We start from the raw sequence: 277,046 nt of genomic DNA, 5'->3' as shown, positions 1-277,046 counted from the left end.
AGAAGAGAAGAGAAGAGAAGAGAAGAGAAGAGAAGAGAAGAGAAGAGAAGAGAAGAGAAGAGAAGAGAAGAGAAGAGGAAAGGGAAAGAAAAAAGAAAAAAGAAAAAAGAAAAAAGAAAAAAGAAAAAAGAAAAAAGAAAAAAGAAAGGAGAGGGAAAGAAAAAAGAAAGGAGAGGAGAGGAGAGGAGAGGAGAGGAGAGGAGAGGAGAGGAGAGGAGAGGAGAGGAGAGGAGAGGAGAGGAGAGGAGAGGAGAGGAGAGGAGAGGAGAGGAGAGGAGAGGAGAGGAGAGGAGAGGAGAGGAGAGGAGAGGAGAGGAGAGGAGAGGAGAGGAGAGGAGAGGAGAGGAGAGGAGAGGAGAGGAGAGGAGAGGAGAGGAGAGGAGAGGAGAGGAGAGGAGAGGAGAGGAGAGGAGAGGAGAGGAGAGGAGAGGAGAGGAGAGGAGAGGAGAGGAGAAGGGGATGTTTATTATGGCGATCCTGCTTTTCACTGCCTGCCTACCCTGCCATGGCCCAAGTGTGTTCAAAAGAGACTTTTCACATCTCCTTTTGTGCACACACAGAGAGAGAGAGAGACCCAGGCTGGAAAATCTCAACCCAGAAAAGGGGGAAAACTGAAGCAAGCTGTGGGCAACTTGAGCAGAGAGCTGTAGCTGGTAACACTCAGCCAGAACATGAACTTTAGACACTGCCTGCGCTCCAGTTTGTGTCTGTAGCACAGAGGGGCCCTGAGGAAAAGGCGGTGGAGCTCTATTATCTCGCAGCCAGATCCTTGTGGTGTTGAGGGGAAACATATAGCAGGCAGGGCTGGGTTGTCTCCATCCCCTCCCCTCCCCAGGCACCCTGCAAATGCCAGTCGATGGCTCCCAGAGCTCTGATAATCCCCGGCATGAGTCAGAGCCCAAAAATCAAGAGCAGAGCTTCAGATTGAGAATTATTACCCAGGAAAAAAAAAAAAAAAAGAGGGAAAATAAAAAAAAAGGGGGGGGGGGGGGGGGGGGGAAGGCACACACTGGGTATGGTTTCTTGTGTGCTGCTCTTTAAGCCATAAGGGTCATGCCTTCAGCTTTTCCATGCATCCAGAACAGCTTAGCATTTTCCTTTCGGAGAAGTGAAATCTGAGTCTCCCCCCAGGCACATGACTGCAGGAGATGGGAGATTAAAAGACCTGCGAGGAGAGTGATGCATTCGCTGGCGGTGACAAGGCTGTGGCTCCACAGAGACAGCGTCCTGGGGATGGTCTTTCCCAGCAAGTCCCCTTGCAGAGAGCTGTAACTGCACACACAGGTTGGAGGACTCCAGTTTGTCCTGCTTTTGGGGTGACCTGGAGGCTGGGAGGGACCAGCTCAGCCACCTCGAGAGAAGTTCCTGGTGTCAAAACTCTTGTCAAGGATGGGGGTTTGGTTCAGCAGTAATCTGCAGCCTTCTTGTCTGACCACCCCCCCAAGGAGGCACCACCTGGGCAATTAAAAGCCCCACAATCCTGAGAGCTGGAATTTCATGATCTCCTTGCTGGGAAATGACAGAAATGCCCCCTCCCCCCAAAAAAAGCTACAAGTGTGCTTTCCAGCAGGGCTGCAGCTGGCCACATACATGCATGTTCTTGGCAGAGAGAGTGATTGGCATTGGAATGGGCTGCCCAGGGAGGTGGTGGAGTTGCCATCCCTGGAGGTGTTGAAGCCAAGCCTGGCTGGGGCACTTAGTGCCATGGTCTGGTTGGTTGGCCAGGGCTGGGTGCTAGGTTGGAGTGGATGAGCTTGGAGCTCTCTTCCAACCTGCTTGATTCTGTGGTTCTATGATTGGCCAGGGCTGGGTGCTAGGTTGGACTGGAGGAGCTTGGAGGTCTCTTTCAACCTGGCTGATTCTATGATCCTATGCAGCCTGGTGGCTCAGTCCCTCTGCCACTCTCCCTGGGCTCTCCATGGACCCATGGATCCTCCACAGAGGCTTTCCTTGTTCTTGTTCTCCTTGAGGAAGCATCAGCTGCTCTGCAGGGTGGTCACTCATGGCTGGGCTGGCTCTGCCCAGGCAACTGGAAATGTGACTGGTGGGTTCAATGGTTCTGACTGATGGTGAGGGACATGGAGAAGTGATGGAGGAGGTCACAGGACAGCTGTGTTGGAGCATTTCCTCAGCCATGCAGGTGTGGGGACAGGAGGAGAGGGCAGAGGGACCAAGGGTTGGTCTGAAAAGGTGGCTGGACCAAGGCAAGGAGAGCTGGAAGAGCTTGCAGCCAGCAGGCAGCTGGCATGAGCTGCAGCTAGGAGAGCCCAGCTGACACTGCTGATTGGAGTGTCTGCAGCAGCAAGAGTCATTGATGCAGGAGACATTGAGAGGGTCAGGGAGGGTGGGGGGACCAGGCACCAAAATCAGGGGAAAGATGGAAAAGGAGAGCACCACAGAGGGACAATGAGAGGGATGGATGAAAAGCAGGGACCAAGGAGGAGATTTCAGTCTGGTCCAAGATGGGAGAGTGAAGACGAGAGATGAAAGGGTCCAGCTCTCAGAGCTGAGGACTGAGGGAGTGAGAAGGGCTAAGATCTTGAGAGAGGGACAGCAGAGGGGTCAGTGTCTGAATGAGGGTTGGTGACACCAAGGCAGAGATGCTGGTGGGAAGGGGACTCAGAGGTTCCTCTGCAAGGTGAACCAGGGTCAGAGTCACCAGGGATGGCAGCAGTACAAGAGCAGAGGAAGCACAGAGGTTCATGGTGGGATCAGGGACATGTTTCACCCCAGCACCAGCCAGGGCCTTCTCACACCTCCTGAGGCTCCTCCAGAGCTACATCCTTGCAAGACCCTTTCAGTGAGTTCCTGGTCATCTCCATCCTGTTATTCTGGAGTCAGTGCTGTTCTTCAGCCCTCAGCAGCAGCAGCAACCAGGTCCTCCTGCAGGTGGGCTCTACACAGCCCTGCCTGGCTGCCTTTCCCCATTACTGTGGGGCCCTTGGCCAGCAAGGTCCTGCTCTTCTCCAGCTAGCAACCACGCTGGAAACATCCCTCCCAGCACATCCCCAAGCCATGATTCCCTCTGAGTGTCTGCTCTACAGGACAGGAAGGGAGAGTGGGACCCAAGCAGTTTGCCTGCAGATCCCCAGGTCTCTCGTCCACCACCAGGTTACTTGTCCACCACCAGGTCTCTTGTCCACCACCAGGTCTCTTGTCCACCACCAGGTCTCTTGTCCACCACCAGTGCCTCCCATGGTCCGAAGGGATGATGCTGAGGAGCTACCCCTCTATGTCTCCAGGGATGTGTGAGGGCTAATCCAGAACTGCTTCTTGCTCTGTCCTCCTGGAGATGAAGGCAAGAAACACTGGCAGACCTCTGGGATGATGGGCAGGCTGGAAAGAGCCCTGGGCAGCACATAGTGCATTCTGGGGGCTGCAGGACCGAACTGCTCCTCTCTTCCCACCGAGCCCCACCACAGACCTCAGCTTCCCAGGGAAAGGCATAACTTTGTCCATCTGTCGGAATTTGGCTCCCCTCCCAAAGAACCCTGCGAGCTGCTGCCCAGACCTGGCAGGTCTCAACATCCTTCGGTTCCCATCGGCCTGTCTGGTCTGAGGAGTGAGCCCCAAAAGGCAGCCCCCCGGGGGGGCTCAGCCGCGCAGTCTGGCAGCGAGCTCCAGCACAAGCCAAGCCCTGGCCCCGCACCAGCGCACGCTGCTTCCTCCCAGCAGGCTGGCCAGGAGGAGTCAGATGAGGACAGGAGAGGAGCCGGGAGTGCAGGCAGGCACAGGGAAGATAGGGATAACAGAGGGCACCAGGCTGGGCTGGGTGGCTGGGCAGGGGTGCGGAGCAGCCTCACTGTGCGGGAGTGGGAGCTGCTGCTGGGGAGCCCTGCTGCTGGGGAGCCCTGCTGCTGGGGAGCCCTGCTGCTGGGGAGCACTGCTGCTGGGGAGCCCTGCTGCTGCTGGGGAACCCTGCTGCTTCAGAGCCCTGCTGCTGGGGAGCCCTGCTGCTAGGGAGCCCTGCTGCTGGGGAGCCCTGCTGCTGGGGAGCCCTGCTGCTGCTGGGGAGCCCTGCTGCTGCTGGGGAGCCCTGCTGCTAGGGAGCCCTGCTGCTGGGGAGTCCTGCTGCTGGGGAATCCTGCTGCTTCAGAGCCTTGCTGCTGGGGAGTCCTGCTGCTGCAGAGCCCTGCTGCTGGGGAGCCCTGCTGCTGCTGGGGAGCCCTGCTCCTACAGAGCCCTGCTGCTGGCCGAGTGGCTCATCTCCTCCTCCAGATTTTGGGCTGTCTCTGGCTTTGTTCTTCATCAGGGTCCGTAAGCAGCCCCTGGTGTCTGGGACATTTCTCTAGGGCCAGAACTTCTTCTCTTACAGACACAAACAAGGTCTTATGCTCAGAGGGCTGCAGCAGCTCTGCTGTGGGGACAGACTGAAAGAGTTGGGGCTGTGCAGGCTGGAGCAGAGGAGGCTCCCAGGGGACCTTCTTGTGGCCTGCCAGCATCTGAAGGGAGCCTCCAAAAAAAAGCTGGGGAGGGACTTTTGAGGCTGTCAGGGAGTGGCAGGAGTGGGGAGAATGGAGCAAAGCTGGAGGTGGGGAGAGTGAGGCTGGAGGTGAGGAGGAAGTTGTTGGTGATGAGAGTGGTGAGAGGCTGGAATGGGCTGCCCAGGGAGGTGGTTGAGGCCCCATGGCTGGAGGTGTTTGAGGCCAGGCTGGCTGAGGCTGTGTGCAGCCTGCTCTAGGGTAGGGTGTCCCTGGGCATGGCAGGGGGCTTGGAACTGGCTGCTCCTTGTGCTCCCTTCCAACCCTGCCTGATTCTAGGATTCTATGATTCTTATCTTCACCCTTTCCCCCTGCTCAAGGTCACAGCCAGCACTACACTTTCCTCCCAGTCTCAAAGTTCCACCTGCCACTTCGAGCAAGCTCAGTGTGGTGGGGGTTGGACAGGACCTTCCTGTTAGAGTAAATCACTTAGGAAAATGTCCAGGTGGGATTTGAGTGCCTCCAGAGATGGAGACTCCACAACCCTTCTGGGCAGCCTGCTCCAGGGCTCAAAGGGAATAATCTTTCCCTTATGTTCATGTGGAACCTCCTGGGTTCCAGTTTGTGTCCCTTGTCCTGTCACTGGACAACACTGGGAAGAGTCTGCATCCCTCAAGTCCCTTATTGCTGCTGAGATAACAGAGGTTTCATTGTCCTCCTCTCTTCTATTTCCAGAAGCAAGGTCTGGCCAGATACAATCCTTCCTGCCAGTGTTCCTGCAGTGTGCCTGCTCCCCGTGGTGCTCAGTGATAGGGCAAAAGGCAACAAGGGGCACAAACTGGAAGCCAGGAGCTTCAACTTGAGCTTAAGGAGAAAATTCTTTGCTGTGAAGGTTCTGGAGCCCTGAAGCAGGTTCCCCAGAGAGTGGAGTCCCCTTCTGTGGTCTGTGGAGCCCAGAGAAGAGAAGACTGAGTGAGGATCTGATCAGTACTCTGCTAGAGCAGAAGAGTGGAGGTCATGAGGATGGGGTTGGGCTCTTCTTAGTGGTAGCCAGTGGCAGCATAAGGGGTAATGGGTCCAAACTAGAATACAGGAGGCTACACATCAACTCAAGGAGAAACTTCTTTGGTGTGAGGCTGCTGGAGCCCTGGAGCAGGCTGCCCAGAGAGGCTGTGGAGTCTCCTTTTCTGGAGATCTTCCAAACCCACCTGGCCAATGTCATCCTGGGCAAGCTGCTATGGGTGACCTTGCTTTTGCAGGACTGGATGGTCTCCAAAGGTCCCTTCCAACCCCCACCATCCTGTGATGCTATGGTGTGAGTGCCCTGGCATCAGCTCCGTGCCCAAACCAGGAGCCCTGTGCCTTGAGCACATGCAGAGCTGAAGCTCTTGGACAGAGTTCAAGTTCTCTTCTCCTTTGCCACCAAGCTCCCATTGCCCACAGCAATGCTTTGCCTTAACTCAGCCATTCCAGGTGTCATTTGTAAGTAGCACAGGGCTAACATTTCAACCTGGTGAAGGTTTCTTTTACCTCAGATTGTTGCTCACTGAGCTGCTCGCTGAAGAGGCTTCAGAACAAAAGAGTATTGATTGTTTAGCCTGGAGAAGAGGAGGCTCAGGGGAGACCTTATTGCTGTCTACAGCTACCTGAGGGGTGGTTGTGGCCAGGAGGAGGTTGCTCTCTTCTCTCAGGTAGCCAGCACCAGAACGAGAGGACACAGCCTCAGGCTGTGCCAGGGGAGATTTAGGCTGGAGGTGAGGAGAAAGTTCTTCCCTGAGAGAGTCATTGGACACTGGAATGGGCTGCCCGGGGAGGTGGTGGAGTCGCCGTCCCTGGAGCTGTTCAAGGCAGGACTGGACGTGGCACTTGGTGCCATGGTCTGGCCTTGAGCTGTGTGGTAAAGGGTTGGACTTGATGATCTGTGAGGTCTCTTCCAACCTTGGTGATACTGGGATACTGTGATGCTGAAATGCTTCAGCACCTGCAAAGCAAGCCTGAGAGGATTTTTCACCCCGGCACAAAACTGAGTCCTGTTTCCTGGCTGAACACAGAGCCACAGAACTGGTGAGGTTGGAAGAGGCCTCTGAGATCATCAGGTCAGCACCAATGCTCACCTAGAGCTTACACCACTGCTGCTAAGCCACTGCCACTGAAGCGTGTCACTCAGCACCACATTCGTGTGGCTTTGGAGTGCCTGCAGGGATGAGGACTCCAACACCTCCCTGTGTAGCCTGTTCCAGTGCCTGAGAACCCTTCCTATGAAGACATTTTCCCTAGCACCCAACCTGAACCCTTGCTGGTACAGCCTGAGGGCATTTCCTCTTGCCCTGTCACTTGTTATGTGTGGGATGAGACCAACCCCAGCCTCACTCCAACCTCCTTTGAGGCAGTTGTAGAGGACAATGAGGTCCCCACCTCAGCCTCCTCTTCTGAAGACTAAAGAGCCTCAGCCTCCTCAGGACTTCCTCATAAGGCTTGTGTTCAAGTCAGCAAATGAAGCAAACCCAGGCACCATGTTTCAGACTCAACCAGGAGGCATTTCAGACTCAACCAAGAGTCACTTCAGACTCAACCAAGAGGCATTTCAGACTCAACCAGGAGGCACTTCAGACTCAACCAAGAGGCACTTCAGACTCAACCAAGAGGCACTTCAGACTCAACCAAGAGTCACTTCAGACTCAACCAGGAGGCACTTCAGACTCAACCAAGAGTCACTTCAGACTCAACCAGGAGGCACTTCAGACTCAACCAGAAGGCATTTCCCTTTCCAACCACATGATTAGGGATTTAGTTTAGATTTCAGGGACAGAAATCACAGAAGTACTGGGTTAAGGTAAAGCAGACCTCAGGCTTTTAGGTCCATTGGGAATGCTGAAGGTGTTTCCAGTCCCAGAGATGCCCTGGTGTTGGGTATAGGTAGGTGAAAGGATGGTGAGTTCTGTGGTGGGTTCAAGAAGGTCCCCACCAGCCCCATGCATGCCAATGCGATGGGTGAGAGGTCACCACAGCAGGCTTCAAAGTCTGGTCCAAGGTCTCTCTGCTGCTGTTGTGTGTTAATCCAGCTGGATGAAAAGAGCATTCAAACATGAAAGCAAGGAATAGTTTTCCAGCAACACTGGACTAAAACAGTCATAGAATCAGAATGGGTTGGGTGGGAAGGGACCTCTAAAGGTCATCCAGTCCAACACTGAGAAGAAACAGCAACCCTGTGAACCTCCACAAGGACTACTGTGTGAGAACATAGAATCTTAGAGCTGTTTGGCTTGGAAAAGCTCTTTAAGCTCATCCAGTCCAACCATTCTCTGACTCTACCAAGGCTGGTGTCCCTCAACACCATGTCCTTCAACACCATGTCCCTCAACACCACACCTCTGCCTCTTTTAAACACCTCCTGGGATGATGTCTCCACCACCTCCCTGGGCAGCCTGTTCCAGTCTTTGAGAACCCTTTCAGTGAAGAGGCTTCTCCTAACGTCCAACCTGAGCCTCTTCTGGTGCAACTTGAGGTCATTTGTTTCCTTTCACCCTATCACTTGTCACTAGGGAGAAGAGACCAACCCCCACCTGGCTCCAACCTCCTTTCAGGCTTGCTGCGAGCCAGAAGTTCTCCTCTCAGCCTCCTTTTCTCCAGGCTGAACAACTCCAGCTCCCTCAGCAGCTTGCTGAACATCTTCTGTCCTGTTTTTAACAGAGGGTTTCAGGTGGCAGTTTTGAGGGCAAACATTTTACCCAGGGCAGGGTTGGGGAGGGAGGGCATGTCTGGCCAAGCAGTAGCAGGCAGTGCCCATGGGTGAGGGCACAGAATCATAGAATCAGGCAGGGTTGGAAGGGAGCACAAGGAGCAGCCAGTTCCAACCCCCCTGCCATGCCCAGGGACACCCTACCCTAGAGCAGGCTGCTCACAGCCTCAGCCAGCCTGGCCTCAAACACCTCCAGCCATGGGGCCTCAACCACCTCCCTGGGCAACCCATTCCAGCCTCTCACCACTCTCATCATCAACAACTTCCTCCTCACCTCCAGCCTCACTCTCCCCACCTCCAGCTCTGCTCCATTTCCCCCAGGCCTGCCACTTCCTCACAGCCTAAAAAGTCCCTCCCCAACTTTTTGGAGGCTCCCTTCAGATGCTGGCAGGCCACAAGAAGGTCACCTGGGAGCCTCCTCTGCTCCAGCCTGCACAGCCCCAGCTCTTTCAGTCTGTGCTCACAGCAGAGCTGCTGCAGCCCTCTCAGCATCCTCCTGGCCCTGCTCTGGACACTCTCCAGCATCTCCACAGCCCTCTTGTCCCAGGGGCTCCAGAACTGGATGCAGGACTCCAGGTGGGGTCTCAGCAGAGCAGAGCAGAGCAGAGCAGAGGGGGAGAATCCCCTCCCTGGCCCTGCTGGCCACACTTCTGCTGCTGCAGCCCAGGCTCTGCTTGGCTTTCTGGGCTGCAAGTGCACACTGCTGGCTCCTGTTGAACTTCTGGTCCAGCAGCAGCCCCAAGTCCCTCTCCTCAGGGCTGCAATCTTGCCCTGGAGCTGGGCAGGGAAGGGTTTGGGCTTCTCTGCCATGCCTGCTGTAGCTGCTTGTCCTGGCAGCACTTCCCAGCTCAGCTCTTAAGCTCATTAGGGAGCCACATGCCCCTTTCTCGCACCTCGTAAAAGCGGCTGCTTAAAGCCGGGTGATAAAAGGCAGCATTAGCCTGGGTCACTGCGGGGCTTTGATCTCAGCTCCACAAGCTGCCTCGCTCTTCTGGGTGGCTCTCAGACCAGGTGGAGACGATGTTTGAGCCCATTTGAACTTGCTTTCTTGCCAGTTTGCTTGCTTGAGAGACTACCACGGGTTTTCCAGCTCTCTCCCAGGCGTGGGTTGTTCCCCGGCAGCTTCCCCTGTCCCTACTGAACTCTCCTGGTTCCCTCTCACTCCAAGGGCTGAGTTTCCGAGTCCCAGAGGAAGCTTTGGACCTTCCTGATGGCAGCTCACGGCAGCCTTTAGAAGGTCTCAGCCTGGTTTTGCATTTCCAGGTGGTGGTGAACCCTGTAGCCTGCTCTTTCCCAGGGCACATTAACCTGGCTTTGAGCTGGAGTGGATCTGCTTGGAGAAGAAAAGGCTTCAGGGAGACCTTGTGGTGGCCTTTCAGTACCTGAAGGGGAATTACAGGAGAGCTGGAGAGGGACTGTTTGTAAGGACTTGTAGTGACAGGACAAGGGGCAAGGATTTGAAACTAGATCAGGGCAAACTTAGCTTGGGCATCAGCAAGAAATTCTTTACTTCAAGAGCGGTGAGACACTGGGGCCAGGTTGCCCAGAGAAGCTGTGGACACCTCATCCCTGGAAGTGTTTAAGACCAGGCTGGATGAGGCTTGGATCAACCTGATCCAGTGGGAGGTGTCCCTGCCCACGGCAGGGGAAGTTGGAACTGGATGATTCTTAAGATCACTTCCAACCCAAACCATTCTGCGACGCTTCATATCCTGGAGGGACAGGGGAGCGTGGGGCAGTGAGCACATGGAGAAGGCTGCTCTGGCTGGCCTGGCTGCTCTTGCACTGGTCACTGCAGACATCCAGAGACCTCCTCTTTCTTTCCCTCTGCCTGGAGGACACATTGCTCTGCTATCCTAGTGTGCAAGGCAGAGCAACAGATGGTTTCTGTTAAACTCTCCCTTCTTTCCCTTTCCGCTTTCTTTAAAGAGACTCAGACAGGGAGGTGAGGACCCTGTCTGCTCTGCTGAGGACCACCTAATCTGATCAGGTCCCTTTTGGCACGAGGACTGCCTTTAACACAAAACTGGAACATGAGATTGAGTATAGCCCCTGGCAAGGAACTGTGGGGGCTGTGCAAGCCTGAGGAGCAGGAGAGCTATGGAGCTGCAGACAGAGCCTGCAGCAGCCAGTGGTGAGACGCTGCAACAGCTTGCCCAGGGGGTTGTGGATGCCCCCTTCCTGGAGCTGTTCAGGACCAGCCTGGATGGGGCCTTCAGCAGCTTGATGCAGTGGAAGGTGTCCCTGCCCATGGCAGGGGGGGGTTGGAATTAGATGGTCTTTAAGGCCCCTTCCAACCCAACCCAAGGCACTGTGGCTCCCAAGAAGCCCACGTGGAGGCTCACTGGCGGTGTGAGACTGTGTGCTCCAAGGAGACCACCAGGAAGGGGGCCCTGGCAGTCACCTGCCCAGGGATCTGAACTGGTAAAAACCCTTCCTGTGGTACCTTTGCTGCTCCCCAAGCAAAAGTGTGTGCCAGCCTGAATGGCAAAGCCACCTCAGCCAGGGGCCACACAGGCCACATAGCCCTTGTGTCCTCGGGCTAAGGATGGGGAGATAGGAATCGTTTGCTGGTCCATGCCCCAGCAACTGGGGCTTGGAGGGTGGAGATAGTGCTGAGAAGGGAATGTTCAGCAGCTCTCAAGAGAGGGACTGGTTGAGGTTGGCAGGGACCTTTCTAGGTCATCTTGTGCAAACTTCTGCTCAAGTAGGGTCAACTAGAGCAAGCTGCACATGGACCATGTCAGTTGGACTTTGTCCATGCCTTGAAACATGTCCAAGTCCCATTGCTAAGATGGATAGGAGAGAGGAGCTGTAGCCTGGGACACTTCCAAACAGCCAGGACAACATCCTCTGGTGGAGCTAACCCTCCTGGGCCTCCTGTAGGGCTTCCAGCAGCTTTCTTGCCTGCAAGCCTGTGGCACCCTTCACTGCCACACCAGGACCACCATCGGTGCCTGGAAGAGCATCCCCAGCACTGGTCTGCTGGGGAGGACTCTGGACTTGGGGGACCTCAAGCCCTGCCCTCCTCAAGGGTTGGTGACAGGACCAGTCCTTCTATGAGGATGTGCAGAGCCCCAAGGAACCAAGCAGAGCCTCAAGGAGCCAAGCAGAGCCCCAGCACTCTCCTAGGGCCATTGCATCCCTCTGTGAGGTGGATTTCTGAGTCCCCAGGGCCCATGGTGCCCTCAGCCCCAGCAGAGGAGGCCTGGGGAGAGCTGTACATTACGTCCCTGCCCAGTCAGGCACCCGGCAGGCTCCTTGGCTCCAGGACAGCCCTGGCTTGTTCTGCCTGCCCAGCATCCCTGGGACCTGGCTGTGGAGCAAGCAAGGAGGCTGAGCTCCGAGCAGAGAGCCCTGTGTTATTTTTGCTGTGCTCAGAGCCTCGCGTTCCTGTTTCCTTGTGCTATGTTTAGACAGCTTTGCAGGACACACTTGCTCCAGCTCCAAAAACATCTTTTTTTCCTGCATGACTTTGAAGCCTGACAAGAGAAGGGCAGGAGAAAGCCAAGGCAAGGTCCCAAAGTCTGTGTGCCTGGGCCAGGCAGACGGCACGAGCAGTGCTGGCGTTGGGCTTCCCTGGGCTTAGCAGCGTCGGCTTGAGCCTCTCTTGGTGAGCACTGGAGTAGGCAGCCCAGACAGGCTGTGGAGTCTCCTTCTCTGGACCCAGAGGCTTCTCTGAGACCCATCCAGCTGCATTCCTGTGTGACTTGCCCTAGGTGATCCTGGACTCAGTCTCCAGAGGTCCCTTCCAGCCCCTGACATTCTATGTTTCTATCATAATCTTCATCTCACACATGGCATTTCCATGGCTCCTAGCATGATCTGCTGGATGGAGCTCTGCAGGACAGGGAGACTGAGGCTACCTCACATCTCTTGCTCTTGAAGCACCCTTGGAAGAGCGAGGTGGAGAGCTGAGGAGCACATCTCTGCCAAGCCCTTGCATGAGGAGTCTGCCAAGCTCACACCAGCCCCTTGAACATCATTATGGCTTCAGAGCTGGGTGTCCAGCTCTCCTTGTTTGCTGAGGCCTGGCAAAGTGGGGTCAGCCTTCAGGGAGACAAGTGTTAAATGTTCCCCTTCCTTCTCCAGCTCTGGCAGCTGAGCACTCAACTCTGCAGTGCCTAAGTGGGGAGATTATTAAGTGAACATGAACATCCTTGAGTCTAATCCACACGCAAATGCAAAGTTAAATTGAAACCAGAAGATGGCTTTTAGCAGCATAGTTTAAAGCCATTAACCCTTGGGTGACACAGGCTGGCCTCCCCCTGCAGTGCCAGCAGAAGGTGGCCCACCAGAAACTCAGGAGAAGGAAGCCCAGAGGACAGCTGTGGCCACAGCTGACATCTGTGCTGCAGCTCTGCTCCCCATGCTCAAACCCAGGTTTTGCACCAGGACAACAAGAGGACACAGCCTCAAGTTGTGCCAGGGCAGGTTTAGGCTGGGTGTTGGCAAGAAGCTCTTCCCAGCAAGAGTGATTGGCATTGGAATGGGCTGCTCAGGGAGGTGGTGGAGTCACCATCCCTGGAAGTGTCTCAAAGGAGGCTGGCTGAGGCACTTAGTGCCAGGGTTTAGTTAACTAGAAGGTGTTAGGTGATAGGTTGGGCTCAGTGATCTCAGAGTTCTTTCCCAACCTGGTTAATGCTGTGATTCTGTGCAAGTTAGGTCACTGGTGTGCACAGCTTGGGGGTCAGCAGCACCCCAAAGGCGAGGTGAAGGAGGGCTCCCAGCCCTGTGGATGCCCTGGCATGGTCTGCTTGTGCACCCAAAGAGGCTCTCTGCTGCCATGCACCCACTGGATCCTCTTGGAGACCTGTGGATCTCTGTGGGAGGAAAACACATGCCCCATGTGAAAGCCCTGGCACACCTCACTATAAATACTTGTGGGGCTATAAATCCTCTGGGGATGTCCAGAGATCCTGCTCCTCTCTCCAACCTGCCTGTGTCAAGTGCTGGATCCCAGAGCAGGTATACTGTAGTGGTACCAGCTTTGACCCCTGGGATGTAAAGCCTCAGAGGGAGTGGCACAAGGATAGCCAAAATTCATACTGGCCCATGGGCAAGGGGAGAGGATGAGGGTGAGGATGGGAGCTGGAGACACAGGGCAGCTGGGCCATGGTGAGCATGGGCAGAGGGGTTGGCTGTGCCCAGGCAGGGAGCCATGGAACAGCTTCTTTACTGTAAGTGTCCCAGAGCCCTGGCACAGGCTGCCCAGAGAGGTTGTGGAGTCTCCTTCTCTGGAGCCTTTCAAAGCCTGTCTGGATGTGTTCCTCTGTGATCTGTGTTAGACAGGGTTGTCCTGCTCTGGCAGGGGGCTTGGACTTGATGAGCAATTTGGGTCCCTTCCAACTCCTGGCATCCTCTGAGCCTGTGAACCACATCTCCTGTGTGAAGGCAGAGCCACATCACCTTCTGCTCATCTGCCTGCCTTAACCCTCCCTTCCCTCACTTCATCCTCCCCTACGACTCCCTGCCCTCTTCTCTTGCACCCCTCCAGCACTTCCCCAGCCACCACCTGCCATCGCCCCAGCGCCAAGCTAGGACCGCGCCGTGAGGCTCCTCCTCTCCCGTACGCCCTCAAGGTCTACTCAGCTCCCTTTTGGACTCCCCAGACAACCTTCCCGGGGCTGGGCTTGCTCCCAGCTGCCCATGCTTTCCCCAGCACACCGATGCCAGCAGCTTGGCAGAGGGGAAGGGTGACCTCAGAGCCCATCCGGGCGCGCAGAGGTCCCGGGGGCAGCGCGTTCCAGGCAGCGCAGGCAGCTGCCAGCGGCAGCCAAGGTGCACAAGGAGAAGGCTTAGGACATGGTTGGCAGGGCCACTGCAGCCCTTGCTCCAACAACCACAGAAATATGTAAATGAGGAGCTCAGGCTCTTGTTTCTGAGGCTCCAGGATTCATTTTTCACTCGGGGAATGCGAACGGCCCAAGCTATGAAATAGTTCTCCGATGACAGAGTTTCCACCCCAAAAGCACATTCCTTGGAGGCGATGTGCATGTGCACGGGGGGGGCCACAAGGGACCCAGCCTGGACCCTGCTGTGAGCATTGCTTGACGACAGGGTGGAGGCTGCAGGGTCGAGTCCCGCGGCAGAGCTGCGGTGGGAGAACAGGGAGGGTCTTGCCAAAGCGAAAAGCCCGGCAGGGATGCTGGATGGGATGGAGCTGGAAGCAGGGGATAGAGCTAAGTTCTGTCCTGGTGTCCCCCTGTGCCTGGTGCAGATTGCACCTCCTGGTGCTCCTTCTTCATGAGCAGAGCAAGGGTTCAGCCTCCTGCTGCACACTCAAAAGAGATTTCCTCTTCCCAGCACCTACAAAAGGCTCGGTGGGGGCAGCACCTGAATTTCCCAAGGAGCCCAACTACCCCTGCTGATCACCTGTGTGGTCACAATTAGTTACACAGGATAGTGCAATGGAGGTTAGCCAGCTCAACACACCTGCTAAAGCAGAGTGCCCCACAGCAGCTTGCCCAGGATCATAATGCCCAGGTGGCTTTGGAAGCTCTCCACACAAGGACACTCCACAATCTCTCTGGACAGTCTGCTTCAGGGCTCCAGCACCCTCACAGCAAAGAAGTTTCTCCTTAAATTCAAGTGGAACCTCCTGGGTTCCAGTTTGTGCCCCTTATTGCCCCTTGTCCTGTCCCTGGGGCCACTGACAAGAGTCTGGCCCCGGCCTCTTGCCCTCCACAGCTCCTTTGGCTCTTTCTGAGCCTCACTCAGATCCCCTCTGGGGCTGCTCTTCTCCAGGCTCAACAGCCTCAGAGCCTTTCCTCCTCACAGAGATATTCCAAGCCCCTCAACAGCTTCATAGCCTCCACTGGACTCTCTCCAGTGGTTCCCTGTCTCTCTGGAACTGGGGAGCCCAGAACTGGAGCAAAGCTCCAGCTGTGGCCTCATTAGGGCAGAGCAGAGTTGGGGGAAAAACCTCTCTCAACCTGCTGGCCACACTCCTCTGAATGCATCCCAGGATCAGCACTGGCTCCTTCAGGACAGTGTTTCCATGCCCTCCGTGTGCCCCAGGGGGAGAGTTGAGACTGCTGGACCCTGTGCAGTCTGTAGATTTAGGATCCAGACTATAAGGACCACATCTCAGGGGCCAGACCTTGCTGCCTTCCAGCACCATCAGTATCTCATGAACTCTGCCTTATGGTTCTCCCTATTCCCACTGCTCTCCTGGGAGTCTATTCCAGCCCTTACCCTTCAGGGCCAAGCATGAGCGATGAGCCCCTTGCCCTTGTTGGCCCTGACCAGCCCTCACTGACCTATTCCCATGGGAGCTGTGTTGAGGGGAAGCCAAATCCTCTTCTAGTACTGGGGTAGAAGGGTTCTCCTGGACTGAGGCCACCACTGGGCTTGGTTTCCTGGGGACATCACCATGAACTCATTCACCCTGTGGTGGGTGCACCACTGACCTCACCCCATTTGGGATGGGGTCAGCCCAAGAGGAACCTCCACTCTTCTCCCCACGTACCAGTCCCTTCTCTTCACTGACTATCCCTACAGAGTCTTTTGCTCTTTGAACTGTGACAAGACCCAGCTCAGCTTGGCTTCTGGCAGTACTCCTTTATGCTGGGACACTTCCAGGTCCTCAGACCCACTTTTCCCTGAAGATCTGCCTGGTCTCTTTCAGCTGAGCTCATTCTCCCTGTGATTCTTGGGGAGCAAGCCACTATTGCAGGGGATACCAACCAGTTAGGTAACTTTGCTCTGAAAACTTTGTTGTCCTCTGGCACCTTCAGCCTCTGAGCTCTTCACTTGTCTTAGAATCACAGAATGGTTTGGGTTGGAAGGGAAACTGATCTAGTTTCAACCCCTCTGCCATAGGCAGGGGCACCTTCCACTAGATCAGGTTGCTCAAAGCTTCATCCAAGCTGGCTTTGAACACTTCCAGGGAGGTTGTGGGGCACAGAAGCACCCAATGTGATCTTTGATCACATTGGGTGCTTCTGTGCCCCACAACCTCCCTGGGCAACCTGTGCCAGAGTCTCACCATCCTCAACCTGTGCCAGTGTCTCACCACCCTCAATCTGTGCCAGTGTCTCACCACCCTCAACCTGTGCCAGTGTCTCACCACCCTCACTGGAAAGAATTTCTTCCTCATCTCCACTCTGAATGTGCCCTCCTCAAGCTTCAATCCATTCCCTCTCATCACTACAAGGCCTTGTAAAAAGTCCCTCCCCAGCTCCACTGCAGCCCTCTTCAGGTACTAGAAGACTACTTTAAGGTCCCCCTCACTGTAAAGAATGTCTTCCTCATCTCCAATCTCAACTTTCCCTCTTCCAGCTCAAAGCCATTGCCCCTCATCCTGCCACTACAATCCCTTGTAGCCAGTCCCTCCCCAGCTCTCCTGTAGCCACCTTCACTTGAAGCCACAAGAAGACCTCCCCAGAGCCTTCTCTTCTCCAGGCTGAACAATCCCAACTGTCTCAGCCTGTCCCTAAACTTGACACCCAAACCACTCATCTGGCAGAGGTGGTTCTTCAGTTTGCTTCAGGTGAAACCATGCATGCTCTGCACTCAGCTTCTCTGTGGTGTGTCCCACACCAGCAAAGCCCAAGTCTAAAGTAGTAAATTCTGGAGCCACATACCAGAATAGTCAGTAGCATTTGCTCTCCAATCTATATCTGGAAGTGAAAGGCTCCCTGTGTGACAGCAAGATTTATGAGCAGTCATGATTAAGGGGCATACCCAGACTGCTTGCTCCTGTGCCTAAAAAGGACTTGAACCCAACCAGCATGAACATTCCCCCCCACCCCCTCCACCAAGGCCATACTGCTCCATGGGTTCATGTTAGAAACAGAGCTCAGCCAAAACATCCTTCCACAGGGCCCCTCTGCCTCAGCTCCCCAGGGGATGGCCACAAGGACCCCCTCCCACCCACCAAGCTTCCTCACAGTGGCTGCAGTAACTCCAGCCTCTGAGCTGACCCAGGAATTCTTGAGCATCACCACGATCATGCAACACTTCAGCTCACAATCTCCCTTTTACGAGCTGCAGATCCCAGCCTGGGGGCAGCTGCAGTGCTCTGGAGGCTCCTGTTCCTCAACAGAGCCGTGGAGACATTTTTCCTCCTCCCAGAGCACAACCTGCAGCCAAAGTCAGTCAAGCCTCAAGCACATCAGCTCCCAAAGCAGGCTTCTGGCACGTACACACCCACTGTGTTTCTGCATCACTGAGGTCACCTCATGCCCCTCACCCATTCCCTATGTCCCTTCCTTACAGATTCCTTCCCCACAGCCACATCCCACACCAAATGTCCTGTGATGAGCTGCCTCACACACACCTCTCCAACACCTTGGCCTCAGCCAAGCCAGCAAGGCCAGCATTGTCCTCCCTTTGACTTGTTTGGCCATGCTTGCTGTGAGCAGCAGCCTGTGGGCATCAGGTGGTGACTTCAGCAGGGCAGAGACACAGACATTTGGACCTTCTCTAGTCTGTCCCATGCCCAGATCTGCTGTTGGTGAGCCCTGATGTTGGGACTGGGTTGGGATAGCCATAAAAATGTGACACACCAAGATCATTAAGAGGCTGGAGCAGAAAGTGCTCATTAGGAGGGTTAGGGTTTCTTCAGCTAAGGCTCATTAAGAGACTGAAGGAAGTGTGTTTCTTTAGCTGAGGGACTATCCAATTGCTGCCTCCAGCTGCCTAATGAGTTCTGAAGATGAAGCTAGACTCTTCTCAGAGGTGTGCAGTGAAGGACCCAGGGGCCACCAGCACAACTTACAGGAAGAAAAAAAAACCAGTGTGATGTGAAGAAAAAGATTTTCACAGCAAGGGTGGGAATCCTCCCTGGAGATGCTCACAGGTAGCCTGGTGTAAAGGGTTAATCCTTCTTGGAGTGATTTGAACCTGAGCTCAGGTCCTCCTGCCTCCTCCCTGAGTGTAAAGGGTTAACCCTCCTGGGGGTGGCCTGAACCTGAGCCCAGGTCCTCCTGCCTCCTCCCTGGGTGTAAAGGGTTAACCCTCCTGGGGGTGGCCTGAACCTGAGCCCAGGTCCTCCTGCCTCCTCCCTGGGTGTAAAGGGTTAACCCTCCTGGGGGTGGTCTGAACCTGAGCCCAGGTCCTCCTGCCTCCTCCCTGGGTGTAAAGGGTTAACCCTCCTGGGGGTGGTCTGAACCTGAGCCCAGGTCCTCCTGCCTCCTCCCTGGGTGTAAAGGGTTAACCCTCCTGGGGGTGGTCTGAACCTGAGCCCAGGTCCTCCTGCCTCCTCCCTGGGTGTAAAGGGCTAACCCTCCTGGGGGTGGTCTGAACCTGAGCCCAAGTCCTCCTGACTCCTCCCTGGGTGTAAAGGGTTAACCCTCCTGGGGGTGGTCTGAACCTGAGCCCAGGTGTAGTGGTTAGCCCAGTCCCACTTCCTATCTAGCCCCCCTATAAAACCAGAGGAACCTCCTGCTTATCTTTCTCTTTGACCTGCCTGCCTGCCAGCAGCATCCTTGTTCCTGCTGCTCCTCTTTTTGCCACGTGGCCACCCTACCACACGGTAGGACAACCACCTCCTGAATCTATCTCCATCCATTGCCATCCATCTGGTTATATAGATATTGCATCTTGTTTCCCTTCCCTATACCTTTCTGTAACTCCCCTGCCTTAAATACCTTTTATTTCTTGTTAAAGTATTTTTCTTCTTACTTCCAAATCGAAGCAAGGCTCTTCTTTGGGTGTTTTACCCCTTTGTCCTCTCTGCATCTAATTCCTTTCTCTCCAAAAGGGGGAGAGGGGAAAGCATCCTATTATTCATAGAATCAACCATAGAATCAGCCAGGTTGGAAGAGAGCTCCAAGCTCAGCCAGCCCAACCTAGCACCCAGCCCTGGCCAACCAACCAGACAATGGCACTAAGTGCCCCAGCCAGGCTTGGCTTCAACACCTCCAGCCACAGCAACTCCACCACCTCCCTGGGCAGCCCATTCCAATGCCAATCACTCTCTCTGTCAGGAACTTCCTAACAACATCCAGCCTAGACCTGCCCTGCCACAGCTCCAGGCTGTGTCCCCTTTTTCTGGTGCTGCTTGCCTGGCAGCAGAGCCCAACCCCACCTGGCTACAGCCTCCCTGCAGGCAGCTGCAGACAGCAATGAGCTTTGCCCTGAGCCTCCTCTGCTGCAGGCTGCACCCCCCCAGCTCCCTCAGCCTCTCCTCACAGGGCTGTGCTCCAGGCCCCTCCCCAGCCTTGCTGCCCTTCTCCAAACACCTTCCAGCACCTCAGCATCTCTCTTGAACTGAGCAGCCCAGAACTGGACACAGCACTCAAGCTGTGGCCTGACCACTGTTGAGTTCTGTTAGGTATTTTGGGCTCTGGGAAGCTAAATCAGACCAATACACCTGGAAAAAGCCCAAGGCCACTTGGTGAGGAGAAAGTTCTTCCCTGAGAGAGTCATTGGACACTGGAATGGGCTGCCCAGGGAGGTGGTGGAGTCGCCGTCCCTGGAGCTGTTCAAGGCAGGACTGGACGTGGCACTTGGTGCCATGGTCTGGCCTTGAGCTCTGTGCTAAAGGGTTGGACTTGATGATCTGTGAGGTCTCTTCCAACCCTGATGATACTGGGATACTGTGATACTGTGTGATACTGTCTCTCCTTCGGGCTGGAAATCCACCTTGGAGATCTTCAGAAGTGGACATAGCCCAGAGCCACCTGATCTCTCCTTGAGGCTCCGAGGAGGCAGCTGAATCATAGAATCAGTCAGGGTTGGAAGGGACCACAAGGATCATCTAGTTCCAACCCCTGGGCAGGGACACCCTACCCTAGAGCAGTCTGGATGGAAGACACCAGAGATCCCTCCCCGCCTGAAGCTCTGTGCCATACTACGGTGTCCCGAGGGCTTTGGTGAGCAGCACATGGGCTGGGCTTTCACTCCAGCTCATGGAGCTCTCTTCCCCAAACATAAACACTGCTCTTTTCAGGAAAATCTGTCGGCCTCCCTCCAGAGCCAGGGAGCCACAGCACCAGTCATAGCCCGGCCATTGATTTACTGGTGTGACTAGGGCCAAGTTGGACAGCAGCTCCACGTCGAGATCCAGCATCCTTGAAACGCAGGAGAAACCCAGGCAATCAGCTGGGCCATCTCATCCTAATCTAGCTCAGGGCCTTCACAGTGATGGGTGTAAAGGGCTCGCAGATGAAAGCCACTGGGGGAGGGCATCCATCACTGCTGGCCCGCTGAGGAGCGCGGCAGCCCTCGGGAGGTTGCGTCTCCTTCTCCGCCTCGCTTCCTGTTTGCGAAGCCCGTGGCAGCAGCCCCTAATTAATTGTGGCTTGAAATTATTCAGGCTCTTCTCAGGGAATAAATCATTTTCCCTGGCTCAGCAGGGCGGATCACAGCAAAGGCACAACCCAGAAGGGGAGAGGGGAAAGGAAAGAATAAAGCCTGGGCGAGCAGGGCTGCGTCTGTCCGAACGCTCTTGCCCTGCTCTGCGGCGGTGCCAAGCCCCAGGGCTGACCTCCATCCTCTGCACGTTTTGGAGCTGAGCTCTCCTGTTCCTTCACCGTTCCAAGGCCTGAGCTCCCTCCGTCTGCAGCCACATCCCAATCCTCCTACCCGATCCAGCTGAAGCTTCCTCGGGAATTACTTTCGCTGCCGCTGTCAGAGCGCCACGAGCAGCGGTTGCCATGATGATGGTTGAAATCCACTCTCTCTTCTAAGCCTGGGGTTTTTTTCTTCCTCCCCCCAGTCTTATGGAGAGCTCAGATCAGCTCACTTTTGGTTGAAAGTTTCCACTCTTTGGGCTGGAGCCAAAAGTGGCTCTTTCCTCTTTCCTTTTTTTTTCCTCCAGGCAATTGGAACCGACTGGGTTCAGTCATTTCTGAGTCACACAGATGGAAAAATCCACATCTCACAGCCCCCCCTCCCCTCTCCTTGTGCTCCACAGAGACACTCTGGACATGAACGACTCAAAACCAGCTGGAGCAAGAGACCTCAGACTTGGCTTGTTCCAGAGTCCACACTGAGGTGTAAAACAAAACACCCAAGCCAGGTTTGGAGAAGCTCAGGTTGGCATTTTCACACTTCATTGCCAGGTTTGGAGAAGCTCAGGTTGGCATTTTCACACCTGCCTGCCAGGTTTGGAGAAGCTCAGGTTGGCATTTTCACACCTCCCTGCCAGGTTTGGAGAAGCTCAGGTTGGCATTTTCACACCTGCCTGCCAGGTTTGGAGAAGCTCAGGTTGGCATTTTCACACCTGCCTGCCAGGTTTGGAGAAGCTCAGGTTGGCATTTTCACACCTCCCTGCCAGGTTTGGAGAAGCTCAGGTTGGCATTTTCACACCTGCCTGCCAGGTTTGGAGAAGCTCAGGTTGGCATTTTCACACTTCATTGCCAGGTTTGGAGAAGCTCAGGTTGGCATTTTCACACTCCCCTGTTGGGTTTGGAGAAGCTCAGGTTGGCATTTTCACACTTGCCTGTTGGGTTTGGAGAAGCTCAGGTTGGCATTTTCACACTTCATTGCCAGGTTTGGAGAAGCTCAGGTTGGCATTTTCACACCTCCCTGCCAGGTTTGGAGAAGCTCAGGTTGGCATTTTCACACCTGCCTGCCAGGTTTGGAGAAGCTCAGGTTGGCATTTTCACATTTCATTGCCAGGTTTGGAGAAGCTCAGGTTGGCATTTTCACACTCCCCTGTTGGGTTTGGAGAAGCTCAGGTTGGCATTTTCACACTTCATTGCCAGGTTTGGAGAAGCTCAGGTTGGCATTTTCACACTTGCCTGTTGGGTTTGGAGAAGCTCAGGTTGGCATTTTCACACTTGCCTGCCAGGGTTGGAGAAGCTCAGGTTGGCATTTTCACACTTGCCTGCCAGGTTTGGAGAAGCTCAGGTTGGCATTTTCACACTCCCCTCTTGGGTTTGGGGAAGCTCAGGTTGGCATTTTCACACTCCCCTGTTGGGTTTGGAGAAGCTCAGGTTGGCATTTTCACACCTGCCTGCCAGGTTTGGAGAAGCTCAGGTTGGCATTTTCACACTTGCCTGCCAGGTTTGGAGAAGCTCAGGTTGGCATTTTCACACTCCCCTGTTGGGTTTGGAGAAGCTCAGGTTGGCATTTTCACACTTGCCTGTTGGGTTTGGAGAAGCTCAGGTTGGCATTTTCACACTCCCCTGTTGAGTTTGGAGAAGCTCAGGTTGGCATTTTCACACTTCATTGCCAGGTTTGGAGAAGCTCAGGTTGGCATTTCACACTTCACAGTATCACAGTATCACCAAGGTTGGAAGAGACCTCATAGATCATCAAGCCCAACCCTTTACCACAGAGCTCAAGGCCAGACCATGGCACCAAGTGCCACATCCAGTCCTGCCTTGAACAGCTCCAGGGACGGCGACTCCACCACCTCCCTGGGCAGCCCATTTCTGCCAGGTTTGGAGAAGCTCAGGTTGGCATTTTCACACCTCCCTGCCAGGTTTGGAGAAGCTCAGGTTGGCATTTTCACACCTCCCTGCCAGGTTTAGAAGCTCAGGTTGGCATTTGCACACTCCCCTCCCCCCAGAGGAGCGCCGTCGAGCGGTGTGTGCGGCGGCTGAGAAGACACGCTGTTCTCTCCCCCGTTGCTTTACATTGCCTTTCTCCAATGGGATAATCCCAAGGGATTAGCATTTAAAGTAATGAATGTTTAAAGTTAGCAAGAGAAGAATTCCAGCAATGTTCAATTCTTCCTAAGCCCCTTAAATGGAGCCGAGCTGAGGGGGCCTCGAAGAGGGAGACGTCAGTCAGCTTCACAAGTCGAGCGGAGCAAGCAGAGCCAATCGGCCTAGACCAAGGAGGAGAAGAGTTGCTGCCACCCCAAATGGCCAAGCAGCTTGGGCAGTGTTGGTCTAACCAGCCCCCAGAGGCAGTGGGGAGCAGATTGCTCCGTGACATTTGCTCCCAGGCTCTTGTGGGAGTTGCCTGGGACTGAAGCGTGGCAGAGGCAGGAGCAGGAGCCAAGGTCTTAGACACCAAAGGTTCAACCACAAAGCCCTTCTCTCTTCCCTTAATGAGCTGGGATGAGACCACATGAATCCTGCTGCTGGAAAGTTTTGCCTTCCCCTCCTCAGTCCTCCAAGGCAGTTGTCAGGCATGGTATGAGAAGCCACCAGACATCGAAAGTAGCTCCTGGGACAATCACAGTATCCCAGTATCATCAGGGTTGGAAGAGACCTCACAGATCATCAAGTCCAACCCTTTACCACAGAGCTCAAGGCCAGACCATGGCACCAAGTGCCACGTCCAGTCCTGCCTTGAACAGCTCCAGGGACGGCGACTCCACCACCTCCCCGGGCAGCCCATTCCAGTGTCCAATGACTCTCTCAGGGAAGAACTTTCTCCTCACCTCCAGCCTAAATCTCCCCTGGCACAGCCTGAGGCTGTGTCCTCTTGTTCTGGTGCTGGCCACCTGAGAGAAGAGAGCAACCTCCTCCTGGCCACAACCACCCCTCAGGTAGTTGTAGACAGCAATAAGGTCACCCCTGAGCAACCATGCTTGTCCAGCTGGGTGGTGTATGGTTGCCACCAGGTCTGTCCTTCCACTGCCAAGCTGCCAGCTGAAGGATGGTGGGTTGGGGGGTGTGTGTGGGGGGGTGTGAGTCTCTATCCCCACTCCACAGCCATGGGACACCTGCAGGTGTGGGGCTGTGCCAAGGCATTTCCTAAGGAGCTGGCCAAAGGAGCCTCTAGGTTCAAGGACTTTCCAAGAGGCCAGAGGGTGCTGCCCAGGGAGCAGCAGGCAGGCTGTGGACAGGCTGCAGACTCGTTGCCTTCCCCAGTCCCCACAGCTCTGTGTTCTGGACGGTGTGGAGCAGGGAGGTGCCTGCAGAGGAGAAGCAGAGCAATGGCTGTGATAAGTTGGGTATTTCACACCCTTCCCTGCCAAGGAAGGGTGGAAGTGGGAGGGAGAGGCCAGGAGGTGCAAGGCGCTGGGAGAGGAAACCAGCTGCATGAGTCACCAGAGCAGCCAGCAACTGATGGGCAGGACACCCACAGGAAACACCATTTCCCCTGGATAAGGTGCAGAGGAGAAGCTGGCACCAGCCCACGGGCACAGGTTGTCCCGGGCAGTGCTGGGTGTAGGGGACAAGCACAAGCAGCAGAGATGAATGCAGAACGTGGCAGAGCTCTCCTGTACCATCGGTCCTGATGTGCTGCCTCCCCTGTGGGACCCCTCTCACAGCAGAGGTCTAGCCCTGGGCTGGGTTTGGTGCCCAGGCTGGTCAGCTTTCTGCTAGGGCCTTTAAGCAGCCCAGACAAGATGAGCATCTGTTCCTCCTCCATCCTGCAGCACTCACACAGGTGGTCAGTACCTGGAACCAGCACTTTGAGCACTGCTTCAGGCCACAGCTTTGCTCACCTCAGAATCAGAGAATTGTTCTGGTTGGAAAGGACCTCTAAGTTCATCAACTCCAAACATCCACCTAACACCACCATGGTGGCCATCAAACCATGTCCCCAGATGCCATGTTCACACTGTCACATTGCAGAATCATAGACAGGGTTGGAAGGGACCACAAGGAGCAGCCAGTGCCAAGCCCCCTGCCATGCCCAGGGACACCCTACCCTAGAGCAGGCTGCACACAGCCTCAGCCAGCCTGGCCTCAAACACCTCCAACCATGGGGCCTCAACCCCCTCCCTGGGCAACCCATTCCAGCCTCTCACCACTCTCCTGCTCAACAACTTCCTCCTCACCTCCAGCCTCACTCTCCCCACCTCCACCTTTGCTCCATCCCTCCTAGTCCTAATCAGCTGCTGGAACTTCATCTGCTAAGGTGTGCACAACCCTGAGCCCCCCCAGCAGACTCACAGCCAGAGGACACTTCCAGCCCTGTTTAATGGCCTGGTGACCTTGCACACTAAAAGTCTCAGCAGCTTGAGGCTTTGCCCACATATGCCCCAGGGTCTGCATACACCCCATAGAATCAGAGGGTTGTTTCAGCTGGAAGAGACCTCTAAGTCTCTTAGACTGCACCTCCTGCTGACCCCTTCCCAGCAGAGTAGGGGGTGCAGGGAAAGGGGAAGAGAAATGAAAATGGATCTAATGAACCACAGAACTGTCAGGGTTGGAAGGGATCCCAAGGATCATCCAGTTCCAAACCCCCAGCCACGGGCAGGGACACCTCACACTAGATCAGGTTGCTCAGAGCCACCTCCATCCTGGCCTTAAAAACTTCCAGAGCTGAGGCTTCCACCACCTCCCTGGGCAACCTGTGCCAGGGTCTCACCACCCTCATGGTGAAGAAGGTCCTCTTAACATCCAGTCTGAATCTACCCAAACTAACACCACCAGCAGTGTAAAGTGGTACTCAGCCCAGTGAGTGCACATTAAGGAAGTCCTCAGGAGGAGGAAGAGGAGCAGCAGACTCGGGAGAAGCCCAAGCAAAAAGACCCTGCCCAGCAAATTTCCCCCTTTATATTGAGTGTGACAGCTATGGTGTGGGACATGCTGTAGCCACCTCAGGTCAGCTGCCCTGCCTGACTGCACACTGCTAATGGTCTGCAGCCCACAGCTGGCCTGGGGTTTGACCCAGTGAAGCCAGGACACCTAGTCTGGGCAGACAGAAGGGCTGTGGTGTTGGCCCAGCAGAGCCAGAGAAAGGACAGCACCTTCTGACTTCCAGCAAACGTCTGTGAGATGATGGAGCTGGTGTCTCAGAGCAGGCTGTGGAAGTCCTGCCATATGGGTCACTGCAGGCTTGTCCCCAGGAAAGCCCTGGAGCACTTCTGGTGTGGAGGGAGAGCAGGACATACTGCCCATCAGGGCTCTTCAGCCCCTCTGTCCTGGACTGCCATCTCCTCCGAGAGCTGGGGGCACATGGGGGGCCAGCAAGCTGTGGGCATCGCCACCCACCCTGGACGGGGCTGGGTGCTAGGTTGGACTGGATGAGCTTGGAAGTCTCTTCCAACCTGGTTGATTCTATGATTCTATGACTGAGTCCTTCCTGGTAGTGACACCTGAGTGAGCAGATGTGGGAGGCACAGGAATGTTCCCAGGCACCACAGCACATGGGGCTGGCCCTGCCATCTTCCCAACAAGCTCCCACAAGCTGGAGAGTGACCGCAGGCCACTGCATAGGTCATGTCTAGGGCCAGGATAGAACTCCAGGTGCTGACATCAGGCGAGAGTCAAAGGCAGGCAGAGGACCAGGGAGCAGTGTGTGATGCCACCACAGTGATCCTTGCCACATGGGCTCACAGAACCACAGAACACATTGGGTTAGAAAGCAACCCTCAGAGGTCACCTTGTCCATTCCCCCTGCAGTCAGCAGAGATCAGCCACCTCTTTTCTGGCTGTTGATCCTCTCTGTCCTCCCAGCCCACCTCATCCCACACCACATCACCTCCCATGGGCAATGGCATCTGCAGCAGCTCCCTGATGGGGACATGAGCCCCATCCCAGCTCCTGGGGTGAAGGGAAGGGGCAACAGAAGGAAAATGTGGGCAGAGGAGATGGAGGAGGAAAAGGCAGCCTGACCCAGGCTGGGAATGGGCCAGAGCCAATGCCCACGCTGATGCCCAGAGATGCTGCTGGTATCTGAGGGGGATGGCATGGAGTCTAAGTCTGCTCTGCCATCCTGCTGTGCCCCACGGCCGCGTGCTTCCACACTGCCATGGCTGCAGAGGCCATGCTGCTCTGATAGCTTTTCCCAGCCTTTAACCTGACGTTCCCCTGCCAGGACTTCAGCTCAGCCGCCGTCTGCCACGAGCAGGGGGAACAGCCTGTTCCCTTCCCCTCCGCTGCCGCTGCTCCGTGTCCCTGCGAGCACCACCACGCCTGCCCCGGCCAAGGCTCTGCAAGCCCCATCCCAACCCCCAGACTGGCCCCCCGGAGCCGTGCTCTCTGCCCTTGCTTTCTCACCACAGCGCGGGCAGTGCCCTGGCATCCACCCCGCCGTGAGCCCAGCTCCATGTGGCACTGCCTGGCATGGATGTACACACGCACTCCAGGAAGGGCATGTGCTGGAGGACACCCCAGAACACGTCATCCTCTGAAATGGGCTGAATTCCCCGGGGCTGCCAAGGTTGATTTGGGAGCTCGTGTGCCACCAGAAGCTGAAATCTCTGGTCCCTGTGCACACAGAAGGGCTCAGAGCAGTATCCAGCAGTGCCAGGCTGATGCACCATAGAAGGGGACCCTCAGAGGTCACCTTGTCCATCCCCCGTGCAGTCAGCAGAGATCAGCCACCTCTTTTCTGGCTGTTGACCCTCTCTGTCCTCCCAGCCCACCTCATCTCACAACACATCACCTCCCACAGGCAATGGCATTTGCAGTGGCTCCCTGATGGGGACATGAGCCCCATCCCAGCTCCTGGGGTGAGGGGAAGGGGCAACAGAAGGAAAATATGGGCAGACAGAGGAGATGGAGGAGGAAAAGGCAGCCTGACCCAGGTTGGGAATGGGCCAGAGCCAGTGGCAGATGCAGGGAAGGATACTGAGAGTGATGCTGAGCCCAGGATGCAGGGAAGGATACTGAGAGCGATGCTGAGCCCAGGATGCAGGGAAGGATACTGAGAGCGATGCTGAGCCCAGGATGCAGGGAAGGATACTGAGAGCGATGCTGAGCCCAGGATGCAGGGAAGGATACTGAGAGCGATGCTGAGCCCAGGATGCAGGGAAGGATACTGAGAGCGATGCTGAGCCCAGGATGCAGGGAAGGATACTGAGAGCGATGCTGAGCCAGGATGCAGGGAAGGATACTGAGAGCGATGCTGAGCCCAGGATGCAGGGAAGGATACTGAGAGCGATGCTGAGCCCAGGATGCAGGGAAGGATACTGAGAGCGATGCTGAGCCCAGTACCCACGCAGGACTGGCCCCTGGGTTTGAAAAGGCAGCCTGGGCACTGAGTGCCAAACGCTGGCCCTGCCCTCTGCCCTTCAGGTAAGCACAGTGGCAGGGATGTCCCAGCGCCACCGGCTGCATCCCCGTGCGCTGGCCTCCCTGCCACGGTGCCAGGGGCGAGGCTGGGGGTGGAGGAGAAGCGGGGGCCACGCTGGGGCCGGGCGGGGGGAGCTGCGCAGGCACCGTCCTCACGGCTTTTGGTCTGCTTCCACCAGAGGGGCTTGGGGTGGGGGGGGTGGGGGTGTTTTATATCTGGATTTCGTTGGCAGGGCTCTGGTTTGATTTCCTCCTCCGCCAAGCACTAAGCGATGGCTCTCTCCCTGCTTGGCAGCAGCCGCCTGTCTCGTGGTGTTGACCTTGGCAGGGCTCCCTGCGCGGCTGGAGCGGAGTCACACCATAAATTCCCTGTCTTCTAGGAATCCAGCATGGGAAAGCAGAGCAACACGAAAGAGAAACGTGGATTAAAATATTTGGCATCTCAGCACACCAGAAAGGAGGGCTGGGCACTGGAGCAGGCCGATGGCTTCCCCCCCCGGCGCGGAGCTGCTGCCAGCGCAGCCTGGGTACCGGCGGGTTTGGGTGCTGGGACAGCTGGCACCTCACGGCACCCATGCACACTGTAGGGAGCTGTTCTTATTGCCAAGGGAGAGCTATGGCATGGCATGGCACATCCTCACAGTTGGCACCTCATGGCACTCATGCACACTGTAGGGAGCTGTCCTTATTGCCAGGAGAGAGCCATGGCATGGCATGGCACATCTTCACAGCTGGCACCTCACGGCACTCATGCACACTGTAGGGAGCTGTTCTTATTGCCAAGGGAGAGCTATGGCATGGCATGGCACATCCTCACAGCTGGCACCTCACAGCACCTGTACACAACTGTTGGGAGCTGTTCTTATTGCCAAGGGAGAGCTATGGCATGGCATGGCACATCCTCACAGCTGGCACCTCACAGCACCTGTGCACAACTGTAGGGAGCTGTTTTTATTGCCAAGGGAGAACCGTGGCATGGCATGGCACATCCTCACAGCTGGCACCTCACGGCACTCAGGCACACTGTAGGGAGCTGTTCTTATTGCCAAGGGAGAGCTATGGCATGGCATGGCACATCCTCACAGCTGGCACCTCACGGCACCCATGCACAACTGTAGGGAGCTGTTCTTATTGCCAAGGGAGAGCTATGGCATGGCATGGCACATCCTCACAGCTGGCACCTCACGGCACCCATGCACAACTGTAGGGAGCTGTTCTTATTGCCAAGGGAGAGCTATGGCATGGCATGGCACATCCTCCCAGCTGGCACCTCACGGCACCCATGCACAACTGTAGGGAGCTGTTCTTATTGCCAAGGGAGAGCCATGGCATGGCATGGCATGGCATGGCATGGCACATCCTCCCAGCTGGCACCTCATGGCACCTGTGCCTAACCACAGGGAGCTGCCCTTGTGCTAAGGAAGAGCCATGGCATGGCATGGCATGGCATGGCATGGCGCTGCACCTCTCCAAACATGAAGCAGATAAGCCCAGGGCACTGCCCAGCAGCCTGTGGGGCAGCAGAACAGGTGCACAGGGTTGGGTGTTGACCCAGTAGCAAGGCTGAAGCTTGTGTGGGAGGCAGGGGTGCTGCTAGGGCAAGGGCTGTGCCTTCTCCCACACCCTGGGGTGGCCCATTGTGCCAACCACACCTGTGCCCAGCGCTGTGAGCTTCCCCTGGCAGAACCCTGGCTGGTGTTCACCACCACTCTGAGAGTAGCTGAAGCCTCCTTGCCCAGCCCTGGTGCAGAGAGCCTGGCAGTGAAGCTATGAGGACACCAAGCCCCAGCTGCTTCCCCAGCAGAGGAGATGCAGCACAGCCTCTAATTGAATCCAGCAGAGCTGCCTCACACAGACAAAACACAGCAGTGACTCAGAGCACTGAGCTGAGCAGACACAACCATCCCAGTGCCCAGGGAGGTGAGAGAACACCCCAGGGTGGGGGCATCACCCAGCCCGGTGTGGTGATACCACCCCGTGGAACCTCAGGAGGAGAGGTGGCTCCTGTGTGTGAGAAGTCATAGAATCATAGAACCAGGCAGGGTTGGAAGGGAGCACAAGGAGCAGCCAGCTCCAACCCCCCTGCCATGCCCAGGGACACCCTACCCTAGAGCAGGCTGCACACAGCCTCAGCCAGCCTGGCCTCAAACACCTCCAGCCATGGGGCCTCAACCACCTCCCTGGGCAACCCATTCCAGCCTCTCACCACTCTCCTGCTCAACAACTTCCTCCTCACCTCCAGCCTCACTCTCCCCACCTCCACCTTTGCTCCATTCCCCCCACTCCTGCCACTCCCTCACACCCTCAAAAGTCCCTCCCCAGCATTTTTGGAGCCCCCTTCAGATGCTGGAAGGCCACAAGAAGGTCACCTGGGAGCCTCCTCTGCTCCAGCCTGCACAGCCTCAACTCTTTCAGTCTGTGCTCACAGCAGAGCTGCTGCAGCCTCTGAGCATCCTCCTGGCCCTGCTCTGGACACTCTCCAGCATCTCCACAGCCCTCTTGTCCCAGGGGCTCCAGAACTGGATGCAGGACTCCAGGTGGGGTCTCAGCAGAGCAGAGCAGAGCAGAGGAGAGGAGAATCCCCTCCCTGGCCCTGCTGGCCACACTGCTGCTGCTGCAGCCCAGGCTCTGGCTGGCCTCCTGGCGAAGTGTCCTTGCCCGTGGCAGGGGGATTTGAACTGGGTGAGCTTTAAGGTTCCTTCCAACCCAATCCATCCTGTGGTTGCAAGCCCTGAGCCCAAGCTTCTTGTGGGTGATCAGGAGCCTGGAGGTGCTGGGGGTGCTGAGGACACTTGGGCAATGTTTGCTGTGGAGCAGGACACCCACCAGTGCTGTTGGTGCTGCCAAAGCCCCCTGGTGCACGGTGCTGCACAATGCCAGAGCAGGCTTTAAGCTGGACCGTGGAGCTGAAGATGCCTGAGCAGCGTGGGGCAGGGTGTCAGGGGGCTTGGGTGTCCCCCACGGGTGGCTGTGTACCCTCCTGCATGGAGGGTCAGGACTCCTGTGCTCTGGCAGAGCTCGTGGGGCTCACTGGCAGGTTGGTGCAAGGGGCAGTGACTCAAACGTGAGGCTACAACCCTTCCCCACCCTGCTGCCCTCCGCCTGGGCTGGCTGTTCGCTGAAGAACACCACACAGGCGTGGGGCAGGGGCGCCTGAAGGTGCCCCAGGGAAGGAAGGGCACAGTCAGACAGGGCTGGCAGCTGCAGCACCCGGCAGGAGATACAATCTTGCTTTGTTTCCACACAGGAAAGAAAACCTCCGTGTCTCTCCCTGGGAACCCTGCTAGGGGTGAAGCCAAGAGGGGTGCCTGGGGGGTGTCTGGAAGCGATGAGGCTATGGGCACAGGTGTGTGCCATGCTCAGGTGCTGTGCATGCTGGGGACACCAAAGCACCACGGATTTGACACTGCCCAAGGGCCTCATTTCCCAGAACTGGAACCTGCTGTAAGCTCAACCAGCTGGGAGGAGGCCCCCAGTCCCCCTGGCTGTCAGTGATGCTTCTCTTCTCTCCTAGAGCACATCCCTGCAGCCATCCCAACCCAGAACATCAGAGGAGCCTGCTCTTTGCTTCCCCTGAGCTTTGAGGGGTGGGGAAGAGGCGAGACATGAAAATAAAGCAGAGTGTCCAAACTGGCTGGGAGGAAAGAGGAGATACATGAGAAGTGGAGCTTCATGGAGTTCAACCAGGGCAAGTGCAGGGTCCTGCCCCTCGGCAAGAGCAACCTCCTGCAGCAGGAGAGGCGAGGGGGAGCCTGCTGGGAAGCAGCTCCAAGGAGAAGGACCTGGCAGTGCTGGTGGACAATGAGTTCACCAAGAGCCAGCAATCTGCCCTGGTGGTCATGAAGGCCAAAGGTGTCCCAAGGTGTGTGAAGAAGAGTGTGACCAGCAGGGTGAGGGGGGTTCCCTTCCCCCCTCTCCAACTCTATCTTGGTGAGGCCATAGCTGGAGTATTGGGCTCAGTTCTGGGCTCCCCAGTTCAAGAGAGACAGGGAACTACTGGAGAGAGTCCAACAGAGCCTGGAGCATCTCTGTGAGGAGCAAAGGCTGAGAGCTCCAGGGCTGTTGAGCCTGGAGAAGAGCAGCCCCTGAGGGGATCTATCTGAGCAATGCTCAGCAAGAGCTAAAGGAGCTATGGGAGTCAAGAAGATGAGGTCAGACACTTGCCAGTGATGCCCAGGGACAGAACAAGGGGCAACGAGGGGCACAAACTGGAACTCAGGAGGTTCCAACAGGAGGAGAAACTTCTTTGCTGTGAAGGTGCTGGAGCCCTGGACCAGGCTGCCCAGAGAGGTTGTGGATTCTCCTTCTCTGGAAAGATCCCAAACCTATGTGGGTGCCACCCTGGGCAAGCTGCTGTGGGTGAAAGCTGTTGGAGCAGAAATCCCTTCCAACCCCTCTCATTCTGTGCTTCTGTGTGTGCTCACCTCTGCAGGCAGCACGGCTGGGACTCACACTCCCATCCATCCTCTCCCTCTCTGCTTCTCACAGGATGGTTTTCTAAGGGTGTTCTCTCTCTGCAGCTGTGGAGCAGAGCTGCAGGGCTTAGGATGGAGCAGTGCTGCTAGGATGGTGACCAGGTCAGCACCCCCAGCTTGGCCGTGGCAGGGTGTCCACATCCTGCTCCAGGCTGCAGCCACGGGTCGAATGGCAACGAGGGAAGCACTCCTGAGGGAGCCATTCTCATCCTCTTGCTACCACAGGCAACTGCTTGGGTAATCCTCCTCATAAATTTCTCCAGCTCCATCTTGAACCCAGCCAGGCTGTTTGCAGTGCAGGCTGGGTGCCAGGGTTTCTAGTTCACCAGAAATGTTGTGTTTGTTTGGTTTGTTTCGTCTGGGCCAGAGCCAAACTGGATCTGCACCGGAGCTGGGGTGGGTGGTTTTGTTTTTGAAGTTCCTGGTGAACCACAAACCTCCCAGCCCCACCAGGGCTTGCTGGGTTGATGTTCCTGTCAGCTTCGCCCCTCACACCAGCGACAAGGTGGTGGCATCTCAGCTGTGGGATGGCATCTGAGGCTCTGAGGATGCTCCCTGGTGATCCCACCAGCTGCCCATCCAGGCTGGGCCCACCAAGAGGTTCCTCTTCCATCACTGCCCCAGTGGCATGGAGGTGTTTGAATTACAGAATCACAGCATCACAGAATGCCAGGGGCTGGAAGGGACCTTGAAAGCTCATCCAGTCCAACCCCTGTGCCAGAGCAGGATCACCTAGAGCAGATCACACAGGAAGTCAGGCAGGGTTTGAATCTCTTTGAGGCTGCAAAGATGATTTTGACAAGGCTCTGGAGCTACAGGGCTGTGCTGAGCTGCAGGTTTTGCCCCCACTTGACCCCAGAAGAGGTTGTTGGAGGGTTGTCTTTTGAAGGAGGTTGTTCCTCTTGCTTGCAGCCTAACCGTGTTCATGGCCAGCTGATAGCCATCTGCTTCTCTGCCAGCACTGTCCTCTAGCCTAAATAGCTCTGATCTCTCCTGCTGTTTACTCCCAGATGTATTTATAGACCAACTCTCTCCCAGCCTTCATTCTCCTAGACTAAACAAGCCAAGCTCTCTCAGCCTCTTCTCATAAAACCAGCTCTACTTCCACCTCTTCCAGTCCTGGACCCTTCATTGTGTCTGTAGATGAGCAGAGCCAGGACTGGGGCAGCTCTTGGCAGTGCCCACTCAATGGCATGGTACCAGGCAGTCATAAAACCACAGAGTCATTCAGGTTAGAAAAGACCTCTAAGATCATCAAGTCCTTCCTTCTACCCAACACCTCCATGACCATGTCCTTGAGTGTCACATCTACTTGATGAATAGAAGCAGTCCTTACTGCAAGCATCCTGCCAACTGGATTTGTCCTTTCCAGGGCCACACTGGTGGGTCTTGTGGTCCTAGACAGCTCTTCCTCTTCTGTTTGGCCTTTCATGGGCACCTTTGGGGGTGCTGTGCAGACACTTGACTGTGTCCTAACACTTCCCCCAGCCCAGCCTTCCCAGGAGGCTGGTTTAGTCCTTCTCTGTGTCCGTGATGTTCCCCCATGAGGCAGCCTAGCAACTTAGATCAGTGGGGCCATAGCATCAGGACCAGCTCCAGCATCTGCCTTCCAGCCATGGTTCATCTTTCAGCACATGCTCTTTCTGTCCTCCCTCGTTTGGTTCCTCCCCATCCAACAGCCCAACCTCTGTCCCCATTTCACCACCTTTCTGCTCTATTTCCATGCAGCTCTTTCCTATGCACTCTGCCAAATGAAGGGCAGATGGACAGATCCTGGCAGCAGCCCTAAGCGGATGCACCAAGCACATCACTGTGGTAGTTCAGGGTCCTGGATCAGGCTGTCCTGGAGGCTCAAAGGGGGAGTGGACATCTCTGTGTCTTGCCCTGGAGATGGACAGATGGATGAGATCTAGCTCCCAGTCACTAATGCAGGCACTGGACCTCCAACAGCAGAGGACTGATTCCCAGTATCCACTGGCAAGTGTCATCTGGAAGGAGATCGATGTCTGTGGTCCAGCTTCTCACAGTGATCTCTGTCCTAGAGCATGGGAGCCACCAAGGGAGGAGCAAGGACCTGGGGTGGTTTAGTGTGGTGAAGAGGAGGCAGTAAAAGACCTTGCAGGGCTTAGGCAGAGAATTTGTCAGCTGTTGGGGCCCAGATCCTCCAGCCAGATACCAGCAGGGTGCACTTGTGAAAGGAAAGATCCTCCTGACGCAGTCACAGAATCATGGAATGGTTTGGAGTGGAAGGGACCTTTAAAGGTCATCCAGTCCAACCCCTTGCACCAGCAGGACATCTCCAACTAGAGTAGATTGCTCACAGCCCCAAACAACCTGACCTGCAATGGTGCCAGCCATGGGGCAGCTCTCACCTCTCTGGGCAACCTGGGGCAGGCTCTCCCCACCCTCAGTATCAAACATTTCTCCTCTCTCTCCAGACTGAATCTCCTTTTTTCAGTTCAAACCCTTGTCCTGCCACAACAGGCCCTGCTCAAAACTCTGTCCCCAGCATCCTACAGGCCCCTTTAAGCACTGAAAGGCCACCAGAAGGTCTCCCTGGAGCCGTCTCTTCTCCAGGCTGAACAACCCCAACTGTCTCAGCTTGGCCTCTCAGTAGAGGTGCTCCAGCCTTCCCATCAGTCTTATGGCCCTACAGAGACTAGGAAGATCAGTTTTGGGCTGCCAAAGGCTCAGTATTGTGGGCAAAGCCACACAGCACAAACCTTTTTCTCCCTGGGGAAGGGCACAGACAGTCCCAAAGCACCCACAGGAGCAGCCTCATGCCACAGGCCCTCACAAGTGCACCAAAGACTCTCTCCACCATCTTAGAATCATAGAATCAACCAGGCTAGAAGAGAGCTCCAAGCTCATCCAGGCCAACCTAGACCCAGCCCCAACCAACCAACCAGACCATGGCACTAAGTGCCCCAGCCAGGCTTGGCTGCAACACCTCCAGCCACACAGACTCCACCACCTCCCTGGGCAGCCCATTCCAATGCCAATCACTCTCTCTGACAACAACTTCCTCACAACATCCAGCCTAGACCTGCCCTGCCTCAGCTCCAGCACCTCAACATCTCTCTTGAACTGAGGAGCTCAGAACTGGACACAGCACTCAAGGGGTGGCCTGAGTTCAGCAGTGCTGAGTACAGAGGCAGCAAAACCTCCCTTGTCCTGCTGCCCACACTGCTCCTGAGCCAGCCCAGGATGCCATTGGCTCTGCTGCCCACCTGGGCACTGCTGCCTCCTCTGCAGTTCCTCTCTGCCAGCACCCCCAGCTCCCTCTCTGCCTGGCTGCTCTCAGCCACTCTGGCCCCAGCCTGTAGTGCTGCTTGGGGTTGTTGTGGCCAAAGTGCAGAACCCTGCCCTTGGGCTTGTTCAGTCTTCTCCCCTTGGCCTCTGCCCACCCGTCCAGCCTGTGCAGGTCCCTCTGCAGGGCTCTCCTACCCTCCAACAGCTCCACAGCTGCTCCTAGCTTGGTGTCATCTGCATGCTGCTGATGGACTCTTGCAACACCTATGGCAGCACCCACGGCTCTCCAAAAGCCACTTGATTTTTTAGAGCAAAATGTGCCTGCCCAACACGGGGGGGTGGTGGCATGGACCTCACACTGCCAGCAAGCCCAGGGTCAGTCCCTGGCCTGAGACACTGCAGCAGCAGGAGGCACAGAGGGGGCTCAGAGGAGCTGGCAGCCAGCGAGGGGGCTCCTGTCCCCACAAGCAAGGCTGTTTTCTGGGCCTCGGGAGGAGCCAGTTTCCTAAATCTGAGAACAATTACAAGGAGGATTGTCTCGGAGGAAAAATGTAAGCAGAACAGAACGGGGAGAGTGGCTGGGAAGCGCTCAGAAATACTTTCCAGAGAGCCTGAGCATTGGCCGCGGGCAGCGGTGCGGAGCCGAAACCACTGCGGGACCCAGCAGACCTCCCCGGGCTGGCAGCGCATCCCTTGGCAGTGCCCGTCTGCATGGCTGCCAGCTGGCCAGCCGAAGCGGCTGGGAGGAGCTCACAACCAGCAGGTCTTTGCCCCGAAGGGCTGCCTGAGATTGCCCACCCGACCCCCTCGCTCCGAGGCTGCCCGCCCCGCAGGCAGCGCCGCAGCGCCGGGAGCGCTCCTCCAGCCGCCGTGACTCAGCCCCAGCCCTTCCTCCGTGCCCCGGGGCCGGGGCAAAGCCCTGCGCCTCCTTAGCAGAGGCAGCCGCAGCAGGGGATGTGTTTGCTCTTCTGCTTCGCCATCCCTTTGCTCAGCCCCCCCGGCTCGCTCTGTGCTCCTGTTTGCAGAGCCTCCACCTCCAGGGCAGCCCTGAGAAGTTGACTTGCATGCCCCACGGGCAGCTCTTGTCCCCCCTGGCTAAGTGGATCCTCACAGCAGCTCTTGTCCCCCCTGGCTAAGTGGATCCTCACAGCAGCTCTTGTCCCCCCTGGCTAAGTGGATCCTCACAGCAGCTCTTGTCCCCCCTTTGCAAGTGGATCCTCACAGCAGCTCTTGTTCCCCCTGGCTAAGTGGATCCTCACAGAAGCTCTTGTCCCCCCTGGCTAAGTGGATCCTCACAGCAGCTCTTGTTCCCCCTGGCTAAGTGGATCCTCACAGCAGCTCTTGTCCCCCTGGCCAAGTGGATCCTCACAGCAGCTCTTGTCCCTCCTGCCCAAGTGGATCCTCACAGCAGCTCTTGTCCCCCCTGCCCAAGTGGATCCTCACAGCAGCTCTTGTCCCCCCTGCCCAAGTTGATCCTCACAGCAGCTCTTGTCTCCCCTTGCCAAGTGGATCCTCACAGCAGCTCTTGTCCCCCCTGCCCAAGTGGATCCGCACAGCAGCTCTTGTCTCCCCTTGCCAAGTGGATCCTCACAGCAGCTCTTGTCTCCCCTTGCCAAGTGGATCCTCACAGCAGCTCTTGTCCCCCCTGGCTAAGTGGTTCCCCACAGGCAGCTCTTGTCCCCCCTGGCTAAGTGGTTCCCCACAGGCAGCTCTTGTCCCCCCTGGCTAAGTGGTTCCCCACAGGCAGCTCTTGTCCCCCCTGGCTAAGTGGTTCCCCACAGCAGCTCTTGTCCCCCCTGGCTAAGTGGTTCCCCACAGCAGCTCTTGTCCCCCCTGGCTAAGTGGTTCCCCACAGGCAGCTCTTGTCCCCCCTGCCCAAGTGGTTCCTCACAGCAGCTCTTGTCCCCCCTCCCCAAGTGGATCCTCACAGCAGCTCTTGTTCCCCCTGACCATTCAATTGCCAGCAGAGCTGACCTGTCCCCAGGGCCATTTGGCAGCCACTCAGTGTCACCTATGTTTGCAGACAAGCCAGCCATCCCACTGCAGCATGATCCTGGACACCCAGTGGGATGGGTGTGTAGGTTGGATCACTGAGTGCAAGCACCAATGCACCATGACCCGACAGGATCAGGCTAATCTGTGAGGGGAAGAAACACACAGAGCAAAGAGAGGTCCTCTGCTGGAAGGGCAAAGAGAAGTTTCTGGGTCTCAACATCATAGCCTGGAAAGAAACCAAGGCACCAGCCCTGAGAATGGTGGTGGGGAGGTGATTGGGCCCTGGGAGCAGCATCATCAGAGGCCATGGTGGGCACCAGAGAAGACAAAACCACTCTGCACTTGATTTCTGCCTCTGTGAGCTGCAGGAGACAGCAGGTTATCCAGAGGCAGCAGCAGCAGCAGGATGCTAAGGGGTGCAGAGCCTGTGCAAGCTGAGACAGAAAAACACTTCCTTTGCTTTGCCAACATTCTTTATTTGCTTAGCAAAGAGCCAGAATGTCCTCACTTTACCAAGGCAATATAAAGTCTTTGCTCATAAAACTGAATGACTTTCTATTAAAATATTAAAATGAAAGGAAGGAGCTGGGAGGAGCTCAGACCCCTACAGAGGTGCTCTCAGACTTTGAGTTCTCCAAAAGCAGAGTCTGTTTCTTTCAGACCAGGCTCACACAACACCTTGGAGGCCACCAGGCTGCTGGTGCATGAATAACCTGCCTTTGCTGGTCTCCATGCCAGTGGCCATGTCCTGTGTCCCACTCACTGCTGCTGCATGTGGGTGGATTTGGGTGCAGTCATTCTCCACACCAGTGGCCATGTCCTGTGTCCCACTCAGTGCTGCTGCATGTGGATGGATTTGGGTGCAGTCATTCTCCATGCCAGTGGCCATGTCCTGTGTCCCACTCACTGCTGCTGCATGTGGATGGATTTGGGTGCAGTCATTCTCCATGCCAGTGGCCATGTCCTGTGTCCCACTCAGTGCTGCTGCATGTGGATGGATTTGGGTGCAGTCATTCTCCATGCCAGTGGCCATGTCCTGTGTCCCACTCACTGCTGCTGCATGTGGATGGATTTGGGTGCAGTCATTCTCCATGCCAGTGGCCATGTCCTGTGTCCCACTCAGTGCTGCTGCATGTGGATGGATTTGGGTGCAGTCATTCTCCACGCCAGTGGCCACGTCCTGTGTCCCACTCACTGCTGCTGCATGTGGGTGGATTTGGGTGCAGTCATTCTCCATGCCAGTGGCCATGTCCTGTGTCCCACTCACTGCTGCTGCATGTGGATGGATTTGGGTGCAGTCATTCTCCATGCCAGTGGCCATGTCCTGTGTCCCACTCAGTGCTGCTGCATGTGGGTGGATTTGGGTGCAGTCATTCTCCATGCCAGTGGCCATGTCCTGTGTCCCACTCAGTGCTGCTGCATGAGGATGGATTTGGGTACAGCCAGGAGGAACCCAAGGTTCAGTGGTGATGGCCAAGCATGTGCTGCCGTGGCATGAGCATGGGTGGAGGGAGCTCTGGGTGCTACTCAGAGGCTCTCAGTTGTCCTTCAACCCTGGGGGTTCAGGAGCACCTGTGGGGTGTGGGGTGCTTCCTAGCCAACCATCAGCAATAGTCCCTTCCAAGTGCTGTCCCCAGGAGATCTCAAGAGAAGCCTCCCTTCCTGAGGGTGACAGGATTCAGGCAGGGGTGCTGAGGGTCCCAGCCCAGTTTTGGGAGCTCACAAGCTCCAAGTCACTCTCTTCTTGCCTTTCCACGGGGCCAGCAGAGCTGGCAGCTGCATCTGGAAAGCTCTTTGCCTCTTTGCACAGGAGCTTGCCCATGCGCGGCGCAGCTGCAGCATGTGCTGCCCATGTGTGCTCCTCTGAGGCTCATCCCCCTCTGCAAACGTGGGTCAGACACTGCCAGGGCAGAGGCTCCAGAGCAGCTGTAAACAGGAAGGGAAGCTGCAAAGCTCTTGTCTCTCACCCAGCTGCTCTGCAGGGCTCTGCTTTATCTCGAGTACCTAAATGCAGGTTGACATTCTGGTGGCAGGAGGTTAGTCCCAGCTGGAGGCTTGCTGCACTGGTGCCAAGCCTTGCTGGAGTCAGAGTCAACCAGGTTGGAAGAGACCTCTAAGCTCACCCAGCCCAACCTAGCACCCATTTCTGGCCAACCAAGCAGACCATGGCACTAAGTGCCCCAGCCAGGCTTGGCTTCAACACCTCCAGGTGTCCATCACCTCCCTGGGCAGCCCATTCCAATGCCAATCACTCTCTCTGACAGGAACTTCCTCCTAACATCCAGCCTAGACCTACCCTGGCACAGCTTGAGGCTGTGTACCCTTCTTCTGGTGCTGCTTGCCTGGCAGCAGAGCCCAACCCCACCTGGCTACAGCCTCCCTGCAGGCAGCTGCAGGCAGCAATGAGCTCTGCCCTGAGCCTCCTCTGCTGCAGGCTGCACCCCCCCAGCTCCCTCAGCCTCTCCTCACAGGGCTGTGCTCCAGGCCCCTCCCCAGCCTTGCTGCCCTTCTCCCAACACCTTCCAGCACCCCAACATCTCTCTTGAATTGCTCTGTGGGGGCATTGACCACGTTCCTGCAGCAAGCTAGCAGGTTTTCTGCAACAAGAAATTAGGTTATAGGCTGTGAAAAGAAACCAGAGGCCTGCTTCACTCATAGGCTTGCTGAGATGTCAAAAAGCAAGGACACAAACATAGACAAGACAGAGTGTCTCTGTTGGAGTCTGTGTTTCTCTCCCTGGGCTTCTTCTGTGTAACCCAACTAATCAGTTTGCTTTTATCCCCCCTGGCCAATCCTCCAAACTCAGCTTTGCATGTAAGGCAGACTCTGGGATAAGGTAGAGGGGTGGAAAGAAAGTGGGAGGGTGCTTGAGAGCCCCTCCTGGGGACTCTGGTTTCTGGCAGGGCTGCTGTGTTTCTGTAGCACCCTTAACTTCTGTATATAGCTGAAAATACTGTCACTATCTGCTTGTATATTGTGCTAAGCTGTGAATATAAAGCTTCATTCCTTAACTTCCTGCTCAGCTGAGTCTAGTCTGGGTGAATTCATAAGAGGGAGGGGAGAGGGGGAAGGTAACTCCCAAACCATCACATGAGGGTTGGAAGGGACCTCTGAAAATTGCTCAGTCCAATTGCCCTGCTAAAGTACCTACAGCAGCTTGTCCAGGATCAATGGCCAGGTGGGTTTGGAATGTCTCCAGAGAAGAGACTCCATAACCTCTCTGGGCAGCCTGCTCCAGGGCTCCAGCAGCCTCACACCAAAGAAGTTTCTCCTTGAGTTGAAGTGTAGCCTCCTGTATTCTAGTTTGGACCCATTACCCCTTATGCTGCCACTGGCCACCACTAAGAAGAGCCCAACCCCATCCTCATGACCTCCACTCTTTGGCTCTTGCAGAGCACTGGGCAGATGCCCACTCAGGCTGCTCTTCTCCAGGCTCCACAGCCCCAGGGCTCTCAGCCTTTCCTCTTCACAGAAATGCTGCAGACCCCTCAGCATTCTCATGGCCTCCATTGTACTCTCTCCAGTAGTTCCTTGTCTCTCTTCACCTGGGGAGTCTAGAATTGGACCCAAGATTCCAGATGGGCAGTGGCTGGCTGCAAATCTGCCCTGAGCAGAGGGACTTGGGGGTGCTGCTGGAGGAGAAGCTCAGCAGGAGCCAGCAGTGTGCACTTGCAGCCCAGAAAGCCAAGCAGAGCCTGGGCTGCAGCAGCAGCAGTGTGGCCAGCAGGGCCAGGGAGGGGATTCTCTCCCTCTGCTCTGCTCTGCTGAGACCCCACCTGGAGTCCTGCATCCAGTTCTGGAGCCCCTGGGACAAGTGAGCTGTGGAGATGCTGGAGAGTGTCCAGAGCAGGGCCAGGAGGATGCTCAGAGGCTGCAGCAGCTCTGCTGTGAGCACAGACTGAAAGAGTTGGGGCTGTGCAGGCTGGAGCAGAGGAGGCTCCCAGGTGACCTTCTTGTGGCCTTCCAGCATCTGAAGTGGGCTACAAAAAAGCTGGGGAGGGACTTTTGAGGGTGTGAGGGAGTGCCAGGAGTGAGGGGAATGGAGCAAAGGTGGAGGTGGGGAGAGTGAGGCTGGAGGTGAGGAGGAAGTTGTTGAGCAGGAGAGTGGTGAGAGGCTGGAATGGGTTGCCCAGGGAGGTGGTTGAGGCCCCATGGCTGGAGGTGTTTGAGGCCAGGCTGGCTGAGGCTGTGTGCAGCCTGCTTTAGGGTAGGGTGTCCCTGGGCATGGCAGGGGGCTTGGGGCTGGCTGCTCCTTGTGCTCCCTTCCAACCCTGCCTGACTCTCTGAGTCTATGTGGCCTGAGCAGGGCAGAGGAGCGAGAGATCAGTGGTATAGCTGATCCCCTCTGCTCTTGGCGAGACCCAGAGTCTGAGCTGTCTGAACTGCCAGGCTGTGCACTAAAGCAAGTCAGAAAACAGCTTTGCAAACCACGGTGGTGGTTTTCCTGATCTCCTCAAACACCTCCTTGCTACTCATAGCCTGGACCCTTCCAGCCAGCAGCCTACACCCATTTCTCTTTTCTTCCCCTCCGCTGCTCGCAGCCATAAACCCCAAGAGCGTCTCGGCTCTGCCTTCACTGCACTTTTCCATTTCCACCCGCAGCTTTTCCAAACCTCTTCACCTCTGGAAGAGCTACAGAAGCAGCAAAAGGAAAACTGAAACCCAGGAACGCACCGCGGCGCAGCTGTGCCAAGCGTGAGGGCTCTGCGAGTGCCGGCGGGACAGAGGAAAGAGCCTCTCTGGAGTTGTTTAGAGAGAAGCAGATCCTCTTCCCCATGAGAACCAGCTGTGGGACTCTGAGCCAGCCAGAGCCAGCCCCTGGCCCCACAGCTTGAGGATGCTGCCTCCCCGCCCTGCGCCTTGCCTCGGGCAGCAGGAGGCATGGCACCCCCCCGCAGCGCTGTCAGCCACTGGTTTGCAGAGGATGGAGGGGAGGCTGCTGACTCCGTGCCAGGGCAGAGAGTCCCAGCTGTGCCTCTGTCTCAACTGGTCTGGGCAGGAGCAGGGCTGCCTGCCGCAGAGGAGGTGCTTGGGGGTGGGTGAGATCCGACTCAGGCTGCTGCTGGGGTGCTGTGGGGATGAGGGTGGAGGCAGAGGCAGGGGGAGCCTCTGTGTGCCTGAAGGGGAGTGGAGGAGTTGAAGTGGGCAGAGAGCATTGCCCAGCTTCCCTGGGCTCTGAGCTGACACTGAGCAGAGGGTGGAAGAGTCTTAGAGTCATTTTGGTTGGAAGAGACCTCTCTGACCATCCAAGGCTAACCAGAGACCCAGCACTGCCAGGTCACCACTAAACCCTCAGCACCACATCTACACTGCTTTGAAAACCCTCCAGGGGTGGGGACTCCATCACTGCCCTGGCAGCCTGTTCCAGGGCTTGGGAACTCTTTTAGGGAAGAAATTGTTCCTTGTGTCCAACCTAGAGCTCCCCTGGTGCAAATTGAGGTCATTTCCTCTCACCCTAGACAAGATGTTGCTTGTTCCTTGGCAGAGGAGACCAACCCTCACCTGGCTCCAACCTGCTTTCGGGGAGTTGTAGTGCATGAGGAGGTCTCCCCTCAGCCTCCTTTTCTCCAGGCTGAACAACTCCACTCCCTCCACCATCTTTGCACCCCCTGAATCCACACTCTGCCACTCCTGAAGCCCAGGCACCACCAAGGGCATCCCTGGAAGATCCTACTCGCATGCTGGACCAGCAGCAGCCTACACCAAGGGTGCTCCTGCCCTCCTGGCCACACTGGTGCCATGCTCAAGGACAGAGCTCAGCTCAGTGCTGCACACATGGTTGGGTTCATTGCAAACAACATTGAGGAGAAGTCTCCAGAGAGGTTTCCTTCATGGAGACTTTCAAGCCCCTTCTGGATGCATTCCTGTGTGACCTACACTTGATTCCATGGCCCTGCTCTTGCAGAGGGTTGGTCTACAACTACCTGAAGGGAGGCTGTAGCCAGGTGGGGTTGGGCTCTGCTGCCAGGCAAGCAGCAACAGAAGAAGGGGACACAGCCTCAAGCTGTGCCAGGGCAGGTCTAGGCTGGATGTTAAGAGGAAATTGTTGTCAGAGAGAGTGATTGGCATTGGAATGGGCTGCCCAGGGAGGTGGTGGAGTCTGTGTGGCTGGAGGTGTTGAAGCCAAGCCTGGCTGGGGCACTTAGTGCCATGGTCTGGTTGGTTGGTTGGGGCTGGGTGGTAGGTTGGACTGGCTGAGCTTGGAGCTCTCTTCCAAGCTGGCTGATTCTATGACTCCACGATCTGCAGAGGTCCCTTCCAACCCCTAACATCCTGTGACCCTGAGACCCACCGAGGTGCAGGCTGCAGCTAGACACATCCGAAGACCTTTACAACACATCTGGCCACATCTGTGGGCAGGAGAAGTCCTGGGAGAGTCAAGAGAAGGCACAGCAGTCCTGTGCTGAGCTTAGAGGCTGAGTGTGGTCGAGCCAAGAGGCGAGAGGCAGAGGAACCTGATGGCATGTACTGGAGATGGCCCTGGCCCAGGTTAAACAGGCGCCATATGGGCTTGCATCAGCTTTTCAAAGCGCAGCCCGTCCGCAGCAACCAGCCTGCAGCCTGATGTTATCCAGATGATGCTGTTGTCTTTGGACAGGCTCCTAAACACTTGAAAAACACCTTCAGCCATCCCCTGACACGGCAGAGAGGGGGCTGAGATTAGAAATTGCACTTGACAGTGCTCAGTCTGTCCAGCGGGATTAAAACCAGATCCAGTTCCCCTCTCTGCAGCTCCACACCTCCCTTCCACCCCGGCAGAGCTTTCCCTTTCATCTCCCAGCACGGCCATGCACATTTGATTCCTACTTAAGCCTCAGCTGTAGGGCCCTCGAGAGCATTTCCAAGGCAATCCCAAATTATTCTGGACAGATGTTGCAGCAAACGAGTTTCAGAGCAGTGGTGGTCCCCCAGCCTGACTAGCCCAGAGCTTAACGCTGCTGGACTCTGGGGGTCCCACCGGGACAGCACACAGCTGTGTGCAAGGAGTTTGAGTTATGTTGCACCAAACCCATACAGGCAGTGCTGATAAGGCCATGCACTTGTGTGAGCAAAGCAGGAGGAAGCACTTCCCAGGGAAAACAGGAGCCCTGCCTTCCTCCTGCATGGCCAACCAACGGGTGGGGAGGTGGAGGGTGGCTCTGGGGTCACCCATCTCAGATGAGGACTTGAGACAAGCCTCTGAGGGCATCAGAAGCCACCAGAGACACAGGATAGACCTCTGAGGACATCAGTAGCCACCAAACACACAGGACAGCCCTCTGAGGACATCAGTAGCCACCAAAGGCATAAGAAAAGCCTCTGAGGGCATCAGTAGCCACCAAAGACACAGGATAGACCTCTGAGGGCATCAGTAGCCACCAAAGACATAAGAAAAGCCCTCTGAGGACATCAGTAGCCACCAAAGACACAGGTCAACTCTCTGAGGACATCAGTAGCCACCAAAGACACAGGACAAGCCTCTGAGGGCATCAGTAGCCACCAAAGACATAAGAAAAGCCCTCTGAGGACATCAGTAGCCACCAAAGACACAGGTCAACTCTCTGAGGACATCAGTAGCCACCAAAGACACAGGACAAGCCTCTGAGGGCATCAGTAGCCACCAAAGACATAAGAAAAGCCCTCTGAGGACATCAGTACCCACCAAAGACACAGGACAAGCCTCTGAGGACATCAGTAGCCACCAAACACACAGGACAGCCCTCTGAGGACATCAGTAGCCACCAAACACACAGGGCAAGGCTATGAGGACATCACCAGCCACCGAAGACACAAGACAAGCCTCTGAGGGCATCAGTAGCCACCAAAGACACAGGACAGCCCTCTGAGGACATCAGTAGCCACCAAAGACACAGGACAAGCCTCTGAGGACATCAGTAGCCACCAAAGACACAAGACATGCCTCTGAGAGCATCACCAGCCACCAAAGACACAGGACAGCTCTCTGAGGACATCACCAGCCACCAAAGACACAGGACAGCTCTCTGAGGGCATCAGTAGCCACCAAAGACACAGGACATGCCTCTGAGAGCATCAGTAGCCACCAAAGACACAGGACAGCTCTCTGAGAGCATCAGTAGCCACCAAAGACACAGGACAGCTCTCTGAGGACTTCAGTAGCCACCAAAGACACAGGACAAGCCTCTGAGAGCATCACTACCCACCAAACCTGGCCCAGAGTACCACAGCTGGCTGAGGAGCAGCACAGTTGTGTCGAGTTCATAGTCCATACCCCAGGAAAATGCAGTGGGTACCACTGGTGTCTCCAAGCTTATTTTTAGCTGCAGGCCTGCAGAGCTGCCACCAAGTGTCATGGCACTTGGAGCTGGCTCCTGAGGGCTCTCTGTTCAGAATGGCATTGCCTGGAAGCAAGCATCCACCTGCAGGAGAGCCTAAGCTATCCTAGCATCTTGCTCAGCTCCATCACTGCCCTCTGCTCATGGCCTCAAAGCTTTTCAGCAAGACTGAGCTGGGTACAGTCTTTGGATTTTGATGGGCAGAAGCCTCAAGCATGGAGGGCAGGGGAATGGAAGGGGACAGGGAAGGGAAGGGGATGGAGAAGGAGAAAGGGAAGGGGAAGAGAAAGGGGAAAGGGGAAAGGGGAAAGGGGAAAGGGGAAAGGGGAGGGAAGGGAAGGGAAAGGGAGAGGGAAAGGGAAAGGGAAAGGGAAAGGGAAAGGGAAAGGGAAAGGGAAAGGGAAAGGGAAAGGGAAAGGGAAAGGGAAAGGGAAAGGGAAAGGGAAAGGGATGGAGAAGGAGAAAGGGAAGGGGAAGAGAAAGGGGAAAGGGGAAAGGGGAAAGGGGAAAGGGGAAAGGGGAAAGAGGAGGGAAGGGAAGGGAAGGGAAGGGAAGGGAAGGGAAGGGAAGGGAAGGGAAGGGAAGGGAAGGGAAGGGAAGGGAAGGGAAGGGAAGGGAAGGGAAGGGAAGGGAAGGGAAGGGAAGGGAAGGGAAGGGAAGGGAAGGGAAGGGAAGGGAAGGGAAGGGAAGGGAAGGGAAGGGAAGGGAAGGGAAGGGAAGGGAAGGGAAGGGAAGGGAAGGGAAGGGAAGGGAAGGGAAGGGAAGGGAAGGGAAGGGGAAGGGGAAAGGAAAGCGAAGGGGATGGAGAAGGAGAAAGGGAAGGGGAAGAGAAAGGGGAAAGGGGAAAAGGGAAAAGGGAGGGGGAGAGGGGAGGGGAGGGGAGGGGAGGGGAGGGGAGGGGAGGGGAAGGGGAAGGGGAAGGGGAAGGGGAAGGGGAAGCGGAAGCGGAAGGGGAAGGGGAAGGGGAAGGGGAAGGGGAAGGGTGACAAGACCCCAACCAAGGAGAGAGCAAAACCTCTCAGGGAGGGAGCGATCAGAGAGAGCAGTGAGCGAGAGCGGTTCAGGGCCTGGAAAATCCCTGGGTCAGGGATGCGCTGCTGTCTGCAAGCCAGAGCCTGGCGTGCAGGTTCCGTGAAGCCACAGAGAGGAACTGGAAAAACCTCCTCATGTGGAGCAGAAGCACGTCAGAGCCGGCTGGGGGGGACCCTGCGGCTGCTGCATGGGAGACAGAGGCAGCACGGAAAAGATCACTCCGGAGGCTGCTTTGGGAAGCGTTCCGGGGAGGGAGGGAGAGGGAGGATGATGCCAGATGGCAGCGTGGGACCACGCTGACCTTCAGCTGGGTACAGCAAGGCTCCGCACATCTGCGCTGGGCACCCAGCCCCCCTGCTGGCCCTTGGGGAGAGAGAGAGGAGGGCTGGGGACGATGCCCAGACCTGTCTTCACTGTCCTCTTCGGGAGGGGAGGGACAGGGCTGGTGCAGCAGCTGAGGAAATGCTGGGTAATTATAGAACATAACGTTGTCCTTTCATAAGAGCAGCTAAAAATGTCCCTCTGGAATGCCGGCGGAGCTGACAGAGGAACCAGCTGGCAGGAGGGAGATGCTGGGGAGCAGAGCCCTGCAGAGCAGGTCTGTGCAACACAAGAGAAGAGGCTCTTCAGCCTGTGATTAGATTTGGTGTGCAAATGCCGTGCCCTGCCCTGCCCTGCCCTGCCCTGCCTGGCAGGGGAGATGGTCTGGAGCAAGTGGCAGGGGTCAGATGTTCTCATCTAGGATGTAGCGTTACAGGCTGGGGCCAGAGTGGCTGAGAGCAGCCAGGCAGAGAGGGAGCTGGGGGTGCTGGGAGAGAGGAGCTGCAGAGGAGGCAGCAGTGTGCCCAGGTGGGCAGCAGAGCCAATGGCATCCTGGGCTGGCTCAGGAGCAGTGTGGGCAGCAGGACAAGGGAGGTTCTTCTGCTCCTGTGCTCAGCACTGCTCAGGCCACCCCTTGAGTGCTGTGTCCAGTTCTGGGCTCCTCCTCAATTCAAGAGAGATGTTGAGGTGCTGGAAGGTGTTTGGAGAAGGGCAGCAAGGCTGGGGAGGGGCCTGGAGCACAGCCCTGTGAGGAGAGGCTGAGGGAGCTGGGAGTGTGCAGCCTGCAGCAGAGGAGGCTCAGGGCAGAGCTCATTGCTGTCTGCAGCTGCCTGCAGGGAGGCTGTAGCCAGGTGGGGTTGGGCTCTTGTACCAGACAACCAGCAGCAGAACAAGGGGACACAGCCTCAAGCTGTGCCAGGGCAGGTCTAGGCTGGATGTTAGGAGGAAGTTGTTGTCAGAGAGAGTGATTGGCATTGGAATGGGCTGCCCAGGGAGGTGGTGGAGTCTGTGTGGCTGGAGGTGTTGAAGCCAAGCCTGGCTGGGGCACTTAGTGCCATGGTCTGGTTGACTGGACAGGGCTGGGTGCTGGTTTGGACTGGCTGAGCTTGGAGCTCTCTTCCAACCTGCTTGGTTCTATGATCTGGATCCTCGCCAGTTCCCCTGGACAGAGCCCAAACCTTCCTGCAAGTGTGCTCTTAAGTGCCTTATCTGGGAGGTGCTTCCCAGGGCTCCCTGGGGGCTCTGCTGCACGTCCAAAATATTTCACACACACAAAAAAAGATACTGCAAATATTTGAGATGCTGAAGGCAGTGAAGTTCATAGGGATCCTGTTAGACTGCAAGGAGAAATGCCAGGAGAACAGAACCAGAGTCCTCAAAAGCTCTGGGGGGGACTTCCAAGAGGTAAAGGTCTCAGGTTCAAGACATTGTGTGTGAGATAAAGTGGATGAACAAAGGCTGAGCCTCAGTCACCCCAGGAGCTGCCTGCCTGAGCTGCCCACACAGCCCATGCCTGCTGCTTCAGCCTTCATGCCTATGGCATTGCTTGGTCTCCCACCCATGCACCAGTCCAAGCCAGCAGTGCTTTCTGACCCAGATGGCTAATCCCAGACCAAATTGGGCTCATTCCCACTGGGTAGTGAACCAAACCAGGCAATGTTCCTCACTGGGGACAGGCCTCCAGCGTGATTCTGGGGTGCACCTCTGCACACAGCAGGACACCCTCCCCACCTCCTCCACCTGGAGCCACACTGGGACCTTTGAGATTTGGCTACTTGAAGTAGCCAGAGGGCAAAGACTATCAGAGAATCAGAGCTGTTATGGTTGGAGAAGACCTCGAAGATCCTCAGCTCCAATCATTCTCTAACCCAACCCAAGGCTGGGGCTAAACCACATCCTTCAGCACCACATCCCCATGTCCATCCTCTCAAGCTAAGGCAGAAACCTGGGAAAGTCCTCCTGCTGGAGGACCCTCTCTTCATAGCTGCAAGGAGAAGGGAGCTGTGACCACGAGGAGGAGGAGGATGCATTCCCTGGCACGGGCAGAGATGTCCTCTTGCAGCAGAGACCACGCACGCGGTGGGATTCAAACCTGCCAACGCTGCGCGTCTTAGCAGCACGTGTATGGCAGCGTGGGAGGAGAGTGCTTCCAAGCAGGAATTCTTGCAGAGATCCCAAGCTGTCTCTGCTTGGAAGCAGAACGAGCCTCAAGAAGGACAAGCATGTCCAGGAACTCCTTGACCCGGCTGCAGGGTGGCTGTGGAAGAAACCATCAAACCGGCGCGAAGGCATCGAGCGCTAGGAGCTGTCAGACTAAACAGATGAGGACAGCAGTTCCAGAGGGGAGAGGCACGATCCAGTGCTGGCATCGAGTCCCTCGGATAATTAATGACACACAAGTTCTCAGCTCTCATCACTGCAGCCCAGAAATAGCCTCATTAGGGGCCGTGTAACGCCGTGGATCAAAGCCACGCTCGCCAGACAGGACACACCTACTGTGCTGGCCGCGAAGAACGAACCAGCAGTCCCTGGTAGGAGCTCGGGTTTCTGGAGAGACCAGGCTAATGATCCTCAGCTTCCTGAGGTCATGGAAAGCTGTCAAATGCTCGAGTGGAGGCCTGACATACCTTCAGATACCTGAGCCATCCCACCCGGAGTTGCTAAATTCCTGGAGCGCTGCCTCGAAGCTGCAGCTGTCACCTGCAGAGGCTGAGGAGCAGAGGATCTGCTTACAGAGCCAGCACAGCTGAAACCTGGGGAGCTTCACAGACCTCAGTGGGGAAAGCCAGGAGAGGGCAGGTGCTGGTGGGAGATGTCTCCCCCAGCACTGGATATGGGAGGCACCAACAGGACCACTGAAGAGGTCACAGTATCATTAAGGTAGGAAAAGACCTTTCAAATCAAGGCTAATCTCTCACCCCACACCTCCATGAGCATTAGACCATGTGCCAAAGTGCCACATCTACTCACTGCTTGAGCACCTCCAGGGATGGGGACTCCACCACCTCCCTGGGCAGCCTGTTCCAATGCCTGACCACTCTTGCAGCAAGAAATTCTTCCTAGCATCCAACCTAACCCTCCCCTGGCACAATTTCAGGCCATTTCCTCTTGTCCTGCCAGTAGTCACTTGGGAGAAGAGGCCTCACTCCAACCTCCTTGCAGAGAGAGCCAGAAGGTCTCCCCTCAGCCTCCTTCTCTCCAGACTAAACACCCCCAGCTCCCTCAGCTGCTCCTCACCAGCCCTGTTCTCCAGACCCTTCTCATTGCTCTTCTCTGGACCCACTCCAGCACTCCAGTGTCTTTCTTATACTGAGGTGGCCAAAACTGGTGACACCTGAGAGATGTGATCTGTGGTCCTCATGGATCAAGGTATTCCAGCACTTTCTGCTGCAGCCCTGGGAGAAGAACCACTGGGAGGATGGACCAAACATACACCAGCTCCTGCAGTGTCCTAGTTCAAGGGGTAGGAGTTCTTTGCTATGAGGGTGGTGGAACACTGGAACAGGTTGCCCTGAGAGGTGATGGAGGCCCAATCTTTGGAGAGACTCAAGGTCAGACTTGATGGGACCCTGAGCAACCTGATTTAGTTGGGGATGTCCCAGCTAACTGCAGGGGGACTGGACAAGAAGGGACTTTCCAGCTTGATGCATGCTGTGATCCTATGGCCCGTTGGAAGCTGTGCTGGTGGCATGGTGAGATCCATCCACCAGCTCCCAGGCTTTTCCTTCTAATGCTGCTGAGTTAAAGGCTGCTCTAAGGACCAGTGCTGGGCACCTGGTAAAGAAGGCACATCAGAGATCCCTGGGCAATATCCTGCCCTCCTTCCATGTCCTTCCATCTCCTAGGACAGCCTGGTCTCCAAACCAGGAAGAGAGCAACAAGTCCTCTCTGCCAAGGGAAACCTCCCTCGAGTACAGCATTCCAGAGCCAGGGCATGTTGTAAGAAAGCAAAGAGCAGCATAAGTTAGACCCTTAAAAAGGTGCTGTGGGGGACCTGGTGAGGACCTGCTGAGCAGCAGTGGTGTGCCCAGGCACTGTGCTGGCTCTGCTGGGAAGCCCAGCAGGAGTGGCCAGGCTCCAGCCACCCCTCTGGGCTGGAGGTGTGGTGAACTGGCAGGGTGTGGAGAGATGCTGGAGGCTGCAGCATCCTCCACCCATCAGCCAGAGGCATCTGGCCTTGTCAGGGGCGTGATGAGGAAGGGCTCTCATGAGCTGTGGTGGCAGCCTGGGGGGGATCCTGTATCTGAGAGCCTGCCTGGGAGAGCCACGGGCTGAGCAAGCAGAGCAGCTCCCAGGGTCAGCACAGGGATCATGGACCCCCTGCGTGCGCTAGCCCAGGGTGGGGCCAAGAGCAAGACCAGCGCCAGAGTGCTGGGGCAGTGGTGCCCTCCTGCTTCTCTGCAGAGAAGCGGTGCTGGAGAGGAGGAAGGATGGAGGCTGGGGCAGGAAAGCTCACCCAGAGTTGCCGTCGCACGATGCCAGGGCCCAGCGGGCACCCAGGCTGCATGGGGGCAGAGGTGCATGTCGTGGGGCTGGGCACCAGGGCGGGGGCTGGCTGCTTACCACCGCCCAGAGGTGCCAAGGCCCCGGGATGTGAAGGGGCTCTCGGTGCACAGCAGTGTCCTCGGGTGGCTGCAGCGGTGCCGGGCGGTGCCAGGCAGTGCCGGGCGGTGCTGGGCTGTGCCAGGCTGTCCCGGGCGGTGCCAGGCTGTGCCGAGCGGTGCCAGGCTGTCCCGGGCGGTGCCAGGCCGTGCCGGGCGGTGCCAGGCTGTGCTAGGCCGTGCCGGGCGGTGCCAGGCTGTGCTAGGCTGTGCCGGGCGGTGCCAGGCTGTGCCGGGCTGTGCCAGGCTGTGCCGGGTGGTGCCAGGCTGTGCCAGGCGGTGCCGGGCGGTGCCAGGCGGTGCCGGGCGGTGCCGGGCGGTGCCAGGCTGTGCCGAGCGGTGCCAGGCTGTCCCGAGCGGTGCCAGGCCGTGCCGGGCGGTGCCAGGCTGTGCTAGGCCGTGCTGGGCGGTGCCAGGCTGTGCTAGGCTGTGCCGGGCAGTGCCAGGCTGTGCCGGGCTGTGCCAGGCTGTGCCGGGTGGTGCCAGGCTGTGCCAGGCTGTGCCGGGCTGTGCCAGGCAGTGCTGGGCGATGCCGGGCGATGCCAGGCTGTGCCGGGCGGTGCCAGGCTGTGCCGGGCTGTGCCGGGCGGTGCCGGGCGGTGCCGGGCTGTGCCAGGCTGTGCCGGGCGGTGCCGGGCGTGCTGCCGAGCCAGCGGCGTTAAGGCCTCATTAAGCCTGTCTAAGTGTAATGGGTTGTGACGGAGCCCTTCGGAGATATCTAAATCATCTCTGCTAATGGATCCCATCTGTTCCTCCCCAAGCACCACAGCCAACGCCATCAAACCCAGGCCAGCTGCCTGGGCACCCACCCAGCGGGCACTGCGTACCCCTTATCAGGCTGGAGATCTGCCACGGGCCCCCTCTCCGTGCTTCCTCTTCCTCACAGCTGAGCCCAGACGGTGGCCACCAGCCCCAGGGCCGTGCTGGGAAGGGGGGAGGTGTGGGAGGAGAGCACTGAGGAGGGGGGAGCAGTGCTGCTGCGAGGGGCTGTGGAGAAGGCTGCAGATCTCTGCTGCTGTGGGACCTCCGTTCCCCTGCTTTGCTGGGGTTCAGCTGTGGTGGCATCACCCCAGGGCTCGTCATCATGAATGGGAACTTGGGTGAGGGTCCAGTGCTCATGTCAAGGCTGTGAACATCTGGATGGGTCTTGGCTGCTGCGAGGGGCTGTGGAGAAGGCTGCAGATCTCTCTGCTCCTGTGGGACCTCCATTCCCCTTCTTTGCTGTGGTTCAGCTGTGGTGGCATCTCCTCAGGGCTCATCATCATGAATGGGAACTTGGGTGAGGGTCCAGTGAACATCTGGATGGGTCTTGGCTAGGGTGTGAAAGGATGGGACCAGCATGCAGAGGTGGCTCAGCCATGAACGTGGAGGGGGTTGATGGAGTCAAAGAGACCTCCCAAGGCCCTGCAAAGGACTCAGCAACAGGAGAGAGCAGGAGGTGAGCTTTGGAGCAGAAAGCTGCCAAGAAGGACATGAAGGGGCAAACACAATGACTGGCTTTAGAGGCAAAGCCTCTCCAGTGAGCTTTGCTAACAGCTGCAGAACCTCCAGACAAAAACTGCTCTGCACCAAGGCTGCAAAATCCATGGGGGATACAAGAGAGGACTGGCCAAAGGGGGATGTGTGGCAACACATGAGCAAAGCAGCCTGAGAAATGCAACACAGCACAGAGTGACCACCAGAGATTGGTGTGGTGGGGCACAACCTCTGGCCCTCTGCTTGGCACAGCACTAACCTATGTGGCACAGCATACCTCTGACCTGGCACAGCAACGTCACCTCACCAGGGCACAGTGAACCGTGGCCTGCTTCCTGGCGTGGCACAGTGTTGTGCTCTCAAAGGGTGACCCACGGCTCCTTACCTGGCTTAGGGGGCCTCAAAGGACCTGACTGCCACAGGGAAGAGCTGGAGCAAGAGCAGTGTGCCCCTGCCATGGCAGGGTTAACCATCAGCTCCTGCACAGAGCTGTGGAGAGGGATGATCCCTCGGTTTTCCATTCTCCAGCAGGATCTCTGTCATGCTGGAGCTATTTATGAGGATCTTCCCAACCCAGCACTTGCGTGCTGCAGCCATAAATCACCAGGGATGATATCTGAGTATCATCACCATGCATGAGATTGCATCTCTGCCAAGTCCCAGCTGCAAGGAAGCCCTTCCCTCCCCACCGTACGCACAAGCGTCCCTTGGCTGGCTGAACGTCCTGGGAAGGGCTGGCCCAGAGCCCAACAAGGCACAAGTGGATGGGTCAGAGATGCTGTCAGGCTGCCCTTGGGCAACATCCTTCCTAAAGAGGTCTTAGGAGCTCAGGGACCTCTCATGGAGGAGCTCTCCATGGTCTCAGGCCCTCTCTGTTCTTCAGCAGGGACAACTCCATGTCCATTCCAGCACAGCACCAAGCACGGTGATGCTGTGGGCACAGCCCAACAAATGAGTGTGCTGCACACCCTGCCTCTTCCCAGCCTTGGCAGTGGCCTATATGAACAGAGATGTGGTTTAGGAGGAGCATTGCCTGGTACCATGCTCCCCAAGCCCCTGTGGATGCAGGGGGTGATGCAGGCACAGAGAGAAGCTACCCATGGCATCTCCTGTCTGGCATGGTGGGAGAAACAGATGGGGTTCAAGGTCTTGGGGCAGCTTATTGGATCTGAGTAGGGCAGGCAAGGAGCTGGGGCTATTGCCAGAACAGCAGAGGCTGTTCTGGTTCTCCTGTGGTTGTGGGAGAGATGTGAGACTCTTGCCCTAGATCTCGAACTGTAAGCAAGAGATCTTGCTCCAGATGCATCTCCTGAAGCTCCAAGAAGCACCCTGGGCATGTGTGACCTCCAAAGCACCTGAAGATGGCCTGACCTCACGTCACAGAACACCAGACCCCCTCACTTCACCCTCACCCCATCCACTTTGTCCCTTCCCTAGGCCAATGGGGGCTCCTGTGTTCCATTTGCTCAGCTCCCAAGGCCACCTCAAGACCTCACCCAGAGATGTCCACTGCTGGCCATGGGTCAGTGCCACAGCCAAAGGCACCCCCAGCTCCCCAGATGAGGCACTCACAGAGGTGGGGACCTAACCATGTTCCCCCATCAAGACCATCTGGCCAGCAGTCTTCTTGCTGGGGTCTTTCCCCCAGCCTCCTGGCTAGCTGTAGGTCTCCCAAATCATACTCTCTGATTCCATCTCTCCGTGCTGTCCTCAGCAGGGCTGCCCCTGCTCTCCTGCATCCCTCTGTCATCCTCAGCTAAGCCTTCTCAGAAAATCCCCCCCTGTCCAGCCTGTCCCACGGAGTTTTGCTGGAGCTCCTGGGAGCACAGGTTCCTCAGGGTAGAGAGAAGCCTGACCTGCCTGACCATATTTGTGCTTCCTGAAGAGACAGCACTCCCAGAGCTCCCCACCCCATCCCAGGCATGCTGATGAACCACCAGCTGGGCTGCTGGCTGCAGCCCCTGCCCTGCTTGGGGCTGTGAGGCAGGATTTCCACACTCTGCCTGCCTTGCTTGTCTGTCTGCAGGCTGGAAATCCCAAGCATCGCAGCACAGCGTGCGTAGGCTCTTTCCTGCCCAGCTCCACTTGGAGCTCAGCCCTCCCATCTCCTAGGCCTCCATCCAGCAAAGCACTTAAGTGCATGCTCCTCCCTGAGTGAAATCAATGGGACCACTCACAGGCTTCACGCCGAGGCAGGGATCACCAGCCCCACCAGCTGATGTGTTTCCATGCCAGACTCCAAGTCCTGCTCCTTGGCTGCACGAGCCTCAAGGTCTTCATTTTTTTTTTTTTGTTGTCCTTTTGCTCTTGCTTCAGCCAGACCCAGGGAAAGAGGGAAGGGGCAGGACCCAGCGATGGGGCTGAGCAGCTCACTGTGATTTCACAGAACCCTAGAACCACAGAATGGCTTGAGCTGAAAGGAACCTTAAAGATCATCCAGTTCCAACTCGCCCTGCCATGGGCAGGGACAACTCCTGCTAGATCAGGTTGCTCAAAACCTCATCCAGCCTGGTCTTGAACACTTCTAGGGATGAGGTCTTGAACACTTCTAGGGATGAGGCCTTGAACACTTCTAGGGATGAGGCATCCACAACTTCTCTGGGCAAACTGTTCCAGTGTCTCACCACCCTCATAGTAAAGCACTTCTTAATGTCCAGTCTAAATCCAGCCTGCTCTCATTTCATGCCATTGCTCCTTGTCCTCTCTCTACAAGCCCTCATAGAAGTATCCTTCCCCAGCTCTCCTATATCCTCCTTCAGGCACTGGAAGGCCACTCTAAGGTCTCCTTGGAGCCTTCTCTTCTCCAGGCTGAACAGCCCCAACTCTCTCAGCCTCTCCTCATAGCGGAGGTGCTCCTTACTTGCTGCTGGTCAAGCCCACACGCTACACACCCCCAGCAACATCTCCAGCTGAACAAGCCAGCTTGCTTGCAAAGCTGCTTTCTGCCTGCTTTCTATCTTCTCCAGGTGGCTGCAGCTCTCCAAGCCTCACAGCTTCTTCTTGTCTCCCACCACAGCACGCTCTGCCCGATCACGTTCGCCGCGAAGAGCTCAGCCTGTCCCCAGAGCTTCTCCCTCCCCGCCTCGGCTGCCATCTGGCCCCGGGCCGTGGTGCCCCAGCAGCATGTTTCTCACACGTGTGGCTCTTCCCCTCGAAGCCAGCGGAAGAGCAGTGCCAAGACGCTGGAGTCCCAGCAGAGCCGCAGCCCAGAAAGATCACGCTTGCCCCGCTCGCCAGGCGGAGGAGAGAGCAGCCGAGACTTGGTCCAGCCCCACTTTATCCTGCAGACACTCAGGCCATGGAACATGCTCCTACTTTCCACCAGATGTTCAGAGCTCTGCCTCACTGCTTGTTTATTTCTGGAGCCCAAGAGCCGACAAGTCTGCAGGCACCGGGCTCTGGCCGCCCGGCCTCACGCTCAGCGCAGCCGCGCTGGACCCTTCAGGCGATGCTTTTGGATGAGCTCCTTTGGGAAGTGTTAGGAGAGAAAGGGAAAGAATCCTGTCCTGGGGATCACATCCCTCGCCAGAAAGCTGGGGATGAGGTCAGCAGGCTCAGGGAGCGGGGTGGGTCCTGGTGCTTGCGCAACGCCTCGGCACCGGGTGGCCTGGTTCTGGTGCGGCGGTGCAGGAAGCGATGCTGCATCCGACGGGAATCATCCTCAGGCAGGGATCCTCTGCCCACCACTGAGGGCTGGGAGAGCATTTCCTGGAGTGAACGTGGGAAGCTCTTTGTTCTTGCAGATGCAAAGGGAGATGTTCTGAGTTAAAGGAGCTAGGGAGATGTTAGCCCCAAGCGGTGCAGCGTGCTGTTGAGGAGAGGAGCAGCAGCCCTTCTGATCAGGCTTCTTCCTCCTCTTCATCCAGAGATGGCCCTGGGGCTGGTCTGGTGCTCAGTCCATCCTGCTGCCTCCGTGTGCATGGTGAACAGCTGAGTTAGAGACATCTGTGCACCAGGGACCATGCCAAGGGACTTCTGGTTGCCAAGTCCAAGGCAGCCTCGTTCTTGCCTCCGGTCCCCTCCTAATGTTGCTCTGAGGGATCTGCAGGGTGAACCCAGGAGGCCACACAGAAATGGTAGGGGGTAGGGAGAAGGGGACATCACCTCTGGACTGGTGCCAGAGAGCTGATGTCATAGAATGGTTTAGGTTGGAAGGGATCTCAAAGTTCAGCCAGTTCCAACCCACTCACCATATGCAGGGACACTTCCCACTAGAACAGGTTGCTCAAAGCCTCACCCAACCTGGCCTTGAACACCTCCAGGGAGGTTGTGGAGCACAGAAGCACCCAGTGTGATCTTTGATCACGTTGGGTGCTTCTGTGCTCCACAACCTCCCTGGGCAACCTGTGCCAGTGTCTCACCACCCTCACTGCAAACAACTTCCTCCTAACATCCAGTTTCAATCGCCCCTCTGCAGTTCAAACCCATTCTTTCTCATCCTGTCATCACAAGACCTTGTCAATAGTCCCTCCCCAGCCTTCCTTTTGACCCCCTTCAGATCCTGGAAGGCCACTCCAAGGTCTCCTCAAAGCCTTCTCTTCTCCAGGCTGCAGAGTCCCCACTCTCATAACCTATCCTCATAGAAGAACTGCTCTGAGCATCAGCAGCATGAGACCCTGACCTGCCCAAGAGGAGAAGAGATTCCCTCTCCTTGTCCCAGGGAGCAAAACACATGAACCAGGGGCATGTGGGGCCAAGCACATCACACACAAACCACAAGTGTGACCTATCCCCACCCCCAAGGTCTCCACTTCCAAACCACAAGCAGCATGAATCATCCTGGCAGATTAATTCCCTGAAGGGCAACCAAGGGCAAAATGCTCATGGATGGAGTCCTGCCTCGGGCAGCAATCCCTTGTCCTGCCAAACCTCCTGCCATGTCCTGAAGGACACAGCAATCTGGCAGCACCTGGGCTAAGGATTGGATTTGATGATCTCCAAGGTCTTTTCCAACCAAATGATTCTCTGATTCCAACATCTCTGAGGCCTGTGGTGGGCCCAGCCACCCACCTTGCTGGGTAGCCAGCACAGGAGGCCAGCAGCACTGGGCAAGGACAGGAACACCCCAAGGTGAAAAGTGTTTTCCCAGGTTAGCAGAGGTAGAACAAACCCTCTGGGGAGGGCTCAGGCTGCAGCAGATCGAGCAGGTCCCTTTGGAACATTGCTTTTATTCTCTTCACCCAGCCTGAGTCCTCTGCTGCTCACAGAGGTGGCTGCAGCACCCTCACACACCCCTGAAACCCACTGCCTGCTTTTTCCAGCTCAACCAGCAAACAGAGCCACCATCATCCCTCTGTGCCCTTCCAGGCCTTTATGCCACCCAGAGCCTTGCAACAACACCAGCTGGAGCAGCAAACTGTCCCCCTTGCCTGTCACATGTGGGGAGCTTAGTGGCTCAGGGTCAGCCACTAAGTGAGACCTCTCCAAGGTCCACTCTCCTCCCCCAGAGCCATGCTGCTGACACACACAGCTGATGTGCAGCAGGCAGGGGCACTTCTCCAGATCCCTGGTGGTACTTGAACCTTGAGACAGAGATGATGGATGGAGCTTACGTGGCCTGGCTGAAGCCTGTGCCACCAGCTAGAGGCTGCAGCCAGCTGCTCCAGGACCAGCAGCTGCGTCCCTGCTGCAGACTTCTGCATGCTCCTCCTGCAGCTATTGCTGAAGGGAAGGGGACATGGGGAGGAGAAGCTCTGTTGGCAGCACTGGCTGCTGCTCAGGGTCCAGCACAGAGGCCATAGGAAGAGTTTGGCTCTTCCAGCACTGTCAGTTGGACTTCAGCAGATGTGAGACTTCTCAAAGCCACAGCACTGGTTTGGATGGGGGATGCATTAAGGTGTCCCCTTTGTCCAAAGGACAGTGAAGGAGCTGGAGAACAGGGCTGGTGAGGAGCTGCTGAGGGACCTGGGCTTGTTTAGCCTGGAAAAGAGGAGGCTGAGAGGAGGCTTTCTGCTCTCTACAACTCCCTTAAAAGAGGTTGGAGCCAGGTCAAGGTTGGTCTCTTCTCATAAGAATCAAGCAACAGGACAAGAGGAAATGGCCTCGAATTGCACCAGGGGAGGCTTAGGTTGGACATGAGGAACAATTTCTTCCCCAAAAAGGCTTCTCAAGCCCTGGAACAGGCTGTCTGGGGCAGTGGTGGAGTCTCCATCTCTGGAGGGGGTTCAAAGCTGTGTAGGTGTGGTGCTGAGGTCTGTGGTTCAGTGGTGGCCTGGCAGAGCTGAGCTAAGGGTTGGACTCAATGATCTCAAAGGTCTCTTCCAGCCAAACTGATTCTGTGATTCTAAGGGGTATCAGCATCTCTGAAGCCTGCAGAGGGATCAGCCACCCACCTTGCTGGGCAGCCAGCACAGGAGGTCAGCAGTGCTGGACTTGGACAGGAGCACCTCAGAGAGCCTGTTGTTTGTGGGAAGCCTGCAGGTGCCCATTTCCTGAGCTGCTGGGATAGCCTGGGGTCACAGCAGGGTTGGGCTGCTGATGGCCAGGGGCAAAGGGAGAACATCCCCCACGATGATGGGCCCTGGGGCTGGCAGTAAGAGAGCCATCACTGAGCTGAGCAGGGTGATGGCCCCGACCAGCAAGCACAAAAGATCTCCAGAGACTGATCTACAACTCCCAAAGGTGCAGGCACCACTCAAGTGCTGGAGACAAAGAGCTAAGGCAGCACAGCAGGAGTGTGTGCCATGGTTGCAGCCCACATCCCCACCCGGGCTTCCCCAGCTAGCAGTGACCAAATCAGAGAGGTGGGTTTGGGGTCCCAGATCTAGCTGGGACTCTCCAGGAGCCAGGCTGGAGCCACCTGAGTGGGTGATACTGATAGGACTGGAGGACCTCTCATCTGCCCAGGGTCCCCAGGCTAGCTGCAGGACCTGCCACAGCTCAGCACAGTGCAGAACCCTACCTGCACCCAGTGTCTGGCAGCAGCAGGGGCTGATTCATGTCCAGCCCTTCCCCAGCCTGCAAACGTTCTTGGCATGGAGTGGCTCCCAGCTGCCCCATTGCTTAACCCTGGCTTAGCCCAGCCTGCCAGGAGAGGGGACACACTCTTGTGCTCCAGCCTGGGCCCCACAGCCCTGCAGTGTCCCCTATAGCCTCTCAGCAGAGCCCCCCAGCTCCCACCTAGGCATGAGCAGGAGCAAAGCAGAGCTGGTAGAAGTGAAAACAACAAACAGGAGGAAGGAACTTTCCCACCTTTTGGACATCCTGGTGGGCTGCATGAGGAGATGGCCTGTCCCTGGGTGGGTTCAAGGCCAGGATGGACAGGCCTTAAGCAAACTGATCTGGTGAAAGCTGCCCCTGCCCATGGCAGGGAGTTGGAGCTACATCATCTTTAAGGTACTTCCAAGCCAAACTATTCTACTGTTCATAGAATCATAGAATCAGGCAGGTTGGAAGAGAGCTCCAAGCTCAGCCAGTCCAACCTACCACCCAGCCCCAACCAACCAACCAGACCATGGCACTAAGTGCCCCAGCCAGGCTTGGCTTCAACACCTCCAGCCACACAGACTCCACCACCTCCCTGGGCAGCCCATTCCAATGCCAATCACTCTCTCTGACAACAACTTCCTCCTAACATCCAGCCTAGACCTGCCCTGGCACAGCTTGAGACTGTGTCCCCTTCTTCTGCTGCTGGCTGCCTGGCAGCAGAGCCCAACCCCACCTGGCCACAGCCTCCCTTCAGGTAGTTGTAGACAGCAATGAGGTCACCCCTGGTTCTCATGAGGCTGTGCACAAAGTTGCTCTGAGGAGAGTTGCTCTCTCCTCCAGACAATGAGCAGAGCAGATCAGCACTCCCTGCTAGATGTTCTGTGGGTGCTGCCCACCCCAGAGAACCCACTGAGGCAAGCAGAGGTGCCTGGGGCACACAGACACCACGACAAGTGCAGGAAGGTGGAAGGCAGAAGAACATCACATCACAGGAGACAAATTCCATCCCCATCCTTGCTGCCATTTGTCCAACACCAGTACAACATTTGTTTCACTCCAGACTTCTGGAAAGCAGTAGCTTGAAAGTTAAATTGCCTTCTTCAGTTGAGGGAGCAGCTGCTACATTCCTGCTCTCCCTGAGCACTCAGCTCTACCATGTGGATCTGGTGTTTTAGGGCTTTAATGCATCGTTTGGTTCCAGCTCTTTTTCTTCTGCTAGCTGAGGACTAAGATATATGTCTGCTCTGCAGACATCTGGGATGGGTTAGGAACATCTTGCTCCCTGCTCGTGGGGGGGGTGATGGAAGCACTCTGCATCTGCTTCGGTGCTAACTCACCAAACACTGCTCAGATGAGCTGTCAAGAGGAAATGGTTGGCTATTCAGAGCCCTCGTCTGCCCTAAGGCAGATCTGGGGGTGTTCATTGCTCCCATTCTAACCCAGAAGCCATGGACAGGGTGGAAGAGAAGGAGACATAGGCAGCTTTCACTGGGCTCTGGTCAGGATTTCAGTTTAGACCTGGCTACTCGATGCACTGGGTTGGAAGGGACATTGAAAGGTCATCTTGTCCAAGCCCCCTGCTGTTAGCATCTCCAACTAGATCAGGCTGCTCAGGGGCCCATTGAGTCTGACCTGGAATATCTCTGGGAACAGGGCTTCCACCATCTCTCTGGACAGCCTGGTCTACTATTTCACCACCCACATTATGAAGAACTTCCTCCTGATGTCCAAGCTAAATCCACCCTACTCTAGTTTTAAACCATTGCCCCTCATCCTTCCACCCCAAGCCCTTGTCAAAAGTCCCTCCCCAGCTCTGCTGTAGCTCCCTCTAGGTACTGGAAGGCTTCTCTAAGTTCTCCACGGAGCCAGCTTCTCTCCAAGTTGAGACACTCCAACTCTGTCAGCCTGTCCCCTTAGGGCAGGAGCTCCAGCCCTCAGATCATCCTCATGGCCTCCTCTGGACCCACGTCAGTGTGAGGGGATGTGAGCATTCAGCACTCCCTCTTGACTTAAATCATTCCTCCTGTCCCAGGACCAGTCAGGTACTGGTTTCTCACCAGTGCAGCCAGCCCAGAATTGGATGGAAGTTTTCAGAGTGGCTTAGACCTTCTTGTGGGTCCAACTGATGTCAGAATCATAGAATAAATCAGGTTGGAAGAGAGCTCCAAGCTCAGCCACTCCAACCCAGCACCCAGCCCTGCCCAACCAACCAGACCATGGCACTAAGTGCCCCAGCCAGGCTTGGCTTCAACACCTCCAGACACAGACACTCCACCACCTCCCTGGGCAGCCCATTCCAATGCCAATCACTCTCTCTGCCAACAACTTCCTCCTAACATCCAGCCTAGACCTGCCCTGGCACAGCTTGAGGCTGTGTCCCCTTCTTCTGTTGCTGCTTGTCTCTGCTGCAAGGAGCCATCTCAGGCTCACCCTACTTCCAGGAGTCTTGTGGTCTCCCCTGAGGTCTCCCCCTGACTGCTGGTGCCTTTCCCTGCTCCTCCAGCCTCTGGCTCAGCACTTCAGCTGAAATCAAGATGTCTCTACATTTCCCCCAATCTCTTCCCCCCTCTGCCTGCTGATGGCTTCTCAGCCTTTTCCCCCTCCTGACAGACCTGAAAGCAATTCTTGTGCCTGCCTTCTTTCTACACTCAAACTCTGTGTGTCCCCCTCCCCACCTCAGTGCCTGGGTCAGAGTGCCCCTTCAGTGCAGGGCTTTGATTTAATTCCTGGTGTGTTTCAGGGCACTTTCAGCAGCTTCCTGGTTCCCTTGAACATTCCCCAGCTCCAGCTCGGAGCGATGCTGCTCATTTTTCCCATGCTTTCTCCACCAAACACTGACATGCTCTTGGAGTGGCTGCTGCTGGCAGCTCAGGGCTCGTTGCTATAGCACTTCTGTCTGTAGTTACTCGAATGTCATTCCTTGAACAAACGCCCTGGGGCTGAGAATCAGCCCTTGGACAGCCTGCCCTTGGATCGGGAATGACATCCTGGCCCCTGCCAGGCGTTCAGGTATTTAAGTCCTCCTCACTCCAGGACCTGCAAGTGTCCTGCAGACCCTCACTGCTGTGGAGCACCTCAGGAGGGTGGGAATGGCTTCTTCATCCCTTTATCTGTGAGGATGTCCTGTGAGTGTGGGGATCTGAGGCTTCAGTGTGGGCTTGGTGTGAACCCCCTAGAACTTGGACAATGTTCTCCAGCCTTGGAGCTGTGTTTTGAGGCTATTTCTGTGTTCACCTCCAACAGCTCTGCCCTGCTCCCAAGATTCTGGCACAAAGGCTTCCCAACAGCTACCTCATCCCCCTCACCAAGGACTGGGCGTCCTGCTGCGATGCCCATCACCACTCACCTCTCTGCACCTGGGCACGAGACTGGGGGGGAAAAGGCTTTCCAAGTGCATGAGCTCTTCTCCCTCACCTCTCCTGAGAACATAATCCACAGGTGAAGGAGCACAGGCGCAGCACAAGAGCAGAGAGTGGCTCCAGCACAGCCTGCAAGGTGTGAGATCTCGTGGAGCTGCCAGGTGGGCAGTGAGACTCGTGTCTGTCAGATCCCTGACTCACTGCCCTGCTAGACCTGGGGTCCAAGAGTCCTCCTCATGCTGCATGCTCTGTGCCACAACACAGTGCTCACCTCCTCTGTGCCTCCTTCCCTTGTCCTTGCCCAGCATCCATTTATCTAACCCCCAGCTAGCACCAACCAACCCCTTCTTGCCCAGCCCTCTCAGGAGGTGCCCAGCTGCAATCCAACACCCCCAGAGATCACCTTTAAGGCTATCAAACATCACACACAAGAGCTTTGTTGTCTCCATTTCCTTACTCCCTGAGGAGGTCTGATCCAACTGATGGAACAGGCTGGTCCCTCACTGAGAGCCAGGCATGGGCTAAGCAGAACACTTCCAAACAATCACTGAGCTGCCTTTGAGCTGCTCTGACAGCTTAGCAAGGAGGGGGGGGGAGGAGATAAAAATGCTGGAAGAGAGGAAAACATATTTATCCTGATGCTTACATAACATAGAAACAGCTGAACAGATTTCGTTCAAACCATCCCCAAATAGTTCTTGGGATGTTCTGGGATGAGATCAAGCAGCAACAAATTCAAAGCCAGAAGGAGCTTTTTTTTCCTCCCCCCTTCTTTCTTATTTTTGGTCATTGTTGGTTGGGTTTGGAGGGTTTCTTTGGTTGGGTTTGTGGGGTTGGTTTTGGTTGGGTTCTTTGGTTGGGTTTTTGGGTTGGGTTTCTGGGGGGCTGTGGGGGGTTTTGGTTGGGTTTGTGGTTTTTATTGGTTGGGTTTGTGGGGTTCTTTGGGTTTGTGGGGTTGGTTTGGGTTGGGTTTGTGGTTTTATTTGGTTGGGTTTTTTGGTTGGGTTGTTGGGGTTCTTTGGTTGGGTTTTTTGGTTGGGTTTGTGGGGGCTTTTTTGGTTGGGTTTATGGGGTTGGTTTTGGTTGGGTTTTTTGGTTGGGTTTTTGGGCTTCTTTGGTTGGGTTTTTTGGTTGGGTTTGTGGGGTTGGTTTTGGTTGGGTTTTTTGGTTGGGTTTGTGGGGTTGGTTTTTGTTGGGTTTGTGGGGTTGGTTTTGGTTGGGTTTGTGGTTTTTATTGGTTGGGTTTGTGGGGTTCTTTGGGTTTGTGGGGTTGGTTTTGGTTGGGTTTGTGATTTTATTTGGTTGGGGTTTTTGGTTGGGTTGTTGGGGTTCTTCGGTTGGGTTTTTTGGTTGGGTTTGTGGGGGCTTTTGTTGGTTGGTTTTATGGGGTTGGTTTTGGTTGGGTTTTTTGGTTGGGTTTGTGGGGTTGGTTTTGATTTGGTTTGTGGTTTTATTTGGTTGGATTTTTTGGTTGGGTTTTGTAGTTGGGTTTATGGGGTTGGTTTTGGTTGGGCTTTTTGGTTGGGTTTGTGTTTTTTATTGGTTGGGTTTGTGGGATTGGTTTTGGTTGAGTTTGTGGTTTTATTTGGTTGAGTTTTTTGGTTGGGTTTTGGGGGTTCATTTGTTTTTTTGGTTGGGTTTGTGTGGGGTTTTTTGGTTGGGTTTTTTTGGTTGGGTTTGTGGGGGTTTTGGTTGGGTTTGTGTTTTTTATTGGTTGGGTTTGTGGAGTTGGTTTTGGTTGGGTTTGTGGTTTTATTTGGTTGGGTTTTTTGGTTGGGTTCGTGGGGTTCTTTGGGTTTTTTGGTTGGGCTTGAGACTTGGTTTTGGTTGGGTTCTTTGGTTGGGTTTGTGGTGGTTTTTTGGTTGGGTTTGTGGTTTTTATTGGTTGGGTTTGTGTGGGGTTTTTTGGTTGGGTTTGTGGTTTTATTTGGTTGGGTTTTTGAGGTTTTTTTGGTTGGGTTTGTGGATTTTTTTTGGTTGGGTTTGGTTGGTGTTTTTTTTTGTTGGGTTTGTGGGTTGGTTTTTGTTGTTGTTGTTGTTGTGTTTGTGGTGGTTTTTTGGTTGGATTTGGTTGGGATTTTTTGGTTGGGTTTGTGGGATGGGTTTTTTTTTTGTTGTTGTTGGGTTTGTGATGGGTTTTTTTGTTGGATTTGGTTGGGGTTTTTTGGTTGGGTTTGTGGTGGGTTTTTTTGTTGGGTTTGTGGGGTTTTGTTGTTGTTGTTGTTGGATTTGTGGTGGTTTTTTGGTTGGGTTTGTTGGTTTGGGGTTTTTTTGTTGGGTTTGTGGGTTTTTTGTTGTTGGTTTTGTGGGGTTTTTTTGGTTGGATTTGGTTGAAGTTTTTTTGTTGGGTTTGTGGTGGTTTTTTTTGTTGGGTATGTCATGGTTTTTTGGTTGGGTTTGTGATGGGTTTTTTTGTTGGGTTTGTGGGGTTTTTTTGTTGTTGTTGTTGGGTTTATGGTGGGTTTTTGGTTGGATTTGGTTGGGTTTGTGGTGAGTTTTTTTGTTGGGTTTGTGGGGTTTTTTTGTTGGGTTTGTGGGTTTTTTTTTGTTGTTGTTGGGTTTGTGATGGGTTTTTTGGTTGGGTTTGTGGGGTTTTGTTGTTGTTGTTGTTAGGTTTGTGGTGGTTTTTTGGTTGGATTTGGTTGGGTTTGTGGTGAGTTTTTTTGTTGGGTTTGTGGGGTTTTTTTGTTGTTGTTGGGTTTGTGATGGGTTTTTTTGTTGGGTTTGTGGGGTTTTTTTGTTGTTGTTGTTAGGTTTGTGGTGGTTTTTTGGTTGGATTTGGTTGGGGTTTTTTGGTTGGGTTTGTGGTGGTTTTTTTTTTTTGTTGGGTTTGTGGGTTGCTTTTTGTTGTTGGGTTTGTGGTGGTTTTTTGGTTGGGTTTGTTGCTTTTGGTTTTTTTTTGTTGGGTTTGTGTGAATTTTTTTTGTTGGTTTGTTTTTTTTTTAGTGGTGTTTTTTTTGTTGGGTTGGTTTGGTTGGGTTTTTTTTGGTGGTTTTTTTTTTTTTCGGAGCCATGTCTAAACAGCTGGAAACAAGGCTCCGGGCTGGAATGTGCGGCTCAGCCGTAAGCCGAGTGTTGCAAGAGCCGTCGGTGCGAGCTCCTCCGGGGAGCGCAGTCCGGCGGCTCCCTGCCAGCCTCTTCGCTCTTCCCTCTTGGAGGGAGGCTCTTTTTTAACTCTAAACTTAGAAGTATCTTATGGGATCTGTTCCACTCGTGATGGGGCCTCGCTGGCAAGCGGCTGCGAGTCTCCCGTCTGGTAGAAATGTTCCCTGTGTTTGACTTCAGCCTGCCTCTCTCCCGGCTCCGCTGCCAGCGCATTGCTGCGCCGCTGTCTGCAGCCGCCCCCGGCACCAGCGCCTCGCTGCTCTCTGCTGCTTCACTTCCCCTCACAGACTGCATCGGGTTGGAAGGGACCCTCCAAGGGGCATCCTGTCCAACCCCCCCTGCCCCTGCACTCAGCAGAGACACCGCCAAACAGATCGGGCTGCCCAGGGCCACAGCGAGTCCGACTTTGGATGTCTCCAGGGTCTCAGCCACCTCCCCGAGCATCCTGTTCCAGTAGTTCACTGTGCAGAGCTCCCTCCTGATGGCCAACCTAAATCTCCCCTGCTCGTTTCAAACCACTGCTCCTCATGCTATTACCAGAGGCCCTTCTTAACAGCCTTCAGATATTGAACTGAAGGGCTAAGTTCTCTCTGTGGGCTTCTCCCCTCCAGGCTGAGCCTTTCATCCTGTCTTTGGAACAGAGGTGCTCCAGCCCTTCTGTATCCTCTCTGCCTTGGATGCCATCCTGATCTCAGCTCATCCCACTCCCAGAGTCTCTGCTCCTGTGTGGTGATGCATGGAGCAAAGCTGGAGGTGGGTAGGTTCATACTGGAAGTGAGGAGAAAGTTCTTCACCAAGAGACTGGTGAGAGCCTGGAATGGGTTTGTCCAGAGAGGTGGTTGAGGTCCCTATCCATGGAAGTGTTTAAGGCCAGGCTGATCTAGAGTAGGGTGTCCCTGCCCATGACAAGGGTGTTGGAACTGGATGATGCTTGTGGTTCCTGACTGCTTCTATGCAGAAGCAGGTGGATGGGTCATGCAAGAGAGGAGTCTCCCAGGAGCGTGGACTCTCCATTCCCTTGCTGCCAGGCTGCTGCCCTCCCACCCCTGGCACTAGTGTGAGGCTCAGGCTACTGGTATCATGGACAGGGCTGATGTGAGATGAAGGAGATCCCAAGCTCTGGTCCCCTCCAAAACATCCACCAGCTCCTGACTAACCCTCAGCTAGGCCAGAGAGCCAGGAGGTCACAGTACTGCTTCCCTAAGTCCTTCTTCCTGCTGCACTCCCGGGAGCCAAACACCTTCACCAGCCCCTCTGCCAGGTAGGTTTATCTCTGCAGACCCCTGAAGCTCCTGGTCAGAGCCAGGGCTGATAGCCAGCAGTTCCCCAACCCCCCAAGCTGGCCAGGTGTTTGGGTGGTGAACCACAAGTGCTGCCCTCTGCTCCAGCAGAGCAGGTTCCTCTGGCTCTGCCCCAGAGAACAAGGGCAGAATGATCCTGGCCACAATATTTTGCCTGGCATGGACGAGCTCTAGACAAACGTGCTTGTTATTTCTGTCTGCTCATCCTGACTCTGTGAGGGTGACTAATGCTTGTTCTGGCTGGGAGAAGGTTCAGGGGCATGTTAGTGAAGTGGCTGCAAGGAAGCAGGCAGCTCCTCTGATCGCCCAGCCTTGGCAGCATCACTTGCCCTGTTTATCCAGGCAGGAGCACTCCAGTTGCAGGTCTCATTGCTGGGACCTACAGAAATCACTCTGGGTGGGGGGGGGGAGGGAGCAACTGGGGACATGGCACCCCCTGAGCTGGCAGCCAGTCCTGTGTGGGGCAGCCTGCCCTCAGCAGCATGTCTGAGCAAACACTTTGTTCCTATGTCTGGAATCTGATGCATCTAACGAGACCAAGCAAGGCCTTAGTCCAACACCAAGACCATGCTGGAGTCACCAGGCTCATGGACTGAGCTCAAGGCATGGCACTGGGAACCTGCAAAGCTCTCACAGCCCCATGCAGACAGCAGCTCCTGACATGAAGCGAGGGGGAGGAAAGGGCAGGGAGTCAAGAGGCAGCATGGCCAAGTGGCTTCAAGCTGTGTCCTCCTCCTGCACTGCTGCCCTGAGCTGTGGAGTGAGCATCTCACCTAGGACAAGCAGGAAAGGCTGTTCCTAGCAGAGAGGGTCTGGCAGAGGGAGTGTCCAGCTGTCAGCAGGTATCCTGTCATCACCACAGCAGAGACATCAGATTTGATTTCCTGATTCTTTCTGTGACAACCTTTTGGGTTTGTTTTTTTTTCCCCCACTTCCAGAGCTTTTATCCATCCTTGTTCAGAGCCTGGCCAGGAGCAGTGGCAAATAAACATGATTGTTTCCCTCAGACTGCCCAGCACCACAGGAGAAGGGGAACTGAGGAGAAATCCAGGAACTTGAGTTCACTGTCCCCTTGGGCAAGGGGTTACCCTCTGCTCAGAGGTGATGAGGAAGAGGTGGAGGGTTTGAGGTGCCTTGATGGGGTCAGAGACCGCTTTTGAACCAAGGCTTCTCCAACAAGCAGAGGTGCAGTCTCCTCAGGCAGAGAGCAGACCAGATTTGTCCCATGTTTGACATGATAAACCTGCTTTATCAGGGAGATTGGAGCAGATAATCTCCAGAGCCCCTTCTGCCATTCTGTGGTTTGAAAAGGTCCACCAGGTGCCAAGGTAGAGGCAGGCTTGGACCCTTCACCCACAGCCTGAAGCTCTCCCTAGCCCTTGCTGTCTGGAGGACCCTGGCCCATTGCTGCAAGAGCTGGCTCAGGAGAAGCCAGCAAGAGCAGATGTTTCTGTATTGCCTGCCAGGATCCCAAAGCCTGGCCAGGCATCCAGGAGTGACAGAGGCACACTTGTCCTCAGGCTGCAGGCAGTCAGCAATGCTGCCAGCCACAGCCAGCCAGGTGCTGAGGGGGAAATCACCTCTTTGGTCCTGCCACACCAGTAGGCTGCTTGCAGCCTGCTTCGGCTGACTTCTGCCTCCAGCGCATCTCAGGCTGCTTTGCTGTCAGTGTGGCCTCCACTGGCTCCAGATCACTGCTTCCATTCCCAGCTCCTTCTCCACTGAGGCCCATGCAGAACAAAGCCCTTGGCTCAGCAGCTGCTTTGGACTGTCAAGAGGTGTGCTCCAGGATGCAAGGACACAGAGGTCAGGATCTGCCTCCCGAATTCCAGTGGTTCCGTCCAGCACCATGCAGGATGAGCTGGGAGTCCCACAACCTCCTGTCCAGCCCAGCTCACCCTGGTTTGTGCACCTCTGACCCAAAGCCTGTGGGAGGTGAGATCCATCCCTGCTGCTGGAGACAGCATCCATCCCTGAGATCTTTCCCCTCCTGAGACCTCTCCTCTCCACCCCTGCTCCAGCACATCACCTCGGAGCCAACACCCAGCCAGGCTGTTAGCACCTCTGTCCTGCCTGCAAAGCAGCTTTGATCCTGGCTAGCTTCTCTCCTCATCTGCATTATCCCTCCCCTCTCACCCCTCCCAGGGCCTCCTACTGCGAGGACCTTTGAGGAAGCTTCCACCAGACCAGCACATCCCTCCTGGTCTGCACTCCAGCCAGCCCCACAGTCCTTACTGCTGTCATGCAAGGCCTTCAGAGCCACAAAACTGCTCCCAGTTACTCTCTTCTCTCTCCTCCAGTTCCCTTTTGGCACCTCCAGCTTTATCCACTCACGGTGGAAGAGTTTGGGATTCCTCTTATCTCCAACCTCGTTTGGACGCGGGGTGGGGGAATGTCATCTGACTGCATCCAACCCACTGTAGGAAGCCTCAGCCTGTCCTGTTTCACCTCGAGTGGGATCTGTTCTGAATGTCATTAGAGGAGGGATTTGTTTCAGCCGTTTGGGAAGCAGTTTGGAAACACTTGGACTTCTAAGAGCAACGGAGTTCAGCGGCAGATTGATGTCGCCTTTGTTTGTGAACATCCAGATGCTCTCCTCCGGCTATTAAAATGCTTTTCATGATGTTCATGGTGATTAGTCACTTAGAAATTCCCACAGGAAGCTGACAAGCCACAATTTGTCAGTCTCCTGCTCGAAAAGCCTCAGCCAGGCCAACCAGAGGGCTGAAACCACCCCAATCCTCACGGTTCCACAGCTCCCCTCGCCCGGCGATGCGTGCGGCTCACGGGGTGGGTGCTGGGGAGCAGCCCTCTGGTGGCTCAGGCGTTGTGGAGAACAGCCAAGCAGGGCAAGCACTTGGTTCTCCCCTGAGTCCATCCAGACACGTCCCCTGGGAGCTCCAGCCAGCCCCTGCTGCAAGCCTGGCTGAGCAGCTCCGAATGTGAGCTGGCTGTTGGGAAGGCTTGGCCCCGGCTGCGGTGCGGAGCACTGGGGAAGCTGGCGCTGAGCTGCTCTGAAATCTGGCTCTTGACACTGAATGACTTGCTCCTATCTGATGTGCTCTGTTCTTCCATCAGGAACAAAAGCTGGATGGTGCCTGCCAGACTCCATCCTTCACTCTTGCTGAAGCTGCTCTCCATCAGCCTCCCTCCCACGTTCCGCTGCTTTCATTGTTGCTCACAGCTCCACACAAGTGCAGCCCTCGGCTCCTCGGGTAGCTCCTGTGCTCCTCTGATGCCTCTCCCTGGTCTTGCTCAGCTGAGATGGGATGGTTTGGCCACCATCTGCCAGGTTTGATAACTGGCAGGCTGCCCACTGTAGAGGCCAGCTTGATGCCCCCAAACCTGTCTGAGGCAAGAGGAGATGTGATGTTATGCAGCAATCCCAGTCCCACTCCTGAGCCAGGCACAAGGAGCTGGTGGGCTAACAACAGTTAATTGGTCATCTGAGGGGCAGGAGCAGAAACCTGGCAGATGATGCTCAGCAGCAAAGTGGTGGGGGAAGCAGGAGGACTGGATCTTGGTAAGGGTGAGAGTGGTAGTAACTAGGATGGGACAAAGGTTTGTTTAACAAGCATTTGCATTTAGCTTTGAGATTCGTCTTCAATGAGCAGAAAGAAGCAGCTGAACAGAGAAGAGCTCAGCCTGAGTCAGGAGGCCCAGTGCAGCACCCGTGGGTGATGCTAGAGTGATCATCAAGCCTATTCCTACCTGACCGGGGGGCCACCAGGCCCCCCGGCCTTTGATCCCCTCCACCATTCACCCAGTGCACCCCATAGGGACTCACCTGCAGTGGTGGAAGGAGGATCCCTCTGCCCAGTTGGGCAAGCTGAGGCCTTCTGCCTCTCCTGGCACTGATTAAATAGGGCAGTGGTCAAGGGAGGGCGAAGTGGTCACACCTGGGGTGGGAGGAGACTGCACCAGAACCCAGGTGCTCTGCATCTGGGAGGAGAAAAGGGGGAAATGAGGTGTGGGGTGGGGAGGGGACAGATAGGGTGGGAAAGGGGAGGTGGTGCTGAAAGGAGGGAGATGGAGAAGAAAAGGGTGGAGATGAAAAGAGGAAGATGGGGGAAAAGGGAGGAGATGGAAAGGAGGGAGATGAAAAGAAAATGATGAAGGTGGGGGGAAAAAAGAGATGGAAAGGAAAGGAGAGACTGGATGAGCTTTCCAGGTCCCTTCTGTGTGATTCTGGGTTCCATGGTTGCTCCTGCCAGCCCCTAACTGCTGCTTCCCTACACCCAGTGCCAAGCACTTGCTGTGTCCCTATGCTGTCAACCTGTTCTGGCCCTGGAGCAGGTGGTCCCTGTGTCACTCCAACGGTGGCTGATGCCTGAGGACTCACTTACTGTGCCCCAAACCCAAGGAGTGGCAAGGCTTTGCCCCAACTTACTCTCTGCAGTATGCAGGGGAGGGGGAGGGCTTCTTTCAGGGCTCTTCAGGTGCATCTCTTCCTCCCCTCCCCTTGCCCTCCCTCAGCCTCGCTCCTCATCCAGGCTCAGGATCGCTGAACTTTTGTCAGCACTGGAAAGCAGCTTCACCACCACGGAGACAGCATTTCCTTCTCTCCAAAGCCTAGAAAGCTGGCTGTGAGCTCAACTTCCAGACTAGCCCTTCCTGTCAAAGACCCCAGCATTCCCAGCCTCAGTGCAGAGATACCACACATGCAGCCTCACCACTCTTCGTCTCGTTCCAAGCATCCCTGCACCAGCCAGCCCACCAGACCAGCCAGCCAGCCCACCAGACCAGCCAGCCAGCCCACCAGACAAGTTACTCAGTCCAACAGACAAGCCAGCCCACCAGACAAGTCAGCCAGCCCACCAGAACATCCATTCATCCCACCAGGCCAGCCAGCCCACCAGACAAGTCAGCCAGCCCACCAGAATATCCAGCCAGCCCACCAGCCAGCCAGTCAGCCCACTGGACCACCCAGTCATCCCACCAGACCATCCATTCAGCCCACCAGATGGACAGCCAGCCCACCAGAACATCCAATCATCCCACTAGATCAGCCAGCCAGCCAGCCCACCAGCCAGTCAGCCAGCCCAGAAGACCAGCCACCCAGCCCACCAGACCATCCATTCAGCCCACCAGTCAGCCACCCAGCCCACCAGACCACCCAGTCATCCCACCAGACCAGCCAGGCAGTCCACCAGAACATCCATTCAGCCCACCAGTCAGCCACCCAGCCCACCAGAACATCCATTCAGCCCACCAGTCAGCCACCCAGCCCACCAGAACATCCATTCAGCCCACCAGTCAGCCACCCAGCCCACCAGAACATCCATTCAGCCCACCAGACCAGCCAGCCAGCCCACCAGAACATCCATTCAGCCCACCAGACCAGCCAGCCCACCAGAACATCCATTCAGCCCACCAGTCAGCCAGCCAGCCCACCAGAACATCCATTCAGCCCACCAGACCAGCCACCCAGATCACAAGAACATCCATTCAGCCCACCAGTCAGCCAGCCAGCCCACCAGAACATCCATTCAGCCCACCAGTCAGCCAGCCAGCCCACCAGAACATCCATTCAGCCCACCAGACCAGCCAACCAGCCCACCAGAACATCCATTCAGCCCACCAGCCAGCCAGCCCACTGGACCACACAGTCATCCCACCAGACCAGGCAGCCATCCCACCAGACTGTTCAGCCAGCCCTCCAGCCCATCAGAGCAGCCAGCCCACAGATCCACCCTTCCTTGCTGCTGAGGAGGGAAGGGAAGCAGCTCAGTGGGCATGTGCTCAGCAAGCGAGGTCCGGGGCTCCTCGCAGCGCTGCACAGCTGCAGATTGCCTCAGCTGGGAATTGGCTCCAGGTGTTTTTGCTCTGCTCTCGCGTGCAGAAAGGATGCTGCAGAGGGAGAGGCTGGCTGCTGGGCTCAGCAACATCACACTTCATCAGCTCCCCGGGGAGGGCACTGGGGGAGAGCCTCTCCCCATCACACATCCCGGTCGGGGTCAGCTCGGCAGAGGGAGGGAGCAGGGTTCAACCCTCCTTGGAATGGCAGCCACATGGGGGAAACGGTTTTCAGCCCCCAAGGCACCTCCAAAATGAGGCCAAGAGAAGAAATAGAAACAACTGAAACCTTACAAAGCTTCCATACAGGAAGCCACATCTTGGTGGCTTAAGGAGGTGGCTTCTAACTGCCAAGGTGAGGGGAGGGGAAGGTTAAGTTGGTGCTATGGTTGGTGCCACAGGTTCCCTGCAGCACAGGCAGGGCAAAGACATGAGGCTGCTGCTCCTTCCTGCAGGTTAAATTGACCTTTGATCTCTTCAAGAGTCCTTCTAGAAACCTGTCTGCTGATTTGTCTTCCTTAGGCTGAAGTTTAGCTAAGGGTGATCAGGTCTGGACACCCAGCAAGTGACAGTGGCTCTGCTCAGTGCAGTGGTCACCAGTCCCTGCTGCTCTCTCTGTTCATTGAATTGTAGCATCATTAAGGTTGGAAAAGGTCATCAGGTGCAACCATCAACCCAACACCTCCATGATCACTAATCCATGTCCTGAAGTCATCATTAAGGTTGGAAAAGGTCATCAAGTCCAACCATCAACCCAACACCTCCATGATCACTAATCCATGTCCTCAAGTCATCATTAAGGTTGGAAAAGGTCATCAAGTCCAACCATCACCCCAACACCTCCATGATCACTAATCCATGTCCTAAAGTCATCATTAAGGTTGGAAAAGGTCATCAGGTCCAACCACCACCCCAACACCTCCATGATCACTAATCCATGTGCTCAAGTCATCATTAAGGTTGGAAAAGATCATCAGGTCCAACCATCAACCCAGCACCTCCACGACCACCAATCTGTGTCCTAAAGTGCTACATCTACTCATTTTTGAGCACCTCCAGGGCTGGTGACTCAACTGCCTCCCTGGACAGCCTCTGCCAATGCCTGACCACTCTTACAGGGAAGAAATTCTTCCTGATGTCCAAAACAAACCTCCCCTGGTCCAGAGAAGGGCAAGGAAGCTGATGAAGGGTTTGGAGAGCAGGGCTGGTGAGGAGCAGCTGAGGGAACTGAGGCTGTTTAGTCTGGAGGAAAGGGAGGCTGAGAGGAGACCTCATTGCTCTCTAGGAGGTTGAAGCCAGCTGGGGGCTGGCTTCTTCTCTCGAGGAAAAAGTGACAGAATAAGATGGGACAGGCTCAGATTGCACCTGGGAAGGTTTAGCTTGCCCATGAGGAACAGTTTCTTCCCCAGAAGGGTTGTCAAGCCCTGGAGCAGACTGCCCAGGGTGGACTCTCCATGCCTGGAGGAGTTTCAGCACCATGTAGAGGTGGTACTGAGGGACATGGTTCAGTGGTGACCTGGCAGTAAGAGTTTGACTCAGTGATCTTAAAGGTCTCTTCCAACCACCCTTGGGCTGGTGGGGGATATGCCCTCCCTGTAGACATCTCCCATCATGTCCAACAATGCCAGAGGACAGGGTTGGGAGGTGCCCTTGGAGAGTCCTGGGGGTCTGCTTCTCCCTGGTGTAGCCAGGGTCACCCATCGCTGGGGTGAGGGAGACCTGCTCCAGCAGCCTTGCTCTGCTGCCCGTGCCAGGAGGGACAACATGCAGCTGAGTCACCTCTCTGAAGAAGCACCAGGAGCTTGAGGACAATTAGAAGCTCTCAGCAGAGGAGGATACCCCAAATCTCTCCAGTGTGGATACTGAGGAGGTGACCCTGCAGTGGGAGGCTGGGAGCAGGCCTACACTCTCCAACAGAGAAGAGTCATTGTCTTGCTATGGGCAGCTGTGGGACATCCACCATGCCTCAGAGTTGGGTCTCCTATGGGGAGAGTCTGAGGCAGTTGGGGTTGTTCAGTCTGGAGAGGAGAAGGCTCTGAGGTGACCTTATTGGAGCCTTTCAGTATCTTAAGGGGACCTACAACAAAGCTGGGGAGGGAGTTTCTAAGCTGTCAGGCAGTGACAGGACTGGGGGGAATAGAACAAAGCTGGAGGTGGGGAGAGTCAGAGTGGATGTTAGGAAGAAGTTCTTCAGCATGAGGGTGGTGAGAGGCTGGAATGGGTTCCAGGTGGTGGAAGCCTCATCCCAGGAGGTGTTTAAGACCAGGCTGGATCAGGTTCTAGACAGCCTGATCTAGTGTGAGGTGCCCCTGGGCATGGCAGGGGATTGGAACTGGCTGCTCCTTGTGGTCCCTTCCAACCCTGACTGATTCTATGGTTCTATGATCTTCTGCTGGGCATCACCTCAGCTCTATCGGGTCGTATGCATCCATGCACTGAACACAAAGCTGAGACCCCTCAGACTCTGGTCCGTGAAGCCCTCTGCTGCCAAGAGAGCTGGTGGGGCTGCTGGACCCATCAGGCACACTCACCATGCTCCTCTCATGTCCCTTCAGGGCTCCTCAGGCAGCCCAGCACTGGCGAGATTCTTCTGAGGCTCATCAGACCCCCAGAAAGAGGGTCTGGAGCTGGGTTGCTGAGACGGCAGAGTCACACCTAGAGCATCCCCAGCCAGGGCTGTGCCTTTGAAGAGCTTTTCCTTCAGAAACAGAGCCAGGAGGAGAAGTGAGAAAGCCACACGAGAGCTGCTCCGGAGCCTTTAGACAGGACATTTCTGCATTGGAATGTGCTGGCTCATGCTGGTGTTCTGTGGAGACGCTGTGATTGCAGCTGGGCTCTGCCAAGGAACTGCCAGACCTGCTGCCTGGCAATGCTCCCCCTCCCCCTGCTCCTCAGCAGCTGCCTGGGCCACGGGCAGCAACCCAACAGCCCTGGGAGTCTGCAAGCCCCAGATCTCCACTCACCGCTCCGTGAGGAGCTCAGCTGCCACGGCTGACCTGGGTTTTGGCTGGAGGACAGAGCAGCAAGAGGAGTAGCATGAAGTCAGCATTCCCAGGAATTCCCTGGACCTGGGCGTCAGGGCAGGCAGCTGCGGATCCAAGCCCCCTGCCTCCCAGAAAGGAACTGTCAAGTGGAGCAGTTCTGTGCCCTGGGTTCATTCTGTGTCCAAAACCAAACCTCCAATGCTTTTGGGAAACCAGGCTCACTGCTCTCCTCTGACCCAGCTGCCACAAGCACTGTGCTGGTACCAAGCTCCAGCAGCTCCAGCAGCTCCAATTCCCAGGCAGAACTGTAGGGACCTGATGGAGAAGGAGGGAAGGGAAGGGAAGGGAAGGGAAGGGAAGGGAAGGGAAGGGAAGGGAAGGGAAGGGAAGGGAAGGGAAGGGAAGGGAAGGGAAGGGAAGGGAAGGGAAGGGAAGGGAAGGGAAGGGAAGGGAAGGGAAGGGAAGGGAAGGGAAGGGGGAAAGGAAGGAAGGGAAGAAAGGAAAAGAAGGAAGGGAGGAAAAGAAGGAAGGGAAGAAAGGAAAAGAAGGAAGGGAGGAAAAGAAGGAAGGGAAGAAAGGAAAAGAAGGAAGGGAGGAAAAGAAGGAAGGGAAGAAAGGCAAGGAAGGAAGGAAAAGAAGGAAGGGAGGAAAAGAAGGAAGGGAAGAAAGGCAAGGAAGGAAGGAAAAGAAGGAAGGGAGGAAAAGAAGGAAGGGAAGAAAGGCAAGGAAGGAAGGAAAAGAAGGAAGGGAAGGAAAAGAAGGAAGGGAGGAAAAGAAGGAAGGGAGGAAAAGAAGGAAAGGAAAGGAAAGGAAAGGAAAGGAAAGGAAAGGAAAGGAAAGGAAAGGAAAGGAAAGGAAAGGAAAGGAAAGGAAAGGAAAGGAAAGGAAAGGAAAGGAAAGGAAAGGAAAGGAAAGGAAAGGAAAGGAAAGGAAAGGAAAGGAAAGGAAAGGAAAGGAAAGGAAAGGAAAGGAAAGGAAAGGAAAGGAAAGGAAAGGAAAGGAAAGGAAAGGAAAGGAAAGGAAAGGAAAGGAAAGGAAAGGAAAGGAAAGGAAAGGAAAGGAAAGGAAAGGAAAGGAAAGGAAAGGAAAGGAAAGGAAAGGAAAGGAAAGGAAAGGAAAGGAAAGGAAAGGAAAGGAAAGGAAAGGAAAGGAAAGGAAAGGAAAGGAAAGGAAAGGAAAGGAAAGGAAAGGAAAGGAAAGGAAAGGAAAGGAAAGGAAAGGAAAGGAAAGGAAAGGAAAGGAAAGGAAAGGAAAGGAAAGGGAGCCCCCCAGCTAGGAGCTGTGTTCAGCTTCCTTACAGACTCCTTACAGCCCCTACAGCCATCCCAGGGGAGGTTTGCTGGGTAAAAGGTCAGGGAAGAGTTACAGAAGCTATTCTAGAGCAAAAAAAAAGCAGACCAGGAGCCCCTGAGCTAGTTTGAAATGAGAGCAGGGCAGATTTGAACCAGACACTAGGAAGGTCTTTACTGTGAGAGTGGTGAGACACTGGAACAGGTTGCCCAGGGAGGTTGTGGAAGCCTCATCCTTGGAAGTGTTTCAGATAAGGCTGGATGAGGCTTTGAGCATCCTGGTCCAGTGGAAGGTGTCCCTGCCTGCGGCAGAGGGGTTGGAACTAGATGATCTTTAAGGTCCCTTCCAACTCAGAACTCCTGTGATCCTATGATTCTGTGACTGTCTTCCTTGCTGTGCCTCTTACTCTTCAGGGATGATGATGACCTGGCCCCAGATATGCATTGTAAGAGGCTCTGCTGGCCCTCCACACACCACATCCTCCCCACATAGCCCAGACCATCCCATGTCACCCTCCTTCTCCTCCAGCCTTGCTTGGAATTACCTCTGGGCTATAAAAAAGTCACCCCAAAAGGCATTTGTGCTTTGTTCCAGATGCCAAGTCCATCTGGCACAGCCTAACCCTGACCAACAGCTCTCCCCTGGGGCCTCCTGGAGAAGCAGAAATAGCTCAGGGGCTGGACCTGCTCAGGACAAGCATTCCTCCATGTATGTCCCCTGCCTGCTTGTCCCTGGGGAGCTGGGAGGCCTCAGGAACTAGAGCCACGTTTGCCTTGCTGGAAGCCACCCAGAGGAAGCCAGGCTGCAGGTGTCAGCCCTAAGCCAGCAGTGTGATGTGGCTAGGTCAGGGCAATCAAAGGGCCAAGAGGATCCTGGGATCTCTGAGCCTGGGCTCCTGGGATTAAGGAGAGGTGATCCCAGGGATGGGTTCTGCCCCCTTTGTGCTGCTGCTTGCTTGTCCTTTCTCTCAGTGGAGCTCTGCACAGGCATCCATGCAGTGCCCCCCTAGGTCCTGAGGGCTGCTCACTGTCTTGTGGCTATCTCTTGGCATCAGCTGCCCAGGGAGGTGGTGGAGCCACCCAGCCTGGCTGTGTTTAAGGGTCATTTGAACGTGGTGCTTGGGGCTATGGTTTAAGGTGAACCTTGTAGAGTAGGGGTCTAGGTTGGACTTGGTGCTCCTGGGGGGTTTGCCAACCTGCATGTTTCTGTGAGGCTGTGATTCCTCTGCAGCCATATGCTGACCTGGCTGCTGCTGCTGGGTCTGAGGAGGGGACAGAAGGACTGCATGACCTCAGCTTGCTGGAGTGACCTAATTCTTGGGGTTTCAGCACAGCTTACACAGAAACAAGACCCTGGTTGCTGCCAAGAGATGTCTCACAAGGGGAGTAGGCACCTTTCAGGTGTTCATGTGGGACTGGAGGTGCCTCTGGTTCATGGGATGGTCTCCTGGAGGATGCATGCTGAGGTATCCCAAGCATGTGGTGGGGCTGAGACTGCTCCCAAGCCATGGAGAGTCTAAAACTGGAGATATTTGTCTTTATCCTCCCCAGAAGGAAGACTGTGAGAACTCCTCTCGCTGTTGAGAGCCCAGGAGGACACCTGGCATGAGAAAGAGCTACAGGACTATGAGCTAAGGGCCACTATCAGCTGCAGGACATCCTGGCTGGCAGGTGCCCCAGCCTGCTCCTGGGACGTGTCCCAGCCAGGGAACTGGGCCAGAAGAGGCATGGGGCTGGTGACAGGGCCAGGGGCAGCAATGACAACAGTTGTGGGCCACTCACCTGCCAGGACAAAGCCTGGGCAAGAGGTTGGCTTCCTCTGGAAGATGAGCTGGAGCTGGGAGATGAGTGGAGGTCGTGGCACTGGATGCCCGCAGGAGCAAGCAGGGGACACGCAGGGAGAGCAGCCATGCCTGCCAGGGCAGCCCATGGCAGAGCAAGAGCTGGCACAGGGTGACTCCATTCAGGAAGGTTCACCCTTGCAGCTCTCCAGGACTTGCTCTCTGGCACCAGGAGCCAACTTCCAGGAACTCCTGGCTGCCTGGGATAGCCTCAGCTGCCTGCACGGCTCCAGCTTTTTAAGGAGCCCAATTTCCTCTGCCTTCTCCCAGCATCCCAGGTGGCACAGGCAGGGCCAGCAGTGCCCCAGCATGCCATGCACCACCAAGCCATGGGGACTACCCCTCTGCAGGGCCAGGAACAGGCAGGATGAGCCACAGACACCCTGCACCACCTGGGCTTCAGAGACAGCAGAGGGGATTTGGACCAGATGACCTCTCAAGGTCCCTTCCAGTCTAAGCTATTGCATAATTATAGAATGGATCCTATGATTTTGTGGCTGCTGGGTGGGAAAGAGCCTGAGCAGGGCTTTGAGGGCTCTCCAGAAGTGAGCAGATGGAGAAGGTGTTGAGGTGCATGACTGTGACACCTCCAGGGAGCAGCGTGGGGCACAGGGCTGAGGCTGTGTGGGCTGCACAGGGGTGAACACCCTGGGGGCAGGAGCAGGAGGGGGCTGGGGCTGTCTGTGAGCACAGAAATGTGCATCCACACACAGGCACTGCTGCATCTCCTCTGCACCCCTGTGCACATAGTCTTGGTGGGTAATGGGCTGCCCAGGGAGGTGGTGGAGGCTCCAGGGAGACCTTCTGGTGGCTTTTCAGGGCTTAAAGGGGCTGAGCAGAAAGCTGGGGACAGACTTCTGAGAAGGACTCGTGATGCCAGGCCAAGGGGTGATGGTTTGAACTGAAAAAAGGGAGATTCAGACTGGAGAGAAGGGAGAAATGTTTGACACTGAGGGTGGGGAGAGCCTGGCCCATGTTGCACAGAGAAGTGGGAGCTGCCCCATGGCTGGCACCATTGCAGGTCAGGTTGTTTGGGGCTGTGAGCAACCTGCTCTAGTTAGGGCTGTCACAGAACCATAGAATCAAGCAGGTTGGAAGAGAGCTCCAAGCTCAGCCAGCCCAATCTAGACCCAGCCCAACCAACCAACCAGACCATGGCACTAAGTGCCCCAGCCAGGCTTGGCATCAACACCTCCAGCCACACAGACTCCACCACCTCCCTGGGCAGCCCATTCCAATGCCAATCACTCTCTCTGACAGGAACTTCCTAACAACATCCAGCCTAGACCTGCCCTGGCACAGCTCAAGGCTGTGTCCCCTTCTTCTGGTGCTGGGTGCCTGGCAGCAGAGCCCAACCCCACCTGGCTACAGCCTCCCTGCAGGCAGCTGCAGGCAGCAATGAGCTCTGCCCTGAGCCTCCTCTGCTGCAGGCTGCATCCCCCCAGCTCCCTCAGCCTCTCCTCACAGGGCTGTGCTCCAGGCCCCTCCCCAGCCTTGCTGCCCTTCTCCAAACACCTTCCAGCACCTCAACAGCTCTCTTGAGTGGAGGAGCCAGGCAGGCACATGTGTGCAGAAGTGCACCTTTGCTTCTGCCATCACTTCATGGACAGGAGAAGAAACTTCTTGGCTGTGAGTGCTGAAGCCCTGGAGCAGGCTGTCCAGAGAGGCTGTGGAGTCTCTTTCTCTGGAGAGAATCCAAGCCCATCTGGGCATCATGACCCTGGGCAAGCTGCTGTGGGTGCCCTGCTTTAGCAGGGGGGTTGGACTGGATGATCTCCAGAACTCCTTTCCAACCCCAGCAGCCAGGGTTCTGAAGCTATTGCACGCAGGACTGTGGGATCCCTGCACAAAGTGCTCAGTGTCAAGAGGCAGATGTGCCCCGTGGTGTGCCCACCCAGATGCCCACCACCTCTAAACCCTCCAGCGGGTGTGAGGGTCTGCACATGGGACAGGGGAGGACCCAGGTCCTGCTGTGCTGGGTGGGACTCTGCTGGTCCTGCATCGTCAACCCCTGCCACCTCTCTGGCAGTTGTCACCTCCAGCAGAACTCAGGCCTTGCCAAGGACATGGCTTCCTCCAATTGTCCCAGTGCTGGGCATGGGGCTGTGATTAGCCCACAGCCTTGGCACCAGGGACGCCAGGGCTAGAAGCTGCTGGGTGGGGCAGCAAGATAAGGAGCCCAGACACAAGGAACAGCAGAGCCAAGGCTGCCAAGGAACCAGGACAGGACATTGCAAGTCACGCACCTTCCAGAGGGACACCTTGTCCCTAGCAGCGAGGCCATGGCCAGGGGAGACCCTCCTCAGGCCCAGGTGCTTTTGGAGGCTCAGGGACACCTTGCTGCAGTGGCTCTGGGACACCTCGCTGCAGTGGCACTGGGACACCTTGCTGCAGTGGCACTGGGACACCTTGCTGCAGTGGCACTGGGACACCTCGCTGCAGTGGCACTGGGACACCTTGCTGCAGTGGCACTGGGACACCTCGCTGCAGTGGCTCTGGGACACCTTGCTGCAGTGGCACTGTGCCCTGCTGCAATGCAGGGTTGGAGGGTGGCAGAGGACAGTGGAGCCAAGAAACAAGGAGAAGCCACTGGCATGGGGCTCTGCCTCCCAGCTTGAGGCACAGGGCAAGACTTTAGGGCTTGGCTACCTCTCATAGCTCCTTGCAGAAAGTGACCTGGAGGCATTCCTGGACACTAGGAAGAATTTGTTTGGACATTAGGAAAAAGGCATTTGGGCATTAGGAAAAAGAGGACACACCTTGAGTGCTGTGTCCAGTTCTGGGCTCCTCAAGTCAAGAGAGATGTGGAGGTGCTGGAAGGTGTTTGGAGAAGGGCAGCAAGGCTGGGGAGGGGCCTGGAGCACAGCCCTGTGAGGAGAGGCTGAGGGAGCTGGGGGGGTGCAGCCTGCAGCAGAGGAGGCTCAGAGCAGAGCTCATTGCTGTCTGCAGCTGCCTGCAGGGAGGCTGTAGCCAGGTGGGGTTGGGCTCTGCTGCCAGGCAGCCTGCACCAGAAGAAGGGGACACAGCCTGGAGCTGTGCCAGGGCAGGTCTAGGCTGGATGTTGTGAGGAAGTTGTTGTCAGAGAGAGTGATTGGCATTGGAATGGGCTGCCCAGGGAGGTGGTGGAGTCTGTGTGGCTGGAGGTGTTGAAGCCAAGCCTGGCTGGGGCACTTAGTGCCATGGTCTGGTTGATTGGGCAGGGCTGAGTGCTAGGCTGGGCTGGCTGAGCTTTGGAGGTTTCTTCCAACCTGCTTGATTCTATGATTCTAAGGCATTTGGACATCAGGGAGAAGGCATTTGGGTATCAGGAAGAAGGTACTTGGGCATCAGGGAGAAGGTACTTGGGCATCAAGAAGAAGGTACTTGGGCATCAGGAAGAAGGTACTTGGGCATTAAGAAGTTCTAGTGTGTGGTGGAACACTAAAACAGGTTGCCCAGGGAGGTGGTGGAGGCCCCATCCCTGGAGACATTCAAGGTCAAACCTGATGGGTCCCTGAGCAACCTGATCTAGTTGATGTCCCTGCTCACTGCAGGAAGCTTGGACAAGATGACCCTACAGGGTCTCTTCCAACCCAATGAAATCTGTGATTCAGGGGGCTGGAGGTGGCCAGGCAGTGCTTGGTCCTTCTGGCATACTTTGGGCATCCCATCCCTGCTCCACTTCCTCTGAACACCTCCCATCCCATCCTGCCTGGCAGCCACTGCTGGATGATTTCTCATCCAGAAACAACTCCTGATAGTTGGGGCAACTCCTGGGCAGGGAGAGCTTCCTGCACAGCCTCGGGGAGGCTCCCGAGTCAGCCAAGGGGCCATGGGAAGGCAGCAATCCTGGAGAGACCTGACCTCTTCCAGGCAGTCCTGCCTCCAAGGTCTCATGCAGATAACAGCCTCCTCATCCAGATGCCCAATCTTGCTGCCTCCAAACCACCAAAAGCTTGTTGAGAAGGTGAAGGTCATGCTTCTGCCTGTCACACATCTGCAGGGCAGATGCACAGCAAAGGACAGGGCTTGGAGACAGGCTGCAGCTGTGTCTGGTGACAGTGAAGAGCTTCAGGGGCAGGAGCAAAGGCAGAGAGGTCCCCAGAATGGCCAAAGGACTGCCTGGCCTTCAGAGCATTGCCACATGCCTGTGCTGGCACTGCTCATTTGAGGCTGCCAAGCCCATCAATGCAGTTTGGAGGTGCCCACAGGGCACAAGGCAGGAGGGAAAGAGGCTGGGTCCATGTAAGGCATCTCCTGCCCTCAGAAAAGCCCTTGCCAGGCTGTCTTTGCCCCTCCTCAAGCATCTGCAAAGGGTGGCAGACACTGGTGGCACACAGGGAGTGCTGGCCAGACGTCTGCACTGCAAGCAGCCCCCAGCATCTTGCAGCAAGCACAGGATTGCTCTGGAGCTTTGTGGTGCCACTGAGAAAAGCAGTTTGGAGGTGCCCACAGAGCACAAGGCAGGAGGGAAAGAGGCTGAGTCCATGTAAGTTGTCTCCTGCCCTCAGAAAAGCCCTTGCCAGGCTGTCTTTGCCCCTCCTCAAGCATCTGCAAAGGGTGGCAGACACTGGTGGCACACAGGGAGTGCTGGCCAGACCCCTGCACTGCAAGCAGCCCCCAGCACCTTGCAGCAAGCACAGGATTGCTCTGGAGCTTTGTGGTGCCACTGAGAAAAGCAGTTTGGAGGCATTGCCCATGGTGCCTGAGCATGGCCATGCCCTGGCCAGCTGCCTGGACCCCCTCACACCCAGGGAATCCATGCCTCATGGGCAGCTGGGCTGGAGAGCAGGCTGCAGGTTGAAATGGGGAGCAGCCAGGAGCTGGCAGTGCCCAGGCAGAGGGGGCAGGTGGGCTGCAGGCAGCCTGTAAGGTTCTCCTGTCACGTTCTCCATCCCAGCCCAAGCTGGCAGAAGGCCCAGGTGGGCAGGGGGGGAAGGCTGCAGGAACTTGATAAAGGGTGCAGAGGGTGGGGATGTGGGGCTGGATCTGGGCTGCTCCAGGACAGCCACGGTCCCAGCTGGGATCCCAGGGCTGGCAGCAGCTGAAGGACACAGGGGGCTGAGGTGCAGAGTGAGAGTGAAGCACAGAAGCACTGAGGTGGGAAAGCCTCCCCCAGAAGGATGTCAGGAGAGCTGTTTGAGTGTCCTCAATCAGCTGCCTTTGCTGCTTCCTTACTGCTGGGAGCACTGAGGTGCTGCAGAGCTGGGCAGAAAGTGCTCTGCCTCCCTTGCAGGAGCTTTGCCAGAGCCTTCTCTGCTACGTAGAAAATCCTTTTTGTCCCCTTCTTTTTTTTTCCTCCTTTTTTCCCCTTTTTTTCCCTCTTCTTTTCTTTTTTTTCTCCTTTTCCACTTTTTTTCCTCTTCTTTCTTTTTTCTTTTCTTTTTCTTCTTTTTTTCTATTTTCCTTTTTTCCCCCTTTTTTTCATTTCTTCTCTTTTTTATTTTTCTCCTTTTTTTCTTTTTTCTTTTTTCCTTCTTTTTTCTTTTTTTTTAATCTTTTTCCTTTTTTCCTGTTTTCTTTTTTTTAAATTTTTTCCTTTGTTCCTTTTTTCTTTTTTTTTTAGTTTTCCTTTTTTTTCCTTTTTTCCTTTTTTCTTTTTTTTAGTTTTACTTTTTTTTCCTTTTTTCCTTTTATATTTTTTTTTTTAGTTTTCCTTTTTTTTAGTTTTTTTTTTCTTTTTTCCTTTTTTGTTTTTTGTTTTCCTTTTTTTCCCCTTTTTTCCTTTTTTCCTTTTTTCTTTCTTTTTTCTTTTTTCTTTTCTTCTTTTTTCTTTCTTTTTCTCATTTTTTTGTCTTTTTTCTTTATTTTTTCTTTATTCTTTTTTCTCTTTTTCTTTTTTCTTTTTCCTTTTCTCATTTTTCTCTTTTTTACTTTTTTTCCTCTATTTTTTCTTTTTTCTTCTTTTTTCCTATTTTTTCTTTCATTTTTTCTTTATTCTTTTTTCTCTTTTTCTTTTTTCTTTTTCCTTTTCTCATTTTTCTCTTTTTTTCCTTTTTTTCTCTATTTTTTCTTTTTTCTTCTTTTTTCCTATTTTTTCTTTCATTTTTTCTCTTTTTTCTTTTTTCCTTTTTTTTTCTTATTTCTTATTTTTCCCATTTATTCCTCTTTTTTTCTTTCATTTTTTATTTTTCTTCCTTTTTTTTTTTTATTTTTCTCTTTTTTCCTTTTTTTTCTCTATTTTTTCTTTTTTCTTCCTTTTTCCTTTTTTTCTTTCATTTTTTCTCTTTTTTCTTTTTTCCTTTTTTGTTTTTTTTTCCCTTATTTCTTATTTTTCCCATTTATTCCTCTTTTTTTCTTTAATTTTTTATTTTTCTTTCTTTTTGTTTTTTTTTTTTTTTCTATTTTCTCTTTTTTCCTTTTCCCTCAATGTGACACCACCGAGGTGCTTTTGTGTTTTTCAGTTTCCTCCCCCCCTAAGCAGATAGGACACCAGACCCTAAACATGACCTGCGTGGCCCAAGCAGAGCAGGGCTGGGGGAGGAATGGTGGTCTGAGACCCATAGGACACCACAGCAAGACCAGATGCAAGGTGAGAACCTGCTGACACTCACCCCAGTGCCTTTATAGCAGGCTGCTGTGGGTCAGGGAGCTTGGGGCAGGGCAGAGAGGGCAGCCCCATGCCACTGCCATGTCCTGCCTGGCCCTGGATATTGGGCTCCTGCCCATCTGCTCTCCATGTGCCCATCCACTGGTTGCACCATGGGTTTGGTATCTCCTGGGCAGACTGGAGAGCTGGGCACAGAGGAACCAAATGAGGTTCAACAAGGACAAGTGCAGGACTCTGCACTTGGGAAGGAACAATAAACTGCAGCAGTCCAGGCTGGGAGGTGACTGCTGGAGAGCAGCCCCAAGGAGAGGGACCTGGGAGTGCTGGTGGAGAGCATCCATGGCACAGCAATGTGCCCTGGGGGCCAAGAGGGCAATGGGATCCTGGGGGGCATTCAGCAGAGTGTGTCCAGCAGATCAAAGGAGGTTCTCCTCCCCCTCTACTCTGCCCTGCTGAGATCTCATCTTGAGCCCTGCCTTCAGTTTTGGGCTCCACAGTTGCAGAGGGACAGGGATCTGCTGGAGAGGGTCCAGAGGAGGGCTAGGAGGATGATGAGGGGACTGGAGCACTGCCTGGAGAGGAGAGGCTGAGGGACCTGGGTCTGCTTAGTCTGCAGGAGAGAAGACTGAGAGGGGATTGAATCAATGTTTATAAATCTCTGAGGGCTGGGGGTCAGGAGGGGGGGACAGGCTCTGCTCACTGCTCCCTGGGGTAGGACAAGCAGCAATGGATGGAAGCTGCAGCACAGGAGGTTCCAGCTCAACACAAGGGGGAACTTCTTTGCTGTAAGGGTCCCAGAGCCCTGCCACAGGCTGCCCAGAGAAGTTGTGGAGTTTCCTTCTGTGGAGCCTTTCCAGGCCTGTCTGGATGTGTTCCTGTGTGCCCTGAGCTGGACTGTGTGGTCCTGCTCTGGCAGGGGGGTTGGACTGGATGATCTTTTTGTGTCTCTTCCAATCCCTAACATCCTGTGAGCTGTGGTCTCCTGCTGCCATGTCCCAGCACCTTGTGTCCTGGAGGGATGTCCTCCCCATGGCAACCTGGAGGTCCAGTTCCATGCTGCTGGGTGGGGACTGCTCGGGACCTCCTCTGCCCGCCAGGACACAGCTTCTGCTGCACAGACCCACAGAAGAGTTGAGGTTGGAAGAGACCTTTGAGACCATCAAGTCCAACCCCTCCCCCAGAGCTCACAGTCCCACCACTGCCACTAAACCAGGTCCCTCAGCACCACATCCATGCACCTTTTAAAGCCCTCTGTGGGTGGTGACTCCACCACCCCCCTGGGCAGCCTGTTCCAGGGCTTCAGAACCCTTCCTGTGCAGAAATCCTTCCCTGATGCCCAACCTGAACCTCCCCTGGCACAACTGGAGGCCGGGAAGCACCTCCTCTCCTCTCCACCCTACAAGCAGAGCAGCCACAGCTTCCAGAGCCTGCCCTGCCCCTGATGTGACCCAGACAGGCCCTGCAGTGAGGGAACAGGGGGTCAAGGGCCAGGCAAACATCTGGAGGGAGGTGCAGCCCATCCCACACCCGCACGGAGGAGCTCCCTGCGGACAGGCAGCGCTTGGGGGTCAGGGGGGTGCCCAGGGGCTATGCCCCCATCTCTGGAAGGGTGGGGAGTGTGCTGGCAGCATCCCCCAGGCACAGCTGGTCTGAAGCTCCCAGCAGGAGTGCACAGCTGGCTCACAGGCCACTGGCACATCTGGAACCACTCAGGCAGGTCCAGGCAGCTGCCCACAGAGGCCTCAGCAGCGAGGGCAGGGCTGCACACTGCTCCTCTGCCAGCAGGCCAGGCCAGGCTTGGGGCAATGGGGGTGACACTGCACCCCTCTGGAGCCACACCAGGGTGTGCTGCTGTCCCCAGCCCCAGAGGAGCTCACCCCTTGGCCCTAGGGCTGGGATGTCACACAAGTGCTGGGGTGCAGGACTGGCTGGGCAGCAGAGCCAGGGCGGGTGCCACAGGGATGCTGTGCCAGCCACCCTGCCCAGCCAGCAGCCACTTACTGCCATGAGTGTCTCCTGCACAAAGGATGTGAGCAGGTTTCACAGAGAAGCAGCAAGCCATGGGGAGGGTCTGACAGAGCAGCTCAGCTGCCCCTTGTCCTCTTGGACCTGGGTGTTGGCAGGAGCTGTCCCCAGGCACCTCAGCATCCTGCTTCCATGCAACCTGTGTCCTTTGCCTGGGATTCCTGCATGCTCCCAAGCAAGCAGTCAGGTAGGCTTCAGGAAGGCTTTGCAGCACCTCTTGTAGATGCTCATCTCATGGTGAGGGAGCATGTGGGTAAGTGTGGCCACTAGCACAAGCAAAACTTCTCTCAGACCCACACTTGCTCAACTATGCCACCGACAGCCTGGTGCAAAAGCTCCATCACAGCCCTTCTGCTCCACCACCCTTCTTCAGACAATCTGGCTCTCAAGCTGGCCAAGATGCCTGGCCAGCCAGGGTCTTACCATTTCAGCTTCCCCCAAGGGATGATGCAACCCCCCTGGTGCCCTCCTGGGGGTGGAGGCTTGCTCTGCCAGCTCTTGTCAGTGCCATGAGAATCACTTCTGCCTGAATCAGGCTAAAGTCCCAGTGACATCAAAACTGGGCACGGATCTGGAGGTGAAACCAATCCCTTCTCCTGGTCTCACTGCTGAGCAAGTTCAGATCAGGCTGTTCTGCCTCCTGAGCAGAAGAGCCAAGCACCTGGGGTGCCCCAAGCACTTCAGATCAGGCTGTTCTGCCTCCTGAGCAGAAGAACCAAGCACCTAGGGTGCCCCAAGCATTTCAGATCAGGCTGTTCTGCCTCCTGAGCAGAAGAACCAAGCACCTAGGGTGCCCCAAGCATTTCAGATCAGGCTGTTCTGCCTCCTGAGCAGAAGAGCCAAGCACCTGAGGTGTCCCAAGCACTTCAAAGGATAGTCATAGAACCACAGAATCATTTGGGTTGGAAAGCTTTGTTAAGCTCATCCAGTCCAACCATTCTCTGGCTCTACCAAGGCTGGTGCTAAACCATGGTCCTCAACACCACATCTCTGCCTCTTCTAAACACCTCCATGAATAGAGAGTCAACCACCTCCCTGGGCAGCCTGTTTCAGTCTTTGAGAACCCTTTCAGTGGAGGAGTTTCTTCCAGTGTCCAATCTAAACCTCCCCTGCTGCAACTGGCAGCTGTTTCCTCTTGTCCTTGTTACTAGGGAGAAGAGATCAACCCTCACCTGGCTGCAGCCTCCTTTCAGGGAGCTGTAGAGAGCCAGAAGCACTCCCTTCAGCCTCCTTTTTTCCAGGCTGCTTCTCCCCAGACCCTTCCCCAGCTTTATTGCCCTTCTCTGGACCACCAAACGCTGGCCTGGAGGACAGCTGGGTACAGTCACTCCACCAACACCCTGCTCAGCTCTGGTGAACACAAAGACCAGAGCATGGCCACCTCAAAATGACCTCCCCACTAACCTCTTTGCTCAACAGCAAAGGTTCTCAATCCAAGAGTTTGTTTTCTCCATGCCTCTTTGGCCAATTTCCACCAACCTCTCTGTGCTGGTAGGTTGGTAGAGGGAGCACAGGTTGGATTAGCACAGCAAGGTTGGTAGAAATTGGCCAAAGTGGCATGGAGAAAACAAACTCTTGGATTGAGAAGCTTTGCTGTTGAACAGAGAGCCTTGGAGAGCATAGAGGGGAGGTCATTTTAGGGTGGCCATGCTCAGGTCACCAGAGCTGAGCAGGATGTTGGTGGAGAACCTTTACTATTGAACAGAGAGGGTAGAGGGGAGGTCATTTTAGGGTGGCCATGCTCAGGTCACCAGAGCTGAGCAGGATGTTGGTGGAGAAGCTTTGCTGTTGAACAGAGAGGGTAGAGGGGAGGTAATTTCAAGGTGGCCATGCTCAGGGGTCATTTTAAGGTGGCCATGCTCAGGTCACTAGAGCTGAGCAGGATGTTGGTGGAGAGCCTTTGCTGTTGAACAGAGAGGGTAGAGGGGAGGTCATTTCAAGGTGGCCATGCTCAGGGGTCATTTCAAGGTGGCCATGCTCAGGTCACCAGAGCTGAGCAGGATGTTGGTGGAGAATCTTTGCTGTTGAACACAGAGGGTAGAGGGGAGGTCATTTCAGGCTGGCCATGCTCAGGTCACTAGAGCTGAGCAGGATGTTGGTGGAGAACCTTTGCTGTTGAACAGAGAGGGTAGAGGGGAGGTCATTTCAAGGTGGCCATGCTCAGGGGTCATTTTAAGGTGGCCATGCTCAGGTCACCAGAGCTGAGCAGGATGTTGGTGGAGAACCTTTGCTGTTGAACAGAGAGGGTAGAGGGGAGGTCATTTCAAGGTGGCCATGCTCAGGTCACCAGAGATGAGCAGGATGTTGGTGGAGAGCCTTTGCTGTTGAACACAGAGGGTAGAGGGGAGGTCATTTCAAGGTGGCCATGCTCAGGGGTCATTTTAAGGTGGCCATGCTCAGGTCACTAGAGCTGAGCAGGATGTTGGTGGAGAGACTTTGCTGTTGAACAGAGAGGGTAGAGGGGAGGTCATTTTAAGGTGGCCATGCTCTGGTCTTCTCTGTGTGTGTGTGTGGAGTGTGTGCTGCCTGCTATGAGCAGCTGGACCACCTCCAGAACATCTGCTGAGCACCAGGACCCACAGCTGCCCACCAACAAGCTGGCAAGGGAAGGGTCTCCCAAAGACAACATCTTTAATGAAGCCTCAGTAGCTCATCAGGGGAAAACAAGGCTGGTCTCAATTAGTTCAGGTCTAGATTAGGCAAGAGAGGTGAGTAACAGTGTGGGCTGGACCTCTCTGTGAAGTTATTGGCTCGAGGAGAGTCAAAAATAAACTAAAATCAAAAAGGAAAAAAAAAAAGAACTAGCACATCCAGGCCTGCTTTGTTTGTTCAGAAATAGAGCAAATGAAAGCATAAGTACTAGGAGAAAAAAATGCCAGCCCTAAATTCTGTCTGAGATGATGATTTTATGAGCAAAGAATCTGGATCTCGAGCTGCGTCTGAAAAACAACACAGAACCAGATGCAGAGGTCAACACTCCCATGCCTAACAACAATGCTTTCAGGGACATCCTCAAGGAAGAGGTGGACTCACTGCTGTTGCAAGAGACTTTCCAAAGCAGTCTGGGCAGCAGAGAAGACAGCAAGGACTCGCCCTGAGAAGCTGCAGTTGAAGTTGAGACAGAGCCTAAGGAGAGCTCCGCTCCAAATGCAGCCCCATGACATCACTGAGGCTCAGCAGTTACCATCAGCTGCTGCCCAAGGGGGGAGGATAGATGGAGACAAAGCCACAGCTCACCAGCTAAAGTCAGCCCAGAAGGAAAACCAGTGGGATGCTGGCCTTGAAGTCTTGACCTGAATCCATTTCCAAGGGGATTGACAGTGAAAATAGGAGGAAGCAAGAAGCAGGTGAAAGTCCTGCAGCTTGAAGTGCTCACAGCAGAGCTCAGACAGTGTCACAAGGATAAAACTCCTGCAGCAGAACCAAGCCCTGTGGCTAAAACCTCCAACAGCCAAAGAAGAGCTGCTGTAGAATCACAGAATGGGTTGGGTTGGAAGTGACCTCAAAGCTCATCCAGCTCCAGCCCCTCTGCCCTGGGCAGGGACAGCCTCCCAGGTTGCTCAAGGCTTCATCCAGCCTGGCCTTGAACACCTCCAGGGAGGAAGCAGCCACAGCCTCCCTTTGGCAACCTGCTGCAGTGTCTCACCACCCTCACTGCAAAGAATTTCTTCCTAATGTCCAATCTCATCTTGGAGCTCAGCAGGAATAGATCCTGACTGTCCAGGTTTGGAAGAGGATAGAGTCTTGGAGCAGAATGTGGCCATGGCAATGCTGTCCACAGGAAAAGAAGACAACCCAAAAATAGAAGCTAAAGATTGTGACAGATGCAGTTGGGAGACTTCTCTGTCCCAGTGAAGCCACATCTGGACTCTTAGAGCCAGTTCTGGGCTCCTCAGTTCAAGAGCAGAAGGGAAGAGAGTCCAGAGGAGGCTGCAAAGCTGCTGAGGGGCCTGGAGTAGCTCTGTAAGGAGCAAGGGTTGAGAGCCTGCGGAGGAGCAGCCCCAGAGGGCATCTGAGCAATGCTCAGCAAGAGCTAAAGGAGCTGTGGGGAGCAAGAGCCTGGGGCCAGACTCTTGTCAGTGGTACCCAGGGACAGGGCAAGGGGCACAAACTGGAACCCAGGAGGTTCCATCTGAGCAGAAGGAGAAACTTGTTTGGTGTGAGGGTGCTGGAGCAGGCTGCCCAGAGAGGTTGTGGATTGTCCTTGTGTGGAGAGCTTCCAAAGCCACCTGAGCACTGTGATCCTGGCCAAGCTGCTGTGGGTGCCCTGCTTTAGCAGGGGGGTTGGAGTGGATGATGTACAGAGGTCCCTTCCAACCCACACCGCGCTGGGATTGTGGGATCCTGCAACAAAACCCAAGGCCTGGGGGCACTGGGACATCTGTTACTTGCCTTTAGCTCTTTTCTTTGCTGCCCTCCCTTCTGTGCAAAGCTGCAGGAGGTCACACTTCACTGCAAAACAGTCCTGTGAGGGGGGGGTGGGCAGGAGGTGTGAAGGGGCACACAGGAGGGGAGAACTAACCATGAGAAATGAAGGTCTGGGCAGCCTGTGTCTGCCTAACCAGATGTGTCCCAACTATTTGAACAGTGAGGATGGATCAGATGAGAGCTGCCACCACTTTGGCAGGCACAGGCATCTCCTCTGGGAAGGAAAAGGGAGGCAGACACTGCACAGACCAACTTCTGCTTGCCCATCAAGCTCAGTGGCTCTTCCATGGACGTGACACTCGTGCCTCCTCCAGCTCCACCCCTATGGAAGTGCTGTCAGGGGGTGTCATAATTTGCTTCCCACAAGCCAGGTCTGCGATCCAGAGCTGCAATCTGGACACGGCTCACGTCTGGCAGAGAACCTCCCACGAGACCTTCTTGGCTTGGCTTTGCTGCTGTCTGTCCTGGAGGAAAAGCTGATGAAGCTCCACCACAAAACATGCCACTATCAGTCCCTGCTCGTTGCTGGCATCTGAGCTCCTGCAGCAACATGCCAGGGGTGGAGAGGCTATGAAGAGCTTTTGGACTTTGGAACAGACAAATATGGTGCTGCAGCCATGCTGAAGGAGCCCAGGGGTGGTGGGAATGGAGTCTCCAGTACCATGGGGAACCCTCTCTTATCTTTAAAGCAAGCTACAAACACATGGCACTTGGCATTTCAGAGAGGGATTATCAGTGCTGCTGCTGGTAAATTGAAGCTGTTGGAAGCCAAACAGTGAGGGGGGGGGGGGAAACAAAGTCCTGTTTTGGACAATTTGTACTGTCATATCTGAGGGTCTCAGTGTGGGAAAGTGAGATGGTTGGATGGGATGACCAAGAAACAAGCCATCATGGCCTGAAGGCCAATGCATGTTGGGCATTGGCAGCTAAGCAGCAAATAATGCAGAGAGGAGCATGGAGTGCTTCGTTCTGATGAGGGGATTGAGCCCAGCAGCAGTGAGTGTGCAGATGACACCAAGCTAGGAGCAGCTGTGGAGCTGTTGGAGGGTAGGAGAGCCCTGCAGAGGGACCTGCACAGGCTGCATGGGTGGGCAGAGGCCAATGGGATGAGACTGAACAAGGCCAAGTGCAGGGTTCTGCACTTTGGCCACAACAACCCCAAGCAGCAGTACAGGCTGGGGCCAGAGTGGCTGAGAGCAGCCAGGCAAAGAGGGACCTGAGGGTGCTGGCAGAGAGCAGCTGAAGAGGAGGCAGCAGTGCCCAGGTGGGCAGCAGAGCCAATGGCATCCTGGGCTGGCTCAGGAGCAGTGTGGGCAGCAGGACAAGGGAGGTTTTTCTGCTCCTGTGCTCAGCACTGGTGAGGCCATGTCTCGAATCCTGCTCCTGCTGGCCACACCATTGCTGACCCAAGCCAGGATGCTGGTGGCTTTCTTGGCCACCTGGGCACACTGCTGGCTCATCTTCAGTCAGATGCCAATGAGCACCCTCAGATTCCTCTCTGCCAAGCAACCTTCCCCAGGCCTTGCTGTGCACATCTTCATGGAGCAGATGACCCAGGAGGGGATCCACTATTCAGACCTCCATCCTCTCACTCAAAACGATTGCCCCACGCCCTTGGAAAGCTTGTGCCAGGGACCAGGACACCCCCCACTTCACCACTAACACACCATCCACCACGCAGCCCCGCAGCTCCAGCTGCTGGCTCCTGCAGCTTCGTTGTCACCGGGGGAGGGGAGGGAGGGGGCACTCAGGGATGAGCTCTGGAGCAACCCAAAGCAGGCTGAGCTGGGAGCCAGGCTCGCGCTCGGATGCCGCCTCCCGCTCCGTGCGCGTCGCCGCCTGCGCCGAGGGGATTTTCCAGGATAAACAGCTGGGATGAACTCATGGAAAGCTGGGCTCCCTTAATCCTCCTTAAATACCACTGGCAGGAGCCCGGGGACTCGGAGTCCCCGCGGGGTGCAGCCTGGGCTGGCTGTTTAGGGCGAGCTGCCGGGCGCGAGGGCTTGCGCAGGTGCCCGCAGCGGTGGGGCTGGCAGGGCTGCGCTCCTCCGGTCTCTCAGCCCAGCTAACATCACCTCGCAGAATGAGGTCATCAGAACGGCCAGACAGTCTGGGAAAACACTTCCACAGCTCCAGGAGGATTTCCTTCTTCCTCTTTTCAATTGTTCCTCTGCGCTGCCTCTCTCCCCCCTCCCCGGCCATGTCCTCAGGCCTCCTTTGTGCTTGGGCAGAGGCAGGCTCCTGGAGGCTGTGCTCACACCAGTTCTTTGCAGCCACAGCCTGCAGAAGGTCCCCATGGGTGCTGGGAGAGACCCTAGTAGTGCTCCTCATTCTCCTCAGCACCTCCACTGGGGACTGAGTGGCTGAGAGCAGCCAGGAGGAAAGGGACCTGGGGGTACTGATAGATAGTAGCTGAAGATGAGCCAGCAGTGTGCCCAGGTGGCCAAGAGAGCCAATGGCATCCTGGCCTGCATCAGGAACAGTGTGGCCAGCAGGAGCAGGGAGGTTATTCTGCCCCTGTGCTCAGCACTGGTCAGGCCACACCTTGAGTGCTGTGTCCAGTTCTGGGCCCCTCAAGTCAAGAAAGATGTTGAGGTGCTGGAACATGTCCAGAGAAGGGCAACAAAGCTGGTGAGGGGCCTGGAACATAAACCCTATGAGGAGAGGCTGAGGGAGCTGGGGGTGTGCAGCCTGCAGCAGAGGAAGCTCAGGGGTGCTCTTATTACTGTCTACAACTACCTGAAGGGACATTGTAGCCAGGTGGGGGGTGGCCTCTTCTGCCAGGCAACCAGCAACAGAACAAGGGGACACAGTCTCAAGTTGTGCCAGGGCAGTTCTAGGCTGGATGTTAGGAGGCAGTTCTTCACAGAGAGAGTGATTGGCATTGGAATGGGCTGCCCAGGGAGGTGGTGGAGGCACTGTCCCTGCAGGTGTTCAAGCAAAGCCTGGATGAGGCACTTAGTGCCATGGTCTGGTTGATTGGCCAGGGCTGGGTGCTAGGTTGGACTGGATGAGCTTGGAGGTCTCTTCCAGCCTGCTTGATTCTATGATTCTATGATTCCACCAGCTGCCCAGCTCATCACCCTGCTGACCTACACCCACTCGTGGACACCCTAAAGCCTCCAGAGGAGGCAGCAGATGCAGCAGCAGCTATCTCTGAACAAGATGGTGGCATTGCTCCCCCAGCTGCTGATGGCTTGGCTTGTTCAGCTCATTCTGAGCTCCTTGGCTTCATGTCCCCAAGGACCAGGGTCCCTGCTCACATGCTGCATGGTCACCCTGGTGCTTGAAGAGCCACACAACTGAAGTGGGACATGACACAGGACCCACACCACATGGAGAGGCTGGCTGGAGACACACAAAGGACACAGTCTGGAGAGTTGGTGTGCTCATGGCTTTCCAAGGGATCAGACTCCCCTTTTGAGGGTGAGGTGCTCTAAAGGTAGCAGCTTAGCTTAGCAGTAGTGGCAGGACTGTGAGCTCTGAGTAGTTGGAATTGATGATCTCAAAGGCCTCTTCCAACCTCACCAGTGCTATGATTCTATGATTTGGGCCACCTCTTCATTCAGATCTTGAAGAGGAACATCCAACCTGTGCAAGATATCAGGTAAGAGGGACTCTCAAAGCTCGGTGTCCTGACACTCACCCATGGGCAGAGAAGGTCTGACCACTCCTTGGCCAGGCTGACCTCAGAAGGAAGATGTCCCTGCAGGACATACCCCACGGCCACCACCTGATGCTCCATGAAGCATCCAAGGGAAGGAGATCTACAAATCCTCTTTTCCAAAGGAGCTGACAGCTTTATCCATGGCTCCACACCTCCCTTGGCTTCACCACTCACAAGCCCCTGCTGCCTTATCCTTTCTGCACCACCACATTTAGCCCCCTCAGCAGCCACCATCTCTCCTCACCTCACAGAGTGCTCCCAGATGCAGCATCCCTCTCACCCACCCCAGCTCGCTGCCTGCCCTCTGCTCGGAGCGAGCATTCCAGAGGGAGTTTGCCAGGCTGCTGTTAGACATGACCTCAGGCCAGTGTGCAAGAGGCTCCAAGGGTGCCTGTTTTCCTCTGGGAGGATCCCCAGAACTGCTCAGCTCCAGGGATACACAAAGCCTGTCTGATGTGTTCAAAGAATTCCTGAGCATCTGCAAGGAGAGGGAAAGAAAAACAAGCACGCGGATGAAAGGATTCCTGCTACATGACAAAGAGGCAAGAGAAGGAGACAGGGATGAATAAGGCCACCCAGACAGGTCCCAGGCTTTTCTAGGAGCCCACCATCCTCCTGAGGACAGCACCTGCTCTGTGCCCAGACTGTCACCTCCTGCCTGTCCCCTGTGTGGCAGAGGAGCTGTTTGGTGCAGCTCCATCAGTCAGCAGAGCAGGGACCTCGCTCCTCAGCTCCCCAGCCTCTGCCCTGACCACTTGGAGCAGCTCTTAAATGTCCCTCCTGTCCCTTCTGCATCCTCCTCGAGGAGCTCTGCTTTGTCTTCTTGCCATGAAACATGGCAGAGGAGCTGTTTGGTGCAGCTCCATCAGTCAGCAGAGCAGGGACGTTGCTCCTCAACTCCCCAGCCTCTGCCCTGACCACTTGGAGCAGCTCTTAAATGTCCCTCCTGTCCCTTCTGCATCTTCCTCGAGGAGCTCTGCTTTGTCTTCTTGCCATGAAACATGGCAGAGGAGATGTTTGGTGCAGCTCCATCAGCAAAGAGCTGCAGAGCAACTTTAAGGGACCTTAAAGCCCATCCAGTTCCAAACAGCTTCCATGGGCAGGGACACCTCCCACTAGCCCAGGTTGCTCATCCAACCTGGCCTTGAACACCTCTAGGAAAGGGGCATCCACCACCTCCCTGGGTAGGCTGTTCCAGTGTCTCCCCACCCTCACTCTAATGAATTTCTTCCTGATCTCCAGTCTCAATCTGTCCTCCTCAGGCTCAAAATCATTCCCCCTCATCCTATCACTACAAGCCCTTACCAAAAGTCCCTTTCTGGCTTTCTTGTAGCCCACTTCAGGTACTGGAAGGCTGCTGTAAGGTTTCTCTGGAGCCTTCTCTTCTCCAGGCTGAACATCCCCACACTCAGCTTGCCTTCACAGGGGAGATGGCTCCAGCCTCATCTTCCTGGCCCCTTCTGCACTCTCACCACCAACGTCACCTTCATGGAGAGCAGCAGAGCACAGGCACAGCTCCCTCCCCTGCAGTGTGCAGAGCTCTGGTGGCTGAAGGACTCTGTTCTAAAGCCCTGGCAGTGCCCCAGTGACACCAGAAATGGCAATTGAAAAGGGGAGGTGATTCAGCAGGAGGTTTGGGACCAGTACTATGGGAGAGATCCCATGGGATACTGGATCACAGGACCAGCACAGTGGGGAAAGAGGGATGGGATAGAATCATAGAATCAACCAGGTTGGAAGAGACCTCCAAGATCATCCACTCCAACCTACCCAACCTATCCACCCGGTCCAACCTATCCAAGCAAGATCCTCCAGTCCAGCCCTATCCAGTCAACCAGACCATGGCACTAAGTGCCCCAGCCAGGCTTGCCTTCAACACCTCCAGCCTCACAGACTCCACCACCTCCCTGGGCAGCCCATTACAATGCCAATCACTCTCTCTGCCAACAACTTCCTCCTAATATCCAGCCTAGACCTCCCCTGGCACAGCTTGAGACCAACACCAGTGGGACATTGCCTGGTCTGAAGGAGATGGAGGCTCTGGGGCTCATGGAGATCTCAGAGGCACACAGGAAGCTCTACAGGGCTAACAATAGGTCCAGATCCATGCCCAGGTCCAGGCACTGCTCAGTGGCATGACTGGATAGCAGATGCCACTGGAAAGGAAGCACAGGGCAGAGCATGGCCACAGGAGCTGGCTAACATCAGGACAGGAGGAGGATCCTGGCCAGAATCCTGTACCCACCACTTCTTGCCCACTTGTCCTCTCTACACGGACCTTACAGGTGCTCCTGTCATTATCTGTTCACTCCCCACTGCACCCAGCCCCTGCCCACTGTCTTTGTGCCACCATGCCCATCTGCCCTGACACTGAACAGATGTGCCCAGCCATGAGCTGCCCTCCACAGGATGCTGAGTGGCTTTCAGAGTGTGTTTGCAGCTGTTCCACTGCCTGCTTTTGGACCTCATGAAGGTGAGAGCTCCTGAGGCCCTCCCCTAGGAGAGATGGGATGGGATGGGATGGGATGGGATGGGATGGGATGGGATGGGATGGGATGGGATGGGATGGGGTGGAACACACCTTGCTGTGGTGTGCAGTGGTGATACCAGCACAAGGCACCCTGAGCACAGCAGCTAATGGAGGCAGCACCAGGAGAATGGGATGGGATGGGATGAGATGAGTGAGATGGGATAGGGTGGGATGGGTGAGATGGGATGGGATGGGATGGGATGGGATGGGATGAGATGAGATGGGGAGGCACACACCTTGCTGTGGTGTGCAGTGGTGATATCAGCACAAGGCACCCTGAGCACGGCAGCTAATGGAGGCAGACCCAGGAGAATGGGAAGGCATAGGATGAGATGGATGGGATGGGATGGGATGGGATGGGATGGGATGGGATGGGATGGGATGAGATGAGGAGGCACACACCTTGCTGTGGTGTGCAGTGGTGATATCAGCACAAGGCACCCTGAACACAGCAGCTAACAGAGGCAGCACCAGGAGAATGGGAAGGCATAGGATGAGATGGATGGGATGGGATGGGATGGGATGGGATGGGATGGGGTGGGATGGGTGAGATGAGATGGGATAGGATGAGATGAGATGAGATGAGATGAGATGAGATGAGATGAGATGAGATGAGATGAGATGAGGAGGCACACGCCTTGCTGTGGTGTGCAGTGGTGATACCAGCACAAGGCACCCTGAGCACGGCAGCTAATGGAGGCAGCCCCGGGAGAATGAGAAGGCATAGGATGAGATGGATGGGATGGGATGGGATGGAATGGGATGGGATGGGATGGGGTGGGATGGGTGAGATGAGATGGGATGGGATGGGATGAGACGAGATGAGATGAGATGAGATGAGGAGGCACACACCTTGCTGTGGTGTGCAGTGGTGATATCAGCACAAGGCACCCTGAGCACAGCAGCTAATGGAGGCAGCACCAGGAGAATGGGAAGGCATAGGATGAGATGGATGGGATGGGATGGAATGGGATGGGATGGGATGGGATGGGGAGGCACACACCTTACCGTGGTGTGCAGTGGTGATATCTGCACAAGGCACCCTGAGCACAGCAGCTAATGGAGGCAGCCCCAGGAGAAAGCAGGGCACGGCTGGCACGAGATGCAGATTGGAGCTCAGCAGCTCTGTCTGGGCTGCACAAACATTATTGCTCCCAGGTCCCAGACTGAGCTTTTGAGTCAGCGAGCGCCAGGCCCATTAATAGTGCAGTGACAGTGTTTAAATTGGAGCTGCCACCACCCCAGACACAATAACTCCTCATGCCCGAGGAGCTGATTAGCAACAGCCCCGCGCTGCGCTTTCCACCACCCTCTGCGGAGCGAGCGAGGGATGTGGCTGAGAGGGCAAAGGGTGCAAAGTGCACCTCTGGGGCTATGGTGCAGCCCCAAATCCTTCCCTGGAGCTATGCCTTGTACCTTTCTCCCTCGTGTCCAGCTTGCTGGAGCCCCTTCTGCAGAGCTCCAGGGCTGCACTGCGACTTATTGTCGAGTGTTTACTGTCATTGCCGGGGAGACATTAGTTCAGATTATGTCAAAACAAAGTTATTCCAAGCTCAATCCTGGGGAAAAATATTATTGTAAGCACTGATTGGCCAGGGGTGGTGTGTCCACTGCCAGCAATCCCAAAGCCCAGGGGGTGGGGGAAGATAGGATCTTTGTTTTCAAGCCAGGCTCCCAGCCAAGAGCAGCCAAAGCCGAGGTAGAAGGGAGATGTTGTGAGGCAGCCAGCAATTCAGGTCAGGGCTTCGTTTGCTCCAGAAGGAGAAAAGAAAGGACAGGAGGGGGGGGAAAGAGAGAGAGAAAAATTCCTTTAAACTGTAAAGAGAAAGTCCTGTTCCAGCCCCAGCCTTGGCCAGAGAGCTGAGCTGCCATGTTGTCCAGGAATTGAATGTAAGGAATCCAGATATGCCATAGGATCCAAGAATCACATGTAGGAAATCCAGGAGTGACTTTGTTATCTAGGAATCACATGCTGGGAAGCCAGACACAGGCTGTTAGATGGGGATTGTATGCAAGGAATCCAGATGTGGCACATCAGACGAGGCTGGGGGGTGGGGAGGGATACACACGGCTGGCTGCAAGTAGCCCAGATGTGCTGCCTTGCTCTGGAGCTGGATGAGAACTGGGCAAACATCTGCAGCCTGCACCTAGCCAGAAGGTACCCAGCTGGCTCCAGCCTTAGCTCAGCTAAAAGCAGCCCCAAAAGCATGGCCTGAGAGCCAGGGACAAACTAATAGCAGCGTGTGACCAAGTGGCCAGCTTGGAGCAGGGCAGAGAGGAACTAGCTCGAGGTGGAGACATCTCTGTGGGTTCAGAGACCAGCCCTGGAAATGGGCAGGGAGGGCTGGAGCAGCTCTGGGACAGCAGGGAGAGATGATGATTCTCACCAGTGCTGGCCTAATGGCCCCAGTGCCACCAAAATAAGATCAGGACCAAGAGGAGGCACTGAGGGCAGCTAGTGGAGGGAAAGAGATGAGCCAAGGAGCAGAGGAGATGATGCAAGGGTATGAATGAGCCTAGAGAGGTGCAAATAAGGACAGCAAAATGCAGGCAAAGTCTCAGGAGAAATTCCCAGACAGTGAGATAGAGTGGGCAGTGGACACCTCTCCTGGGGCTGGAAGGGGCTGGATGGGAGCCATGGAGCTGGCTCCCCGGGGAGGTCAAGGGGATGGAGCAGAGAGCAGCCCAGCTGGGCAGGGTGCCTGGCTGCAGGAGCCTCCTGGCCCAAGCCACGAGGGGATGTCTCAGAGGGGTGGTCACCAAGACCACCCTAGGTCCCATCTCAGGCCAAGCACAGCCCCCCACTCAGATGGGCACAGGGGCACTGTGGGAGGTTGCCCCCACACAGGCAAGCTGGCATGGATGTGACCACCACCCCAGGACCCTGAGAGCACTTCACAGCCCTGGGTAGTGCTGGGGGAAAGGAGACCTTCTCCAGCATGTGCCCTGCTTCAGCTGGAGGCAGACACCTCTGCAGAGTCACAGCTCCACTCCCAGCCTTGCTCACGCTGTCAGAACATCTCAGGAGCTGGACAGAGCCTGGAAGCAGCTGGTCCCATGCGGTGCAGGCTCAGCTGGTGCCATCCCGGAGCCAGATGGGCTGGGGCCGTTTGGTGCCACCCAGCACTGAGAGCTTCCCAGGGCAGTGTCCTTCAGGGCTCAGGTGTGCTGATCCCACCACATTCCCCTGCCCTTCAGCCTCTGGCTCCTCGTCTGCTGCTGCTCTCAGAGCCTATTTCAGTCTCTCCCTCTCACCCATTGAACCAGTGCCACAGAAACAAAGCACTGGACAGCTCTGGGCACTGGCCAGAGCATGAGCTGTGCAAATGGCACCAGGCACAATGCCCAGCATGATTCTGGCACTGAAATGGGCTCTTGAGAGACCAGCCAGAGCCCTCCCCTTCTCCAGAGCCCCCGGAGGAAGGGGCACATAAGAGGTGGAGGTAAATTGTGCCCCAGCCACAGGATCAGCAAATCCTCCCCTGCTTTTTGAGCTGGGGCTGTGGGATGGAGCCTAGGAGGAGGGAGCAAGTGGGATGGGGTAGCAAGGATGTCCCCAGGCAGGTAGGTAACATGGAAGCATTGGAGCATAGTGGTGAAAGCTTTGGTAAAAGATCTGTCCCCCAGTGCCTAGTCCTGCCCATGCCAACCCCTGGGCAGCCCTGCTGGGTGATGGTGGGCAGGAGGGAGGCTAAGGGAACTCCTCTTGCACCCACAGGGGTGGGTGTCAACACCACCAGCTGTGCCTCTGTCCCCAGCACTGTCTGTTGTGTGACCATGTTTGGTGGCTTCTCTCTCTATCCCATGGCAGCCTCTGTTCCTCTCTGCTGTCTTCTCCATCTCCCATATCATTCATGTCAGAACACTCAGACTCCAGCTTCAAGGTCTTTGACTCAGTCTTAAACGTCTTTGAACTGGGCTCAGTTTTGTGCCACTCACTCCAAAAAGGAGACTGAGGAGCTGGAATGTGTCCAGAGAAGGGCAACGAAGCTGGGGAAGGGTCTGGAGAACAGGGATGGTGAGGAGCAGCTGAAGGAGCTGACATTGCTCATCCTGGAGAAAAGGAGGCTGAGAGGAGACCTCATTGCTCTCCACAGCTCCCTGAAAGGAGGTTGGAGCCAGGTCAGGGTTGGGCTCTTTTCCCTAGCAACAAGTGATAGGACAGGGGGAAATGGCCTCAAATTGCCCCAGGGGAGGTTTAGATTGGATATTAGAAGAAACTTCTTCAATGAAAGGATTCTCAAGGACTGGCACAGTCTGCCCATGGAGGTGGCTGAATGCCCATCCCTGGAGGTGTTTAGAGATGTGGTGCTGAGGGCCATGAGCTAGCACCAGCCTTGGTAGTTAGATAATGGTTGGACTGAATGCTCAAGGTCTGGAGCATCCAGTCCAACCATTATCTAAGCTTCTTGGAGTGCTGGTGGGCAGCAAGTTCTGCATGGGCCAGCAATGTGCCCTTGTGGGCCAAAGGCATCCTGGGGTGCATCAGGAAAAGTGTGGCCAGCAGGGCTAGGGAGGTTCTTCTCCTGCTCTGCCCTGCCCTGGAGAGACCACAGCTGGGATACTGTGTCCAGTTTTGGGCTCCCCAGCTCAGGAGAGACAGGGACCTGCTGGAGAGAGTCCAGCAGAGAGCCATGAGGATGACTGAGGGAGCAGAGCATCTTCTCTGTGGAGAGAGACTGAGAGCCCTGGGGCTGTTTGGTCTGGAGAAGAGAAGGCTGAGAGTGGAGCTGATCCTTGTGTACCAATCTCTGAGGGGTGGGTGGCAGGTGGAGGGGCCAAGCTTTTTTTTGATGGTGCACAGCAACAAGCCAAGGAGCAATGGATACAAAAACTGGAACAGAGAAGGTTCCACCTCAGCATGATGAGAAACTTCCTTAGAGTGAGGGTGCCAGAGCCCTGAGGCAGACTGCCCAGAGAGGTTGTGGAGTCTCCTTCTCTGGAGCCTTTCCAAACCCACCTGGATGCATCCCTGTGCTAACTACCCTGGGTGATGCTGCTCTGGCAGAGAGGTTGGACTGGATGATCTCTGGAGGTCCCTTCCAGCCTCTAAAATTCTGTGGTCCTGTGATTCTTTCGAGGTTGAGTTTGTCTGAAGTAGGTTTCCAGCCAGTGGACCCCAGCATGCGTTTGTCAACATCCCCCCCAGGTCTCCCCCACCAGGAAACATCTTTATGTGCAAGCACCTATAAAAGTGATGACATCACCTCCTGGGCTCCTCTGAGTGAGCAGCACAAACCAAGCCTCACATCCTGCAGCTCATTTCCCAGCCCTTGGGACCAGGGGATCCGTGCTGAGTGGACACCAGGCCTGGTTGTTCATCCCCCTCCCTGGGCCATCATGTCCTGGCTGCTGGCAGGGCTTCAAGCCCTCGGTAGCATCCCATCTTTCCAAGCCTTGTTCAGTGTCACTGTCAGCACTTCAGGGTCTCTTCCAGCAGCTCGTTCCCAGCTCCAGGCTGTGAGTTAAGTGGGCCTGTTGCTCTGAGCCTGCTCCATCAAAGGTCTTACAGAACACGACCCAGGCACAGGCTGAAGTCATCTACAGGCTACTTGTAGCGCTCCTTGCTGCATCTGGGCTCCAGTTGTTCTGTGCAGGGCTGGCACTGAGGCTTGGCTTGATATGGTCATCCCAAAGGTAGATTTGCAAAGACTTCTTCCCTGCCATTAACCAGCAACAGCTCCTTGATTTCCTTGGCTTCACCTCTCCCTGCAGCAGTTCTCCATATCACTGCAGCCATTCTCCACATCACTGCAGCCCTTCCCTCTCCCCACCCTCCCTGGGGTACTCCACCTTCTCCAGCCCACGGCTCAGACCCTGAGTTTTGACACATCTCTTAGCTTCTCAGCTTGAAGCCTTTTCTGTGCAGGAGGAAATGCCTTCTGCCTGCTCTGCACCAGAGATGACAGGACAGATAGGAGCATCCCATGGAGCAGATGGACTCTGCTCAGAACGCTAACCCTGGGTAGTTCATCACCACATCCACCCAACTTACTGGGTGGCCACAGCTAACCTGCCAAAGCCCTTCTGATGCTGGACTGAGCAGCCCAGCCAGGAGGTTGGCTGCTCTCCTGGCTCTCAAAGTAGACCCTTTTTGAGGTCTTCACCTCAGAGTCACAGGAGATGCCACCCAGGTGTCTTCTCTGGTGCAGTGGCCACTCTGCTCTGCGCCATCAGCTTTCCCATCATCTGATTCTGCCTGCTCAGCATGACTCACCCCTCCACAATGCATGACTGAAGCAGAAGCAGGAGGATGAGGAAGAGGGGCAGGCACGTTGCCCTCTCTGCATCAAGGCAGTGAAACAGAGCAAACACTTCAGCCTCGTTCAGCTTCCTTCCCTCTAGCCCAGACTCTGGCCAGGCTCCCGCCTGGTTCCCACCTGCTGCATCATGGCTCGGGGCAGAGTGGTCCTCCCCCTCTGGCTTAACACATCCAAACCGCCTTTGACAGCTTCTTCCCTGGGAGAATTATTTTGGTCTATGAAATCATGGCTTTTTTGGGGCACTGTTGGGATGTCCTTGAACCAGTCCCAGCTTTCCCTAACGCCTCCCACTCTAAATTTACAGCCCCAGCCAGCCCCGCCAGCGATTGTTCCGCGCTTCAGCGAGCTGACCTTTGGGATGGCCAAATAAACACTCTCTCCGTGGATGTCCAAGGCAAGAGTGATGCCTACAGACACCCACCCCCCCACGCTCCCCCATCCAGCTGAGCTCAGCCATCAGGCTGTGGTGAGCAGCTTGGAGCCCCTCGCTGCTTGTCCTGACGGAGTCCAGAGCCTTCCCTAACCGCCGGCTCTAAGCAGGGACTTTCAGGAGCTCTCAAAGAGTTGTGTTGGTGGCTGCAGGGGACATCTGCTGAGCTTCCACCAGACATCTCCAAAGCAGCTGGAAATCATTCCCTTTCCTGACAGCTTTCCTCTAAATGACTCCTGAAAGCAACTCAGCCCTCTGCAGGGCTACCTGTGGAGGGGACGTTTCACAAGGGGCTGCTCTGGTAGGACAAGGTAGGGATGGCTTTGAGCAGGAAAGGGGAGATTGAGGCTGGAGACTGGGAAGAAATTCTTGGTGAGACACTGGAACAGGTTGCCCAGGGAGGCTGTGGATGTCCCCTCCCTGGAGGTGTTCAAGACCAGGTTGGATGAAGCCTTGAGCAACCTGGGCTAGTGGAAGGTGTCCCTGCCCATGGCTAGGGGGTTGGAACTGGATGGGCTTTAAGATCTCTTCCTACCCAACCCATTCTATGAAGCTGTGATGATTCTCTGATGGAGGTATGAGTGGTGGTGGCTGCCCCTGGCCTGAGCTGGTGCCTCTCCTCACAGCCCAGGGTCATGGTGCCCACTGAGTTGCCTATCACTGTTCCAGAGCTCTCTGGCACCTCTCACTTTGCTCATTCCTCGTCCCACTTCTCCATCCCTGCTAGGCAGTAAAATGCTTCACCTTCAGAGTTTGCAGCTCTGCAAACACCCTGAGCTCCAGCTAGTCCTTGGCCATGTTTTGGCAGCCCCAGGGTCCAAATCCATCCCACAGCCCCCTTGGTTCCTAGGAGCCACTTCTGTGCCATAACTGAGCCTCTTTCTGGCCACAGTGTCACTCAGCCTGGCTGCTGCCACTGCTCGTATCCAGAGTTGGGCAACATCAGGAGGAAGCTTCATGCTTCCAGCCAAGCTATTTTTGGGACACATGTGTAGCAATGCTGTGACTGAGGTCAGCCATGCAGCCACTTGCACATGCCAAACCTTCTGGAGTCTCCTCCAGGAGTGTCCTCCTGGGACATGCTCTGACACCCAGATGCCCCAAGCCTGTGCCAAAAGGCTCAGCTTCACAGCTCAGGTTGGGGTCCAGCCAGCAGCAGCCAGCCTAGGATCCAGCACCCACCAGGATGCCCTCATGCACACACAGAGGTCACACCAAGCTCCCAGATCCTCCTTGATCTCCCAAACAGCAAGATCATTTGCAGGAGGAAAGCTGGCAAGGTTTGGGCTCCAGCTCTAAGAGGTCTCCACATGTGGTTGGGCACAGGGCACCTTTTGCAAGGCATGGAGATGATGTGGGTAGTGCTTGCTCGTTGATTGCACTGAGAACTACTGCCCCAGGAGGTGGCCATGTGGTGCTGCCTGCTGTCTCCCATCCCCATGTAACCCCACAGCACCTGTGACTAGTCCTGCAGCAGTGGTGTGAAGCTGGCTCCAAGCATGCTGCATGGACCATTCTCTCCCAGAGCATCTCCTGTGGTGCCCAGATGCTTCCATGGAGATTGGCCAGGCAGGGTTATGGTCACTTGCTCTGCCCATGGAGCCAGATGTGAACCTGAGGAAGGATTTTGTCACTGTGAGGGTGACAGAGCAGCACAGGAAGAGGCTCTCCAGGGAGGTTGTGGAGTCTCCCTCTCTGGAAATATTCATTAACCATCTGGATGTGTTCCTGTGTGATCTGCTCTGGGTGATCCTGCTCTGGCAGAGAGGGTGGACCAGATGATCATTCAAGGTCCTTTGCAGCCCCTGCCATCCTATGGTTCTATGCTTCTATGACCATGAGGGTCTAGATCAGGTCAAGCTTTCTGCAACATGTGGGAGAGGGCCAGAAGCCACCACACCAGATGTGCTGACAGATGTTCCCACGAGAGAAAGGACAGGGACTACAGCATCCCTTGGGTGTCCTCCACACCCAGGCAGAGGGGGTAGGAAAAAAAAGCCTTTGTCTGCAGGACAACACAGATCTGCTCCAGGAGAGCCCTTGTCCCATGGCACAGACCATTCACCTTGAAGCTCTGCAGTATGCCATGCTGCCAGACTTGGGACCTTGGAAGGAAGACCCAGGCCCAAAGAATAAGGGTTGGCAAGGGCTACCCAAGCTGCTGCTGGCAGCAGGCAGAGCTGTCTAGGCTGGGAGGTCTACCCTGATAGACAGCTCTGCCCATCTGAGCTCCACATGGAATCACAGAATGGTTTGGGTTGGAAGGGACCTCAAAGCTCAGCCAGTTCCAACCCCCTGCCATAGGCAGGGACAGCTCCCACTAGAACAGGTTGCTCAAGGACTCATTCAACCTGGCCTTGAACACCTCCAGGGAGGTTGTGGAGCACAGAAGCACCCAATGTGATCAAAGATCACATTGGGTGCTTCTGTGCTCCACAACCTCCCTGGCCAACCTGTGCCAGTGTCTCACCACCCTCAACCTGTGCCAGTCTCTCACCACCCTCACAGCAAAGAACCCTTTCCTAACATCCACTTGCAGTATCCCCTCTGCCACTTCAAACCTATTCCTCCTTCTCCTGTCATTACAAGGCCTTGTCAATAGTCCCTCCCCAGCCCTCCTGGAGCCCCTTTCAGATCCTGCAAGGCCACTCCAAGGTCTCCTCCAAGCCTTCTCTTCCCCAGGCTGCACAGCCCCAACTCTCTCAGCCTGTCCTCAGAGCAGAGCTGCTGCAGCCCTCTCAGCATCCTCATGGCCTCCTCTGGACTCACTCCAACAGTTCCACATCCTTATTTTGGGGGCTCCAGAACTGCCCCCAGGGCTGCAGGTAGGGTCTGAGGAGAGCAGAGCCAAGGGGCAGAATCCCCTCCCTTGCCCTGCTGCCCACACTGCTCTTGCTGCAGCCCAGCACAGGGTTGCTGCCTGGGATGCACTCACACTGCAGCCTCCTGTTGAGCTTTGCATCACTCCAGCCCCTCAGGACCTTTTCCTCAGGGCTGCTCTGCAACTCTGTGTCAGAAGGGACCTCTGGAGGTCACCTAGTCCTCCCTTGCCCTACTGGCCATACGGGGAGCAGTTCTGCTCCAGGTGCCCAGGGCACATCTGCCAAGGAGCAGCCCCTGGGTCAGGGCGCAGGGGTTCGGAGGTGCCGGCAGCGGCGGCGCAGGCGTCGGTGACTCATGGGCTGAGAACAGGGAGTTCTGCAGGACCGAGGAGCCCGAGGAGACAACAAAACAGTCTGAGATTTATTCCACCAGGCAGCCTGAAAACAAATCCCAGGAATGTTGATTGTTTCTCCTCCGTGGCAGGGAAATAAAGCTCGATTGTCTCTCGCCTGGAGATGTTGGCATCCCCACACACGGCTGCGGGCTGGGAGAGCCCCCACAGCTGGACACTCCCAGCCTTGAGTCAGGGCTGCTGCTCCACGAGGAAAGGAGATTTATGGAGTGACTGAATCCCTGGGACAGAGCCCACTGGGAAAGGTCATCCTGAGCCACGGGAGCACCTGCCACAGTCACTTAGGTTTCTTGTCCTCCAGCACGACCCCGAGGCTGTGAGTGATGGATGTGCGTCAAGGAGAGAAGCCATCACCACCCCCATCCCTTCCCCTAGAGCTGGTGTCCCCCACCCATGGCCAGGTGAATGTGCTGGTGGCATGAGGTGGCTGGGACCTGCTGTGGGGCTGCTGAACCAAGAGTGGTGAACCATGAATCTTGCCAACTCATAGACTCATAGAATGGCCTGGGTTGGAAGGGGTCTCAAAGATCAGCTGGTCCCAACCCCCCCCCCTGCCATGGACAGGGACACCTTCCACTAGCTCAGGTTGCTCAAGGCCCTGCCCAATCTGGTCTTAAACACCTTCAGGGAGAGGACATCCACAACCTCCCTGGGCTACCTGTTGCAGTGTTTCCCTACCCTGACTTTCCAGAATCTCTTCCCAATCTCTGGTCTAAATCTCAGATTCATTCCCTTTCATCCTGCCACTACCAACCCCTCTAAAAACTCCCTCCCCAGTTCTCCTGTCATCCCTTCCAGACACTGCCAGGCTGCTCCCCAGTTCTCCTCTAACCCCTTCCAGGCACTGCCAGGCTGCTCCCCAGTTCTCCTCTAATCACTTCCAGACACTGCCAGGCTGCTCCCCACTTCTCCTCTAACCCCTTCTAGGCACTGCCAGGCTGCTCCCCAGTTCTCCTCCAACCCCTTCCAGGTACTGCCAGGCTGCTCCCCAGTTCTCCTCCAACCCCTTCCAGGTACTGCCAGGCTGCTCCCCAGTTCTCCTGTCATCCCTTCCAGGTACTGCCAGGCTGCTCCCCACTTCTCCTCTAACCCCTTCCAGGCACTGCCAGGCTGCTCCCCACTTCTCCTCTAACCCCTTCCAGGCACTGCCAGGCTGCTCCCCAGTTCTCCTCCAACCCCTTCCAGGCACTGCCAGGCTGCTCCCCAGTTCTCCTCCAACCCCTTCCAGGTACTGCCAGGCTGCTCCCCAGTTCTCCTCCAACCCCTTCCAGGCACTGCCAGGCTGCTCCCCAGTTCTCCTCCAACCCCTTCCAGGTACTGCCAGGCTGCTCCCCAGTTCTCCTCCAACCCCTTCCAGGTACTGCCAGGCTGCTCCCCAGTTCTCCTCCAACCCCTTCCAGGTACTGCCAGGCTGCTCCCCAGTTCTGCTCTAACCCCTTCCAGGCACTGCCAGGCTGCTCCCCACTTCTCCTCCAACCCCTTCTAGTCACTGCTAGGCTCCTCCCCAGTTCTCCTGTCACCTCTTTCAGGCACTGCCAGGCTGCTCCCCAGTTCTCCTCTAATCACTTCCAGACACTGCCAGGCTGCTCCCCAGTTCTGCTCTAACCCCTTTCAGACACTGCCAGGCTGCTCCCCAGTTCTCCTCTAACCCCTTCCAGGTACTGCCAGGCTGCTCCCCACTTCTCCTGTCCCCCCTTTCAGGCAGTGCCAGGCTGCTCCCCAGTTCTCCTGTCCCCCCTTTCAGGCACTGCCAGGCTGCTCTAAAGTCTTCCTGGAGCCTTCTCCAAGCTGCAGAGCCCCAACCCCCTCAGCCTGTGCCCACGGGGGAGGTGCTGCAGCCCTCTGAGCCTTTCTGACCACCTCCAGTGCTGAACAAGTCAGAAGAGAATAAAAGCCACGAGCAGCACCAGCCTGTGCACAAGGACTGCAGCATCCCCACTCCACCCCCAGGCTCTTGTTTTCCACACACCACCATCCCCTTCCAACAAATCAGGCTCCCATTGGCCAAAGGCCTCCTCTGCAATGTGGTCTTGCAAGTTTTTCCAGCTTTGACCTCAGTCTCTCTGCAGCCTCCGAGGGCTGGAGCCAGTTCCACTCCCTGCCCTGTCTCCCAGGGCCCAGCCCTTTACAAATCAAGAATGTTTATTTTACAATCATTGAAAAAATTAAAAAGCACCCAAAAACCCCCTCCAAAAAAAACCCCACAATAAACAAAGAAAAGGCTAAAAAGCCCAAACCCAACCCTCACACAGAGCCTAGGGAAGCCCTCAGCAAACAAATGGCTGTGGAGTGTGACCCTTCAGGCTTCCAAAGGGCAGGCAGGAACCAGTCTGTGCCTCCTGAAATAATGAGAATTAAGGAAAGATCCTTAAATACCAGAGCTAAAAGAGCCCCAAAAGCACAGGGATCTGGCACTGAGTGGCTGCAGAGAACATCTCTTGCCTGAGAAACTTAATTGTTTTGTCAGGAAGAATTACTGGAAGAGGCCAATTAGAGCTGGATTTTGGGCTGCTGCCTGCTCTGATGGCCTCAAAGATTAGCACCCACACGCATCTCGGTGTCCTGAGCAGTGTCACAGCAGCCCCGGCCCTGCACACGTCTGGGAGCTGCTGGGGAGGGGGAGGGGGGGCAGAGGGATGTGTCCCCGGTTACATGGCCAGCAGCTATCCCAGGAAGGGCTGCAGGGTCCATTCCCGAGCCCTGAGGACATTGGGCTGAGACCTGGCAGCCTGACCTCAGTGCCATGCAAGGTAATGGCTGGGTGCAGCCACAGGGCACCTATAGGGCACTAGACACAACCAGCAGGGGTTCATTGAATCACAGAAGGTCAGGGGCTGGAAGGGACCTCCAAAGCTCAGCCAGTCCAACCCCACTGCCAGAGCAGCATCACCCAGAGCAGATCACACAGGAACACATCCAGGCAGGGCTTGAGTATCTCTAGAGAGGGAGACTCCACAGCCCCCCTGGGCAGCCTGTGCCAGTGTCCTGGCACCCTCACAGGGAAACAATTCCTCCTCATGTTTACATGAAACCTCCTATGCCTCAGCTTCCACCACTGCCCCTGGTGCTGGCACTGGGCATCACCCAGCAGAGCCTGGCTCCAGCCTCCTGCCACTCACCTGCACATCACTGATGAGGTCACCTCTCAGGCTCCTTTTCTCCAAGCATCTGGGAGGCACAGGTCCTGCTTGATCAACCTGATCTCTTTAATGCCCAGGTGATGCCTGCTGGATGTGGGGCAGGCTATGGATGTAGTCTACCTGGACTTCAGCAAGGCCTTGGACAGCCACAGCAAACTCCTGGCCAAGCTGGCAGCCCTTGGCTTGGACAGATTCACTCAGTGCTGGGCTAAGATCTGGCTGCATGGCCAGACCCAGAGGGTGGTGGTGAATGGTGCCACATGCAGTTGGCAGCTGTCACTGGTGTTGTGCCCCAGGGATCAGTGCTGGGCACAGTCCTGTTTAATATCTTCATTGATCATCTGGATGAGGAGATTGAGTCCAGCATCAGTGAGTTTGCAGATGACACCAAGCTAGGAGCAGGTGTGGAGGTGTTAGAGGGTAGGAGAGCTCTGCAGAGGGACCTGGGCAGGGTGGGCAGATGGGCACAGTCCAGTGCCATGAGTTTTACCAAGTCCAGGTGCCAGGTTCTGCACTTTGGCCACAACAACCCCAAGCAGTGCTACAGGCTGGGGCCAGAGTGGCTGAGAGCAGCCAGGCAGAGAGGGACCCAGGGGTGCTGGTTGGCATCAGTGTGCCCAGCTTTCTGCCCATGCCTGGCTGCCCACATGGGATGGGGAAAGCCATTCCACCAGGAACAATTCTGATGATGCCATGGTTGGTAGCCATCATCTCTGGTCCTCCTGCTGCATCCCAGTGAGCTGAAGCCACCAGACCAGGTAGGGCACAGGATGGTGCAAGCCCTGCTGCTCCCCTCCTCCTCTGAGAGGCAGGTGGCAGCTGGGGGCACTTGCTCTGGTGGCAGGAGCAGTTCTGCAGGTGCTGTGCCTCCCAGGAGCTGCTGACCTGCCCACGCTGGGCTTGGGGCCAAAGGCAGCCTGGAGGTCTGTGAGGGCAGCACGGGAGGTGGGAAAGGGCAGAGAGAGAGAAAGCTCTGGAGCAGCCCTTGCTGAGGAGGGCATCCAGTCCCTGCAGGCAGCAACCCAGAGCTTGAGTGAAAGCAGACCCTGGCAGGGAGATAAGAGCAGGGTGCTGGTGAGCCTGGAATTCCACCCGTGGCTTGCTTGCTGTGGTAGGAGAACAGAGCAGACACAACAACACAGGACCTACCACAGACACACAGCCCTGGGCACCACCTCTGCCTGCTGGGCACTGCTCTAGAGAGCTCTCACCCTTGGTAGGAGCCAAGGTACGGGGCTGTGCCCACTGTTGGATGGGGCTGGGGGCATCTAGAGATGCTTCTGTGGGGCCTCTTTTGGCATATGGTCTCTGTGGAGCACTGCCAGCCTGAGGACCAGGAGAGCATCTCACTGCACTCTGAGGGCTCTGCCTGCATGGGGGGGAGAAGAAGAGCTGAGATCCCATACAAATGTTCAGCCTTGGCCCTCTCAGAAGGGTCAAGAATGGTGCCCACACCCTCCCTTAATTAATGGCTTGAGAAGTGGGCCCATGTGATCCTCATGAGGTTCAACAAGGCCAAGGGCAAGGTCCTGCACCTGTGCCAGGGCAACCTCTTGTACCAATCCAGGCTGGAGAGCAGTCCTGAGGAGAAGGACTTGTGGGTGTAGTGGGATGAAAAGCTGGAGGTGAGGCAGCACTGAGTGTTGCCAGCACAGAGCCAGCCCTGTCCTGGGCTGATTCCCAGCAGTGTGGGCAGCAGGGGCAGGGAGGGGATTCTGCCCCTCTGCTGTGCTCTGCTGTGCTCTGCTGAGAGCCCTCCCCTGCAGTGCTGGGGCAGCTCTGGAGTGCTCAGCACAGACAGGGACCTGCTGGAGCAGGACCAGAGGAAGTCACAGCAACTCTGGCAGGGCTGGCAGGGCTCTGCTGATAGGCCAGGCTCAGAGAGTGGTTCCAGGAATGGGGCATCTACCAGCTGGCTGGGCAGCCTGGGCCAGGGTCTCACCACCCTCCTTATCAAGTGTCTCTTCCCTCTGCCCAGCCCAAATCTCCCTCTTTAAGGTTATGAGGTGCAACCCTGAGACTCTCATCAGGGAACAGAAAGCAGAAAGAGGTCCCTGGGAAAAGACACTGAGAGGAGGTGTCCCTCATCACCCGAGGCTTGCAGCACTGGAGGAGGCTGCCCCTCTCTGCCCGGGCACAGGGGCAGCCCCACGGGGCACCGTTGTGCCCAGCCAGCCACCAGCTCCCTTCTTCTCAGTGCAGAAGCACAGCATCCCAGGATGTGCTTGTCAGGAGGGGGAAAGCAAACCATACATCACCCCAGCTGCGATGGGAGCTGGGTCTGAGCCAGGAGCATGGCAGCCCCTCCTGCTCCCCTTGCCAAGGGGAACAAGCAGGGCACAGGGGGTGCTGGCTCTGCCGCCGCCAGACGCAATCTGTCTGCAATGCTGCACGTCCAGCCAGGGGGCTGGGCAGCTGCTGGCTGCCCTGACACCAAACGGGGAGGGAGGGGGGGAAAGGGGTCTGTTATTTAATTGTGTCACTTTTTTTTCCCCCTCTGCTCCAGCAGGAAATAGCTGAGATGGTTACATACCTGGCGAGGTGGCCGAGGGACTGGGTGCCAAGAAACACAGAAAGTTCTGGCATCACCCAGAGCATCTGCACCCTGCTGAGCCAGCAAGGATGGGGCTGCCAGGCTGCCTGTGTGCTGACAGCAGGGCAGAGGGGCACAGAGAGAGCCAGGGGGACTAGGGAAGTGGTTGTCCCCCCTGCATTTGGCATTGGTGAGGCCACACCTGGAGCACTGGGTTCAGTTTTGGGGCACTCCCTCCGAGGACACTGAGGGACTGGAGTGAGTCCAGAGAAGGGACTTTTGAGGCTGTCAGGGAGTGATAGGACTGGGGAGAATGGAGCAAAGGTGGAGGTGGGGAGAGTGAGGCTGGAGGTGAGGAGGAAGTTGTTGGTGATGAGAGTGGTGAGAGGCTGGAATGGGTTGCCCAGGGAGGGGGCTGAGGCCCCATGGCTGGAGGTGTTTGAGGCCAGGCTGGCTGAGGCTGTGTGCAGCCTGCTCTAGGGTAGGGTGTCCCTGGGCATGGCAGGGGGCTTGGAACTGGCTGCTCCTTGTGCTCCCTTCCAGCCCTGCCTGATTCTATGATTCTAAGGGCAGCAAAGCTGGGGAAGGGTTTGGAAAGCAGGGCTGGTGAGGAGCAGCTGAGGGACCTGGGGTTGTTCAGTGTGGAGAAGATGAGGCTGAGGGCAGACCTCATTGCTTTCTACAGCTGCCTGAAAGCAGGATGGAACCAGGTGGGGATTGATCTCTTCTCCCTAGGAACAAGTGATAGGACAAGAGGAAATGGCCTTTAGTTGCTTAGGTTGGAGATCAAGAATGATTTCTTTCCTGATTGGCAGTGGAAGAGGTTTCCCAAGGCAGTGGTGGACTCACCATCCCTGGAGGTGTTCAAGGAATGTGTGGACATGGCACTTTGGGACATGGTTTAGTGGCCATGGTTGTGTTAGGTCAATGCTTGGACTCAATGATCTTAGAGATCTTCAATGATTCTATCACCTCCAGGTATGGCAAACAGTTTGGGAACTGGTAGTGAGGCTCAGCAAGCACTGTGTGGCTTGGGGTGAAATTCCATCCACACAGCAGTGAGGCTCTCCAACCACCTCAGAACCATGGAATCATGGAATGGTTTAGGTTGGAAGGGACCTCAAAGCTCAGCCAGTTCCAACCCCCTTGTCATAGGCAGGGACACCTCCCACTAGAACAGGTTGCTCAAGGACTCATCCAACCTGGCCTTGAACACCTCCAGGGAGGTTGTGGAGCACAGAAGCACCCAATGTGATCAAAGATCACATTGGGTGCTTCTGTGCTCCACAACCTCCCTGGCCAACCTGTGCCAGTCTCTCACCACCCTCAACCTCTGCCAGTCTCTCACCACCCTCACTGCAAAGAACCCTTTCCTAACATCCACTTTCAATCTCCCCTCTGCCACTTCAAACCCATTCCTCCTCCTCCTGTCATTACAAGGCCTTGTCAATAGTCCCTCCCCAGCCCTCCTGGAGCCCCCTTCAGATCCTGCAAGGCCACTCCAAGGTCTCCTCCAAGCCTTCTCTTCTCCAGGCTGCACAGCCCCAACTCTCTCAGCCTGTGCTCACAGCAGAGCTGCTGCAGCCCTCTCAGCATCCTCATGGCCTCCTCTGGACTCACTCCAACAGTTCCACATCCTTATTTTGGGGGCTCCAGAACTGCCCCCAGGACTGCAGGTGGGGTCTGAGGAGAGCAGAGCCAAGGGGCAGAATCCCCTCCCTTGCCCTGCTGCCCACACTGCTCTGGCTGCAGCCCAGCACAGGGTTGCTGTCTGGGCTGCACTCCCACTGCAGGCTCCTGTTGAGCTTTTCATCACTCCAGCCCCTCAGGTCCTTTTCCTCAGGGCTGCTCTGCAGCCCTGTGTCAGAAGGGACCTCTGGAGGTCACCTAGTCCCACCACCCTGCAGTAAACAGGGACATCCCCAACTCCAGCAGGTTGCTCAGAGCTCCATTAAGCCTGACATTGAATATCTTCAGAGATCAGGCCTCCACCACCTCCCAGAGCACCTGTTCTTGTGTTCCACCATCCTCATAGAACCACCACATTGGGATGAAGTTCAGACACCTCCTCACATCCCCAGCACTTGGTTTACCTGATGATCCACAGCCCAGGATGAGACCAGGCTGCTCCAGGAGCCATGAAGATAGTAGGGTAGAGGTCCAAAGCACAAGCTGCAAAACCTTTGTGCTCGCTGCTGTGCCAGGCAGGAGCCAGGACACTGTCACAGAGAAGCTCACAGTGATGGTCTGGTGTGACTCCTGCTCCCTGCTGACCAGCGTGAGGCAGCATCCAGCAGCTTCCTGCAGTCAGACGTGGACCTTTTCCACCTGCCCTTCCCCTTGCTGTGCTGGAAGGTGGCTGCAGTGCCCCAAAGCTTCACGTGTGCCCCCAGCAGAAGGGAGCAGCAGGAGCACAGGACCCACACAGGGTGACACATCCTCACATAGTTCCCCAGCTTACAGCGGTTGGCAGTTCATGGCCCTCCTGAGCCAGAGCTGAGCCTTGCTACACCATAATCCCTCGTGGCTTTTCCTCCCCTGAACTCGAGCTGAACTCCCCCCTCTGCACACACGTGAGCCCCCACTTCACTTGCTCCCCAAGACGACCCCCAGATGAGGTTTCTTCAGCCTGCCCTCCAAGTGCCACAGGACAGGAGCCCAGCACCAGGCTGTTGCAGGCACAGGCTTTACCCAGACCCCCTTTCCCCACGCCTCCAGCCCACCCTAGGAGGACATCAGCTGCACTCCCCCACCCATCACTGAAGTGAGGAAGGAAGGCAACCAGCCAGCCACCCCAGAGCCAGCTCTACTCACACCTGCCCAGAGCCACTGGGATGACCAGGGACCACCTTCACCTTGCCTGCAGACCCTCGGAAGCACATCAGCCACCTCCAGCAGGCTGTGCCGCGTCTGCCCATGCACTGATGTCACCCTGCCTCTAACGATCCAATGCTGTTTCCGCTGCCTGGGCTCCTCCTCCTTGTTCCTGGGATGATTGCAGAGATCCCATTTTGCAGATTCCTAGCCTCTCCCTGAGCTTGCTCCCTCCAAGCTCTTCCTGAAGGTCCAGGCAGCTGCCCCGTGGAATCCTCCCTCGCAGGCGCTTCCCCGGAGTCATTACGTAGCAGCCCTCAGCCCGCAGCCTTCCTGCTGCTGCTCTGCCTCCTTCCTTTTCCAAGACATTAATTGCACATCCTCTCTTCCAGCTGCAACTGTGAGTTAGGATAGACCCACCACTAGACTGCCTAACCAGGTCATTTGGATCAACACGGGCTGGAGAGCTTTCAGACAAACAGCTCAAGCCAGGAAATCCAAAGCTGAAAGCCTTCAGCAACATCCTCCAGAGCTGAAATCCTCCAGCAAAGGGAGGACAAGACTCAACAGCCAGAGGTGCTTGGTTGATGTTGTTTCAACCACGAGAAAACATGTGGAGCACATCACCCAGGGAGGTTGTGGATGTCCCCTCCCTGGAAGTGTTTAAGGCCAGGAGAAGGCCTTGAGAGCAATTTAGGCTCATGGAAGATGCCCCTGCCCATGGGCAGGGGGAATTGGAGCTGGATGATCTTTAAGGTCCCTTCGAACCCAAACCATCTGTGGCGTCAGTCTAGGACAGGTGAAACTCAGTCCATGATTAACCACCCCCCAAACCACTGTCACCTTCCTGGCCCATTGACCCTCTCTGCTGGTCAACCCCGACTCAGAGCTGCTTTTTTTCTCCTGTCTTCTGTACATGCTTCTCCTGGATGTGTTACATAGTCCATGTCTGGTGGTTTGGATCCAGCTGGAACTGGCAAAGCTCAGCTCTGGTTCATCTCAGTGCAACAGAAAAGTGATGGTTTGACCTATTTGGCTTCATTCCCCAAGGGAACCTCACAATCCTCAGCCAGGCAGGATGGGAAAGGGCTAAAGCAACCAAGGCACCTTCCATCCCTCCTAACCAGCAAGAGCTGAGGTTCACAGATGTCCCCTTGAAAGGAATCCCCCAAGCTCCAGCTGACAACCCAAGAGCCTGAGAGGCAGCAGGATGCAGCAGGGTGCAGCAGCTCATCCTTCCCCAGCATCTATAGGCTTGGGGGCTGCACAGGGAATTCCAAACTGCTTCTTTTAAGATTCAGACACCCAAACACCACCTAAGACCTGGTGTGGACAGAACTGAGGTAGTCTGAGCTCCCTAGAAGTCCAGGATGGCTCCCCCCGAGCTCTGAGTCACCTCCGAGCCGGTCACAAGAAATCCCTTGTTTATTTACGGCCACTAATCCGCTCGTTAATTCCTGCTCAAGTGAAAGTTTGCACCTTATTAACGGGACTGAACTTTATCGACGGCAGCTTCCACCTCCTGGATCCCGTCCAGCCCGTTCCCGGTGTTCCCCAGGAGGTGGCAGACGCTTCCCGAGACGCGTGGGAGAGCCTCAGGGATCAGAGCTTGGCAGGGAGGGCAGAGAAACAGCGGAACGGGATGCCAGAGGGTGGTCGTGGGTGGACCCCGCACCCTCGGAGGTGTTCGAGGCCAGGCTGGATGAAGCCTTGAGTACCCAGGCAGGGTGGTACTGGATGAGCTTTAAGGTCCTTTCTGAGCCAACCCATTCTGTGACTCTATGACAGCTTTGCTTTGGACAGCATTGCCTTGGCCACATTATGCTCCAGGACCCTATTCTCTTCCAAAGCTGGACAGTTAGGACCTATGCCTGAAACACAAACCCTGTGAGGAGAGGCTGAGGGAGCTGGGGGTGTGCAGCCTGCAGCAGAGGAGGCTCAGGGCAGAGCTCATTGCTGTCTGCAGCTGCCTGCAGGGAGGCTGTAGCCAGGTGGGGTTGGGCTCTGCTGCCAGGCAGCCAGCACCAGAAGAAGGGGACACAGCCTGGAGCTGTGCCAGGGCAGGTCTGGGCTGGATGTTGTTAGGAAGTTGTTGTCAGAGAGAGTGATTGGCATTGGAATGGGCTGCCCAGGGAGGTGGTGGAGTCTGTGTGCCTGGAGGTGTTGAAGGGGCCACTTAGTGCCATGCTCTGGCAGATTGGCCAGGGCTGGGTGCTAGGTTGGACTGGCTGAGCTTGGAGCTCTCTTCCAACCTGCTTGGTTGATTCTATGATTCTATTCCTGCTGAGCTCCAAGATGAGATTGGACATTAGGAAGAAATTCTTTGCAGTGAGGGTGGTGAGACACTGCAGCAGGTTGCCAAAGGGAGGCTGTGGCTGCTTCCTCCCTGGAGGTGTTCAAGGCCAGGCTGGATGAAGCCTTGAGCAACCTGGGAGGCTGTCCCTGCCCAGGGCAGAGGGGCTGGAGCTGGATGAGCTTTGAGGTCACTTCCAACCCAACCCATTCTGTGATTCTACAGCAGCTCTTCTTTGGCTGTTGGAGGTTTTAGCCACAGGGCTTGGTTCTGCTGCAGGAGTTTTATCCTTGTGACACTGTCTGAGCTCTGCTGTGAGCACTTCCAGCTGCAGGACTTTCACCTGCTTCTTGCTTCCTCCTATTTTCACTGTCAATCCCCTTGGAAATGGATTCAGGTCAAGACTTCAAGGCCAGGATCCCACTGGTTTTCCTTCTGGGCTGACTTTAGCTGGTGAGCTGTGGCTTTGTCTCCATCTATCCTCCCCCCTTGGGCAGCAGCTGATGGTAACTGCTGAGCCTCAGTGATGTCATGGGGCTGCATTTGGAGCGGAGCTCTCCTTAGGCTCTGTCTCAACTTCAACTGCAGCTTCTCAGGGTGAGACCTTGCTGTCTTCTCTGCTGCCCAGACTGCTTTGGAAAGTCTCTTGCAACAGCAGTGAGTCCACCTCTTCCTTGAGGATGTCACAGGATCACAAGGTCACAGGGTCACAAGATATTAGAGGTTAGAAGGGACCCAAGATCATCCAGTCCAAGCCCCCTGCCAGAGCAGGACAGTACTGAAAGGTCTCCTCTGACACAAACCCTAGAGTCCTTCAGGGACCAGTCCTGGGACCAGTCTTATTCAACATCTTTGTGGGTGCCATGGACAGAGGCACTGAGTGCAGCCTCAGCAGGTTTGCTGCCCACACCAAGCTGTGTGATGCAGCAGACAGGCTGCAGGGCAGGATCCATCCAGAGGGACCTGGGCAGGCTGCAGAGGTGTGCCCAAGCCAAGCTCAGGAGGTTCAACAAGACCAAGTGCAAGGTCCTGCAGCTGGGACAAGGCAATGCCAAGCACAGATCCAGGCTGGGCAGTGAGTGGCTGGAGAGCAGCCCTGAGCAGAGGGACTTGGGGGGGCTGCTGGAGGAGAAGCTCCACAGGAGCCAGCAGTGTGCACTTGCAGCCCAGAAAGCCAAGCAGAGCCTGGGCTGCAGCAACAGAAGTGTGGCCAGCAGGGCCAGGGAGGGGATTCTCCCCCTCTGCTGTGCTCTGCTGAGACCCCACCTGGAGTCCTGCATCCAGCTCTGGAGCCCCTGGGACGAGAGGGCTGTGGAGATGCTGGAGAGTGTCCAGAGCAGGGCCAGGAGGATGCTGAGAGGGCTGCAGCAGCTCTGCTGTGAGCACAGCCTGAAAGAGTTGGGACACAGTGAGAACTGGAGGGACTGGGTAAGTGGTTGTCCCCCTGCATTTGGCATTGGTGAGGCCACACCTGGAGCACTGGGTTCAGTTTTGGGGCACTCCCTCCGAGGACACTGAGGGACTGGAGTGAGTCCAGAGAAGGGACTTTTGAGGCTGTCAGGGAGTGACAGGAGTGGAGAGAATGGAGCAAAGCTGGAGGTGGGAAGAGTGAGGCTGGAGGTGAGGAGGAAGTTGTTGGTGATGAGAGTGGTGAGAGGCTGGAATGGGTTGCCCAGGGAGGTGGTTGAGGCCCCATGGCTGGAGGTGTTTGAGGCCAGGCTGGCTGAGGCTGTGTGCAGCCTGCTCTAGGGTAGGGTGTCCCTGGGCATGGCAGGGGGTTGGAACTGGCTGCTCCTTGTGCTCCCTTCCAACCCTGCCTGATTCTATGATTCTAACCATGCAGTGACATTTGGAGCTGGGCTGAGTCTGATGGGTGCAAACTGAGCCCTCCAGCCAATGGCAGGGACAGTGGTGGGGAACATTTGGACCCAGCCACGGGGCTGTGGTCTGCAGCCCTGCCTGGAGTCCCAGAGGCATGCTTCAGGGTTTACACAGAGTGACAGTGACACAGTGAGAAAGTCCCAGTGAGTCTCAGGGCAGGGAAATGAAGCTCCTGGGGTGCATGTGGGGAGGGACACCAAGTCACAAGGGTGCTGTCTCATGAGGGATACTGAGTCACAGGGCTGAGCTCTGCCCAGGGGCTCGCCATGTGATGGCTCTGTCTGTGGGCGTGGGAGCCAGGAGCTGGTGGCGTGGGGTGCCCAGCTGTGGGAAGGGCTGGGAGGGAGGGGAAATGGGTACAGGACGTGAATCACAGACACAGCCCTCTGAGGGACCACAGACTGTGTTCTAAGGCACTCTCAATATCTTAATGACACTGAAAATGGAAGCTGGAGAGGGCAATTGGACCAGCAGGAAGCTGTTTGCTATCAGGAGTCACTTTCACCCTGAGCTGTGTCAATGTGTGATCAGAGCAGGAGGTGCAGGTGACATCATGGAAGCAGAGTTGTGTTGGCTGGAAGAGACTTTCAAGATCATTGAGTCCAACCATTGATCCAGCACTGCCAGGGCACCACTGAACCATGTCCCTCAGCACCACATCTCCATGGCTTTTAAAAGCCTCCAGGGATGGGGACTCCACTGCCCTGAGCAGCCTGGGACAGGTCTTGACAACACTTTGGGGGAAAAAATTGTTCCTTGTGTCCAACCTAATCCTCCTCTGGCACAACTGGACAAGGGAGGTTCTTCTGCCCCTGTGCTCAGCACTGCTCAGGACACAGCTTGAGTGCTCTGTCCAGTTCTGGGCTCCTCAATTCAAGAGAGCTGTTGAGGTGCTGGAAGGTGTTTGGAGAAGGGCAGCAAGGCTGGGGAGGGGCCTGGAGCACAGCCCTGTGAGGAGAGGCTGAGGGAGCTGGGGGGGTGCAGCCTGCAGCAGAGGAGGCTCAGGGCAGAGCTCATTGCTGCCTGCAGCTGCCTGCAGGGAGGCTGTAGCCAGGTGGGGTTGGGCTCTGCTGCCAGGCAAGCAGCAACAGAAGAAGGGGACGTAGCCTGGAGCTGTGCCAGGGCAGGTCTAGGCTGGATGTTGTGAGGAAGTTGTTGTCAGAGAGAGTGATTGGCATTGGAATGGGCTGCCCAGGAAGGTGGTGGAGTCTGTGTGGCTGGAGGTGTTGAAGCCAAGCCTGGCTGGGGCACTTAGTGCCATGGTCTGGTTGGTTGGTTGGGGCTGGGTGCTAGGTTGGGCTGGCTGAGCTTGGAGCTCTCTTCCAACCTGCTTGATTCTATGATTCTCTGAAATTGTGCAAGAGGAGATTTAGGTTGGAGATCAGGAAACATTTCTTTGCTGCAGGAGTGGTCAGGCACTGGAACAGGCTGCCCAGGGGAGGTGGTGGAGTCACCATCCCTGGAGGTGTTCAAGAAAGGTGTGGCCATGGCACTCAGGGACATGGTTTAGTGCCCTGGTGGTGTTAGGCTGATGGTGGCACTGGGTGACCTCAGAGGTCTTTTCCAACCAAACCAACTCTGTGATTCCCTGACACTTTGATGCCTCCCAGCCCTAGGGGAGCAGCCACGGTCAGAGCCTTGCAGGGTGGCAGGTCACAGCCAGGGCACATGTCAGGTCCCCGGGGCAGCAGGGCTGGCTGGCAGGAGCACAAACCCTTCCCAGCCATGAGGCAGCTCCAGGGGCTGCTCCCCAGCCTGCCTGCCCCTCCGCTCTCATTCACATCTCAGCCTCTCCTTGCTACCTGGTGCTGAGCCTCGTGGGTGTCAGGGGCCAGCACTGGAGGGCTGGGTGACAGCAGTCACCATCCACCACACAGCACTGCCTGCGTTTATGAGTTGAGAAGTCGGGCAAGAGCCCAGAGCTCCAGCAGGGAGTTGGTGGTGCTGAGAGGTGTGTGTTAGAGAGCAAAAATCTGCTTGTCCCTGGGCACCACAGGGCTGGGCTTTAGGGGAGGACTGGACAGTTCCAGGGGCTGATGGACTCCAGGCAAGGCTGGATGGTGAAAAGGAAATCTGCTGTGTCCTCTGAGCACACCAGAGTGGAGCTGCCCCAGCCCTCAGCAGCACTGATGTGCCAAGCCCCACCAGGCACCCTGCTCTCTGCCACAGGACCACAGCTCACAGGATGTTAGGGGTTGGAAGGGACCCAAAGAGTCCAACCCCCCTGCCAGAGCAGGACCACACAATCCAGCTCAGGGCACACAGGAACACATCCAGACAGGCCTGGAAAGGCTCCACAGAAGGAGACTCCACAACCTCTCTGGGCAGCCTGTGCCAGGGCTCTGGGACCCTTACAGCAAAGAAGTTCCCCCTTGTGTTGAGCTGGAACCTCCTGTGCTGCAGCTTCCATCCATTGCTGCTTGTCCTATCCCAGGGAGCAGTGAGCAGAGCCTGTCCCCCCCTCCTGACCCCCAGCCCTCAGACAGTTATAAACATTGATTCAATCCCCTCTCAGTCTTCTCTTCTCCAGACTAAGCAGCCCCAGGTCCCTCAGCCTCTCCTCCTCAGACAGTGCTCCAGTCCCCTCATCATCCTCCTAGCCCTCTGCTGGACCCTCTCCAGCAGATCCCTGTCCCTCTGACACTGGGGAGCCCAGCTCCTTGGCCACAGGGAGATGGACTCTCCTGCCTCTGCTTCTCCAAGGAGCTCTCTGGGTCCCACCTGCCTGCTACCCCACAGGGTTTTCCTGCCCTGCTCTGCTCACAGCCCAGCTCTGCACCCTGCAGAGCATCGCACTCCAGCAGGGCTCAGTGCCCCAGGGGTTGGCCTTGCTTCCCCAGGCTCCAGATAGGCAGCTGAGAGCTCAGAGGAGCATGAGAGGTGTTTCCCAAAGCTGTGCATACTTTGGGGTACCTTGAGGACATTCCCTGTCACTGGCATCCACCCCTCACCCCAAGGAGGACCTAGAGTGGGGAGAGGGGTACAGAGGTGCAGTTCATTGCCCTGGCAGCTTTAAGTGACAGTCACAAGATCTGTCACCAATGCTTCCTGAGCCAAAAGCTGCTGTGTCCCCAGCTGGCCCCAGGGAACACGTCCCTGTCTGACCCCAGGGAACAGATCTACCCCATGGCTTGACTAAGGGACTGGAAAACACCCAAGTGCCAGGCCCTGAGCACCCATGAGGGCAAATCTTTGGGACCAGGGAAGCAGGGGCAAACCCCCAAGGAGCACAGAGCCACCCAGCCAGCCCCTGCAGTACATTGCCCCTTCCCAGTCTCCGAGGCTGAAGCCCTTGTGGACAAGTTGGACTCTCACCTGCTGATGGAGGCAGCCTAATGCTGCTCAAGGGTTGTCTTTTGGCCACCATGGCACCCAGAACCCACAGGGTCCTTGTCCCATGGGACTGTGTGGAGTAAAACACTTCCAGGACAAGTGATGCACCAGGCTGTGATGCTGGGGAGGGGGAAGCAGAGAGGAAGCAACTGGGAGGGTTGGCAAAAGATGAGCTGAAGGGGTTTGTCAGCTCCATAAGCTGGAGATAGAGGTAGGTGCCAGGGCAGATGGGCCAGGGGAGAGGCTGAGCTCAGGATGGTGTATGCCTGTGAGCTACCAGCAGTTGATGCCAGCAGGAGCCGAGCATGGGCACCAAGAGGATGCTCACTGCAGCCTCCAGCCCACATTCCATCCCAAACGTCACAGGCACAGCTGTCATGGATGCTGATAGCCCAGGACCCAGGAACAGGAGTGTGATGGATCTCATCTCAGACCACCTGGATGTGCCAGGGTGCCCACAAAAGCACCAGCCTCGTGCATGTGCCTCCCTCTGTGCTCTTGCTAGGAACCAGCAAATGGGTGGTCCACCACTGACTGGTGCCACCGGGCTCATGCACAGCTGCATGGACAACCCAGCAAGACTCTGGGGCATGCAAGGCTGTGGGGCCTGGCATCCTGCAGCTCCAGCCTGAGGAAGAGTCCTAGGGAGTTCACACCAGCACTGGTTTGTCCAGAAGATAGAGTTAGTCTCATCCCAAGGGCTAAAGCCATGCCAGGGACATGCTGTACAAGCCCACCTGCCTCGCACACTGGCTGCCACCACACACCTTACCCAGAGATCTGGCTTGGATGTGAGACCTGAGGGGAGGTTAGGAGCAGATGACACTGCTAGAGCTGGCAGAGCCCAGCCTGGAGATCCCTGATACTTCAGAGGATCCAAACCCAGCTCAGACTTTGTCTTTCCCATCACTGGCAGGTTGGAGAGTGATGGACTCACCTAAGCTGCCCTTCCAGCCCTGCACCGCCTTCTTGATAAGGGAGGGCAGATGAGGTCATGCCAGAGGTCTATGCTCTTCAGTGGCCACTCAAGCCCCTGCCTTGGGGACATGCATCCCTCCAGCCTGCACGTTGAGGGGTAGTGAGGACACCCAACCTCAGCAGGTGCATGGAGTTGGCCCAACCCCAGCCCCAGGGTCCCAGCAGGATGCACCTCATGCAGCCAGTCCAGCCAGGACACAGGCAGACCCTCTGTGTCCAAGCAGAGGACAAGGATGTCACCCCAAGGAGCTGCACCACAGCAGCAGGAGGCCACGTGCCCCTGTGGCAGCCCTTCCACTGTGTGCCACGTGTCAGGACAAAGTCCAGCCTCGGCTCCAGAGCCTGCCACAGGGAACCTGCCACAGCCTGCTGCCACTCCTCGTGGATGTCTTCGCTGTTCCCACCACCCACCCCTCTCTCAGGGAACAGCCTGGGTTGTGGTGTTGGTACCAGGAACTGTCCAAACCACAGCAGGCCAGCGCTGGGTCCCAGCCAGCCCAAAGCTGCTCTGACATGGGGCAAAGCTGTTTGCACAGCTGTGAGCAGTGCAGCAGAGCCAGCCAGCTCCAGGAAGGTGAGGGAAAAGCTCCAGCAGCTCTGCAGAGTAGGATCTGGAGTGCTCATGGACAAGTTCTCCATGAGCCAGCAATGTGCTGTCGTGGCCAAGAAGGGCAGTGGCCTCCTGGGGTGCAGTGTGCCCAGCAGGCCAAGGGAGGTTCTCTTTCCCCTCTACTCTGTCCCAGCAAGGTAGCAGCTGGAGTCCTGGGTCCAGTTCTGGGCTCACCAGTTCCAAGAGGGGCAGGGAGAGAGTCCAGTGGAGGCTATGGAGATGCTGGGGGGTCTGGAGTATCTCTGCAAGGAGGAAAGGCTGAGAGCCCTGGGGCTGTTGAACCTGGAGAAGAGCAGCCCCAGAGGGGATATGAGCAATGCTCAGCAAGAGCTAAGGGCTGGGGTCGGGGGGAAGAGGGCGTATCTGAGCTCTTGTCAGTGGTGCCCAGTGACAGGACAAGGAACAACAGGGACAAACTGGAACTCAGAAGGTTCGGTCTGAAGATGAATAGAAATGTCTTTGCTGTGATTGTGCCAGAGCCCTGGAGCAGGCTGTCCAGAGAGGTTGTGGAGTCTCCTTCTCTGGAGAGATTCCAAACCCACCTGGACATTGTGATCCTGGGCACCCTGCTGGGCTGGAGTGGATAACTTCCCTATGTCCCTTCCAAGCCACACCATGATGGGATTCTGGGATTCTCTGATTTGGATCTGGATCTGCACAGGTCAAGACTCAGGGTAGGGGTGACAGAGGTGCAGCCCAGAAGGTCACCGGAGCTGGGGTGGAGGGATGCTGGTGGCATCTTGCAAATGAAAGTCAGCTTCAGTGAGCAGTGAAAAGCACACTGGGAATGTGAGACACCTGCTCGGGGAGCTGCTCACGAAACCATCTGGAGGTCACCGCCGTGCAGCCCAGGAGGCAGGACTGGACCCGCACAGGAGACAAAGTATCACAGTCTCACAGTATCATCAGGGTTGGAAGAGACCTCACAGATCATCAAGTCCAACCCTTCACCACAGAGCTCAAGGCCAGACCATGGCACCAAGTGCCACGTCCAGTCCTGCCTTGAACAGCTCCAGGGACGGCGACTCCACCACCTCCCCGGGCAGCCCATTCCAGTGCCCAATGACTCTCTCAGGGAAGAACTTTCTCCTCACCTCCAGCCTAAATCTCCCCTGGCATAGCCTGAGGCTGTGTCCTCTTGTTCTGGTGCTGGCCACCTGAGAGAAGACAGCAACCTCCCCCTGGCCACAACCACCCCTCAGGTAGTTGCAGACAGCAATAAGGTCTCCCCTGAGTCTCCTCTTCTCCAGGCTAACCAATCCCAGCTCCCTCAGCCTCTCCTCCTAGGGCTGTGCTCAAGGCCTCTCCCCAGCCTCGTTGCCCTTCTCTGGACACGCTCAAGCATCTCAATGTCCCTCCTAAACTGGGGGGCCCAGAACTGAACACAGCACTCAAGGTGTGGTCTAACCAGTGCAGAGTACAGGGGCAGAATGACCTCCCTGCTCCTGCTGGCCACACCATTCCTGATGCAGGCCAGGATGCCACTGGCTCTCTTGGCCACCTGGGCACACTGCTGGCTCATGTTCAGGCGGGCATCAATCAGCACCCCCAGATCCCTCTCTGTCTGGCTGCTCTCAGCCACTCCATTGCCCAGCCTGTATCTCTCCATGGGGTTGTTGTGGCCAAAGTGCAGCACCAGCACTTGGAGCTATTGAAGCCATCCCCTTGGACTCTGCCCATCTGTCCAGGCGGTCAAGGTCCTGCTGCAGAGCCCTTCTGCCCTCCAACCCAGCCACATCTGCCCCCAGCTTGGTGTCATCTGCAGGAGCTGGCATCTCCAACAGACCCTGTCCAGGAGCCACTCGTGTCCTTGCCCGCAGGTGGGGATGATGCCTGCACTCCTGTGTCCGGCCCCAGCCCCAGGAGCCCCCTCTGCCATCCCAGCGGGAGCGACGCGGGAGTGCCGGGGGCGCGGGGGCTCGGGCAGCGCCCGGCGGTGTCCGAGCGCGGGCGGAGGGCTCCCTCTCGAGGCCCCCGGCCAGCACTACCCGGGCCAGGGCCACCCCTAACGGACCACGGCGCAGGGTCACCTCACATGGACCACGGGAATTCCACCCCGCGTGGATCATGGGCAGGTCCCCACGGCGCCTCTGGACCTGGAGAGCAGCTCTAGTTTGGGTCCTATCCACCAATGAACTAACAAATAGGTCTCGTTTACCAGGTAGATGTGGGGCAGTACCCACGCTGGCTACCTGGAGCTGTGGAGAGGGCATCTGATCACCTCCGAGTGCCTTGTGTTGGCACTCAGTGGTGTTTCTTCTGCTCTTTCTTGTGAGCAAAACCCAAGCTTGATGTGGTCAAGATGTTTCTCCTCTGTCACAGCAACACTCCTGTCCTATGTCTCCAAGCTCTGCCTGCTGCTGCACACCTTGTCTGTGGGCAAGGGACAGCACAGAATGACCACCCCACGGTGGCTGAGCAGCTGGAGGTGCGTGGGCACATCAGGATACAAAGGAGCTGCCCCAGTGGTGAATGTCCTGTTCCCCAGGGGCTGGGAGAGCTGCTCAGCATTAGGCTGTCACCCTCACACGTGCTGGGACAGGATGGGTTCAGATGGTGGCAGAGGAGTATGGTGACCAGCAGCAGGTGTTGGGTCTGAGTGGCAGCAGAAGACACGGATGCAGGCATGGAGGTGACAGCACAGCATCAGGGAGGGCCCTGTGGGGCTGGGACAAGGGGCTGGGCAGGAGGTGACCTGCCCAACAAGCAGTCATTATGCCTGGGACATCAACATGAGGGCACACTGACCCCTAGCATGGGACAAAGCAGCAGGGACAGGGCTAGGGGATACTTCTGCAGAAGAGTGGCGGCTTTGTGACACTTGGCGCCAGCTCTTCCAGGGTACCTGGTGTCACCCCCCGTAAGCACTTGATGCCATCCTCCCTGGACACTCGGTTTCACACCCCACCCGGTCACCTCACCAGGGCGCTTGGTCCTCCTTGGGGCAGTTGGTGCTTCCCAGGGCACTTGGCGCCACCCTCCAGGACACTGGGCCACGCTGACAGGGGCAGGAGGTGCCACCCTCGGGTCACTGTGTGCCTCCTGGCGACGCTCGGTCACCCCTCCCGCTCCGCGCCGGGACACCCGGGCACGTCCGGTCCCCCTAACGGAGCGGGACGCGGGCGGACGGCCAATGGGGCGCTGGGGGCGTGTCCAGTGGCGGTGAGCAGAGCCAATAGGGAGCAGCGGGATATCGGCAGAGCCAATAGGGAGCGGAGGGGCGTGGCCGAGGCAGGTGCGCGGAGCCAGCGGAGCGCGGCCAGTGGCTCGCCCGGGGTTCGGGGCACGGAGCCGGCGGGGGCGATGCGGCTGGCGCTGGGGGTTCGGGAGCGGGTGGCGGCGGTGCACAGCGGCTCGGCGCTGCCCGAGCGCCTGCGGCTGTACGATGGCTGGGCTGAGGGCTACGAGCAGGTACCGGGGAGAACCGAGCCGGGGACCGGGGCCGTTTCGCTCAGCTCCCCGTCTCCTCTGACCGCCGTGTCCCCGCAGGATGTGGCGGCGCTGGAGTACCGAGCACCGCACCTGGCCGCCGCTTCGCTCGCCTTCGCCTTCCCCACGGCGCCCGCTGAGGCTCGGCTGCTCGACGTGGCTTGTGGCACCGGGCTTGTAGCACGAGAGGTACCGGAGGGGATGGGGTGGGACGGGACGGAACGGGACGGAGCGGGATGGGATGTGGAGAGGTGGGGTGAGGAGTTAAGTGAGCTGTCTGTCCGTCTGTCTCCTCTGTCCCCTCAGCTCCACCGCCGTGGCTTCCGCTGCCTGCACGGCGTGGATGGCAGCGCGGGGATGCTGGAGCGGGCGCAGAGCACCGGGCTCTACCAGCAGCTGTGGCGGTGTGTCCTGGGCCAGGAGGCCCTGCCCGTGCCCTCAGGTAACGGGCTAGCACCGGCTGGGTTGTGTGTGAGGTGAAGTGTCCCGGAGGGCTCCTCCCAGTGATGCCCCAAGTGTCCCCGCAGAGCATTACGACGCCGTAACGCTGGTGGGAGCCCTGGGCGAGGGGCAGGTGCCGACCACGGCCGTGCCGGAGCTGCTGCGTGTCACCAAGCCAGGTGAGGGGGTGTTCCCTGGTGTCCCCTCCCTGCGGGACTCCCAGGGTGACCTGTGGTGGGTTAGGAACCTTCCCCCTGGATGAGGACCGGGACTGACAGTGAATGTGGCTCAGCCAAGCCTTGTTCCCTCTGCCAGGTGCAGGCAGGGACATGTGGTGGCAGCTTGGTCTCTGGCCATGTCTTCTGGCAGGGTTCAGGCAAGGGGATGTGGCAGTGACACTCCTGATGCACGACAGTTGTGCTCAGGCGTGATGTCCTGCCTGTCCCCTGCCCTCTTGCCTCCTGGCCTGCCTGTCCCTTGCCCACTGTGTCCTTTGCCTGCTGGCCTGCCGGCCTGCCACCTAACTCCTGGGAGGGTCTTCCTGCCTCCTCTCGCCCCCAGGGGATGCTACGCCCAGCAGAGGCACCTGGCATCCATGTCATCCTTTCTGTCTCCTGGCAGGAGGGCTCATCTGCCTGACGACAAGGAGCAACCCCTCGAACCTGCGGTACAAGGCAGAGCTGGAGGCAGCGCTGGAGAGGCTGGAGAAGCAGGGAGCCTGGCAAAAGGTCCTGGCCCAGGAAGTGGGGAACTGGGAGAGGGCCACCTCTGAGGAGGAGAGCACCCAGGGCACTGGCTACATCTCCGGGGTGATCTACATCTATCAGAAATGCCCTGTGCCCCAACTCAAGGAGAACTGACAGCCAAAGCAGCCCTGGAGGGAGGGAAGATGAGCACTTGGCCGCCTGGAAAACCCATCCCTATGACCCGCTCCAGGATCAGGGCAGCTACTGGGGGGTGACAGTGTTTTTGGGGAGCACCCCCATTCTGTTCTCTGGCTCCTTCCCACCAAGTTGTGGGGCCCTGGGTTCCTTGGATTGGGGAGGGCCTTCTGGTTTCACTGGGGTCTCCTGGGCACCACCATTAGCTCTGACATTGAGGTGTTGTCCCCAACACCTCATGCCTCATAGTGCCATCTTCAGACCCAGCTGGCTGTTCAGAGCCACCTCACATCTGGGATGTTTTCTCCCCACCATGCCAGCTTCTTAGTCCTCATCAAAATCCTGATCCTTCTTCATCTTCCCTACCCCAGCCCTCTGTAGTCTTTCCCAGAGGACTGTTGGAGATCCCCATCACCATGTCCTGTGGTCCTCCATCCTCATCCTCCCCAGGACATGCTGAGGTGCAGGACACCTCCACATCCAAACCAGGAGCAGCTGCACCCAGCTGAAGAAGCTTTCCAAGCATCACATCAGCCTTTCAACCCACAATATCTGTTTAAGTCTCTGATTTTCCTACAGCTTTATAGTTAATGGTCTGGGTGGGAAGGAAAGCTGGAAAGGACTTGAGGAGTTGGTGGCTGCTCCCCACCCAGGAGCCACCCAGCATCACCTGCCCAGCCTGTTCCCCAAGCCCCTTGCCGTGCTGCCTCCACCCCTCCTCCTCCACTGCTCCCCTGGGAAGTTTTTTACCCAAATCTCTTGCTGGGATATTTCCTTTTTCCCTTTTCCCTCAGACCTGTTCCTGCCTCTCCCATTCCCATAGGTTAGATTACTTCCTCCCCCTCTGGAGCTCTTCCCTGGCAGAACAACATGCCCACAATTGTCCCCGTGCCCACCAGGGACATCTCCCTTCTCCCACACTCACTCTCCCTGTGCATCTTGTCACCTCTGCACTTTGCCCTCCCCTAGGTATTGGGGTCCCAGTGCTGCCATGCTTCCTTCTACCTCTATCTGTCCCTAGCACTGTCCTCTGGGCAACTGGGGTTCATGGCTGGCCCCATCCCTGCACTTGGCTCTTTAATAAACGCCCTGCTAGCACTGCCTGCCTGCTGTGCGTGGTCTCTGGAGCAGAGGAGATGTGGACCCTCTGGGGTGGACAAAGGAGGGTGGGAGGGATTTGGCTTTTTTTCTGGTTCCTGAGGACTCAAAGGACCAAGCTCTGTGAGCCTGGAGTCCCCCTGTGCCTCTCTTGGCTCTCAGCACCCTCTCCCTGCCTTAGTTTCCCTGCTGGGAGTTAAGCCAGGATCACCCTGGGAGCTGCTGCCACATCCTCACTGGGACATGAGGACATGCCAGGCACTGGGGCAGCACTCCCCAGCTGGCAGCAGGCTGGCAGGATGCAACACCCATAGGACATGTCACTGTCCTTCCCCCCACTGTGACACTTACAAACGAGCCCAGGCAGCTTTGGTGGAACCAAGATGTTTATAGCCCACCACGAGCACAGCCCCTGCATGCCAGGGAGGAGGACATAGTGGGGGACCATGGCAGGGTACAGCCAGTATGGGGATGGGGAAGGGAAGGTAGCACGTAGGGAGGGAGGGCAGCACGTAGAGGCTGTATGGGGACGGTAGCAAAGCCTTGGATGGTGGAGAGCCCTCAGGCTGGCATCCAGGCGTGGTGGCTCACACGTAGTCCTTCATGGGGTAGCTGCAGCCTTTCCTCTCTCTCTCATTGTCCTTGTCCCTCGAGAGACCCGCGGAGCACAGGACAGAGCCGCCGATGAGCAGAAAGGCGAAGGAGAAGAGGCCAACGTAGACGGCAGGTCCCACCTCTCTCTTGAGGTGCTCAGGCACCATGGGGTTGTGGAAGTCGCTGATAGAGTTGTTGGCGCTTGTGGCGACAGGGATGAGCAGCATGATGCTGGCCACGAGGAAGATGACCCCCGCAATGACCGTGTTCCTGTTCCTGATGATCGCGTCCGCCACGAAGCGGCTGGACCTGAAGGTCGTCAGGCCGACGATGAAGCCAAAGAGGCCTGTGAAGATGGAGGTGACGACCAAGGCGCGACCTACTTGCAGCGCGGGGCTGATCTCCAGCAGGGAGTCGTAGGGCTTGCAGTGCGACCTCCCTGCCTCGCCGTCCGTGCAGATCTGGAACAGCCCTTCCGAGAAGGACTGGGACACCATCATGTTGGTGCCCACCACGGTCGACAGCCTCCAGGAGGGCAGGGCGCAGGTGATGATGCTGCCGACCCAGCCCAGCACGGACAGCAGCAGCCCGGACAACTGTTGCGTTGGGTTTGTCATTTTCAGCACCTGCGGGGACAGGGCACAACTGTCATAGCCACAGCCCGGGAGCCAGGCAGGACCTTCTACAGAGCACGGCCTCCGTGCTGATGTGTCTCGTTCCCCACCGGGGTGGGAACACTGCAGAGCAGCACAGGGACGCTATTGTGGCTGGGGGCGTTGTTGCTGCAGGGCGGAGTGGGGACTCATGGCACAGGGCACTGCTGCAGGTCAGTACAGGGACACATGTGCTACCAAACACCTGGCTCCCAAGGAGGCTGCCCGTGTGTCATGTTTCCCTCTACCATGTCCCCACAGCACAGGGCAGTCCCCTGCCATGTCCCATCCCGGCTTGGCTGAGCAGATGGCAAGTGTTAGGGAGGGGCCAGCTTTCAGTGAGCAGGATGAGGGCTCGCTGTGCCCACCCCAGCATGCTCCAAAGCACAGACACCACACCACCTTCTCACCCTGCTCCGTTGCTGGAGCTTCATCCTCCTCAGCCGCCCATATGGTGCCAGAGGGCACCTGCATGGTGCCAGAGACCTCTGCCCTCACCATGGCACTAGCTGTTCCCTGTTCAAGGGCAGATTTTGTTTGGCCCTGGGTGCTGTGCTGCAGTTGCCCTTTGGACCCAGGATTTCCTCTATGGGACGCTGGAAATGGGTCAGAGCTCAGCTCTGCCTCCAAGCCTGGTTGTGGTGCTCAGCACTTTCAGGGATCCCTGATCTTCTCTCAGACCAGGAGCAGCACCAAGAGGGCAAACCCCTGGTGAGAGACCATGGAGCCCAGGGTCATGGCAGGCATTACCCCTTTGACCCTCAGATAAGAGAGGTGTCCAGTACAGGGAGACACACCAGACACGTGGCCCCACCACAGTCACACATGACCACTGTGGCTCCTGGCTCAGCCCAAACAACTGCTCAGCCCCACAGAGGGCAGAGCCCCCATCCTGCCAAGGGGCAGAGCGCACCCATGGGTGCTGGCACCCATGCCTGGTAGCCGAGACTAGATGAGTTTTTATGAGCCCTATGTGCCAGCGCAGTATCGGCTGTGCCTGGCACACCCTCTGGCACTTGTTGGAGGTTTCACCGTGGTTCCTCCAGTCCCAGTTTCAGTTTCTTCAGCCTCTCCTCCTCCACTGTGTCCCGAGTTACTCCCCAGCACCTTTCATGCCCTGGGACCTTGATGCATACCCAGCACTGACACTTTGCCTTCCCTGGTTCATGAGAGCCCCTTTGGGCCACAAATAAAGTCCTCCTCCTCAGGAAAGGGAGCCCAGCCTCCTGGGAGGTCAGGATAATGGGAAGCCATCCCAGTCACCCTCCCCCAGCCAGCAGGACCACGAGAGACCCACAAAACCCCCTGCAGCAGAAACAAGTCAGGATCCCAGCAGGGATGCTGGTCAGAGCATCACATTTCCACCTGGACAATAACACCACAGGGCCACAGGTGCATTTTCCACCTCAAGCCCCCAGACCCAGGTGAAACACCCAGAGCCAGCATCAGCCACCCCACACCTGGAGGCGGCAGAGAAGGATGTTCCCAAGCCGGCAGAGCTCACCCTGGCACAACCTGCCATGCCGGAAGCACCGCAGGCAAAACAGGCGGCGTGGACCACGCCAGCCCCAGGCTGCTCCCAGGGAGGGCTGCTGGGTGGCCCCGGGGCCAGCGCGTCCCAACCCGCCCCTCACCGGCGCTATGGCCTTCCTGATGGGGTGGGAAGATCACATCAGGACAGGCGTGGGACATCCCCAACGCCACGTTCAGCCTCACCAAAGCACTGTGCCGCGAAGGCACCTGTTGTGACCAGCCCGGGATGGCTCAGGAAGCAGGGGTCAGGCAGCAGTTGGGATCGCAGGAGGCTCGGGAAAGCAGATCTGGGGGAGCTTGCAGGGGCCAAGGGTGGGCGGCAGAGGAGCATCAGGCTGCCCCACCACGGAGGCGGCTCCTGGAGAGGGTCCAAAGAAAGCAGCACGCAGGGTCCGAGCAGCTGCTGTTTAATGTGGGGAGGCTGCAACGCGGGGACGAACGGCGGCACAGCCTGAGGGGACACCGTGAGCCAACCCCTGCTGCCCCCCTGGCCTGAGAACCCCACTCAGTGAATGCCAAGGGGTCCATGGCGCTGAGCACGCCCCATGGGATGGGGTCGGGTGTGGGAGTCGCCCTGTCCCATGCAGGTGCACAATCCTGCTTCCGTTCCTGCCTCCCCGACCGGTTCTCCCAGCCCAGCTGCTGCCTTCCCACTCCCAGGATAATGATGCCCCCACCCCGGGGAGCTGCCACCAGAAATCAGACATCGGTGGAGCTGCTCCGAGCCCCAGAAGTAGGTCAACATCAAAATTTAGGGTACAGGCAAGCAAGAGCCCCCACTGACCCTCAAGACCCTGCCGGGGTCTGCAGAGACCCCGTTCCCCATGACTGTGTGGGGCAGGTTTAGTGTCCCCACCAGCACTGCTGCCCACCTCAGGAGGCACCTGCCCACCTGTCCTGGGGGGCTTTAGCCCGTGAGCGCCATGTGGTGCCCATGGGAGCCATGCCACTGTGTGACACACCCCGATGCCAGGAGCTAGGGCATGCTCGGGAGGGGGACTGGGTGACTTTGCAGAAGAAATGCCACGGTCGGGTGCTCCAGAGGGAGCAGGACCCCCACCGGAGGGAACAGCCAGGACAGGATCTCCCTGTTCCCAGTCTCGACGGAGATGAAAGAACCAGCTTCAACCCCCTGGTGAACAAAGGCAGCTCTGTCTGCCCTCCCTCGCACCTCCCCAGCACCCAGCCCTCCCTGCCCCGGCTCCCAGCCAGCCCCCAGCCCAGCCGGGGAGGGTCCACGAGCCAGGCTGAGGGGCTCTTGAAGTTTTCAGCCTCCCAGAAATGCTGGGGCGGGTGTCCAAGAGGGCTCAGCGGCTCCTAGACGTAGTTGCTGGCTGGCAGCGAGCGAGCAGCCGTGAACTTGGCAGAGTAGGGCTGCTCGCCCCGGGAGGGGCAGGTGCAGCACAGGATGCCCCCTCCCAGCAGCAGGAGCACCGAGGCTGCCCAGCCCACGTAGAGGGATGAGCCCAGGTCCCGCTTCTGGGATTCGGTGACCAGCGGGTTGTAGAAGTCCCGGATGATGGTGTTAGCCGACCAGGAGATGGGGATGAGGATGAGGATGCCAGCGACGATGAAGATAACTCCGGAGAGGATCACGACCTTGGCTTTGGCGGTGTCGTCCTCCACGCAGTTGGTGCACTTGCCACCAGTGACAGCCAGCAGGGTGCCCAAGATGGCCAAGACGATGGCCACCACCACCATGGCGCGGGCGGCTTGCAGGTCCTGCGGCAGGGCCAGCAGGGAGTCGTAGACCTTGCACTGCATCTGCCCCGTGCTCTGCACCACGCAGTTCATCCACAGCCCTTCCCAGATGATCTGGGCCACCACGATGTTGTTGCCGACGAAGGCTGTCTCCCGCCACATGGGCAAGGCGCAGCAGAGGATGGAGGCCAACCAGCCGATGACGGAGAGGGAGATGCCCAGCACCTGCAGCCCCATGGAGGCCATCGCTCGCTGCCCACAGCCCTGCCTGCCTCCTGCCGCGCAGTGCCGGCTGCCGGGACCATGGCAGGCATTATAAGCCTTTGCCGAGGGAGGAGCAGCGGCCGCTGCCGCCGTCCTGCCGCCAGCACCGGACAGAGGGGTAAAACCAGTTTCCCGGGATTCTTCCGCTTGCATTTCTCCCCGCAGGGATGACACTTAATATCCCAGCTGCTCCCACGGAGGAGGATGCAGAAGACCAGGTTTGGGCCACCCAGGTGCAGGAGTTGCGTCCCACCGCTGCCCGTGGGCAGGCAGGAGATGCCAAGGGCAGCCGCTGGGGCACATCCTGGGATGCTGAAGGCGAAGAGCTGGTTGCCGTCCAGGCACCGGGATGTCTCTGCCACTGCTGCCAGCACCTTCTGCTTCATCACCTGGGCGGGGTCCTTCCACGCTTCCGTGCCTCAGTTTCCCCCCTCAGCTCGTGGGGCACCCACTCCTGCAGCAGTCCAAGCTCTGGCCCCTGCAGCCCCATGCCAGGGGAGCAGCACATGCTGTCCCTGCCCTGCTGCTGGGCTCCATGCCCGGCAGGACACAAGTAGCTCTTGTTTGTTCCTTGGCATCCATACCAGTGCTTCCCAGCCCTCTTTCAGGCCTCGGGCAGGAGGTGTCACCGCCCAGACCCACAAACCGGTTGGAGCAGCTGCCAGCTCCCCACAGAGGAAAGACTGCACTGCCTGGGGCAAGGAGGGGGCAGACCCCAAAACCCATCCCACCTTGCGTGGCACCACCGAGCCGAGGGTCACACCACAGCCCTCACTGCCAACCCTGCCTTCATCCCACTGCCTGTGTTGCCTGCACAGCTCAGAGGGTCAGCGCAGAGGAGGCTCCAAAGCGTCCCTGTGGGTTCGGGGGTGCCAGGCACAGGCAGGGCTGCAGGGTTGGCAGGGCTGAGTAGTGCTGGCAGCATTTTGACACAAGCAGCTGAACCTTTTGCCAGGCTTTGCTGATACCCACGCCGATGCCGATACCAACGCCGATGCCAATACTGATGCAATGCTTCAGGCTCTGCCCAGCCTCTCCTTTCACCCACAAGCTCCCCCCGAACACATCCCCTCTCTGCTCCTTCCAAAGTCCCTCCAGCACCTGCGTAGGTGCAGCATGAGGCCGGACAGACAGATGGACATTGCACTGTTCCCCTAACCTGACTCAATCTCAGGGCTCTGGATCAGATAACAAGGCCTGAGGTAATCCTGGTGTTCCAAGCAGGGGGGTGACAGGGACAATCCCATCACTAGTGCCAAGTGTTTGGCACCACAGTCTCCACTGCCCATGCTGGGATGTCCCTCAGCCATCAGGCCCTAGGGATGAGCTGGGTGGTCTGTGCACCACAGCGCCATGCGGATGCCAGCGGTGTCTGGGATAGGGGTGCCGGTGCTCAGTGTGGCAGCAGTAGGCAGAGCACAGCCCAGGCACTCCAAGACTTGGGTCTTGCTGCACACTCTGACTGGTAATGTTGAGCTGGGTCCTGTCTGCCCAACCTGTGCAGGAAGAGCCATTCAGGCACCCGGCTGCACTGGGATGCTCCCTCCATCCCTCTGTCCCGGTGGAGCACCCACATTGCTCACATACCAGCGTGCCCACCCTAGGGCCTCGTGGTCAAGGTCTCCCTTTAATCTGCAGGACTCCGGAACTTCCCTGCCAGGGCCATACTCCGCCTGAGGCTTTCAACTCCCAGCCAGCTGCTGTAACCACCAAAGGATTTGGGGTTGGAGAAAGGCACGTGCCTAGGTGCGTGTTCACCTCAGACGGGCACGCCTCTGTCCCCACAGACACGTGGGGACTTGCCTCTGGGCCGGGGACAAATGGCAAGGTAGGGCCAGGGACTCTTTCATTTGCAGAGCATCAAAGACCAGAGCCACTCAGGCTCCCCCTCGGAGCCAGTGCAGGCGCCAGCAGGGCCCTCGGACAGCTAATTGCTGTAATTAAAGCCAGAACGTGACTTATATTCAAACTGGCAGCTATCCTCAGAAACAGCCCCTGTGCCCCTCCCCACGTCCCCCAGCAATGCACTCACCCGACTGGCACAGCCAGCCCAGTGTCCACCACACTGCCAGCAGCAGGACAGATGGACACAGGCTGGGCAGGGAGCAGAGAGGCAGCAGGCAGCCCTTGGGGCAGCACCCTGTCACCAAGCCCACTGATCCAGAGGATGCTGGAGCAGCACAGGTAGGACTATGGCACCACCGAGCTCCTCAGCACACATCAGTCAGGGCCATCAAGACACAGGCACCAGCCCCACCCCAGCTGCATCCCACAGCACCACAGCTCCAGCTTCGTCCCAGTGCCATCTGCAAGGGGACATGGTGTGGGGACATGCCATGGGAGGCACAGCTCAGCAGGAAGCTCCTCCATGCCAAAACAAGGTGCTTATCCTATGCCAAGCTGTCACAACCTGCCCCAGCACCCACAGTTGGGTGTGGAAGCCCTGCCACGAACCCACTGGGATTTGCAGGATGGGAAAGCCCATTCAGCCCCCATTCCACTGCACACTAACAGGGTCAGAATTAGATCGGGTATTAGGATGAAATTCTTTACAGTGAGGGTGGTGAGACACTGGCACAGGTTGCCCAAGGAGGTCGTGGATGCTGCCTCCATGGAGGTGTTCATGGGCAGGCTGAGTGAGGCCTTGGGCAACCTGGGCTAGTGGGAGGTGTCCCTGTCCATTGCAGGGGGGTTGGAACTGGATGAGCTTTGAGGTCCCTTCCAATCCAAATCATTCTATAGCTCTGTGAATCTACGAATCCTGGCACATCACCCACCAGCCCTTTATGGTTTGGGACATGCCCTTGACTGATCATGCCCACTTCACTGGGCTGGGGATGTGCCACAGCCCCACAGCTGGGCAGTAAGGCCATCCCTGAGCAAGGAGGTGGCATTAAACCCAGTGTCACCACAATGTTGGGCAGCACACAGCAGAGTCTGCACCACCCTGACTTTGCTCAGAGCATAGGACACCCTGTGGGGAGAGGGCTTGGAGCATGAATCCTCTGCCAGAGAGCTTGGGGACATCCCCAGCCAGGCTATGGGTGACATTCCCATCTCACATCCAGCACCAGCTTAGCTGCACACCACTGAGCTGAGAGCCCCTTGTCACCCAGCACTCACTCCCAAACTCTCTGCCCTGGCCACCTGGAGGTGACAGAAAGACGTGCCAGCCAGCACTGATCCACCAGGATCTCCAGCTTCACAGCCAGACCAGGCATGGCCACAAGCACGGAGCTGGAGGATTAGTTACTGGCAGCTCAGGGACTTCATGTTCCCAAGAGAAGTCCTTGCCCAGCATAACCCTCCCTGACCTGCTCAGGTCTGCAGAGTCAGGGAAAGCAAAGCCTGCCTGCGCGGCAGGATGGGAGCCACCTGCCAGGAGCCGTGGGGTCCCCGGGGGGACTCTGCCGTTGCTGCTGTGAGCAACAGGACCTCCAGCCTGAAGCCACCCAATCTGCCCTGTTTGCTGAGCAACCAGCAGTCTGAACCCAGAAAACAGACCCAGGTGCTGAGCTGGCTGTTGAAGGGACTGGGGACACGGCCACAGACCAGGGTGGGGGGCACGAGTGGTACAATGGGAGTACCCCCGCAGACAACGCTGGCAGGAAGCAGGATGCCGTCGCGAAGCCCCAGAGAGCCAACCCGAAGCCACCAGGGTGGGGATGCCCCAGGCAAGCCGAGATTTTGGGTGGCCCAGCATCCCCTGGGCGAGCTGCCAAGCCCTTTGCCACGTCCTGCAGGACCGTGTACCCCCCCACCACCGCCATCCCCCAGCTCCCCGTGTGCCGGCAGGGCAGCGGCGGCCCCATCCCCGCCCCGTGTGCCAGCAGACAGAGCCACCATTGATGCTGGGAGCAGCCTTACCTGCTCGCACCGCTGCAGAAGGGGGTTCAACAATAGGCTGTCTGTGTGCCCTGGCCGGGGCAGAGCCAGCAGCCCTGCACTGAAATATAAGCAGCCGAGGCAGCGTTTAGCGCCCAGCCCTGCTCCCCCAGGGGGCAAACGCGCCGTCACCCCGACCGCAGCGGTGGGGGAACACCCCAAACCCTTTGCCAGCTCCACGTGAGGGCGACGCGGCCCCACAACAGCCCGGGGTGGTTTCTGCCGTCACCTCCCGCTCACCCCCAAGGGTGCTGGGTAAAGGTTGGGAATGCCTGCAATAGGTGTCCCCACCCCGGCAGAGCAAGTGTCCTCCCGTGGGCCACCAAACCAGCAGCGCTCCTGTGACCCTTTGGGTCTGACCTCCACCCGGGGTCACCATGACTCGGCAGGGCAAACCTGTCCCCGCGTCACCGCTGGCTCCATGAGGCTCCCTGCTTTGTCCCCATTCCAGCAGAGCTGCTAAGGGTGATACTCCTCATCCCTTCCCAGCCTGGGGTGGGAGGGGGGCGAGCAGAGAGGCTTCACCTGGGTGGGAGATGCAGCAGCAGGAGGGATGGGGATGCTGCTAGGACCCCCCATTAGGGACCCTGGTCCTGCTGGGCTGGTTTGGGTAAACAGCAGCAAGCTGCTGGTTTGCTCACCACAAGTGCATGGTGGTGGCCATCACCCTGAAACCAGAACCTCGAAACCCTGGTGATTTTCCTCTTCCTCTGCCGTGACTCAGGCGGCGGTGGCTGCCCCGGGCCGGCACAGCACCTTGCAGCCTGTACTTTGGCCAATTTGGGGCAATGATGTAGGGACGCTGCACGTGGGGCTCTGATTGCAGGGTCAGGGGCTGCGCTGCTTCACCTCAGCCCCTACCCCAGGTGTACCCCCCCACACACACACACTGCCCTGTACACCTGACTGGGGTGTCCCCGTTACCCCACAGCCCTACCTAGGGTGCCCCCCTGTCCTGCACCCTGAGTGAAGCATCCTCCATGCCCCACGTCCTTGTCTGGGGTATTGCCATTGCTCCACAGCCCTGCGTGAGGTATCCTCTGTGCCACACATCCCTACCTGGGGTACCTAATTGCCCCACAGCCACACCCAGGGGTATCCTCTGTGCCCCACAACCTTACCCAGGGGTATCTAAATTGCCCCACAGCCCTACCCAGGTGTATCCCCATTACCCCACAGCCCTACCCAGGGGTATCCTTATCACCCCACAGCCCTACCTAGGTGTATCCTCATTACCTCACAGCTCTACCCAGGGATGTCCCCATTACCCCACAGCCCTACCCAGGGATGTCCCCATTACCCCACAGCCCTACTCAGAGGTATCCCCATTACCCCACAGCCCTATCCAGGGATGTCCCCATTACCCCACAGCCCTACCCAGGGATGTCCACATTACCCCACAGCCCTGCATAAGGTATCCTTTGTACCTCAGGTATCCCAATCACCCCAGGCCTAAGCCCCACATCCCTATCTGAGGTATCTCCAGGAGTATCTCCCCCTGTGTCTGGGGGTATCCTCCCTGCCCCTTGCTCCTGCATGGAGCATTCCCATTGCCCCACAGCTCTGCCTGTGGTATAACCCTGCCCCTCCTCCTGCCCCACAGCCCCTCTCTGGTGTACCCCCAGCCCCTGCAGCCTGTGCCTGTCCAGCCGTGGGTGCCCGTGCCCACGCACATGCGGGTACGTGCGTGGCGCTGCCATCGCCTGCCCGCTGGGCGCCGCCTGCACGCGTGTCTGTCCGTGTGCCTGCCTGCCCTTGTGTCTGTCTGTCCGCATGTGCAGCTGCGTGCCCGGGTGTCGCTGCCGGCAGAGGGGGTGTGAGTTTAGGTGGGTGTGTTCAGGCACCTGCGTGCACCCCGGGGGTGTTGGCTCAGCCCTGCCTGTGGAGTGAGCTGCCTGCACCCCTGCCTGCACAACCTGAGGGGTCTCGGCCAGCCTGGACTCTGCTGTGCTTGCCAGGAGGGTGCTGCAGGACTAGCAGTACCCTAGCCAGGCCTGCCCACCAGTGGGTAGCACTGGCACCATGGGCAGTCCAAGGTGGCCCCAAGGAGTGGGATCTTCAGACAAGTCTTTGAGTTGTGGCTTTCATGGGGTCGTCATCAACAGCACCTAGGGGGTCGCTACTGGGTAGGCCCAGAGCCACCAACCCTGGCTGGCTGTGGAAGGGTTGGGGTGCCCCTGGAAGGGGTGATCAGTGGAGTGACAGAACCCCATCTGGACTAACAGATGGGCTACTGAGGTGACATGGTGTGACAGAAGCCCACCTGACCAGACACAGGAGCTATCATGGTGCCACAGGGTGACAGAAGCCCACCTGGCCAGACACAGGGTATTTTAGGGGTGCCATGGGTTGGCATATGGGGTACTGGGGGGGTATCACAGGGCAGTGCAAGAGACCAGAGGCCACTCTGGACAAGACACAAGGTTCTGGGGTGACAGGAGATGGCAACAGCTGACCCAGCCAGATATGGGGTGTAAGGGTGCTGTGGGGCAGCAGCCTCCACTGGCTATGGGTTTTCAGGCTGCTGCAGGGCAGCAAAAACTGACTGAGCCAGGGGTTTGGGGTGCAGTCTGATACCCCAAACTGATCCCTGCCCCCATCTATGTGGTGTCGGGGTGCTCTGGGGTACAGCCAGGCAGACACAGCCCTCAGATGCCCAAGCAGGGAGGGGACCCTGCGCGGCACCAGCTGCCAGCATCGTGCTGTGCTCTTGAGTAGTTAATAAGTTGTAGGAGAGATTTTGGCACAGGCAGGGAACAGGTAGGAGCAAGCCCGTGTCCAGCGAGGGCCAGCAACCACATTCCTTGGGGGGGGGGGTGGAGAGCAGCTAGAAACGCTGCCGCCACCACCACCATACGAGGTTAGGGTGGGGACAGCTGATGTGGGACGCCCATGCACCCCACAAACCGTGGGGCTGCCAGGTCAGAAGTGTGCCTGTTGGCAGCCCTGCCTGCACCTGCCTCCTTAAGGTTTATTTTCCCTTCGTTGCCTGCCTGCTCAGGTTAATGAGGTGATGCTGCCGAGGTGGTTACGTGCGTTATCAGCTGCCTTCAAGGCCAAAATATATGAGGCAGGATGAGTACAGACCTTTATTATCCAGTCAAGGAATTCCCATTGCTGCTCCTTGCCTGGCAGGGCGGGAGCAGGAGTGGGGTCAAGTGACACCCCCCCCCCCACTCTACACCCCTCCTGCTCCCACCCTGCCCGTGAAAAGCTCTGGGATGGTGGCACTGGAGCAAGGAGCATCACAACACGACGAAGGGGTTTGCACTTTGCACGCTGATGCAAAAGCGCCCAGCGCTTGCCGAGCCCCGGTTGAACGTGAGCGAGCACTGATAAGGCTCTCCAGACACAAACCAAACTCTGACCTGCCAGCACCTCGGGGAGGTGGAGGCAAGGGGGTGGGGAGCGGCGAAAATGAAGCATTTCCAGGCCTCCAAAGGGATTCGGTGGGTCTGAATGAACACGATGGCCTTGCTTCCTGGCATCCATCACCCTGAAACCAAGGGGATGGCCTTGGCAGGTGGCGTCTCTCCCCTTCCCGGCCCTTCTCCGGTAACCAGCGCCATCTCTGCAAACAAAGGGGAGGGTGTGGGACGCAGGTGACGGAGGAACGGAGAGAGGAGCGTCCAGCAGTGAAACCCCACCCGGGGCGGGCGCTTGAGCTGGCCCCGCCAGCCCTTATAAAGGCAGGTGCACCCAGGTGTAAGCTGATCCCCCAACGGCTGCGAGCGGTGACGGGTGACGGCGACGGCATTCAGCCCCTGGGTTCTTCTCCGCCATCACTGAGAGCACAGCAGCAGCAGCAGCAGCAGCAGCAGCAGCAAGAGCAGCAGCAGCAGCAGCGAAGCAGCCACCATGTCGATGGGGTTGGAGATCGGTGGGGTGGCCTTGTCGGTGTTGGGTTGGTTGTGCAGCATCATCTGTTGCGCCTTGCCCATGTGGAGGGTGACGGCCTTCATCGGCACCAACATCGTGACGGCCCAGATCATGTGGGAAGGGCTGTGGATGAACTGCGTGGTGCAGAGCACGGGGCAGATGCAGTGCAAGATCTACGACTCCATGCTGGCCCTGCCGCAGGACCTGCAAGCCGCCCGCGCCCTCCTGGTGGTGGCCATCGTCTTGGCCGTCCTGGGTTTAATGGTGGCCATCGTGGGCGCCCAGTGCACGCGCTGCGTGGAGGATGAGAGCACCAAAGCCAAGATCACCATCGTTGCCGGCGTCATCTTCCTTCTCTCGGGCGTCATGAACCTCATCCCTGTCTCCTGGTCGGCCAACACCATCATCCGGGATTTCTACAACCCGCTGGTCCTCGACCCGCAGAAGCGGGAGCTGGGCACCTCGCTCTACGTGGGCTGGGCAGCCTCAGCCCTCCTGATAATGGGGGGGGCCCTGCTCTGCTGCTCCTGCCCCCCCAAAGACGACAGGTACCCCACAGGCAAGGTGGCCTACTCCGCCCCACGCTCCGCCGTCACCAGCTACGACAAGAGGAACTATGTCTGAGCCCTCTCGGGCCCCCCTGGCACACCTCAACACCCCAGAGCCCTCCACCCTGCACTCCGGCACACCCTTATCAACCCCACGGGGACAGGGGATGGCAACAGCAGGGCGCGGGGAGGGGGGGGGGCGCGAAGGAGGGAGCGGGACGGCGTCGGGGTCAGGGCCGGGCTGTGTAAATAGAGACGGTTTCGGTTAAACACGAGGCGGTTTCGGGTCGGCGGGAGAAGCGGCGCCCAGCGCGCCCCTGCCCGAGCCGGTGGGATGGGATGGGGGGACGGGGGTGGGGACGGTGCCGCTGGTGTGTGTGTGTGTGCCCCATGGCCCCCGGCCGGGCGCCGTCTGTCCCTGTTACGCGTGGTCTGTACCGGTTACATTTGTCAATAAACGTGTCCTGTTTTGGTAGCAGGAGTCTCCTTGGATGGGGGTGGGCGGAGGAGGGACCCCCCCCCGGGCATGCAGATCTAGGGGTGCAGCACTCCCCAGGGTGCAGCACTCCCCAGAGTGCCACCCCACACTCTCCACTACAGCAGCACCGCATTTGTGGACGGGGGAGGTCTCATGCCGCAGCCACTCATCCCCCTCGCTCCGAGGTCTCTGCCCCCAACCCGAAGGTCTCTGCTCCAGCACGGGACGGGGCGGGTCCGCTCACCCTCCCGCAGCTCGGGGACAGTTCTGGCCAGGGAGGGAGGCAGCAGGGCAGGTGCTGAGCTGAGACAAAGGCACTCCCTGCCCGCCCGGGCCAAAGTCTCGCTTTGCCGAGGGGAACACCGAGCGCTGCCCCCCCCCGCCCCGGCCTTTCACCACCACCACCCCCCGCTAACCCCTCCCCGTTACAGACCAGCGGCTGGGGCGAGGCTGCCTTGCACAACCGCTCCCCCCGCCTCGGTACGGCCACGGCGCCCGCCTTCCCCGCCACGCTCCAGCGGGCAGGGACAAAGAGGAAAGCGCTGCCGCAGGTACACCGGGGCCCGCCGATCAGCGGGGCCGGCCGGGCAGCGGGGCCAAGCGGGCGCCCAGGCAACCTGCTACCTGCAACCTGCCGCGGGGCTCGGAGCGGCCTTCGAGAAAAGGCTGCCCAGGGGCAAGGGGGAGGTTTTAGTGCCCTGCGGCCTTGACTGCACCTGCAGCAGGAGGAGGCGGCCCTGAGCCTGGCCGGCCGCAGCGGCCGTTGCCAGCGGAGCCCGCTGCCCCGCTCGCAGGCGGGTGATGGGCTCCTCGGCACACCTGGCTGCAGGCAGCCGCGATAAGGATCTCTAAGGCAGTTCTGCCCGGCTCTGTCTGGCCCGGGGAGGGGTGTCCCGGGAGGACACGGCCCCAGTTTCTCTGCCTAGCCTGCGGCTGGCCTCGTTCCGGTCCCCGCCCGCAGACAGCGCTGACCTTGCGGCCCCGAGCCAGGCGGCGCTGAGGCAGAGCCGCCCTCCCACCGCGAGGGGGCGCCCGCCGTCCAGTCGCCGGCCCGGGCCGCGCACGAACATTGCGTCAGCGCCCGCGCGCCGCCGCCGGGGCTGCCGCCGCCATCACGATCCGCAGGTCACTCCGCGCCCCCGCCTCGGCGGGACGGCTGAGCTTCCGCCCGCCGCTTGCCGCCGCTGCCATCATGATCCGCAGGTCACTCCGCGCCCCCGCCTCGGCGGGACGGCTGAGCTTCCGCCCGCCGCTTGCCGCCGCTGCCACCACCGCCCGCTCCGCGGTGACGTAAGAGCGCGACCACGCGAGAAGGGAGGGGGACGGCAGGAAGGGTCCCGAGGGAAGGGGCGGGGCCGTCGGGCTTAGCTGGGCCACGCCCCCTGCCTAGCCCCGCCCAGGCGCTCCCCCCCCGCCCTGCGCCTTGGGCAGTGGCCTCGCCCCGGCCCAGGCGCTAGCCCCGCCCCCAGCGCAGCAGGCGGCAGTTGCCAGCGGGCAGCCATTGACCCCGCCCCATTCGCAGCCCCGCCCCCGTGCCCTGGCCCCGCCCCGACGCCCCTCTCCCGCAGGGCGGTGCCGCTGGCACACGCGGAGGTGCCGGGCCGGGAGGACCTCCCGCCGCTGGTGATGCTGCACGGCCTCTGCGGCAACCGCACCAACTTCCAGACCGTGGCCAAGACGCTGGTGCGGCGCGGCAGCGGCAAGGTGAGAGAAGCCTGCAGTGCCCTGAGGAAGGAGGTGACCAGAGGGCAGTGCCCGGAGCTGCGGTGACACTGTGCCTCTGCCCAGACAGGTGCTGACGGTGGACGCTAGGAACCACGGCAGCAGCCCCCACAGCCCGCTGATGACTTACGAAGCCATGAGCCTGGATGTGCAGCACCTCCTGACGCACCTGGGCATCACCAAGTGCATCCTCCTAGGACACAGCATGGGGGGCAAGACGGCAATGACGCTGGCCTTGCAGAGGGTCGGCAGGCTCAGGGCTTCCAGGGCAGGGTGGGGAGTGGGAGGCAGCGTCGGGAGGGTTGTAGGAAGGGGGGTGGCATCTGTGGGAGTTGTTCACAAGTGCCAGCCTTGCCCACAGCCCCTCAGTGAGTGGCTTTTCTGTGACAGTTTGGGTGCTGTCCTGTTAAATTCAGAGCAAGTCTCTACCCTGTCCCTCCAGCACTGATCACAGGGAACTTGTAGATGCCTCATGCCAAGGCACAGGGAAAGAGGAACTTGGGAAGGGCAGAAGGGAGCTCAGAGCCCACAAGGAGTCTAGGTGGGAGTGGAACCCTGCACCCTGTCCCACTGGGGTGATCTCGGCTGGCATCTATCTGCCATGCTTGTGTCCCCAGCCTGACCTGGTGGAGCGCCTCATCTCTGTGGACATCAGTCCTTCCATAAGCACATCTGTCTCTGAATTCTCTGCCTACATCTCTGCCATGAAGTCTCTGAAGATCCCGGATGGCCTGTCCCGCTCTGCTGCCCGCCAGCTGGCAGATGATCAGCTGAGTTCGGTGATCCAGGTAGGACATCCCACTCCTTGGATAAGGTTTCTGCTCCCAGCCTGTCCCTGGGACTGAAGCATAGCACTTTAGTGCCCTTACACTTCCCAGCCTTGCTTGCTTGCTGCCGTTGTTGGGCAGTTGGAGGACATCTCACCAGGGCTGTCAAGATAATGGAGAATGTGACAGCTTGGGAAATGGGCAGGAGGATGGAAGGTGCTGGGACATCTCGAGGGCTTGTTGCTGAAGCATGTATGATCTCCTTCTGTGGCAGCTCCCGGGGCTGAGACAGTTCCTGCTCACCAACCTGGTGGAGGTGGAGGGTCGTCATGTCTGGAGGGTGAACCTGGAGGCAATTTCCAACCACCTGGCAGATATCATGAACTTCCCTGTCTTCCATAAGCCATATCTTGGCCCTGTGCTCTTCTTGGGAGGATCCAACTCACCCTATATCAGGTGGGACTGGAGAAAAGTTGTTCAAGCCTGTGGTTTGACCTCTTGTGCTCTTCTGCAGCTTCTAAGGGTGGGAAGAATCCTTCAAGGTGGGAGAGGTCCTGGAGCAAGCTTTGTGATTCCAGCTGCCAGTGACACCAACACAGTGGAGAGCAAGGGGGAAGCTGGGGGACAGCCCCAGGCTTACCCAGCTGGGAAATGGATATGGTCAGACCTGGGATCTCCCTCTACCTGTGGAGGGTGAGGGAAGGCACCTGAGTGGACCTCTGACCATGCTTCCCATGCCATGTTGTATTGTCCTGCAGCTCCAAAGACTACCCAGAGATCCAGCGCCTCTTCCCCAGGGCTGATATCCAGTACATTGAAGGTGCAGGCCACATAGTCCACCAGGATAAATTTGAAGAGTTCATCACTGCTGTCTCCAAGTTCCTGCTACAACCTTAGTGCTGAGGTCTCTGCAAGCACAATGTGGGAGCGAGCTGAGAAGCTCCAGGCAGTGATGTGAAGCTCAGACTGGACCAGCTGACCATATTGCTACCCAGTCCTGCCTGTGAGGCTTTCTCCCACCCCAGGTCACCTGGAGCCAGAGCAGAGAGGCTCTTTCATCCTGCTGAGCATTCCCGCTACCTCACAGGGTGGCACTGACCCAAGGCAATGTCCTGCCTGCATCTGGAAGGCAGGGAGGGGACAGAAAAACCCTCTCACTCTCCAGACCACTTGCTGGTGAATCTGGCTATGACTTTGCAGAATTTAAATAAAGGTGAATTCATGCCAAGGCAGAAAATGATTTGGATGTGGCTGTGGAGGACAGGGAGGGCACAGGAAAGGGTTCTCGCGTACCAGTGGGGATGCTGGTGGGAGGGCACAAACAAACTGGGTTTGTAATGCACTGAGATGTAGGACCAGTGTGCATAAGATGGGTTTGAGGATCTTTCATGGCTCCCAGTGTAATTGTGGCTTTTCTCCACCTTGGGGGCAGTGAGAGGGATCAGAGAGTGGGGGAAGAAGTCTCCTGAGCAAGGAGGTGCTGTGAGTGGGAGGCAGGGAAATCCTCTGGAGCACATCTGCCCAGCCTCTCCTCTCCTCTCTGAGCTCCTTCTGAATTCTCACCTCCCACCTACTCAGCATCCCTTGAGAAGGCAACAAGGCAACGTAACAGCAGCTACTGCCAACAGCCACCCACCCACCACGGGCTGCAGGCAAAGGAGTGCAGCTGTCTGCTGTGAAAATCCCTTTATTAGATGATTGGTAAAGCCAGAGACAGGGTGGAAGCGCTCTGGAGGTGACAGATTGTCTCTGTCGCAAGTGGGGACAGCCTCTCGTGTGCAGCTGGGCAGAAAATCAGAGTCATTGAGGCTGGAAAAGATGTCCAGGATCATTGAGTCCAACTATTAACCCAGCACCACTAAGTCCAGTGCTAACCCATGTCCCTCAGCACCACATCCCCACTGCTTTTCAATCTCTTCAGGCACAGGGACTCCACCAGCCTGTTCCAGGGCTTAAACACTCTTCCAGCAAAGACTTTTCTTCCTAATGTCCAATCTAAACTCCCCTAGCGCAACTTGAGGCTGTTTCCTCTCATCCTACCACTTGTTACTAGGGAGAAGAGACCAACCCTCATCTGGCTCCAAGCTCCTTTCAGGAAGTTGTGGAGAGCCAGAAGGTCTCCCCTCAGCCTCCTTTTCTCCAGGCTGAACAACCCCAGTTCTCCCACCTGCTCCTCACAAGACTTGTACTCATGGCAGTGCCTGCAGAGTTGCTCAGCACCATGGACCTCTCACTGCCTAGGAAGGCAGGTCCAGCCATCTGCAGTGATGGGGTGTCCCAACCTCACTCTGCTCTTGGGGTCCATCTGTCCTGGGAGAACGTGGCCAGCTTATTCCTCTCACAGGCACCATGTAGCAGGGACTCACCTCCACAGCAGGACTGGAAGATGCCCACTTTGTGTGTTGCTCCCGGTGCCCCCAGCAGTGCTGCTGGTTGAATTCCTCATAGATGGTGTTGAGGTAACCATGTGTGTGGTCTCATCTCTGCTCTTGGTCCTGCAGAGCCCTGATCCTCTGGGACTTGGAAGACTAAGAAGGTGCTGTCAGAGGTCCAGTGCTCTTTGTGATCCACAAAATCCTTCATCCCCTACAGAGCAGCACAAGAAAGGAACATCAGCCACCTGTGACCAGCTGTCTGGAGGCTCAGCCACCAGCTGTGAACAGAAGTCTCTGCCACTGGGGACAGAGGTGCCCTCGTGGTGCCCAAGTGCCATCACCAACTCACACAAGGAGAGCTGGGCTCTGCTCCCAGGGAGTCCCTGTTTGGTCCCACAGGGTACAGTCACCCCTGAGAGCCCTGTCACTGTTGCATGGCATGGGGGACTCGGTAAAACAGAGCAGTGACACTAGTGGCACCCAGCTACTCTCTGCCTTCAGGCCTTGGACACTCACCAGAACCAGTCCCTGCTCCAGAACCTCTCTGGGAGCCTCAGCATGGCCTAGGGCACAGCATAGCCCTGCATTGCTCATCCAAGTCAGCAGCCAGACCCAGCTGCTCTGCCAAGGTGCCATCATGCTTTCTGAGGCTGTCACTGAAGATCCAGCTCGTCTTGCAGCAGCCCTTCAGCTACATCCTATGGATGAAGCAGTGTGCTTTGTCTCTGTGCACTATGTATCTGTCCAGTACCTTGGCCAACTCCTCGAAGCTTAGCACCCCTCAGGCTAGCAGCTCCTGCAGCAGCCCAGAGATGAGACATCCCACAAAAGCCATCTGCAACTTGTCTGCAGGGTGGCTCAGTCAGTGTCTGGAGCCCCAGCACCATGCTCCTTCTGCCTCACTGCCTACACCGAGTGCTTCTCCCCTGAGTGCTGATCCCTTCCCCATCACTCCCCAGGTGCTGCCCCCTTCAGCTGCTAATTTCTCCCCCACCATCCACCCCGGGTGCTTCCCAATCTCCATTGCCTACTTAGGGTGCTGCTCCCTCTTTTATTTCCCAACCCAGGGTCATCCCCTGCCATCACTCACCTCCCCTCCCCTTTTCCCCACACACCCACAGAAAGCACCCCAGGAGATGAATTTGCAAGGAGCAGGGCCTGCTCAGGGTTGCAGTGTCCTGAGCCCCCAGCCTGATGCATGCTGTGCTCTGTCCCTGTGGACAATGGGCCAGGACAGGTGAGTAGGACCTCACCCACTATTAAGCTCCAGTATCACAGGTCACACTCACCTGCCATCATCTCTCAGGCCCTGGCCTGCCCAAGGAACCATGAAAACTATTTCTGCTGCAGAGGGGAAATGAAGGCAAATGTTTGCCACAGCTTCCATTTCCTCTCTTACAGCTGGGCTATTCATAGAATCATAGAATCAACGGGGTTGGAAGAGACCTCCAAGCTCACCCAGTCCAACCTAGCATCCAGCCCTGGCCATTCAACCAGACCATGGCACTAAGTGCCCCATCCAGGCTTTGCTTCAGTATCTCCAGGGACAGCAACTCCACTACATCCCTGTGCAGCCCATTCCAATGCCAATCACTCTCTCTGGCAAGAACTTCCTCCTAACATCCAGCCTACAGCGCCCCCGGCATAACTTGACACTGTGTCCCCTTGTTCTGCTGCTGGTTGCCTGGCAGCAGAGACTGTTGTTATTCCCTGGCCAGGCTCCTGCAGTCACCTGTAGCCCAGCATATGCTTGTGAGCCCAGCAGGCATGGGGACACAGAGCCCCTTTGCAGCCACACTCAGATTTCCTTTGGGGAGTGCTCAACATGTCTATGTGACACTGGGGCATCACGAACTGTCCCCAGAACCACGTCACTGAGCACCCATAGAGTGAGGAGGAGGTTTCCAGCTCTCTGGTGCCTGTCAGAGCCAGGCCTGGACCAGCTCCTCTCACAACTTGCAGCTGCAGGGCTAGGCAGAGGTGGCTGTCCTCAGCCACAGACCGACATCCATACATCACCCAAATCCTCCAGAGCTGAGGTTGTGCTCAGTTCATCCCTGTCCAGGTGCTGGCAGGGACACTGTGCCTCGGGCAGCAGCACCTTCATCCCTCTGAGGGATTCACCAGCCCAGTCTCCATCTCACGGGTGCGGGGGGGTGGAAAGGAGCCTGTCTGGAACGTAAAATCCAGGCTGTAGGCAAGCCGGAGGGAGGCTGCCTCGTAACTCTATTAGCAGGGCTCTCCACCGGGCAGTCGAGTGTAGGGCAAGACGTGGGTGGAAACAACAGGAGTCACACCAACGATGGGGAAAGCCAGGGACGCGCCACGGGGAAGAGGGGCATCCAGCCCCTGGGGACGTGCAGACAGCTGCAGCTGCTAAAAGCTAGGGAGGGAGGCGAAACCTTAGGGATGCTTTTACCGTCCCGAAGGCTCCCGCAGCCCGTCGGGGGAACCTGCCACACTGCAGCTCCGAGGTGCCAGCTCTGTGATAAGCTCCCAGCGCCATCCTGTCCCCTGGACACTACTCGGAGGAGGAAGCGCTGCCTGCGACACGCCAGGGCTCCCCCGGTGCCTGCCCTCCCGTGACAGCTGCGGGTCACGGAGCAGGCCGGTATGGAGCATGTACTCCTGGGGGGCCGCTCTGCCTTCGGCCGCCCCCTTGGGCTGCTCCTCTGCCACGATTGGGGCTGGCTGTTTTCGTGTGCGAAGGGGACCGCTGGCCACCAGGCCGGGAGCGTGCACCCCCGCTCCGGTCGTACCCCCACGCCCCCGGCACGGCCCCGGTGACCGCCCGCCCTCTTCTGACTGGAGCGGCTGCTCGCCCGCGGATTGGCTGCGCCGGGACGCGCTGTGAGCTCTCATTGGGCGCCGAGCCCTGGGCCCAGCCCCGCGCCGCGCGGCGCGCCGAGTCACGGGATAGGCTTGAGGGCGAGGGGAAGGGCGTGGCCTGGTGGCCAGTGGCGCTGGGCGGGGACGCGTTCGCGCTGTTCATTGGTGCGCGGTGCCGGCGGCGCTGGGCGCTGATTGGCTGCGCTGAGCGGGCCGGGGCAGGGGGGCAGGGTGGGGAGCTGCACGCGGCAGAGGCGGGAGCGGTGCGGCCGGAGCCAGGTGAGACCCTCCCGGAGCCCCCTCCCCTCCCTTCCCCTCCTCTCCTCTCTCTCCTCCTCTCGCCTCCCGGCGGGCCCCGAGCGCGCTCCCTGCTCCTGCTTCTCGCCCGCTCCTCGCGGCGCTCCTCAGCCTCTTCTCGGCTACCGCCGGCCGGCCGGGCCCCGCTCCGCCTTCTTCTCGCCGCCCGATGAGCGGGGCCTTTCCGGGGCCTGTCTGCGAGGAGCGGCTGCCGGCCCGGTGGCGGCAGCGCTGAGGCGGCGGCGGCGGCGGTGGGCCTGCGGCGCCGTGCCGGTGGGACAGGCTGCGGCGGCGGCGGGCCTGGGCTGGTCTTGCACTGCTCCCCGCCGCGCGTAGCGTGGCTGGTGACCGCGGGAGGCGGCCCCGGGGTGCCGCTGTGAGCCAAAGATGGATTCACTTTAAGAAGGAAAGAGACGTGGGGCTGCCGCCGGGTCAGGCCCGCGGCGGGAACGGCCTGCCTACTGCTGGCCCTGTCGCCCGGTCCGGCGGCACTGCTGGGCCTACGCCCCCTCCGTACCGGGAACGGCAGCTCTTCGCCAGCCCTGTGGCGGTAGTGGGCGGTCCCCCGGCTCGGTAAGCTCTCGCCAACCGAGCGGAGGCTGCGGGCCCGGCCCGCCTCCCCTGGTCCGAGGAGCAGAGGGCCTCCGCCCTCCTGCCAAGGGCCGTCACTGCTTCCCACCTGTGCAGGGGCTTATTAATCCCACCTGGCAGCGCCTCTCGGGTGAGGGATACTGGTGCCTCACCGGCTATAGTAACGGCACGGAGCTGCTTGTTCTGACGGCTCCGTGCGTTCTCCCTCCTCCCGCTTGCGTCCTGCCTGCTGATTTTGTCTGGTGCCCCCAGCATGAGGTCAGATGTTGCAGGTTTGTGGAGACTCTGCGCCTCTCCTTGCTCGGTACAAGCCAGGGAAGCTTGCTGTCCTGATGTGGCTCTGCTGGTGGCTGAAGTTTAGTGCGGAGTTGGTACTGCTGCAGCTTTGACACTTACCAGGAAAAACGTCAAGCCACTGTGTTGTAAACGTGAGTTTCCTTTAAAAGCATCTTCCTTAAAGTATCCCAGCCCTTCACAGGTGCTTTTGGGTTTTCCTGCTGAATTGACTGAAGGGGGATGAGCTCACAATAACCCGTGTTAAATTGGTGGCTCTCAGAGAACATAGTTTGGGTGTTACATTGACAGACTCCTAAGGATCTTGCTGCTGATTTTGTCAGTGACCTGCAGCAACTTTGCAGCTAAAAGCTGGTGAAGAACTCAAGCAACGTGGAGTGCTGAGTGGGGAATAAGAGATGAGACTCTGATGCATCAGTCTGGTTTGGCACTGTATCTCTGTTCAGGCCATGCATCTATTAACAGAGGAAGCAAACTGTTATGCAAACAGAAACCTAGGAGGAAGAGTTGAGGCCTAGTGCTAGGAAGCAGCAGTTTTTGTGCAGGTTCATTGAAGTGTTGAACACCAAAGGCAGGTCTGGAGGCAGGCAAGAGAAAAGGTGCTCTTTGGTACCTCACCGTGGCTGTGGAGAGGGAGAGCCTCTTAGCTCAGCTCCCATGCTGCTGCAAACTTCTGTGCTGCTAGGCCCAGGTTTGGTGCTTGTGCGTGTGGGGCAAAGGCTGGTAGTAGAAAGCTGGGCAGAGGTTAGAGACAATGTACAGAGCTGGGATTAAAGGTGAAAAAAGCTGCCATGTGATAAGAGAATTCCATCTGCTTCATTCAGCAAGATGATTTGGTCAGTCTGTGTACTTGTGGAGGACAGAAGTTGGGCTGAGGGAATTGCATGGCTGGGGGTGGTACAGTAGTGTGTGCATGGAAATAGAGCATGTTTTTTTCAAGTGACAGAGACTCAAACGTGAGAACAAACTTCCCAAAGTCGGTGGTGTGCTGGCAACATCTCTTTTTGTTAAGAAAAGCAGTGGCAAGCATTGCAGCTCTGCTAACAGCCCGGGAAGTTGTGTGGTCTGCTTTGCTCTGGAGTTTGCAAGGTGGCCACATCTGCCTCCAGGGTGTTCGCTGGGAGATGAATATCTTCGGTAAACAGAGAGGAAGACTGGCAAACACATTTCAGAGTTTTACTTCGGGTTCTTAATTTCTAGGAACATCTGGTTTCCCCTTTGCTGTGTTCACAGGAATGTGTTTACACTGGCAGCAAAGTTATTTGATTTTTCTGAGAGCCTGAACAGGGACGTTTCCCTCGGATGTGTTGTTGCTGTTAGTTTGGTGGCAGCGTCCCTCCAGCCCTTCTGTCTTGCTGTCACTTAGCTGTCAGATTGAGCTGTAGCAAGCTAAACGGAAAAACAAAGAAACAAAAGCAAGGGAAGCTTTAGGGCTAGATCTTAACCAAGATACAGAGGCTTTGGAGGATGCTGCTATGCCAGGTCTAATTGTTATCTCCTTCTGCCAAAATCTGCACTGCTCTTGCTTTTGTTTTTTGTTTGCGTGGGGCTTTTCAGCACCACTCTTGTGCCAGCCCTGGTGGGAGTGAGGGGGATGATGTGTGCAGCTATCTCCTGTCTTGCTGGCCTGTGTCTTGCTGAGCTTTGCTCACCTGAAGGCAGGCACCAGACCTGGGTGGCTCTTGTCCACCCTAATTATGAGGATTGCTCTGGGAGCTGGGCCTCTTCCTCCAGGAGATGTTGCTTTCATCTGTGCCGTTTCAGACAGCTATTTCCACCCCTGTTCTGCATCCTCAGCTTCTCTTTAGAGGCTGCTGTCAGATCAGGGAGAGTTGCTCTCGGTAATAGTTTGGTAAGTGAATTAAAAGGAGGTTCAAGAGAAAATGATCATTTCTTGGGAGGTTGTGTGGTTGCATTGAGTGTGTGAAGTTGTTTTACAAGAAAATCAGGCAGGATAATCTAACAGGTTATTTTTATCAGGGAAAAAGGTGAACAGGAGGGGAAAAAACTTAAAAGAATCATTGTTGTCCACTTGCATATCACAGTCAACTTCCCAGAAGAGGAATGTTCCCTTAATTAGGGGACTAGTTATTACTAATAATTAGCAGACAATTCAGAAAGCTCATACCTTTCCCTTCCATCCAAGGTAGCTCCATCCAGCCATAGCTTGCTGCTGCTTGGTGCTTCTGAGTTTGGATGTGGGCTCTTATCGTGGGGCTCAGCTCTATCGCTGCCTGCGGGAGAACGTCAACATTTGCAGAGCTAGATCAGAGCCCTTTTGAGATAACCATGAATGGAGGAGATTGCTATTAACAAAATTACTTTGCTCTCAACAAATTAGTGTAACAGATTAATCGCTGCTCCTAATCCCTGGCTGGCTGTCCAGGAGGGTGCCTGTGCTGTTGCGGAGCAGGGAGGAATTCTGCTGACAGAATTGCTTCCTTCTGTTCCTTCCTAGCAGTCCTGTAGAGTCTGTACAGTTCCACACACTCTCACCAGTCTGAAAGGATAGGATTTCCCTGAGGAGGGATCAGATCATTAGCTTATAAATAGTAAATGCTTGTCCAGGCCTACTTTTGAGTGCTTGCTGTTTGGAGGTTGTCTCATGTCCTGCCTTTGCAACAAGTACAACTGCATCTGCACCTCGTGGCCCAAAACCAAACCCGAGGAAGTCAGACGTACTTCCTGTTGGAGGTGACGACTTTGTGCAAGGAAGGAAACTGCCCTGGTGTGAGGTGCTTCAGCTTTGCACAGTTTCACATGTGGTTGATCTGAAGGGCTCCAGCAGCAGCTGTGCTGCTGTGTTCCCCAGGGTTGTGTCTGATGCTAGGGGAAAATCAACTCTCTCAACTGGGAATGTGGGCTGAAATGAAACAGAAGCACACCCAGTGGATTAATACCCTTTGAAACGAGCCCATTTCACTTGCTAGAGAGCATGTGGGAGTATTAGGGAGCCCTTCTTGCTAACTGAGCTCTTGGGTGTTCTTTTTGGGCTGTACACACACATTCCCCTTACCTGCCAGCTATTTCCCTCCAGTTTTGCTTTCATTTATTGCAGATTTGGTCAATCTTAAGGCTGCTGTGACTGTTTGATGCTCATGGAGGTTTAGGACCTGTCAAGACTCCTTGCACAGCTGCCCAGCAGTTGTCCTTTTGTGTTCATGTTGAGCCTTCCTCATGCTGAGGCTTTGGTATGGAGCTTTCCATTCACCCTGCTGTTCCTGGCTTTGCCTCTGGGCTGGAAGAGCAGCTTCCTCTTCTCCAGGATGCTTCACTTGGACTTGGGATAGTTTTGCATGGGGTTTGTTTTGCAGCATTGTTCTGCAGACCTGCACGATCTGTAGGCAGTCTGTCTGAGGGCAGGACCTTGCCTTTCCTTAGAGAGTTCACATTGATGGGACACAGCAACAGCCAAACCAGACAGATGGGCCCTGCTCTTAGCTGTGGTTAATGACTGAGAGCAACAAAATCAAAATAACTGCTCATTCTCATTTGAGAGAGGTCCTCAAATTTCTTCTTCAAGAGGGGGAAGCCTGCCCAGGGCCTATCCCAAGAGAGGAGAGTTATGTGTCTGTGTGTTCCCTTTCAACGTGTATCAAGTAACTGGCATTGGAGGCTTCCTTTTGTGTTGTGTGCTTTTGTAGGAGCTTTCAGTCTCTGCTTTAGAGCAATAGCAGTCTTCCTTCCCTCGTGGATCACATTGCTTATCTTCTAGGTGGAGTGTTTGCCCAACAGCATATTTGATACAGCTGATCTCGTGCACTCTAAACCCCATGAAGGTCAGCTGTGCTGGGCACACACAGTGGCTTGCCTTTTGCTAGTGCTGCTTTTCCTGGGGGAAACCAACCCCACAATGACTCTAGAGAGAGTGCAGGTCTGTGCAACGCTGTGACCATGCTGGCCAACAGCCACAGTGTTCATGGGAGGGGTGGTGATGAGGGCTGAGGTTTACCTGAGTCTTGGGTAGAAATAAGGTGGGTGGGCCCGTTCTGATGGCAAAGTGCAGGCTGTGTGTTGGCAACTCTGAGACCTAGCAAGAAGCACGATCTGGCGACTCTTGCTGAGACTGCTAACCACCCGCAGCTCCACCCCTCTTTGGAGGAGTCTGTCCTGGCAGCAGAGACATAGATGCTGCTCCCAACTTATCTGCTCGGGGGGCAAAGTCTTGTATCTGAACTTAAGCCCAGATTCACGGCAGGGTATTCTCTAGAGCTCAGCTTTCTTCCATTTCATGGCTCAGCCAGCACTGACTGCGAGGCAGAGTCGTTGTTCCTTTTCCAACTTGACCAGTTCTTCATTGCAAAATGAAATGGTGGAATTGTTCTCTCTGGCAGAACGTGCTTGGACGTGGTACTGCTTGATTGACAGCTTTATGGTAAGGACCCTCAAAGCATTTCTACTTCACACTCAGTTCAGTTGCTTAGACTCTGCCAGCCTGTCTCTGATGGCCTCTGTTGAAACTAAAGACTGCTCCGAGCGAGGGGTGCAGCGTGCATTGTTCCTTCTGGAAGCTTCAGAGAGCTTTCTTGTTTTGTTTTTAGTCTAGAAACTTGTTGAAGCAGCCAGCTTTCTCTGGGAGGACGATTGCCTTGTGGCAATCCAGCACGAATCTATTCAGTTGCCTCTTGTTATTTCAAGTACTGCCTGGATGTGCAATAAAACCTTTTTTTTTTTTTTTTCCCCTCCTCTCTTTAATCTCTCCAAGTAATTGGTGGAAGTTTGCTTTATTGCCAGAGCATGACTGGCATGTAGCATTTGGTACCGCCAGAGCCAGCTAGAACTCTGTGTCACTGTTTTTATGTGGACAGGAGAAGCTGTTGTCTCGTTTTCGAGGCACCTACACCCAGTTTTGAGAACACCTTGCCGAGGGTACTCGAGGAGAGCGTGGCTGGCTGCCAGCCCTGAGCTCAGGTCACTGCCTGTGCTTCCTGCAGCATGGCTTGCTGCCGGCTTCACCTGCCAGCAGTGGCACCTGATGGGCTCCTCATCCCCCCTAGTGTTTAGGTGTTGATTTAAGAGGGCAGGAGGAACCCCAGAGCCTTTGCTTCTCACTCCAGTCAGCATCATTTGGGCTTGTGTTTGCTTCTGCTTTCTGGTCAGGCTGCACAGCCTCATTTGTGCCTCTCACCAGGTTAGGGCTGCAGCTGCTCCAGTGCCAAAGGCAATTCTCTTCCTTAACTGAATTTCCCAAAGCCCCAAACGCTCAAATCTCACTGAAAACTTTGAAGCAGGGCCACAGCACCTGAGTGCAAACCAAAAAACCCCCTGCTACTCTGAACGTCAGACTTAAGTAAGAGGGAATGCAGCTCCTCAGGCAGAAGGCTGGAGCTGAAGCTGGATGTGAAATGGAGCAGCCTGCTTACAGTGGGGCAGAAAGCTGTGTTTGGGTGGGGGAAGCACAGCTGCAGTGTATCTGGGGAAGCTGGTGTGAAGGTGCACAGCAGAGTGGGGTTTGGTGAGCTCCTCTGCAAACATCAGGGCTATTTTTTTTGTTAAGGTGCTTTGCATACCCCTGAGGATGCTGAGTCTACTGGATGTTACCAGTGACCTGGGCTGTTAAATTCCCCCCATGGCTGTGCAGAAGTACAGTCCATGTCTTGGAGTCCTGCTGTCAGTTTCCCTGCACCCTTGGGGAGCTCTAGGTATTTGTCAGCCCCTAGATCCCTCTCCAGTACGATGAGTGCTGTGACTCCAGGGTTTGTTATAAGCTGATACTTTTATGTCCTCTGTATGTGGGAGTTACTTCCTTTGATGCTGTAGTTCAGTGCTGCTTCTGTGTCTGCGATGCTCCTGGGCAGCCATTTCCCTGCAGTCCCAATGGGTTAGGCAGTGTAATGGCTGGGATCCCTGCAGGGCAATTAACTCTCCTCTTTCTGGGGTATCAGCTCTTATTTCTGTCTAACTGAATCCTTTATGCTTCTAGGCAACGTGCCTGGTCCTTCTCAGTCCCCTGCAAACATCTCTGTGCGCTGCACAGGGCTGTTTGTTGCCTGCTTGGTCTGAAGGGGAGGTCTTCTGCTTCTAGAAAGTGTCTGCTCTGTCAGGGGAGCTCCTGCCTTGCATTTCTCATATCCACACTGTTTAAAGCAGATGAGAAGAGGTGACTACCCTAGGAAAGGAAAGCTCCAGTGCCCCCTTCTGTTTCTCTGCACCTATTCCAGTGTGCTGGTGGTATCCAGAGACCCTGGAAGTGTGTGCAAACCTATCCAGGAGTTGCAGATATTAGCGAGAGGGAGTCTAGGCAAAGAGAAATCTCACCTTGCTTACAGCAAGGAAGCTTCTCTGTCCGAATCTGGCTTCCCCAAGGTGCCAGAGGTTCTGTGTGCTGTCCCCTTTCCCTTTTGCAGGGAGAGGGAATGGCACTGTGCCCAGGGAGAGGGATAGAGCTGAGGCCAGTGGTTTGTGTGAAAGTCATAGCTGAGCTGAGTCTGTCAACCAAACGATGGTGAATTTTGGCACTGATGCCAACACTGACACTGCTAGTTGCTACTAGAGCAGGTACAGTGCCTTCAGAAGACAATTTTGTTAGTGTATTGAGGGAGCTTTAGCATCTCTGGGGGTAACCCAGTGCTGTGTATCCATTCATTCCTGTTCTATCACCCACACTGCTGCCCTGCTCTGGGCCTTGTTGCTTCTAACTCAGGGAGGTAAAAAGTACGCTGGGCTCTGAATGTGTTCCTGGCGTAGGCTGACCTTTTGTGTTTGGATTTAACTGCTGTGGAAGAGAAAGTCCCTTGACTTGAAAGCAGAAGTGCCTGTTCAAGCTGTGAAAACCCTCTTTTCCAGGGGGTTTTGAACCTCTAGTGCGTCATCCTAGCAGCAGTTGTAACTAAAGGGCAACACAACAGCAAAAAATAGTCTGTGGTAAGGGAAGGAGCCATGGTGGGAGACTCCCAGGTATTGGAGGTGTGTGCAGAAATCCCCAAGATGACCTAAAGGCAAGTCCCAGATTTTCCCTGCAGCTTTGTCACATTGCCCCATCTCATAGGGCAGTGTCAAGGGCTTCTCTGCTGGGAAGTGAGAACTTAAAAGTTGTTACTGAAGCACTTCGCTGATGTTTGCCCAGTGGCTGTAAGTGTTTCATTTCGGTTCCTCAGCGCTGCAGTTGTCCTTCAAGTGGGTGCCTACAGTGCTGAGTGGGGAATGTGAGGGCTTTGGAGGAGGCACTTTCAGAGAGGTGAGCTGTGTAAAATGAATCTATGCCTTAAACATGAAGCTGTGATGTTGACTTTGTGTTGCTATAGAATGTTGTGGTGCTGCGAGTCACCAGGGTGCAAGTCCTAGAAGAGCAGATTCTCTCCTTTTGTAGCACAGCAGGCTGGGAGCATGAAGAACCATGATGGAGAGGAGCTTTTCTGCTTGCCGAAGGTGAGGGCTGAGACTTGGGTGAGGGAAGTGGTAATTAATGGAGTTGCCTCAGGCTGAGATTTGATGGACTTGGTGAGAAGCTGGGCCTGCAGGGAGCCCCTGCAGACGAATAAATGATCAGAAGGAACCACTGAGCAGACCTGCTTTTGTCTGAAAAATTGGTCATGGCCTTTCTTGTGCCTGTGGCTGACTCAGATGCTGGCCATTCCTGTTAGGAGAGCTTCTGAAGTGGAAGGTACTGTGCTGCTCACAGGGCAGCCTGGAGATACGTTGCAAGCAGGGAATGCTGCACGCAGCCAGCACCAGCTGGATGCAGAATCACAGCAGGAATGGATGCCAGGGCTGGGCTGTGCCAGCAAGGAACTTGTATCCCTCCCTCCTGTCCTTTGCACTTCTTAGGCTGGCACAAGTTCATTTCTTACCTACTCTGTTCTTTGCTCTTTCTCCTGTCTGGAATGATAAAAGTTAATGTATTCAGCCTACTAGCAGTGCTGCCTGGGGACTGTCACCCTTCCCAGTGTGCCAGTGGGCAGATGGGTACCTTTCTCCTGCCTGCTCTCAGATTCTAGCAGAAAGAGGGTAGCCAGGCACCTTGGGATGCTGGATAATATGATCCTAGACAGAGCCTGTTTTGTTCAGCAAGGAGACTAAGTGGAGAAAATTTTTAATATGGAAGTGTTGAATGCAAAGGTTCTGTGCAGATCTGACTGCCTCATTAGGAAGCAGCTTGCAGAGCTTCCATTGCCATTGCTAAATGAAGCAAGAGAGGAAGCAAAAGTGGTTTCATTCTGTGCAGTGGACCTGTTGGTTTTATAATGAACCACAGACTTGATGAGAAGTGAAACCTCCTCCCTTTCTCCCTCTTCTACTGTGTCTTTCCTCCTTCAGTGGGTATTTCTGCTAAAGGCATTTCCAGAAGTATGAGTGAAACCCTTCCTCCTGTGGCCTTGCCTTCTGTTATTGAAATGCAAGAGGAAGTTCCTTAGACTTCTCAGAAAAGGTTCAACTGGTCTGGGAGCAGAGGAAGTCACATTTTCAGTGTTTGACTAATGACAAAGCTGTCTGAATTGAACCTCCAAGGAGCAGCTGGGTCATCTGGAGGTCCCTCGGGAGCTGGGAGCCTGGCAGGCAGGATTCCACCACACTTGTGCTGCAGGTAGCTGTGCTGCTGCTCCTGCTTCCCCCAAAAAAATTGCAGAGCAAAGGGTTCTTATGGGAGCAACAAGCACAGAAACAGGCTGGATTAAGAGCAGCCCTGCAGAGAAGGACTCAGGGTTGCTGATGGATGAGGCACTTGCCGTGAGCTGGCAATGTGCACTGGCAGCCCAAAAAGCCAGAGGTGTTCTGGGCTGCATCAAAGGTGTGACAGAGGTGGTTCTGCCACTCTACTTTGCTCTCATGGGACCTGTGTTGGGAGTCCCCAACACAAGAAGGACGTGGACCTGTTGGAGTGGATCCAGTTGAGGCCACAAAGATGATCAGAGAGCTGGAGCACCTCCCTTACTGGGGACAGGCTGAGAGAGTTGTGTCTCTTCAGCCTGGAGAAGTGAATGCTCTGGAGAGACCTCAGATGGACCTTCTAGTACCTGAAGGGGACTACAGATATGGTGGGAAGGGACTTTTGACAAGGGCTTGTAGTGATAGGATGAGGAGGCAGTGGTCTGAAAGTAGGGCAGAGTGGATTTAGATGGAACATCAGGAAGAAGTTCTTTACTCTCAGGGTGGTGAGACACTGGAACAGGTTGTCCAGAGACATGGATGCCTCATCCCTGGAAATGTTCAAGACCAGGCTGAATGAGGTTTTGAACAACCTGGTCTAGTGGGATGTGTCCCTGTCCATGGCATGGAGGTTGGAACTGGATGATCTTCCAACTCAAGCCATTCTGTGGTAAGTGCTACAACTCTGACTTTTTCAAAGGTGCAGCTCTGCCTGCTCTGTATCAGTGCCGGCACCCGGAGCTGCTCTGCTGCAGCCCTGGGTGCTGGTGTGTGCTGTAAACCTTTCTGCAGCTGGAATTGCAGAGAGAGCTGCTGCTGGTTTCAGCAGCCATGGGATCTCTTCTCTGCCTGTCAGTGGTCTACTGACATCAGAGAGGAAAGTGCCTGTCTCCTATCTGAGCAAAGACCATGAAACCCCCTTTGTGTTTTTGCCAAGTCTGATGCATTTGCATCATAGTCCCAAACCTTTCAGAGCCAGTAATGATTCTGTATGAGTTCTAATGCAGTTACTAGAAGCAGGAAATCCCAAGCACTGGTCCTGGCACTAATGAAAAGAAAACCTGAATTGCAGCAGAGAAGTGCTGAGTGCTTCTGTTAGTGGTGAGCTTGTCCTGTGGCCACCTTCCTACCCTGCCCTGGTGGAAGCTGGCAGCAGGGAAGGGACAGTGCGTGTGGCTTCGTGCAGCTCTTGCTGCTAGATAAGCAGGGGCCTTGCTATATTTATCAAATTGCCTTCTCTTTCCTTTTATTGATTGGCTGGGGATTTCCCTTTCTAAGAGAGCACATCATGGCCAGCACTGTTTTTAGAAACAGTTAAGCTCATGGTAGAAAGCAGACACAGGAGCAACTAAGCTGACCTGAACTTGTTGTCCTGCACAGGCCATTTGAGGAGAGGTTATTAATGAAAGCAGGTCAGTGGGCAATGCAGGCCCTCCATTGCTGAAATGCAAACCATTTTAGAAGGCTCTAGATATCAAGAAACTGAAGACCAGAGGCTCCAGTTTAACCAGATTAAACCACAGATTTCAGGGGTTTGGAATGGGAAGGAGGGATTGTTAAAGGCCAGGCTGGATTAGTGCTTGGTGTGGAAAGGGATGCATCCCCAGGAAAAAGCATCATGAGAGCCATGTTTCCCAGTCTGTTGGGAAGAGCAGTGGTGACAAGAAGCCCTGAGAGCCACTGTCCTGCAGTGGGACAGGCTGAGGGAGTTGAGGTTGTTCAGTCTGGAGAGGAGAAGGCTCCAGGGGGGCCTTCTCGTAGCCTTCTAGAACCTGAACAGGACCTGCAAGAAAGCTGGGGAGGGACTTTTGACAAGGGCTTGTGGTGACAGGACAAGGGGGAATAGATCGAAGCTTGAGGGCAGATTTAGACTGGAGATAAGGAAGAAATTCTTTAGAGTGAGAGTGGTGAGATGCTGGAACAGGTTGCCCCTGGAGGTGTTCAAGGCCAAGATGGATGAGGCCTTGAGCAATCAGCCTTGGCTAGTGGAAGATGTCCCTGCCCATAGCAGGGGAGTTGAAACTAGATGATCTTTAAGGTCTCTTGCAACCCAAACCTGGATTTTGTCATCCTGTGGCCATCCAGAGCAGCTGCCCTCAAACAGAGCCTTTTGCAGGGCTAACAGCCCTGGCTGGGGCATAGCTGTGCTCAGCACAAGCAGAGAGGACTCAAGCTGGATGTGTAATCGAAAGTGAGCTCTTCACTTAATAACAACAGCTCTCGAGGGCTTTCCTCTCATCTTGTGGTCTTCTGTCTTCCTGTATCATGATGGTAGAAACCCTTGGCAGATGTTCAGTGCTCTGTTTTGGAGAGTCCTTCCTGTGGAAGGTGGAGTTGTGTGCTTAATTTGATAATGGTGCAATTAGTGCAAGCTCTAGGGTGGAACAAGGTTTCCTCCAGGAGGAGTGAGTGCTCAGCAGATGTGTTCTTAGCCATATGTCAGGAGGTTGGATGTTCCTGTCAGAGTTGCAGACCCTGGCATAGGATCCTCCTCTTCTTTTTGGTGCATCAGGTGGTGGGGAGACTGCTAGAGAAGCTGAGCTTGGTTTGGGTGAGTCTGGAGAAGAAACCTTGGTACTTTGCTGTCTTTAGGTCTGTTTAGCTTGGAGAAGAGAAGGCTGAGAGGGGAACTTATTGATGCTTACAAATATCTAAGGGGTGAGTGTCAGGAAGATGGAGCCAGTCTCTTCTCAGTGGTTCCCAGTGAGAGGACAAGAGGTAAGGGAATAAATTTAAGCATGGGAAGTTCCATCTAAACATGAGGAGGAACTTCTTTATTGTGAAGTGGCAGACCACTGGAACAAACTGCCCAGAGAGGTGGTGGAGTCTCTATCTCTGGGCACTTTCAAGGCTCACTTGCATATGTTCCTGTGTGGTCAGCTTTAGGTGAGCCTGCTCTGGCAGAGGGGTTGGAGTCAATGATCTTCAGAGGTTCCTTCCAAACCCCACCATTCTGTGATGCTGTCCCCTCAGTCCTGCTCTAATTTCAGCCGTAGCTTTGTCATCCAAGTGTTGGTGTGGGCAACTGAAAAATGCTTCATTCTCTTCCCATGGAAGAAAAGTCCCCTGGAAGAAACCAGGCTCTCCTAGGCATTTTGTATGCAAATAGTGGTGCCTGGGCTCTGTCTCTGGTCAGCAGTATGTGCAGAGCAAACTTGGAGGGATTCAGTGCTGAGGGAGGCACCGGCAGAGCTGCAAGTGTGGCTGCGTTGAGGCTGTCAAACCCAGTAGTGCTGCAGGACCGTTATGGAGCATGTGATCCCCTGCAATAACAGCAGGAGGTTTTTCTTTCAGACGCTGTTTCTCTCCCAGTGGGGATTCAGATGCTTGCAGGCAGCAGGTACCAGTTTGAATGCCAAATGTATCCTGCCTGGCCTCCAGCTGTCGATTCCCCCATCGGTCCTGTCCTTTGGCTGCAGGCAGATGCCTTGGAAACCTTAGGTCTTGTAAACTAACACCAGCTGGGTATGTTTATGCACCTGGATAAAAGAATAAGAGAAATTTTAGCTGTGCTAGCAACGAGGCTGAAGTTGTGTTGCTGCTGTTTGGTTGAAATGACTTTAAAATACTCAGCTGGGTGCTCTGAAGAGTCTTGAGCTTGGCTTGGGCAACCTGGAGTGGGATGGAGAGGGGGAGTGGCACACTTGAGGACTTTTCCCTTTTGATTTTTGAGCCTTCTGGTGCATGTGGGTCACATTTCAGGTTTTTCTTCGTTTTTTACTTTCTTTTTCCCCCCCTGCAGTCACAAAGGCTGCCTTTCAAATCAAACCCAGGGCTGTCAAAGACTGCACAAGTTGAGGGGAGTTAAAAGGCAAATGCTCCCGATGCAGGAGGAGAAATGAATGCTTGCACAGAGACCAGTTTAAACAGCACTTCTCCAGCCTGGAGGCTTGGGATGTGACCTCAGTAGTGCAGACCCCATTTCCTTGAAGCTGTTGCTGCTTCCTTCCTGAGATTGAGTTAAAAATCTGTGCACGGTGTGGTGTGAAAAGAGGTAACAGAGGGAGAGGGAGCCTGGAGCCCACGCGGCTCTCCGGCGCTGCAGGCAGAGAGGAGCAGGAGCCTGGATTGCAGCTGGGATGGGTCCATCTGCACCACTTTGGGTAGGGACCAGGCAATTGTTTGTAGTTGAATAAAGGCTTAATTGTTACTCAATGTCCCAACTGCCTTTTTTTTCCTTTCAAGAAAAGCAAACAAAACTGGAGAACAACAGGCTGGAGTTAGAGGGGGCTTTGGAAATGGTTGCCAGAGCTGTGCTTCCTGTCTCCCTTACTCTGGTGATTATGAAGTTCAGCTTGGAGCCCTGGCTTTAAATCTCTCCTCTCCCTGCTGGGGATGAAAGGCCTGGAGGATGAGGATGGCACAGGGGAGCAGTGGGGGCTCTTTAGATCCCTGGTTCTTCCGTGTGCCGCTGAAATGAATGCGGGGTCTGTCTGCATCTCTGCTGGTGCCTCAGCTTGTGGCTGGCCGTGCTAGGGAGATGAATCAGCACCGTAATGGCAGTGTGTGGGGCATGGCGCAGAGCCTCTGCCAGTCCCTGTTCTCTGCCAGTTGGTCAGGAAGATGAAGGAGGAGGCAAAGGCTGCCCTGGCAGGGGAGCATCCCTGGTGTGCTGCTGCCACCTGGTGCCACCGGCTGTCCCCAGTCCCTTGGCCGCTTTTGCAGAGTGAAAGGTGTTTGGCTTCGGTAAGAGAAAGGATGATTTTGAGTAACATGGGCTAAGGGTCCTCCCTCTGCAGCTTGTGGGGTTTCTCTGCAGTTCCTGCCCTCCCCTCAAAACTGATTTCACTTCATTAATGTACAGAGCAGAGTCAGCTGGCAGGCAGGCTGCTGGAATTAATCATTCTGCAAACCATGGCAGGAATGCCCAGCGGTGCTCTTTAGGGATCTGGCAAAGCACTGGGCTCTGTTCCCTGCACACCTTGGTGACATCTGAGGGGCACTGCTGGCCTCTTCTTGTTGCAGGTGGCCTCCAAGCTGGTCTGTCTGCCCGTGCATATGGTGTCAGCTGTGTACTGGCTCCTCTGAGTATCCATCTCTTCTGGCATTTGGATGTGTCAGGGCAACCATGACAGAGGAGAGGATGGGATGGATGGTGCTGGAGCTGTCCTGCAGCTTGGATGTGCCATAAGGATTTCCCTCTCCCCTTTTTCTTCACTCTTCCACAAAACAAGTTGTCATTAGATGGCTTTGCTGTTGTCCCCAGGCTAAACCGTTCCCTGGGCCTGAAGCACAGAGCTGTGTAGCAGCTCTTCACTGCCTGAGGATCTGAGACCCAGCCTACAGAGTTGGGCATTCTTCACATTCTGGGGGTGTTTGCCTTCCCTGAGCTCTAGTCCTCTTTGTGCATTTCCCCCTCCAGCTCTCTCCACACTTCTACATTCCCAAATCCATCCTTCCATGGCTGCTGCTTCTGCTGCCTCCTCCACCCTCAGCAGTCCTCATTTCTGCAACCTTCCCCAGCATGAGCCCCAAAGGTGCCTGTGCTGCAGCGCCTCCCCCTTCTGAAGGTCCTCACCCCATCCCAGCTTGAGCAGAGGTCCCTGTTTTGCCACCAGTGTGTCTGCCTCGAGGTCTGTGTTGCTCTTCCCAAGCTCTGCCCTTTCCAGCCCATCTCTCCTCTCACTTATTTACTTCCCCAGAGTGCTCAGGTCTGGTCTCACTTTTGGCAGCAGCACATGGATCATGGCACTCTGGGGCCAGGCATGCCTGTGGCATTGTAGGCTCAGGGCTCCTTTTGGGTCTGCTCTGGTCTTTGTTAAACATGAGCTTTGCCTTTTCAGCCTGGGGCTGCTGTGAACACGCCTAGCTTCTTCAATCTTTTCTGTTCTGCTGCAGAGGATCTTGTTTCAGAAGGAAAAAGTCAAAATCCTGTGTCGATGTCCCCTCCTCCTCTGCATTTCTCAAAGCACTCTTCTCTGTGCCAGGCACAAGTTCTCCTCTGGTTTGCCCTCTTACCTCTGGTGCCATGCTGTTTATTCCAATCACAGAGTGCACTGGGTTGAAAGGGACCTCGAGAGATCTTGTCCAACTCCCCTGCAATCATCAGGGACATCCCTAACTAGAGCAGGTTGCTTGGAGCCCCATCAAGCCTGACTTTGAATGCCTCCAGGGATGTGGCCTCCACTAGCTCTTTGGGAAACCTCTTGTAGTGTCTTGCAGTTAAAAACTGCTTTCTGGTGTCCAACCTCTCTACCCTGCTCTACTTGTCCTATCACTACAAGCCCTTGTGAAAAGTCCCCCCCACAGCTCTCCTGCAGCCCCTTCCACATATTGGAAGGCTGCTCTAAGGTCTCCCCAGAGCCTTCTGCAGGCTGAACAGCCCAGCTGTCTCAGCCTGTCCCCATAGGGTAGGTACTCCAGCCCTCTGATCATCTTTGTGGCCCTCCTCCAGACCCTTTCCATCAGGTCTATGTCCCCCATGTTGAGGGCCCCAGAGCAGTCCAGGTGGGGTCTCAGCAAAGCAGAGGGGCTCTATTGCAACGTTCCACTTCTACCTTTATTCTCCATTTCTCACCTGCCTCTGAATCCTTCCCCAAGCTGTGTAGTTTCTTCTTTGTTAAGGGCAAAGCTGACCTCTGCTCCTGCTTGCTTTCCCCTCCTGTGCTTGTCTTTTCTTATCCTCCACAACTTCCATGTTAAGTCCTTTGTAGGTGACCCATTCAGACTGAAGTCCCAGGTCTCAAGCTGCCCTCCCTGCCATGCTAGAACTGCTGCTGCAAAAACCTGCAGCTTGGCAAAATCTCTGCATTATTTTCCCTCTCTTCACCATTTGGGAGGTTTGGCTCCACAGCAGTTGCACTCCTGGAATCTCTTCCCTAAACTTGCTTTGCCTGTTTTCTCCCTGGCTTTGCCGTAGGGATTTGCTCTCCCTGCCTGGCTCTGGTTTCCATCCTGCTGTTGCTCTGTGCTCTCTGTAACCCTATCCCTGCACAGCTACCCTCCGTTGCAGCTGGCACATGCAGCTCCTGTTTCTCCTCTCCTTGATGTCTAGTTCTCACTCAGACAGGGCTGGTTCCTCTATTCCAGTGTGACTCCATGACCTGCAACGGGGGTGGCCTCTGACATCTCCACTGCACGGCTCTGTAAAGCAGCTCTGAGAATGTGCTTGAGGACTAGCAAAGCCCTAGCATGTTTTTGAGGACCAGGAGGTGAATTTCTCCAGTAGGACGGTGCTGTGCAGCTGCCTACAGCAGCTTTCTCTGGTCTCCCTGCAGTCCTGCAGAGAGCTGCTTACAGTGTCCTGGGCTGATCTCTCGAGTGCTGCTCCATGGTTGAAACCTCAGATATTCCTGTTCATGTGTCCTGGGCTGATCTCGAGTGCAATCCTGTGTTTGAAACCTAGATGTTCCCATTTCAAGTTCAGGAGGAGCCTAAGCAGTCTTCAGAGAGCTCTTGTTTTTGAAATATGAAGGGAAACACTTTCAGGGCATTCTCATCTTGAACTGGCCCTTCAGATGGGACACCCTGGAAGGATTTGCAGGCCCTGACACTCTATCAGTGACAGGATGGCTGTGGGTAGGCTGGGATGGTTCAGCTCTTGTGTGTTTTGTGGTTCAGTGCCATGGGCTGAGTGAGATGTCTGTGTCTTGCTCCTTGTTGTTCTGTGACTGTCCCCCAGGACTTGGGATGGGTGATGCATGTGCAGCAGCTCTGCAGGGCCCCTTGTCTCCTGGGAGACCATCCCCTGCTGGCCCCAGATCCTGCAGGTGGGTTGACTTTGAATGTGAGATTCAGTCTGTCACCCTGAGACATCAATCTCCTGGGGAAGAGCAGCTGGGGGTGGAGTGTGCTGAGGGCATCGTGGGCAGCTCTGCTTACTCACAGGCCTGTGGAGATTCACTCATTCCAGCCTGGACAAAAAGAAAGGATCTGAGCTGTTACTGTAAGCAGTAAAGGGGGAACAAAAACCCCAAAAGGCATAAGAAAAGCATAGTGGAAGGTATCCAATTCTGCAACTTCATCTCCCAGTAATTGGATTGAGTTATGTCCTTGTCAGCAGAGCTGCCCAGAGCTGACTCTAGCTTTGCATAAATATTCAGCATATTGAACAAATCTTCTTCTCTTTATTTTGCTTTTGGTTTAAGCTGCATGGTTTTGCTTTGGGTCACTAAATTAGGCAGTTGTAGCGTGGCAGAGCTGGGGACAGCCATGCCAACCTTTCACCCTCCCTGCTATTTACTGCTTTTACAAACCACTGCAGTAGGCTTTTTATCTGCATCTTGTCCAGCACCTCACATGGAGGTGACTGAAGTCCTTTAAGGTAGATGACCTGCAGTTTGCCAGCAGCCTTTCATCTTGTGGGTGGTTTTGGATCTCTGGATCCAGACCTTGCCTCTGGTTACAGCCATAATGCAATTAAATTATGCTCACTTAGTACTGCAGAGCAATCTGAATGCTTTGGCAACTTGTCATCATCATCTGGTATGACTGTGACATTCCTAAGCTCTGGTAGCCCTGTCTCTCCTTGTTAATAGTTATTCATCAGTAAAAGTTTTGTGTTGCTGAAGAGCAGCTGGTAGCAGCCTTCATTAGAGCCCTCAGACCTCTAATTTTGCTTAAAATGACCAAGGCCACTCCGTGCAGCCTGCTTGGGGTGGAACTATGTGGTCTGGCAATTAGGTTTTCAGCCTCTAATTAGTTGAGAGGCTTGAGATGGCTTGCTCTGTTCCATTTGGGATCAAAATAAGGCCAATGGGGTTCCCTGGTTGTGTCTTCTAACATCCCTGATTTAATCTGGGGACTTGGTTGTCTCTGTGAAGTTCACCAGGATCAGCTCCTCTGTTTTTAGCTGAAATTAAAACACAGTCTGTGCCTGGGGCAGGTGCTGAGCACAGTGAGCTCTGCTCCAACTCCAGACAATTGGCCAAGTTTTACAAGCAATTAAAACCCAGTCTGGGAGCAGGGAGCTGCCAGAGGGGCCACCCACCTTGCCCGGGGTGTGCACTCAGAGCTGCAGCCTGGCAGCACTGGCAAGGCTTGGAGCTGTTACCGGTGCTCCCTGCTGCATCTCCCACCTTCCCAAGGCTCTCTCTGTGCCTCTAAAGTGCCCCTGTGCCCTCCCCCCCAACCACAGGCACCCTTCCTTCCTTGCTGCAGGGAGCAGAGCTCTCTGGGAGCATCTCCCACCTTCCCAAGGCTCTCCCTGTGCCCTCTCCCCCACCACAGGCACCCTTCCTTCCTTGCAGCAGGGAGCAGCACTCTCTGGGAGGATCTTCCACCTTCCCAAGGCTCTCCCTGTGCCCTCTCCCCCAACCACAGGCACCCTTCCTTCCTTGCAGCAGGGAGCAGCACTCTCTGGGAGGATCTTCCACCTTCCCAAGGCTCTCCCTGTGCTCTCTCCCCCACCACAGGCACCCTTCCTTCCTTGCAGCAGGGAGCAGCGCTCTCTGGGAGCATCTCCCACCTTCCCAAGACTCCTTGTGCACCTCTGAGATGCCCAGCAACAGGCACCCTTCCTCCTTGCCAGACAGCTCTGCTCCCTGCTGCATCTCCCACCTTCTCAAAGCTGCCTGTGTGCCTATGAAGTGCCCCCTGGCAGTGCCTGCCCTTCCTCCTTCCCAGAGAGCTCTGTTCCCTGCAGAGTGCCAGCAGCAGGTGATGGACACAGGGAGTGGCTGTGCCACTCCTGCTGTTGAGTGTTTCCTCCACCTGGCTGGCTGAGGTTGACCAGGCAGGGCCATCAGGCTGTGCACAAGCTCCTCTGTGAGGGTGCTATGAATACTTGGTCAAGCAGTGATGTGCTTTTCATGACTCCTCCACAGAAAGGCAAAGAGAGAGTAAATGTTCCTGCTGGGTGTTGACAGCCTGGTTGGTTGTTTCCCACCTCATGTACAGTTTATCACAGAATCCCAGCACAGTAGTGCTTGGAAAGGACCTCTGGAGATTGAGTCCAACCCTCTTGCCAAAGCACAATCACTCACAGAAGGGTGCCCAGGTGGGTTTGGAATCTCTCCAGAGAAGGAGACTCCACAGGAATCTCTGTGGGCAGCCTGTTCAAGGGCTCCAGCACTCTCACACCAAAGAAGTTTCTCCTTATGGTGAGGTGGAACTTCCTGTGTTCTAGTTTGTGCCCATTGCCCTTTGTGCTATCCCTGGATGCCACTGAAGACAGACTGCCCCCTTCTTGTTACCCATCCTTAAGGTATTTGTAAACATTGCTCAGATCCCCTCTGGGGCTGCTCTTCCCCAAGCTCAGCAGCCCCAGGGGTCTCAGCCTTTCCTCCTCGCAGAGATGCTCCAGGCCCTTCGGCATCTTTGTAGCCACGGCTGGACTCTCTTTAGCAGTTTCCAGCCTCCTTTGAACAGGAGTGGAACAAGAGGGATACTTGGACTTGGCTTGGGACTGAGAGGCCACCTGCAGCTCAGAAAATGGAGAAGAGGCACTGGTGGTGCAGTGTCTGGCTCGGGTGATGGCTGAGCATCCTGGAGCAGGAAGGGTCCAGCTCAGCTGGCAGATTTTAGTCCTTCTCGCCAAGCACTTTTCTTCCTGGCCCTGCATTTCTCCTAGCAGCTGCAGCAGACTAGGGCAGAGGTTTCATGCTGGCTGCTGCCCTGCTCTGGCTTGCTGTGGGAGAGGAGAGGCAGCTCCCCCGGGGAACAGAGCAGTTGCGTAAGGGGTACCACAGCCTGTGCCTGACACGGGCCACAGTGCCCTGGGGATGGCAAAGGGAGGGTTTTATGAGTCTGCTCAGCTCTGGCACTGCTTTGTTATCTGAGGGTTTGGCTGTGATAGAATAGTTCCAGGGCAGGACACAGGCTATAAAAACACTCAAGCAAAGGCAGTTATTTTTCTCTATTTCCCTCTGCCCCAGGTGTGTTGGGCAGGATCACCCCACTGGCCTCATCAGCAGGACTGGCAGTGTCCTGCCCTCCCTCCAGCTGAGTGATGGAGAGGGCAGTGAGCTGCCAGCTTTGCCAGCCCCCAGCTGTGGGGCATGAAGCCTGCACTCTGCCCATGATTACACAGCAGCAGAACACCATGAGGCTTGAGGTTGTGGTTTCCATCTGTGCAAAAGGGCATTGTGAGCTTTTATCTTTTCTCCAGTTTCATCCTTTTTGTCTTGTCTTTTCTCTGTCTCTGATCCCCTCTTCATTTAGTTTGGCAGTGTCGGCCTTGGCTGAGCATAGCAGGTGGCCAGCTGCAGCTCAGCCCCTGTGACCAAGATTTTTGGGGAGCTTCTGACCTGGATTTTGGGGTAAACAGCTCCTTGAGCAGGTGCAAAAACATGCACATGACTTCCACAGGGGAGTCGATAGGTGTCAGCCACGAAAGGTGCTGGGCAGTGGTGTTGGGAGCGTTGGGCAGCTGCCACCTTCCCTCCTGAAGGCTGGAGACTGCTTGGCTGGAAGCCACAGTAGCAGAGCCAGCAGACAGTTGGACAGGCAGCCTTTGAAAGCAGGAGGACCACAGCCAGCCCTGAAAGAAGGGGATGCACTTGGGATGCCAGGGGAGGAGCACATGGAGCTGCACAGGAGCAAAGCTGCCTGGGGATGCCAGAGATGGAGCACATGGAGCTGCACAAGCACAGGAGCAAAGCTGCCTGGGGATGCCAGAGATTGAGCACATGGAGCTGCACAAGCACAGGAGCAAAGCTGCCTGTGGATGGGCAGACTGGGCCTGGAGTAATTCAGGTGGTGCTGGAGGCCCAAAGCTTTCTGTGGTGGCACAAACACCACTTGAAGTTTTGTGCTACCTGCTTGCTTCCTTCACCCCCTAAACCCTCAGCAGCCTCTTCAACTTTATCCCTGCCCCAAACAGGAGGAAGAAGGCCAGAATGAGGAAGCCCTGGGAGCAGAGGAGCAGCAGCATTCCTGCAGGCTGAGCTAATGAGGAGTCCTGGCTGTTGTGACCTGCCTTCTCTTGGGCAACTGGCTTTCTAAAGTGGCTTGGGGGATGGGAGTGAGGAGGAAGGTCCTCAAGCATGACATAGCCAAAGAGAGTTGCAGTTTCTAACAATTACAGGCTTCTCCTAGAAGGAAGGAAGTGAGAAACTGAAGTAGCCATTAGCAATGATTGAATAAGTTGGTAGCAGGCATGCTGCAGGAAGGCTGCTTGTGTGTCACTCGGTGTTATCAGTGTTCAGATGTCTTCAGACCAGTGCACAAGGCATGCTTAACTTTTTACTGCCCCTGGTAATTGTGCTTTTCACCTAATTTGTGACTCATCAGTTGGCAGAGACTCCTCCTGGCGACACGGGCTGCAACTAGGCTTTTTCTTTCTCTAAATGAAGCCTGATAGATGAGGCTGTTTGCCTAAAGAGTGTGGAAAGACTTCTCCAGTGGGAGAGTGAAAGGCTGAGTCTGGGTGTGGAGGGAGATCCTGGTAGGAGACAGGCTGGGTCTGGGTTTGGAGGCAGATCCTGGTAGGAGACAGGCTGGGTCTGGGTTTGGAGGCAGATCCTGGTGGGAGACAGGCTGGGTCTGGGTTTGGAGGCAGATCCTGGTGGGAGACAGGCTGGGTCTGGGTTTGGAGGCAGATCCTGGTAGGAGACAGGCTGGGTCTGGGTTTGGAGGCAGATCCTGGTAGGAGACAGGCTGGGTCTGGGTTTGGAGGCAGATCCTGGTAGGAGACAGGCTGGGTTTGGAGGCAGATCCTGGTAGGAGACAGGCTGGGTCTGGGTTTGGAGGCAGATCCTGGTAGGAGACAGGCTGGGTCTGGGTTTGGAGGCAGATCCTGGTAGGAGACAGGCTGGGTCTGGGTTTGGAGGCAGATCCTGGTGGGAGACAGGCTGGGTCTGGGCTTGGAGGCAGATCCTGGTGGGAGACAGGCTGGGTCTGGGTTTGGAGGCAGATCCTGGTAGGAGACAGGCTGGGTCTGGGCTTGGAGGCAGATCCTGGTAGGAGACAGGCTGGGTCTGGGTTTGGAGGCAGATCCTGGTAGGAGACAGGCTGGGTCTGGGTTTGGAGGCAGATCCTGGTAGGAGACAGGCTGGGTCTGGGTTTGGAGGCAGATCCTGGTGGGAGACAGGCTGGGTTTGGGTTTGGAGGCAGATCCTGGTAGGAGACAGGCTGGGTCTGGGTCTGGAGGCAGATCCTGGTAGGAGACAGGCTGGGTCTGGGTTTGGAGGCAGATCCTGGTGGGAGACAGGCTGGGTCTGGGTTTGGAGGCAGATCCTGGTGGGAGACAGGCTGGGTTTGGGTTTGGAGGCAGATCCTGGTAGGAGACAGGCTGGGTCTGGGTTTGGAGGCAGATCCTGGTAGGAGACAGGCTGGGTCTGGGTTTGGAGCCAGCAGTGTGCCCAGGTGGCCAAGAGAGCCAGTGGCATCCTGGCTTGTATCAGGAGTGGTGTGGTCAGCAGGAGCAGGGAGGTCATTCTGCCCCTGTACTCTGCACTGGTCAGACCACACCTCGAGTACTGCGTTCAGTTCTGGGCCCCCCAGTTTAGGAAGGACACTGAGATGCTTGAGCGTGTCCAGAGAAGGGCGACGAGGCTGGTGAGAGGCCTTGAGCACAAGCCCTACGAGGAGAGGCTTAGGGAGCTGGGGTTGTTTAGCCTGGAGAAGAGGAGGCTCAGGGGTGACCTTATTGCTGTCTACAACTACCTGAGGGGTGGTTGTGGCCAGGAGGAGGTTGCTCTCTTCTCTCAGGTGGCCAGCTCCAGAACAAGAGGACACAGCCTCAGGCTGCGCCAGGGGAAATTTCGGCTCGAGGTGAGGAGAAAGTTCTTCACTGAGAGAGTCATTAGGCACTGGAATGGGCTGCCTGGGGAGGTGGTGGAGTCGTCGTCCCTGGGGCAGTTCAAGGCAAGGTTGGATGTGGCACTTGGTGCCATGGTCTAGCCTTGGGCACTGTGGTAAAGGGTTGGACTTGATGATCTGTGAGGTCTCTTCCAACCTTGGTGATACTGTGATACTGTGATACTGTGAGGCAGATCCTGGTGGGAGACAGGCTGGGTTTGGGTTTGGAGGCAGATCCTGGTAGGAGACAGGCTGGGTCTGGGCTTGGAGGCAGATCCTGGTAGGAGACAGGCTGGGTCTGGGTTTGGAGGCAGATCCTGGTAGGAGACAGGCTGGGTCTGGGTTTGGAGGCAGATCCTGCACTGTTTGGGTTTTTCTGTTTTCCCTAGGAAAAAATGATTCCCACTGTGGAGTTTTGGTTTTGTTTAATATGTTTTCCTGCAACTTGGTGATCTGGTTTTAAATGTAAGGTAATGTTGTGCCCAAGTTTGGAATAGTTCATGGCAGGAGATGAGAAATTTACTGCAAGGCAAAGGGAAATGATTCCTACCTGCCAGCAGCGCTGGAGTTTGGTGGGAGCTCCCTTCTCCGTCATACAGCAGTTCCAACTGCTGTGCCAAGGGCAGGGGCACCTCCCACTAGCCCAGGTTGCTCAAGTTCTCATCCAACCTGGCTTTAAATACCTCCAGGGAGGGGGCATCCACAGTCTCTCTGGGCAACCTGCTCCAGTGTCTCACTACCCTCGCTGTAAAGAATTTCACTCTTCCTAATCTCCAGTCTCAATCTCCCCTCTTCTAATTCAAAACCATTCCCTCTCTGCCTATCACTCCAAACCCTTGTAAGAAATCCCTTTATGGCTTTCCTGTAGCCCCCTTTAGGCACTGGAAGGCTGCTCTGAGGTCTCCCTGGAGCCTTCTTTTCTTCAGGGTGAACAAATCCCTCAGCCTCTCCCCATAGGGACATCCCTGAGCGGAAGGAAACCTTTGAGCTCATTTCCAGACAGAAGTCACTTCCAGACAGGGAGCAGCCAAAGTGGGAAAACCCAGCCAGGGTGTGAGGTGTTTAAACAGCCTCTAGTTCCACATCTGTTGACATTTACCTCCTTAGGTGAAATACAAAAGATTAAAATTAATGATGGGAAAATCTGCAGAAGACCTCAGGCATTCCTGGAGCTTTGGTGTGCTGTAGGTTGCTGGTGACTGACACATACCAGGTCTGGTTGATGAGCTCCAAGCCATTTTCAGGCTACACTTGAATACTGAACATCCCCACTTTAGAAGCAGCTGGGACCCACGTGTGCAGCGTTCTGTGTGGCTTGTGCACAGAGTGGAGGGGTTGCAGGGCCAGGTGGAGCAGCACTGGGAGCAGGAGAGCACAGCTCCAGGCTGTCAGCTTGTGCTGGTGGCAGTGTCTGGGTGTGTGTCATTCAGATACCTCTCTGTGGGGCTTGAAGGGCAGATCAGAGGACAGAATCTGGACAGAGGAGAGAGATGTTTGTTGTCAGATGATCCCACATCAGAAAGACCTGAAAGCCTCAAGGAAAGGACTCTACTCTGTGGAAATCCCAAAATCCACCTGTAGGACCATCCAGTGCTATGGGGACTGCAGGGCATGTCTTATGAGGAGAGGCTGAGGGACCTGGGGCTGCTTAGTCTGGAGAAGTCTTCAGACTGAGAGGGGATTTAATCAATGCTTATAACTATCTGAGGGCTGGGGGTCAGGAGTGGGGGACAGGCTCTGCTCACTGCTCCCTGGGATAGGACAAGCAGCAGTGGATGGAAGCTGCAGCACAGGAGGTTCCAGCTCAACACGAGGGGGAACTTCTTTGCTGTAAGGGTCCCAGGGCCCTGGCACAGGGTGCCCAGAGAGGTTGTAGAGACTCCTTCTGTGGAGCCTTTCCAGACCTGCCTGGATGTGTTCCTATGTGATCTGTGCTAGATTGTGTGGTCCTGCTCTGGCAGGAGGGTTGGGTTTGATCTCCTTGGGTCCCTTCTAACCCCTAACATCCTGTGAGCCTGTAAGGATCTTCTCAGAGCAGGACAGTTGCTCAGGTCTTGCTTCTGGGCTCTGCCCTTCCTGTGACCAGTCTTGCTAACAGGAGACAAGCTGGCAGAAGGGGCTGCTGTATTTTGCAAGGCACTTTGAGCTCTCACATCCTGCCCTACCTCCTGGGCAGGGCAAAGTTTGATTGTAGAAGGGCTTCTTTTTTTTTCCCCTCACAAGACCACAGCAATCTTTTCCAAGCACTTAAGTTTCATATGAAGAAGGATTATTTCAAGGTTTCTGAATCATAATAACCAAGTTGTAGTTCCTTCAGCTCTCTCCTCTGCTCCCCTAAGATGTTTTTTCACTTTCAATACCCCAAGGGTCCTGGCCTGGTATGTGCTGATGGGGAACAAGTCCTTAGAAGATGTGTGTAGTGGCTGACCAAAAGGATTTGGTGTCTCCCAATAATGCTGAATCTGATATCTAGCAGGTCCTGGAAAGGGCACCCAACAGAGGTTTGCAGTGACAGGTACAGGGTGCTGGCCTCTTGGGCCCTTCATTTATTTTCCTTCTGTGTTCATACTGCAGTATCACCACTGATCTAAACTTCTGCTCTGGGTTGTCTTTGCTGCAGGTGAGAGCAGTGGGGAAAATCAAGAGGAGACTGAGCTGTGCCTGAACTGGGAGATTTTGGACTGTGCCTGAGGATGGTGAGTTTATGTTGCAGTCTGCACCTATCCTGTCTGGGTTGCTTTGTTCTTTCTTTGTGTGGCCAAATCTTAAAGAATAAATACAACAGAATCACAGAATGGTAGGGGTTAGAAGGGACCTCCAGAGATTGAGTCCAAGCCCCCTGCAAAGCAGGACCACCTAGGGCAGGTCACACAGGAACTTGTCCAGGTGGGTTTGAGGGAATCTCTACAGGAGATCCAGGGCTCTGCCACCCTCACAGTAAGAAACTTCATTCTCATGTTGAGATGGAATTTCTTGTGATTGAGTTTGTGTCCATTGCCCCTTGTCCTGTCATTGGGAGTCGCTAGAAGGAGCCTGGCTCTGTCCTGACAGCCACCTTTCAGGGGGTCCACTCTGACCTGCCTTATCTCCAGACCAAACAGCCCCAAAACTCTCGAGTCTTTCCTTGCAAGAGAGATTCTCCAGTCCCTTCAACATCCTTGTTGCACTCCACTGAGCACTCTCCAGCAGTTCCCTGTCCCTCTTGAACTGGGGAGCTCAGAACTGGACATGATATTCCAAATAAGGTCTTACCAGGGCTGAGTAGAGGAGGAGAACAACCTCCCTCAACCTGCTGGACACACTCTTCTTAATGCCACCTGAGTATGTTACTGGCCTTCTTGGCCACTAAGGGCACATTGCTGTCCCATGGATAACTTCTTTTCAACCAGAACTCCAAGGTTCTTCCCTGCAGAGCTACTCTCCAGCAGGTAAATGGGAAAGAAGAGGGCTTAGAATGTTGTGTATAATATATAGAATCAGTCAGGGTCAGAAAGGACCACAAGGAGCAGCCAGTTCCAACCCCCCTGCCATGCCCAGGGACACCCTACCCTAGAGCAGGCTGCACACAGCCTCAGCCAGCCTGGCCTCAAACACCCCCAGCCATGGGGCCTCAGCCACCTCCCTGGGCAACCCATTCCAGCCTCTCACCACTCTCATCACCAACAACTTCCTCTTCATGTCCAGTCTGAAAGATGTTCTATTGGAACATGGCATTACCATCAGCATTGGGCTGGGCACTGCCAGAACCACATCATGGTGCTGGAGTGCAGAGGAGAAAGAAAGGCAGAAGCAGTCCAAGTACTGGGAGTTCCAGCTGAGGACATGAACATTTAGGTTAAACATGTTCAGAAGAACAGGAGGCAGGCTGCTGAAGGAGGTAATGATGCCTCCTATGAGATCATCCCCTGTGTGCTTTAACAACTGGAATAGAGGGGCAGCATGCTCCTGCAGTGATGGAACTGTCAGCTCTGCTACTCATGCATGCAGCATTTTCTGCCTGGTCCCTGTCCTTGTGTTCCCTGCTTTTCACAGGATCACAGAGTGCCAGGTTGGAAGTGCCCCCAAGGATCATCTGGTTCAACCTTTTTAGGTAACAGCAGAGTTGAAATGAGCTGCCCCAGCACCCTGTCAAGCTGAGTCTTAGAACTCTGTGGTCTAGGGGACTCCACCTGGGAAATGATTCCAAGGTCCAGCTGTTCTCAGGGGGGAAAACTTTCTTCTGGAGTCCAATGGGAATTTCCCCAGGAGCCACTTGTACCCATCACCTTTTGTCCTTTCCATGGGACTCCTTTTTAAAAGGGAGTCTCCATGCTCTTGGTAGCCACCCTTTGGATGCTGGAACATGGTAACTCCTCAAAGTCATCTTGTCTGAAGGCTGAACCAAGCCAGCTCTCTCAGCCTTTCCTCACATGGCAGGCTTTGCCTCAAGATCTCCTGTGTTTTCAGTTGCCATCAAAAGTCCTTCCAGGTGACATGGAAGAGGCCAGGCTGGGCCCATCAAGGGTCTGGCCACTCAGATACTCAGTTGCTGAGGAGCCACTAGTGAATCATAGAATCAAGCAGGTTGGAAGAGAGCTCCAAGCTCATCCACTCCAACCTAGCACCCAGCCCTATTCAGTCAACCAGACCATGGCACTAAGTGCCCCAGCCAGGCTTGGCTTCAACACCTCCAGGCACAGTGACTCCACCACCTCCCTGGGCAGCCCATTCCAATGCCAATCACTCTCTCTGTGAAGAACTTCCTCCTAACATCCAGCCTGTACTTCCCCCAGCACAACTTGAGACTGTGTGTGAGTGCTGCAGGTTCAGCTTCTGGTGTATCATGCCCTGGGGCCTGCCAGAGTCTGCAGCTCAGGGACTTGGTAATTCAGAAACAATTTATTGATGCTTTATGAGCCCTTGGTAGCTTTTTTTCCCCCATGGCTCTGTCTAGCTGCTTCTCAAAAGCAAGTAAAGATTTGCAGTGGCAGCAGAGCTGTGCTGCTGAGTTGTGCAAGTGTAGTCCCTCCTGCTTTGGGCCTGCCCTGTGCTGTTCCAGTTGATGGTCCCCAGTTCTTGTACCGGCAGTAATGGTGAACTGTGGTGCTGCCTGAGGGCATCCCCATGCCTGTTGAGATTTTGTAGCTCTCTGTTCTGCTCCTGTTAGGCACCCAAAGAGCTCTGATCTTTCAAATTCTTATCTGGAGAGAAGTCACCTTTAATCTTTGTCACCCCTCTCTGGACCTGTGTTCTTTTTGGGGTGTGCAGACTGAGACTTTGGACTTGGTAAAACGTGGAAGCTTTTGCTTATTCCTTCCCTGGATCTTTGCAGATCCTTATCCTGACCTGGCCTTGACCCACTTTTATTTGTTACCATGCATTGTTTGTTTCTTCTAGATAGGGAGGATCTTTTGCTCCTTGTGAATACCTAAAGATGACTTTACAGTTCCCAGGGACCTTCAGGAAAAGAAATAATGATGGGGTTTTCATCTGATTTAAATGAGTTTTCTTTTGGGGAGATCCCTTCCCAAACTCACCCAATAAAAAAACTTCACCTCCCTCACCCACTGTCTAGGGAAGAGAGTATCAGCTTTTGGTCTCACAGCAAGGGAAAAAAAGCAGCTTCTAACTGGGAGCCTTCACCTCCTTACCTGAGTACCTGTCAGTAGCTGCAGGTAGAGTTGATGCAAACTCTTGTCAACCTCCTCTGAGCCCTGTTGTGAGCTCTGAGTTAAACACAGGTCTGCAGGGAGGGATGGAGGTCAGTTGCTGGTTAATGGATGCTCCACAGGATTGTCAGCTAACACTGCATCCCTTCAGGGCTTGACTTCTCCAGCCAGCTGCTGGGAGGGTTGGCTGTAGACTCTGTTCCCTGCAGGCACACTGAGCACTTGGTTAATGACCATGATCAGTGCAGTCAGAGGGCGCAGCACCAGTGCCCTCTGGTTAACAAAGGGCATGCCCAAAAGCTTCTGCCTTACTCAGCAGCACCCCAAATGTGAACCACCAGCTGCTCTTCCCCTTTCTGCTGCTGCAAACACTTGGTCTCAGGTTGGTTAAGAGCTTTTATTTGCATTGCTTGTGAGACTGCTTATTTCTTCCCCAAAGCCTAGTCCTGCTGAAAATGACCTTGAAGACAGCACTAGTGGTGGTTTAATCCTTAACCCTGGCTAATGGAACCCTGACAAGCACTCAGTACCTTAATACATAACCTAAAACTAACCTGGCAGGTGAGTTGGTGCAGGCTGCTGGGCCAGAAGCTCCTGTAGCAGCATTCCCCCCTCCTCTTGGCTGTGGGAATACTGAGACTGTAGCCATCTGGGATTGCCATGGTGGTTTATACTCTTTGGAGGGGACCATGCATGCTGGTCCAGGTAGGGTTTTGCAGTTCAGCCATTCCTCTTCCCCACTGCATCTGGTGTATAGATTTGATAGCCCTTGAGTTGGATCCTTTTACCTCTCAAAGGCTTCTTTCATTTTTCTGCTCTCTGCCTTTCTTTTTGAAGAAACAGTACATGTATTGCAGATCTCTGAGCTCATCTCTCACACTGGAAGGATGAAAAGATAACACTCACCACCCCAGTCCTGATTTATAGGGTATAAAATAGTAACTACTCTTCACACAGGTTTAGGGGTTTATTTCTAGGAGGCTCAGCAGCCTTTTAATTCACCCAAGGAATTCTTTAGACTTTGAGGAATGAACTATTTTTGCAGAGGCACCTGAAACAAAGATGCCCTTTGTGCAACAGAAGTGGATGAGGCAGAACAAGAAGTCCATTTGGCCACAGCCACTCAGCTCTCTTTGTCAGTTTATTGTAGATGCCCTGCCTAGGCAGTGGAGAGAAACAGAAGTCCATCCTGCCTGCTGCTGGTAGCAACTCAACAGAAAGAGGGTAAATTTTGACTTCTAGGATGAGATAAATGATTAAAAGTCTCTCCCTTCTCCTTGCCTGTGAAAATTTCAAGTTCAGTTCTTACCTTGATCTCACTGGAAATACTCCTCAGACTTGGGCAGATATAAACTAGAATGCCTGGTAACTCCTCTGCTGCTGGGAGCATCTCATCCTGCAGCAGCTGGCAAGGCTGAGGCTCCAGGCTGCTGGACAGAGCTGCTGCAGCTCTCCTCAGTTTGCATCTCATGTCCTGGATGTACCTTTCCAGGACATTCACCACCTCCTGCCAATTGTTCTGTCGTTTTTCTCCATCTGGAGGCAGATGAGGACAGTCTGTGCAACGAAGCTGCTACCAGAGCCAGGGCTGCAGATTCAGCTCTCTGCCATCCAGGCCGTAGCCCCTTGCTTGTCCTCCTCTCCATCTGCAGGGTGATGCACCATGCTGTGGTGATGAAAAGCTCACCCTTCATGTGTAGAAGGGATTGAAGTGGTGTTCTCTGCCTCATGGAAGAGTATTCACAGCAGTTTTATTTGTGGTGCCAAAAAGAAATAGAGGATGGAGACATGAGGGTTGGAAGGGTGTACCTGTGCTGAGTCCAGCCTACTGGTGGTGCCAGCTCCCTGAGATGGACAGGACTAATTTTCCTTTCCTCACTCCAGCTGCTTGTTTCCACCTTTTTGAGAGTGGCAAGTGAGAGCCAGCCCCTATATTTCCCAAGGGGTTTGGGCTCCTCTGTGTCATTCAAGCCCTTTGCTTGACCCCCAGGGTCTTAGCTTTGAGCGCATTGTAATTTTTGAAGGGGAGAGATGGAGCTGCAGATCCACGAAGGGGAACTGGAGGTGACTCAGCAGGGTGAACGTTAACTGCTCTTTGAACCACTCTCTTGCCCTCTCTTGCAGAAAGCTGATCTGGCTGTTGACAGAAAGATGCAGGTCAGGGTGTTGGCTGGCTCCAAGCCAGGAGAGATTCCAGCATCTCGGTGGCTGTGCTGTACTCCCAGTGCAGGTTCCCTGGGCATATGGGACCAGATGGCATTTGAGCCCTGTGGAGCCCCAAGCTGCAGGCTGGGCTCCTGGTGCATGCAGACATATCTTTGCAGGGAATATCATCTCCCTTGGAGGCTGCAGAATGGTCCCCTGAGTGCCAATCCTATCTTTGACAGGCACTGTGCTACCTCTGTGCCTCCAAATTCCTTCTGGGACCATAAAGAGAGGTTCCAGGCTGTGTACCTGCAGTCTGCAAGCAGGGACATACCAAGGGGTGGGAAGAGAAGCACAGGAGAAATCCACTCACGGCATGAGCATCGTGAAGTGCTAGCAAGAGCAAAAGAAAGGCTTAATTGCTGCCAACTGGGCTGAAGAACAGGCTGCCCATGTTGTATTCAGCTTCTCCCTTCTTCAGAGTCCATGCAGCATTTAAGATTGTTGTGGCTGGGAGAAAAGGAAGGAAGTTTCTCTCTCCCCCTGCATGAATGGATGTCACTCGGAGCTCAGTTTGTGACAATTTTGCAAGGCCTGGAACACAAACCCTATGAGGAGAGGCTGAGGGAGCTGGGGTTGTTTAGCCTGGAGAAGAGGAAGCTCAGGGGTGACCTCATTGCTGTCTACAACTACCTGAAGGGACATTGTAGCCAGGTGGGGTTGGGCTCTTCTCCCAGGACACCAGCAATAGAACAAAGGGACACAGTCTCAAGTTGTGCCGGGGAAAGTATAGGCTGGATGTTAGGAGGAAGTTGTTAGAGAGAGTGATTGGCATTGGAATGGGCTGCCCAGGGAGGTGGTGGAGGCACCGTGCCTGGGGGTCTTCAAGAAAAGACTGGATGAGGCACTTAGTGCCATGGTCTGGTTGATTGGATAGGGCTGGGGGATGGGTGGGACTGGATGATCTTGGAGGTCTCTTCCAACCTGGTTCATTCTATGAATCTTTTAGGGTCTGCCATCAGTTGGTGGTGGTGCAGGGTCTGCCAGCGGTTGGTGGTGGTGGCAGGTCTGGTGGCAGTTAGTGGTGGCAGTGCAGGGTCTGCCAGTAGTTGGTGGTGGTGGTGGTGGAGGGTCTGCCAGTGGTGGGTGATGGCAGCGCAGGGTCTGCCAGTGGTTGGTGGTGGCGGTGGAGGGTCTGCTGGCAGTTGGTGGCAGTGCAGGATCTGCTAGCGGTTGGTGGTGGGTGGTGGTGGTGTAGGACTGCCAGCAGTTGGTGGTGGTGGTGGTCGAGGGCTGCCGGCAGTTGGTGGTGGTTGGTGGCAGCGCAGGGTCTGCCGACAGTTGGTGGTGGTGGTGGCAGCGCAGGGTCTGATGGCAGGTGGTGGCAGCGCAGGGTCTGCCGGCAGTTGGTGGTAGTGGTGGTGGCAGCGCAGGGTCTGCCGGCCGTTGGTGGTAGTGGTGGTGGCAGCGCAGGGTCTGCCAGCAGGTGGTGGTGGTGGCAGCGCAGGGTCTGCTGGCAGTTGGTAGTGGTGGTGGCAGTGCAGGGTCTGCCAGCAGTTGGTGGTGGTGGTGGTGGCAGCGCAGGGTCTGCTGGCAGTTGGTAGTGGTGGTGGCAGCGCAGGGTCTGCCGGCAGTTGGTGGTGGTGGTGGTGGCAGCGCAGGGTCTGCTGGCAGGTGGTGGTGGTGGTGGTGGCAGTGCAGGGTCTGCCGGCAGGTGGTGGTGGTGGTGGCAGCGCAGGGTCTGCTGGCGGGTGGTGGTGGTGGTGGCAGCGCAGGGTCTGCTGGCGGTTGGTGGTGGTGGTGGCAGCACAGGGTCTGACAGCAGTTGGTGATGGCAGAGCAAATAGCAGCTGTTCAGCCAGGCGGGCATCTGAGATGGCATTTAGGAAATCCCTCTAGCTAAGCTACGTAAATGAGGGCTGCAAGTGCTCAGCTTTCCTGGAGCTGGCCACCCAGGCTGCCTGGCACCAGAATGGTCTCACTGCCACCACTCCTGCCCTCATGGGATTGTTTGGATGGAAATGAGAGCAGGTATTTTGGGAGCTGTTGGAGACAGAGGTGAAAGCGATGGAGTTTGAATCAGGTTCCTCTCGAATGTGAGCCTCTGAGATGCTGCTGAACTTCAGGGTAAGGTCTACTTCAGCTCTGCACCAAGCTTGGCTCTTGGGCCATGTTTCTAAGCCATGTGTGAGCTTTTTTGTGATGCCAGAAGTGCAGGAAAAGAAGTCAGTGAGAGCGGGAGAAGATCTATTTGTGGATGTTCAGGTCAGCTTAGGTTGGAAATTCAAACTAATGATCTGCTGAGCAACCTTTTAACTCTGCGCAGCTGCAGCTTAGGGTTACAAAGGTCCTTCTGCAACTCGAGCTGGAAGTGGTCTCTGTGCCAGGTCCTGTGCCCAGTGCTGGTCCTAAAACATCTTGCTGTGGGCTAGAGCAGACTTCCTAACTTCTTGGGCATGTTCTTGTATGTTCTAAATGCATGCACTCAGTGTGTTAAATAGCAATGTGTGTTCTGTCTCTGCCTCAGTCTTCCGTGCTTCAGCTGTTAGCCCCGGGCATGCTTTGCTGCTTTTCTTCTGGTACACATTGGGAAAACCAAAAGTGGGTTTGCAGTTTGTGCAGCTGCAGTAGAAAAGACTCCCTCCACCTTTCACTGCTCTGGTTTCTCAGCAGACCTCTGGCATTCTTCCAGAGGAGACCCTGCAGGAAGCAGAGCACCTCTGCTGCCACTCAGATTTGGCCAAGGCGCATCCATAACCTCATCTGTATCTGTGTCTCATGTGGGCTCTGAATCACAGAATCAGCCAGGTTGGAAGAGACCTCCAAGCTCATCCACTCCAACCTAGCACCCAGCCCTATCCAATCAAGTAGACCATAGAATCAAGCAGGTTGGAAGAGACCTCCAAGCTCATCCACTCCAACCTAGCACCCAGCCCTATCCAGTCAACCAGACCATGGTACTAAGTGCCCCAGCCAGGCTTGGCTTCAACACCTCCAGGCACAGTGACTCCACCACCTCCCTGGGCAGCTCATTCCAATGCCAATCACTCTCTCTGGCAGGAACTTCCTCCTGACATCCAGCCTAGACCTGCCCTGGCACAGCTCCAGGCTGTGTCCCCTTCTTCTGTTGCTGGCTGCCTGGCAGCAGAGCCCAACCCCACCTGGCTACAGCCTCCCTTCAGGTAGTTGTAGACAGCAATGAGGTCTGCCCTGAGCCTCCTCTGCTGCAGGCTGCACACCCCCAGCTCCCTCAGCCTCTCCTCACAGAGCTGTGCTCCAGGCCCCTCCCCAGCTTTGTCATATGTAATGAAAGTGCCTTTTGGTTTGTGGGTGTCAGCTGGAGTTGGGTGCCCTCAAGGCTGGGCAACACCTCATGTTCACCCACCATGCACCGTGGGGCAAGATGGGCCTGAGATAGTAATGGGATTTCATGGCTTATCTCCAGGTGTGGTTGTGTCTTCTCTGGGGGCTTTTATCCTGTGACTGTGACCTGTGGGGTGGTTGGTGGTGTGTTTGCTTTCTCATCAAGGAAGTTCACAGACCTGCTTTTTGTCGGGGCACTGCTGCCCTGTGGTGACAGCTGGCAGTAGCTCAGCATGGTGCAAAGCTGTCTCTTGGTCAGAGAAGCTCACTATAGTCTCACTCATAATGATTTTGTGGGGAAATGCTCAAGTCTTGTATCTGACTTGAGAAAATCTCTTGAAGGTGCTGTGGGTATTTTTAGGTAGAGATGTCTGTGGCATCTTTATAGTCATAGAATTGTTTCAGTTGGAAAAGACCTCTAAGATCACTGAGGCCAAACATCAATCTAAGACCTCTTTTAACCACATTTCAAAGGAGCTTAGCAGCTCTAGGCTGTGTGCTGGGTTGGTGGTCCAGGAGTGCACAAAGCTGGTGTGATCTGAGCAAAACAGTTGGTCCTTAGCCTTGGAGGATCACCAGAGCCAGTCTGTAATTCTGCATTTTAAGACAGAGCTGCTGGCTCTGGGTCTGGGGGATGGAGGGCAGGGCGTCAGCAGGAGGTGGCATTGCACAGGAGCCTGCTAGCCCGTGGCTTCTGGGACAGGCTGTGACCTGAGTAGCTCCCAGACTTGAGAAACAACAGGTAGTAAAAGCCAGTTCCTGGGGCACTGGGTACTCAGCCTACAGCGTTCCCTGCGCCTGAGGCATTTGCCCAAGGTGTGCCACCTGGGCTTGGTGAAACGTCCCTTAGGAGCTAACATGCAAGCAGTCAGTGAGGGGAGCTGACAGGACACGGTGAAATGACCTCAGGTTGTGGCAGGGGAGGTTTAAGTTGGACGTGAGGGATAATTTCTTCCCTGACAGTGTTGTCAAGCCATGGATCAGGCAGCCCAAGGCAGTGGCGGAGTCCTCATCCCTGGAGGGGTTTCAAAGCCCTGTAGATGTGATGCTTTAGCAATAGTGCAGGGTCAGTGGTTGGACTCCATGACCTTAAAGATCACTGCCAACCAAAGCAGTTCTCTGAGCGGTGGCCCCGGGGAGCCCTGCGAACAGCAGCGAGCGAGCTCTAGCGTACTGGTGCTACTGGGAGTCGGAGACATGCAGTCCCTGTTCGCAGAGGAGCTCTTGAGGAGGAGGACTTAAAGGCTCGGGAGCGTTGAGCAGCGAGAAAGCAGCAGGGCAGCGCCTTTGTCCTCTCCCGCCTGCCGGCGCAGAGGGCACCGGGCCGGTGGGAGCATGGCGGGGGAGGGTTTGCAGCCGGAGGCTGCCGGCTGAGCACCGGCAGCAGAGCCCGGCGCGGAGGGCTCGGAGCCTGCTGGCCGCTATTGTTCCCAGCGCTCCCAACACGAGGCAGGTAGCGGTGGAGCATGGAGGCCCTGGCGGCCCCGGGCCGGACTGCATCTCCCGGCACGCCGCTCTGCGGGGCCGCTGGCCGGGGGTGGGGGCGCCGCGGGGTTAGCCGCCCGCGGGCAGGCTCTGCCCGTGGGGATGGCAGCGGCAGAGGAGGGCTGAGCCCTGCCTGGCGGGCTCTCCATTTTCTGCCAGGGAGACACTTAGATGGCAGAGCTGCTCTCGGCGGCCTTCGGAGGTAGGTGGAGTCTGGCCGTCCTCCGCCCTCCCTGCCTCCATTGTCAGCGGCATCGAGCGGCGGCGGGCACCTGCTGCGGTCCCCGGCGGCAGGGATGCTCCTGCCCTTGGCGGCGGAGCGCGGAGGCTGCGGCAAGCCCGGCCAGGCGGATTGGGAGCCGGCGGCGGAGGGACAGAGGAAGGAGATGCTGCTTGCCCGCTCCCGGCCCTGCTGCCGCCTCGGGAATTGAACATGAGTCTGTCAGGCCGCGTCTCCTGCTCCATGCTCAACTGCTTTGTAAGTGCTGCTTTTCTTCCTCCTCTCCTCCATGCAAGCGGGGCTACAAGCTAGCTCCTCTCTCCAGCTCCCATGTTGAGCTGGCTGCCCTAGATCAGGCCTGTCCTTGAGGCCGGGCTGCGTGTGGATCCTCCTGCTCTGCATCTGCCTGGCCCGGTGTGACACCCCCTGCAAAGGGGGATCCCCTTCTCTTCTCCCTGCCACATCACCGTGACTCCCGGCGCTGCTGTGCTGCTGCCTGGGCCCAAGGGCGCAGCGGTGCTCAGCACCGCGGGGTGAGTCGGCTGGAAAGCCCTGATGCACGGTGCTGTGCCACGCAGGCTGCGGCCGGTCCTTGCCTGGGGCTGCAGAATTACCTTGGGAGAGCCGCCGAGGCCAGGGCAGCTCCCACCGTGGCTGGAGTGTGCAAGACTCCTTTCCAGTGCCGATGCTGCTAGGGTGGTGGTGTAGTGGGAGGAGGTCCTGGGCTCTGCGTCTTTTTGTACCTTCGGGCAGAGGAGTTTCCTAGCTCGGATGCCACTTCCTGCAGAAAACCCCCTGCCCAGAAGGACTCGTGGCCAAACGGGCTCTGAGGGCTTCAGGAGGTGGCTGGCTGGCGTGAGGAGCATGGGGTGCTGAGCCCCCTGCCCTGCTGGAGCCCCAGGATGGGGCTGTGGCAGGGGGAGATGCTCAGCATCCTGCCTGTCCTGTGCTGCAGACGAGGTGGGACTCAAGGACACCCAGGCTGGTGGAGAGCTTGGGCTGCCCTGTTCCAGTTCCTGCTGCTCACTGGGATTTCTTTGAAAGCTGCCAAGTGATGATGAGATCTCTGCTCCTGGGCTGGCTCAGAGGCACACACCTTTCCTTTGTGCTCTCCTGGGCTGGTGCCTCAGCATCAGAGCAAGCTGCTGGTGGGAGAGGCCCCCTAGCCCCCCGTGGTCTCTGGTAGCTGCTGAAGCAGCTGCTGTGCCCTGTTCTCTCTCACAGCTTCATGCAGGGACCTGGTGAGTGGGTGGGGGAGGGCAGTGCCCCAGCTGGGGTTGATGCTGAGTTCTGTGCTAGCTGCAGGCACCTCTGGACCTGGGGGGGAGGTGAGCTCTGTAGGGTCTAGCTGCTCTAGTCTGAGATCCAAGGGGTTCTTCAGACTGGGGTGTACCTGAGGGTACTGAGACTTGAGTGGGAATTGAGCTTCGTTTTAAACACAGCCAAGCCAAGTAGGTTGTGCTTTTCTTTGTTCAGACCAAGATTTAGGGTTCTGACTCGGGCTACTTACCTAGAAAGATGATTCATATGAAATAGAATTTTGTGTTTTCAGAGCAGAGTATTTCCTAACAATTGCTGAGCCTTGAGGAGGTAAAGAGCAAGAAGGATGCTGAAGAGAACAGTCCCATACCAAGTACATGAGGAGTTAACACCATCCCAGGCTCCCAGCAGTAGATATTCTCAGCTGAGTGTCCAGATGCTGCTTGTTGGGGTGGTGGTGTGAGAGAGTCTGCTGTGAGCGTTGGTGAAAACTGGGACTGAGATTCAGTGAGTGACTGAAGATTCACAGGTCCCAAACTGAGACACTTTCCCCATTTTTCCAAGAGTGGCATGTCCAGGCTGCATGTGTCCTCTTGCACCACTTCTCTGAGGCCTCCCTGGGCTGTCCATCTGGGCAGGTTAGACATGTTCAGCTGCTCTGGGGATGAAGGAAGTCCCTGCTTGGGTGCCATCACCAGTCAATAACCCGTGCCTTGAACTGGGTGCACTGGAATGCTGTTGTCACATGGTTACCTTGCACGCTTAGACATTCCTCAAAAAGCTTCAGTCTCTTTCCAGCTTTCTTTGAAAAGTGCCAAAGAGTCCTTCTGAGCATAAGAGGAGGGAGAGTAGGTCGAAGCTGGACTGTAGATGGAACCCTGTGTTGTGGTGTTTCTGCTGCGGTGCCATAGCGAAGGCAGTGGGGTAAGGCTTGCCATGACAAAGTGCTGTCACATCCCAACATCCTGTGCATGGTCAGGGTGTATCTGCTTGGCTTTCCAAATACCACATGTTGGGATGAGATGGGACTTGGAGACCTGCTTCAGTCCTTCTCTGTGCTGTGGGTGTTCTGCAGCAGCCAGAGGAACTGCTGGGGTCTCGCAGTTCAGAGAGGGGCGTGGAGGCAGAACAGGTGTTTCCATGCACAGATTCAGGGGATCCTGAAGGCCTTAGGGCACCAGGAACATCCATCAGCTTTGACTTTTGGCCTTGTGTACCACGTGTTGGCTGGGGCCTGTCTCAATGTGTGTTTTGTTTGCAATGCAGGGCGAGGAAGGCCCTCCCAGTTTGGAGTACATCCAGGCCAAGGACTTGTTCCCCCCGAAAGAGCTTGTGAAGGAGGAAGAGTCACTGCAGGTAAGGAAGGAAGAAACCCGAGACATCTTTGAGCTGCAGCAGGCTTGACTCTGGCAGCACAAAACCTGAGAGCAGTTCTCCAGCACAGGTCATGCTTTGGAGGCTGTGGCTGGCTGCTGCTGTAGGTGGCATTCAGCCTGGTGAGGCCTTCCATGTGTGGAGAGGCTGCTGACAGCAGGTCTGTGCCCTGGCCCTGCCTCCCTCAGCCCTGCCAAGCCTCTGTGATTCGTGCAGCACTGCATCTGCTGCTTGGAAACACGACTGGAGCATGATGCAACACAGAGTTGCTGGTCTGGGCATTCCCTGTGCTCTGGCTGAGCTGGCGCCGTGGAGCCGTGGCACTGCCTGCTAGCACTGCTTGCAGGTCGATGCTCCTGGGACAGGCCAGATGTCAGGGCCAGGCTATGCTCTGTGTAGCCATCCTGAGCCATTGCAATGGCTGATCTGGCCCCAGCACATGCTGCTCCTGGCATTTTCCTGCTGCAGAGCTATTGGAAAGAAACCTTCATATGGTGCCAGTGTCCTGCTGCAGAAGGCCCTTGAAAGAGCCCTGGATACTGCAGCATGGGCAGTGTTCTGAGCAGTGAGAGTGAAGCCTCTGGGTATTTGTTGCTCTCTTAAGATAGTCCATTGCCACTTTATCCCAGTGCTCATGCTCCTCCTATGTCTGGAGCCAGGCTCACCTTCTATGTTTGCTCTGACAGCTGGAAAAGGCCTTTGCATCCTTCCAGTTCTCACCTGCCTTCCCCAAGGGACCTTCAGCTTTCCACACAGGTTATCACAGCCCTGCTGCCAGGGCAGATCTGCAGAGACCTTCATGGTGAGCAGCCTGCAGGGAATTGCATCTCTTTCCATTCCTAAAAAAAGTACCTGTTCAGAGCCCAGCTGAATGAGCTTCATGAAGTCACCAAAAATAGTTTAAATGCATATATATGTGTTGCACTCTGACATGAATTGATTCATTAAGGGTGGTGGCAGAGTCTGAACTGGAAGGTGGCATTCGACTGAACACAGCAATCACTGTCTCTCAGAACCATGCAGTGATGGCTGGACACTGATCTTTGAGGTCTTCTCCAACCTTAATTCTTCTATGATTCTGTTCTATGACAACCTCCCGGTGCTGATTAAAGCAAGGACTCAAATGTAGCCACAAGAGGATTGAGTCAGAGGAGCAAACGTGGGCTGTGGAATTGTACAGGGTCAAGGCTGCAGGTCTGCAGCCTGCAGGAGGCGAAACCACTGAGACAACTCTGAGCTGAGGCTACCTGCAGAAAAGCAGAAGCTGCTTTAGCCTTGTGCGTGGAGGCTTGCAAAGTTCACCTCTCCCAAAGGGTAACTTAGGTTCAGTCAATTGTTATTCTCTTAAAGTCTAAAAGGACACCACCAGACTGATAAGAGGCTGGATCCAGGCACCTGTCATTTCATTCCAGGATTCCCCTCTGTCAGTTCCTGCAGTTTTACCCTCCCGTTTCTAATCCCTCTCCCTTCTGTTGCTGTGTGAAAGAGCCACGTAAGCAGAAGCAGCACATTCCAACTATAAACAGCTCTGGCAAGCCTGCATTGATATTCTCTGTATTTCTGCAGTTTATGTTCTCTTGGTGTCAAACAATGAACATTGCTTTAAGACTACTCAGACAGATGCCAGTCTAAGGCAGTTATTTTTGTCCAACTAACTTAAGAAGGCAGAAGTTTGTGTCATTGCCACTTGCAAAGGGAATCTGCAAGCCAGGAAAATCATGTTTCATTTTTCTTTTTAGGCAGCATATAACCAAGCCAGGGAAACAGCTCAGAAAGAAGGTTTGATCTGTAGCAATTAGTGTCAAGAAATGTTTCATCAGTTGCCCTGTCTGGCAAGTAAAGGCTCTGGCTGAAATGGCAAATCTTCGTGACATTGTTTTGCATAAGTGGTTGCCAACATTGCCTGGTGTAGGTGGCACTCTGGGGAGGAGCAAAGGAAAAAGGGCCTTGGGGAATTTTAGGCAGAGTCAAACTTGGCCACCTGCCAGGATCCCCTGTTTTAAAAATAGCTGTGACATGTCTGAGCTGATAGGGGTAAAAGAAAAAAGAAACTTGATTGTCTTTAATTACTATTTTAAACAAAAATCTAATGCAGGTAACTTTAAACACAGAATGGTTGTGTTGGAAAGGAACCTTAAAGATCTTTCAGTCCAACCTTCCTGCCGTGGGTAGACACCTCCCACTAGACCAGGTTGCTCAAGGCCCTCTCCAGCCTGACTTTGAACACTTAGAGGGATGGCAGCCTGGTCCAGTGTCTCACCACCTTCCAAGTGAAGGAATTTCTTTCATATAGACAGTCTGAATTTCCCTCTTTTCAGTTCAAACCATCACCCCTTGTCCTGTCACAACAGGCCCTGCTTTAAAGTCTGTCCCCAGTTTTCTTCTCAGCCCCTTTGAGCCCTGAAAGGCTACCAGAAGGTTTCTTAGAGCCTTCTCTTCTCCAGGTTGAACACCCCCAACTCTCTCAGCCAGGCCTATCAACAGAGCCCTTCCAGCCCTGCCAGTGTTACTGTGGCCTCCTCTGGCCTGCTTCAACAGGTCCCTGTCTGTGCTCTGCTGAGCACTCCAGCATTGGCCCCATCACTGCAGAGGAGGTCTTAGCAGAGCACAGCAGAGGGGCAGAATCCCCTCCTTGCCCCTGCTGCCCACACTGCTGGGGATCAGCCCAGGGTGAGGCTGACTCTGAGCTGGCCATCTCACCTCCAGCTTTGCATTCTCAAGTCCTTCTCTACAGGGCCACTCTCCATCCATTCTCTACCCAGCCTCTATTTGTGCTTTAGATTGCCCTGACCTGAGTGCAGGACCTTGCTCTTGGCATTGCTGCACTTGAATGAAGGTTCCTCAGTCACACAAATAACTACAGACAGCTTCCCTCAGAGCTTTGCTGGCAGAATGTGGGCAACATTTTGATCCATTTACTTACCTGGACTGGTACCAGTGCTGCTAAGAGCCCCCTTCTTTTAAGTGACACAGCAGGTGTGTGTATGTGACTCTTGTCTTGAGGCACAGGACTGCAGCTGCTTTGGGCTCTGCCTGAAGCTGTGCAGAGCACTCCCCAGCTCACGTCTCAGGTTGTATCCTTTGTTTTACCACTTGTGCCAGGGCTGTGTATGGCCATTGAAACAGCAGAGACTGTAAATCCCTTTGCCCCCACAGAACACCCTCCTTGCCAGATGGCCACACCTAGTTTGCACAACATTTGTAGTCACAACTGTGTTTTAGCAAGTAATTCTGCATCAGGAGGTGCTTGGTGGCTCCTGAAGCATCCCTGGGCAAGCTCCATCTCCTGGGGGTGGGCAGTGAGCAGCAGTGCTCTCAGTGCCCAGAGAGCATGTTGCTGTCAGTGCTTTCCCCAAGGAGATGCACTGCAGAGGCAGTCAGAAGAGTGGCTCTTGGTGTTTATGGTGTGCAAAGTACCCTGCATGTCTCCTGAATTAGTGATGTCTCCCTTCCAGGTCCCATTCACTGTGTTGCAGGGCGAGGGAGTGGAGTACCTTGGCCACGCGAACGATGCTGTGATTGCCATCTCCAACTACCGGCTTCATATCAAGTTCAAGGATTCAGTCATCAATGTAAGTCTGGCTCTGCTTGCTGCTGCTGTCTCAGCCTTCCTCCCTCACACTGTTCTGGGGGGCACATCAGCCACCTCTGTGCTGTGGGAGCTGTGCCTCTTGGTTGCCAAGCCTGCTGCTGTTGCTAGTTACCGCTGCTCATGCCGTTGCTGCTTTGCTGTGGTATTTTGGTGCGTGGATGGGCTTTTCCTTTGGACAATAATTACAGCTTGCCTTGGAAGGAAAACCCAATCCAATTTGGCTGCCTTAAGACTTGTTAAGATCTCTTGCAGGCCATTTTTAATAAGACCTTTACTTGGAGAAGCAGGGCAACAAAACTGGCGTGAAGGGTTTGCAGAGCAAGGCTTCTGAGGAGAGACTGAGGGAGCAGAAGTTGTTTAGCCTGAAGAAGAGGAGGTTGAGAGAAGACCTGTGATGGTTTGGGTGTTCCCTGCCCCCCCACACTTTGGAAATCACCCAGACTAGACTCAGCTGGCTCTGGAAATTTGAGTGAAGCTTACATTTACAGCTGGCACAATATACAAGCAGATATTTACAGCATAGACAGAAATATACAAGGTAAAAGGTAATACAGAAACACAGGAGCCCTCCCAGAAACCTGAGTCCCCAGGAGAGGCTCCCAACTGCCCTTCCTCCTTCTCCCCACCTCCCTCTCAACCTTACCCCAGTCCCAAGGAAGAATGGAGGTTTGGCCAGGGGGTTAGGAAGCAAAGTGGATTAATCAGAGATATGGCAGAGAGGCTACAGAGAGAAATGCAGCTCAGGCAATGCCCCAAGAAGTAGTACCTTACCAATGTTTGGGTTCTTGTCCTTCTACATCTCAGCAAGCCTATGAGGGAAGTAAACATCACCCTTGTTTTCCTTTTTTTCACAGCCTGTGATCTAATTCTTCTCACCAGAACATTCTAGCTAGCTTCAAACTAGTACAAGACCTTATTGCTCTTACAGCTACATGAAAGAGGTTGGAGTCAGGGTGGTGTTGGCCTTCTCTCACAAGTAACTAATGACAGGACAAGAGGAAATGGCCTCAGGCAGCTCCAGGGGAGGTTTAGGCTGAACATTAGGAAAAATTTCTTCACTGCAAGAGTGGTCAAGCATTGGAACAGGCTGCCCAGGGAGGTGGTGGAGTCACCATCCCTGGAGAGGCATTCAGAAAACACATGGGCACGGCACTTCAGGATGTGGTTCAGTGGTCATGGAGGTGTTTGTTGAGTAGAAGGTTGAGCCTGATAATTCCAGAAGTCTATTTCAACCTTACTGTTTCTATGGAGATCAGCAGCTGAGAGTGACAGTGGGAGCCTGAGGCTTTTTCCCCCTGTCTCCCTTGACTCGCCATCTTTTCCTGCAGCTCTTGTTTGTCTCGGGTGCCTGTGCTCGTCTGCGTGTGAGTTAGTCAGGAGCTGGCCCCAGGTGGGAGACTACCCAGGGTCTGAACAGAAATAGCAATCCAAATAGCAATGGTGGCTCTGTGCTGAGTCATGAAGCTTCAGAAAGCTCGGAGTGGGTTTTGAAGGAGCAGCTGATGGCTGCTGCTGGAGCCGTGACTGCGTGACAGGCCTGCAGGCAAGGCTGCTCTGTCTGCTGCGTGATCTGCTGCCTCCTGTCATGCCCTACATCTGGCCTCACAGGTGCCTTTGAGGATGATGGAGAGTGTGGAGTGTCGGGATATGTTCCAGCTGCACATCGTCTGCAAGGACTCCAAAGTGATCAGGTACCTGATTTATTGCTCTGCTCTGCCCAGATGGCCTGAGAGCCATGGTGGGTAGGTGCCATTGTGGCCCAGATGACCTGAGAGCTCTGGTGGGTAGGTGGCACTGCAGCCCAGATGACCTGAGAGCTGTGGTGGGTAGGTGCCACTGCACCCCAGAGGCCCTGAGAGCTCTGGTGGGTAGGTGCCACTGCACCCCAGAGGCCCTGAGAGCTGTGGTGGGTAGGTGCCACTGCAGCCTGGAGGCCTTGAGAGCTCTGGTGGGTAGGTGCCACTGCAGCCCAGAGGCCCTGAATGCTCTGGTGGGTAGGTGCCACTGCAGCCCAGAGGCCCTGAGAGCTGTGGTGGGTAAGTGCCACTGCAGCCCAGAGGCCCTGAGAGCTGTGGTGGGTAGGTGCCACTGCAGCCCAGAGGCCCTGAATGCTCTGGTGGGTAGGTGCCACTGCAGCCCAGAAGCCCTGAGAGCTCTGGTGGGTAGGTGCCACTGCACCCCAGAGGCCCTGAGAGCTGTGGTGGGTAGGTGCCACTGCAGCCTGGAGGCCTTGAGAGCTATGGTGGGTAGGTGCCACTGCAGCCCAGAGGCCCTGAATGCTCTGGTGGGTAGGTGCCACTGCAGCCCAGAGGCCCTGAGAGCTGTGGTGGGTAAGTGCCACTGCAGCCCAGAGGCCCTGAGAGCTGTGGTGGGTAGGTGCCACTGCAGCCCAGAGGCCCTGAATGCTCTGGTGGGTAGGTGCCACTGCAGCCCAGAAGCCCTGAGAGCTCTGGTGGGTAGGTGCCACTGCAGCCCAGATGGCCTGAGAGCTCTGGTGGGTAGGTGCCACTGCGGCCCAGATGACCTGAGAGCTCTGGTGGGTAGGTGCCACTGCAGCCCAGATGGCCTGAGAGCTCTGGTGGGTAGGTGCCACTGCGGCCTGGAAGCCCTGAGAGCTCTGGTGGGTAGGTGCCACTGCGGCCTGGAGGCCCCGAGAGCTCTGGTGGGTAGGTGCCACTGTGGCCCAGATGGCCTGAGAGCTCTGGTGGGTAGGTGCCACTGCAGCCTGGAAGCCCTGAGAGCTCTGGTGGGTAGGTGCCACTGCTGCCCAGATGGCCTGAGAGCTCTGGTGAGTAGGTACCACTGCAGCCTGGAGGCCCTGTGAGCTCTGGTGGGTAGGTGCCACTGCAGCCTGGAGGCCCTGAGAGCCCTGGTGGGTAGGTGCCACTGCGGCCTGGAGGCCCTGAGAGCTGTGGTGGGTAGGTGCCACTGCAGTCCAGAGGCCCTGAGAGCTGTGGTGGGTAGGTGCCACTGCAGTCCAGAGGCCCTGAGAGCTGTGGTGGGTCTCTCTGTGCTCCTATGTTGCTGCTCATGGCCAAGATCACTAAGCCTTGGTGCTTCCTTCCTTTTCCTGGGTAAGTGGAGCAGTGCTCCCTGCCTGTGTCTCTCGTCTGGCTGGCTCCCTGAGGATGATTTGCATTTGGGTTGGCAGGTGCCATTTTTCCACCTTCAAGCAGTGCCAGGAGTGGCTGAAGAGGCTAAACAGAGCCATTGCCCGTCCTGCCAAGCCTGAGGACCTCTTTGCATTTGCCTACCATGCGTGGTGCTTAGGAGTCTGTGTTGATGAGGAGGACCAACATGCACATCTCTGCCGTCCAGGTAAGCTCCTAGCCCTGTCTCCTTCCTGCTCTCCTGTCTAGGAGCACTGCACTGCAGTTGGGAGTGTTGTTCATGCCCTGATGTCTGGCTGTGTCTTAAGCTCTGCTTAGTCATAGCCCACGTTCATCTTGCTGAGGAGCATCCTGTACCTGCTTAGAGATCCAGCTGATGGCCAGAGGCAGCTGGATAGCAAGCACACTGAAAGGAGTAACAGTAGCAAGCACAGTGAGGACATGGTCAGCAAGACAAAGGTGATTCTTCCCCTCTACTCTGCTCCTGTGAGACCCCAGCTGGGGTACTGCATCCAGCTCTGGAGCCCCCAGCACAAGGACATAGATCTGTTGGAGAGGGTCCAAATGAAGCCACAAAGATGATCAGAGAGCTGAAGCACCTCCCCTGTGGGAACAGACTAAGGAAGTTGAGGCTGCTGAGTCTGGATAAGAGAAGGGTCTAGGGAGACCTTAGAGCAGCCTTCCAGTACCTGAAAAGAGTTGCAGGAGAGCTGGGGAAGGGACTTTTGGCAAAGGCTGGAAGTGACAGGCTGAGGGCAATGTTTTGAAACTAGAGCAGGGTAGGTTTAGGTTGGACATTAGGAAGAAGCTCTTTACTCTGAGGCTGGTGAGACACTGGAACAGGCAACTCAGAGCAATTGTGGACATCTTATCCCTGGAAGTGTTTAAGAACAGGCTGGATGAGGCCTTGAGCAACCTTATCTAGTGAGGAGTGTCCCTGCCCATGGCAGGGGGCTTGGAACTGGATGATCTGTAAGGTCCCTTTCAACTCAAGCCATTCCATGAGAAGCAGCTTTTCTTCTTTCTCCTTGTGAGTGAGGAAAACATCCCATACTTCACTATCCAGGGACTGCTTCAGCTCTGTCATCCTGATAGGAACACTAAACATCATCAGATTTGAGCAGAATCGATAAGAGTTCTGCTGAATCTCTTCACTGGCACTCAGAAATGCTTTGACATTCCTGTGATCGGGTCTGTGGAGCTGTCTGGCTCCTCCTAATGCTGGCACAAATCCAATAGCTGAATCCATAGAGAAAAGCAGAGATCTGGTGGTGCCCTCGTGTGGACTTGGAGTTTCCATCTGGCAACACAAAGTTCACTTGAAGTTGCTTTGTCTTTAGGCAGCTTCATCAAGAATAAAAGGGGATTAAAATGAGTAGCAATCCTGGCTTTGGGCTTAGAAATCTGCTGATAGAGGGAAGCAGTAGCCTGAATTGCTGCTGCTGCTACTGCTGAATTGCTGTCTACAACTACCTGAAGAGAGGCTGCAGCCAAGTAGGGTTGGACTCTTCTGCCAGGCAACCAACAGGAGAACAAGATGACAAAGTCTCAAGTTGTGCCAGGGCAGGTCTAGGCTGGATGTTAGGAGGAAGTTCCTGCCAGAGAGAGTGATTGGCATTGGAATGGGCTGCCCAGGGAGGTGGTGGAGTCGCCATCCCTGGAGGTGTTGAAGCCAAGCCTGGCTGGGGCACTTAGTGCCATGGTCTGATTGATTGGGCAGGGCTGGGTGCTAGGTTGGGCTGGCTGAGCTTGGAGCTCTCTTCCAACCTGCCTGATTCTATGATTCTATGAATGAAACTTCCCGCACAGGTTGGGATCAGAGAATGGTTTGGATTGGAAGGGACTTTAAAGATCTTCTAGTTCCAACCTTCCTGCCATAGGCAGGGATAACTTCCACTAGACCAGGTTGCTCAAGGCCTCATCCAGCCTGGTTGGAGGGATGGGGGTTGGTTAGTGTAGCTGAAAGAGATGCTAGAGAGAAGCTGGTAGAGGAAAGGTAAACTTGATGTTCTCACTGTGCCCCAGGCACAAGGAGCTGGAAGAGATTTGTCTTTTCCTGTAGAGAAAGTGTTGTTCTCCAGTATAAATAAACTTAGGTGTGGAAACTGTTGCTGCAGGTTATGAATGAGGTGGAGAGCTTTGCAGTATTTATTTGTTAGCCAGCTTTGACACTGGAGGAACAAAGACACCCAGGATTTGTAAGGCGAGGCTAAAACATAAGAGACAAACCCTGGGTCAGCCTCTGAGAGCAGTCTGGATGAGGGAGCTGCTTGGGCTTGTCTGCTCAGTTCTCCCCTGCCATGGGGTTCCTGATGTCCACTTTTGAATCCAGCTCTGCCAGAAGGGCAAGAGTGGTTTAAATTAACCTCCCCACTCCCACACTGATGTGAGAAGACTTTTCCCCTGCTGCTCTCAAGGCTGAGAGGTGACTTGACAAAACAAGCTGAGGAGCCCCCGTGAGGGACAAGGTTTTTTGGCTTCTGAAGCAAGTTGCCTGCCATCCAGATGTGCTGTGGTTTCTCTCCAGCCTCTGCTAGTTGTGGAGCTGCCACTCACATGGTCAGGTGCCCTCAGTTCTGCCTAGCTATCAGCAATGCTCTCTGCTCTGTTCCTCCAGGAGACCACGTGAAATACCGATTTGAGATGGAGCTGGTGAGGATGGGCTTTGACTTGCAGAACGTCTGGCGTGTCTCTGACATCAACAACAATTACAAGTGAGTCTTTCACCACCAGACTCTCCCTGTTCTCCTCTTCTCTTGCCTTCTTTCCTTCACAGTCCCTGTGCAGAGCAGTGGGTGACTCAGACTTCAGCTAATCCTCTTTGCTCGCCTTGCTACTCCTCAGACAGCTCAGCGTATGAGCCACATCCCCTTTGTTTCCATCCCTCACATTGTGGAAGTGGAGAAGGAGCACAGCTCAAACATCAGAGCTAGCAACAGCTGTAAATGCTGACTCTGGTAGTTTGTAAGGTGGTGGCCATCATTTATCCTTGATGACATTTGGGAGTATTGCAGGAGCCATTCATTGTGGAGTTGCTTTTTTGGTCAGTCCTTCTCTGAAATGCTTTGTCCTGTTTGAAATGTAAACCACGAAGTTTTCAGAGTTGTGCAGCTGTTCAGCTCTGAAGGAGTGGGAGTGGAGAGCTGTCAGGATGCTCAGAAGTCTAGGGAATGAGTGAGCCTTGTTTGATCTGGTGCAGGGATGCTAAGGAGTGATGATCTGCTGCAACATACAGCTGTTGGAAAGGCATTTAGGGAAGTGATGGAGTGAAACTCTGCTGACAGTGTTCACTTCTCAGCTCCCTAGTTCAAGAACAGAGAACTGATTGAGAAGGCTCAGAGCTATGAAGATGATGAGGGGACTGGAACATCTCTTATGATGGTAGGCTGAGGGACTTGGGACTTTTTAGCCTGAAGAGGAGCAGACTGAAGGGGATCTTACCAGTGATGATCAATGGTGGGTGTCAGGAGAATGGGGCCAGGGTTGTATTAATGGCACCCAGTGACAGGACATGAGGTAACATGAGCCAGCAGTGTGCCCAGGTGGCCAAGAGAGCCAATGGCATCCTGGCCTGTATCATGAACAGTGTGGCAGTAGGACCAGGGAGGTTATTCCCCTGTACTCAATGCTGGTCAGGCCACACCTTGAGTCCTGTGTGCAGTTCTGGGCTCCTCAACTCAAGAGAGAGGTTGAGATACTGGAAAGTGTCCAGAGAAGGGCAACGAAGCTGGTGAGAGACTTGGAACACAAACCCTGTGAGGAGAGGCTGAGGGAGCTGGGGGTGTGCAGTCTACAGCAGAGGAGGCTCAGGGCAGAGCTCATTGCTGTCTACAACTACCTGAAGGGAGGCTGCAGCCAGGTGAGTTTGGGATTCTCTCCCAGGCAAGCAGCAACAGAACAAGGGGACACAGTCTCAAGCTGTGCCAGGGCAGGTTCAGGCTGGATGTTAGGAGGAAGTTGTTGCCAAAGAGAGTGATTGGAGTTGCTGTCCCTGGAGGTGTTCAGGCAAAGCCTGGGTGAGGCACTTAGTGCCATGGTCTGGTTGATTGGCCAGGGCTGGGTGCTAGGTAGGACTGGATCAGCTTGGAGGTCTCTTCCAGCCTGCTTGATTCTATGATTCTGTGAAGACCCAAGCTTGGACATAAGAAGCTCCATCATGAGAGGGAACTTCTTTACTCTGAGGATGGTGGAGCACTGGAACAGGCTGCCCAGAGAGGTGGTGGAGTCCCCATCTCTGAAGACATTCAGAACCCACCTGGACCTGCATGGGGTTTGGGATGGATGATCTCCAGAGGACACTTCAATCCTTAGCATTCTGTGTGCTGATGGCAGGTGACTGAACAAGAGGCAGCAGCCACAGGCTGCAGCTTGGGATGTTCACACTGGACATGGGAAAGAAGGAAACTCCTTTCCCAGGCAGATTGCCAGAGAGGTGTGGGTTCTCCATAATTAACAGCATTTCAGGTGTTGGAGGGGATCCCCAGATGGGGTGGAAATCTCTAGAAGGTCCTTCCCACCAGCATGTCAAGGATTCCAGCCTGTCTTCTACTCCTGGAGGAGAGCACAGGAGCTGTTGGAGAAGAGCTGCTGCAGTGGTTGGCATTAAGCCAACAGGATTTGATTAAGCTTTGACAGAGGTTTTCATTTCTGCATTCTCTAATCCTTTTCTTCAAGCAACTGGCATCCATCAGTGTTTATGTCTCAGCCAGCAGAGGCATCCCCATTACCTACAGACTGCACAGTGCCAGGTCACCAGTCCCTGGTGGAGGCCATGAGAAGTCCTGGGCATACTGGCCTGGGGAGTTTGGCACTTTGCTGCCTGTTGTCTTCTCTCTCCCTCAAGATTCCAAGCAGCAAGCACTACATTTGGGGGTTGAATTACAGTTTCTGCTTGGCCACACTGACCACATGGTTGCTCTTGGGCTTTTAGCATGACTTTTGGCATTTTCAGCTTCTCCAAGGGTGTCAAATGAAACTTGTTTTCCTGAACTGCTGACTTTTAAAGTGTGCAGCCCTAGATAGAGCCTTTTACATGTGTTGGAGAGCAGTTGGGCTAGACTTTAGGCTGTAGTTCCCTTTGAATGCTTCAGAAAGCCTTACCATCTGTGGTTGACTTGCCAGCCAGCACACAGCAGTCAGCCAGCTCCTCTAAAGGCAGATGTTTGCATTTCCAACCCAACCAAGGAAGAATGAACTTGAAGCAAACCTCAGCGAGCTGGCTGCAGGCCTTGTTGAGCTTTCCTCCAACTGCTGAGTTTCTTACCTGGCCATCCTGGCACAGCTCACAGCTTCCTGCAGACTCTCAGATCTCAAAGGTGGTGTAATTTGACTTGTGCAACTCAGAAACCTGTTCTCCCTCGCCGCTTTGGGGAGTGTGTCTTTAAATCCTGCCTTGGCTTTTGATCCTTCCCACCTGCCTCTATTTGCAGGAATCAGGTTACTCTTTAACTGTTTATAGGTCTTTTATCTTTTATTTCCCAGCACTGGCAAAGCAGTGTTGTTAGAGCCAGGATACTCCAAGGTAATGGCTTTGTTCAGTGTCTTTCAAGTCTGGTCTGAGATGTTCTTATCTGGAAACTATTACCTTCTTCCTGGTGACAGCATCATAAAATGAGAGCAATGCAAGCATATCAGAACCACTCCTTGGGCCTCACAGAAGTCTGCTCTTCCAGCACACACTGATAGCAAAGCTAGTCCATGATCTCTGCAGGGCTCTCATCTCTACACCCAGAGGGATGCATACATCCTGCACTCCCCAAGCTGCCTGAGACTGGAGCTGTTCCCTGTCAGCCTGGAGGAGCAGTCACCTCTGCTTCAGTGTCCATGCTCACTTTCATAGGCTTACACAATGCATTGGGTAGGAAGGGACCCTGGAAGGTCATCTTGTTCCCCCTGCAGTGAGCAGGACATCTCCAACTACATCAGGGCCCCACTAAGCCTGACCTTGAATGTCTCCAGGGATGAGGCCTCCACTACACCTCTGGGCAACCTCTTAAGTATTTCACTGCCCTCATTATAAAGAACTTCCTCCTAATGTCCAACCTCAATCTCTCCTACTCGAGTTTCAAACCACTGTCCTTTGTCCTATCACCACAAGCCCTGCTGAAAAGTCCCTCTTCAGCTCTCCTGTAGCCCCTTTCAGGTACTGGAAGGCTGCTCTAAGGTCTCCCTGGAGCCTTCTCCAGGCTAAACAACCCCAGCTCTTCCAGCCTCTCCCTGTAGGAGAGGTTCTCCAGCCCTCTGATCACTTTGTGGCCTCCTCTGGACTCTCTCCAGCAGTTCCATGTCCTTCTCAGCTTTGACCTTTTCCCAGGTAGGGGTTTGTTTCTGATTTTGTGAGGGGTTGTGTGTTCCTGCTGCAGAGAGCTGATGTTTCCTGTGCCTTTCTGGGAGAGCTCCTGATTCCTGCTTTGCCTTGGTTTGTTACTATCCTCTACAACTTCTACAACCATCCTCCTCTTGGAGTGGGGAAGTCATAAGAAGTGTTCTGCCCTGGTTCTGCCATGTGGGTGTGTGGTTAATAAGTCTGCAAAGACCCTTAGCAGTAAGCTTCATGGCTTTGAGGATCTCTCTAGGGACTGCTTACTACCTTCATGGCAAGAAGGTCCTTGTCTGTGTGTGTGGTCCTTTTCCCAGACAGTTTTCTGGGATCCAGCCTCACAGGTTCAAAAGCAGCTCATCCTCTGGGCCACTGTGGTCCCAAGGGTGCTTCAGGCCACCCCTCCACAACCCACATTCCTGTTCATCTCTTTTCCATGTGGCACAAACCCATGTGGCACAACACAGGGACAAGCACAGATCCTTTAGGGCTCCCTTTGCTGTGAAAAATGATCACTGAAGTTCTTTTCCTCTTGGCCCTTCCCCCTCTTCCTCCTGGCCCCTCAAGCCAGCCAAAACCCCAACAAGCCACCCTCCCCCACTGCAAACCAAAAGCACCACAGCACAGCTGAAAATGAACCCTTTCTGAAGATCCCTTCCCAGCCAGCCCCCTGAGCTGTATCTCCTCCTCCTGTGGTGTTTCCAGCGTGCTCCAGGTGGCTGATGCTCCAGCACCTCCCTCCACAAAGCCATGTTGACTCTTCCCAAGTGCCCCATGTTTACCCTCACACCACCACAGCTCATTGCTTTGTGCAGCAGTCAGGACCCAGTGGTTTCCCACATTGGCCCCAGAGCCCTTCTTTACAAACCTGACACCCTGTTTGCCACCTCTCATTCCTCTGTTGCCCAGCCAAGGTAAGCAATAGCTTACACATCTCCATTAATCATCCACTTGGGGTGTGGTGGGGTTGCTGGAGAAGTGTGGAGCATTTATCTAGTCCTGCTGCTTGCTTTCTCCTCCTCCTGAGCAGGTTGCTCTAAAACTTGCCCTGCAGAAGTCTCCACCTGATCTCTTCTCGTGCATTGTAGGGTTATGTCTGGAAGCTCCTGTAGATTCTTCTACAGAACATCAACACAAATAGTTCTGACTCTGCTGCTGTGGTCTTCAGTATGGTGGGGGTTGGAAGGGAGCCCTGGAGATCATCCAGCCCAACCCTCCCTGCTGTAGCAGGGTCACCTATAGCAGCTTGCCTGGGATCACAGTGCCCAGGTAGGTGAGTTTGGAAACTCTCCAGAGAAGATGCCACAACCTCTCTGGGCAGCCTGTTCCATGGCTCCAGCACCCTCACACCAAAGTCATTTCCCCTCCTGCTCAGATGAAACCTCCTGGGTTGCAGTTTGTGCCCACTGCCCCTTGTCCTGGCCCTGGGCACCACTGACAAGAGCCTGGCCTCATCCTCTTGCCCCCCACCCTTTAGCTCTCACTGAGCATTGATCCCCTCTCAACCTTCTCTTCAGGCTCAACAGCCCCAGCTCTTTTCTCCCCCTTTCCACCTCACAGATGCTCCAGGCCTCTCAGCATCTCTGTAGCCTCCATTGTACTCTCTCCCATTCCCTGTCTCTTGAACTAGGGAGCCCAGAACTGGACCCAGAACTCCAGCTGTGGCCTCACTGCAGCAGAGCCAAAGGAGAGAACATCCTTTGGCCTGCTGGCCACACACTTAATGTCCTTGTCCTACTGATCCATTAGCCTTTTTGTTTCAGTAGCAGGCTGATACATCCAAGATGTTTGAAAAGGGTCTTCAGAGTTTAAAGGTTTTCACAGAACTTGTCTGACAAACTGCCCCAAGGGTCTCATCCTTACAAAGATTCTACTTTATAATGTTCTGTGATTCTGTTATTGCTGGTACTGTACACTTTGGGTTGGAAAGGACCTTGAAGGTCATCCAGTTCCAGCTCTCAGCCATGGGCAGGGTCACCTTCCTCTAGGTCAGGCTGCTCAAGGCCCTGTCCAGCCCAGCCTTGAACACCTTCAGAAAGGAGATATCCACCCACAGCTTACCAGGGCATCTTATTCCAGAGTCTCACCACCCTCACTGTAAATTAATAATCTTCCAGTGGCATCCTGGCCTGGATCGGAAAGGTTGTGGCCAGCAGGACAAGGGAGGTTCTTCTGCCCCTGTGCTCAGCACTGCTCAGGCCACCCCTTGAGTGCTGTGTCCAGTTCTGGGCTGGTCAATTGCAGAGAGCTGTTGAGGTGCTGGAAGGTGTTTGGAGAAGGGCAGCAAGGCTGGGGAGGGGCCTGGAGCACAGCCCTGTGAGGAGAGGCTGAGGGAGCTGGGGGGGTGCAGCCTGCAGCAGAGGAGGCTCAGGGCAGAGCTCATTGCTGCCTGCAGGGAGGCTGTAGCCAGGTGGGGTTGGGCTCTGCTGCCAGGCACCCAGCAACAGAACAAGGGGACAGAGCCTGAAGCTGTGCCAGGGCAGGTCTAGGCTGGATGTTGTGAGGAAGTTCCTGTCAGAGAGAGTGATTGGCATTGGAATGGGCTGCCCAGGGAGGTGGTGGAGTCTGTGTGGCTGGAGGTGTTGAAGCCAAGCCTGGCTGGGGCACCTAGTGCCATGGTCTGGTTGGTTGGCCAGGGCTGGGTGCTAGGTTGGGCTGGACAAGCTTGGAGCTCTCTTCCAACCTGCTTGCTTCTATGATTGTTTGTACCAAGTTTAGTGTTGCTGTTAAGCCACCATACAGAGCTGTGTGTCCTGACTTTTCTCTTCCTCCCTTTTTTTGGAATTCTAGCCTAGAAGCACAGGGGAAGTAGCCCTAGGACAAGGGACAATGGTTTGAAATTGGAGCAGGACATTACAAAGAAATTATTTACTGTGAAGGTGCTGGAACAGGTTGCTCAGAGAGGTGGTGGAGGCTCCATCACTGGAGACATTCAAAGTCAGGTTTGATGTGGCTCTGAGCTGCCTGATCTGGTTGGGGATGCCCTTGCTGACTGCAGAAGGGTTGGACTAGATGACCTCTGGATGTCCCTTCCAACCCAAAGTATCCTGTGATTCTTGACCACCTTGCTGCTTAAATTTGGCTTAGCTTCTTGAGGCTATCCTGTGTGATACCTGGAATGGATTGAATTCCATCTTGCTGTTTTCCTAAGGCTCCAGAGCTTTAGCGATTTCATTCCTAGAAGATATGCTCCTGAACCTCTCCTGTCCTGCCTCTCCCCAATTCCTAGCTTTGGGCATCCCCTGTGGTGTTCCATCTGAAGTGTCAGGGAACTGATTTCCATTTTCATTTCAATGAAGCCCATTCTTCTGTAGACTCCAAAAGCTCCTCCAGGTCCTAACCCTCTCCCACATACCTTTATTCTCAGTCACACTTCAATGCTTCTCTAATTTCCTGACTGACTTTCCACATGGAATCTGAGGCATTTCAGAGATGTCCAAGCCTAGACATCCTACCACAGACATCCTGGTTTTCAGCTTCTTAACCTGACAGCTTTAATTTTGCTTCTTGGATTCCTCACTTTGTTGTTTTTGTCCTACACACCAGCCTTGCTTTCTGCCTGGGGCTCTCTGTGAAGCTGTCTAGACACTGTGTGAAGCACCATCCTCTGAGGTGGCAGGCAGTTCCTCACCAGCATCACAGACTCCATGGCATGAAGTGCTGTGCCATACCTATTGCCACCAGGTGGGATACCCTGCACTTTGAAGGAACATCAGACCACTCTTTGATGCTTACTGCTGGATACTTTCATCCCTCTCAGATTGCTTTTCATTTACCCTGAAACATTCCTTCTCAATGATGTGAGTTATAGCCTAGAGCTAGAGCTGTTCTTTGATGTTCCTTGCCCTGTCCAGCTTTGTTTGCTGGAGCTCAGCAGGTTCACTGTCCAAGCAGTGCTCTGTGTCTGCAGCCTGGGACCTGCCCTGCGTGCAGCTATCTGCTGCAGCCAGAGAGACAGTAACAGATGCTGCAGTAACCAGCAAGCCCCTGAGCTCCTGCATTCTTACCTCTGAATAGAATAGAATCAACCAGGTTGGAAGAGAGCTCCAAGCTCAGCCAGCCCAACCTAGCACCCAGCCCTGGCAAATCAACCAGACCATGGCACTAAGTGCCCCAGCCAGGCTTGGCTTCAACACCTCCAGCCACACAGACTCCACCACCTCCCTGGGCAGCCCATTCCAATGCCAATCACTCTCTCTGCCAGGAACTTCCTCCTAACATCCAGCCTAGACCTGCCCTGGCACAACTTGAGACTGTGTCCCCTTCTTCTGGTGCTGCTTGCCTGGCAGCAGAGCCCAACCCCACCTGGCTACAGCTTCACAATGAGCTCTGCCCTGAGCCTCCTCTGCTGCAGGCTGCACCCCCCCAGCTCCCTCAGCCTCTCCTCACAGGGCTGTGCTCCAGGCCCCTCCCCAGCCTTGCTGCCCTGCTCTGGGCACCTTCCAGCACCTCAACATCTTTCTGCAGTTGAGCAGCCCAGAACTGGACACAGCACTCCAGGGGTGGCCTGAGCAGTGCTGAGCACAAGGGCACAAGAACCTCCCTTGTCCTGCTGGCCACACTGCTCCTGATTTAGGCCAGGATGCCATTGGCTGTCTTGGCCACCTGGGCACACTGCTGCATCCTCTTCAGCTACTATCTACCTGTACCCCCAGGTCTCTTTTGCTTCATTTCACTCCTGTTGCTCCCTCCTCTTCTTTGTAGCACACTACTTGCCTTCTCTTGCCCTTGGCCTCCTTCTTGGCCTGCTGCTGATGTACCTTGGGATTGGGATTTAATATTTCTCTTGGGACTGAAGCACCATAGGATCACAGAATGGCTCAGGTTGGAGGAACCTCAGAGATCATCTGTTCCAAGCCCAATGTCATGGGCAGAGACACCTCTCAACTAGACTTGGTTGTCCAAAGCCTAATCCAACCTGGCCTTGAACACCTCCAGGGAGGGAGAATCCACAGACTCTGACAGCCTATTCTGGAGTCTTACCACCCTCATTCTGAAGAACTTCCTAAGATCCAGTCTAAACCTACTCTCCCTCATCTTGGAAACATTCCCTCTTGTGCCATCACTGGATACCCTCAGGAAAAGTCCCTCTGCAGCCTTCCTGTAGGATCCATTCAGGTACTGTAAGGCAGCTCTAAGTCCCCCCTGGAGTATTCTCTTCTCTAGGCTGACCAACCCCAGCTTCCTTGGCCAGCCCTCACAGCAGAGGTCTCCAGCCCTTGGATCATCCTTGTGGCCTTCTGGTGCTACTCCAGCAGTTCCATGTCCCTTTTAATGATGGGGACACCAGAACTGCACACAGTATTGGAGGTGAGGTCTCAGCAGAGCAGAGCCAAGGGGCAGAATCCCTTCTCTTGCCCTGCTCCCACACTCCTCTTGATGCAGCCCAGCACACAGCTGCCTGCTGGGCTGCATGAGGGCACTGCTGGCTCCTGGGGAGCTTCTCAGCAACCAGCACCCCCAAATCTTTTCCTCTTGCCTCTTCCCATCCCCCCCAGTCCCTCCCCACCAAATGAATTTCACTTGCAGCCAAAGTGCTTTGCCTTTAAGGTGCACTTAGCTGTGGGGCTCCTCTGGAACTGCAGCTCTACAAGTCTGGCTGCAGACTTGGGTCCCCCTCACTATTAGCTGGGCACACTGAGTTTCTTTCCTAGAGGACAGGCTTGGTAGGGACTTGCCCATCACATTCCTGTCATTGCTGGCACATGTTCAGAGGTGTATGAGGAATCTGATTTCTGGCACCTCACCAACAAGGTATTCCTTCAGCTCTCCCTCCTGTCATTTTCTTACAGCGTGCACCAAAGATCCACTGCCCTCTTCCTGGGCAGAGCTGAGTCTTCCTTGCAGAGAAATGTAGCATCACAGAGTGGTTTGGGTTCAAAGGGACCCTTAAAGCTCATCTAGTCCAACCCCCCTGCACTCAGCAGGGACACAGAACCATAGAATCAGTCAGGGTTGGAAGAGACCACAAGGAGCAGCCAGTTCCAACCCCCCTGCCATGCCCAGGGACACCCTACCCTAGAGCAGGCTGGCACCAACAAAGATACTGAACAAGACTGGTCCCAGGACTGATGCCTGAGGGACTCCACTCCTCTTGGCCATGGAGCCATTGACAGCCACTCTTTGGGTGTGACCATCAAGCCAGTTCTTTATCCATCCAGTGCTCCACCCGTCAAACCCATGTGTCGCCAGCTTGGAGACCAGGATGTGGTGTGGGACAGTGTCAAAGGCCTTGCTCAGGTTTAAGGCCAGGCTGGCTGAGGCTGTGTGCAGCCTGCTCTAGGGTATGGTGTCCCTGCCCATGGCAGGGGGCTTGGAACTGGCTGATCCTTGTGCTCCCATCCAACCCTGACTGATTCTGTGATTCTAAGTACTGGGGTACTTAGTGTGGGCCGGGAGGTAAGGCCTGAGGTGAAAGGAGACTCTCTTCTCAGCTCATCCCTGATGGCATTTTTTGAGTCCCTTTTCCCACACTGAGTCTGTGCTGAGACAGATATGAAGAGGAAGAACCATGGGGGATCTGTGAGCTGCTTCTGTCTTCTCTCTGATAGAGATTTCTGATTGCCAAGTCCTCATCTTACCCTTCATGCTTTCTGTTTTCCAGGCTTTGTTCCAGCTATCCTCAGAAGCTGCTGGTCCCTGTCTGGATCACTGATAAGGAGCTGGAGAATGTGGCTTCATTTAGGTCGTGGAAGAGGTTCCCTGTGGTGGTCTACAGGTAAATGCAGAACCAAAGCAGTGCTTTGCAGATGAGGCTCACGCAGACATGGGGCTCTTCTGGTACTGAAGCTCTGCTCATTGCAGGGTTGGGTCACAGTGAGTTTCCCCCAAACCCACCACAGCCACCCTTGTCCTCCTAGTCTTGTGCAGGCTGTTGTGAGCCAGGCTAGCAGAGTGTGGTGAACAAGGCATGGCAGCAGTAGCTGCATTCTGGTCCTCACATTGGATAATTCATCTGCCTCTGACTTGAAGATGTGCTGCTCACAGGACTCCTGCTCTTCCAGCACACCTATCAGCCTCTTCAGACACACAGTCTGTGACAGCAGCACAGGATCTCCAGAAGCAGCTGTCCTGCAACTGTTGCTTCTTCCCTACTTTGAATTAGATCTGAAGATGTATCAGGAGCAGTGTGGGCAGCAGGACAAGGGAGGTTATTCTGCCTCTGGACTCAGCGCTGGTCAGTCCACACCTTGAGTGCTGTGTCCAGTTCTGGGCTCCTCCATTCAAGAGAAATGTTGAGGTGCTGGAAGGTGTCCAGAGAAGGGCAATGAAGCTGGGGAGGGGCCTGGAGCACAGCCCTGTGAGGAGAGGCTGAGGGAGCTGGGGGTGTGCAGCCTGCAGAAGAGGAGGCGCAGGGCAGAGCTCATTGTGAAGCTGTAGCCAGGTGGGGTTGGGCTCTGCTGCCAGGCAAGCAGCAGTGGTACGAGGAGACACAGCCTGGAGCTGTGCCCAGGGAGGTCTAGGCTGGATGTTAGGGGGAAGTTCCTGCCAGAGAGAGAGATTGGCATTGGAATGGGCTGCCCAGGGAGGTGGTGGAGTCTGTGTGGCTGGAGGTGTTGAAGCCAAGCCTGGCTGGGGCACTTAGTGCCATGGTCTGGTTGACTGGATAGGACTGGGTGCTAGGTTGGGCTGGCTGAGCTTGGAGCTCTCTTCCAACCTGCTTGATTCTATATTTCTGTGTGAGTGATTTTCCTCCTGTGGGAGTTCTTGCTGCAACTCCCATAGGAGGAAAATCAGATTAGGATTCTCTCAGCTCCAGAACTTGTTCACAGATTAAATACTACAAGGACACAGCTACCAAAGAGGCTGATCAGAAAGCTGGGGACAGCCTGTTGAGCAGGGCCTGTTGTGCCAGGACAAAGAGGATAGCTTAACTAAAGAGTAGCTTTAGTTTAGAGAGCAGGAAGGACTTTTTTTATAGTTAGGGTGGTGAGAGCTTGGCCCAGGCTGCCCATAGAGGTAGTAGATGCCCAACCCCTGGAACCATTGCAGGTCAGGTTGGCTGGGGATCTGAGCAACCTGCTCTGGTTGCAGATATCCCTGCTGAGTGCAGGTTGGACTAGATGGCCTTTAAAAAGTCCTCACCAAGCCCTAGGTCTGTGACTCTACAGTTCTAGGGGCTACTTTGAAAGCAATCTGAGTCAAAATGAGCCTGCTGGCTGTTCCTGCTCTTCACACAATCTTCAGGCCTGGCTTTTTTCATACCCAAAAGCAAATCACCTCTTTTTTGACTGAGTTCTGAGAGTTTGACATTGTTTAGGCAACAGAAGGAAAACATTTGCATGTAGCTGAGCTTTGTTGATCCAATAGCTGGCAAATATTTCCTGGCCAGCCTTTCAAAAGTAACCTGTACAGGAGGCTAGGCAGCAAACAAAGCAGTGTGTTTGAGGCTAGGGGAGGTGATCTCATGGTAAAGACACCTTCTGAGAGACTAAAATGTGGGAGGCTGGTTGCATAGAGGTGCTCAGCCATGTGCATGTTGGAAAACACAGGGAATGGTTTCTAGGATGTCAAGCTTAGAGCAGCCTTCCAGTACCTGAAGAGGGCCTGGAGGTGTTTATGGCCAGGCTGGATTAGGCTCTGGCCAGCCTGACCTAGGGTAGGGTGTCCCTGCCCATGCCAGGGGGATTTGAACTGGCTGATCCTTGTGGTCCTTTCCAACCCTGACTGATTCTATGATTCTAAGAAAGCTGGGAAGGGACTTTTTACAAGGGTTTGTAGTGATAGGTTGAGGGGAAATGGATTGAAGCTTGAGCAGGGGAGATTTGGACTGGAGATCAGGAAGAAATTCTTTGTGGTGAGACACTGGCACAGGTTGCCCAGGGAGGTGGTGGATGGCCCCTTCCTGCAGGTGTTCAAAGCCAAGCTGGATGAGGCCTTGAGCGACCTGGCCTAGTGGGAGGTGTCCTTGCTCGTGGCAGGAGAGTTGAACCTCTTAAAGTCTTTTCCAACTTAAACCATTCTGTGAATCTCTGATTGCCAAATCCAAACAAACCCCAAACGAACCACTCTGAACATATCAGAGCCTCATCAGATGCTCACAACAAAGGACAGCTCTAGGAAGTACAGAAGCCAATGAGTTTCCACCTCCCTCAAGCCAGCATCTTCGTGTGACGCTGCTTGCTCTTAGAGGGTGCCAAAAGCTGCTGTGTTAGGTCTAGAGCAGCTCTGTTCCCCAGCAGAGCAGCCAGGAGTGCTGCTTATCTCCTGCAGCCTTTCCCACTTTGTAGCCAAGTCAGCTAAGAAGTTAATTGTCTCTCTGATTGCTTTTGCTAAAAATGGCCTGGCTCTGGAGCCCAGCCCAAAGGGACTCCCCACCCCGGGCCAGAGCCAGCTCTTTTTTTTGCTCCTCACACAATTATTTTGTTCCTTGCTTTGTACGATGACTCTAATGGTACCTGGTAATTTACAGGCTGAGCTGCAACCTTTTGCAGCCCAGCATCAGATTAGAAGGTGCTGACAAGCCGTGGTGCAAGATGGGACAAGTGCTGGCCCAGATGTGTCTCTTGTTTTCCTGAGCTCCTTAGTCTTTGTCCTCAGAAGTGGAGTCTTTAAAAAGGCCAGGAGGGTCTGTGAGGGCCATGGGCCCCTCTGGGAGGGGAAGGAATGGAAAGCTTCACTCTTGGGCTTTCCTCCTCACTCATAGCTCAGGAGAGTGTGGCCAGGTGAGCTCGGGTGCAGGCATCTCACATGCCTTATGAGGGGAGGCTGAGGGACCTGGGCTGTTTAGTCTGGAGAAGAGAAGACTAAGAGGGGATCTAATCAATGTTTATCAGTATCTGAGGGCTGGGGGTCACGAGGGGGGGGACAGGCTCTGCTCACTGCTCCCTGTGACAGGACAAGGAGCAATGGATGGAAGCTGCAGCACAGGAGGTTCCAGCTCAACACAAGGGGGAACTTCTTTGCTGTAAGGGTCCCAGAGCACTGACACAGGCTGCCCAGAGAGGTTGTAGAGTCTCCTTCTCTGGAGCCTTTCCAGCCCTGTCTGAATGTGTTCCTGTGTGACCTGAGCTGGATTGTGTGGTCCTGCTCTGGCAGGGAGGTTGGACTCAATGATCTCTTTGGATCCCTTCCAACCCCTAACATCCTGTGAACCCCAGGAGTATTTGGGAGACTTGAGAGCTTTTGAAGAACAAGGCTGAACTCCCTGGGTCACAGTCAGGTCTGTAAGAGATGACACCAAAGGTGCTACACAATCAGTTTTGTCTTAAAGAAGTTGACTTTAGCTGTTGAGCAGCAGCTCAGGTCTCCATCTTGGAGTCCTTGGTGGAGATGCACAGGAGAGGTGCAGGAGCCTCCAGGCACGTTCACTTCTAAAACAAGGCAGTGGATGCAGTTACTTAGCTGACTCCAGAGGCAGACAGGCACTGTGAGCCAGCAGCTCCTTGTCAGCTTTGTCTGCACAGCCACCTTCAGGAGACCTTGGGACCACATTAGCAGGATTGCTCCTCACAGATGCTTGGCATCACCTTAGCCTATGTTCGTGCTGCAGTCACTGCCAGGGAGACAGCAGCACTGAGCTCCTGCTCAGTGGCTGAGTGCTTGGTCTCAGGCTGTCAGAGTGAGCCAGGAGGTTAACCTAGAAGCTTGGGAAGTGAAAGCACTTGCAAACATGCATCACAGTTGGGCTCCCTCGGGTGACAGCTCTGCAAACCCTTCTTCAGCTCTTTCTTGTGTTTTAAGGTGAGCTGCTTGACTTTGCAGTGTGGGTCAGTGTTCTTAGTCCAGAAAACGACAGAGATGGCACTTGAGAGATGTTCCTTGGTGCTTTGTGGATTACATGGCAGGTACAGGCAGTATGTAAATATGTGCTCCAATGTGCTCTGGCTTTCTGCTCTGAATGAGGTTGAGTAGAAAAGCTCAACTTAAACCCCAGAGACTCCTCATGCTCCAGCTTTGGCTTCTGAAAGGATCTGCAGTCACTCAAACTAAATACATGAGCCTCAAGAAAGAATTTTGTCCACACTATGGCCCCTTCTGCCATTCCAGTGACAAAGAAGGATCTGCTTTGTCCTGTAAGGAAAACCTCCCCTGAAAAAACCCTGCTAAGACTAGCCCTGAAATACTTTATGTGCTCATGCTGGAGGCCACTTGCAGGAGAACACAGAGTCATGCTATGGGCACTCCCCTGACCTGGGAAGCTCACTGCAAGCTCGCCTGTGGTTTTTGGGCTGTCCACAGACATCTGCTGTGCATCCTGCTGGCTGATGACTTCATGCTCACCCATGCTGGCCTTATTTCTTTGTGTTTATTGACATCCCATTGCAGCTCCTGAAATAGGCTACCTCAGAGCCAACCTCTGGCCAGTGTTTGCTGCAGTGCTCAGGAGTTAGAGCCGCTGAGATTTGTGAGTTCAGGATGGCTCTTTGGCAGTGTCTGTAGTGTTGCACTGAGCAGCATCCCTCTGACTTAGAGGGGACCTCACCACTCTCTATGACTACCTAAAAGGAAGGTGTAGGCAGGTGGGGGGTCAGGCTCTTCTCCCAAGCAACCAGTGACAGGACAGGAGAGCATGGTCTGAAGCTGTGCTAGGGGAGGTTTAGGTTGGATATAGGGAAGCACTTTCTCATGGAAAGCCCACTACAAGAGTTGGGGCTCTTCAGCTTGGAGAAAAGAAGGCTCTGAGGAGACCTTGGAGTGGCCTGCCAGTATCTGAAGGGGGCTCCAGGAGGGCTGGGGACTATTGACAAGGTCTTGTAATGACAGGATGAGGAGGAATGAGTTTAAACTGGCAGAGGGGAGACTGAAACTGGATGGTAGGAAGAAGTTGCTTGCAGTGAGGGTGGTGAGACACTGGCACAGGTTGAGGGTGGTGAGACACTGGCACAGGTTGCCCAGGGAGGTTGTGGAGCACAGAATCACCCAATGTGATCAAAGATCACATTGGGTGATTCTGTGCACCACAACCTCCCTGGAGGTGTTCAAGGCCAGGTTGGATGAGGCCTTGAGCAACCTGTTCTGGCGGGAGGTGTCTCTGCTTACAGCAGGAGGTTGGAACTGTCTGAGCTTTGAGATCCCTTCCAACCTAAACTGTTCTATGGAAAGGTGATTAGGCACTGGGATGGACTGCCCAGGGAGGTGGTGGTGGAGGTCTTTCAGCAAAGATTGGATGTGGCACTTGGTGGCATGGGTTAGCTGATGTCATGGTGTTAGGTCATAGGCTGGACTTGGTGATCTGAGAGGTCTTTCCCAGCCTCATTGATTCTGTGATTTCAGGTGGCCTACACAGCTGAGCTGCTTTTCTACCCTCTGCACCCCAAAGAGTGCAACCTCATCCAAGCAGCCTGCTGGGAGCAGTTCCTGGCACAGCACCTGCATCTCCCCAAGACGTGCTCAGGCACTGTCTGGGAAGGTGCTGGTTGGCACAGGCCAGAGTCTGTGGGTGTGCTAACAAACAAGCTTGGATGATCACAGGCTGGTGCTTAAGTCCACACCTTGGCTCTGTTTCATTTACTAGTATAAACAAAGCCTCTGCTGCTGTCTCCAGCAGCCATCCTTGAGTGATCCTGCAGACAGGAATAGATCTCTTGGGAGTGACTGCTCTCTGTCACCTTGCAAAACAAAGCAGCAGCAGAGGAGGGCACTGAAAGGAAAAGGACCTCAAAGTGTTTTGGCTTTGCTTGAGTATGTGGAGGTCTTCAGCTTAAAGTCTTCATCAGCATTGTCTAGAGGATGTCCCTGAAGATAATACATTTTCTGTGCTGATCGAGTTGCCTCAGGAGAATAAGGGAACCTTGCCTGTGAGAAGCAAAACCATTCCTGCAACCCACAGCAAGTGTTGGTAAGGCATCTGCAGCACTGTTAGAGGGAGTCCAAAGCCTTGCTGAGTGTTCTTGGTGTGCTGCCTTCTGGCAGGTTACATGAGCAGGCACTGTGGCATAGCAGAGCCCCTCGGAGAGTGGCAGCATTAGAGGGACCTTTGAGAGTGCTTCTGATAGCCGTCACTAGCAGCTGCACAGCCCTTGAGTGATGGGTTGAGGCTTGTGCTGGTGTGATTTGGGATCTAGAACTGTTACCTTTGCCACCACTGTGACTCTTTCAGATAAGTAGTTGGCTGTGGTTTGTCAAGAACCTTGCCTAGATCTTTGTTCTTACTCCAGTTCATCTCCAGAGAGCTGCTGCGTGAGGGGTGGTGGGACAGGGAGGGCCAAATGCTGTTGTGGTAGACTGAGCTGCAGTGCTGTCCACTTTATTTTCCTGCCTCCAAGAAGGGCCAGGTACCAGGAGGAGCATCTTGGGAAGGTTTAACAAATGGGACAGGTGTTCTGCCCTGGTCCATCCTCGAGGCAGCTGCTATCTTAGACTTCATGCAGCAGATGTTCAGGAGAATGTGTGATTGTATTTCGTGGTCACTTGGTGGACTCACCTACCACAGCCTTGGTCTTGTGGAACCAGTTGATGCTTCCACTTTGCACTGTGGCAGTGTCTCCAGTCTCTGTTCTGTTTGCTGTCCAGAAACTACTGCTTCTTTTTCTTACACATATTGCAGTGCTTAATTGTTTCTCTCAGGGGAAAAATAAGACCATCTCAGGGGACAAACAAGACCATCTGAAGGTTCCATTTGAACAGGAGGAGAAACTGCTTTTGTGTGAGGGTTTTAGAGCCCCAGAGCAGGCTGCCCAGAGAAGTTGTGGAGTCCCCTCTGGAAAGATCCCAACCCCACCTGGCCATTGTGATCCTGGCCAAGCTGCCATGGGTGCCCCTGCATTAGCAAGGAGGTTGGATCGGATGAACTCCAGAGGTCACTTCCAACCTCCTCCGTGCTGGGAATAACGGTGGTTTGAAATGCTCTGCCCTGTTTCACTGTTTAGAAGCTGAAGCAGTGAGGGGAGCTGCCCAGCTGCTGACTGCAGGGAGGTTTGTTGGCTTGTCCCCGTCCTTTGCAGGGGTTCTCACCAGGCTCTCTCTTCCCTTGCAGACACGTGCGGAACGGGGCCGTGATCGCGCGCTGCAGCCAGCCCGAGATCAGCTGGTGGGGCTGGAGGAACGCTGATGATGAGTACCTGGTGACATCCATTGCCAAAGCCTGTGCCTTGAACCCCGGGCTGAAGGTGCCTGGTGGTGTTCCGCATGCTGGGAGCAGCGACGGCAGCGAGGCCTGCGAGGCTGACTTCGGTGAGGCTGCTCAGCCCTTCTCCTGGCCTGGACTGGGGATTGCTCGGTGCTCCCTGCCCCTGAGCGCTGCTGGGGCTGCCACAAAAGCCAAACAGATGCCCTTGGGCCCTGGCCCACCTTGGCTGCAGCGTCTGGGACTGAGGGAGCTGGCATTTGAATATTCCAGCCTGGAAAAGAGGAGGTTGAGGAGAGACCTTCTCACTTTCCACAACCTCCTGGAAGGAGGTTGGAGCTAGGTGGAGTTTCGTCTCTTTTTTCCCTACTAACAAGTGATAGGATGAGAGGAAACAGCCTCAAATTGCATCAGAGGAGGCTTAAGTTGTACATTATCCATCAACATGCTTCTCAAAAGCCTGCTTCTAGGATGCTAAAAGTGGCAACAGTGCCAACAGCTCTCGACAGGTGTATTCACCAAAAAGGTCATCAGATGCTGGAAGAGGCTGCCCAGGGAAGTGGTGGAGTCACCACCCTTGGAGGTGTTCAGGACAAGTAGCTCAGTGACATGGTCTAGCAGTTGTCTGCAGAGAGGAGTTAGGTTGTGCTTAGACTTGATGATCTGAAGGCATTTTCCAACCAGGTGCTTCTATGGGTCTCTGGGCTTACTGGGTGACACTGGAGGCCTGTCATAGGAGGGAGGAAGGGTAGGAGGTGCTCTTTGCTTAGTCCATGCTGTCTTTGCAGACTCATCTCTGACTGCATGCTCAGGTGTGGAGAACACAGGAACACCTCAGAAGCTGCTGATCCTTGATGCCAGGTCCTACACTGCAGCTGTGGCCAACAGAGCAAAGGGAGGTGGCTGCGAGTGTGAAGGTACAAGGGGCTGAGCACATCCCAGAACATCCTCCTCTTGCACCTGCTTTGTTGAGTGCACCTTTTAGGGTGCACCTTGTAGAGCAGGGTTATGGGTTGGACTTGGTGACCTTGAGAGTCTTTTCCAACGTGAATGTTTCTGTGATTCTGTGAGTGGGTCCTAGACTGCAGCTGGGGGTTGGGTCAGCATTTTGGTACCCAGTTTCTGGGAGCACATTGCCACTGTCACTCGTGCAGTGTCCATTGCTCCAGATACATCACTGCTGGCCCATGAGGCCTGTGCAGGAAAAACTGCTGGAGACCAGGAATGGTGCTGTGAGGGGACAGCTACACTCAGCTGCAGTGGGCACAGCTCTTCCTGATTGTTCCTCTCTCTTGTGTTCAGAGTATTACCCAAACTGTGAGGTTGTGTTCATGGGCATGGCCAACATCCACTCCATCAGGAACAGCTTCCAGTACCTGCGTGCTGTCTGCAGCCAGGTGCCAGACCCCAGCAAGTAAGTGGCTGTTCTCTGCCTGAATTTGAGGCCCCATCTCTTCATCACCCAAGGTTTTTTCCTTCCCTTTTCCCTTTCTCTGTCCCAAGTTTCTACATCAGAAAGTAGAGGGATAGGGAAGTGCTCACAAAGGTGCTTGAATGCTGATTGTTTTGCCCTCTGGTGTTCCAGAAGGGCTTGCAGCACTGCCTCAGTGTTGTCTGGCTGTGTGTGTCCTCTGAGGGCTCCTAAAATGATGCAGCACCTGGGAAGAAAATTCAATGAGAGGTTGGATTCTTTGTGCTCGTACCCAGGCTGGCTGCTCTTGAGCCTGCTTTGGAAATGATTGATTTTCACTTCAGATAGCTTGGTTGGTTGGCTCTTTTCCTACTGAAGAGATAACCTCCAGAGAGGTTGTGGAGTCTCCATCTCTAGAGACTTTCAAGGACCACCTGGATGTATTCCTGGGTGGCCTGCCCTAGGTGATCCTGCTTTGACAGGGGGGCTTGATTAGATGATTTCCAGAGGACAAGGGTGGTTGGATTAGATGATTTCCAGAGGAAGGTCCCACTTCAACCCCTACCATTCTATGATTTTCTTGCCTTCTGTACACCTTCTAGTTGGCTTTCAGCCCTGGAGAGCACCAAGTGGCTGCAGCACCTCTCTGTCATGCTGAAGGCAGCAGTGTTGGTCTCCAGTGCGGTTGACAGAGAAGGGCGCCCGGTGCTGGTTCATTGCTCAGACGGCTGGGACAGGACTCCACAGATCGTAGCACTGGCAAAGATTCTGCTGGACCCTTACTACAGGACCATGGAGGTACATTTTGTGCTGTGCTGCTCGTTCTTGGCTGTTAGGAGGCAGCTTTTGTCTCAGGGTCTCTGAAGAAAGGAGCAGGCAGTGTGTTTAGTGACGTGGGAGAGCTGCTGCAGGTGTTGGGTTTTTCCATCTTGGGTTCTCAGGGAGCTGTGCCTCCCTCCCTTGCCCAGGTTGAAGTGCTCTGGTAAATGACCTCTTGTGTTCAAGGTTCAGCTGCTTCCCTGCTCCTTAATTGTGCATATTCCCTGAGCTGCCTGCTTGCTGCAAAGAAATAGCAGCTGTTTGGAAACTTCTGAAGCTCAGGTGGCTTTGAAACCAAACCAAGCCACCAGCTCAGCCTCCTCTGCAGCCCTTTAGGAGTCCTGAGTCTGCCCTGCACTGCTGATGGATGGAGCTTGCCTTGTCCTGCTGCCTGCCTCCAGCAAAGTGTCTGCAGTTAGTTTTCATCTTTTACTCACAGGGCTTCCAGGTGCTGGTGGAGTCGGACTGGCTGGATTTTGGTCACAAGTTTGGGGATCGCTGTGGTCACCAGGAGAAGGTGGAAGATCAGAATGAGCAGTGCCCAGTTTTTCTCCAGTGGCTGGACGCTGTTCACCAGCTTCTGAAGCAATTTCCATGCCTCTTTGAATTCAATGAAGCCTTTTTGGTAAGGAACAGGGATGCAAACTTCTCTTCTCCCTTGCCAACTGTGAGCAGAGGCCGAGGGAAGGCCGTGTGGTGTTTTACAGTGCTCTAATTGAGAGGAAACAAAAGTGAATTCTTCAAAAATGAGAAAGTGTCTGAGCAGTCTTTGGGCTCTCTGCTGGCATTCCTGCCATACCTCCACCCTCTGGGTCCAGCCCTGCCCTGCAGTTGTGGTATTTTGACCTGGTTCTGTTCCCGTGATGCTTCTGCTGGCCTCTGGTAGCTGCCTGCAGTTTCCAGCTCCTCCCTGTGGGCACTGCAGGCTCAGAGTGCCCAGCAGGTTACCCAGTGATGGGAGGTTGATATTCTCTAGTCTCCTGGGTCTCATCTTCTCCAGGTTGTTTTCTAGCTCAGTGAGTTTGGACACCAGCAGCACTGCTTCAATTAAAAGTCTGATTTAGCTATCTTGTAGCAGTAGGAGTCTGAAATGAATTCATTCCTGCCTTATCAAGTAACACAGGTTAGGGCTATAGAGCCCTAATGGGTTTGGTATCACTTGACAGAGGCTTTTGCTTTCACCTAAGTGATTTCTGTTACAGTCCCCTCTCTGCCCTGCCCTGTGTGCCCATGAGAACAGAGCTAGGGTCGCAGGCTGGGCGCAGGAGCCGTCCCAACGAGGGGGAGACATTTCTGCTGTAGACAGGAGGCACCATTTCCCAGTGGCCCTGACAGCTGTTCCCCTTCTGCTGCTGCAGGTGAAGCTGGTGCAGCACACCTACTCCTGCCTCTACGGGACCTTCCTTGGGAACAGCCCCTGCGAGCGGGAGATGCACAACATCGCCAAGCGGACCTGCTCCGTCTGGTCCCTGCTGCGGGCTGGCAACAAGAACTTCCACAACCTTCTCTATATGCCAGGCTCTGAGCAGGTCAGTAGAGCTCCTGGACCAGCTTCCTGGGTTTTTTCACCTGCCAAGCACCAGAGACTGTGTGGGCAGAGGTGGGAGTGTGCCTCTCTGATGCCAGGTGGTCGTTGCAGGTGCTGCATCCCGTGTGCCACGTGCGAGCGCTGCACCTCTGGACAGCAGTGTATCTGCCAGCCTCGTCACCACACCCTCTGGGGCAGGATGACATGGACATTTACCCACCCCCTGCATCTCAGAGCCAGGACTTCAGTGGCAGGTGTTTGGACAGGTAAGAGCCCAGGTGACTGCCTATCCACAGGCCTTCTTCCTTGCTCACGGTAGTTGCTCCGTTTGAGCTATTGTTCTTGTCTTCCCTGTGGAGGACAAGAGCTCTGCAGCATTGTGACAAGTGGCAGCGTGATAGGAAACAGCCTCAAGTTGCACCAGGGAAGGTTTAGGTTGGACATCAGGAAAAACTTCAGGGAAAGAGTGGTTAAGCCTTGGAAAAGGCTGCCCAGGGAAATGGTGGAATCACCATCTCTGGAGGGGTGATCACCAAACACGTGGGCATGGCACTTGGGGACATGTTTTGGTGGTGGACTTGGCAGCCTTGGGTTAACTTGATAGGTTTAGAGGTCTTCTCCAAGCTTTATGATTCTCTGATTGTCCCAGCCACTTGGAGAAGGTGCACAGCTCCCTGCTGCACCTAAAGAGGCTGTGGAGGCCAGGCTGCGGTGTGCTTCTCTGCACTGCCCCTCCCCGCCCACCCCATCAGCAGTTATTAGAGACACTTCCCTCATCCCAGCTTAGACTGGAAGGAGGAAGTTTGGGGAGCTGCGTTCTGAGGTTGGTTTTGCTTTTGGGTTCCAGATTACCAAAGACAAGATCTATGGATGACCTGCTCTCAGCCTGCGACTCCAGCAGCCCACTGACCCGCACCTCCAGTGATCCCAACCTGAACAACCACTGTCAGGAGGTGCGGGCAGGCCTGGATGCTCGGCACGCCCCTGCCGAGGGAGCTGAGCTGCACCTGGGAGAAGGCAGCGCGGCAGGAGAGGCGCAGCAGATGGAGGAGCACGAGGAGAAGGCTGCCCTGCAAGCTAACGGTGCCAGTGGCAGCCCTGCTGAAAACAGAGGGCACAGAGAGCAGCCGAGCGGCTGGGCGGCTCTGCCAGCCAATAGAGTCTCTCTGGAGGCAGAAAAGGGAACTGGAGCGTGCCCAGAGGAACTGGATGGCACTGGCACAAGGCCAGCTCCGAGCCCTTCTGGACAGCAAAACACTGAGAAGGTTCCCACCGATTCTGCAAAGCAGTCAGAAACCTGCCCCCGGGAGCCTGTGAAGGTGACTGGTGTGGGGTCAGATGGAGGAGCCTGCTCCAAGAGAAACATCACCTGCCCAGACATTCCCAGCCAGGAGCCCCTGGCACCGAGCGCCCCTTGTCCGGACGTGCCAGGCACTGCCCCGGGTGCTCCTTGCCTGGCTGCAGACAAGGGCAAGGGCGAGGCTGGCCGGAGCGTGCCCGGCGAGGAGCCTGGGCGGCCGGGCAGAGCCCCGCTGGAGCAGTGGCGCAGGCCCATCTCCCAGAGCCAGAGCAGCGAGTTCTCCTTCCTGGGCTACAACTGGGACAGCTTCCAGGGAATGGTGACGTCCCTCCCCAACGGGGAGCCTGTCCCCAGACACCTCCTCTCTTATGGCTGTTGTAGCAAGAGGCTGAGCAGCAAACCTCTGCGGGCACCTGGCCTGTGCCTCAGCGGCCAGTGGCCTGGCAGGGAAGGTAACAAGCCCTGGCTCTGCTCCGGCCACGTCAGCAGCCATTTCGCAGGCCCCGCGGGGAAGCCAAGCCGCTCCTGGCTGCCCTGCCACCTGAAACAGGCCTCTGGGCCCAAGCACATGCCACCAAAATGCCCCTCTCCTGTGCCTCCTCTCTACCTGGACGATGATGGGCTGCCCTTCCCCACGGACGTGATCCAGCACCGGCTGCGGCAGATCGAGGCCAGCTACAAGCAGGAGGTGGAGCAGCTGCGCAGGCAGGTGCGGGAGCTGCAGCTGCGTCTGGACATCCGCCACTTCTGCGCCCCCCCTGCCGAGCCACCCATGGACTACGAGGATGACTTTGTAAGTGACTGCCTCCAGCACCCCGGCCTGGGCCCTGCACCTCCCTCACACCACCCTTTCCAGACCCTCCATCTCTTACTTTTGGAGTGGGGAGTAGGATTGCTCCTGTGTTTTCTCAGCCCTGTTCCCTCTCTGTCCTCCTGCTCCCCAGAGCTATCTCCCATTCTAGAGGACTGATGGCTCCTACACGGTTGTGACAGGCTTTGGGAGCTGGGGCCCTTCAGCCTGGAGAAGGCTCCAGGGAGACCTTAGAGCAGCCTTCCAGTCTATGAGGAGGCTTCAGGAGAGCTGGGGAGGGACTTTTGGCAAGGACTTGTAGTGACAGGACAAGGGGCAATGGCTTTGAACTGGGAGAGGGGAAATTGAGACTGGAGATGAGGAAGAAATTCTTCAGAGTGAAGGTGGGGAGACACTGGAACAGGCTGCCCAAGGAGGTTGTGGATGCTCTCTCCCTGTGGAGGTGTTTAAAGCCAGATTGGAAGGGGTCTTGAGCAACCTGGACTAGTGGAAGGTGTCCCTGCCCATTGCAAGGGGCCAGAACCATTTCTCTAAGGGCCATTCCAACCCAAACCATTCTATGAATGCTTTACCCTCTTGTACGGGGAGCTGTGGGGCCACCTGTGTGCCCCTCAGAGGCACTGAGCATGGCTGGGTGGGGAATGTCTTGGACCCTGCAGTGGAGGCAGCTGAAGGGACTTGTGACTTGTCTCTGCAGACATGCTTGAAGGAATCAGACAGCAGTGACACTGAGGATTTCTGCTCTGATCACAGCGAGGAATGTTTGTCAGAAGCCAGCTGGGAGCCTGTGGATAAGAAGGAGACTGAGGTATGTGTCCTGTTCTGGCAGCTGTAATGCAGCATCAGAGGAGGTTTCGTAGCAGCTAGCTTTGACCGTGCCAGCAGAGGGTGGTCTGAAACGAGGCAGGGTCAGCCAGCCTTGTCCTTTAACACATCCTCTGTACCGCTCTGTCTGAGAGGGGATCTGTGGGGTAGGCTCACTCCGAGCTGGCCTGCTGTCATCCAGAGTCACAGCTCAGCCTGCTCTGGGGTCCTGAGACCTGCTGGTTGTGGTGTTAGGAGGTGAAAGCTGATGAGGACTGGTGTGTGCCCTAGGTGACGCGGTGGGTTCCAGACCACATGGCCTCGCACTGCTTTAACTGCGATTGTGAGTTCTGGCTGGCCAAGCGGAGGCATCACTGCAGGTAAGCAACAGCAGCACTCTGCTTCCACTCTGCCTGGGCCTTAGGATATTAGGGAGAAGCTCTTTACATTGAGGGTCATGGAACACTGGAACAGGTTGCCCAGGAAGGTGCTGGAGGCCTCATCCCTGGAGACCTTCCAAGTCAGGGGTCTCAGCGTCTAGTTGGGGATGTCCCTGCTGACTGCAGGTAGGTTGGACTAGGATGACCTTTAGAATGCCTTGAGTGGGAAGGGACCTCTATGATTCTTCTCAGCCAGTTTCTTACAAGCCTCCCAGAATGCCTGCTGCTGATGTTCTTTCCCTTCTGCTCCCAGGAGAAAGTTTTAGGTCTTGCTTTTATTTGCCAGGCCTCATAAATTCCCTGCAGGTTTCCACTCTGCATTGTTCTTGTCTCTGTCTTTTGAAAGCCTTTGATCATCCTTCTCCTGGGTAGTAGTGCCCATGAGTCTCTTTTCAGTGCCAGCCAGTACAGAGGCCATGGTACATACTTTGACATGCACATGTTGACAAGTCACAAGTAAGGCTGGCACTATGCCTCTCAACTGGATCCTTTGTGCTGGCAGGAGCTGTGCTGTGGCGTTGCCAGCTCTCTCTTCACTGCTGTTCTTGCTCCTCAACAGGAACTGTGGGAACGTGTTCTGTGCTAGTTGCTGCCACCTGAAGTTGCCCATCCCTGACCAGCAGTTGTACGACCCTGTCCTCGTTTGTAACTCCTGCTATGACCACATCCAAGTGTCTCGTGCCAGGGAGCTCATGAGCCAACAACTGAAGAAGCCCATCGCCACAGCTTCCAGCTGAATGCCACACAAGGGACCTGCCTAAGCCCAGCCTTTGCTCTTGTGGGTTTGAAGGGTGACTCTGCCTCCACGGGGATTGTGAAGGCCCTTGGTGCAACACTTGAACACCAAGCTTGAATGCACTGTCTTCAGCCTGGAGCAGAGCAGCTCAGATCAGAGAGCACGGATGGTATGTGTCCTCGCTCTGCTGCCGGTGGGCCCACGCACTTGAGTCTGACAGCCTGGAGCTGAAGAGGGGATTGCAACCTCTGGTGTGGGCTGGAAAGCAATGTGTTCACAGATATTGCCTGTGCAAAGTACCCCCAAAGCAATAGAAAGGCATGTTTAGAACCAATCCCCCCTCTCCCAAGGCAGGCTGCCGTGCGAGGAGGAGGAGGGCAAGCTCCAGGTGGTACCCATGTGCTTTGGAAGGGCCTCAGCCTGGAGCAGTTCTGTAGATTCTCCTTCCACGAGTGTGATTTGTGATCAGCTTGGTGAACAAGACTCATCAGCCCTCACCAACTGATTTATCTCTTGTGCATCAGAGAGATATTCCTGCTGGCTGAGAAGGGGCCGAGCAGAGCCTGCCCATTCCCACGCCCCATTAGGACTGGCGATTGCACTTGACTCTGTCCCTGCCCCTGCCCCCAGCTCTGGGGGCAGGTGGGAACTTGGCTTTCTCACTTCTGCTCTGCCCGTCTGCTTCGTCTGCGGCCGTGTCACAGCCTGGTGCTACCACAGGAATGGCACCTGATCCTCTCCTGGCATGGAAACGGACCTCCTGTTCCTGCGTGGCTCCTCCCGCCCTTTTCTGCCCTCGGCTCTCCACTTCCTACTGCTCTTGATCCTGAAAACTTGATACCTTGAGGGTATAGGCCATAATGTGTTGTTTTACCTCCTGGAATGTGCTGTCTGGTGTCTGTGAGGGTTTCAGTCCAAATGCTGCTATATATTTCTGTGCACTTAATGTAACCCGAAGAAGGGAGAATGAAGCATCGATACCAAAACGGGGGTGGGGAAGGAAGGACCCTGGCTGATGTAGACACTACAGGCTGTGCTTTTCCCTTCAGGATGTACAGCCCAGCTGCAGTGACAAACGTGACGTGTGGCATCTCTTCAGTGATGGAAACAATCTCTTGTGACTTGCCCCAGTTGCTACCTAAAATTGCCTCTTGAATTTGACTTCTTTTTTTGGTTTTTTTGGTTTTGTCTCCTGTACAGTGGTCAAAGTTCAGAGTTGCCAACTTTGTAATCGCCTCTCTACTCCTCCTTTTGAAGTAGAGAGCAGGAATCCCACCTCCTCCTTAGGCAAAGGAGCAGGGTTTGGGAAGGTAGAAAGGTTTAGAAAGAAAGTGGGGTTCAGGTGGGCTTTTTGTTTAATCCCCCCGTTAGATCCCTCTGGGAGCATCCATCCTGCCTCCTTTCTAAGGGTGTCCTGAGGAAGAAGCATTTGACAGTGGAGCATTTCCTGGCAGAAATGCAGGATTCCTTTCCAGCTAGAGGAAACTGCCCAGGGTGGTCTGCAGCTCCTGAGCTGAGACTTCCTTTGTGGCAGTGAGGACCCGTAAGGGCGTTTTGTCTAGTAACAAGGCGAAGTACTTGGCACTGTTGTGACCTTCCAATGCCTTTGGCTAATGGTTTGTCATCTCAGAGGGGATGGAATCGTGACCCTTTCCTGCACTTGGATGTGTCAGCCCCTGGTTGTGTAAATCCTGGTAGTGCAAGCAAAGCTAGCATCATCTGAAGACCCTGTACTTACTTGGACTCTGCTTCTTTTCCATCCTGGGAACAACCAGTGTGGCTCTGGGAGGAAAAGGCAGCTTGCTTCAGATTCTCCCCTGCCTTGTACCTTGCAGTCATTGCCAGACATGGAAGAGTGACCCTTGGGCTGGCAGAAGAACCTGGACTTGCTCCTGTTCTGCACATGTTGGAATGACTGCAAGCAAGGAGGAAGCCAGAAACTAGGTACTCCTGGCCCTGCCGTTCAGGCCATTAGTCCAAACTGCTTTTAGCTCTTGTGAGTTTCAGCGTCACAATGTGCTGGCCAAAAACTCTACACTCAGTTCGATAGCCTTGTGACAAACAAAATGTGCTGTACAACTCAATACAGGCAGAATAAAATCTCTATATTAGTGCTGCTGTGTCTGCACCTCTTCTTTCCTTCCCGGGCATGACTTCTCACACCCTTATATTCTCCCCCTCTGCTCCGCTCTGCTGAGACCCCACCTGGAGTACTGCAGCCAGTTCTGGAGCCCCTGGGACAAGAGGGCTGTGGAGATGCTGGAGAGTGTCCAGAGCAGGGCCAGGAGGATGCTCAGAGGGCTGCAGCAGCTCTGCTGTGAGCACAGACTGAAAGAGTTGGGGCTGTGCAGGCTGGAGCAGAGGAGGCTCCCAGGTGACCTTCTTGTGGCCTTCCAGGATCTGAAGGGGGCTCCAAAAAAGCTGGGGAGGGACTTTTGAGGCTGTCAGGGAGTGGCAGGAGTGGGGGGAATGGAGCAAAGGTGGAGGTGGGGAGAGTGAGGCTGGAGGTGAGGAGGAAGTTGTTGGTGATGAGAGTGGTGAGAGGCTGGAATGGGTTGCCCAGGGAGGTGGTTGAGGCCCCATGGCTGGAGGTGTTTGAGGCCAGGCTGGCTGAGGCTGTGTGCAGCCTGCTCTAGGGTAGGGTGTCCCTGGGCATGGCAGAGGGCTTGGAGCTGGCTGCTCCTTGTGGTCCTTTCCAACCCTGACTGATTCCATGATTCTATTCTTGTTTCCCAGGCTGCTCTTCTCTGCTCCTCTTTCCCTTGATTTAATGTGGAAGGAGAATTTTGTGTCCTTTCTCACAAAGAGGAAGCAAGGGTAGGACACAAAGTGCCCTGTGCTGTGGGGAAGAGCAGCCTGAGAGGGCATCTTCTCAATGCTCAGCAGTATCTCCAGAGCTGGGAGTAAGAGGATGTGGTCAGATTCTCCTCAGTGGTGCCCAATGACAGGTTAAGAGGCAATGGACACAAACTGGAACCTAGGAGGTTCCACCCTGAACAGGAGGAGAAACTTCTTTGGTGTTGAGGGTGCTGGAGGCCTGGAGAGGTTGTGGAGTCTCCTTGTCTGGGGAGATTCCAAAGCCACCTGGGCACTGTGATCCTGGGCAGTCTGCTGTGGGTGCCCTGCTGTATTGGAGGCATTGAATCAGATGGTCTCCAGAAGTCCTTTTCCAACCCCCACCATGCTGAGGCTCTGTGGTCTTCTACTCTGAGTCTCTGCTTTCCTCCAAACAAACCTGCTGCTGGCCAGGACACCAGCCCCTTCCAGCCTCTGCCATGATGGCTCAGTGAAGAGTTTTCTTTCCCCAGGAGGAGCTGTCAGGCCATCACCACTGGTTGCCCAGTAGGTTGTAGAGTTGCTCCTCTCTGCAGGATGATGGATGGAGGCTGCTGTGCTCAGCCTACATGCCCAGGGTGATGCAGGTAAATCACCATTTGTGGTAGAACTGGAGAGCATCTTCTCTGTCCTCAATTTAAAGCATCCAAGGATTTCATAGAATCAGGCAGGTTTGGAAGGGACCACAAGGATCAGCCAGTTCCAGCCCCTCTGCTATGGGCAGGGGCATCCTACCCTAGAGCAGGCTGGCCAGAGCAATTGTGAAATGGAGCAGATCCTGGTGAACTACTGCCACACTTGAGGTCAGTGTGCATGTCACACGGGCAGTGCCTGGACCCTTTGTCACTTAGGGACTGTTAGGAACAAAAGGGTTTGTCACATCTAAGAAGTCATCATTGCTCCTGACGAGTTGTGCAGGAGCAGGTGACCCTGGACATCAGGAGGAGGCTCTTTACTGTGTGGGCAGGGAAACTGCTGTCTGCAATTAGCTGAAGGGAGGCTGTAGCCAGACGGGGTTGGGCTCTGCCAAGGGCATCAAGGGGACACAGTCTCAAGCTGTGGCAGGGCAGGTCTAGGCTGGATGTTAGGAGGAAGTTGTTGGCAGAGAGAGTGATTGGCATTGGAATGGGCTGCCCAGGGAGGTGGTGGAGTCTGTGCGGCTGCAGGTGTTGAAGCCAAGCCTGGCTGGGGCACTTAGTGCCATTTGAGCACAGCCCTACGAGGAGAGGCTGAGGGAGCTGGGATTGGTTAGCCTGGAGAAGAGGAGGCTCAGGGGTGACCTTATTGCTGTCTACAACTACCTCAGGGGAGGTTGTGGCCAGGAGGAGGTTGCTCTCTTCTCTCAGGTGGCCAGCACCAGAACGAGAGGACACAGCCTCAGGCTGCACCAGGGGAGATTTAGGCTGGAGGTGAGGAGAAAGTTCTTCCCTGAGAGAGTCATTGGACACTGGAATGGGCTGCCCGGGGAGGTGGTGGAGTCGCCGTCCCTGGAGCTGTTCAAGGCAGGACTGGACGTGGCACTTGGTGCCATGGTCTGGCCTTGAGCTCTGTGCTAAAGGGTTGGGCTTGATGCTCTGTGAGGTCTCTTCCAACCTTGGTGATGCTGTGATACTGTGAACTGGAGAGTCTCAGAGAGCAGCTGGGGCTGCAGGGGCTGCTGTGGGGCTGAGGACACAGAGGGGCCCAAGGGGCTGAAGGTTGGCCCAAGAGAGCTCACGGAGCGCTGTAGGTTGGGTGGGGGCTCAGAGCCCATCTAGCTGCAAACGGTGGTGGTGGTGGTGAGGGCCCCGCGGCAGCGCACGGTGCGGGGCAGGGGCGGCCGGGCCGGGCCGGTTGCCGGGGTCACGGCGGCCGTTGTTCGCTGGCGGGGCCGTTGCGGGAGCGCCAGCCGCGATGGAGGAGGAGAAGGAGGAGGAGGAGGGGGAGGCGCAGCAGCAGCAGCTGCCCCTTCCCGCGTCCCTGAAGGCCGAGGCCTTCCCGGCCAAGCTGTGGCGGCTGGCGAACAGCCCTGGCTGCCGCTCGGTGCGCTGGGACGCCCGCGGGCAGGGGCTGCTCATCGACGAGCAGCTCTTCGTCACCGAGGTGCTGGACGTGGCGGCGGCGGGCGGCAGCCTCTTCAAGACCAAGAGCTTCACCAGCTTCATCCGACAGCTCAACCTTTACGGCTTCCAGAAGGTGTCGAAGGGCTTGGTGGTGGCGCCCCGGCGGCTCCCCGGGGCCGGCAGCGAGGGAGGCGGCAGGGCCGCAGGCTTCCTGCACCACTTCCACAGCCCCCACTTCTGCCGCGGCCGCCCCGACCTGCTGCTGCACCTGAAGCGCCTGACCAGCGGCAGCAGGGCGAAGCTGGCGGCCGGGCAGGCGCCGAGCAGCCGCCCCGCCAGCCCCCCGCGGCTGCCCGCCGAGCCGCTGCGCAGGGACTCGCCGCTGCTGCTGCTGCTGCCGTCGCCCTCGGGGGCTGCCCGGGCCAGCGGGCACGGTGAGACGCGGCAGGGCTGGGCTGGGCTGGGGCAGCGCTGGGAGCCGCGGGGTGTAAGCGTCTGCGCTGCCCGCAGGGAGCAGGGTGCCTGGCCTCGCTGCTGGCCGCTCGCCTCGCTGCTGTGCCCCGAGGCTCGCTCCTCATGTCGCTGGGGCACAGAGTGGGTGAGGCTGCAGAAGAGCTCTGAGCTCACCAAGTCCAGCCTGTGGCCCAGCACCACCGCATCAGCTCACCCTTGCCACCGAGTGCCACATCCAACCTGTCCTTAAAGACCTCCAGGCATGGAGGCTCCACCACCTCCCTGGGCAGCCCATTCCAGTGCCTAATCACCTTTCCATGAGGAAATGGTCTGGTTGATTGGATAGGGCAGGGTGATAGGTTGGACTGGATGAGCTTGGAGGTCTCTTCCAACCTGCTTGATTCTATGATTTCTATGAGATGCTTCTTAACATCCAACCTAAACCTCCCCTGGTGCAGCTTCAGGCCATGCCCTCTTGTCTTGGCACAAGTTGCCTGGGAGAAGAGCCTGACCCCCACCTGACCATACCTTCCTTTTAGGTAGTTGTGAGAGTGATAAGGTCCCCCCCTAAGTCTCCTCCCAGCTCTCAGCCTTTCCTCATACGACTTCCCTCCAGCCCCCTCCCCAGTCTCATCACTCTCCTCTGGGCTTGCTCCAGCAGCTCAATACCCTTCTTGCAGTGAGGGACCCAGAGCTGCACACAGTGCTCCAGGTGAGGCCTCACCTGTGCCAGCACAGGGCAGAATAACATCCCTGGTCCTTCTGGCCACACTAGTCCTGATACAGGCCAGGATGCCATTGGCCTTCCGTGCCACCTGGGCACACTGCTGGCTAGATCTGCCAGCAAGCATGAGGTAGAGTGGGTCATGTGTGTTTCAGTTTGCCTGTAGACTACACCACCCTCTCCATGGTGTACTACACCAAGAGCAGCCTTGCCTGATCTCCATGGAGCTGGCACAGCTCTGCCAAATGAACGTTGCTCCTCCTCCTTGCCTGTTGGTAGAGCTGCTTAATAGGCTCTCATTAAGTGTGAGACAATGGGACAAGCAGAAGGACAACTGGAGCATCCTGCCAGCACAATGCAAAGGAGAATAAAAGCTGGCAGCAGGATTTCTGTCAGCTGGCTCCTCAAAAAGAATTGCCAGCTAGCTTTTGATGAGGATTGGGTGAGTAGGTGAGAGCAAACAGCAAATAACCTTGCTGAAAACCCCAGAATGTCTTTTCTTTCTTTCTAAGCCTCCTTGAGAGGGTCTGGATGTTTGGAGGATGTTAGGCTGGATGTGAGGAGGAAGTTGTTGGCAGAGAGAGTGATTGGCATTGGAATGGGCTGCCCAGGGAGGTGGTGGCGTTGCCTGGAGGTGTTGAAGCCAAGCCTGGCTGGGGCACTTAGTGCCATGGTCTGGTTGGTTGGGCAGGGCTGGGTGCTTGGTTGGGCTGGCTGAGCTTGGAGCTCTCTTCCAACCTGCTTGATTCTGTGATTCTATGGTTTAATGGCTGTGGTGGTGTTGGATTGATGGTTGGAATGGTCGATCTTAGAGGTCTCTTCCAAACAAAACTTTGCTATGGCTTTGTGGCCACCTTCCTGGCAGCTGCTACAGCGGGGGAGTTGGTTCAGCACCAGGCTCTGAGAAGACTCAAGCAGCCTGCTGTGGATGGCTCCCAGAGCAGGCTGATGCAGCACGTGGGTTGGGGCAGAAGTGACTGTGAGCTGGGGCAGGAGAAGTGACTGTGAGCTGGGGCAGGAGAAGTGACTGTGAGCTGGGGCAGGAGAAGTGACTGTGAGCTGGGGCAGAAGTGACTGTGTGCTGGGGCAGGACAAGTGACTGTGAGCTGGGGCAGGACAAGTGACTGTGTGCTGGGGCAGGAGAAGTGACTGTGAGCTGGGGCAGGAGAAGTGACTGTGAGCTGGGGCAGGAGAAGTGACTGTGAGCTGGGGCAGGAGAAGTGACTGTGTGCTGGGGCAGGACAAGTGACTGTGAGCTGGGGCAGGACAAGTGACTGTGTGCTGGGGCAGGAGAAGTGACTGTGAGCTGGGGCAGAAGTGACTGTGAGCTGGGGCAGGAGAAGTGACTGTGAGCTGGGGCAGGAGAAGTGACTGTGAGCTGGGGCAGAAGTGACTGTGTGCTGGGGCAGGACAAGTGACTGTGAGCTGGGGCAGGAGAAGTGACTGTGAGCTGGGGCAGAAGTGACTGTGAGCTGGGGCAGGAGAAGTGACTGTGAGCTGGGGCAGGAGAAGTGACTGTGAGCTGGGGCAGGAGAAGTGACTGTGCTGGGGCAGGAGAAGTGACTGTGAGCTGGGGCAGAAGTGACTGTGAGCTGGGGCAGGAGAAGTGACTGTGAGCTGGGGCAGGAGAAGTGACTGTGCTGGGGCAGAAGTGACTGTGAGCTGGGGCAGGAGAAGTGACTGTGAGCTGGGGCAGGAGAAGTGACTGTGAGCTGGGGCAGGAGAAGTGACTGTGATCTGGGGCAGAAGTGACTGTGAGCTGGGGCAGGAGAAGTGACTGTGAGCTGGGGCAGAAGTGACTGTGAGCTGGGGCAGAAGTGACTGTGAGCTGGGGCAGAAGTGACTGTGAGCTGGGGCAGGAGAAGTGACTGTGTGCTGGGGCAGGACAAGTGACTGTGAGCTGGGGCAGGAGAAGTGACTGTGTGCTGGGGCAGGACAAGTGACTGTGAGCTGGGGCAGGAGAAGTGACTGTGTGCTGGGGCAGGACAAGTGACTGTGAGCTGGGGCAGGAGAAGTGACTGTGAGCTGGGGCAGGACAAGTGACTGTGAGCTGGGGCAGGAGAAGTGACTGTGTGCTGGGGCAGGAGAAGTGACTGTGTGCTGGGGCAGGAGAAGTGACTGTGAGCTGGGGCAGGAGAAGTGACTGTGAGCTGGGGCAGGAGAAGTGACTGTGTGCTGGGGCAGGAGAAGTGACTGTGTGCTGGGGCAGGACAAGTGACTGTGAGCTGGGGCAGGAGAAGTGACTGTGTGCTGGGGCAGGACAAGTGACTGTGAGCTGGGGCAGGAGAAGTGACTGTGTGCTGGGGCAGGACAAGTGACTGTGAGCTGGGGCAGAAGTGACTGTGAGCTGGGGCAGGAGAAGTGACTGTGTGCTGGGGCAGGAGAAGTGACTGTGTGCTGGGGCAGGACAAGTGACTGTGAGCTGGGGCAGGAGAAGTGACTGTGTGCTGGGGCAGGACAAGTGACTGTGAGCTGGGGCAGGAGAAGTGACTGTGTGCTGGGGCAGGAGAAGTGACTGTGAGCTGGGGCAGGAGAAGTGACTGTGTGCTGGGGCAGGACAAGTGACTGTGAGCTGGGGCAGAAGTGACTGTGAGCTGGGGCAGGAGAAGTGACTGTGAGCTGGGGCAGAAGTGACTGTGAGCTGGGGCAGGAGAAGTGACTGTGTGCTGGGGCAGGAGAAGTGACTGTGAGCTGGGGCAGGAGAAGTGACTGTGAGCTGGGGCAGGAGAAGTGACTGTGCTGGGGCAGGAGAAGTGACTGTGAGCTGGGGCAGGAGAAGTGACTGTGAGCTGGGGCAGGAGAAGTGACTGTGCTGGGGCAGGACAAGTGACTGTGAGCTGGGGCAGGAGAAGTGACTGTGAGCTGGGGCAGGAGAAGTGACTGTGAGCTGGGGCAGGACAAGTGACAGTAGCAGCTGACGCTGCTGCTTTAGAAGAGAGCAGGCTACATTGGTTCTTGCTCTTGGTTTCAGAGCAGGATGTGCTCTCTAGTTCGTGTGATGCTGTCTCTGGGCTGTGTGGAACTTCATCTGGAGTGCCAAGAGAAGGGTAGGGACTGCTCTGAGTTCCAAGGCTTGGCAGCATTTCAGTTAAAGATTTGGTGTTAACATTGTTAAGACCAAGATGAGTCACCAGAGGCTCCAGTGAAATCTGACCTGGCTGATGTCATGCAGACCACTGGAAGAGTAATTGCTAAGAAGGATGAAGCCTTTTAGGGGTGCAGTTTCAGAGAGCTTTTGCTCTTTGAGCCTGTTTCTAGAAAGGAAGGAGGAGGAAACTGTTGGGGTTTATAAGCAGTCGAGTTCTGACAGGCTGACACCGCAGTGTGTGCTCTGCACTGCCTGTTTCCTGCACGTCCTTGCTGTAAACGTGAGGTAATTCCAGAGATAAAAGAGAGTTTTTTGTTTGCAGAGCATTGGCCTGTTCCAAAAGTCTTGCAACATGGAATTCTCTGTTAAAACATCCAGGAACAATTCCTGTAAAGCAACTGATGCTTCATCACTTGGCCTCCTCTGGTGTCTTGTTTATGTGTTAGCAGGAGATAATCTTTCATTTCCTTTTCCAGAGGTGGAATAGAATCAAAGGCATCCCTGTGCCTCAGTTGCTCTGGTGTTCATGCGTGGGGCCAGCACTGAACAGGACACAGCCAGCCTTGTCCACTCATTCTTAACAACTTCAGGGCCAGGTGCTCCTTCTTTAATCATTCTTAATGATTTTCATCTGAGCATGCAGAATGGCTTGGAAGAGACTTTAAAGATCATCTAGCTCCAACCTCCCTGCCATGAGCAAGGACCCCACTCTGGGCTAGTGGAAGGTGTCCATGCCTACAGCAGGGGGGTTGGAACTAGATGGTGGTTAAGGTCCCTTCCAGCCCAACCCATTGTATGGGTAATGGCTGAGTGGAAGAGGTAAATGTGAGGCACATTTGATTTCAAAGTCCTTTGCAGTGAGGACTGAGAAACTACAGGGCTGAGAAAACCTGGCTGCTGGGGGCACCCTGCTGCTGTCAGCTGTCCTGGGAGTAGCAATGGAGCTGTGGTGGTGTTAAGAGCAAATGTGTGGCACAGAATCGTACAATGTTAGGAGTTGGAAGGGACCTCCACAGATCACCCAGCCCAAGCCCTCTGCCAGAGCAGGGGCACCCAGGGCAGGTCACACAGGAACACATCCAGGTGGGGTTTGAATGTCTCCAGAGAAGGAGACTCCACAACCTCTCTGGGCAGCCTGTGCTCCAACAGCTCCACAGCTGCTCATAGCTTGGTGTCATCTGCAACCTTCCTGATGCTGGGCTTAATCCCCTGCTCCAGATCATCAATAAAGATATTGACCAGGACTGTGCCCAGCACTGATCCCTGGGGCACACCACTGGTGCCAGCTGCCAGCTGGATGTGACACCATTCACCACCACTCTCTGGGCTCAGCCTTCCATCCAGTTCTTAACCCATATCAGAGTGAAACTGTCCAATCCAGGAGCTGCCAGCTGTGCCAGGAGCTTGTTGTGGCAGATGGTGCCAAAGGCTTTGCTGCAGTCCAGCTAGACTACAGGTACTTGCAGAGCCACGGGGAGGATCTTGGCATTGCCCTTTGTTTGGCACTGGAGTTGAGCAAAGTCTTGATTTATGATTCCCCTTTCCTTTTTTGGTTCTGTCTGATCTACCACAAGGCACTTTCTAAATCCCTTGGGTTCAGTAAGTTACTACACACCTTGCTTCTCAGAGCACTTCCCAGTGCTGATAACTTGTTGATGCAGGTTTGAGGTGGTTGAGTGCTGCACTGGCACTGCACTAACCTGTGTGTTCAGGTGGAAGAATGCAGCCTGCTCCTGTGTTAAGTGCACTGGAGCAGAGTTAGTCTTCCTTTATAGTGCTGCAGAGCCTTGGCTCACAGAATCACAGTGTTAGGGGTTGGAAGGGACCAGAGAGGGGTGATGAAGCTGGTGAATGGCCTGGGGCACAGCCCTGTGAGGAGAGGCTGAGGGAGCTGGGGGGGTGCAGCCTGCAGCAGAGGAGGCTCAGGGCAGAGCTCATTGCTGTCTGCAGCTGCCTGCAGGGAGGCTGTAGCCAGGTGGGGTTGGGCTCTTCTCTCAGGCACCCAGCAAGGAGACACAGTCTCAAGCTGTGCCAGGGCAGGTCTAGGCTGGATGTTAGGAGGCAGTTCCTGTCAGAGAGAGTGATTGGCATTGGAATGGGCTGCCCAGGGAGGTGGTGGCGTTGCCGTGCCTGGAGGTCACAGGCTCACAGGATGTTAGGGGTTGGAAGGGACCCAAGGAGATCATCCAGTCCAACCCCCCTGCCAGAGCAGGACAATCCTATCTAACACAGATCACAGAGGAGCACATCCAGACAGGCTTTGAAGGGCTCCAGAGAAGGAGACTCCACAACCTCTCTGGGCAGCCTGTGCCAGGGCTCTGGGACCCTTACAGTCAAGAAGTTCTCCCTTGTGTTGAGGCAGAACCTCTTTTGCTGCAGCTTACACCCATTGCTCCTTGTGAGCAGAGCCTGTCCCACTCCTCCTGGCAGCCCTCAGATACTTATAAACATTGATCAAATCCCCTCTCAGTCTTCTCTTCTCCAGACTAAGCAGCCCCAGATCCCTCAGCCTCTCCTCATCAGCCATGCCCTCCAGTCCCCTCCTCATCCTTGTAGCCCTCCACTGGACCCTCTCCACCAGATCCCTGTCCCTCTTAAACAGGTGTTGAAGCCAAGCCTGGCTGGGGCACTTAGTGCCATAATCTGGTTGATTGGTCAGGGCTGGGTGCTAGGTTGGGCTGGCTGAGCTTGGAGCTCTCTTCCAACCTGGTTGGTTGATTCTATGATTCTATAACTCCAGGGCAGGTCCCACAGGAACCCATCCAGGCAGGTCTTGAGAGTCTCCAGAGAAGGACACTCCACAACCCCTCTGGGGAGCCTGTTCCAGGGCTTCATCACCCTCACCGTAAAGAAGTTCCTCCTCATATTACCTTTCCTTGCTTGTGAAAGTTCCTTTCCTCAAGGTCTGTTTCCCCTCCTTGTGTCCCCCCTGCAGGACTGCTGGCTGTGAGGAAGTCTCCTCAGCCTTACCTCCACAGTTTCTTTGCCTACCCCTACACAGCCACCTCGCCCCAGACCCACGGCGCTTCAGCCACCCAAAGCTTCAATCAGCCTCCAGCCCCTTCCACGTCGTGGCAGAATTCCCTTGAGCTGTTCCCAAGGCACAAGGCTCCCCCAGCTTTTCCAGATAAAGGAGCTGCCTTTCCAACCCTCAGGAATTCTCCAACGGAGGTGACCTACTCGGTGCACACTGTCTGCTCCACGCTGCCAGTTCACCAATGGGCTCAAAACATCACCACTGCCTCTGGGAAATGCAGCAGCTCCTCACCTTCCCTGCACTGCTCACAGGCCTACTGTCCAACAGGTATGGACAACATTTCTGCCTTTGCTGGTCAAAAGGATACTTGAAACACCTGGAAATGTCTGCTGGGTTGGGGTTTCCCCTCCCCCCCCCCCCTTACTGTGCTCCAGTGTGTGGAGATCTCAAGTGAGAGCTTGAGAAACTGTCAAGTCTTAAAGGGAAAGAGAGGCTTTGAAATACCTCACACAGGAAGGACATGGACCTGATGGAGCAGGTCCAAAGAGCCACAGAAATAACCAGGGGGGGTTAAGCAGTTCTGCTGCTAAGAACAGTGTGGGCAGCAGAGCCAATGGCATCCTGGGCTGGCTCAGGAGCAGTGTGGGCAGCAGGACAAGGGAGGTTCTTCTGCCCCTGTGCTCAGCACTGCTCAGGCCACCCCTGCAGTGCTGTGTCCAGTTCTGGGCTGGTCAATTGCAGAGAGCTGTTGAGGTGCTGGAAGGTGTTTGGAGAAGGGCAGCAAGGCTGGGGAGGGGCCTGGAGCACAGCCCTGTGAGGAGAGGCTGAGGGAGCTGGGGGGTGCAGCCTGCAGCAGAGGAGGCTCAGGGCAGAGCTCATTGCTGCCTGCAGCTGCCTGCAGGGAGGCTGTAGCCAGGTGGGGTTGGGCTCTGCTGCCAGGCAGCCAGCAACAGAAGAAGGGGACACAGCCTGGAGCTGTGCCAGGGCAGGTCTAGGCTGGATGTTGTTAGGAAGTTCCTGTCAGAGAGAGTGATTGGCATTGGAATGGGCTGCCCAGGGAGGTGGTGGAGTCTGTGTGGCTGGAGGTGTTGCAGCCAAGCCTGGCTGGGGCACTTAGTGCCATGGTCTGGTTGACTGGATAGGACTGGGTGCTAGGTTGGGCTGGGTGAGCTTGGAGCTCTCTTCCAACCTGCTTGATTCTATGATGCTATGACAAGCTGGGGGAGCTGAGTCAGCAGCTGTCAGACTAGTTTCTCTAACATCATTTCTGACAAGGAAAGCTTCTGAGGAGCTAAGCAGTTTTGTGCACACACATTTTTAAGGGGCAACTTTTGTGATGTGCTGCTTGCCCTGTGCTGCTTACAGAGGTCACTGTGGTGCCCAGAGCATGAGTTAGCAGCTGCAAACTGCTCAGTGTTCTAGCAGCAAGGTGTCCTTACCATGAGAGTCATAGAATGGTTTGGCTTGAAAGGGACCTTAAAGATCCTTTAGTTCCAACCCCAGTGCTGTGGGCAGGGACATCTTCAACTAGATCAGGTTGCTCAGAGCCCTGTCCAGGTTAGCTGCTTCAGGTGGGAGATGCTCCCCACTTTGTGTCTCTTTTGGTTACAGAGCCCAGGCTGGAACTCATCCCATGGGATTTCAGAAGTCTGTCTAAACTCAGATGGCTTCCCCCAAGCTCTTCCCTAGCCAAGGGAAGGAAATGGGCATCTCTGGGGGGTGATCCATGGAGCTTGGCTTGGAGTTCCTGTGCTGAGAGATTTCTTTACTGAATTGTCTTGATTGAAAGAGTGGTCAGGGATTGGCACAGGCTGCCCAGGGAGGTGATGGAGTCCCCATCCCTGGAGGTGTTGAAGTAAACCTGTGGGTATGGCAGTTCAGGGCACAGTTTAGTGGCCATGGTAGTGTCAGCTTGGTGGTCTTGGAGGACTTCTCCAACCAAAACTATTCTATGTATGATTCTCTTGGGTGAGAACAGTCATGTCCTGGAAGTGCCTGGCTTGCAGGCACTGATGGAGGAGTTGAGGGAAACTAGGACAGACTCAGCCATGAACTTGTAGATCTCCAACTGCTCCTTTCTCTCCCTTGGAGTTGAGAGGGTCACAAATAAAGTGGCTGTGTGGCACAGCTAAAGTCTTCCTTGGAGTTAAGAGAGGGTCACAAATAAAGTGGCTGTGTGGCACAGCTAAAATCCTCCTTGGAGTTAAGAGAGGGTCACAAATAAAGTGGCTGTGTGGCACAGCTAAAGTCTTCCTTGGAGTTAAGAGAGAGTCACAAATAAAGTGGCTGTGTGGCACAGCTAAAGTCTTCCTTGGAGTTAAGAGAGGGTCACAAATAAAGTGGCTGTGTGGCACAGCTAAAGTCTTCCTTGGAGTTAAGAGAGGGTCACAAATAAAGTGGCTGTGTGGCACAGCTAAAATCCTCCTTGGAATTAAGAGAGGGTCACAAATAAAGTGGCTGTGTGGCACAGCTAAAGTCTTCCTTGGAGTTAAGAGAAGGTCACAAATAAAGTGGCTGTGTGGCACAGCTAAAGTCTTCCTTGGAGTTAAGAGAGGGTCACAAATAAAGTGGCTGTGTGGCACAGCTAAAGTCTTCCTTGGAGTTAAGAGAGGGTCACAAATAAAGTGGCTGTGTGGCACAGCTAAAGTCTTCCTTGGAGTTAAGAGAGGGTCACAAATAAAGTGGCTGTGTGGCACAGCTAAAGTCTTCCTTGGAGTTAAGAGAGGGTCACAAATAAAGTGGCTGTGTGGCACAGCTAAAGTCTTCCTTGGAGTTAAGAGAGGGTCACAAATAAAGTGGCTGTGTGGCACAGCTAAAGTCTTCCTTGGAGTTAAGAGAGGGTCACAAATAAAGTGGCTGTGTGGCACAGCTAAAGTCTTCCTTGGAGTTAAGAGAGGGTCACAAATAAAGTGGCTGTGTGGCACAGCTAAAATCCTCCTTGGAGTTAAGAGAGGGTCACAAATAAAGTGGCTGTGTGGCACAGCTAAAATCTCCCTTGGAGTTAAGAGAGGGTCACAAATAAAGTGGCTGTGTGGCACAGCTAAAGTCTTCCTTGGAGTTAAGAGAGGGTCACAAATAAAGTGGCTGTGTGGCACAGCTAAAGTCTTCCTTGGAGTTAAGAGAGGGTCACAAATAAAGTGGCTGTGTGGCACAGCTAAAGTCTTCCTTGGAGTTAAGAGAGGGTCACAAATAAAGTGGCTGTGTGGCACAGCTAAAGTCTTCCTTGGAGTTAAGAGAGGGTCACAAATAAAGTGGCTGTGTGGCACAGCTAAAGTCTTCCTTGGAGTTAAGAGAGGGTCACAAATAAAGTGGCTGTGTGGCACAGCTAAAATCCTCCTTGGAGTTAAGAGAGGGTCACAAATAAAGTGGCTGTGTGGCACAGCTAAAATCTCCCTTGGAGTTAAGAGAGGGTCACAAATAAAGTGGCTGTGTGGCACAGCTAAAGTCTTCCTTGGAGTTAAGAGAGGGTCACAAATAAAGTGGCTGTGTGGCACAGCTAAAATCTTCCTGGCAGGAGCTGAGAGCTCAATGAAACCAAGCCAAATCTGGCCAAGGGCCAAAACTGAAGGTGTCACTCAAACTCAGAGAGAAGCCTTTGGAAGTTCCACTCCCTTCCTTCACATTTCTGTGAAAATAAACTGCATTTTCACTAGAGAGAAGCAGGAAAGTTGTCATTGTCACTCAGGACTGTCTCAGTAGCCTGACTTCTGTCCCTCTGTATCTTTTCATCTCTCAGCTCTCTTTTCTTCACTGTATTATTGCATGCAGAATGCTTAAACCTTGTCTCTCTCTGTGCCCATGTGCAGAAGTCTGCTCTCCCTTCACCTTCAGAGCACAGCAGCAAGTTGGGAAGTGGGAGTTAATCTGAAACAGGTATTTCATGAAGGGGGAGACTCAAGAATATATGATCAGTCTCACTCCCTTCAGGAAACTTTTGCAGTCCCATTCAATCCAAGTAGAACTTTGTCAGAAGGTTTCTTTTTGCTCCATATTCCAACTGCTTTGTTCTCTTCGGTGCCAAAAAGAGTTCCCTGGTTGCCTGTTATGGTTTGGATTGGCAGAGCAGTAAAGTTTAGAGATGCTCAACTGGGCCTCTTTTTCCTGCTACATTTGGGCCATGATTTTAAGGATTTTGCTCTGCCTGTTTTCAGCAAAACTTTTGGTAGCAGTAGGATGGCATCACAGGCTCACAGGATGTTAGGGGTTGGAAGGGACACGAAAAGATCATCCAGTCCAACCCCCTGCCAGAGCAGGACCACACAATTTGGCTCAGGGCACACAGGAACACATCCAGACAGGCCTGGAAAGGCTCCAGAGAAGGAGACTCCACAACCTCTCTGGGCAGCCTGTGTCAGTGCTCTGGGACCCTTGAGCTGCAACCTCCTGTGCTGCAGCTTCCATCCATTGCTGCTTGTCCTATCCCAGGGAACAGTGAGCAGAGCCTGTCCCCCACTCCTGACCCCCAGCCCTCAGAGATTTATAAACATTGATTAAATCCCCTCTCAGTCTTCTCTTCTCCAGACTAAGCAGCCCCAGGGCCCTCAGCCTCTCCTCATCAGGCCACTGCCACTCCTGTCCCCTCATCATCCTCCTAGCCCTCCACTGGATCCTCTCCAGCAGATCCCTGTCCCTCTGCAACTGGGAAGCCCAAAACTGCAGGCAGTACTCAAGATGAGGTCTCAGCAGGGCAGAGTAGAGGGAGAGCAGAACCTCCCTTGATCTGCTGGACACACTCTGCTTAATGCCCAGGACCCCATTGCCCTCTTGGCCCCCAGGGCACATTGCTGTGCCATGGATGCTCTCCCCCAGCACTCCCAGGTCCCTCTCCTTGGGGCTGCTCTCCAGCAGTCACCTCCCAGCCTGGACTGATGCAGTTTATTGTTGCTGCCCAGGTGCAGGACTCTGCACTTGTCCTTGTTGAAGCTCAGTTGGTTCCTCTGTGCCCAGCTCTGTGCCCAGGTCTCTCTGGATGGCAGCACAGCCTGCAGCTGTCTCAGCCAAGCCTCCCAGCTTGGTGTCAGCAGCAAACTTGCTGAGCAGCCTCTGTCTGTCTGTGCCCTCATCAATGGCATTGATGAAGATGTTGAACAGAACTGGCCCAGCACTGATCCCTGATCATGAAGCTTTGCTATCAGAGATCAGCCTTTTACTGAGAAGTGAGTCCAGGAGACTACATGAGACATGTCTGTTGTTGGTGCCACTTGACACAGCAAGTCCAGGCTCACAGATTGCACTGGGTTGAGAGAGACCCTCAAAGGTCATCTTGTCCAACCCCCCTGCAGTCAGCAGGGACACCTCAAACTAGATCAGGCTGCCCAGGGCCACATTGAGCCTGCTCTTGAGTGTCTCCAGGCATGAGACCTCCACCACCTCCCCAGGCAACCTGTTCCAGTGTTTCCCCACTTCCATTGTGCAGAACTTCCTCCTGATGTCCAACTTAAATCTTTCCTTCTTCAGTTTCAAACCACTGCCCCTCATCCTACCACCACAGACCCTTCTAGACAGGCCCTCTCCAGCCCTCCTGTAGGGCTCCCTCAGGCATTGAAATGTAGCTCTAAGGTCTTCCCAGAGCCTTCTCTGCTCCAGGCTGAACAGCCCCAGTTCTTTTAGCCTGTTTCCACAGCAGAGGTGCTGCAGTCCTCTGATCATCTTTGTGGCCTCCTTTTGGACTCCCTCCAGCAGGTCCATGTCTCCCTTGTGTTGGGGTCCCCACAGCTGGACACAGCACTCCAGGTGAGGTCTCCCCAGGGCAGAGGGGCATAATCTCCTCTCTCTGTCTCTGGCCACACTGCCTTTGATGCAGCCCAGGCTGCCATTTGCCTTCTGGGCTGCAAGTGCCCACTGCTGGCTCATGTCCAGCTTCTCACCCATCAGCATCCCAAGTCCTTTTCTGCAGGGCTGCTCATCAACCTTATCAATCAATCTTATCAATCAATCTTATCACAGAATCAATGAGGCTGGAAGAGAGCTCCAAGCTCAGCCAGCCCAACCTAGCACCCAGCCCCAACCAACCAACCAGACCATGGCACTAAGTGCCCCAGCCAGGCTTGGCTTCAACACCTCCAGCCACACAGAGACTCCACCACCTCCCTGGGCAGCCCATTCCAATGCCAATCACTCTCTCTGACAACAACTTCCTAACAACATCCAGCCTAGACCTGCCCTGGCACAGCTCCAGGCTGTGTCCCCTTCTTCTGGTGCTGCTTGCCTGGCAGCAGAGCCCAACCCCACCTGGCTACAGCCTCCCTGCAGGCAGCTGCAGACAGCAATGAGCTCTGCCCTGAGCCTCCTCTGCTGCAGGCTGCACCCCCCCAGCTCCCTCAGCCTCTCCTCACAGGGCTGTGCTCCAGGCCCCTCCCCAGCCTTGCTGTCCTTCTCCAAACACCTTCCAGCACCTCAACATCTCTGTGCAATGGAGGAGCCCAGAACTGGACACAGCACTGCAGGGGTGGCCTGAGCAGTGCTGAGCACAGGGGCACAAGAACCTCCCTTGTGCTGCTGCCCACACTGCTCCTGAGCCAGCCCAGGATGCCACTGGCTCTGCTGCCCACCTGGGCACACTGCTGGCTCATCTTCAGCCTACTGTCTACCAGTACCCCCAGGTCCCTTTCCTCCTGAATGACACATACATCTTCCTCTAGGAGAAAAAAAAGTCTGAGTATGGGCAAAAGGGGATTCTTAAAAGCAGGCAGCAGCTGAGAAGCTCTCTTTTAACAGAGTGAGTAGCACCACGTTCCCTTGAGAAAAGCAGGCTGGATGCATTAGTAATGCACTTGTAAAACTAGTTGTAGGATTCATCTTGCCAAAGGTTCATCTGAATGTGTAATAGTTGCTTGGATGTGCCTGGGCTTGCCATCCAGATTACAAATATAGCCTGTAGAGAGAAACAGGCATCTCCCTAAGGCTGACTCATGCCAGCTTTCTTAGACATATTCCTTTAGAAGGCAGCTCACTGCTTTGAGCAGCCTCTTTCTTCCTGGGCTAGGCAGAGTCCACACCTGGGCAGTAAAGCAATTGATGCCACTTCAAGTGTCCCAGTTCAAACAGCATTCTGTTCCCTTTGTCACAAAGGCCTTGGGTATCATCTTCATTTGGCCACAGCAACCCCAAGCAACACTACAGGCTTGGAGCAGTGTGGCTGGAAAGTTGCCTGGCAGAAAGGGACCTGGGGGTTGTAATAGACAAATAATAGAAGCCAGCAGTGTGCCCAGGTGGCAAAGAATGCAAAGGCAGCCTGGCTGGGATTAGAAATGCTGTGGCCAGCAGGAGCAGGGAGGTGATTGTCCCCTTGGATTCTGCTGTGGTGAGGCCACACCTTGAGTGTTGGGTTCAGTTTTGGGCACAAGAGGGTTGTGGAGGTGCTGGAGCCAGTGCAGAGGAGGGCAGGGAAGCTGTGAAGGGCCTGGAGAATAAATCTCATGAAGAGAGACTGAAGGAGCTGGGGATGGTTAGTGTGAAACAGAGGAGGCTAAGGGGGAAGACATCATTGCTGTCTGCAGCTGCCTGAAAGGAGGCTGTGGAGAGGCTGCTGCTGGGCTCAGCTCACAGGGAACCAGAGACAGAACAGGAGGGAATGGCCTCAAGCTGCCACTGGGGAGTTTTAGACTGGACATTAGGAAACATTTTTTTCCCCAGCAAGAGTGGTCAGGGACTGGAATGAGCTGCCCAGGGAGGTGCTGGAGTCACCAACCCTGCAAGTGATGAAAGGTGGTTTGGATGTGGTGCCTGGGGATATTGGCACCTTGTAGAGCAGGGATATGGGTTGGACTTGGTGATCCTGAGGGGCTTTTCCAGCCTGGATGTTCCTGTGATTCATTTTCCTCTGTGTTTTGGCTGGCAAAGGGTTTCACAGCTGCACTGCATTTTGTGCAAAGTTCTTTCTCCACTGTGCACCCAGGAAATCTCCATTTGGTTTCTGAGTGTCTCTGTCCATGTCTCTCTCATTGCACCATTCCTGATTTTAAGTCTTAGCTCTTTCAGTTGCATTTTCCCTGTGCTGGAGACTCCTGCCCCATGTAGCTGTCCCTCCAGGACAGTGTTCTGAACACCATCCATGCTGCCTCCTTCTAACCTGTCCTACTCTTTTCTTTTTGAGGTACTTGAAAAATATAGAATGACAAAACTGTTTGGTTGGAAAAGACCTTTAAGGTCCTAGAGTCCAATCATTCTCCAGCTCTCCCATGGCTGGTGCTAAAACAGGTCCCTCAGCACCACATGCCAGTGTTCAAAGTATCCCAGTATCATCAGGGTTGGAAGAGACCTCACAGATCATCAAGTCCAACCCTTTAGCACAGAGCTCAAGGCCAGACCATGGCACCAAGTGCCACGTCCAGTCCTGCCTTGAACAGCTCCAGGGACGGCGACTCCACCACCTCCCCGGGCAGCCCATTCCAGTGCCCAATGACTCTCTCAGGGAAGAACTTTCTCCTCACCTCCAGCCTAAATCTCCCCTGGCACAGCCTGAGGCTGTGTCCTCTCGTTCTGGTGCTGGCCACCTGAGAGAAGAGAGCAACCTCCTCCTGGCCACAACCTCCCCTCAGGTAGTTGCAGACAGCAATAAGGTCTGCCCTGAGCCTCCTCTTCTCCAGGCTAACCAATCCCAGCTCCCTCAGCCTCTCCTCGTAGGGCTGTGCTCAAGGCCTCTCCCCAGCCTCGTTGCCCTTCTCTGGACACGCTCAAGCATCTCAATGTCCCTCCTAAACTGGGGGGCCCAGAACTGAACACAGCACTCAAGGTGTGGTCTAAGCAGTGCAGAGTACAGGGGCAGAATGACCTCCCTGCTCCTGCTGACCACACCATTGCTGATGCAGGCCAGGATGCCACTGGCTCTCTTGGCCACCTGGGCACACTGCTGGCTCATGTTCAGGTGGGTATCAATCAGCACCCCCAGATCCCTCTCTGTCTGGCTGCTCTCAGCCACTCTGACCCCAGCCTGTATCTCTGCATGGGGTTGCTGTGGCCAAAGTGCAGCACCCTGCACTTGGAGCTATTGAAGCCATCCCCTTGGACTCTGCCCATCTGTCCAGGTGGTCAAGGTCCTGCTGCAGAGCCCTTCTGCCCTCCAACCCAGCCACATCTGCCCTCAGCTTAGTGTCATCTGCACACTTGCTGATGCCTGACTCCATGCCCTCATCCAGATCATCCATGAAGATGTTAAAGAGGATGGGGCCCAGGTATGGCTGAACCTTGGATTTGTCCACTGGAGTAATAATGCTCCTATTTCACTCCCTGTTACCTTCTTGTGTTCATAGAACCCCAGGATGTTAGGAGTTGGTAGAGGCCTCCAGACATCACTGGGTCCCTAGGGAGAGAGAGATCATCAGGGTCACCTAGGACAGGTCACACAGGGACATGTCCAGGTTGGCTTTGAAAGTGTCCAGAGAAGGAGACTCCACAACCTCTGTTCCAGAGTTATGTCCTAGTGAAGTGATTGTCTTAATTTATGACTTTTGAGGGGGACTTTGAGCAGCTGAGTCTGCAGCTGATACCTTCCTAAAACTATCTACTCCAATGCCAAGATTAATCATAGAGTCATAGACTGGTTTGGGGTGGAAGGGACCTGAAAGGGCCTACAAGAAGGATGGAGAGGTTGCAGTAACAGGATGAGAGGCAATGGTTTCAAACCAGAGCAGAGCAGATTTAGACTGGATGTTAGGAACAAGTTCTGCACCATCAGGCTGGTGGAACATTGCAGCAGGTTGCCCAGGGAGGTGGTTCAGGCCTCATCCCTGGAGATAGTCAAGGTGAGGCTTGACAGGGCTCTGGACAACCTTATCAAGTTGATGATGTCGCTGCTGACTGCAGAGAGGGTTGGAGTGAATGACCTTTGGGGGGTCCCTTCCAACCCAGACCATTCCATGGCTCTGTGATTCTGAAAGGTCACCTAGTCCAAACTCCCTGCCTCAGGGGCCACCTTCCATGAGATCAGGTTGTCCATCATCCCTGATTATTGATTGACAACCAAGAAGCCATCCTCTTCTCTGTGAGAAAAGGTTTGTTTTTCCCAAGTGCAGAGCTTTGTCTGGTGGATGGAGGCTTTAGGAAGCTCACCAGGTCAGGGTCTATCCACATCTCCATAGCTAAATGCTCTGTTCTGGCACAACTGACCTGCTATTACCAGCAAGCATCACCTCACTGCTCTCTCACTCTATTTTTAAAGAGCTATCATACAACCAAGCAGGTTGGAAGAGACCTCCAAGCTCAGCCAGTCCAACCTAGCACCCAGCCCTAGCCAATCAACCAGATCTCCACCCTCCCCACCATAGGCAGGGACACCTCTCAACTAGACTTGGTTGCTCAAGACCTCATGCAGCCTGGTCTTGAACACCTTCAGGGAAGAGGTATCCCCAGCCTCTCTGGGCAGCCTATTTCAGTCTCACCACCTTTGTACTGCAGAACTTCTTCCTCAGCTCCAGTCTGGCCCTGCTCTCCCTTAACTTCAAACCATTCCCCCTTGTCCTGTCTCTAGGCATCCTTATGAAAAGTCCCTCTGCAGTCTTCCTGCAGGACCCCTTCAGGGACTGGGAGGCAGCTCCAAGGTCCCCCTGAATTCTTCTCCAGGCTGACCAACCCCAGTTTCCAGCAGAGCCAATGGCATCCTGGGCTGGCTGAGGAGCAGTGTGGGCAGCAGGACAAGGGAGGTTCTTCTGCCCCTGTGCTCAGCACTGCTCAGGCCACCCCTGGAGGGCTGTGTCCAGTTCTGGGCTCCTCCATTGCAGAGAGATGTTGAGGTGCTGGAAGGTGTTTGGAGAAGGGCAGCAAGGCTGGGGAGGGGCCTGGAGCACAGCCCTGTGAGGAGAGGCTGAGGGAGCTGGGGGGGTGCAGCCTGCAGCAGAGGAGGCTCAGGGCAGAGCTCATTGCTGCCTGCAGCTGCCTGCAGGGAGGCTGTAGCCAGGTGGGGTTGGGCTCTGCTGCCAGGCAAGCAGCACCAGAAGAAGGGGACACAGCCTGGAGCTGTGCCAGGGCAGGTCTAGGCTGGATGTTGTTAGGAAGTTCCTGGCAGAGAGAGTGATTGGCATTGGAATGGGCTGCCCAGGGAGGTGGTGGAGTCTGTGTGGCTGGAGGTGTTGAAGCCAAGCCTGGCTGGGGCACTTAGTGCCATGGTCTGGTTGGTTGGTTGGGGCTGGGTGCTAGGTTGGGCTGGCTGAGCTTGGAGCTCTCTTCCAACCTTCTTGATTCTATGACCTTCACCTCGAGTAACACTGCCTGGAATAAATGCTTCCTGCAGTGCTGTTTAAAGGTGTTTGGGTAGATGGAGAGTTTCCTTCTGTGGTATGGATGAGGATTGGTGCTTAGCTAGACTTGGTTTCCATCTCATGGTGGATTTGCTTCTTAACTGGCTACTGTCAGACAGTGTCCAGGTGTCCTGTGTCATTACCACAGATGACATTGTTCTTGCTGTTAGATCAGTCAGTGCCATAGCCTATTAGCTAGGAAATCACAAGGAGTCCTTGGGAGTGCAGACTGCTCTCTTTAGGCAACATTCTGCACTGTGGAATCAGTCAGAACTGGTCATCAGTCCACTCTTCTACATGGTTCACAGAGTCCTAGCATGGTGGGGCTGGAAGGGACCTCTGGGGATCATCCATTCCAACCCTCCTGCTACAGCAGGGCACCCACAGCAGCTTGCCCAGGATCACAATGCCTAAGTGGCTTTGGAAGCTCTCCAGAGGAGACTCCACAACCTCTCTGGGCAGCCTGTTCCAGAGTTATGTGATTGTCTTGATATATGACTTTTGAGGGTCAGCAGTGTGCCCAGGTGGCCAAGGGAGCCAGTGGCATCCTGGCCTGCATCAGGAATGGTGTGGCCAGCAGGAGCAGGGAGGTCATTCTGCCCCTGTACGCTGCACTGGTTAGACCACACCTTGAGTGCTGTGTTCAGTTCTGGGCCCCCCAGTTTAGGAGGGACATTGAGATGCTTGAGCGTGTCCAGAGAAGGGCAACGAGGCTGGGGAGAGGCCTTGAGCACAGCCCTACGAGGAGAGGCTGAGGGAGCTGGGATTGGTTAGCCTGGAGAAGAGGAGGCTCAGGGCAGACCTTATTGCTGTCTACAACTACCTGAGGGGAGGTTGTGGCCAGGAGGAGGTTGCTGTCTTCTCTCAGGTGGCCAGCACCAGAACAAGAGGACACAGCCTCAGGCTGTGCCAGGGGAGATTTAGGCTGGAGGTGAGGAGAAAGTTCTTCCCTGAGAGAGTCATTGGACACTGGAATGGGCTGCCCGGGGAGGTGGTGGAGTCGCCGTCCCTGGAGCTGTTCAAGGCAGGACTGGACGTGGCACTTGGTGCCATGGTCTGGCCTTGAGCTCTGTGCTAAAGGGTTGGACTTGATGATCTGTGAGGTCTCTTCCAACCTTGGTGATACTGGGATGCTGTGACTTTGAGCAGCTCAGTCTGGAGCTGATACCAGGCTTCCAGCACCATCACAACAAAGTTTCTCCTCCTCTTCAGATGGAACCTCCTGGGTTCCAGTGTGTGCCCCTTGTCCTGTGCTTGGGCACCACTGACAAGAGTCTGGCCTCAGCCTCTTCACCCCCACAGCTCTTTTAACTCTTACTGAGCATTGCTCAGATCCCCTCTGGGACTGTTCTTCTGCAGGCTCTACAGCCCCAGGGCTCTCAGCCTTTGCTCCTCACAGAGATGCTCCAGGCCCCTCAGCATCTTCTCATCCTTCACTGGACTCTCCCTGTCTCTCTGAGAACAGGTAATTGCCAGGGGAGGCAATAACACACTTCTGGATCTGAGCTTACTGAGCTACAGTGGAACTGTTGGATCAAAGTAGGCAGCAGAACTCTGCACCCCAAGCAGACTGTAGAAGCCTGATAACTGTTTTTTGACTCCTCACAGCTGCCCTGCAGTGTTCACCACCTGCCCACATGGATCCTCTGCCTGACTGTGCTCCTCTTACAGCTTCAACCTACACCCACTGCAGCTTCTTCCAGGTGAGTGCAGGAGGTTGCATGAAGGAGCTGTGGGTTTACTGCAGAGGCAGGCAGAAAGGTGAAAGTCGATCTGCTGGAGACAGTGACAGGCATGTGGTTAGCAAATATCCACTTCAAAGTAGCCCTGGCCATGAAAGGGAGAGGTGTGTAATTCAAGGTAGCAGCATGGTGGCTGTCCTCATCAGTGGGAGGGGGGGAACTATTTTTCCAGTCTAGTTTGTAGTTTCCTATACCTAAATTAGAATGAGGAAAGAGCCCTAACCACTTAAATTAAACCTTCCTTACTTATCATCCACGTGCAAGGTCCTGCAGCTGGGGTGAGGCAATGCCAAGCACAACTCCAGGCTGGGTAGTGAGTGGCTGGAGAGCAGCCCTGGGGAGAGGGACTTGGGAGTGCTGCTGGAGGAGAAGCTCAACAGGAGCCAGCAGTGTGCACTTGCAGCCCAGAGAGCAACCAGAGCCTGGGCTGCAGCAGCAGAAGTGTGGCCAGCAGGGCCAGGGAGGGGATTCTCCTCCTCTGCTCTGCTCTGCTCTGCTCTGCTCTGCTCTGCTCTGCTCAGACCCCAGCTGGAGTACTGCAGCCAGTTCTGGAGCCCCTGGGACAAGAGGGCTGTGGAGATGCTGGAGAGTGTCCAGAGCAGGGCCAGGAGGAAGCTCAGAGGCTGCAGCAGCTCTGCTGTGAGCACAGACTGAAAGAGTTGGGGCTATGCAGGCTGCAGCAGAGGAGGCTCCCAGGGGACCTTCTTGTGGCCTGCCAGGATCTGAAGGGGGCTACAAAAAAGCTGGTGAGGGACTTTTGAAGCTGTGAGGGAGTGGCAGGAGTGGGGGGAATGAAGCAAAGGTGGAGGTGGGGAGAGTGAGGCTGGAGGTGAGGAGGAAGTTGTTGGTGATGAGAGTGGTGAGAGGCTGGAATGGGTTGCCCAGGGAGGTGGTTGAGGCCCCATGGCTGGAGGTGTTTGAGGCCAGGCTGGCTGAGGCTGTGTGCAGCCTGCTCTAGGGTAGGGTGTCCCTGGGCATGGCAGGGGGTTGGGACTGGCTGCTCCTTGTGCTCCCTTCCAACCCTGCCTGATTCCATGATTCTCTGACAACTCCCAGTCATGAAGCTCTGCAAGCCCAGCACTAAGCCACATTAGGTCTCTTTCTCAGCACAAGGAAAGAAGCCCTTACTAAAGGTTTTTTTTTCCCTTGAGTTCACCAGAATTGGTTTTAGTTAACAGCTCTGTGTTTGTCTTTAACCTTGCCTAGACCAAAAGAAGAAACTCCTTAATACGATGTAAATACTGACAAACAGCTCCACTTTCCCCCCCTCCCCTTGTCCCAGACACCTTTCTGCAGTCCTGAGTTTCATTTGATGAATGAGGAGGAGGAGGAGGAGGAGGAGGAGGAGGAGGAGGAGGAGGAGGAGGAGGAGGAGGAGGAGGAGGAGGAGGGAAAGAAAAAAAAACCCAAACCAAACTAAAGTGACTTTTGGAATTGGCCCCACCTCAGAGATGTGTTAAAGATAACTACAGTGCTTCATGTAATTCTGGTGGAAACCACCTTACTCAAAGGGGCCTGGCTTATCAAATATCAAAAAGACCTTAAGCAAACCTGCAAGAGCTTCCTCTTCTGCTCCAGCATCATGCATACACTTTTATGTTTTTCCCTCCCAGAGGACAAGCAAAGCAAGTTATGCCTAAGTGTGTTGAAAAAAGGAGTTGACCTACCCAAGCTTGATCATCCAGTTTCCTGTCTTGCAAATCTCAATCTTTCCCTTTTGTTCATTGTTTAGATTGACTTTATCCAGGGTGGCCAGGCTGAGATGTTGATGTAAGGACGTAGAATCAGGCAGGGTTGGAAGGGAGCACAAGGAGCAGCCAGCAGGGTTGGAAGGGAGCACAAGGAGCAGCCAGTTCCAACCCCCCTGCCATGCCCTCCTTTCAGGTAGCTGTAGAGAGCAATGAGGTCTCTCCTCAGCCTCCCCTGTTTCAACCAGCAACAGAATGAGGGGACACAGCCTCAAGCTGTGCCAGGGCAGGTCTAGGCTGGATGTTAGGAGGAAGTTGTTAGCAGAGAGAGTGATTGGCATTGGAATGGGCTGCCCAGGGAGGTGGTGGAGTTGCCATCCCTGGAGGTGTTGAAGCCAAGCCTGGTTGGGGCACTTAGTGCCATGGTCTGGTTGGTTGGGCAGGGCTGGGTGCTAGGTTGTGCTGGCTGAGCTTGGAGCTCTCTTCCAGCCTGCTTGATTCTATGATTCTGTGATTCCAAACTACCCATCCTCAGCTCCTTCAGTTGCTCCTCATAAGATTTATTTCTCCAGCCCTTCACAGCTTCCTTGTCCTCCTCTGGCTCCAGCACCTCCACATCTCTCTTGTAATGAGGTGCCCAAAACTGGAGACAGGGTTAGACAGGACCTGACAGCACCAACCTCTCCACCATCTCCTTTCAGGTAGCTGTAGACAGCCATGAAGTCTCCCCCTCAGCCTCCTCTTTTTCAAACTAAGAAGGAAGAAAAACTTTGCTGAGCTTAAAAGCAGCCCTAAGCAGCCTGCTTTGTTTGTAACGAGGAGCATCCTCAGCCACCTTCCTTCAAAATGAAACTGAATCTCAACTACTTCTGAACCATTGCCCAAGCACTCCAGCCAGATGGGTTCAGTGCTCCCAGCCCCTGAGGTGTGGTTGTGCTTTTACCTCGTCCATGCACTGTGCTAAGTCTGCAAGTGAAATTCTCAGCTTCCCTTTCACCACTTCTGCTAAACCACAGCATCCCAGTATCACCAAGGTTGGAAGGGACCTCACAGATCATCAAGTCCAACCCTTTAGCACAGAGCTCAAGGCCAGACCATGGCACCAAGTGCCACGTCCAGTCCTGCCTTGAACAGCTCCAGGGACGGCGACTCCACCACCTCCCCGGGCAGCCCATTCCAGTGCCCAATGACTCTCTCAGGGAAGAACTTTCTCCTCACCTCCAGCCTAAATCTCCCCTGGTGCAGCCTGAGGCTGTGTCCTCTTGTTCTGGTGCTGGCCACCTGAGAGAAGAGAGCAACCTCCTCCTGGCCACAACCTCCCCTCAGGTAGTTGCAAACAGCAATGAGGTCTCCCCTGAGCCTCCTCTTCTCCAGGCTAACCAATCCCAGCTCCCTCAGCCTCTCCTCGTAGGGCTGTGCTCAAGGCCTCTCCCCAGCCTCGTTGCCCTTCTCTGGACACGCTCAAGCATCTCAATGTCCCTCCTAAACTGGGGGGCCCAGAACTGAACACAGCACTCAAGGTGTGGTCTAACCAGTGCAGAATACAGGGGCAGAATGACCTCCCTGCTCCTGCTGGCCACACCATTCCTGATGCAGGCCAGGATGCCATTGGCTCTCTTGGCCACCTGGGCACACTGCTGGCTCATGTTCAGGTGGGTATCAATCAGCACCCCCAGATCCCTCTCTGTTTGGCTGCTCTCAGCCACTCCAACCCCAGCCTGTATCTCTGCATGGGGTTGTTGTGGCCAAAGTGCAGCACCAGCACTTGGAGCTATTGAAGCCATCCCCTTGGACTCTGCCCATCTGTCCAGGCAGTCAAGGTCCTGCTGCAGAGCCCTTCTGCCCTCCAACCCAGTCACATCTGCCCCCAGCTTGGTGTCATCTGCACACTTGCTGATGCCTGACTCCATGCCCTCATCCAGATCATCTATGAAGATGTTAAAGAGGATGGGGCCCAGCACTGATCCCTGAGGGACACCACTAGTGACAGCTGCCAGCTGGATGTGGCACCATTCACCACCACTCCCTGGGTCCGGCCCTCCCAAGAGAGCATCTTCCCTCTTGAGCTCCAATGGTCAGCAAGCTCCCAGTCTCTTGAGTTCTGACAGCTCAGCCTTTTACCACTTTGCATTGTTTCACTGCTGCCTCCCTCCCATCCTTGTCTCTATCATCTTCTTTACAGGAACTAGAAGGATTCCCATTGTGTCCTCTTGTGAGCACCTTCCCCTGCTGGAAATGCACACTAGGAAGGGACTTTTTACAAGGGCTTGCAGGGATAGGATGAGAGGGAATGGATTGAAGCTTGAGGAGGGAAAGCTTAGACTGGAGATTAGGAAGAAATTCTTTCCAGTGAGGGATGAGGAGACACTGGCACAGGTTGCCCAGGGAGGTTGTGGATGCCTCCTGCCTGGAAGTGTTCAAAGTCAGGCTGGATGAAGCCTTGAGCAGCCTGGGCTAGTAAGAGGTGTCCCTGCCCAAGCTGGAGGGCTGGAACTGGATGATCTCTGAGGTCCCTTCCAACTCAAACTATTCTCTGAACATATGAATCTATAGGGACTTTTACACAGGCTTATGTAGGCTTTGAGGGACACCAGAGGAGTGTCCAGATGTGAGGCTGTGACAGTCTCTCACCACTGTGAACAGTTATTCTGCTAAGTCAGCAGATCCATGCTCTGCCTTTCTGTTTGCAAACAAACTGAAAAAGAGACTGGCTGCAGCTCTGTCTCCTGCATGGGACCAACCTTTTGTGTGGGCCCTCAGTTGCATTTCTGTCTGTCTGTGGAAGCTCCTGCTCTATTGTGCTGTCAGAACCTCTACTCTGCTCTGGTGAAGCCACACCTGGACTGCTGTGGCCAGTCCTGGGACCCTGAGTTCAAGAAGGACAGAGAAACTGCTTGAGAGAGCAGAGCCTCAAGGATGATGAAGGGAGTGGGACATGTTCCTTATGAGGAAAGGCTGATGGAGCTGGGGCTTGGAGCCTGGAGAGGAGGAGGAGCCTGAAGGATGCCCTCATTCATGTTTGTAAAGATGTAAAGGGTGAGAGCCAGGAGGCTGGAGCCAAGCTCTGCTGGGTGATGCCCAGTGACAGGGCAAGGGGCAATGAGTGGGATGGTTTGGGAGTTACCTGCTCCCCCACTCTTATGAAACCACCCAGACTAGGCCCAGCTGGCTGAAGGTTAAGGAATGAAGCTTTGTACTTGCATCTTAGCACAAGGTACAAACAGGTAGTTACAGTATTTACTGGTAGAGCTGGAGAGAGGGAAGGAGCTGTGGGTTCTAGCTGGTGGATCTAAAGAGAGGGAAGGAGCTGTGGGTTCTAGCTGGTGGAGCTGGAGAGAGGGAAGGAGCTGTGGGTTCTAGCTGGTGGAGCTGGAGAGAGTGAAGGAGCTGTGGATTCTAGCTGGTGGAGCTGGAGAGAGTGAAGGAGCTGTGGGTTCTAGCTGGTGGAGCTGGAGAGAGGGAAGCTGTGGATTCTAGCTGGTGGATCTGAAGAGAGGGAAGGAGCTGTGGATTCTAGCTGGTGGAGCTGGAGAGAGAGGGAAGGAGCTGTGGATTCTAGCTGGTGGATCTGAAGAGAGTGAAGGAGCTGTGGATTCTAGCTGGTGGATCTGAAGAGAGGGAAGGAGCTGTGGATTCTAGCTGGTGGATCTGAAGAGAGTGAAGGAGCTGTGGGTTCTAGCTGGTGGAGCTGGAGAGAGAGGGAAGGAGCTGTGGATTCTAGCTGGTGGATCTAAAGAGAATGAAGGAGCTGTGGGTTCTAGCTGGTGGAGCTGGAGAGAGGGAAGGAGCTGTGGATTCTAGCTGGTGGAGCTGGAGAGAGGGAAGGAGCTGTGGATTCTAGCTGGTGGATCTAAAGAGAGTGAAGGAGCTGTGGGTTCTAGCTGGTGGAGCTGGAGAAAGAGGGAAGGAGCTGTGGATTCTAGCTGGTGAAGCTGGAGAGAGAGTGAAGGAGCTGTGGGTTCTAGCTGGTGAAGCTGGAGAGAGAGTGAAGGAGCTGTGGGTTCTAGCTGGTGGAGCTGAAGAGAGTGAAGGAGCTGTGGGTTCTAGCTGGTGGAGCTGGAGAGAGAGGGAAGGAGCTGTGGATTCTAGCTGGTGGAGCTGGAGAGAGAGGGAAGGAGCTGTGGGTTCTAGCTGGTGGATCTAAAGAGAATGAAGGAGCTGTGGGTTCTAGCTGGTGGAGCTGGAGAGAGGGAAGGAGCTGTGGATTCTAGCTGGTGGATCTAAAGAGAGTGAAGGAGCTGTGGGTTCTAGCTGGTGGAGCTGGAGAGAGAGGGAAGGAGCTGTGGGTTCTAGCTGGTGGAGCTAGAGAGAGGGAAGGAGCTGTGGGTTCTAGCTGGTGGAGCTGGAGAGAGAGGGAAGGAGCTGTGGGTTCTAGCTGGTGGAGCTAGAGAGAGGGAAGGAGTTGTGGGTTCTAGCTGGTGGATCTAAAGAGAGTGAAGGAGCTGTGGGTTCTAGCTGGTGGAGCTGGAGAGAGAGGGAAGGAGCTGTGGGTTCTAGCTGGTGGATCTAAGAGAGGGAAGGAGCTGTGGGTTCTAGCTGGTGGAGCTGGAGAGAGAGGGAAGGAGCTGTGGCTTCTAGCTGGTGGAGCTGGAGAGAGGGAAGGAGCTGTGGGTTCTAGCTGGTGGAGCTCCAGTCCACACCTCTTTCATTCTCTCTGTTTCTGCCTAGGAAGGAGCTGTGGTTTAGAGTCTCTGGCCCCAGCAGGTCCACACATCCTTGGTGGTGGTGCCAATGCAATACCTGCAGAGGTCACAGGACACATGCTGCAGTGAAGTGGGGCCCTGGCAGGTGCAGGAGGCATCTCTGGGGGAAGGAACTCTCCGTGGAGCACTCATTACTGCATTGACACAAGCCTCTGGGGTTCTGATCACATAGCCTTGGTTAAGAAGAGAGATGTGCATCATGTGCATCGCCTGTTGTATCTTTAGCCACAGACTCTGGGTGGAAAAGGATGTATTTGGGCCCTTCAGTCCTCTGCAAACCCACACAGAGCACTTTTAAACAGCTATTTTGCCCTTAATAGAAGGAGAGGTGGCAGGCTACAAACAGCCAGCTGGCTGCAGGGGATTGAGTGAGAGGGTGTCTGCAGGGGAGAGGAATACATACAGCAGGTGACAGTGACAACATCCTGCTGCCTAAGGGGAACTCCAAATGCTCCACATTAGGCCTTTACTTCCTCAGTGCAATAAAAGCATATCTTAGTCCTCTCCCCTTTTCCTCCTTTCCTTTCCCTTCCTTCCCCTTTCCTTTTCCCTTTTTCCCCTTTTTCCCTTCTTCCCCCTTTCCCCTTCTTCCCCTTCTTCCTCTTTCCCCCTCTTCTGCTTTCCCCTTTCCCTTTTTCTCTTCTTTGTCTTTCCCACTTTTCCCCTTTCCCCCTTCTTCCACTTTTCCCATTCTTCCCCTTTTCCCCTTCTTCCCTTTCCCCCTTCCTCCCTTTTTCCTTCTCCCCCTTTCCCCCTTCTTCCCCTTTCTCACTTTTTCCCCTTTCCCCCTTCTTCCTCTTTCCCCCTTCTTCCTCTTTCCCCCTTCTTCCCCTTTCCCCCTTCTTCCCCTTTCCCCCTTCTTCCCCTTTCCCCCTTCTCCTTTTCCCCCTTTCCCCCTTCTTCCCCTTTCCCCCCTTCTTCCACTTTTCCCATTCTTCCCTTTTTCCCCTTTCTCCCTTTTTCCTTCTCCCCCATTCCCCTTTCTTCTCCATTCCCCCTTCTTCCCCTTCTTCCACTTTTCCCCTTCTCCTCCTTTTCTCCCTTTTCCCCTTTCCCCTTCTTCCCCTTTCCCCTTCTTCCCCTTTTCCCCTTTCCCTCCTTTCCCCTTTCCACCTTTTCCCCCCTTTCCTCCCTTTCCTCTTCTCTCCTTTCCTCTCTTTTATTTCCTGCTTCCTTCCCTCCCTCCCTCCCTCCCTCCCTCTTTCCCTCCCTCCCTCCCATTTCTTGCTGCCTTTCCAAGCCTACAGCTCCTTGCCCCCCGCTCACGGAAGCAGAGCAGCTCAGTTAAATGGCAGCCTGCAAAATACATATGGAACAGCAGCAGAGGGCTCCACAAAGCAAGCAACCTGCTCTAGCTGAACCTCTCGGCGAGCGGGCGGGGTGGAGTGAGCCTCCCGAGCAGAAACGTGTGGCTCCCATGTGTGCTTCCACATCACACGGCTCTGTCGAGCCCTTAGAGCCGGATCTGTCGTTACTCATGCACGTGTGGGCACCAGGGAGTGCAGCTGCAGCTCTTGCAGCTTCTTTCTTCCAGCTAAGTTGGTAACCCAGGGCAGAGTTCAGGCTGGGAGGATTTGTACCCTAACTCGGTGCGTTCTGGCTTTCTGATTTCACGTTTGGCTTCATAGGACATTGAGTTAAGTGCTCGAGTTTCGATTTGGCAACCTTAATTCTGAGTTAAAAACACTTATTATGTAAAGCATTTAGGCAGTGCTCAGCGCTCCTTAGATGTCCTTTTGGAGTGGAGAAGAATAGTTATTAATTTGCCTTTGAAGTGATTGCAAGAAGTGGGTTTTGGGGTTGTTTCTTTTCATGATGATGATGATGATGATGATTTTTAAGGAGGATGCTGGTGCTGGATGCGAATCCACTACATCAGAGATAGAAGAGGAACAATTCACTTCAGGCCCTGTGAATAAGTCTGCAGAAGAGACATCTGAAAAGCCCAGATGCAGGAAAAGAAAGCACAGCTCACATGAAGCCCAGGCCCCTGGTAAGCAGAGATCCTTTGTCTGTGTAGAGATAACCTGGAGAGCTGCTTTGAAGCTGTCACAGAAAAGGCAGATCAGAACTGAATCATCAAGTTGTTATTGTCTGCAGTGTGAGTACTTCCCTGTGCCTTCAGCTGAAACACTACACTTGCACAGGCTCTTGGTGTACTCACACTCTTCTGTGGGTGTGCTGATGGGGATTACCTTTCTGGTGTACTCACACTCTTCTATAGGTGTGCTGATGGGAATCACCTTTCTGGTGTACTCACACTCTTCTATAGGTGTGCTGATGGGAATCACTTTTCTGCTGTACTCACACTCTTCTATAGGTGTGCTGATGGAGATTGCTTTTCTGGTGTACTCACACTCTTCTATAGGTGTGCTGATGGGAATCACCTTTCTGCTGTACTCACACTCTTCTATAGGTGTGCTGATGGGGATCACTTTTCTGCTGTACTCACACTCTTCTATAGGTGTGCTGATAGGAATCACTTTTCTGCTGTACTCACACTCTTCTATAGGTGTGCTGATGGGAATCACCTTTCTGGTGTACTCACACTCTTCTGTAGGTGTGCTGATGGGAATCACTTTTCTGCTGTACTCACACTCTTCTATAGGTGTGCTGATGGGAATCACCTTTCTGGTGTACTCACACTCTTCTATAGGTGTGCTGATGGGAATCACCTTTCTGGTGTACTCACACTCTTCTGTAGGTGTGCTGATGGGAATCACTTTTCTGCTGTACTCACACTCTTCTATAGGTGTGCTGATGGGAATCACCTTTCTGGTGTACTCACACTCTTCTATAGGTGTGCTGATGGGAATCACCTTTCTGGTGTACTCACACTCTTCTGTAGGTGTGCTGATGGGAATCACTTTTCTGCTGTACTCACACTCCTATAGGTGTACTGATGGGAATCACTTTTCTGCTGTACTCACACTCTTCTATAGGTGTGCTGATGGGAATCACCTTTCTGCTGTACTCACACTCTTCTATAGGTGTGCTGATGGGAATCACTTTTCTGCTGTACTCACACTCTTCTATAGGTGTGCTGATGGAGATTGCTTTTCTGCTGTACTCACACTCTTCTATAGGTGTGCTGATGGAGATTGCTTTTCTGCTGTACTCACACTCTTCTATAGGTGTGCTGATGGAGATCACTTTTCTGCTGTACTCACACTCTTCTATGGGTGTGCTGATGGGAATCACTTTTCTGCTGTACTCACACTCTTCTATAGGTGTGCTGATGGGAATCACCTTTCTGCTGTACTCACACTCTTCTATGGGTGTGCTGATGGGGATTGCTTTTCTGCTGTACTCACACTCTTCTATAGGTGTGCTGATGGGAATCACCTTTCTGCTGTACTCACACTCTTCTATAGGTGTGCTGATGGGGATTGCTTTTCTGCTGTACTCACACTCTTCTATAGGTGTGCTGATGGGGATTGCTTTTCTGCTGTACTCACACTCTTCTATAGGTGTGCTGATGGGGATTGCTTTTCTGCTGTACTCACACTCTTCTATAGGTGTGCTGATGGGAATCACCTTTCTGCTGTACTCACACTCTTCTATAGGTGTGCTGATGGAGATTGCTTTTCTGCTGTACTCACACTCTTCTATAGGTGTGCTGATGGAGATTGCTTTTCTGCTGTACTCACACTCTTCTATGGGTGTGCTGATGGGAATCACTTTTCTGCTGTACTCACACTCTTCTATAGGTGTGCTGATGGGAATCACCTTTCTGCTGTACTCACACTCTTCTATGGGTGTGCTGATGGAGATCACTTTTCTGCTGTACTCACACTCTTCTATAGGTGTGCTGATGGGAATCACCTTTCTGCTGTACTCACACTCTTCTATAGGTGTGCTGATGGGAATCACTTTTCTGCTGTACTCACACTCTTCTATGGGTGTGCTGATGGGAATCACCTTTCTGCTGTACTCACACTCTTCTATAGGTGTGCTGATGGGGATTGCTTTTCTGCTGTACTCACACTCTTCTATAGGTGTGCTGATGGAGATTGCTTTTCTGCTGTACTCACACTCTTCTATAGGTGTGCTGATGGAGATTGCTTTTCTGCTGTACTCACACTCTTCTATAGGTGTGCTGATGGAGATCGCTTTTCTGCTGTACTCACACTCTTCTATAGGTGTGCTGATGGAGATCACTTTTCTGCTGTACTCACACTCTTCTATAGGTGTGCTGATGGAGATTGCTTTTCTGCTGTACTCACACTCTTCTATAGGTGTGCTGATGGAGATTGCTTTTCTGCTGTACTCACACTCTTCTATAGGTGTGCTGATGGAGATCACTTTTCTGCTGTACTCACACTCTTCTATAGGTGTGCTGATGGAGATTGCTTTTCTGCTGTACTCACACTCTTCTATAGGTGTGCTGATGGAGATCACTTTTCTGCTGTACTCACACTCTTCTATAGGTGTGCTGATGGAGATTGCTTTTCTGCTGTACTCACACTCTTCTATAGGTGTGCTGATGGAGATCACTTTTCTGCTGTACTCACACTCTTCTATAGGTGTGCTGATGGAGATTGCTTTTCTGCTGTACTCACACTCTTCTATAGGTGTGCTGATGGAGATTGCTTTTCTGCTGTACTCACACTCTTCTATAGGTGTGCTGATGGAGATCACTTTTCTGCTGTACTCACACTCTTCTATAGGTGTGCTGATGGAGATTGCTTTTCTGCTGTACTCACACTCTTCTATAGGTGTGCTGATGGAGATCACTTTTCTGCTGTACTCACACTCTTCTATAGGTGTGCTGATGGAGATTGCTTTTCTGCTGTACTCACACTCTTCTATAGGTGTGCTGATGGAGATCACTTTTCTGCTGTACTCACACTCTTCTATAGGTGTGCTGATGGAGATTGCTTTTCTGCTGTACTCACACTCTTCTATAGGTGTGCTGATGGAGATTGCTTTTCTGCTGTACTCACACTCTTCTATAGGTGTGCTGATGGAGATTGCTTTTCTGCTGTACTCACACTCTTCTATCGGTGTGCTGATAGGAATCACTTTTCTGCTGTACTCACACTCTTCTGTAGGTGTGCTGATGGAGATTGCTTTTCTGGTGTACTTACCCACACTTTTCTGTAGGTATGCTTAGGGGAATTACTTTTTCTCTGGGCAAGGACATAAATGATACCACCAACTAAACCCTGATCTTCTGGGGAGTTGCCAGAAACGCGGATGTCACAACGTCGAGATGCAGTCCAGAGATATGTTTGCTGGAGGGTGACAGTGCCACAAAGGAAACACTGAGTAATGAGGTGACTGTTGAACTGACAGGGGAGAATACCAAGGAAGTAATGAATTTAGTGTAGAGCCCAACGTTGTGTCTCAAATCACCAAATACATTTTGCAGCCTCCTGCAAAAATTAGCTCCCTGGGACAGGACAAGGAGCAATGGGTGTAAGCTGCAGCAAAAGAGGTTCTGCCTCAACACAAGGGGGAACTTCCTGACTGTAAGGAGAAAAACAAGCAGCAAAACAAGCATCCCAGGCCAAACAACTCACAAAGGCACTAACTGAAGGCAAAAGCTGAATATCCACAGATTAGAGAGACCCGAGAGGACACAAAGAGTACTTTGGATCCGTTCTAGAGGATAACTTGGTGCAGCCTGCAAGTCGTGTAGGAAGCTATTTTCCTCACAGCTGTTCATCAAAGAGCTGGCTGTAGAGTTTGAAGAGCTGTTGCTCACTTCAAAGGGTACTTTCTAGATTCCAGATAATGATGCTAGTTAATAATTCAGCTCCTAACGCCCATCAGTTGCAAACATTTAAGTGAAGGAATGAAGTCTTTTTTTGTCAGGAGGCTGAGGGAAGGAGGTTGGAGCCCGTTTTGAAAGAAGCCAGGCTTTTGTTTAAAACACAGCACCCAGAGCTCTCCTTCAATGACTTCCTGGTAGCACAGATCATTAGCAAACTTCTCAGCTTTCACATCTAAACATTTGCTTAATATGGCAGCTGTGAAGTTAGGGACAGGAAGGTTTTGGAAGGCATTTCCATGGGATTGTTCCCCAGAGATGAAAAACTGTTGCACTGATGCTCATTAGCCACCATTAGCATATAGTCTGCTCTGGGAAATGGGATCCTGAGCCAGGTCTGTGCTTTCACAGCCATCACTTTTTAGGCTTGGTGGATGTCTAAAGGGGCAGAGACAAACAGCACAGCAACACCTAAGCTAAAGATGGCCAAGCTCAAGTTAGTCCCAAAGAAACTGGGCACAGGCTGTGAGCCTTGAAGCAGGCTCAGCTCATCTGCATTTCAACTGCCAGCCTGAAGCAGGCAGCTTTAAAGAGAAGCTGACTTGGTGTTGCTCTGTCCATGCTGCCTTTTCTCTGGGAGCCTTTGGGAACAACTTCTTCCTTAATCTTTCTGTGCTGAAATGTTGCATGATGACAGTTTCCAGGTGTTTCTTCACTGGGATCCAGTCCATTTGACTCTTTTTTTCCTTTGGACATTCCTTTGTAACTCCTCTGAGCCTGCCCTTTGGTGCCTGTCCTGCTCTAGAGGAGGCTTTTGTTCCCTTCCACCTGTTTCAGTAGGCACTTGCTGTGATTCACTTTTCTTTATCATGTGGAGACAGGAAGTTGTAGATATCACACAAGAGCCAACATAGTGATAGGACAAGAGGGAATGGGTTGAAGCTTGAAGAGGGCAGATTTAGACTGGAGATTAAGAAGAAATTCTTTCCAGTAAGGGTGGTGAGACACTGGAACAAGTTGCCCTGAGAGGCTGTGGATGTGGATGCCCTCTCCCTGGAGGTGTTCATGGCCAGGTTGGATGAAGCCTTGGGCAACCTGGAGGTGTCCCTGGTGGGGTTGGAACTGGATGATCTTCAAGAGAAGACTGAGAGGGGATTTGATCAATGTTTATGAGTATCTGAAGGCTGCCAGGAGGGGGGGGACAGGCTCTGCTCACTGCTCCCTAGGATAGGATAAGGAGCAATGGGTGTAAGTTGCAGCAAAAGAGGTTCTACCTCAACACAAGGGGGAACTTCTTGACTGTAAGGGTCCCAGAGCCCTGGCACAGGCTGCCCAGAGAGGTTGTGGAGTCTCCTTCTCTGGAGCCTTTCCAGGCCTGTCTGGATGTGTTCCTCTGTGATCTGTGTTAGGTAGGATTGTCCTGCTCTGGCAGGAGGGGGGTTGGACTGGATGATCTCCTTGGGTCCCTTCCAACCCCTGACATCCTGTGAGCCTGTGGTCCCTTCCAACCCAAACCATCCCATGGTTCTACGACACATCAAGTAGTACCAAAGGCCACTGCAGTGAAGATGGGAGGGAAAGTCACTCTGGGAGCAGCTCTGGGCTGAAACCAAAGTGATAATTGATGTAAGCAGGCCAAAGCATCACGCCCTTCCTTCTGGAGAAGACATTGCTTTGTGAGCTGCAGCAGATTCTTTGCATGTTGCAGCTACTCTGCAGCAAGAGAGACCCCCACGGCTGCACTGAAACAGACCCCAGGATTTCTCTCTGTGGCTGCCAGCCATAAAACACTGAAACAAGTTCTCTCTTTGCTTCACTGTCTGCCACAAGAAGCTCCTAGTCAAGCTGGCAGCTCATGGTTTGGACAGATTCACTCTGTGCTGGATCAAGAACTGGCTGGATGGCAGAGCTCAGAGAGTGGTGGTGAATGGTGCCACATCCAGTTGGCAGCTGTCACTGGTGGTGTGCCCCAAGGATCAGTGCTGGGCACAGTCCTGTTCAATATCTTTATTGATGACCTGGACGAGGGCATTGAGTCCAGCATCAGTAAGTTTGCAGATGACACCAAGCTAGGAGCAGCTGTGGAGCTGTTGGAAGGTAGGAGAGCCCTGCAGAGGGACCTGCACAGGCTGCATGGGTGGGCAGAGGCCAATGGGATGAGACTGAACAAGGCCAAGTGCAGGGTTCTGCACTTTGGCCACAACAACCCCAAGCAGCACTATAGGCTGGGGACTGAGTGGCTGGAGAGCAGCCAGGAGGAAAGGGACCTGGGGGTACTGATAGATAGTAGCTGAAGATGAGCCAGCAGTGTGCCCAGGTGGCCAAGAGAGCCAATGGCATCCTGGCCTGCATCAGGAACAGTGTGGCCAGCAGGACAAGGGAGGTTATTCTGCCCCTGTGCTCAGCACTGCTCAGGCCACACCTTGAGTGCTGTGTCCAGTTCTGGGCCCCTCAATTCAAGAAGGATGTTGAGGTGCTGGAACATGTCCAGAGAAGGGCAACAAAGCTGGTGAGGGGCCTGGAACACAAATCCTATGAGGAGAGGCTGAGGGAGCTGGGGGTGTGCAGCCTGGAGAAGAGGAGGCTCAGAGGTGATCTTATTACTGTCTACAACTACCTGCAGGGACATTGTAGCCAGGTGGGGGGTGGCCTCTTCTCCCAGGCAACCAGCAATAGAACAAGGGGACACAGTCTCAAGTTGTGCCAGGGTAGGTCTAGGCTGGATGTTAGGAAGAAGTTCTTCACAGAGAGAGTGATTGGCATTGGAATGGGCTGCCCAGGGAGGTGGTGGAGGCACCGTGCCTGGGGGTCTTCAAGCAAAGCCTGGATGAGGCACTTAGTGCCATGGTCTGGTTGACTGGATAGGGCTGGGATCTAGGTTGGACTGGATGAGCTTGGAGGTCTCTTCCAACCTGGTTGATTCTATGATTCTATGATTCAAGTGAAAACCAGCACACACTGCTCAGCTGCATTCAAGTGCAAACCACCAAGCAGGGTCAAGATAAACTGTAGACTCATAGAATGGTTTAAGCAGAAAGGGATAAACTAGAAGATCTTAGTTCTAACCTCCCCACCATGGGCAGGGACACCTTCCACTAGCTCAGGTTGCTCAAGGCCCCATCCAAGCTGGTCTTGAACACTTCCAGGCAGGGGACATCCACAACCTCCCTGGGCAACCTGTGCCAGTGCCTCACTACTCTCACTGTCAAAAATTTCTTCTTGATCTCCAGTCTAAATCTGCTCTCTTCCAGCACCTTGCCACTGTCCCTTGTCCTACAACAAAAATCCCTCCCCAGAAGATCTCTCTTGTCCACTGTCCTGCCTCCAACAGTATCTTTGGCACTATGAAGTAGAAAAGGCCTCAGTAAATTTCTCTTCAGTTGATTTTTCTAGACCCTTTTTGAAGCCATGCAAACATTTAGCATCTCCTGTGGGGCTTTTTAGTGTCATTAGCATAGTTTGGATGAAGAACCCTCCCCTGGTTTCAGTGCAAGTGTTTGCTCTAACCATGTCTTTACCCTTCATGGACTGACTGTCTTTGTACCTGACCATCTGGCATAGGGACACCATTTTCTGAGGCAGCAGCAGAAGAGCTATCTGTGAGGCCCCCCAGGAGTGAGGGAGAGCAGAACTGAGGTACATCATTGCACATGAGCCTAGGCTGTGTCACCAGCTGCCTTCCCACCCTTTTTGTTGTGAAGGGATGGATATGGCTCCCTAGTTTCTGGTGTCTTTATTACATTGAGGTGCAAAGCATAGTTCACCTTTCAGGACTGCTTCTTTCAGCCTCAAGCTCTGCTCTTAGGACACAGATTTGAAGGTGCTGCTGCTGCTGCATCATCTTCTTTCTCTGCTACTTTGTAGTTGAGCTCATCTATAAAAGGGGATTTCTGGAATAAATCTGTCTGGTTACATCAGCAGCATCCACACTTGCCACAAGGAGTCCTTTTGGACTTCATGCACAAGTGATGGGAACTCCACACATTCTCTCTGTCCCCTCTGCATTGTGCTCCAGGTGAGCTCAGCTCACGAACAGAACTGCACTGGACCTCAACTCTGGGGTCTGTGCTTTCCCATCTAAAGAGTACATAAGAAGGACCAGATTCTGACTGAAGAAACTCTGGTTTGCAGCCCTTCTTTCTGGAAATGGGGATCTCCAGAGTGGAGCAGGAGGAATTTGTTCCTCCTGGCTTTTAGCATCTGTGTGTGCTGGTCCACCAAGGGAAAAGCTTTCTTTCTCAGTGGCTGGCCATATCGTTTTGGTGGAGTCATCTGGTCCTTCACATCACCTGCCAGCTTCCTCTAAAGAGATGGAACACTGAGATGCTACTGACTCAGATGGCACTGTCATGCTGCAAGGTGCCCCAGACATTCCCCACCCACTCCCATGCTGCTGCAGTGGTGTCACTGTGCATTGCCTCTCATTCACTCCAAGGTAAATAGATGTATAGGTGCAGCTGCTAAGGGCAAATCTTCAATCAGCTCAGGTCTCCCATGCTATCCTATGTGCACCTGAACTCTTTCCTGCATTTTCCACCCCAAAATAATCTCATTCAGTTCATTAGTGCTCCTAGGAAGTCACAGCAAGACCTCCTACAAAGGAGTTAAGAGGTGGGGACAGGCCTGGTCATGAACTCTACAACATCTCCTCTCTGAAGCCCCAGGTGCAGTTGCTGCTTCAGCTGCAGCTCTTTGCTCCATCTCAGCTGCCATTACCTTTTGCTTCATTCTGTGTCCAGTGAAGACCTTTCAGATCACCTGTCCTGGCAACCTGATGATTTGAATGAGTGGATGTTCTACTCTGTCTCTTACCCTGGGGCCATTCAGAGTCACATTGTCCCTTTCCCCTTCATTTCTCCATTCCTCTGTATTTTTAAGATGTGTTCTCATGAGGGTCTGCTTTGGCAGGAGGTGTCACAAAGCACAGAACTGGTTCCTGCTGGGGGGGAACTTTGTAATACAGAAGGAGAAGAGGGGCTGGAGATCTCTTCCTAAGCTGTGAGTGTGTTTAGAGATTAAAGTGCCCTTGGGTGACACTCACAGTGGCAGAGCTGCTGTGACTCTATCAGGGTACTTGCTTACTTTCTTGACCTGCATGAGCTGGCCTTGTACTGGATTTCTCTTTGCTTTGCCATGGATGGGGGCTACCTTTGACAAAAAAGAAGCCTCTGGCTTGTCCTGCCTGTGACAGCACAATTTTTCTTGAGCATCTTGGTGTTATTTGAGGCAGTGTTGCCTTTTATGGATGAAAGAGGGGAGGGGGGTAGTGGTGTCATGAGCAGAATGGACATTTCTGTGGGTACTGCCAGGAGTTTATAATCATTAAAGATTGGACAAGGCACTTAGTGCCATGGTCTGGTTGGCTGGCCAGGGCTGGGTGCTAGGTTGGGCTGGATGAGCTTGGAGCTCTCATCCAACCTGCTTGATTCTATGATTAATGTTTGGCAGTTGGGATCCATGGCAGAGAGTGTGCATAGAAATAATATACCTCAAGGAAATTTGGAGAGGAGGTCTTGTGAGGAGAGGCTGAGGGAGTTGGGGTTGTTTAGCCTGAAAAAGAGGAGGCTAAGGCCTCATTGCTCTCTACAGCCACCTGAAAGGAGGTTGGAGTGAGGCTGATGTTGGCCTCTTCTCCCAAGTAACTGGTGTCAGGACAAGAGAAAATGGCCTCAAGTTGCACCAGGGGAGGTTTAGATTGGGTGTTAGGAAAAATTTCTTCACTGCAAGAGTGGTCAGGCATTGGAATGGGCTCCCTAGGGAGGTGGTGGTGTCACCATCCCTGGAGGTGCTCAAAGAAACCATGTAGATGTGCCACTTGGGAACAGGGTCTAGTGGCCATGGTAGAAGGTTGGACTTCACGAGCCCAAAGGTCTTCTCCAACTTCCATGGTTCTCTGGAAGAACAGGAACACTTCCCTTCTCCTTTGCATTCAAAGCTTTGTACAATCAGCACAACCCCAATTCTCCAAACGGCAGGCCCCAGATCCCCAAGCTCCAGCCTGCCTTTTGGGCCACGTTTGGTAGCAGTGTGCCCAGGTGGCCAAGAGAGCCAGTGGCATCCTGGCCTGCATCAGGAATGGTGTGGCCAGCAGGAGCAGGGAGGTCATTCTGCCCCTGTACTCTGCCCTGGTTAGACCACACCTTGAGTGCTGTGTTCAGTTCTGGGCCCCCCAGTTTAGGAGGGACATTGAGATGCTTGAGCGTGTCCAGAGAAGGGCAACGAGGCTGGGGAGAGGCCTTGAGCACAGCCCTACGAGGAGAGGCTGAGGGAGCTGGGATTGGTTAGCCTGGAGAAGAGGAGGCTCAGGGGTGACCTTATTGCTGTCTGCAACTACCTGAGGGGAGGTTGTGGCCAGGAGGAGGTTGCTCTCTTCTCTCAGGTGGCCAGCACCAGAACAAGAGGACACAGCCTCAGGCTGTGCCAGGGGAGATTTAGGCTGGAGGTGAGGAGAAAGTTCTTCCCTGAGAGAGTCATTGGGCACTGGAATGGGCTGCCCGGGGAGGTGGTGGAGTCGCCGTCCCTGGAGCTGTTCAAGGCAGGACTGGACGTGGCACTTGGTGCCATGGTCTGGCCTTGAGCTCTGTGCTAAAGGGTTGGACTTGATGATCTGTGTGGTCTCTTCCAACCTTGGTGATGCTGTGATGCTGTGATGCTGTGATGCCTGACGGAGCAGCACAATCGCTCCGCGCTGCCGCCGAGCCAACCGCGTCCGAGGGGCAATATTTTACTGGGTATTCCCTCTTCTTCCTAGATCTCCATCTGCTGGAAGCCAGAGCTTGCAAGCAGGGGTACTTTCTGAAGGAAGAAACAAGAGAGTGAGAAGTGGGTGACAAGTATGTGAAAATGTGCAGCAGCTGCCAGCTGGGTTCCCTGGGCAGGCTCCAGAGGGGAGGCTTTGCACACAACAGCCACTTTTGAGAGTTTCAGCTGTTTTCAAATAAAAAAAACCAACCCAACACTTCTTTTTTTGTTCCTTCCCCCCCCTTTCCCCTCCCCAGCTTTCATTTGAACTTTGTTAGGGTATTAGCCTTCACCTCTTCATTATCTTTTTCTAGCTGTCAAGTGATAAAGCATCTAGGGTCGGAGTATTTACTACGAAGTACCGACTTTGCTGCTTGTATTCTTTAGATACAGTGAAGTCCAAACTGTTTGGTGGACAAGAGGCCTCAAAAGCTGTCTCCAAACTGTTAGTGGGAAGCAGATTTGGTTCAGGGCTGCGTTCGGGCTGCCTTTACCCAGCATTGTTGGGAGCTCACAGCACGCTCAGCGGAGATGCCGTTCGGCGCTCTCCCTGTCGCTGCTCGCGGTGGCAGCGCAGCCCTTGGCTGGGAACTGCGCAGGGAACAAAAGCAGAGGAAAGTCACAAGATTCTGGGTCGGAACGGGTCAGGGATTTCAGGAGAGCAGCTCTAGGAAAGATGAGCTAATTTTCTGAGTGATTAAGCAGGAAATGCTCTTCCTTCCCAACCCAACCCTCTGGTTCAGCAGCAAGTGTCTGCTTTTGAGGTGGGTATCCATTACACAGGACAGCTGCTGGTCCTCTACAGTGATGAGGAATTCCTCTGCTTTAACAGTTTTGGTTCTAGTAGTACCTCTAGCGCCAAGCAAGGATTTTATTGGTTTAAACGGCTCCTGAAGTTTGAAACCCAGGATCTATTTATCCTGACAGATCATCAGTTTTTAATAGCTGGGCATGTAGAAGTGTGTTAAGATTCTGTTTGAAGGATAAAAGGGGCACCTTCTACGTGGTGTTAGGGGAATAGATATGGAAGAGCACTTAAAGCATGAATTTAATTGCTTCATGCACGTTCATAGTGCTTTTATAATTAATTAGAGCCAGCCCTGAGCAAACTGCACAAGAAAGCAGCAGAGAAAACTTAACCAGGACCACCGCTGTTATGCCTCCCAGAGCTCTGTAGCTATGGTCAGGACATCCCAAGTGAACATTGAGCAGAAGGATGGAGTGAGGCAAAACCTTTAATTATTCACCAACAGTCCAAACTGAGGATGCTTTTAGAGGACCTTTAGGTAGTGCAAGGGGAGTGTGAGCATACAGACTGTCTTCAGATTTGTGACACGTGTGCAGTGCCAACTCCAGCTGAGCAGCAACAGGCTGAGTGCTAACATAGAATCAACCAGGTTGGAGGAGACCTCAAAGATCATCCAGTCCAACCTATCACCAAGTCCTATCCAGTCAACTAGACCATGACATCTAAATCTTCCTCAAACAAAACAAGGTGGAAGTGTTTCTAAACCAATGAGAGTAGGCAGAGACTTAAAAAGTTACAAATTAGAGCGGTGAGACCCTGGTCCAGGCTGGCCAGGGAGGTGATGGATGTCCCATCCCTGGAACCATTCCAGGTCAGGTTGTTTGGGGCTCTAAGCAACCTGACAGAGTTGCAGTTATTCTTTTTTGACTGCAGATGACCTTTAAAGGTCACTTCCAACCCAACCCACTCTGTGACTCTACAATACTTGATAATTTTCATAGAATCAAGCAGGCTGGAAGAGAGCTCCAAGCTCAGCCAGCCCAACCTAGCACCCAGCCCCAACCAACCAACCAGACCATGGCACTAAGTGCCCCAGCCAGGCTTGGCTTCAACACCTCCAGCCACACAGACTCCACCACCTCCCTGGGCAGCCCATTCCAATGCCAATCACTCTCTCTGACAACAACTTCCTCCTAACATCCAGCCTAGGCCTGCCCTGGCACAGCTCCAGGCTGTGTCCCCTTCTTCTGTTGCTGGCGCCTGGCAGCAGAGCCCAACCCCACCTGGCTACAGGGAGCTGCAGACAGCAATGAGCTCTGCCCTGAGCCTCCTCTGCTGCAGGCTGCACCCCCCCAGCTCCCTCAGCCTCTGCTCACAGGGCTGTGCTCCAGGCCCCTCCCCAGCCTTGCTGCCCTTCTTTGGACACGTTTCAGCACCTCAACATCTCTCTTGAAATTGAGAGGCCCAGAACTGGACACAGCACTCCAGGGGTGGCCTGAGCAGTGCTGAGCACAGGGGCAGAAGAACCTCCCTTGTCCTGCTGCCCACACTGCTCCTGAGCCAGCCCAGGATGCCATTGGCTCTGCTGCCCACCTGGGCACTGCTGCCTCCTCTGCAGCTCCTCTCTCCCAGCACCCCCAGCTCCCTCTCTGCCTGGCTGCTCTCAGCCACTCCATTGCCTGCAGCTTTGCCACCCGTGTCCGGGTTTGTGCTCCCCAGCTGCCGTGCCTGGAGCCCCTGTTTAACATGCAGTGGGAGCAGCCGCTGGTCTGTCTGTCCGTCTGGTGGCAGCCTGTGCTGTGTGCGCACCAGCTGCAACCTTCCTTGGAGGTTATGGGTCTGACCTGCAGCATTATTCACCTCTGGGTGATGTCAGAGAAGAAGAGCAGCTGAATTCCAGACCTCTGACATCAGCCTGACCTGACACCTCCTCTCAGGAGCAGCTGGGAAAGGGCTACTGAGCCTGAGCCGGCCAGAGCCCGAGGAAGGCCGGAGGCAGCCCCAGCCCGGCCGGCGCCGCGTCCTGCGGGACAGCGGGCGGCTGTGTGGCAGCGAGCCGCGGGGCTGCCCTGCCGGCCGCTTCCCGGTGCCATGCCGGTGCTCCCCGCCGAGCCCGGGCCCCGGCAGCCACCGGCCGCCGCCGGGCCGCGCTGCAGGCGGGCGGCGGGGCGGGAGGGGGAGCCCGCGGTCCCGGCCCCAGCCCCGGCCCCGGCCCCGCGGCGGGGAGGCAGCTCCGGCTGCTCCACCCTCACTTTGTGTCAGCAGGTAGGAGAGCGGCGACCGGCCGGGGGAGGGAGGAGGAGGAGGTGGAAGAGGAGGAGTAGGACACGGCCAGCCGCAGCCTGCCTGCTCCGCGGGCCGAGCCCAGCCTCTGCTCGCCGTTCTCGGTTTTTCGGGCCGAAAAGCTCTTCCGCGGGAGCTGCCGGGGCTGTGCGGTGGCTGCTGGACGGATCCGCCTGCCCGGGAAGGGTCCGGCAGGCTGCCGGGCTTGGCTGCCGGCTCGCTGCTGATGTGCCAGCCTCTATTTTCCTCCCTGCTGCTGCCTGCCCCTGCAGCCGGTGACTGCGGTTGCCGTAGCGAGAGGAGAGACCGCGGTGCTCCAGAGGAGTTTTCCCCAAGTGCCTTGGGGTCCTTTCCCGGGTCTGCAGCTTACATGCGGACACTTCACTGTCAGCCATGCCTGCCCCGGGAGCTTGCTGTCTGCAGTAATTGTCTCCCTTTGATCTTGCTGGATTCTCTTGCAGGCAGTGGAGCTCCACTCGCACCTACCTGCCCCTGCTGCATGTGTGCAAGAGGTATTGCTCCCTCTCTTTTCAAGTAGACTCGTCTCAACGGTTTTTTTACGTCCCAAATTCTACTTTTTTCTTTCCTTTTTCCTTTTTTTTTTCCCCCTTTTTTATTTTTTTTTAAGGACCCAAACACGGTTGGACTCGCACAGTTCTTGTATGCTACTGGAAATAACTTTTGCCTGGGATTTACAGCACCAGCCCGGCCCGGCCCCCGCGGACTCCAGCGGGCTCACTGCCGAACAGGTTTGCACAGCTTTTTGTTCGTTTTCTCTTTCCTTCTTTTTCTTTTTACTTCCCTCCTCCCTTTTTCTTTTTCTATTTTTCACTTTTCCTTTCTATCTTTTTCTTTTTCACTTTATTTTACTATTTTTTTAAATTTTTCTATTTATTTTTCTCTTTCTTTTCATTTTTCTCTTTTCCCTTCTCTCTTTCCCCTGTTTTTCTTTTTATTTTTCTTTTTCTTTATTTTTCTCTTTTTTTATTCTTTATTCTTTTTGTTTTTCTCTTTTTTCTCTTTTTTCTTTTTCTCTTTTTTCCTTTTTCTCTTTTTCCTTTTTCTCTTTTTCCTTTTTCTCTTTTTGTTTTTCTCTTTTTCCTTTTTCTCCTTTTCTTTTTCTCTTTATTTTTCTTTTCTCTTTTTGTTTTTCTCTTTTTCCTTTTTCTCCTTTTCTTTTTCTCTTTATTTTTCTTTTTATCTTTTTATTTTTCTCTTTTTCTATTTCTCTTTTTCTCTTTCTTTTTCTTTCTTTTCATTGTTTCTCTTTTCCTTTCTCTCTTTTCCCTGTTTTTCTTTTTCTTTATTTTTTCTTTTTCTTTATTTTTCTTTTTTTATTCTTTTTCTTTTTGTTTTCCTCTTTTTATTTTTCTTTTTCTCTTTTCTTTTTCCTTTTTCTCTCTTCTATTTTTCTTTTTATTTATTCTTTTTATTTCTTTTTTCTCTCTTCTCTTTTTATCTTTCTTTTTTTCTCTTTTTCTCTTTCTCTTTTTCTCTTTCTCCCTTTCTCTTTTTCTCTTTCTCCCTTTCTCTTTTTCTCTTTCTCCCTTTCTCTTTTTCTCTTTTTTTCTCTTTTTCCCTTTCTCTTTTTCTCTTTCTCCCTTTCTCTTTTTCTCTTTCTCCCTTTCTCTTTTTCTCTTTCTCCCTTTCTCTTTTTCTCTTTCTCCCTTTCTCTTTTTCTCTTTTTTCTTTTCCTCCTTGGATGTTTTTCAGTCATTTTTTTTGTAGCTGTGTGCTCATTCTCTCAGTTTTAATAGAAAATGTCCTCTCTCTCTCAGTTCTCCCAGTTATGAAGACACTTGGATGCGTTTCTTGTGACCTTTGGGCAGATTGTGGAACTTTATATTTCATTTTCTGGGGCCTTAAGTCGGGATCTTCTTGATGTGTGCTTGGAAGTGGCCATACCGGAACTCAGGCGTGCAAGAGAAACCAGATACGCTCAAACATTTCGCTCGATGCCTGCTTGGCTTGGTAACTAAACTTTCAAAGCACTGTGAGGCCTTTTTATTCCCTGGGAGTTTGGAACCATGAAGAGAAGCTCCATGCTTGATTAATTACCCTCGTGAAGCGCACCCAGAGTCAGAGTCTGAACGTGGATTCCTAGGGGAAACGTGAAGTCCATCTCCAGACTTGAATGAAGCACTTGTGGCCTGAGGAGGATGGAAGGGATCAACTCGGTTTGGAAGAGAACAGTGCAGAAGGCAACACTCTTTTCACCATAGGTTTAAGAAGTGCCTGGGAAGGAGCTTGGTAACTGCAGGTAACATTCAAGGTGAAGAGATTGAGTTTACCTTGTGGGAAAGCTGGCAGGAAGGTGAGGTGTCTTCTCCAGCCTGGTTGAGATGGATCTTCTGAACCCGTGGGTCTCCTTAGCTCTCGGACGGCAGACACGAAGCCACCGCATCCATAGGCAGCTCTCCCTGTGCCTCGTCCCCGTGGGACCGCAGAGTTCCT

General features: G+C 55.0%; 7 protein-coding genes across 12 annotated transcripts; 5 read left to right on the top strand and 2 right to left on the bottom strand.

Annotated features, from left to right (window-relative positions):
- Positions 1-129,981: 129,981 nt before the first annotated feature.
- METTL27 (methyltransferase like 27) lies at positions 129,982-132,569 on the top strand. 2 transcript variants are annotated; one of them, XM_064165879.1, is made up of 6 exons: positions 129,982-130,131; positions 130,210-130,338; positions 130,456-130,591; positions 130,677-130,769; positions 131,212-131,318; positions 131,843-132,569. In XM_064165879.1, the coding sequence occupies exons 1-6, from the start codon at positions 130,024-130,026 to the stop codon at positions 131,978-131,980; spliced, it is 711 nt and encodes a 236-aa protein (XP_064021949.1). In that variant the 5' UTR covers positions 129,982-130,023; the 3' UTR covers positions 131,981-132,569. The 2 variants fall into 2 exon arrangements, with proteins under 2 accessions (XP_064021949.1, XP_064021950.1); XM_064165880.1 differs by having other exon boundaries at positions 129,984-130,131; positions 131,212-131,935.
- A 381-nt stretch (positions 132,570-132,950) lies between these two features.
- Positions 132,951-153,650, bottom strand: LOC135187310 (claudin-3-like). Of its 2 annotated transcripts, none has more exons than XM_064165918.1 (3): positions 153,388-153,650; positions 150,960-151,179; positions 132,951-133,789 (listed from the first exon to the last, which is right to left on the bottom strand). In XM_064165918.1, exon 3 carries the CDS (start codon positions 133,778-133,780, stop codon positions 133,157-133,159), a length of 624 nt encoding a protein of 207 aa, XP_064021988.1. In that variant the 5' UTR covers positions 133,781-133,789; positions 150,960-151,179; positions 153,388-153,650; the 3' UTR covers positions 132,951-133,156. The 2 variants fall into 2 exon arrangements, 1 of the variants encoding a protein (XP_064021988.1); XR_010307297.1 differs by lacking the exon at positions 132,951-133,789 and adding an exon at positions 150,285-150,402.
- Positions 136,531-137,797, bottom strand: LOC135187294 (claudin-4-like). Its single transcript, XM_064165887.1, has one exon. The coding sequence runs from the start codon at positions 137,465-137,467 to the stop codon at positions 136,667-136,669; it is 801 nt and encodes a 266-aa protein (XP_064021957.1). The 5' UTR covers positions 137,468-137,797; the 3' UTR covers positions 136,531-136,666.
- CLDN3 (claudin 3) lies at positions 145,037-145,838 on the top strand. The gene has a single exon (XM_064166038.1). It carries the CDS (start codon positions 145,058-145,060, stop codon positions 145,700-145,702), a length of 645 nt encoding a protein of 214 aa, XP_064022108.1. The 5' UTR covers positions 145,037-145,057; the 3' UTR covers positions 145,703-145,838.
- Positions 147,186-149,830, top strand: ABHD11 (abhydrolase domain containing 11). The gene is made up of 6 exons (XM_064166039.1): positions 147,186-147,394; positions 147,673-147,808; positions 147,897-148,070; positions 148,444-148,614; positions 148,868-149,049; positions 149,352-149,830. Exons 1-6 carry the CDS (start codon positions 147,297-147,299, stop codon positions 149,488-149,490), a joined length of 900 nt encoding a protein of 299 aa, XP_064022109.1. The 5' UTR covers positions 147,186-147,296; the 3' UTR covers positions 149,491-149,830.
- An 828-nt stretch (positions 153,651-154,478) lies between the features above and the next one.
- Positions 154,479-229,732, top strand: MTMR4 (myotubularin related protein 4). Of its 4 annotated transcripts, none has more exons than XM_064165996.1 (19): positions 154,479-154,667; positions 179,866-179,941; positions 192,633-192,722; positions 196,196-196,312; positions 197,941-198,023; positions 199,484-199,650; positions 202,060-202,156; positions 212,366-212,479; positions 219,680-219,876; positions 220,558-220,686; positions 221,072-221,183; positions 221,783-221,978; positions 222,439-222,624; positions 223,358-223,528; positions 223,639-223,793; positions 224,375-225,620; positions 226,336-226,446; positions 226,734-226,822; positions 227,442-229,732. In XM_064165996.1, exons 2-19 carry the CDS (start codon positions 179,939-179,941, stop codon positions 227,617-227,619), a joined length of 3,441 nt encoding a protein of 1,146 aa, XP_064022066.1. In that variant the 5' UTR covers positions 154,479-154,667; positions 179,866-179,938; the 3' UTR covers positions 227,620-229,732. The 4 variants fall into 4 exon arrangements, with proteins under 4 accessions (XP_064022066.1, XP_064022069.1, XP_064022065.1 ...); XM_064165999.1 differs by lacking the exon at positions 154,479-154,667 and adding an exon at positions 154,722-155,113; XM_064165995.1 differs by lacking the exon at positions 154,479-154,667 and adding an exon at positions 179,637-179,760.
- A 2,614-nt stretch (positions 229,733-232,346) lies between these two features.
- Positions 232,347-271,659, top strand: HSF5 (heat shock transcription factor 5). Its single transcript, XM_064166758.1, has 5 exons — positions 232,347-232,929; positions 239,696-240,064; positions 252,580-252,674; positions 260,947-261,097; positions 271,572-271,659. Exons 1-5 carry the CDS (start codon positions 232,347-232,349, stop codon positions 271,637-271,639), a joined length of 1,266 nt encoding a protein of 421 aa, XP_064022828.1. The 3' UTR covers positions 271,640-271,659.
- Positions 271,660-277,046: the final 5,387 nt, after the last annotated feature.

Source organism: Pogoniulus pusillus, chromosome 27 (assembly GCF_015220805.1).
Source record: "Pogoniulus pusillus isolate bPogPus1 chromosome 27, bPogPus1.pri, whole genome shotgun sequence".
NCBI classification, from domain to species: domain Eukaryota; kingdom Metazoa; phylum Chordata; class Aves; order Piciformes; family Lybiidae; genus Pogoniulus; species Pogoniulus pusillus.
Note: the sequence above shows the minus strand (reverse complement) of the source record. Positions and strands in the feature narration are given on the sequence as shown.

Bases quoted from the DNA above. Each gene is read 5' to 3' on its own strand.
- METTL27 (XM_064165879.1), top strand. From the start codon at position 130,024: ATGCGGCTGGCGCTGGGGGTTCGGGAGCGGGTGGCGGCGGTGCACAGC. The intron at 130,770-131,211 runs GTGAGGGGGTGT...GTCTCCTGGCAG, and splicing joins GCTGCGTGTCACCAAGCCAG to GAGGGCTCATCTGCCTGACG. The intron at 131,319-131,842 runs GTCCTGGCCCAG...TCCCTACCCCAG, and splicing joins AGCAGGGAGCCTGGCAAAAG to CCCTCTGTAGTCTTTCCCAG.
- LOC135187310 (XM_064165918.1), bottom strand. From the start codon at position 133,780: ATGACAAACCCAACGCAACAGTTGTCCGGGCTGCTGCTGTCCGTGCTG.
- CLDN3 (XM_064166038.1), top strand. From the start codon at position 145,058: ATGTCGATGGGGTTGGAGATCGGTGGGGTGGCCTTGTCGGTGTTGGGT.
- MTMR4 (XM_064165994.1), top strand. From the start codon at position 190,320: ATGAGTCTGTCAGGCCGCGTCTCCTGCTCCATGCTCAACTGCTTT. The intron at 225,621-226,335 runs GTAAGTGACTGC...TTGTCTCTGCAG, and splicing joins TGGACTACGAGGATGACTTT to ACATGCTTGAAGGAATCAGA. The intron at 226,823-227,441 runs GTAAGCAACAGC...GCTCCTCAACAG, and splicing joins AAGCGGAGGCATCACTGCAG to GAACTGTGGGAACGTGTTCT.
- ABHD11 (XM_064166039.1), top strand. From the start codon at position 147,297: ATGATCCGCAGGTCACTCCGCGCCCCCGCCTCGGCGGGACGGCTGAGC. The intron at 147,809-147,896 runs GTGAGAGAAGCC...CTGCCCAGACAG, and splicing joins TGCGGCGCGGCAGCGGCAAG to GTGCTGACGGTGGACGCTAG. The intron at 148,071-148,443 runs GTCGGCAGGCTC...TTGTGTCCCCAG, and splicing joins TGACGCTGGCCTTGCAGAGG to CCTGACCTGGTGGAGCGCCT.
- HSF5 (XM_064166758.1), top strand. From the start codon at position 232,347: ATGGAGGAGGAGAAGGAGGAGGAGGAGGGGGAGGCGCAGCAGCAGCAG. The intron at 252,675-260,946 runs GTGAGTGCAGGA...ATGATTTTTAAG, and splicing joins CCCACTGCAGCTTCTTCCAG to GAGGATGCTGGTGCTGGATG. The intron at 261,098-271,571 runs GTAAGCAGAGAT...TCTTCTTCCTAG, and splicing joins ACATGAAGCCCAGGCCCCTG to ATCTCCATCTGCTGGAAGCC.
- LOC135187294 (XM_064165887.1), bottom strand. From the start codon at position 137,467: ATGCAAGCGGAAGAATCCCGGGAAACTGGTTTTACCCCTCTGTCCGGT.